Source organism: Suncus etruscus, chromosome 5 (assembly GCF_024139225.1).
Source record: "Suncus etruscus isolate mSunEtr1 chromosome 5, mSunEtr1.pri.cur, whole genome shotgun sequence".
Classification (NCBI taxonomy): Eukaryota; Metazoa; Chordata; class Mammalia; order Eulipotyphla; family Soricidae; genus Suncus; species Suncus etruscus.
The window spans coordinates 118,022,683-118,311,040 of record NC_064852.1 but is presented as its reverse complement, the minus strand read 5'-3'; the positions used below and the strand labels follow the sequence as shown (position 1 = coordinate 118,311,040).

Below are 288,358 nucleotides of genomic sequence, written 5' to 3'. Positions count from 1 at the left end.
ACGATTTTTGTAATCTGCTCAAGAAGATGTCCAATTCATTTTTTGCAGCTGTTGTTAAATTTCTCGGGCTATCTAAAGCAGGATCACCCTCCAACGTTTTAAACAGATTAGATAACTCTGCATTTGGGATTCCTAGTGCAGGGCGGAGCCAATTTACGTCACCTAAAAGTCTCTGAAAATCATTAAGCGTTCTGAGGTTTTCTTTTTTGATAGAAAATTTTTGTGGACGTATAGACGTCCGGTCCAAAATAAAACCCAAATATTGATACGGTGGCATTATCTGTATTTTTTCTAAAGCTATTTTCAGTCCTGATGTTTGTAAACAGTCAGTAACATAAGAGTATAATTCCTGTAAATCTGTTTCATTGTTCATTGTGAGCAAGATATCATCTGTATAATGAAATATCATGGCTTGAGGAAATTTTTCACGAGCAGGGCTCAAAACCTTATCTACAAAAAACTGACACATGGTTGGGGAATTCAGCATGCCTTGGGGGAGAACAGTCCATTGGAAACGTCTGCAGGGATGGGTATTATTGAGAGAAGGAACTGAGAATGCAAAACGTTTTTTATCATCTGGGTGGATAGGAATATGGTAGAAGCAGTCTTTCAGATCAATTATAATTAGTGGCCATTCCTTTGGAATAACTACAGGTGATGGTAAACCAGTCTGCAATTTGCCCATAGGTATCATGGATAAATTTATAGCTCTAAGATCCATCAAAAGTCTCCATTTACCGGATTTCTTTTTTATAGTGAATATAGGTGAATTCCATTGAGAAAAAGATGGTTCAATATGTCCTAAACTTAGCTGTTCCTCCACTAATTCTGTCAGCACCTTTAATTTATCAGTTTTAAGGGGCCACTGACCTGTCCAAATTGGTTCATCAGATTTCCATTTTATTTTTATTGGTGCTGGTGTTTTTACGGCAGTGGCCCCCACTAAAAATTTTTGGTTTTTAAATCAAAAGAAGGTTCGGGCTCTTCTGGAGCTAATGGGATGTGGAATTCTGCTTTCCACTGTTTGTGTAGGTCACGGCCCCACAGGGATGGTGAAAATGGGCCCACGTGAGGTCTGATTATTGCTTTTTGATTTTCTGGGACGTAAAATAGTATAGTCCTCGTACTCAACAGACAGGAACTCAGGCCTCCTATTCCTTCTAGGGAATACGGGATTTCCTGAAGAGGCCAATTTTCTGGCCATTCTTTATCAGAAATTACGGTAACCTGAGCACCCGTATCTATCATTCCATCAAAGGGTTTGCCTTCCAAGTGAAGTTTGATCATTGGGTGTTCATCTTTACATTTAGTAACCAGAGCCACGATTGGGTTTTGAGCAGCACCCGGATCTGTGCTTCCAAAACCTCCAATTCTAGTCTTATCTGAAGTCCCAAATTTGACATAAGGCACTATTACTATCTGGGCAATCGCTTCTCCTTTTTTAAAGGTCCATGTAACTGGTACAGTAATAACTACAATGATTTCTCCCATGGAATCTGAGTCAATGACACCAGTGATTACTGATATACCCTTTATGTTGAGGGAACTTCTGCCAAGAATCAAACCCATGGTATCTGGGGGTGGCGGGCCTACAATGCCAGTTTCTAACATGTAAGGGCATGCTCCTGGGTAAATTGTAATGTCCTCTGGGCATAATATGTCTAATCCGGCACTCCCTGAAGTAGAGTGGATTAATTCCCTTATTGTGATGAATTTTCTTGGGCTGGGCTTGGAAGGATTATTGTCTGTGAACTTTGCCCCTGATTTGGAAGGGCCTGGGGGGAGGCCCTGTGGGCGCTTCCCTGCATCTTGTATGTGTGTTCTTGGGGAGCTGAATTTATAAGGAGACGACAATTTCTTTTGATATGTCCCTGTTTTCCACAATGGTAGCAGGCGATTTGCCTCCTGGGGACTGTGTTGAAACCTCTACTTAGGTTATTATTAATGAGGTTTCTGGATCTGCAATCTTTCGCCCAGTGGCGACCCCTTTTGCATTTTGGGCAAAGACCTGGTTTCCGGAAAGTGTTCTGTCCCCGAGGGGAGTAAGACATTGTTCCCTTGGTAACTGGGAAGGTTTGTACTGAGTCTGAGTGGGGTGGGGGTTGGGGTTCCACATAGACATTCCGGCAGGCATAAAGGTAATCATTCAGATCTGACTTTTCATTTAATGTATTCAATACTAATCTACAGGCTGAATTTGCATTATGATAGGCCACAGATTTTACTAGGAAGTTTCTAATCTCCTCATCTTCCACCTGTAACTTCAGAGCATCTTTAATCTTACCTACAAACTCTGCAAATGACTCATAAGGGCCTTGGGTAATTTTTAAAAAGTTTCCTCTACCAATGCTGTTAGAATCAATTTTTTCCCATGCTGACAATGCAATCTCCCTGATTAAATTTAAGATTTCCTTAGGTAAAGCTGCTTGTGTCTGAATATTTGCAAATTGATTTTCTGCCATCAATAATTCATACGATAGAGTAACACCTGCCACTTGCTTTTTCATACCATCCGGACTATATAATTTAGCTTTTACGCCTTCTGAATAGTACATTTCCCATTCAGTTCGCTGTTTAGACGACAGGCATATTTCAGCGATTCTTTTAAAATCATACAAAGTCCAAGATGAGTTATGACTCCAAAGTCTTAATAACTCCACACTGTATGGCGATTTTGGCCCATTTTCTTTACATGATCTTTTAAACCGATCTAATTCTTCCATCTGATAGGGTACATAGTTAGAAACATTTACCCCGTCTATAGGGGATAAGGCCTGATTAGCAAAATTATTCTGAATAGAGCTCTGAGACCGAGCATGTGGTTCATCGTTTGAATCTGCTCTGCTCTGCGATTCAATTTTGTGACTAGAAGGAGGCATACTTCGTGGAGTTAGCACTGGAGGTAGATCATTATCTGAGTCACTACTGTCAAGCAATTCACTAGAATCAGGCTTAACATTCTGAGTTGTTTTTCTTCCAGCAAAAATTTCTATATTGTTGATGGTGGGGCTGGATTCGTCAGCCTGCACCTTGGTCTGAGTTTTCGTCAGATAAATTTCCTTATTATCTATACTGGTTTTAGCCTCACTATTTCTACACTTTCTATTTCCTAAATAGAAATAACAGCAAATAACTATGCTCATAATAATAACGTTAGTCAACACAGAAATTCCACAAACTATGATGGCTAGAGACACTACACTTTTCATTTGAAATATAGACCACAACCATCCAACTGCAGTGATTGTCCTTAGATCAAAACCAATTAGTTTTAAACAAAATGGAATGATCCACTTGTATACTAGAGCACCAATGCGTAAGACTAAGGGTGGTAAAATCCACATGACTAACCACAGAAACCATTTGATGGTCAGCATAGGAAATTTCCAATGAAATATTTCACTTACAGTTCTGAGGGTCCAGGGTTCAGGTCCCTGTCCGGGCGTCATTATGTAGCAGGACAGCCCCTGAAGAGGTTGACTGATGGAGGGATGGAGAATGAGGCCCTTTTCTTCCAGCTCGGAGCACGTGTCTGCCACCCTGTCTAGCCCACGGTTCTGAGGTGAAACGGCGGGTAAACAGCTCGCAGACAATCAGGCTCGTGGAAATATTTGCTTTATTCGGATGGACAAAACTGAAGTCCAAAGACTCAGATTCAGTTCCAGCCAGCAAAAGCCTCTCGCCTTCCACAGACCCTTGCTCTTATAGTCCAGAGTCAGGTCCCACCCAATGGTGGGATCAGATACCAACCAATGGTGGAAGCAGAATCAGGTCCTACCCTAGGGTGGGGGCAGAATGCCAGGTCACACCCCAGGGTAGGGCACAATCACCTAATCAGATTAGGGTGAGCAACATAGTAATCCCCCAAAATATTTACATACACAACACAATGTTAGGAACACCTGTGAGATACAACAAGGATCACAAATTGATTTTTTTGGAGCCAAAGAGATAGCATGGAGGTAAGGCATTTGCCTTGCATGCAGAAGAAAGGTGGTTCAAATCCTGGCATCCCATATGGTCCCTGAGCCTGCCAGGAGCCATTTCTGAGCTTAGAGCCAGGAGTAGCACCTGAGTGCTGCTGGGTGTGACCAAAAAAAAAAAATTTGACTTTTTGTTTCTGTTTTTGGCCCACACCGGATGGTGCTCAAGGTTACTCCTGGATCTGTGTCCAGAAATAATTCATGGCAGCCTTTAAAGACCCATATGGGATGCTGAATATCAAACCTGAATCAGTCGTGTGCAAAGTAAATGCCTTATCTGCTGTGCTATTACTCTGGCCCTCCACACAAATGAACTTTTTTTTTTTTTTTTTTTGTGGTTTTTGGGTCACACCCAGCAGTGCTCAGAGGTTATTCCTGGCTCCAGGCTCAGAAATTGCTCCTGGCAGGCACGGGGGACCATATGGGGCGCCAGGATTCAAACCTATGACCTCCTGCATGAAAGGCAAACGCCTTACCTCCATGCTATCTCTCCGGCCCCTGAACTTTTTTTTTAACTTTTATTGATTTGTTTTTTTTGATAATTCGATTTGCTCTTATTACAAGCAATATAAAGTAAATGCCTTTGTGCCTGCTAAGACAGCATACTTGTATTTTGTTTTGTTTTTGTTTTGTTTTTGTTTTTGTTTTTTTTTTTTTTTAAACACCTTGATTACATACATGATTGTGTTTGGGTTTCAGTCATAAAAGGAACACCACCCATCACCAGTGCAACATTCCCATCACCCAAGTCCCAAATCTCCCTCCTCCCCACCCAACCCCCGCCTGTACCCTAAATAGGCTCTACATTTCCCTCATACATTCTCAATATTAGGACAGTTCAAAATGTAGTTATTTCTCTAACTAAACTCATCACTCTTTGTGGTGAGCTTCCTGAGGTGAGCTGGAACTTCCAGCTCTTTTCTCTTTTGTGTCTGAAATTTATTATTGCAAGAATTGTTTTTGTTTTTGTTTTTCGGCCACACCATTTGATGCTCAGGGGTTACTCCTGGCTAAGCGCTCAGAAATTGCCCCTGGCTTGGGGAGAACCATATGGGACACCAGGGGATTGAACCGCAGTCCTTCCTTGGCTAGTGCTTGCAAGGCAGACACCTTACCTCTAGCACCACCTCACCGGTAAGGCAGCATTCTTGTGTGGTGGGTGGGAAACTGGGGATATTGATGGAGGGAAGGTCACATTGTGGTGAGATTAGTGTTAGAGCATTGACTGTCTGAGACACTATATTATGAACAACTTGATAAATCATGACATTATAATTAAAAAAAAAAAAACTTAAATCAAGCCAGGGAGAAACACAGAGCCTCTCATCTGAATATTTGTTGGGTAGAGTCTTTAGAATTTCCTTTCTTCCACCACATGCGTAATTTCCAATCATTTCTTCCCTTTGTCTACAATCAGTTAACATTGGAGTACCTTAGTTCATTCAAAAGAATGATTGACTGGGCCCGGAGAGATAGCACAGCAGTGTTTGCCCTGCAAGCAGCCGATCCAGGACCAAAGGTGGTTGGTTCGGTGTCTCATATGGTCCCCCATGCCTGCCAGGAGCTATTTCTGAGCAGACAGCCAGGAGTAACCCCTGAGCAATGCCAGGTGTGGCCCAAAACACTAAAAAAAGAAAAAAAAAAGAAAAAGAAAAAGAAAAAGAATGATTGACTTTCAGCAAAGAAGAGAGAGAAATTTAGGCTCTGTGGCCAAAGAAACTTGTCTTGTAAGTATAAGGCCTTTCAAACATGACTCCAACGCCTTCCACAAGCACTCAGTGTGTCTCCAGCAATAGTATTCATGACTCCAGAGCCACATCAAAGTATATTACAAGTCCCACAACTAAAGTATGTCAGAAATAATAATCAAATGTGTGAGTACCACCACCTCTGGTCTTCACACAACAATAATAACAAAAGAGGAAGGAAAAGGTATAAAAGTATAAGGGATTCAATTTTTAAAAATTGGCAGGATTTGAAGACACAAAAATAAAGGCATTTCTCAACATGACAACAACCACACAACCATAACACAAGCACCCTCATTCTCCCTTAAATTCACATTTGGGTGATTATACCAGCTGTCTGACTGGTCTTGCTCCAAACCCTTCTGCACAGAGCTGCCAAATAATCTTTCTCAACAACTGTGACTTCCCAACTTCCTGAGTGAGGGAGCAGTTTTCAACAAGTTGGCTTCTTCCACAGAGGACTTGAGTTTCATGGAGGCAGTGCTCACCTGTTGTTAATTGCCTGGGATCTTACTCGAGGGGAAGTTGCTAATTCTTCACCCACATGTGCCAGTAAGGCTGCTGGGAAAGGCAGAGAATAATCTGGGTCCATGTGTCTCTCTGGAGAGTTAGATGATTGAGTAAGTAGCCCAAGTCCAATGAGGTAGGCAGAGAGCATTGCTGAAGAGTGGCCACTACCAAGAGCAAGAGGAGCAGATTGCCTAGGGTGGAGATGTGGTGTGCGTCCAAAAGCTTTACTGCTGGGATCCTCAGAGGAGCCTGATTGTGTCTATTCCTTCAGCTCTTCTCTCTGTCCCATGTGCTGCCTGGTGTCATTCCAATTATATCCGTTTTCCAGAATAAATATAATTAATAAATACAAACTGGCAAGTAGAAACTTCTGGAAGTTCTAGAGGTTCAAAGACCAACATCAATGTATTGTCAGAGTTCTGGGTTCTAAGAAAGGAACATGTCTTTGGCTCTTCTGGAGCTTCTGATGGTCCTTGTCATTTCTTGACTGATATTATAGGAAAAGCCCAGTCAGGACTAAAACTGCCTCAGGGACCAGATGTTTGACTTCTCCACAAGAATGAATTCAAGGGCAAGTCAGAAAATAAAGTATAGAAAACAGTTCAGAAAATTAAAAGTTTGTACTCAAGAATCAAAGGGCTGGCATAATCTAAAGAGAGTCTAGTATTTTATCACATAATCATCCCAGATATGGGGGGAGGAGGAGGTGAGGCCCTGTGTCCAGCTGTGCTCAGGGTTTTCTCCTGGTTCTGTGCTCAGGGATCACTATTTGTCGGGCTTGATGGAATATATGTGGTGCTGGGGTTTAATTTAGTGGTAGTCACTTTACCTTCTGTACTATCTCTCTGACCCTATCCCAGATTTTCTTTCTCAAAATTCTTGCCAAAAAGAACAACCATTTCATGAAGCCTTTTTTTAATTTTTGTTTTGGTTTTTGGTTTTTGTGTCACACTGGCAGCGCTCAGGTGTTACTAGTGGCTCTACGTTCAGAAATCACTCCTGGCAGCCTCAGGGGACCATATGGGATGCCAGGATTTGAACCACCATCCTTCTGCATGCAAAGCAAATGCCCTACCTCCACGCTATCTCTCCAGGCCCATCATGAAGCTTTTTTTAAGTGTTTTTTTTTTTTAGTTTTTAATTATTTTACTTAAAAATAATTTCTTTCTTTTTTTTTTTTTTTTTTGGTTTTTGGGCCACACCCGGTAATGCTCAAGGGTTACTCTTGGCTATGTGCTCAGAAGTCACTCCTGACTTGGGGGACCATATGGGACACTGGGGGATTGAACCACGGTCCATCCTAAGCTAGCGCTAGCAAGGCAGACATCTTACCGCTAGCGCCACCATGCCGGCCCCAATTTCTTTTTTTTACACAGAGGGTAGGAAAAATGAAGGCGAGCCCGGAGAGATAGCACAGCGGTGTTTGCCTTGCAAGCAGCCAATCCAGGACCAAAGGTGGTTGGTTCGAATCCCGGTGTCCCATATGGTCCCCCGTGAATGCCAGGAGCTATTTCTGAGCAGACAGCCAGGAGTAACCCCTGAGCAACGCCGGGTGTGGCCCAAAACCAAAAAAAAAAAAAAATAAGAAAAAGAAATGATCACTCTGGTCAAGAACTAGGTGCTGAAAGAAGATAAAGTGACATGCATGTTGTCCCTTCGGTAACAATATTGTAAACCCTAGTACCTAAAGAGAAATAAAAGAAGAGAGAGAGGGACCGGAGAGATAGTGCAGTGGTAGAGCATTGGCCTTGCAAGCGGCTGACCCAGGACCAATGGTGGTTCGAATCTTGGCATCTAATATGGTCCCTGGGGCCTGCTAGGAGCGATTTCTGAGCAGAGAGCCAGGAGTAACCCCTTAGCAAAGCTGGGTGTGACCCCCCCCCCAAAAAAAAAAGGTAAGAAAGAAGAGAGAGAGAGAGAGAGAGAGAGAGAGAGAGGGAGAGAGACAGAGAGACAGAGAGACAGAGAGAGAGAGACAGAGAGAGAGACAGAGAGAGAGAGACAGAGAGAGAGACAGAGAGAGACAGAGAGAGAGAGAGAGAGAGAGATGTCTGCCACAGAAGCAGGCAGGAGATGGGAGGAGGGAGGCAGATGGGAAACTGGGGACACTGGTGGTGGGAAATGTGCACTGGTGAGGATTTTGTTACTATATGACTGAAACTCAATCATAAATAACTTGTACCTGTAAATAAAAACAGCTGAAATTATGAACAATCCTGTAAACAACAGTGTTTAGATAAAGCAATTTTTTTTAAAAAATTAAAATAAGGTGCCGGAGAGACAGCACAGTGGTAGGGCATTTGCTTTGCACACGGCCAATCCTGGATGGACTCCGGTTCAATTCCTGGCATCCCCTATGGTCCCCTGAGCCTACCAGGAGCAATTTCTGAGCACAAAGCCAGGAGAAACCCCTGAGAGCTGTTAGTATGCCCCCCCCCAAAAAAGAAAAAATCAAAATAATAATAATAATTTTTATTTAAAAAATAATTTTATTTTTTAAAGTCTCAAAAATTGAGACAGACAGACTGGCAGTGGAGTCCTCTTTGGGACTCAAAAAAGTCACTTTCACTCCAGGTCACTACATCGAGAAAAGTGCAGATATACATTTCTTCTAGTCAACAAGTATCACCACAACACATAAAAAAACACCACCAGGGGCCGGAGAGATAGCATGGAGGTAAGGCGTTTGCCTTGCATGCAGAAGGACGGTGGTTCGATTCCCAGCATCACATATGGTCCTCCGAGCCAACCAGGAGCGATTTCTAAGTGTAGAGCCAGGAGTAATTTATCCCTGAGCGCTGACTGGTGTTACCCAAAAACCAAAACAAACAAACAAATAAACAAACAAAAAACACCACCACTCTGCAAGGTCACAGTAAGAAAACAATGCAATGCAGAACTCCACCACATTTAGTGACTAAAAAATACTGTATTATTAGATGATATTTGGTATGATATTAGGATATTCCAAAATATTTCAAAAATTTCCAAGTTATGGAATATTTTCCTGAGAGTCTAGCAAATATTTTTTCTAAAATTCTAAATTAAGTTCTAAATTCTAGATTCTAAAATAAAGTTATCACATTAAGTTGCTGTTGCTTTGTGCATTATAATCAAAATATTACACTTGGGGGGCTGGAGAGATAGCATGGAGGTAGGACATTTGCCTTGCATACAGGAGGACGGTAGTTCAAATCCTGGTATCCCATATGATCCCCGAGCCTGCCAGAAGTTATTTCTGAGAACAGAGCCAGGAGTAACCCCTGAGCGCTGCCAGTTGTGACCCAAAAACAAAACAAGAAAAAAATTTACACTTGGAAAAACTTATTACAGTACGGTAAGTATGGACTTAAAACGTTTGATCTTCTGGGTCTAAATATTCTTCTTCTTTACCTGATATATTGTCTGCATGGCCTCTCCTTTGTGTTTCCTTTATCATTCTGCCACCACATCTTCTTCAGATCCATCTACCTAAAACCCCTGTCTTTTTTAAGTTTTTGGTAACTTTTGGTGCAGCCTAAGGTCCTAATTCATAATAATTCCAAGGATAGATGTTTAATATTCTGAACAGGCATCAATTGATGACTTGCTCCTCATGTACTTGGAGAAACAGGCAAGTTGTCCTTATTTGTTTTTTTATAAAGTTTTTTGTTTCTTTTCAAGCCACACCTGTGCTCAGGCATTACTCCTGGCAATCTTGGGGGACCATATGGGATGCCAGGATAGAAACAGGATGCTGCTTTCAAAGCAAATGACTTACCCACTTGCTGCACCCACTGTGCTTTTGTTCCGGTACAATGCAAGTGTCTTTGAGGATTTATTTTGTTTTGTTTTGTTTAGGGGCCACACCCAGCAATGCTCAGGGATTACTCTAGGCTAGGGGTCCACAAAAAAAAAAAAATTGGGGGGGGGGGGTCACACCCGGCAGCGCTCAGGGGTTACTCCTGGTTCCATGCTCAGAAATAGTTCCTGGCAGGCTCGGGGGACCTTATGGGATGCCGGGATTCAAACCACTGTCCTCCTGCATGAAAGACAAATGCCTTACCTCCATGCTATCTCTCCGGCCCCCTGTCCTCAAAAAAAAAATTTTTTTTTTTTGGTTTTTCGGACCACACCCATTTGATGCTCAGGGGTTATTCCTGGCTACGCGGTCAGAAATTGCCCCTGGCTTGGGGGGACCATATGGGACGTCGGGGGATCGAACCGTGGTCCTTTCCTTGGCTAGCGCTTGCAAGGCAGACACCTTACCTCTAGCGCCACCTCGCCGGCCCCTGTCCTCAAAATTTTTAAGCAAGAGACCAGACCGTTGGAGGGTTGGACTATAGTTAAAAAAAAAAAAAAAAACTATAGGGGCGGGAGAGATAGCACAGCGAGCGATAGGGTGTTTGCCTTATAGGCAACCAACAAAGGACGACTGTGGTTCGAATCCCTGCTTCCCATATGACCCCCGTGCCTGCCAGGAGAGATTTCTGAGAGCATAGTCAGGAGTAACTCCTGAGCGCCTCCAGGTGTGACCCAAAAACCAAAACAAAACAAAAACAAAAAATAACAACAAAAAAACTATGAACAAATTTCTATGTACACTTCACATATCTTATTTTGAAGTACAAAACCAAAATGGGAACAAAACAATATTTAAAATGAAGAGCAAGTAAAGTTAAATCAACAAACGTAGCAGTATTTCTTTTTTTCTTTCTTTTTTGTGGTTTTTGGGTCACACCCGGGAGTGCTCAGGGGTTATTCCTGGCTCCAGGCTCAGAAATTGCTACTGGCAGGCATGGGGGACCATATGGGGCGACAGGATTCGAACCGATGACCTCCTGCATGAAAGGCAAATGCCTTACCTCCATGCTATCTCTCCGCCCCACGTAGCAGTATTTCTGTGGGAACTATGGGCCTGTCTTTTTTTGACTGGTCATAGTTTGAGGACCCCTGCCCCAGACTGAGAGGAGTAATTGAAGGAGGCAAGTCAGAGAGTGCGGTACACATCCCACACATGCGCCCTGCAGATCCATGATGAATTGGCTGCTAAGCAGGACAGGTCACAGTGGCAAAAAAAACTTGGCAGGCCAGATAAATGTCCTGGGCAGGCCCCATGTGGCCCACAGGCCATAGTTTGAGGACCCTGCTCTAAGCCCTGTGTTCAGAGACTCCTTGCAGGGCTCAGGAGACCATGTAGGATGACAGGGATCAAACCTGGCCATGTGCAAGGCAAGTACCCTACCCACAATACTATTACTTTGGCCCCAATACAATATTTTTAAACAGATAGGTAGGTAGGGGGCCTCTGTCAATGAAGTTCTTAGAAAGTGTAAAACCAGAGCTGTAGAGATAGTACAGAGGGCAGGGGGCTTGCCTTACAAGCGGCTGGCCCCAGTCTGAACACAGAATTCCCTAACTCTGAGCACTGCCAGGAGTAATTCCTGTGTATAAATAGAGCCAGGAGTAAGCCCTGAGCATTACTGGGTATGGCCCCAAACCAAAAACCTAACAAACTTTAAACAAAATGTTTAAAACCAAAATGTCACCAAAAGAGTTCTCTGTCATCAGTCTTTTTTTTTTTTTTTTTTTGGCTTTTTGGGCCACACTCCGTGGTGCTCAGGGGTTACTCCTGGCTGCATGCTCAGTAATAGCTCCTGGCAGGAACGGGGGACCATATGGGACACCGGGATTCGAACCAACCACCTTTGGTCCTGGATCGGCTGCTTGCAAGGCAAACGCCGCTGTGCTATCTCTCCGGGCCCTCTGTCATCAGTCTTAAAGTAACCCAAAAGCATGAAGGTCTGACTCTCTTATGGATGCAGAGCCTGAAACTTGAAAATGGTCCTGCCCAGAGAAATTTGGGTCCTTGTATCAGACACAAGGAGTAAAGATTCTACAAGAGTTAGGGGCCAGAGAGAGAGCATGGAGTAAGGCATTTGCCTTTCATACAGAAGGTTAGAATCCCAGCATACCATATGGTCTTCCGAGCCTGCCAGGAGTAACCCCTGAGCGCTGTCGGGTGTGGACCCCCCCCAAAAAAAAAAGAATAAAAAAGATTCTACAAAAGTTAAGGGCTGAAGCACCAAAAGGTCAAAGCTTCTTCCTCCACTGTGACAATAGAATCAACTCTCATATAAAAATAAGAAGCAAAAAACTATTGGCTATACATGGGTCAAATCACTGGAAAGTATCCTTTTATAGGTCTCTCAGAGCTTGCTGATGGAAGTGCTGCTGGATGGCGAATTGGATCTCTCAATACTGACAGACCTGAGGACAAATCCTAGAGGAGTGTCTACCCAGCTCTAGCACTGAGATACATGGAATCCAAAAGAGGAGACAGTTTGTCAAAAGTACTTCCTCCTAGCTCTCCAGTCTACATCTGATGGCTGATTGATGATAGGCAGAGCACTAGCAAAAGATTGCACACTATGGAACCCTGCTTAAAGTATGGATAGTTATCCAAGATACCCTATCTCTGCTCTTGCCCTTGCCTGAACGTGGCGAGACCTATTCTGACCCTTGCTTGTCCCTGGTTGGGCACTTTATAACCAGCTGAGTCTGAGTGCCCAGTGTAGTCTGTAAAAAGAAAACCCTGTAAGCATTACCAGCTACCACTCAAGTCTTGTATAACCTAAGGTAGCTTGGTAGCTTCTGGGAACTGATGTTCTTGAATCCTGGTCCCTACCTAGATCTGCTCAAATATGATCCATTTTCAGACCAATTGATCGTTGCCTAGGTTATTTTGAAATCAGTGCCACAGAAGGGGCCAAGCAATTGACACTGAATTTTCTAGCATTCCAAGCATATTTGACCTTTGTGTTACACTTTTACCTGTGGAGTAAATTTTATTTGCTTTCTATTTGTTTGTTTTTGGTTTTTGGGCCACACCCAGCAGTGCCTCTGGTTACTCCTGATTCTGCGTTCAGAAATTACTCTTGGCAGGCTTGGAGGATCATATGGAATGCTGGGAATTGAACCTGGGTGGGTCCTGGGTCAGCTGTGTGCAAAGCAAATGACCTACCCACTGTGCTATCACTCTGGTCCCATGTTTTTTAAAGCATTTAGAAAATTTTATGGAATTTTCATTATTGGTTTGTTGTTTAATTTTATTGTCAAAGAATATATTTCATGTGAATGTATAGGGTGCCACACACACATTTTAAGTGAAGGTAACTCATTGGGAATGTTACTTTGGAAGGATGAAGAGAAAGTTTAGTTGTGAATTTAATGCAAAAATCCCACTTGGGGATAATGGAGGCCCAAATTGAAATGAGGGTAGAAAAAAATATTTAAAAAATAAGCTTTATGGGGACTAAAGTAATAATACAAGGGGTATTGCCTGTGGCTGAACTGTTTGATCTGTCATCCCATATGGCCCCCAGTTCACAGTCACCCCTGTGTGTAGAGGCAGGTGTTAATCCTAAGCACTGACTGGTGTGAACCAATACCAACATAAATAGGTATAAATGGGCCCGGAGAGATAGCACAGCGGTGTTTGCCTTGCAAGCAGCCGATCCAGGACCAAAGGTGGTTGGTTCGAATCCCAGTGTCCCATATGGTCCCCCGTGCCTGCCAGGAGCTATTTCTGAGCAGCCAGCCAGGAGTAACCCCTGAGCACTGCCGGGTGTGGCCCAAAAACCAAAAATAAATAAATAAATAAATAGGTATAAATAATTAAAGGAAGTTTTGTCAGGGTACAGGTTTGAATTCTCACCTCTTTATCTCTAGTGGTCTCTAGTTGAATAAACATTTATCCAGTGAATAAAGTTTTGATGGCAATTTTTTGTTTGTTTGTTTGTTTTTTGTTTTTGTTTTTGGGTCACACCCGGCAGTGCTCAGGAGTTATTCCTGGCTCTATGCTCAGAAATCACTCCTGTCAGGTACAGGGGACCATATGGGATGCCGGGATTCCAACCACTGTCCTTCTGCATGAAAGGCAAATACCTTACCTCCATGCTATTTCTCCGGCCCCATTTATTAGCTCTATGACTTTGGACAAAATACTTGACTTCTCCACGCCTTGGTTTTTCACATCTACAAAGTAGGGCTAATAATTTACAAATCGGGGGCTGGAGCGGTGGTGCAAGGGGTAAGGCGTCTGCCTTGACCCCGCTAGCCTAGGTTGGACCAAGGTTCGATCCCCCAGTGTCCCATGTGGTCCCCCAAGCCAGGAGCAATTTCTGAGCGCATAGCCAGGAGTAAACCCTGAACATCAAGGGTGTGGCCCCAAAACAAAAACTTACAAATTGTAGTTTTGAGAATTAACTGTGTGTATATATAAAGTGTTTAGAAGAATACATGACTCATATACCTGCTACATACAAATAGTTATTATCTTTATTATGGTGAAAAACTTTATCTTAGAACATCAAAAATAAAGTTTGGAGAGTTAATTACTGAGTGTTTGGTATTCAGTGGAGTTACCAGAGCATGAATCGGGACCAAGCAAAAGTCTAGGGCTAGACAGAGAGATTCCATTCTGGTCCTCTGCTTCCCACAGTTCTTCTCAGATCTCACAAAGCTCCAACCATACCTTCTTCCAGATTTGTAAAGAGGTCAGTTTTAAACTCTCTCAGGACCTTCCCTCGGGACCAAAACACTTAAAACCTCCACAGCATCTGATTCAATCGATGAGCTTAAAATTCTTTTAACTGGAAATGAAACTTAAATAGCAAGATTATCATGCTAGAATTGGGGAAAGTCAAGAAGTTTAAGTACAGAGAAGAAAAATTAACAAATACAAAGGAGTATTTAATAGGCAATCAGACAACTGAGGTAAAGTAATTTTTATTGTTTTTCACAAATGTATTCTCCAGAAGGAGTAAAGCAGTCCTGGGGTTACCACAGTACTAGGTCTGCATGAAGCTGGAACAAGCTTGCTTGTTGAGTCCTAGCTCCAAAAATCCATTTAATATATTGTCCTTAGATATGGATACATCTGGCATTAAACTATTAAGAACAGATACTATGGGGCCAGAGAGATAGCATGGAGGCAAGGCATTTGCCTTGCATGCAGAAGGTCTGCGAATCCTGGCATCCCATATGGTCCCCTGAGCCTGCCAGGGGCGATTTCTGAGAGTAGAGCTAGGAGTAATCTCTGAGGGCTGCTGGTGTGACCCAAAACCAAACAAAAACAAGAAACAACAACAAAAAGAACAGATACTACACTTGATGTTAGCCAGACGTGATGATGGTTAACAGACAGCAATGATAGTACAGTGAATATGGTGTTTGGCATTTGCCTTGCCTGTGAACCCACCAGGAGTTATCCCTGAGCATCCCTCAGTGTGGCACCAAAATAAAGCAAGAAAGTAAAACGGACAATTGTGAAAAATTTCAATCTTGTTTACTAAAAATGTGTGTTGGGGTACACAGGGGTTGGGCCACACCTGTGATGCTCTGGGGTCACTCCCAGAGTGCTAAGGGTCAGTTGAAGACCTACACCCAGGCTCTACAGGTACCCTAACCAAACCAGCTTGAGGTAAACAAGTGCCTTAACCCTTGCACATGTCTTTGACTCCTGTGTATTGATCTTTTAGTGTGTAAGCTATAACTTACGTTATAACACAACACTAATTTTTAAAATCTAAGAAATTTGCTATGGCGTAAGAGGGACAAGGGACAATAGTCAGATAAGGAAAGAAAGAAAATAATAGGGCAACTACTATAGGATAATTCATCAAAATGTTTGTGAAGAAATGTCTTGGGAAGGTCAATTTAGGGGCAGTTTTTAGGGTGGCTGGATGGAGCACTTTGCAACTCTATGGGAGTTTTACAACTTCAATGGTGATTTTCAAACACACGTTATCTTTTATCTCCTCTCTGAGGCTATCTATGCCCTCTAACCTTGGGAGTAGTGCTACCAGTGAAGTGAGAGCCCAGGGAACCTTGTTATAAAGCACGTTCTCTTGGGTGGCCCAGAGCTAAAGTCCAGCGGGAAGGGCGCTCGCTTGCCCTGCACGCGGTCGACCTGATTTTGATCCTCGGGATCCTTTAGGGTTCACCTAAGCCCGCCAAGACAGAATGAGGAATAACCCTACCCCCAAAAAAATCAAAGAAAAAAAAAAAAAAAAAAAAACACGTTCTCGAGTCTCATGGGACCTACAGAATATCTGCAGGAGAGGCCCTGCAGTCGCACCCAAAATCCTAGGAGGTGGGGTGGGGGAAAGTGGGTTCAGATGCTCGGCCTGTTGCCACAGTCCCCATACTCTGTACCGACTACAGGAACCTCGGGGCGGAAGCCCAGCCCAAGGACACATCCCTCCCCTTCGAAGGTTCTTGCGGACTCTTCCTCGATCAGAAACGCGGCATGCACCCCCAGCACCCACAAACAGGCTTGCATAGAAACAGGTCCTCCCAGGCCGCACCATAGAGCCAGGTCCTCCAAACGGTGCCAGAAGGGTCGCCTCGGTAAGGCATTTCCCTTCCCAAGCACGACTTCCGTTTCCAGAGCGGAAGTGGGGGTAGAGAGGAAGGCGGGCCTGCATGGGGAAGCGACGGGGGGGGGCCTACAAGCCCAAGCCCCGCCTCGCCGGCCAGAAGGGGTGGGGAGGGGGACCCGCATTCTCCGAAGCCCGAAAGCGCAGGAGGACCCCTCGCTAACTGCAAAAAAAATCAAACTAATCGGGAAACCCCCGGGCCGCGCGGTCTCTCCCCAGCCCGGGACCCTGAAGACCGGAGAAGGCGGAAGGAGGCGCGGGGCGGGGCGAAGTCTCGCGAGAGGATCCGGAGGCGGAGCCGGCGGAGGCCCCGCCCTCCTCGCCTCCTCCGTCCTCCTCCTCCCCGTCCCGCGCTAGTTCCGGTGGCACAGGAGGACCCCGCTGCTGTCGCCGTCACCGCCGCCGTCACCGTCAGCTCGGGCTTCCCTGGCTCTTTTCTCCTCGCCTTAAATTCGGTGAGGCGCGGCGCCCCTTGGCCTCGCCTCGCCTCGCCTCTCCGCATTGCACGCGCCGCCTGGGCCTCCGTGGCGTGGCGGCCGGGCCCGCGCGGCCGGCTGGCAGGCTGGCTCCTCCCGGGCCGGGGCCGGGGCCCGGATTCGTAGGGCCGCGGCTGCAGCGTGGCGCGATGCGGCGCGGCGCCGGCCCGGCCTGGGTAACAAAGCCGCGGCGGCCCCCGGCCTCTGTTGGGTGTGGGACGCGTGGGGCGGCGCGCAGCAGCGGCTCCACCACCGGCGCGGTCGCCTCCACCGCCGCAGCTGTCGGGGCCGGCCGGGCGGGCGGGCGGGCGGGCGGATGTACGGGCCGGCGGGGCCCCCGGCGCGCAGCGCTTCGGCGCCTGTGGTCCGCTCGGGGCGGCGGCCAGCACCACCGGCGACGGGGTCAGTGGGGGCCCGGCCGGGACGGGCTCGGATCGGACAGGACGCCCCGGGAGAGCCGCGGGCCACGTGCGAAGGCCCGGCGGACAGGGGCCTCTGCTGCTCTTTCGCAGGCTGCGGCGGTGCATGCGGCGCCCCGCGAGGCGGGCACGACTGAAGGGAGGGAGTGCGGGGGTGGTGGGGAATAGGGGTGGTTGTTCGTAGCTAGGCGATCTAGCCCCCCTCTTCCCCAGACTACGCATCAGAAGGAGGGGTCTCTGGCCCCTTGACTGTGTGGTTTTATTTAAGTGAACCTGAGCGGCTTTGGATCTTCGTCCTGCCCTTCCTTTGACTTGGTTGGGCCTTAAGGAAATCGTGGGAGAGACGATGGTGGTCCTGGATGCAGGGTTCTGGGGGATCGGGCTTCCCAGAGGCTGCCCAGGGATTGGCTGATCGTCACTGAAGCTTGCTTGCGCAGTCCAAGTCTGAAACCAGCGTGATTCATTCACTTTTCCTGGCACCTGGCGGGGAGGGAGAAAGTCTGGTTGGACGTGATTGCTCGATGCAAGCAAAGCTAGTTCTTTGTGCCGCCCCCTCCTCTCCCCCCAGGTCTCTGTGCCAGGCGAGAATGGTTGGAGGTTCAGTCTTTTTTTTTTTTTTTTTATGGTATTGTGGCTAGACCAAAATGCTTTTATATATATGCTTTTGTTTTCCAAGATGAATGATGCGCCTGGTGTTTTTTTTTTAAGCCTTATTTTGTTATTGTTGTTGTTGTTGTTTCCCTTCCTAGGGTGTCTTTTATGAATAATCAAAAGCAGCAAAAGCCAACGCTATCAGGCCAGCGTTTTAAAACCAGAAAAAGAGGTAAATGTGTTTTAATAATAGTCTCTCTTCCTACCGCCAGTATCACGTATCCTGCTATCTCTGGCAGGCAGCACTTAAACCAGAAGAGAATAAAAACAAAAGGAAACTTGAATTTGTAGTTGGCTATTATGTTAGATAGACCCTTAATAGTTCTGCTTTCCTGAGGATGTCTTGCCAAATTTCACGTACATCACTAGGGCAGGCTCCTCATGGCTTCCTTTTATTGGAAAATTACAGAGCCTTTAAAGAAAACTACGAGGGATGAAAGAAGGGTTAAGGTACTAGTCTTGTACCTGGTCAATCAAGTTGGATTCCAGACACCGCATATGTTTTCCCAAGAACTGCTAGGTGTGGTCCCTGCGCACCTCTGTATGTAGCCCCCCAACAAAAAACTATGGGCTGCATTTTTTGTTAGGCAGTTTCTCTTTAAGCAGTTTTTGCTTGAGATGGCAGTTGATTTCCGTAAAGGAGAACTACTATTGTAGTCTCTGATATACCCAAATGTTGTAGCTTTGAGAGAAAAATCAAACTTTCCATGGGAGTTAATTGTGGAATGGGGTTCACATGATATCTTGAGTCGATCATTTCTTTTCTTTTCTTTTCTTTTCTTTTTTTTTTTTTTTGGTTTTTGGTTTTTGGACCACACCCGCGGTGCTCAGGAGTTACTTCCTGGCTGTCTGCTCAGAAATAGCTCCTGGCAGGCACGGGGGACCATATGGGACTCGGGATTCGAACCAACCACCTTTGGTCCTGAATCGGCTGCTTGCAAGGCAAACACTGCTGTGCCATCTCTCAGGGCCCGAGTCGATTATTTCTTACAGACTTAAGCCCACACACGTGTAAACTATTTTTCTGGATTATAGGTACTTAGGTGAATACTTAAATTCTGTAGCAAAGCACTGGCCTGTCTACAGAAAATTGAATGGGATGTGGCCTCATTCACTTATTATTGGGGCTAATGTTTTTTGAAATCTTGACGATGTTATTGATCAAGAACCACAGTAAACCACTTTTAAATAGATTTTTTTAGTAAGTAAGGAGCTAAATCAACATAGGTTACAAATAATACATTTTTGCTTTGAGTAGCAGATACTGAAAGACAAAGAGTAGGTAGGTTGTAGTATTAACTTTAAATATAACACCAGGTAATTATTATTTTGTGATAATAACAATAAAATTTTATTATTGGCCTCTGGAAGAGAGATCAGTTTGCAAATGAGCTGTATTGCTCATGCTCTCCTAGAACTGGAGAGAAATCCTGGGACAGAGGCCTTTCAAAATGGTCACCTTCATGCTGTGTGAAAAAGATTGAGATCACTCATGTATTGGGTGTTGCTTAATTGTGCTTTCTGAAAATTAATAGTTGCTAAATGGGGGACTGGAGCAATAGCGCAATGGTAGGGAGTTTGCCTTGTACACGGCTGACCCAGGATGGACCTTGGTTCTCTCTCCGTGTCCCATCTGGTCTCCCAAGCCAGAAGCGATTTCTGAGCCCATAACCAGGACTAAGCCCTGAGTGTCATCAGGTGTGGCCCAAAAAAATAAATGAAAAAAATTGCTAAATGGGTTTTTATATGTGCATTGTTTAAAAAGGAATTCCTGTGTTCAGGCGAAATGTCAGTAAAAAATAAAATTTTGTTAGTGGGACTTTACTCATCTCAGGCGTTGAACTATGGTTTTCAACTTTGTTACAGTATACTCACATTCTAGTGTAGCTAGGATAGCTACTTCATAGAGCTAAGGCAACAATGAAAAACATTATTATAAAAAGTATCAGTATTTGTATCACTACATGCATCATCCAGGCATATTATGTGTTAAGTAACAGTAATTTTCAGGAGCTGGTGGTTGAAACCACAGATTAGAGGCTATATACTAAGTTGCAGGAAAGACAAGAGATAGATGTCATTCCAGGTTGAAAATGACCTGGTAGCAAGAACACGCTGCTAGCTCATTTAGCTCACTGAAGAATAAAATTGTGGGAGACAAGCCACACACTTGTGTGGACTACTCAGAAGGCAGATTCCTATCTGCAAAGGGAAAACTTGTAAAAGATGTGCATCTGTTTTGTTTGCTGTGGTGTTGCTCTTTTTTTCTAGTTCTTGAATAAATGAAAACACAAAGGTTCTACTTCTGTGATACCACATTCTAAGATGCTGAATTCATAGCATTTTGGTAAGCCTTTGAACTAAATATTTTATTTGTTTTCCTCACCTCCAGATGAAAAAGAGAGGTTTGACCCTACTCAGTTTCAAGACTGTATTATTCAAGGCTTAACTGAAACTGGTACTGATTTGGAAGCAGTAGCAAAGTTTCTTGATGCTTCTGGAGCAAAACTTGATTACCGCCGATATGCAGAAACACTCTTTGACATTCTGGTGGCTGGTGGAATGCTGGGTAAGTGTCTGGGATTTATTTAAAGTGTGATGCAGGGGCTGGAGAGATAGCATGGAGGTAAGGTGTTTGCCTTTCCATGCAGAAGGACAGTGGTTGGAATCCCAGCATCCCATATGGTCCCCCATGCCTGCCATAGAGCCAGGAGTAACCCCTGAGTGCTGTTGGGTGTGGACCCCCCCCCCAAAAAAAAGGTGATGCAGATTTCATAAAATACAGAATGTGAACCTGTTTAATAAATGTATTCGGTGAGGGCCAGAAAGAAAGTACAGTAGTGATCCCCATTTCCTAAGCACCACAGATCCAAGTTTAAGTTCTGCAGCCAGATGTGGCTCTGAAAGAAAATAAACCTAAGGGTGAAGTGATATCTCAGTGGTAGGGTGTTTACCTTGCGCACAGCCAGTGGTTCTATTCACAGTATCCATATGGTTCTCTGAGCCAGGAGTAACCCCTGAGTGCCACTGGGTGACCCAATAATAAAAGAAACCTATCAGATTGTAGTGGCTTTGTTAAAAATCCCCTGGGGCCTGACACAGTGGCGCTAGAGGTAAGGCATTTGCCTTGCAAGCGCTAGCATCCCATATGGTCCCCTGAGCCTACCAGGAGCAATTTCTGAGCGAATTGCCAAGAGTAACCCCTGAGTGTCAAATGGTGTTGCCCAAAAATAAATAAATAGTCAGATTATAGAAAGGTAAATTGCTGGGGCCAGAGAGATAGCATGGAGGTAAGGCGTTTGCCTTTCATGCAGGAGGTCATCGGTTCGAATCCCGGCATCCCATATGGTCCCCCGTGCCTGCCAGGAGCAATTTCTGAGCCTGGAGCCAGGAATAACCCCTGAGCACTGCCGGGTGTGACCCAAAAACCAAAAAAAAAGAAAAGAAAAGAAAGGTAAATTGCTTATTTCTAGCTACAAACTTGAGTCTGTTTAAAAACCTAAATATGGGCCGGGGCTATATATATAGCACAGCAGGTAGGGTATTTGCCTTGCACACAGCCAAACAGGGTTCAATGCCTGTCATTCCATATGGTCCCCTGAGCACTGTTAGATGTGGCCCCAAAACAAAAAACCTAAATATGTGTGGAAGACTTTCTGACATTTTTGTTTTGTTTTGTTTTGTTTTTGGGTCACACCCAGCAGCACTCAGGGGTTAATCCTGGCTCTATGCTCAGAAATCGTTCCTGGCAGGCTCAGGGGACCATGTGGGATGCTGGGATTTGAACCACCGACCTTCCAAATGAAAGGCAAATGCCTTACCTCCATGCTATCTCTCCGGCCCCCACTTTCTGATATCTTAACTTTCTTGAACATCAGTAATTTATTTCACCAATAAATTTGTTACTGCTTTGTTATAATTTCATCCAGGGCCAAGAGATGGCTCCAAGGACTGAGGACATACTATACTTTGTATGGTAGAGGATCAGTTCCATCCCTGGCATTCCATTGCCACCCCCTATATACCACGAGGAGCGACCCCTAAGCACAAAGTCAGGAATAGCCCTTATATATCTCTGGGTGGGACCCCAAAGTCAAAATGGTTTTCTTAATTGGTTTTGTTCTCTTTAATGTGGCTACAAGAATATATGAATTTAATATCCACTTGCTTTTGTTGCTATAGTGCTATTCTAAATTCTCCTTCCAGGCCTCAGGATATCTGGACCATACCTAGCTATACTTGGGACTCCCTAGCTCTGCTCAGAGGTCATTCCTGGCAGTGCTCAGGAATGTTTTGGTGTAGAGGTTAAAGCAGGGCCAGCCATATGTAGGACCAGAGCCTTAGCCCCTGTGACACCTCTTCTGCCCCAGCTCAGTATATCTCAACAGGTTGTGCAACGATTCTATGTCTTCAAATGATGGTTGTAGATCCAGTGTCAACTCTTAAAGCATAATTCTTCAGAGTAATACTAACCTTAAGTAAACTAGTAGGCTGAGAACTCAATTTCTATATACACAGAATGAAAATACACATACACATTCTAGGGGTTAGGATGTGGCATTGCAAGTGTCTGACCAGGTTCCATCCCTGACCCATCAGCATTTTCCAAGGTGGCTTTGATCTGCAGCACCACCAGGCCAGAGCAGCTTGGACCTCAAGTCCTCAGACTAGGTTTGCTGAGACAGTTCATTGGAAATGGCTACCAGACTGCAGAGCGCCACAGCTCTTTCTCCCCTTAGCTACTGCAATATAGTTGTAGTCAAAGAAGTGCTAGGTGGTAGAAATGGGAACTTACATTGGTTTTTGGGTCACTTCTGGCTCTATGTTCAGAAATCGCTCCTGGCAGGCTCAGGGGACCATATGGGATGCTGGGATTCGACCAATGACCTTCTGCATGAAAGGCAAACTCCTTACCTCCATGCTATCTCTCCAGCCCTGGGAACTTATATTAATTTTTATAATGCCTAGTCAAATATTTTATTATTGACCAGTAGGAAATAGGAAAGATTATTTTCTAATATATTGTTATTAAGGGCAAGACACTTGCCTTGCTTACAGCCAATCCAGGTTCTCTCTGTGTCCCATGTGGTCCTGAGCCCCTCGAGTGATCCATGAGTACTGAGCTAGGAATAAGTCCTAAGTATAGCATCCCTAGCTGTGGCAAAAAACAAAATGATTAAGCCTTTCTTAGAAGTTATTTTAAGGGGCCGGAGAGATAGCATGAAGGTAGGACATTTGCCTTGCATGCAGGACAGTGGTTATTTTAAATAAGGAATCATTCAGGCTCATGCCAAACAATAATATAATGAATCTTTGATCATTTTCCTAACTTGAACAATTCATTGGCAGTCTTAGTAAGTTCATGCCTTCATTGACTTTATCCCCTTAGCCTATATTTCAAAGCATATCTCCAAAGTTTGGAGGGTTATTTCTGCATGGGAGGTCATATCAAAACCAACTTTTATTCTGTAAATATATTAATTGAATCACAGTGAACTACAAAGTTATAAAGTTGTTCATGATTTTCAGTCATATGTATTTACAACATCCTTCACTAGTGCATACTTTCTGTCAGTGTTTTCAGTTTCTCTCCCCACTGCCTATTTCTGTGCAGACATCCCTCTAATATCACTCTCCTTTCACCTCTCCGTATCTTTCTTCTCTCTTCACTCTCCCCTTTCTGGTTTGCAGTACTGTTACTGAAGGGGTATCATTCATGTCACTCTACCTCCTTTTAGCACCCAGTTCTTATCCAGAGTGATCGTTTCCAACTATCATTGTCATAGTGGTCCTTTCTCTGTCCTAACTGCACTCCCCTTCTAGTTGTGCAAACTACTTACCATGGACTGCTCCTCCTGGTCCTCATCTCTATTGTCCAATTACTATGGTTTTTTACATCCCACAAGTCAATGTGATTATTCTATATCTACTCCTATCCTTCTGACTCATTTCACTCAGCATAATACTCTTCATATCTACCCATGTGTAAGCAAATTTCATGACCCCATTTTAAGTGTGTAGTATTAAATTGTGTAGATGTACCACCGTTTCTTTTTCTACTCATCTGTTTTTGGGCACTTGGGTAGTTTCCAGGTTTGGGCTGTTGTGAAAAGTGCTGCAATGAACGTGGAATGTAGATGTCTTTTCTGCCTTGTGTTTGGGGCATATTTGAGTATACCCAGGAGTGGTAATTCTGGCCCATATAGAGACTCAATTTCTAATTTTTTTTTTTTTTTTTGAGGACTGTCCATATTATTTTCCTAAAAGGCCGGATCAGTAGACATTCTCACCAGCAGTGAGAGCCCCCTTATCCCAATATCTACACCAGCACTTACTGTTATTTTGTTTTGTTTTGTTTGTTTTGGGGCCATACCCAGCAGTGCTCAGGGGTTATGCCTGGCTCTGCGCTCAGCTCAGAAATCGCTTCTGGCAGGCACAGGGGACCATATGGGATGCTGGGATTCAAACTACCATTGGTCCTGAACCGGCCGCTTGCAAGGCAAACACCCTACCACTGTGCTGTCTCTCCGGCCCCCTGTTTTTTTGATGTATGACAGTCTTTGTGGTCTGAGATACCTCATTGTCTACATTTGCATCTCCCTGATGATTAATGATGTGGAAAATTAATTTATATGCCTTTTTGCCATTTGTATTTTTGCTTTGAGAAAGTTTCTGTTCATCTCCTCTCCCCATTTTTGAATGGGTTTAGACAGTTTTCTGTTGTTGAGGTCTACTAGTATCTTATTTGTCTTAGATACTATCAGATGAGTATTGGTAAATAGTCAAAACCAGCTCTTAAAATCCCTATTGAATAATAGAATAGGGCCCGAAGCGGTGGTGCGAGGGGTAAGGCATCTGCCTTGCCGGCGCTGTGGGAACATAACTTAACTTTCGCACCTTCTTAGATTGGGGTTTATTTATTTTTGTTTTGTTTTTTTTTCCGCTTTTGTTGTGTTTTTTTGTTGTTGTTGTTGGTTGTTTTTTTATGTTTGAGACACACCCTGCGATGCTCAGAGATTATTCCTGGCTATGCGCTTAGAAATCTCTCCTGGCTCCAGGGACCACATGGGACACCTCGGTCCATCCTGGATCAGCCACATACAAGGCAAATGTCCCACTGCTGTGCTATCACTCCAGCCCCTGTTATTTTATTTTTAATGAAAACCATTATAGTAGGGGGCCGGGCGGTGGCGCTAAAGGTAAGGTGCCTGCCTTCCCTGCGCTAGCCTTGGACGGACCGCGGTTCGATCCCCCGGTGTCCCATATGGTCCCCCAAGCCAGGAGCAACTTCTGAGCACATAGCCAGGAGTAACCCCTGAGCGTTACCGGGTGTGGCCCAAAAAACCAAAAAAAAAAAAAAAAACCATTATAGTAACTAAGACTTAATGATTAATAACATAAAATGAAGGACACTTATAAACTCTTCATCAAATATACTCCAGCTCCAGGTGGTACACTGGCAGATGACATGATGCGGACAGATGTCTGTGTATTTGCAGCACAAGAAGACTTAGAGACCATGCAAGCATTTGCTCAGGTAAGTGAAACTTTGCATGATTCTTTCCATTATTTCCATTTGACTAATTTTTAAGGACCCATTTCTCTTAAGATATTCTTGTAGGGCCAGAGCTCTAGTACAGCAAGTTATTAAGTCCTTTTACTTTTTCTTATAGGTTTTTAATAAGTTAATCAGGCGCTACAAATACCTGGAGAAAGGATTTGAAGATGAAGTAAAAAAGGTATGAGGAGCTTTAGTGCATGGTAGAAAACCAAAATGTCGGAGTATGAGAAAAATATGAAATCCTAATTCTGCCTGATATTTGAGATAATGTTGGATATTTAGGTAGGCTCTAAAATACGGTGGGTTTTTTTTTGGGTGGGGGTGATTTGTTTTGGGGTCATACCTAGCAGTACTTAAGGGTTACTCCTGGCTCTGCGCTTAGACATGGCAGACTTGGGACCATATGAAATGCCGGGAATTGGGTTCATCGGGGTTGGACCCCCATGCAAGGGAAACACCCTACCACTGTGCTATCACTCCTGCCCCTGAAATATGGTTTTTGGGGTCTTTCAAATATTAGGCACTCTATATGCAGAGTAACTTAATTTTCATAAAAACTTTCTGAGGCAAGTTATAAATCATTCCACCTGAGGAAATTGAAGCCCAGGAAATAAAGTAATTTGTCTAGATCACTCAGGTGAGACTTAAAACCTGAGTCTTGGGAGCTGGAGGATAGTACAGCAGGTAGGGCACTTGCCTTACATGTAATTGACCTCTTGAGCATCAGGTATGCACCCCAAAATAAAACCAATCTCACAATCCAGTCCTTAATGTGTGATATGTATGCCTCCTTTGTTGCTTCTCTTTTATACTGGTGGTGGTCCTTTTAATTCCTGTCTCTACTTTTCTAGTTGCTGCTGTTCTTGAAAGGGTTTTCAGAGTCGGAGAGAAACAAACTGGCTATGTTAACTGGTGTTCTTCTGGCTAATGGAACACTCAATGCATCCATTCTCAATAGCCTTTATAATGAGAATTTGGTTAAAGAAGGTAATCAACTTTTAGTAAAGAGGGTCTTTAGTTTTGGCTGAGGGTTGGGTAGATAGAAGTACAAAAGTAAGGTTAGAGTTAATAAAGATTGAATTTGTGTAGTCTTTTTTACAATTAAAACTCATTAATTGACACAATATGCACTTTTGGTGTTCAAAGCTAATGACATTTTTATAGCATATGGCAAGTGGCCAGGGTCTAGACAAAATATTGTTATAAAAAGAAGTACCATGGAAACTCAACAAGATTTTAATCCAGTCAGAAGCTTTGGAACTATCTTTCATATTTTAGGAGACATTAGGAGGAAGAACGGGAAGTTTTTTTATATGATTTCCATCCAGTGTTCTACACAGTAATTTTTAAAAGCTAGATGTTTGGTTTTCTCTGTTATTTTTTACAATTTAAAATACTCCTAATTTGCCTTGGTTTAATTCTCAACTTTTGAGTGGATTAATTGCCATCATTTATACAATGAAAAGCAATTTAACCTAAGGCTACACAATTAGTAAATGAAAGACTAGAAGAATTGGAGAGGCAGTTAAATTGGTGGCTTGATGTCCTATTAAATAAGCTGTTTTCTTCTACAGGGGTTTCAGCAGCTTTTGCTGTAAAGCTCTTTAAATCATGGATTAATGAAAAAGATATCAATGCGGTGGCTGCAAGTCTTCGGAAAGTCAGCATGGATAATAGACTCATGGTTCGTCTGTTTTTATTTGTACTTAAATCAAGGGTACTTTAGAAATTCTTTTGTTTTTAAATCTATGAAAAAGAAGTTTGATTTTTCTAATTTGAATTCTCTTTTCAGGAACTTTTTCCTGCCAATAAACAAAGTGTTGAACACTTCACAAAATATTTCACTGAGGCAGGCTTGAAAGAGCTCTCAGAATATGTTCGAAATCAGCAAACCATAGGAGCTCGTAAGGAACTTCAGAAAGAACTTCAAGAACAAATGTCCCGTGGTGATCCTTTTAAGGATGTAAGTTATTTTTGTTTAATTCACCTTTATATCATCAGGTTTCTTGCAAAAAAAAAAAGTTGACTCATGTAGTATTTCACTGGAGTAAGTTGAATATCTGTGACTGTTACTCTTTTACCTTAGTCTTTTTTCTTTATTTTTACTGGATTCTAGAAATCACATTTAGGTGTGTTCTGTGTTTCAAAATAACTGTCCTTTTATTCCATTTCAGTCCTTTCCAAGATAGTCTGTTTATGTAGAACTTGAGCTCCAGGCCGGTCCCTCAGTTTTTCTCTTGTTGAATGGAGTACAGTGCTTGTTGTCAGTTGTATGGAAAGTTGTTTTGATGCTTGGCCTCAGCTTGCTGTGTGGTATATATAAATCACAAAACTGACTTGTTACTAAATTTGTATTTTTTTCTGCAGATAATTTTGTATGTCAAGGAAGAGATGAAAAAAAATAACATCCCAGAACCTGTTGTCATTGGACTAGTCTGGTCCAGTGTGATGAGCACTGTGGAATGGAACAAAAAGGAGGAGCTTGTAGCAGAACAAGCCATCAAGCACTTGAAGGTATTCCAACTTTACTTTGATAATATATTATTTTACCTTTAGGTGAGCATGACTGAGCTGTCTTTTTGTAGTATCACTACAAATGATAATGTTAGGGTTCGAGTTGACACCCACTGTTGAGAGTCAAAGACCACCTCCAATAATGCAAGGTGCAAATGGTAGTTTATTTGGTTAACAAAGGTCTGAGCTTCATCCCACTAGGGGAGTCTTGGCAAGGACCCAGAGTCAAATCTTCAAGCAGTTTACATAGAAATCACAAGCAGGGGCCGGGTAAAGCGTTTGCCTTTCATACAGGAGGTCATCAGTTTGAGTGTCCCACGTGCCTGCCAGGAGCAATTTCTTTTTTTTTTTTTTTTTTTGGAGCAATTTCTGAGCCTGGAGCCAGGAATAACCCCTGAGCGCTGCCGGGTGTGACCCAAAAACCACACACACAAACACAAAAAAAGAAAGAAATCACAAGCAACAGCAGTATAATTATTTCATTGTTTCTGATTTCTTTGGTTGTCTAAGGATATTATTCCTGGTTGTCAGGGTGATCTCTAATACAGAACGTGGTTGTTGTGGGAATACTTCTGATTTTGACCCTGGTTTTCAAGGGTTACTCTGATTCAAACTTTTGGTTGTTAAGGGAGCTTTTTCAAAGTTCACTCAACTCCTAGTTCATTTTTCCTGGGGGGAGGAGGGTATCAACTTTGGCTTTATTTCTGAGTTAACTTTTTCTCTACCTTTAGCCAGGAGTGGAAAAGTACATTTTACTAGGGTTTGGGCTTGTCTTAGTCTAGCTATAGAGTTCCTTATCATAGATGTAGGGGGAGAATCTTGGTCCTTACAATAACTGGAAGGGTTTGTTTCTGTTGGGTGGGGGTTGTTTTTTTGATTTTTGGGACCACACCTGGTGGTGCTCAGAGGTTTACTCCTGGTTCTGGCAGTCCCTGGCACATTAGGGGGGAGATTATGATTTGGAATCTTTGGTTCACATGTAAGCCTGTAATTTGGTTTGATTTTGAAGAAATACTAGGACTTTTTTTCCTTTTGGACTAAACATACTGATATTTTTATAACATATGTTTTCTTTCAAAGCAATACAGCCCTCTACTTGCTGCCTTTACTACTCAAGGTCAGTCTGAGCTGACTCTGTTACTGAAGATTCAGGAGTACTGCTATGACAACATTCATTTCATGAAAGCCTTTCAGAAAATAGTGGTGCTTTTTTATAAAGGTAATTTTATTTTCTAAAGAAATACATTTAACATAGTAAAATATCCAGGAAATTCCAGTGAATTATCTGCTCCCTGAAATTTTATCACAAATATCAAAAAATTATTTATTTAGCAAGTCAAAATTTAAAGCCTTGTTGATGCTTGCTTTGTATTCTGTCCTCTGCCAATATTTTTCCTGCTTTTCACATCTCTAGTCTTTTGGCCTTTGGAAGTTTGTTTCTGTTGATCTTTTTCCTACTACGCAGTGTGAATGCCATGTCTTATGAGAAGGTTGAAAATGTTCTATAGAACCTTTCAGGGGTGTGGGGGTAGTTTTGAGTCAAACCGGATTGTGTTTTAGGCTGATGCTTGGCCATCTGCATTTCATATGATTTCAAGCCCACCAGGAGTGATACCTTAGTGCAGTGCCAGGAGTAAGCTCTGTGCAGCCTTTAGCATAGCTAGGTAGGGCCCAAACTATCCCCCCCAGTCCCCAAAAAAAACAGTTTCTTGGATCAGGGACAGTATGATTTATGCAGAATTTTACAATATCGCTACCAGCTGATCCGGGTTCGATCCGATCCTTGGCGTCCCATATATGATCCCCTTAGCCTACCAGGAGTGGTTTCTGAACACAGAGCCAGAAATAACCACTGAGCATAGCTGGTTGTGGCTCCAAAACCTGGGTGGATGAGTGAGTGGATGGGTGGATGAAAAAAATAACCACTGAGAGAGGGGGTGGGGAGAAGAAAGAAAGAAAAAAGAAAGAGGGCCTGGAGAGATAGCACAGTGGTGTTTGCCTTGCAAGCAGCCGATCCAGGACCAAAGGTGGTTGTTTCGAATCCCGGAGTCCCATATGGTCCCCCCGGGCCTGCCAGGAGCTATTTCTGAGCAGAGAGCCAGGAGCAACTCCTGAACACCGCAGGTGTGGCCCAAAAACAAAAAAAAAGAAAGAACCAATGAGCATAGCCGGTTGTGGCCCCAAAGCCTAGATAGATAGACGGACAGATGGAAGAACCAATGAGCATAGCCAGTTGTGGCCCCAAAACCTAGATAGATAGATAGACAGACAACTGACTGACAGATAGACAGATCACTACCAACTGACAAAATAAAGTATTAACTGTTTGTTCCCTCCCAAAGAAGTCTAGTTTTGTTAGCTAATCTGGACAGGAAGTGGGTGCAGAAAGGAGGTAAAGATGCACAATACTTCTCCAGTAACAATGATGCGCAAACCACTCTGAAAGAGAGAGAGGAGAGGAGAGTTTGATCCCCTGGTGTCCATATGCAAGCCCCAAGCCAGGAGCAATTTCTGAGCAGTCAGGAGTAACCCCTGAGCGCCACAGGGTGTACCCCAAAAACCACTCAAAAAAGTTTAATTTAAAAACAACCCATGATCACTGTCTTTGTAGCTGAAGTCCTGAGTGAAGAGCCCATCCTGAAGTGGTATAAGGACGCACATGTTGCAAAAGGGAAAAGTGTCTTCCTGGAACAGATGAAAAAGTTTGTAGAGTGGCTCAAAAATGCCGAAGAGGGTAAGTCTTCCTTTGAGCTATTTGATAAGGACCCATTTGGCCGAAATATGTCCACGGTGTATCACCTTCCACTCAGTGTCGTTATGTATCTAGAACACAGATGTTCGTTTTGACTAATTTGAAGAATCTCATTACTCTAAGACAAATGAGGAGAAGTAGGCTTGAATTGTTGGTGGTTCTGCTGACTACTGTAATACCAAACATTCTTCAAAAGAAAGATGTAATTTGTTTTTGTTTTTGTGTCACACCCAGCAGCGCTCAGGGGTTACTCCTGGCTATGAGCTCAGAAATCACTCCTGGCAGGCTCGGGGGATCATATGGGATGCCGGGATTTGAACCACCATCCTTCTGCATGCAAGGCAAACATCTTAACCTCCATGCTATCTCTCTGGCCCCGAAAGATGTAATTTTGAGGATATTAAATAATTTTTAGACCTATGAAAGAAGGAATATATTGGGGCCGGAGAGATAGCAACGCAGAGGTGCATTTGTCTTGTATGTGGCTGACCCGGGAGGGACCCGGTTCGATTCCCAGCATCCCCTATGGTCCCCCAGCCTGCCAGGGGCAATTTCTGAGTGCAGTGCCAGGAGTAACCCCTGAACACTCCTGGGTGTGGCCCAAAGACCAATCAATAAATAATGTAAGTAAAGTTTAAAAAAGGGGGGACCAGAGAGATAGCATGGAGGTAAAGCATTTGCCTTGCATGCAGAAGGTCTGGTTCAAATCCCAGCATCTCATATGGTCCCCTGAGTGCTGCCGGGTGTGACCCAAAAACGAGAGCGAGAGAGACAAAAGAGAGAAAATACATTGCCTCCTGAGTGAAAATATTACTAAAAAGCTATAAATGGGACTTTTGTTTTCTGCTCTCATGTAATGCATTTCTCCACTTCCCTAGAATCTGAGTCTGAAGCTGAAGAAGGTGACTGACTTGTGGAACTGCACCTCATTAAAGCGAGCAGGAGTTGTAGATAGTCATGTCTCATGTGTCCTGGTTCTTACATCTTCCTACCTCCCTGTATCAAGCATGATATAAGGGCTTTCATGGCAAATTTTATTTTAACTGTTTCTATGGTTCCTGGAAATGTTGGGTTTAGTTTCTAAAAACCATGTTTTAAGTAGCTACAGGAGCTGTAGATTTGAATCCAATGTTGCATTTGTCTTTTCAGTTATCTTCTACCTCCTGTATTTTCTACTGTAATAATGTAATTTAAGGCCTTCCACAGTGAACAGTTCACTTTATTCCCTGGGTTTTCTATATAAAAGTTTTCAAGATATGATTTGGTTAAAAGTAATTTGTTATAGAAATTGTTTGCAAATTAAACTGTAAAAGTATCCAAAGTCTTAAAGGCAATGATTTGTGTAAATTCGGAATTCCCAAAGCCCTACTCATCAGTGAAAAACTCATGTACAACAGTTGAATTCTTAAATCTTAACTATTTGGACCATTGCTTGCATGTTAATATTTTCTTGCCTTTTTAACCCCAGATGCCCGTGAGCTCCATTGTCCTCTTAGAGAAGTCCTGAGAACAGACTCGAAAGGGCAGCTTGGGATCTTGGGGACGTTTTTTCAGCAAGTGGTGGGAAGGAAGAAAGTTGGCTCTTTCCCATAGATATAACTTATGCATTCCAAAACAAGACAAAGCAAATGGATATTATTTTCGTACAGCTGTTTTCAAAATGTCTTGTCATTTTATCCCACCTGTCATACTCTTAGATAAGAAAGGACTCAAAGTAGTGAGTAAAGACTGTACTAAACCCAGTAAAAATTGTTGAAACTATAAAGCATGTTCTAATTGGAGTTCAACTATAACAGGTTTTCCTTTTGGCTTAAAGTATTTGTCGTAAAGAATGAAGTATGGTGATAATGTTGCGTTTCCACTTTGTCACACTGGGTTGGCTTTATTCTGAATATAATCAATAATGACTTAGGTATCTGGCTTTTAGTATTCAAGTTGCCATATTTTTTATTGCCATGAGCCAGGTATCTCATCTGTACAGTTGATCCATTTATTTTCATGTCTGCCTTTAATTTCTGTATTTCTTTGCTGCTACCCATGTATATGTAGCTTCTAGAAAAAAAAATGTGGCCATAATTCGGCATCTAGGAAAATGTATTAAAAGTAAAAAAATTTAAGTTTGGTGAAAGCATCAGCTTGGAATAATGCCACCAGCCGACTTAGTAGAAATGCCCCTTTCAAAAGTGCCATTGTTAAAAGCCAGGAGTTTGGTGTTTTAAAAAGTTTATCTTAAGGGAGTAACATGAATATAATTTGAATTAAAGGCATAGTAACATTATGAAAGAGAAAAATAAAATGGATACTATTGTGAACTGAATGAAATTGTCAAATGAATAACTTTGATAAAAGTTTTCTGCACAGGCAAATGTATTAACTAGGTTTCTACATAGTGATCTGCTTTTCCTTTGTAACTTGTAGTCCTTAAAAGACTTTTTTTTAAATAAAGTCCATCATTACACTTAGGTTATGTAGTTCTTCTTTTTTTAATTTTTTATTTGTAAATTTCTTGTCAATATCTAGTAGTACTGTATATTGTGCATTGAGTTGTGTCTACTGTGTAAGCATTAAATCCTATGATCCCCAAACTGTAAGCATCTACATAGAATTCTGATGTAACGAACTACATTAACAGTCCAATAACCAGTTGTTTTGCATGTTGCTTATTTCCATACAAAATATACCATTTATTATATACTGTGTATAGTTGAAAGAATGTGTAGTCTTACCAGAACTACATTATGATCTTTGATCATAATTTCTTCCTTCATAATGACAAAGTAGTGTTCACTAACAACAATATTCCAGTAAGTGGTTAAGTCCTTGTGACAGACTTAATGGAAAGAAAGGGAATGCATTCTGAAGACTGCAGATTTTCATTTTGAATTTGAAGTGGTAATTTTTTTAATTCATCTGCCAGTGCTAACCCATAGCCTCAAATATGTAATTCCTAAGTAGAGATATTAAAATTTTACTTGTAATTATGATTGGATAAATGTTTATTGATTTTTTTCCAAGCTTGGTGTTGGTTTCTAATGCCATAATTAAATGTGTGCTTAGAGCTGATCATAAGTTGCTTAAACTTAATTATTCTGGAGGTATTATCCTAGAAATTATTATTCTGTTCTCTTTGCAGGGGGGAGGGGGACATTTGGGCCATACTTGGCTGGGCTCAGGGTAAGACTATTAAACTATTTACTAATTTTGGTCTCACTTAGGGATATGCATACGGCCTTTTGAGAATGCATATCCTCTTTGATTTTTTGTTTGGGGGTCCAATATCCAGCAGCGCTCGGTGCTTATTCTGAAGCAATATTTTTTTTTAATTATTTTTTGGTTTTTGGGTCATACCCAGCAGTGCTCAGGGGTTACTCTTGGCTCTACACTCAGAAATCACTCCTGGCAGGACCATATGGGATGCTGGGATTCAAACCACCATCCTACAAGCAAGGCAAATGCCTTAGCTCCATGCTATCTCTCTAGTCCTGAAGCAATATTATTTTACAGCAAAAGAGGAATTGATTTTCTTCCAGTTATTATGTATGTGTATATATATCAAGGAGGCCCATACCCAGCTGTGCTCAGGGATCACTTCCAGAAATTTTTTTTTAGAGTCCATAAGGCATGCTAGGGATAGATCAAATCTCAGCATGCACGGAAAGTCTATCGACCACTGTTCTTACTGGTTTTGAATGATTGAACATTTTGGCCCCTCTAAATGGTTTGCCATCATGGGTAAAGCATCTTTGATAATGAAATGACTGATAAGTTATAGTGTCACTCAAGTAGGATGCTTGCAGGAATTGGTTGGCTTTAAATGTGGCACAGATGGGGCCAGAGAGATAGCATGAAGGTAAGGCGTCTGCCTTGCATGCAGGATGGCAGTTTAAATCCTGGCATCCCATATGGTCCTCCGAGCCTCCTAGGAGCAATTTCTAAGTGTAGAGCCAGGAATAACCCCTGAGCACTGCCAGGTGTGACCCAAAAAAACAAAAAGTTAATGTGGCACAGATGCGAATGTTATGTCCTTTATCTTTTTGTTTGGGGGCCACACCTGGTGGTGCTCGGGGTACTCCTGGCCCTGCACTGAGAGATCACTCCTGGCAGGCTTGGGGGACAATATGGGATGCCAGGAATTGAACTGAAACTGGGGTCAGTCCCCATGTTTGTTGGCTGCGTGTAAGGCTAACACCCTAATGATGTGCTAGCTCTTCTGCTCCTTTTTGTTTTTGTTTTGGGGTCACACCCAGTGGCTCTCCCTGGCTCTGTTCAGAAATCGCTCCTGGCAGGCTCAGGAGACCATATAGGATGCCGAGATTTGAACCACCATCTGTCCTGGATCAGCTGGATGCAAGGCAATTGCCCTACCGCTGTGCTATCTTTCCTGCCCCATTTTGTATGATTTTTTTTTAATATGAAGTACTGTTTCCCTAGTATTGGTAGGAAATTTATTTGCCAACCCACTGAAGCCTATTTTGAAAATAATAAGGAAGTTTTACAGCAGGCTTTAGGAGCATTGCATTATCTAGAGGATATGAATATTTACAACAGGGCCCGGAGAGATAGCACAGTGGCGTTTGCCTTGCAAGCAGCCGATCCAGGACCAAAGGTGGTTGGTTCGAATCCCGGTGTCCCATATGTGTCCCTGTGCCTGCCAGGAGCTATTTCTGAGCAGACAGCCAGGAGTAACCCCTGAGCACTGCCGGGTGTGGCCCAAAAACCAAAAAAAGAAAAAAAAATACAACAGTCTAGTTAGTTAGATCCTGTCAAAAAAAAACCCTCAAATCACAGTGTAAAGACAATGCATGTATGGAATTCTATGAATCAAAGAGGCATCCAACTTTTTTTTTTCTTAGCATGAATAATTAACAAACATCAAGCCATGTTTTCCAGTGCAGTGCACTTGAAATTTTTTGCCATTCTAATAAAGTCTCACTTCTCAAAGAATTAGAAAGATGCAGATTAGAACCAGAGATGGGATAGCAGAAGTAGTGCTTGCACAGCAGGTCTCCAACACAACAGTGGTGTCAAGTCCCCTGAGCATCCCCAGTGAGTAGCCTAAATTGGGGGCGGCGTGGAAATATGTGGTTTGGTTTGGTTTTGGGTTTTAGGCCGCATCCTGTGGCGTTCAGAGATTACTCCTGGCAAGTTCGGGGGACCATATGGGGTGCCAGGGATTGAACCTAGGTCAGCTATGTACAAGGCAAATGTCCTATCCGCTCTGCTATCCAGCCCGCGATGGTTTTAAAATGTAATTTATCACTTTCAAACTATAGAGTTCTACTTTGAGGCCAGAGAAATAGCATGGAGGTAAGGCGTTTGCCTTTCATGCAGAAGATCATTGGTTCGAATCCCAGCGTCCCATATGGTCCCCCGTGCCTGCCAGGAGCGATTTCTGAGCTTGGAGCCAGGAGTAACCCCTGAGCGCTGCCAGGTGTAACCAAAAAAAAAAAGAACTTTAGGTACTGCAGTGGTAGTACAGAGCAGGTAGGACTCTTGCCTTGCACATGCCAACCAGGATCAAATCGCTGTCACCCCATATTATCCCGAGCCCACCAGGAGTGATCTCTGAGCTCAGTGAGGAGTAAGCTCTGAGCACAGCTGGGTGCAGCCCAGAAACAAATTGATAGTCCAGTACTTGGTGCTCTGAAAAACTTTAGGAAAGCTCTTCCAGCCAGTAGATACATGCTGCATCATGTCAAAGCTTCATTGTGGGCTTCTTTGTATCCTTAAAATGGAATAAAATGTCACGAGCCTCCTTGTTGAGAGTAAGAAAGAAAAGCACTCACTTGTCTGGACTCAGGGCACTAATCACATTCCATTGTGGAGTTGGTAAGAAGCTTATTTCCTTGGCTTCCAGCTTGGCCTCTATTACCAGCAATAGGCTTGTGCCTTCAGAAACGAGGAGTGCGGTGGTGGGTGATTGCATCTCCCTTCAACTAGCCCGGGTGAGGGGGGGAGTGAAAGTTAAATGCAAGCCAGAGGGCCAGAGGATGTGTTGTTGCTCATTTTGGAGACCACATGTCAGGTGGAGTAGGATCATGTCTGTGAGACAAACTCCTTAACCCTTGCGTTGCGTTGTCTCAGTTCACTTCAGAGATGTTGCTATTCAGACCACTTCATTCTTTGACTCACATGTTGACATGTTGGACTAATATTGATTGAGTGGCATATATGCTTTTTCGTTTGGTTGGTTTTGGTTTACATCCAGCAGCGCTCAGGGGTTACTGTTGGCTCTGTGCTCAGTAATCGCTCCTGGCAGGCAGGCGGGAGGGGGGGACCATATGGGATGCCCGGATTTGAACCACTGTCCATCCTGGGTTGGCTGCGTGCAAGGCAAATACCCTACCGCTGTGCTATCTCTCATGCTTTTAAAGAGCCAGTGTCTCACTTCAAAATATAGTGCTCCATGGGGCCGGAGAGATAGCATGGAGGTAAGGTGTTTGCCTTTCATGCAGAAGGTCATTGGTTCGAATCCCGGCATCCCATATGGTCCCCTGAGCCTGCCAGAAGTGATTTCTGAGTGTAGAGTCAGGAGTAACCCCTGAGTTCTGCCGGGTGTGACCCAAAAACAAAACAAAAAAATAGTGCTCCAGAGGCCAGAGCCATAGTACAGTGGTAGGGCATTTGCCTTGCACGCGCTAACCTAGGACAGATGTCAGTTCGATCCCCCAGCATCCCATATGGTCCCCCAAGCCAGGAGCAACCCCTGAGCATCACTGGGTGCCCTCCAAAAAATAGTGATCCAGTAGTAGGGCGTTTGCGTTGCACGCAGCTGACCCAGGATGGATGCGGTTCAATCCCCAGCATCACAGATGGCCCTCAGTGCCAGGAGCGATTTTGTTTGTTTGTTTGTTTGTTTTTGGGCCACACCGGGTGACACTCAGGGATTCCTCCTGGCTATACGTTCAGAAATCACTCCTGGTTTGGGGGACCATATGGGACTTGGGGATCGAAAAGCGGTCCGTCCTGCGTCAGCCGCGTGTAAGGCAAACATCCTACCACTGCGCCATCGCTCTGGCCCAAGGAGCTATTGGAGTAGCCTGAATGCACCGGATGTGACCCCAAAAAAACGAAAACAAAATAGTATTCTCTTGGGCTGGAACGATAGCACAGTAGTAGGGCGTTTGCTGTGTGTGCTGTGAAAACAGGTTTGATCCCCAGCATCCCATGTTGTCCCCCAAGTTTACCAGGAATAATTTCTGAGTACAGAGCCAGGAGTAATGCTTGAGCACCACTGGGTATGGGCCCCAAATCTCAAAAAATAATTATGACGGGGGCCGGGCGGTGGCGCTAAAGGTAAGGTGTGCCTGCCTTGCCTGCGCTAGCCTTGGACGGACCGCGGTTCGATCCCCCGGTGTCCCATATGGTCCCCCAAGCCAGGAGCAACTTCTGAGCGCATAGCCAGGAGTAACCCCTGAGTGTTACCGGGTGTGGCCCAAAAACCAAAAAAAAAAAAAAAAAAAAAAAATAATTATGACAATTATAATAATACTCTACTAGAAATTTGGAGTACTTACCCTCTATTGGCCCACTCATTTAATGAAACAAAAACAAAATGTTTTCTATCTCTCTAAAGCCTGGAGAGATAGAACAGGTTTGATTCCCGGCATCTCATGTGTCCCCCTAAGCACTGCCAGGAGTGACTTAAAGTGCAGAACAGAGTGACCCCTGAGCATCGTCAGAATCAAAACATAATTATTTCCCTTTAATGCCATGACCCTAATTAAAGCCACCGGTGTTACTGCTTTTAAGTGTTTTTTTAAGTAGTATAAGACCTTTATCTGAAAGGTAATTTATGTGTTCGCTTCAGCATCACATATACTATAATTGGAATGATACAGAGATTGACATGGCCCCTGCACAAGAATAAAAGGTGATTTCTTTAGCAGAATCTTTTTTTTTTTTTAGTAATTTTCCCCCTTTTAATAATTAACTATTTAAGCACCATGACTATAAAATCGTTCATAATTTTCAGTCGTAGAATGTTCACCACCCCTTCACCAGTGCACATTTCCCGCCACCAATGTCCCAAGGTTCCCTCCCACCCACCCACCCACCCCTTCCTGTCTCTGGGCATTTTGCTTCTCTTCTTCCTTTTTGGCACTGTGGTTTGCACTTTTGTTAATGGAAGGGTACCAAGCATGTCACTTTATCCCCTTTCAGCACTCAGTTCTTGTCCAGAGTATCCGTGCAAACTATCATTGTTATAGTGGATCTTTCTCTATTCTTTTTTTTTTTAATCTTTAAGAACCATGATTATAAGAATGTTTGTAGTTGGATTTCAGTCATAAACAGAATACCCCCCTTCACCAGTGCAACATTCTCACCACCAATGGCCCTCTCCTCCCCTACTCCTGCCTGTATTTGAGACAGGCATTCTATTTCTCTCATTCTTTAACATTGTCATGCTAGCTTTTAGTGTAGTTATTTTCCTAACAGTGTTCACCACTCTTTGTGGTGAGCTTCACATTGTGAATGTGAAAATTACTAAAAAAAAAAAAAAAAAAAAAAAAAAAGATTCTGCTAAAGAAATCACCTTTTATTCTTGTGCAGAGGCCATGTCAATCTCTGTATCATTCCAATTATAGTATATGTGATGCTGAAGCGAACACATAAATTACCTTTCAGATAAAGGTCTTATACTACTTAAAAAACACTTAAAAGCAGTAACACTCATGTCCTTTCAGTCCTTAACTCTATAGTCTTTGGGCCTTATTACAGTAATGTCTTTAATTTTTTGTAAAACCCATAGATGAGACTATTCTGTGTCTCTCTCCCTCTGACTTATTTCACTCAGCATAATAGATTCCATGTACATCACATATAGGAAAATTTCATGACTTCCTCTCTCCTGACAACTGCATAATATTTCGTTGTGTATATGTACCACCGTTTCTTTACCCATTCATAAGTTGAAGGGTTATCTTGGTTGTTTCCAGAGTCTGGCTATTGTAAATAGTGCTGTAATGGATATAGGCGTAAGGAAGGGATTTTTGAATTGTATTTTTGTGTTCCTAGGCCCTAGGTATATAAATCTAGAAGTAGTATAGAATCATATGGGAGTTCAAGTTCCAGTTTTTTGAGGAATCTCCATATTGTTTTCTTCTTTTTTTTTTTTTTTTTTGGTTTTCGGGCCACACCCGGCAGTGCTCAGGGGTTACTCCTGGCTGTCTGCTCAGAAATAGCTCCTGGCAGGCACGGGGGACCCTATGGGACACCGGGATTCGAACCAACCACCTTTGGTCCTGGATCATCTGCTTGCAAGGCAAACACCACTGTGCTATCTCTCCGGGCCCTCCATATTGTTTTCTATAAAGGCTAGATTAGAGAGCATTCCCACCAGCAGTGAATGAGTTCCTTTCCACATCCCTGCCAGCACTGATTGTTCTTGTTCTTTGTGATGTGTGCCAGTCTCTGTGGTGTGAGATGGTACCTCATTGTAGTTTTGTTTTTTGGGTCACACCCAGCAGCACTCAGGGGTTACTTCTGGCTCTACACTCAGAAATTACTCCTGGCAGGCTCGGGGGATCATATGAGATGCCGGTATTTGAACCACTATCCTGCATGCAAGGCAAATCCCCTACCTCCATGCTATCTCTCCGATCTCCTCATTGTAGTTTTGATTTGCATCTCCCTGCTGATTAGTGGTGTAGAGCATTTTTTCATGTGTCTTCTGGCCATTTGTATTTCTTCTTTGAGGAAGTGTCTGTTCATTTCTTTTCCCCCATTTTGTGATGGGTTTCTCTATTAAGTTCTGTTCTTTTCCTTGTCTTTTTCCTTTTTTTCTTTTTTCATTGTCTTATTCAACCACTATCCACCTGTATCTAATAATTGAATGGTGGGACCACATTAATTTCCAGCATCCCATATGCTTCCTGAATGCACCACCAGTATTTCCTGAGTATAGAGCCAGGAGTAAGCCCTGAGCATAGCTGGGTGAGCCCCCCACCAAAAAGCAGTCCTGAATTATTCCCTTCCTGGTGAACCAAAGGTTCTGAGCTTCCCTCCCTGTAAATCCTGATCCTGGTCACTGTCACAGAGGAAGCTCTGGAAACTACACACAGTCCCCAAGGCCCTCTGGGAACATCCACACATTCTCAACCCCAAGAAAGCTTTGTGAAAGAAAAAACTGTGGGACTAGTGTAATGGTACAGTGATTAGGGCATTTTCTTGCACATTGTCAACCCAACTTGAGGGGAAAAAAACTTAAAAGGGGGGCCGGGCGGTGGCGCTAAAGGTAAGGTGCCTGCCTTGCCTGCGCTAGCCTTGGACGGACCGCGGTTCGATCCCCTGGTGTCCCATATGGTCCCCCAAGCCAGGAGCAACTTCTGAGCACATAGCCAGGAGTAACCCCTGAGCATTACCAGGTGTGGCCCAAAAACAAAACCAAAAAAAAAAAAAAACTTAAAAGGGAGAGGCTAGAGGGATTGCACAGCTATAGGGTGTGTGCCTTGTACACAGCCAACCTGCCAGCCTGGGACAGACCCGGATCCCAGGCATCCCATATAGTCTCCTGAGCCTCCTAGGAGAGATTTTGGAGCGCAGAGTCAGAAGTAACCCCTGAGCACCGCCAGGTGTGGCCCCAAAATAAAACAAACCAAAAAGGACAAGTCGTGTTCTATTTGAGTGTTGATGTATCAAGCCCCCTTTCTAGCAGTACAGGAGTTATCACCACCCTGTTACCTGCAGCAGATGGATAGAAAGCAAGCTCTGCAGTGAGGGCTTAAAACTACAACTAGTACCAAAATTTAGACATTTTTCCATAACGAACATACCTATGATAAAGTACGTCATTAAGACATGAACAGTAAAAGACAATTATAACTTTTATAATTTATATCATAAGCCATGTGGGGGCTGGAGCAATAGGATGACAGGTAGAGCATTTGCCTTGCATGCAGCTGACCCGGGTTCAATCCTTGGCATCCGTATCATTCCCTGAGCCTGTCAAGATCAATTTCTGAGCACAGAGTGAGGAGTAACCTGAGCCACCGCAGCATGGATGAAAAACCAAAACAAATAAGCTAGGTGGTGTGGTTTAATCAGATAAAAAAAAGTCACAAAAGCAGGAGTTAATGGAAAACTGTGCATTGGTTTGAAAAAATGAAGTCATGAAATGTGTTTATACATGGATGGATATGGAGAGCATTATGCTGAGTGAAATGAGTCAGAGGGAGAGACATAGAATGATTGCACTCATTTGTGAGAGATTAAAAAACATAGTAATTTGGTATTAATATTCAATAAAAATAGAGACATCTGAGAGCCGGAAGGTCCAGTCTGTGGTAGGAAGCTTCCCATAAATAGTGGAAAAGGGCAATTAGGACTGAGAAGGGAGCACTATGACAGTGATTGTTGGAAATGATCACTCCAGGACTGGAGTATCAAGATAGCACAGCGGTAGGGCATTTGCCTTGCATGCCGGGGGTGATTTCTGAGTACAGAGCAAAGAGTGATCCCTGAGCACCGCTGGGTGTGGCCCAAAAACCAATCAATCAATCAGTGAAATTTAAAAAAAAGGAAAATGATCACTCCGGACAAGAACTGGGTGCTGAAAGAAGATAAAGTGATATGCATGATACTTCTTCAACAATATTGCAAACCACAGTGTCTAAAAGGGAAAGCAGGAAGTATCTCAGGATGATTCAATTGTTTTTTTTTGTTTTTGTTTTAGTTTTATGGGCCACACCTGGCAGATGCAGGGGTTACACCTGGCTCTTCGCTCAGAAATTGCTCCTGGCAGGCTCGAGGAACCATATGGAATGCTGGGAATCAAACCTGGGTCCAATCCAGGTTGGCCACATGCAAGGCAAACACACTACTACTGAGCTACTGCTCTGTCCCCAAAATGTTTTATTTAGGGGGCCGAGGAGATAGCACAGCGGTAAGGCATTTGCCTTGCAAGCAGCCGATCCAGGATGGATGGTGGTTTGAATCCCAACATCCCATGTGGTCCCTTGTGCCTGCCAGGAGCAATTTCTGAGTACAAAGCCAGGAGTAGCCCCTGAGCACTGCCGGGTGTGACCCAAGCACTACCGGGAGTGACCCAAACACCAAAAAAAAAAAAAAAAAAAAAAAGAAGAAAGAAAGAAAAAGAAGTCCTATATATAGCACCACTGTATTTGACCTGAAAACAAAGCAAAGAAACAAAAATAATAGAAAACATAGAGGAAGCAAGGAAGGAAGAAGGGAGGAAGGGAGGAAGGGAAGAAGGGAGGGAGGGAGGGAGGGAGGAAGGAAGGAAGGAAGGAAGGAAGGAAGGAAGGAAGGAAGGAAGGAAGGAAGGAAGGAAGGAAGGAAGGAAGGAAGGAAGGAAGGAAGGAAGGAAGGAAGGAAGGAAGGAAGGAAGGAAGGAAGGAAGGAAGGAAGGAAGGAAGGAAGGAGAAAAAGTTTTATTAAAAAAAAATTCAGGCCCGGAGAGATAGCACAGCAGCGTTTGCCTTGCAAGCAGCTGATCCAGGACCAAAGGTGGTTGGTTCGAATCCCGGTGTCCCACATGGTCCCCCGTGCCTGCCAGCATCACCGGGTGTGGCCCAAAAACAAAACAAAACAAAAAAAAAAAAACTCAGGGGTTGGAGAGGTAGGTGTCTGTCTTGCAAGCGCTAGCCAGATCCCCTGGAGTCCCATATGGTCCCTCCAAGCCAGGGGCAATTTCTAAGCGCTTAGTCAGGAGTAACCCCTGAACATCAAACGTCAGACGTTGAAGACATTAGTTTCTTGTAAGGATGGAGGTGAGTTCATTGGGGTCTTCAGAACAGAACAGACACGCATTTCCCCTAACCACTGTCAGTGGCAGCCTTACAGAGTCACCACAAAATAGGGTTTAACATCCATAAAAGCAATGAGTGGGTCCTTGGCCCTGACAGGTACCAGATAGGTAAAAGAGGAAGAGGACCTGGTTAGAACTGAAAAGAGGGCGCTGGAGACATAGCACAGCAGGTAGGGCACTTGCCTTGCATGCATCCAACTTGGGTTTGACCCCTGGCATCCCATATAGCCCCAAGCACCACCAGGAGTAATTTCTGAGAGCAGAGTCAGGAGTAATCCCTGAGCCTCACTGGGTGTGGCTCAAAAACAAAACAACAACTAAAAAAAAGGTATGGGGGGTTATGGTGGGATGCTGAAATTCCAGAAATGCTGTAGTTCTGCTGATGAACAGGGCTTAGAAGTGGGACAAGGGTGTGCTTGTAAGGTTACACCAAACCTATGGTACTTGAGAATGGGCAAGTATAGAGAACAGATGTGTGTTATTGTAATTTTTTTTTTGTTTTTGTTTTGTTTTGTTTTGTTTTGTTTTGGGTCACACCCAGTAATACTCAGGGGCTACTCCTGGCTATGCGCTCAGAAGTTGCTCCTGGCTTGGGGGACCATATGAGATGCGGGGGGTGGGGTGGGGTAAGGATTGAACAAAGGTCCATCCTGGGTCAGCCCCTTGCAAGGTAAACGCCCTATCGCTGTGCCATGGCTCCGGCCCCATCTTTTCTTTATTCATTGTGGTGCTTAAATTCGGAGCCTCCTGGAAGACAAACTACAGGTTGAGTAACATTTCCAGATCCATTTCTGTTGTTATTAAGGACAGTCAACGGATGCAAGAAAATGACAGGGATGAATCAGTATCTATCATTCACAGAGTGGAAAATCCACAAGGGCCCTTACAACAGCACTGAAAAAGGACATCGTTGGGGTCAGAGAGTACGGCAGAAAAGGCTAAGTTCCAGGCACTGCCTATGGGTTCCCAACCAAGCCCTGCAGAAAGTGAGCCCTGAGCACATGTGAGCAGACAAGTATGGAGAAACAAAATCAAGGAGAGAACACCCCTGAACTAGATATTCTGATTCCAAAGGTAAGAGAAAAACTCCCCAAGGAGGAACAACCTGATAATATCACTAGTGTCTGAGTAAGTGGAACTTTTTTTTTTGGTTTTTGGTGATGCTCAGGGGTTACTCCTGGCTTGGGGAACCATATGGGACACCGGGGGATCGAACTGCCATCTGTCCTAGGCTAGCACACGCAAGGCAGTTTGCGCCACCACTCCGGCCCCTAAATGAAGTTATTTTTCTTTTGTTTTTTTTTTGGTTTTTGGGTCACACCCGGCAGCACTCAGGGGTTACTCCTGGCTCCACGCTCAGAAATTGCTCCTGGCAGGCTCAGGGGACCAAATGGGATGCCGGGATTCGAACCACCGTCCTTCCGCATGCAAGGCAAATGCCTTACCTCCATGCTACCTCTCGGACCCCTAGTTAAGTTTTTTTTTTCTTTTAATTTTTTTTTATTTTAATTATGACAACAAAGATGCAAAGAAAGAGGACAGGGTAAAGTTACAGTGGAAGCCCAATCACCCATAAACAGAATTCTCGGTAGTCCCATCGATGATATCCCAGCCTTGAACTTTCAGCCAAAGAACATTAATAGAAACAAAACTGAACCCCTGTACAATACAATTACTTTGTCCCTCAAATTCCCAGTTGTAGTACATACTATTTCTTAGCAGCACACAATATAATCTAAAGACATTAGACTTATGTAACTCCTTAAACATTGAGGGCAAAGTACATTTCTCTAGTTCCATGCACATGCTAACTAGTTTAAGTTAACCTCAAAAGTTTTAGTGGCTTGTTTTTCTTAAGGATTGGAGTCAAGGGAACATAGTAAAAAATGGTATTAAAGTGGCATTTGTTTGCATAGGCCCACCAAAACATAAGGGACATGGAAAGACAAATTATGGTCTAAATACAAGGAGACCTTACCCCTGAAGTTTCCTGGCACAGGACTGACTCTAGGCTCCAGGCAAATTAGTTTGTCCAATTCAAGTCATCGTCTGTAGTGGCAATACACCTCCATTCCTCACATAGTCTCTGTTGTTGGTATCATGTATTAAAGATCCTGGAGTCTGCATATCCCATATTGCAGTCAGGATGGTGCAGAGCATCCTCTCGTTTCACCTCACACTTAAGGGGGACTAGAGAGAACCATGTCCTGTAGAGCAGGTCATTGTTGCTGTCAAGTCTTCTCAGTGTAAACGGAAGTCTCTCTTTTTTTTTTTTTTTTTTTTTTTTTTGGTTTTTTGGGCCACACCCGGCGGTGCTCAGGGGTTACTCCTGGTTCTCTGCTCAGAAATAGCTCCTGGCAGGCACGGGGGACCATATGGGACACCGGGATTCGAACCAACCACCTTTGGTCCTGGATCGGCTGCTTGCAAGGCAAACACCGCTGTGCTATCTCTCCGGGCCCGGAAGTCTCTTTTTAAGAGGTCGATGTCAGACCCTTGGTAGTGTCTTTCCTGGTAGAGGACTGCTTCCAGCTGTTGCTGGATGTTTCGTAGTTAAGTTTTTTATGAAAGTTTCTATCAGTCAAAGGTGCCAGCAGATGGGTAAAGAAATTAGCCTGATTATTGTGAAGACAGATTATTCTCTGGATGAGAATAATCCAGGGATGACTGCAATTTGAAAGAACCCACTCTGGGCAAATCTATGGCAAATAGTCAGGTCAGACAACTGTGGCATTTCAGGAACTAAGCATTAAGGAACTAAGGAACAGAGATTTGGTTGCTCAGAAGATTTCAAAATCTGGGCGGGCAACCATCAGGGAAAGATTTTTTTTATTTCGTTTTTGGGTCACACCCAGAGATGCTCAGGGGTTTCTCCTGGCTCTGTGCTCAGAAGGTGGTCCTGGCAGGCAACTATATAGGATGCCGGGATTCAAACCACCATCTGTCCTGGGTCAGCTGTGTGCAAGGCAAATGCCCTACTGCTGTGCTATCTCTCTGGCCCCAGGGCAAGCATTCTAGGCCCACATGGCAAGAATCTAAAAATGTGTGGCAGAGAAAAGATCATAAATGTCAGTATCTGGCCGGAGGAGGCAAGACACTTGCTTTTGGGGGGGTTGGGTGTCACACCCAGCAGCTCTCAGGGGTCACTTCTGGCTCTGCGCTCAGAAATCACTCCTGGCAAGCTCAGGGGACCATATAGGATGTCAGAATTGAACCCAAGTCCGTCAGGGGTCTATCGTGCACAAAGCCGATCCTACCTGTGCTATCTCTCTAGCCCAAGACACTTGCTTTGCTGTGGCTGACCTCAGTTCTCTCCCAGGCTCCACATCCAGTAACCCAAACCCCATCCAGTGACCCCTGAACACCAAGCCTCCTGAAGCCCATAGGAGTCACTTTAAGCATAGCTTAAAGTAGGGAGTGTGGCCCTCCCCCACCAAAAGAGAAAAGGGAAGGAAAAGGCACCTTAACATCTTGGTGTGAATTTTTATTTTATGGGAGGTGCCCCACACCGAGAAGTGCTCAAGGGCGACTCCTGGCTCTGCTTTAGTGGTGCTTTAGTTTCTTCAGCAGCTACACTGCTGGGTTCTGTTGCATGGGCCAAACTCCAGGGAAGGAAATAACTAACCATCTCCTAATCATTAAGACCCTGAAGGGGGGGGGGATTGCATGGAGGTAAGGCGTTTGCCTTCCATGCAGAAGGACGGTGGTTTGAGTCCCGTCCCGGCATCCCATATTGGTCCCCCGAGCCTGCCAGCCTGCCAGGAGCGATTTCTGAGCGTAGAGCCAGGAGTAACCCAAGTGCCGCCGGGTGTGACCCAAAAACAAACAAACAAATAAACAAAAAAAGACCCTGAAGGGGCCTTGCATGCATTCCACTTCCAGTGCTGCATGGTTGTGCCTGAACACTGAGCCAGATTAGCCCCAAGTACTGCCAGGAATGGCCCCTAAACCAAGGAGCAAGAATCCTGGTCTGACCTTTTTGGTTGCGGGGCTGGAAGAAAAGAGACCAGAAAATAAAAACTTTCTAATAGTTGTTTCAGTGGTCCTCAAACTTTTTAAACAGGGGGCCACAGTTCACTGTCCCTGAGACCATTGGAGGGCCAGAGTACAACAAAAACAAAACCTATGAACAAATCCCTATTCACACTGCATATATCTTACTTTGAAGTGAAGAAACAGAACAGGAACAAATACAATATGTGGGGGCCCGGAGAGATAGCACAGCGGCGTTTGCCTTGCAAGCAGCCGATCCAGGACCAAAGGTGGTTGGTTCGAATCCCGGTGTCCCATATGGTCCCCCGTGCCTGCCAGGAGCTATTTCTGAGCAGACAGCCAGGAGTAACCCCTGAGCAACGCCGGGTGTGGCCCAAAAACAAAACAAAAAAATACAACAGTCTAGTTAGTTGGATTCTGTCAACAAAAACCTCAAATCACAGTGTAAAGACAATGCATGTATGGAATTCTATGAATCAAAGAGGCATCCAACTTTTTTTTTCTTAGCATGAATAATTAACAAACATCAAGCCATGTTTTCCAGTGCAGTGCACTTGAAATTTTTTGCCATTCTAATAAAGTCTCATTTCTCAAAGAATTAGAAAGATGCAGATTAGAACCAGAGATGAGATAGCAGAAGTAGTGCTTGCACAGCAGGTCTCCAACACAACAGTGGTGTCAGTCCCCTGAGCATCCCCAGTGAGTAGCCTAAATTGGGGGCGGTGTGGAAATATGTGGTTTGGCCACCGGTGTGGCCCAGAAAACAAAACAAAACAAAACAAAAAGTTAAAAAAAAAATACAATATGTGGCCCACAGGCCATAGTTTGAGGACCACTGTTTAAATCTTGCTTACATAGGAGATTGCCAATCAGCAGAAATGGCACCAACTGGAGATAGGTAACATAAACAATCAGATAATGGCCAAATGGTGTTTAGGTAAGGAAGAGACCATGAGACAGTGCAGACTGGCTGAGACTGACTAAGGGATAGGCAACTGAGCAAGGGGCTTCCAAGCAGCAAGAATGAGCATCGAGCAATAAGCAGTGAGCCTCCAGCCTGAGGGAAAGGTTCCTGTTCCTGAGGAAGCCACAACAGTCATGATCTGTAAAAATAGTCATTACGAGAACTGTAGGGGCTGCAGCTATAGAGAAGTGGGTAGGGTGTTCGATCCCAGGCATCCCTTATGGTTCCTTGAGCCCACCAGAGCTGTACACAGAGCCAGGAGGAAACCGAGCACCAAGAGTGTGGCCCCCTAACAATTAAAAGATCCGTAACATAGAAGGTAAGATGAACCTCCACAGGTGCTAATGTTCTTAGCTCCAATTCTAACATTAATATGAATAATATAATGTATGCACTTTTATTTTGTATTTGGGGGGGGTTGGGTCACACCCAGCAGCGCTCAGGGGTTTCTCCTGGCTCCACGTTCAGAAATCGCTCCTGGCAGGCTTGGGGGACCACCTGGGATGCTGGGCTTTGATCCCCTGGCGTCCCATATGGTCCCCCAAGCCAGGAGCGACTTCTGAGTGCATAGCCAGGAGTAACCCCTGAGCGTCACCGGGTATGGCCCAAAAACAAAAAACAAACAAAAAAAAAACCCCAATCATTATGAGACAAAAATGACTAAAAGATGTAGAGAACAGGCCAGTTTCTGCAAAAACACAAAATCCTCTGTTTTTTTCCTTTTTCTTGTTTTTTTGGGCCACACCTGGCAGTGCTCAGGGATTACTCCTGGCTGTCTGCTCAGAAATAGCTCCTGCAGGCACGGGAGACCATATGGGACACCGGGATTCGAACCAACCACCTTAGGTTCTGGATCGGCTGCTTGCAAGGCAAACGCCGCTGTGCTATCTGTCCGGGCCCACAAAATCCTCTTCTCTAAAACCTTTTCGTTTTGGGTATCAGGGGTTACTCCTGGTTCTACCCACAAGAAATGCCTGACAGTACTCAGGTCACTGTATGTGGTACTAGGAGTCTCTTTATTTTTTGGCTTTTGGATCACACCTGGTCGTGCTCAGGGGCTACTCCTGGCTCTGCACTCAGAAATCACCCCAGCAGGCATAGGGGACCACACGGGATGCTGGGATTCAAACGACCATCCATTCTGGATCAGATGCTTGCAAGGCAAAAGCCCCACCGCTGTGCCATCTCTCTGGCCCCGGGAGTGTTTTATATAAGGCAAGAGCCCCACTATTCACTCACTGTAGTTTTGTTCCAGACCCATACTTTTGCCTTGCACGTGGCTGACCCATGACGGACCTGAGTTCAGTCCCTGGTCCCATATGGTCCCTCAAGCCAGGAGCAATTTCTGAGTGCATAGCCAGGAGTAACCTGAGCGTCACACCCGGCAGCGCTCAGGGGTTCCTCCTGGCTTTATGCTCAGAAATCGCTCCAGGCAGGCTCTGGGGACCATATGGGATGCCGGAATTCAAACCACTGTTCTTCTGCATGCAAGGGAAATGCTCTACCTCCATGCTATCCCAAGAAAGAATTCTTACAACAGAAAGCCCAGGTCAACTTGGTAATGACTAATTTATAAACAATTTTCTAAAAATTGGCATCTGCTCAGGAGACAATAAGAGACCATATATTGCACAAAAGATACAAACATCTAAAAACCAACTACAATATTAATCCAAAAAATGTTTATAAAGATGCAAAGAAAGATAAGAGGACCCTAAAGTGGAAACAGGTTAAGTATTCCCCCAAAAACTTGAGACCAGAGTGATAGTGAGCAGATAGGGCACTTGACTTGCATGTAGCTGACCAGGGTTCAATCCGGGCACCTTCTAAGTCCCCTGAAAACTCATGCATGATCCTAGAGCATTACTGTTGTGACCCAAAAACTGAGGAGAAAAAAAGTCTTAAGGAAACCAAGCAATGTTTTTTTCAATTATTTTTTAAACAAAGTGACAACATCTTACTCAGGGAAATATGAGATTTATTTAAAAGAGAACAAGAGCTTCTCCAGAGAAGTGGAGATACATAATGGAAAAGAAAGAAGCTGAGGCATGACTGACACGAGAACGAGCAATGTGCCGAAATATTTATTCTTGGAAATGAGGGGAGGTAAAAATAATAGCACTAAAAACGAATGATAGAAATTTCATAAGCACAAGCTTGATCCTGAATAATCTTACTTATACAGTAATTACTAGCAAAGACAGTTCCTTAGCCATTCCATTTAAAATCAGGTTCTAAATAAACATGACAATATAAAAATTTAAGAAACTCACATAATCTATACAAAATAACTTAGTTAAAACTGGACTGATACAGTCTAGACAAGTCATCTCTAGGAGAGCTGTACACGGTAGATCTACGTTATTTCCTCAGAGGGTGAAAGAAAGGGTGTTTCAAGGCTTCTTTCAGAGTGATCCTTCGAGATGGGTCATACTCCAACATTTTCTCAATGAGGTCAAAAAGCAGCTCATGTTCAGCATCCTGAGAAAGCATAAACTCCTAAAAGGGGGAAAAAAAAAACCCACATGCCAGTCATTTTTAGGAGTCTACCATTTGATTTTTCCACCAGAAAGAGGCAAAACTTGAGGTTTCAGTCATGGCAGCAACGACCCACACTCACCTTCAGGGGTTTACAACGCCTTGAAACGTATCTGCCAGCAGAACTGTGTTCATCCCAGTCTAGCCGATCATGATGGAAATATTTACGTTTCCTAAGAAAAATAATAAATTATAATGTTTTAAGTCTTTTTAATGTTATATTAATGATTTTGGAACAGCTGGCAATGTTGGGGGACCATATGACGCCAGGGATCAAATCCAGGCCTCCCACATACAAAGGCCACTGCCACTGAGCTTTCTCCAGCAGCTATTGAATAAACTTACCAAAGGCAATTTTTTTTTTGTTTGTTTCTGGACCACACCTGGCGGTGTTCAGGGGTTACTCCTGGCTGTCTGCTCAGAAATAGCTCCTGGTGGGGCCGGGTAGGTGGCGCTGGAGGTAAGGTGTCTGCCTTGCAAGCGCTAGCCAAGGAAGGACCGCGGTTCGATCCCCCGGCGTCCCATATGGTCCCCCCAAGCCAGGGGCGATTTCTGAGCACATAGCCAGGAGTAACCCCTGAGCGTCAAACAGGTGTGGCCCAAAAACCAAAAAAAAAAAAAAAAAAAAGAAATAGCTCCTGGCAGGCACGGGGGACCACATGGGACACCAGGATTCGAACCAAGCACCTTAGGTCCTGGATTGGCTGCTTGCAAGGCAAACACCGCTGTGCTATCTCTCCGGGCCCACCAAAGGCAATTGTATCAGTTCTAGGAACATTGAGTCTAAGTTTTTGTAGGCAAATACTTTCCAAAATATTAAGGACAGCTTAGAGATGCTGATTCTCTTCTCTTAGTAAATCCGCTATTTAAGTGAGAAAGCATTAATCTAATATACACCTCTGATCTATAATGTTCTAGTTAGGTGTCATGACTAAATGCCACTGAAGGCTATATTCTCTCTCCCTTCTCCACCCCAATTTTGACATTAATACCAATAGAGCCAGAGGTAGTGTTTGCTCTGTTATGAAGTCCAGCCGGCTTCTATCCCTAGTACCCTCTACAGTCATGAGCCCTGCCAGAGTGATATCTGGGTGCAGAGCCAGGAGTAGAAGCCTAAGCATTTTGCCTAAAAACCAAAACAGAACAAAAACACCCCACCAAAAAAAAATCCACCCCACCCCCCACAAAACCAACATACCTGGTTTTCTGTATCATATGTTTTGGTAATGGCCCAAGAATCCTTTCCATCATGGCTAAATGCTCTTTACTATCATGTGTCTGAAATAAAAATTAAGAAAAAATTACTTCCACTTGCACATACCTTTTTTGGTTTTCATCTGTTAAATTTCTTGCCTAGGATTTATCCCAAAAGAGGGGGCATTTTAAATTTGTTACAGCTAATAACAATTTATTAAGGCCTTAGAGAATGATTCCCCTGATAAGGGTAGCCTTTTGTAACAAATGTTTTAAAGAAATTAAAGTGTTCAACAAGATATCTATTTCACACTAACTACAATTAGTAATTTATAAAGAAGGTCATGTAAATTTATACTTCAAGTTAAATCAGTCAAATAAGCAGGCATTTCTCTTGTCTAAAGCCCCAGTAACAGATCACTGATACTTACTGGAAATACTGTAAAGCCAAGGTAGTACTCAATAAGAATACAACCTATACTCCAGACATCACAAGGTTGGGACCATCCTAGGGCTGCAAAATAAAGCAACTGTTAGAAAGCTAACCCTAAGAACTCAATATCCAGATTTTTTTTTGGGGGGGGGAGGGGTCACACTCAGCAGTGCTCAGGGGTTACTCCTGGCACTCAGGGGACCATATGGGATACCAGGATTCAAACCACCATACTTCCTGGATCAGCTGCATTCCTTACCTCTGTGCTATCTCTCTGGCCCAATATCCAGACTATTTTAAAATAGAGGACATAGGGGTCGGAGTGATAGCACAGCAGTAGGCTGTTTGCCTTGCACACAGCTGACCTGGGATGGACCCGAGTTCTATCCCTGACATCCTAAGCCTGCCAGGGGTGATTTCTGAGCACAGAGCCAGGAGTAACCTGAGTGCTGTCAGGTGTGCCCTAAAAAAACAAAAAATAAAATAAAATAATAAAATTCAAGAGAGGACTTAAACATTTTTTCCTTTTTAGGACACACTCAGCCGTGCTCAGGGATTACTCCTGGCTCTGGGCTCCGGAACCACTCCTGGAGGGCTTTAGAGACTATACAGGAGTTCCAGAGCTTAAACATGGGTTGGCCACATGCAAGGTACTACTACTCTACCACTCTACTCGCTCCAGCTCCTAACTCTACATCTTAAGACTCCCACAACAAAGATAACACAATTAATACCTAAAATAACTTCAGGTGCCCTATAATGTCTTGTAGACACCAAAGTGCTGTGATGTTCATCATCATATGTTGCACTTCCAAAGTCCACAACTTTAATATCTGGATTTATTAAGGTCCGTTCATCACGTTTCTGAAAATCACAAATGGTTATAAGAGGTTTAATATTTAATAGTAAAAGCATAACACATATTCATTTAAACTTTTGAAGATAATACATTCAAGAATTACCATTTTGGGATTATATGCCTCTGTGTAGTCAGACTGTACAAATAAGATGTTCTCAGGCTTTAAGTCTGTGTGAGTCAACCTGTTACTGTGTAAAACTGAGGAACAAAAAGAGGTTACATGAAAAACCAGAAACTATACCAGAACAACAAAGAACCCATTCAAAATGTACATGCATTCTCAGTTCTACCAGACTTCAATCTTTTGTGAGTCAACAACAACAACAACAAAAACAGGTCCTCAATAATACAATGCTGTATTTTCTTTTCCTTTTACTTTGGTTTTGGGTCACAGCCAGCGGTGCTCGTAGTCCGGCTCTGTGCTCAGAAATCGAACCCCCAGGGGGACCATATGAGATTCGAACCACTGTCCGTCCTGAATTGGCTGCATGCAAGGCAAATGCCCTACCACTGTGCTATCTCTTTGGCCCCTTTCTGTTCCTGACCCTACCACCCCACCATTGGGTATCTAATCCATGGCCTCGCAGGCAGGTGCCCTACTGCTAACCTACACCCCCGTGCCTCGCCCCCAACAGTTCCTTTGCTAATTTATTTTCTTAACTGCAGCCAAACTAGTCTGGTACCAAGTCTTAGTAAGTCTACATTAATGGACATTATGCCAAGTACTTACAATTCACAGACTTGCATATCTGATATGCCATCTTCCTGATATGATCCAGTCGAAATGGTAGAAAGCCATTTTCCTTAATGAAGTCATAGGTACTAAGTCCTAATAATTCAAACACAATGCAGATATGACCATGGTGCTCAAACCACTCCAGCATCTGGACACAGCGGCTTTAAACGAACAAAATGTACATGAGCACCATTTCTCACACTTCAAATCTTCATGAGGCAATTTTCCGAATTCCATTTTGATACTTACAATGTACTGCTGGGGTCTGTTGTATTTAAGTGTTCCAAAACTTGTATTTCTGAGCGAGCAGCTTCACAGTATCTATCCACATTTTTAACTATTTTTACTGCCACATGTCTACCGCCTCTGTTGGGTGGGGGCAAAGTAATTCCAGATGAAGTCCAATTCCATTTCTTTCTAGCATGCTCTCCAAATTTACTATGCTAACTCATGTTTTATTTTATAGCCTGATAATAAAAAATTTTTTTGAAAAAATTTGGGTCACACAGGTCTGGGGCTGTTCCTGGTTGCCAGAGCCCAAGAAACCACGTAAAACAGGGGCTTGAACCTGGACTGTGTACATGAAAGTATAACAATAGCGTTTAGGTCACCAACCCACCTTAGATTTGTCTGCTGCATGTAAATTACACCTTAGTCTACGACAACTACAATAAATAATACATAATACATAATACTTGCCCTGTACATGATTGATCCAAATTCAACCCCCTTGTGTCCAATATGGTCCCAAGCTCATCAGGAGTGACTCCTGAGTGCAGAGCTAGCAGTAACCACTGGTGTGACCCAAAAGCAAAACAAAACTCTATTAAAATACTTCTAGGTATGCAATAATACATATGGACTGACAAATGCTTTTAGCAGACGTGTGTTATTTACAGGATCCTAAACAATGTACTGACAGTTCTTATTAATAGGATATTGGATCCATTCAATACCTAAATAAAAAAGTTAAGGAGACAAGAGAGGTAGTCAGTGGGAAGGGAATTTGCCCCGCCTAAGGCCGACCTGGATTCTAGATTTAATTACCGGTACCCATATAGTATCCCAAGTCCACCAGGAGTGATCTCTGAACACTGCCAGGTAATGCCAAAACAGACAAACAAACAAAAATCAACCTGACCAAAAAACCAACAAAAACACTCTCCCCACGAAAGTTAAAAACACCTACACCAGGGGTCTCAAACTCGTGGCTTGTGGGCCGTTTGCGGTCCTCCGTACAACATTTTGTGGCCCTGCCCTAGAGGAATCTTTTTTTGTTTTGTTGTTTTAGTTGTTTGGGTCACATCCCCCAATGTTCAAGGCTTATTACTGACTTTGCACTCAAGGATCACCCTGACTTTGCCTCCTGTGGCCCCCAGGTAAATTGAGTTTGAGACCCTTGTCCTACACCTTAATTACAACTAAGACTTAAAAGATCATATAAAACAGTTCCTTCGAATGGTGCTCTAGATCTCAGAACTTTTATCAATGACAGTAGGAAGCCTCTAAATAATTCATGTCATAAATCTGCCATCAAAAGAGAGAAAAAACTTCCAGAAGCAAAAAAAGTAAAGGAGAAGATTGTTATTTTAAGAAACCTTAATAAAAAATAATCATGCCACTTTTAATGAGTACAATTAAACTTTTGACACCTATGTAAAAGAACTCAGGACTCTGGCCCAGAGAGATAGCACAGCGGCGTTTGCCTTGCAAGCAGCCTATCCAGGACCAAAGGTGGTTGGTTCGAATCCCAGTGTCCCATATGGTCCCCCGTGCCTGCCAGGAGCTATTTCTAAGCAGACAGCCAGGAGTTACCCCTGAGCATCACCGGGTGTGGCCCAAAAACCAAAACAAAACAAAAACCATAAATAAAACATAAAAAAAAAAAAGAACTCAGGACTCAATTGTCAAAATAAACTATTCTTTTAAACAGACCTACAACAAAAAAGAAAACATCATTTGCAACTATCCTGAAGATCGCTTTACTATGTTAAAAAAGAACTTCAGGAGCTATTTCTGAGCAGCCAAGCAGGAGTAACCCCTGAGCACTGCCGGGTGTGGCCCAAAAAACCAAACAAACAAAAAAAAAGTTTATTTAAAATTTGAAGGGGCTGGAGTGGTGACCAAGCGGTAGGGCATTTGCCTTGCACACGCTAACCTAGGACAGACCTCAGTTCAACCCCTGGCATCCCATATGGTCCCCAAGCCAGGAGTGATTTCTGAGAGCACAGTCAGGAGTAATTCTAGAGCATTACCGGGTGTGGCCCAAAAAACAAAACAAACAAAAAAAGACCTGCTGTGCCAAGGTTTCTGGCCATGCTCAGGGGTCTTGTATGGGGTGCTGGGGATTAAAGCTGGGTCAGCATCACACAGGACAAGTGCTCTGCCTGCTGACTATTTCTCTGGCTCCCCAAACTTCAAAGATAGAAAACTAAAGCTGAACTGAAAGCCACCACTAATTTTTTCTTTATCCATTTTTGGGCCACACCTAGTGAACTCCTGGCAGTTCTTTGCAACTAACTGGGATGCTGAGATCAAACCCAGGTCCACAGGTTGTAAGGCAAAAGCCAGCCCTAAGAGAACCACTAATATAAAAGGAAGTCACAAATATGAGACAACAAAAAAAACTTTCCCGTTTAAAATAAAAATTAATGAGGCTACACATGCTATTCACAGCTACTGATTACAAATGAAAAATGCAACCACAAATCAGGAAACTTACGCTTTATGATCAATGCACTCCACCACTTTTCCGAAAGCTCCTTCACCTAACGTATCAATAATTTCATCTAAAAGAGAGAAATAAATCTGTCATATAAGAAGTGGATAGTTTACTTATAATAAATGCTATCATTGCATATTATTCTAGTTCAACACTGTCAAAAATACATAAACTTTTAGTTTTAACTTCCATTCTTAAAACTAATTTCATTAATTTGATTTACTATTTTGGAAACTCTTAACAAACATTAAATTTTCTAAAAAAAAAAGCAGAAAATACAACCCCCCCACCAAAAGAAATGGAAAACAAAACAAAAAAAGGAACAGAGAAAGAAAAGAAAAAACAGAAAGACTTCCATATCCCTGAAATCTTAATCTTTATATATAATGTTATCTGTAAAGTTAATAAGTGTTGAAAAATATTCTATACATCTTGCACTTAGTACGTCTCCACTCTGACAGATCAGGTGACCCTCCTCATCATCCTCTACACTCCTGGATCTTTTCCTTCGGTGACTCTTCTGGAAACGTCAAGTGGGCGGCACCAAGATCATCCAGCCAATCAATATACCCGAGTGAATTCAGGGCAGAATACGAAATTCATTCAGCGGGGAGATATTCAGGCATTCAGATACACGCCAGGCCACAAACGGTTGGCAGGAGCAATTTCAAATTCAGTCCCCAGAAATTCACAGGGCACATAGTTTATGTTAACAGGAGAAAAACATGGCAAGGAACAGATTTTCAGATAAGATACTCAAAGTGGCAAGGCAACAAAACATAATACAATTGTTTTCTTTAAAAAACAAAACAAAACAAAACCCCAAAAAAACCTTAACTGTAGCATTCACTGAAACATACTGTTAAGCTTCTAATGTCCTAATTTAATGCTGCAAACTGTAGGCTTTAATATTTATTTGTAGACTGTGGGCAAATTAAGACTGCCTAGTGAATCTAACAAATCAAATAGTAAAATAATAAAAGCCCTAATTCTGGAGAAAAAGGTTTCTGACACATAAGGACAATGCTATGGCATTTTAAACATTAGCTGAACTGACATCTTGTGTAGTGAAAATGTTTACAGAGCATGAACAGAGGCACACTCAATTCTCTTAAACATACAACAAACTGCCTACCATGTTTTTGTGATAAGGTGTCAACTTACAAAATCAAATTATCTTATTGCTACAGACTATTCCGGATCATTACATCAGTGGCACGACAATTAGTTGCCAACTGTGCTGTATTTTAAGAATTTCCTATCAATGCAATCACAGAAAAGAATCCTGCACGTTAAAATTGAGATGTCTTCATCTTAAAACACTACTGTTCTCAAACATAAACTCAAGTTTTTGTTCCGCATGGGAAATAAAAAGTCAAATGTTTTAAAACAGCTCATACCCCATGTGAACGATGGTAAGAAGCACTGTGGTGAATTCTGTGTTTGCTTTTATAACTACTTCTTCCACTTCTCCCAGAGGATTTGCTACTATGGTTCTGATATCTGCCTTCATGGTCTCTATGGTGGTATCCATAGTCACATCCTTGATTGTAGTCATTTCTGTACTCATCAATGTAACGGCGACTATGGTAGTCCTTCTCATTTATAGATCTGCTTTCTAGATAATGGCTGGAGAAAAACAAATTTTCACTTTATACCTAAACCAAGTACCTTCAAATCCTTGTGAAGTTCAATGTCATTGTTGGTAACAAAGAATAGTAGTTACTTCAGCTACCATAGTTTTATGGATGAAATGTATTTTCTTTAATGTTATTAAGACGCAGGACAGTTTTGGTTTGGAGGCCACACCCATCCACCCTCTTCACAAGGCCAGAAAAAATACTGCATTGAAGATGACACCTTTGGGGCCGGGTGGTGGCGCTAAAGGTAAGGTGCCTGCCTTGCCTGCGCTAGCCTTGGACGGACCGCGGTTCGATCCCCCGGTGTCCCATATGGTCCCCTAAACCAGGAGCAACTTCTGAGCACATAGCCAGGAGTAACCCCTGAGCATTACCGGGTGTGGCCCAAAAATAAAAAAAAAATAAAAAAAAGAAAAGAAAAGAAAATGACACCTTTAACCCACACCCCAAACACCTCCTTACCTATCAAAGGTTTTAGAGTGATTATATTTGCAGCGCTTGTACTCCTCAGCACTGCTAGGCGATCTCCTTTTTCTTTTATGACCACTACTGGTGCTCTTCCACTTCCCATAATCCCAATCTTTTTCTTCCCAATCAGGACAGTAAGCTCTCTTTGAGTGTCTCATCTACAGAAATAAATTGTGTGTTTTTAACCATCCGTTAAACAATATCCCATACCCACAACCAACAGTACAAAAAATGGGAGACAGCGTAGCGGGTAGGGAATTTGCCTTGCACACAGTGGTTCCAGAGATGCACGACATCCCATAAGGTCTCCTGAGCCTGCCAGGAGTGATTGCTTTTTCTTTTTATTATTTTTCTTTTCTTTTCTTTTTTTGGTTTTTGGGTCACACCCGGAGGCGCTTAGGGGTTACTCCTAGCTCTACACTCAGAAATCCCTCCTGACAGGCTCGGGGGGTGGGGTGGGGTGGGGGACCATATGGGATGCGGGGATTCCAACCACCGTCCTGGCAAAAGCCTTACCACCTTCATGCTATCTATCTGGCCCCAGGAGTGATTTCTGAGCGGAGACAAGATGAATTTTCAAGGGCTGCTGGGCTGGGTGTGGCCACAAACAGAAAACAAACAACAAAAAGAATCTTTGCAACTGTTCAAATCATCAGAGGCCTGATTTAAAAAAAAAAGGGGGCAGAGAGATAGCATGGAGATAAGGCCTTTGCCTTGAATGCAGAAGGAAGGTGTTTCGAATCCCGACATCCCATACGGTCCCCCCAGACCCCCAGTCTGACGGGGGCCATTTCTTTCTTTCTTTCTTTCTTTCTTTCTTTCTTTCTTTCTTTCTTTCTTTCTTTCTTTCTTTCTTTTGGGGGGGGCCACACCCGTGGTACTCAGGGGTTACTCCTGGCTGTCGCCCATAGGGGCGATTTCTGAGCTTAGCGCCAGGAGTGGCCCCTGAGGGCTGCCGGGTGTGACCCCAAAACAAACAACAACACAACAAAAGACTCTAACAAACACAGCTAGTTGGTAGGCGTTTATCTTGCACGTGAAGGAGCCAGGTTCGATGCAGGGCATGCCAGATGACCCCCCGCCAGGGTCTGCCAGGAGCGATCCCAGAGCGCCGCCCCCCTAAGGCCCCCTAAGGTCGCAGACTCATGTCAAAGTCGCTCCAGCTGCGACCTTTGGACCTGTCCTGTCAGGTCGCCGACGTGACGTGCCTGATAAAACCCGATCACCGGGGGCTAAAGTCGGGCCGCATGGGATCCAACCCGAGACTCCCGCACCTGCAGGGCCCCGGTGAGCGCCGGAGGGGCGGCTTACGAAGCAGCACCTCGGGCAGAGAGAGGAGGAAGAGCCCCGGCGTCCTCCTCCTAGAGGCCTCAGCAAAGCCCACCCGCCGGGCTCCCGAGGCGCTCCCGGCCCTCCCGCGCAGGCGCGCGCAGCCAGCCCCGCCCCGCCGCCATCTTAGAGCGGCCACAGACGCCACACAACATGGCGCCGGGCCCTGTCGCGGCGCGCGCCTGCCTCAAGGCCCCTCAGCCACGCCGAGGCCGCCGGCACCGGCACCGGCCCCGGCCCCGGCGCTCCCCCCGCCGACAGCGGCCGAGGCGACGCGGCCCCGGCCTCCGTGGCGCCCACAGAAGCCGCGCGGGGCTGCCTCAGGAGGACGACGGGCGAGAGCTGCGGCCTGGAGACCGCGAGGCAGTCGCAGGGCGCGGAGACGGGCCTTCTCCCGACGCCTTACCGCGCGGAGCGGGAGAGCCAGCGGGCGAGCTCGCAAGGTGGCCGTCGACTGCACAGCAGCTAGCGCGACGCGTCCCCACAACAAAATGGAGCTGACAGCCCGGCTTCCGGACGCCGCGGCAGACCTCAGGCGTGGCCACGCCCCGGGGCGGGCCGTTCCGGAGAAGGGGCGGGGCCGCGAGTGGGTGCGCAGGCGCCGTAGGTCGACGGCCCGAGAGGCGTCTATGCCGCTGGCCACCTAGGCGGGTCTGCTATTGGCTTTGGAGAAAAGCCAACAGGTTCTTTTCTTGTTGTTCCTCCTCGTTAAACATTGTTTGGTACAAATGCCAACTCGTTGACTCATTTATGGGTAACGCCTGATGCTCCTTTTTGGTGCTGGAGAATATTACAGCGAGCTGAGTAAGACTTTTGTTGTTCGTTTTTTATATTCATCACCAGCTTTATTTTTGTTGGTAGAATTTGACAAAATAATTTTAAACTTTCCGCATTGTTTTTAAACATGCAAAATAATAGTAAAGAATGAGTAAGATGTGGGCCCGGAGAGATAGCACAGCGGCGTTTGCCCTGCAAGCAGCCGATCCAGGACCAAAGGTGGTTGGTTCGAATCCCGGTGTCCCATATGGTCCCCCGTGCCTGCCAGGAGCTATTTCTGAGCAGACAGCCAGGAGTAACCCCTGAGCACCGCCGGGTGTGGCCCAAAAACCAAAAAAAAGGACGAGTAAGATGTTTTGACTTACTCAGCGCCACAGGGGACATTGTCTCCTCTACCCAAATGTCTCCCTGGATTAAAAAAAAACATACAACATACAATCCCTCTCCCCCCCAAAAAATATCACCCCACCTGCAGTTCATAGCTCCAACCTTTGTTTGGAATCCGAATTTGTTCTGGAGTCCAAACCAAGTCCCGCTTTGGGGATTGCCAAGGTTCGAGACCTAATCAAAACATGTTCAAGAGCTGACCAGAAACCAGAAGAGCAGGCATGTATGAGACATGTCTGAGCCCCTAAATTTGTTCTTCCAGCAGGCAAACAGGACTAGGTTGCTTGTCTTTAGTCACTGTGGCTCACACTGAAATTGAGTTAGGAATGATCCATGGCTTTTTGTTGTTTTCTTGTCTTGCTAGGACACCATACATTAGATGAGTGCTCTGTTTCTTGACCCACTTAAAATATATATATATATATATATATATATATATATATATATATATATAAATTACTTTATTTAAAGACTCTCACATAGTTGACATAGTTGTTCATAAAACATTTGTTTCCAGCTAAGTGGGGGTAAAATTACTAAAAATGAATTAAAAAGTACAGTAAAAAGAAAATTTGTGAAAATTATTGAATCTCACAGTAAGTAGCCCTGAACACTGGCGGTGTGGCCTCAAAACAAAACAATAAAAGGAAGAGTTTAGATAAAAATGGAATACCAATCTATAAAAAATAAGCCAATGGGGGTTGGGAGAAAAAACAAAGAAAAAAAATAAGCCAATGTTTATGGAATGACAATCATTAAGTCTCTAAAAGGGTTGACAGGTCAGTGAGAGATCACTCCACAGGCTGGACTGCCTGCTTTTTAAACAGGGGGCCAGGCTGTATCCCCAGCTCCACAGAGGGACTCCAGAGTGCCACCACAAGTAGTCACACAGATCCCAGATTTACCCTTGCAGCTAAACAGAGCACACAACCTGTTTTTCCCTAAAGGTTTATACAGAGCTCACACCCTACTTTCCCCTAATCTGATAAATATCCCACTCCCACTTAAAATTAATTGAATTATTCCCAAGTAGTTTGTGGATGATTTTGAATCTGTAAGCACTCTACTAGTCCTGGATCCGACATCAACTTCATCTACAGCCCCTAAGCTCTCAAGTCTCCTCCCCAATGTTTGTAACAAAAACCTCCACTCCAAGGTTTTTTGTTTCCTTTTTTTTTCTTTTTTTTTTTAATTCTTGTAAAACTTTTAATTCTTGTAAAAATGGGACTGGAGTAGATATGATGCTTGCTTTGCACTTGGCTGACTAGGGTCAATTCCTGGCACCTCATATGGTCCTTTAAGTCCTGCTAGGAGTAATCCCTGAGCTCAGAGCCAGGAGCAAGCCCTGGTGTGTTGCACGCGCGCGCGCGCGCGCACACACACACACACACACACACACACACACACACACACGAAATACATGAGATAATGGTAGTGAAAGAACACACACACACACACACACACACACACACACACACACACACAGATAATGGTAGTGAAATAATACACTCCAGAACGGGAGTAAAGAATGTTGGCTTCCCTGGTACCCCTGACTCCTTGAAAGTAATAGCCAGGAAGATGCCACAAACTCTGACATAATTACAGCCAGCAAATCACATGGGTGTGTTCCCTGAACTGTCTGCCACATATTATTACCCAGGCCCATCAGAGCTACTGAGCAAACGGATTGGCATGAATAGTTATATCCTTGATGTGCACATCATTAAGAGGCCTGTATGTCTTCTCATTTACTGGCAACTTCTCCAGCTCATCTAGAGTCTCCAGACCATCTATTACTCTAGAAAGAAAAAAAAAAAAAAGAATAGAGTACATTAAAATATCCTCAGGCAGAGTAAGTCCAGTTTCTAAAGAAATTCTAGTCCTCAGAGAAAAGGCCCACGTTTCACAGTTACTTAAATTCTCCAGTTGAATGTACAAAACACTTATTTGCTATAGTAGATATAGATCAAATATATATGGACCAAAATTCATTTTTATGGCATTCAATCAACAGTAATGGGTAGGACTAGACTCTCCTAAATTATCTAGCATGGTATCACAAAAAAAAAAAAAACCTACATGGTTATTTTCTTGGTTGTTTTTTTGGGGGGGCCATACCCAGAGGTTCTCAGGGGTTACTTCTGGCTCTATGCTCAGAAGTCACCCTGAAAGACTGGGGACCATATGGGATGCCGGGGATTGAACCCCCCAGTCCATCCTGGTTGTCTGTGTGCAAGGCCTACCACTGTGCTATCGCTCCGGTTGGTGGCACACAGCTGACCCAGGACCAACCTCGGTTCAATCCCGCATGTCCCATATGGGCCCCCAAGCCAGGAGCGATTTTGAGCACGTAGCAAGGAGTAACCCCTGAGCATCACTGGGTGTGGCAAAAAAAAAAAAAAAGACTTCTTTGCTACAGGAAATACTCAGAGAAAGATACATATATATGGATGATATTGTTACTGTCAATAGGGCCCTATACTGAAGGTCCTGAAGTCAGTGGCAGCTTTAAGCTTTGTTATTAAATAACAAATAAATATTAAATAAAGTGTTTGACATTTTTGTTTTGAGGCAACAATGAAAATCTCTAATAATAAAATTAGAAAATAGGGGCCGGGCGGTGGCGCTGGAGCTAAGGTGCCTGCCTTGCCTGCGCACGGACCGCGGTTCGATCCCCCGGCGTCCCATATGGTCCCCCAAGAAGCCAGGAGCAACTTCTGAGCGCATAGCCAGGAGTAACCCCTGAGCGTCACAGGGTGTGGCCCAAAAACCAAAAAAAAAATAAAATAAAATAAAATTAGAAAATAGAGGGGGCTAGAGAAACATTACAGTGAGCAGGGTGCTTGTCTTGAAAGTGTCTGACTCAATACCTAGGTGCTTGCTTTTTGCCCACTGACCAGATAACCAGAACTATCTGCGTTATCTATGCAACATAAAGTTTTTATTATTTTTTTTAACTAAAGACGTCTCTTTTTGGTAATGACAAACGTGTTTTTACAAAAAAAAAAAAAGTGCTGCAGACAACTTGCGTCCCTAAGCAAAACCTTAGTGGGTCAGATAATCCTCACTGGAAGAAAGCGGGTACACGAGGCGGACGAATATGAAATATGAAATAAATTGAGACCACACAAAATGCTGATGACATTTAAAGCACAATTCTGGTATGCAAGGTGTCTTCAGGGAAAACAAAGAGCAGAGAATCTCATTAGGAGGGACAACACAATGGTACCGGACCCTAGAATCTACATATCAAATAACTACCTGATGTAGGTGAGAAAGAGCCCTGCTAGAGGTAATGTGAAACATGAGTTGAAGATGTTTTTGGGTAAGCAAAAGACAGATTTTTCAAGAAACAGGAGAGAGGTTTTGGAAGAAATGTATTTGCAGAGGCTGGAAAATGGATTTTTGGGGGGACGGAAATAATTGTTTACCATATGGAGCTAGACTCAGAAAAACAAGCTGCTGGCGCCAGGTTATAATTGAAGTAAGAGTCACAAACTAGGGCCCGGAGAGATAGCACAGTGGTGTTTGCCTTGCAAGCAGCGGATCCAGGACCAAAGGTGGTTGGTTCGAATCCCGGTGTCCCATATGGTCCCCCGTGCCTGCCAGAAGCTATTTCTGAGCAGACAGCCAGGAGTAACCTCTGAGCACCGCTGGGTGTGGCCCAAAAAACCAAAAAAAAAAAAAAAAAAAAAAAAAAAGAGTCACAAACTAGCCAACGGGGAGCTTTTGGCGGGTTTTCTTTGGTACTGAAATTTCTTTGTCTGCAGGATAGCTAAGGCCGAATTACTGTAGTAGAAAAGAAGACAAAAATCAAATAAAAGGAAAAGAGAAAATGTAATGTCACAGCCGTGTCAGAATTATAGCCAGTAATCCACGCAAGGGTCAATGATTGACTTCTCTAACGGGCCTTCTGGCAGATAATTCTTGGGAGGAAAATTAGGCACTGCACCAGGAAAGCCAAAAGCCATGCCTGGTGCATGCTTCCTTAATAAATGGAGACATGCATCCTGCATGCCTCGACAAAAAAGAAGCCTGGTTTTTCTAACTTTTTAAATTGTTTCATATCTGGTCAAGTTGAGATTTTTAAGAACCTCATTTTTAATTTGTAATAAAAAAGTTTACAGCTTTATTTTTTCAAAAAAAAAAAGGTCAACAAACTGCAAGCACCTGTTAATAAAGGTATTAAATAATAAAAAAAAAGTGTCTGACTCAAGTTCCACCCCACGCATGGTTTAAGGTCCTTCAGAGCACTGCCAGGAGTGAGATAAGAATTAAGAGTAAACCTGAAGGGCCGGGCGGTGGCGCTAAAGGTAAGGTGCCTGCCTTGTCTGCACTAGCCTTGGATGGACCGCGGTTCGATCCCCCGGTGTCCCATATGGTCCCCCAAGCCAGGAGCAACTTCTGAGCACATAGCCAGGAGTAACCCCTGAGCGTTACCGGGTGTGGCCCAAAAACCAAAAAAAGAAAAAGAAAAAAAAAAAAAAAAAAAAAGAGTAAACCTGGAGAATGGCTAGGTAACTTTCTTTTTCTCTTCCCTTCTCCCTCCCAGCCCAACATCATACAGTGAGAAGAAAAATTGATCTTAAGTCTACTTCTTTTTTTTTTTTTTTTTTGGTTTTTGGGCCACACCCGTTTGACGCTCAGGGGTTACTCCTGGCTATGTGTTCAGAAATCGCCCCTGGCTTGGGGGGACCATATGGGACGCCGGGGGATCGAACCGCGGTCCGTTCCTTGGCTAGCGCTTGTAAGGCAGACACCTTACTTCTAGCGCCACCTTCCCGGCCCCTTAAGTCTACTTCTAAAAGCCCACTTCATGTTTCCATAAGAAAAATCCCACTGACAACCGCCCTTCTAATTTGTTTCAAAAAGTTAGTCCAAAACAGACTGACTGAGGTGCTGAGGTGGTTTTTCAGATTATACTTTTTAGTGCAAATCAAATAAATTTTCAAGATTTATAGTTATATTCATATAACCTAGGAGCACTATAACTAAAATCTTTTAAATTTGCTCTCAAATGTAGGACATTTACATCTTTAAGTTGTGCTTTTTTGGTGTCACACCAAAGGTCCCCTTGGGGTATGTTCCCAACAGTACCAGAGTGCTAGGGATCGAACCTGGGCATCCTGTGTACAAAGCACACATTCAGCCTGCTGAGATGCCTCTCAGGCTCTGAACTGTACATTATAAAGATTTCCCCACAGATCTGGAAGAAAAACAGAAATTGAGGCTGGAGCCATAGCACAGCGAGTAGGGAGTTTGCCTTGCACATGGCTGACTGAAGACCAACTTGAGTTCAATCCCTAGCACTCATTATCATCCCCCAAGCCTGCCAGGAGTGATTTCTAAGAGCAGAGCCAGAATAAGCCCTGAGCCAGGATTGATTCCTTAGCACAGAGACAGGAGTATCCTCTGAGCACCAACAGGTGCAACCAAAAACCGAACCAACCAACCAAACAAAAAAAAACCCACAAAGAATTCTTAACTTAAATGCTCCAGTTTTGTCACAAAACCAAGGTAGTGTGCAAGGTAGGGGCTGGAGCAATAGCACAGCAGTAAGGCATTTGACCCACATGGCCAACTCAGGACGGACTTCAGTTCAAATCCCAGCATCCCATATGGTCCCCTGAGCCTGTCAGGAATGACTTCTGAGTGCAGAGCCAGGAGTAACCCCTGAGCACCAAAAGGTGTGACCTCCCCCTAAAAAAAAAAAAAAAAGTGAGCAAGGCAAGTGCCATCTCCACTATACTATCACTCCAGCTCTTCCCATTGGTTCTTGGGAAACATGCCAGGGAGCAAACTCTAGACTCCCACATGTAGAAAGCCTAGTCCTTGGACTAGTCTCCTAGGAACCATCTTCTATTTTTTTTTTTTTTTTGGGCCACACCCGTTTGACGCTCAGGGGTTACTCCTGGCTATGTGCTCAGAAATCGCCCCTGGCTTGGGGGGACCATATGGGACGCCGGGGGATTGAACCGCGGTCCAGTCCTTCCTTGGCTAGCGCTTGTAAGGCAGACACCTTACCTCCAGCGCCACCTACCCGGCCCCACCATCTTCTATTTTTAATTAACCTGACATTCAAATTATTAACCAACTATAAAATTATCCCATGGTTTTTCTGGATTACTTACAACATAGTAAACATTTGCTAAAGGGCAGAGCATGTGATGAATATTCAGAGGCAGCCAAATACTTCCTCATAACCCACATGCCATTTCCTGGCTCCGTGCTCAGGAGTGACCCCTGGTGGTCATGATCTCTCCAGCCCCCAGAGCTGGTCTTTGAAAAGCAACTTTTGGGCTAGAGATTTGGCTTGGTAGTAAAGCCTAGGCCTGGTATTTATAAGCACATAACTGACTTATAAATCTAAAAAACTTACAAAGGGTGCTGGAGCAATAGCACAATGTGTGGGAGCTGGAGCAATAGCACAGTGTGTAGGTGCCTGTCCTTGCACGGGTTCAAACATCAGCACCTCATATGTCCTCCCAAATCCCAGCATGTGATCCTTGAGCAGAGCCAGGAGTAAGCCGTAAGTAATGCTGGGTGTGGCCCCAATCCTCCCCTCTCATCCCCCACAATAAAAAGTTTTTAAAAAAGACAATGGGGGCCAAAGAGACAGTACAGTGGTAGGGCATTTGCCTTTCATGCGGCCAACCCAGAACAGACCCAGGTTTGATCCCAGACATCCCACATGATCCCCTGAGGTAGTCAGGAGCAATTTCTGAGCACACAGGAGTAAACCCTGAATGCCACTGGGTGTTGGGGGAAAATAAAAATTATGGGGGTTGAAGAGATAGAATGGAGGTAGGGCATTTGCCTTGCATGCAGAAGGACAGTGGTTCGGGTCCCGGCATCCCATATGGTCCCCCAAGCCTGCCAGGAGCGATTTCTAAGCATAGAGCCAGGAGTAACCCCTGAGTGCTGTTTTTGGGTGTGACCCAAAAACAAAACAAAAAAAAAAGATTATGGGGGCCAGAATGATAGCAGTAGAGCATTTGCTTTGCATGTGGCCATTGGGATGGACCCAGGTTCGATTCCCAGCATCCCACATGGTCCCGAGCCTGCCAGGAGTGATTTCTAAGTGCAGAGCCAGGAGTAAGCCCTGAGCGCTGCTGGGTATGGCCCCAAAAAGAAATAAACAAAAATAAATAAATAAAAAAAGACAATGGTGGGCCGAAGCAATGGAGCAAGCTGTAGAGCGTCTGCCTTGCACATGCTAACCTAGGACAGACTGTGGTTTGATTCCCCCGTGTCCCATATGGTCCCCCAAGCCAGGAATGATTTTTTTTTTTTTTTGATTTTTGGGCCACACCCGGCGGTGCTCAGGGGTTACTCCTGGCTGTCTGCTCAGAAATAGCTTGGTCCTGAATCGGCTGCTTGCAAGGCTGTGCTACCTCTCTGGGCCTGAGGAGGAGTGATTTCTGAGTGCATAGGCATGAGTAACCCCTGAGCGTCATCGGGTGTGGCCCAAAAACAAAAAAACAAAAAGCCAAAATAATCATTTAACAAGATCTGAATTTTCACATTTAATATGAACAAAAATGAAATAAATCGGGGCCCGGAGAGATAGCACAGTGGCGTTTGACCTGCAAGCAGCCAATCCAGGACCAAAGGTGGTTGGTTTGAATCCCGGTGTCCCATGTGGTCCCCCGTGCCTGCCAGGAGCTATTTCTGAGCAGACAGCCAGGAGTCACCCCTGAGCACTGCCGGGTGTGGCCCAAAAACCAAAAACCAAAAAAAAAAAAAAAAAAGCTTTGCCTGGTGCTGGAGCAATAGCACAACGGTAGGATATTTACCTTGAATGCGGTCAACACAGGACAGACCCTGGTTCAATTCCTGGCATCCATATGGTCCCTAACACTGCTAGGAGTGCTTTCTGAGCACAGAGCCAGGAGTAACCCCTTAGCAACGCCGGGTGTGACTCAAAAACAAAATCTTTTCCTACAGAAAACAGATGACTGGTAAAACAAAGTACTGGCCCTCTTTTACAAAATAAGAAACTGGAGCTCTGACTGATCCAGCTTTGTTCCCTGGCACTCCAATGGTCACCCAAGCACTGCCAGGAGTGATCCCAGAGAGAAGAGTCAGGAAAAATCTTGGGCAGCACTAGGTGTGTCCCAAAAGTCCTCCCCTCAAGAAAAAAATTGGGGTCCAGAGAAGTTGCAATTTTCCCATGGCCACAAAACTCAATAAAGAGATTATATTCCAGGGACATTTTGTTTTTGTACTGCCTTATGCATCCCTTATACTAGAATTCCAAAGAAAACTATGACCAGAATACTCACTTTCCAAATACTGTGTATTTCATGTCCAGATGAGGCTGCTTGCCATAGGTGATGAAGAACTGAGAGCCATTGGTATTTGGGCCATTATTAGCCATAGAAACAACACCTCTGACACTGTGCTGGAAAAGACCGACAAATATTAAGTGGAGTACCATACAGATAATATGTGTGCTTTGGCACACATTTACTAAAATATTTCAAATAGAGGACTGAAACAAAGACTGACATTTCTTTACTTCCCGATATTTCAGAAACCAATAAAAACATTCATTCGATTGCTATTGGGGCTAATCTAAATATCCAGTTTTGGGGTATCTAAAATGTTTTATGTAAGTTGTTTATATTAAAATCATTCCCCAATTAATTTCAGTTTCACTTTGGAAAATGATAACCAGAAGCACTTTTAGTAATACCAATGCAGAACAGAAACAATCCTGACATTAAATTAAGCAGCAGTGTGCTGACAAAAATGAGCAGACAACAAAACCATATTCCCCATAATCTTGTCACACACTGGATTCTAACTAGTGTATCTGTAAGACAAGAAAAGTTGTACTAGTGTGGAGTGCTATTTGCAGTTTCAACGGTCAGAACGGTAAGTGGATAATAAATTGTTAGATAATAAATTGGGCAGAATGTGAACATTAGGGCATGGTAGAATCTGACAAAAGAAATAGTGTATCTGGGGCAGGAGAGGTGGCACTAGAGGTAAGGTGTCTGCCTTGCAAGTGCTAGCCAAGGAAGGACCGAGGTTCGATCCCCCAGCGTCCCATATGGTCCTCCAAGCTAGGGGCAGTTTCTGAGCTCTTAGCCAGGAGTAACCCCTGAGCATCAAACGGGTGTGGCCCAAACAAACAAACAAAAAAAGTGTATCTTTTGCCCAGCAGCATTAAACTTTTTTTTAAACCATTCATAATGTGTCTTTGAATCTGGTATGGTAAAGTCAGTTCATAACCGTAGGACAATCTAGGAAAATTTCGTGTAGCTTGATTATTCATGTTATTTGATATACAAGGGTTTGTACAGGAATTAAAAATATTTTACTGATAAGAGCAAAGATATGGCAGTCACAAAATGAATAAAACCACAGACCTGTACTAGAAGGCAGTGTTGCTTAAACTATTTTTAATTTGTGACTTCTTTTTTGTCAAGAAAATTTTGATGTGATCCTGGCATAAAGGTATACAACTCAAACACTCACTGATTATAAATCACTAAAAATATACTTTAAAACAGATTTTTTTTTGAGGGGGCACACCCAGTGACGCTCAGGGGTTACTCCTGACTATACTCAGAAATTGCTCCTGGCTTGGGGGACCATATTGGACGCCGGGGATCGAGCCAAGGTCTGTCCTGGGTCAGTCATGTGCAAGACAAACGCCCTACCACTGTGCCATCGCTCTGGTCCCCAAAAACAGGTTTTTAAGAGCCTTCCCTCATTCTCCTTCTGGATTCCAGTGCTATCATTGTTCATCTGGCCTTTGAGGCCAGCAGGTTGGTGCCTGGGAGGGAATAGGGAACCTCATTGCTTGGTCCCTTCCACCAAGCACAAACAGGGTGGTCTTTTTAGGTCTTTCCCAGCATGTCCTTCCTTTCTTCCTGCCTCCATCCCTGCCTCCCTGCCTCCCTGTCTCCCTGCCTGCCTCCCTCCCTCCCTCTTTCTTCCTTCCTTCCACAAAAACAAAAGTATATTTACTTATTTACTTATGCATATATTTAGGATTTGGAGCCACACATGGTGGTGCTCAGGGGCTCCTTAGAGTTCAGTACTGGTGTGTTTTCTGGGGTTGTTCCAGGGACTCTTTGGATCTCCAGGTTGAACCTGGATTTCTCACAAAGTCTGTCCAACCTTTCTAGGCCCTATCTCCGCTTATAAAAATGAAGGAAAAAAATCTTTTTTTTCTTTGGTTTCTGGGTCACACCCAGCAACGCTCAGAGGTTACTCCTGGCTCTACACTCAGAAATCACCCCTGGCAGGCTCAGAGGACCATATGGGATACCTGGATTCGAACCACTGTTGGTCCTGATTGGCCGTTTGCAAGGCAAACACCCTACACTGTGCAATCTCTCTGCCCCCCACAAATATTTTTTTAAATGCTTAATTTTACTCTTTTTAAAAAAAAACAAAAAAACATTTATTTATGTAGGGTTATTTGGGCCACACCCTGTGGTTCTCAGAAATAGCTCCTGGAAGGCTCAAGGGACCATGTGGGATGCCAGGAATCGAACCTGTGTCCTTCCCAGGTTGGCCACATGCAAAGCAAACACCCTATATCTGTACTATCACTCCAGCCTTTATTTTCCCTTTTTTTGATTTTTGGGTTTTGCCATACCCAGCAACACCTGGCTATGCACTCAGAAATCATTTCTGGCAGGCACAAGGGACTTTATGGGATTTTGGGGATTGAATCCAAGTCTGTCCAGAGTCAGCCGGTACAAGGCAAATGCCCTACCGCTGTGCTATCACTCTGGCTCCCCAATTTTCCTTTGTTTTTGTTTTTGTTTTTGGATCACACTTAGCCTTACTCAGGGGTTACTCCTGGCTCTATGCTCAGAAATGGCTCCTGGCAGGCTCAGGGGACCATATGGGATGCCGGGATTCAAACCACCGACCTTCTGCATGCAAGGCAAACAAATGCCTTACCTCCATGCCATCTCTCCGGTCCCCCAATTTTCCTTTTTTAAGGATTATAATATGTATTTCTCTTAAACAAAGTTTAGATCTGCAAAAGTTAATACAGAAATATTCAGATATCTGGGAGGATAGGAAAGCTAGAGGTTTGAAAATGCAGTTACGGAACCAGGAGATGTGACAGTCTTTTTCTACTCACTTTCAAAAACTGATCAGTGAGGGGACATAAGGACAAGAGGAAGGTTAAGTTGCTAGACTTGCAGGCGGCCAGCCCTGGTCCGATCCTCTGCACTGAATATAGTCCCAAGTGATCCCTAAGCTCAGAGCCAAAGTAAGCCCAGGCATGGCTCAAATACAACCTTTCTCTCCCTTGCTCTATCCCCTAAGCCGATGAGTAATATTTAATGTGATTTTTTTGTTTTGAGGAGTCATAGCTGGTTGTGCTCAGGGCTATTCCTGGCTCTATGCTCAGGAATCAATCCTAACAGTGCTCAAAGATATATGGTAACAGAAACTGAATCCAGCTCAGCTGCTTGCAAAGGAAGCACCTTACCTGCTGTACTATCTCTTTCCAAGCAGAATGTCTGGGGACCACACCTGGTAATGCTCCTGGTGGTACTTGGGAAACCATGTGATGCCAGGAATTGAACCCATCAGTTGTGTCCAAGGAGCGATTTCTGAGCACAGAGCCAGGAGTAGCCCCTGAGTGCCACTGGTGTGACCCAAAAATAAACAAATAAACAAAAAAACCCAATCCTATTGGCTGTATTACTGGTCAGCTTCACCCCAACATAGTTATTTAATCCCCCTCAGTAGACTACCGATGAAAGATTTCAGGTTGCACCCAAAGATTAATTCATAAATATTAATATTCATGTGATCATGGATCTCAATATATATTTTCAGCTATAACTGCCACATTAGTTTTCTCCCTGATACTTCATTTACCAGCTGTGCTTTTAGTTTTATTTTGTTTTCTTTTAGTTTTTGGTTTTGGGGCCACAACCCATAGCTCTCAGTGATTACTCCTGGCTCTGAGCTCAGAAACCACTTCTGGTGATGACCATATGGGATACTGGAGATCAAACCCAGGTCATCTGCATGCAAGGTAAATGCCCTCCCAATTGTGTTATCAATCCAGCCCACCAAGTGCACTTTATCCAGTATCAGTTCACAGAAAGGTGATGTTATGAGAGCAGACTTTGAAGCCCTATGGACATACCTTAAGATATTCACTGTATTCATCCTCAAATTTCCTGCCCCAAATACTGTTACCTCCTCGTCCAGTGCCTATAGTGAAGACAAACACAAGCATTTACTTGAGGGGGGCAGAACGATAGCACATCGGTAGGGAGTTTGCCTCTCATGCAACTGACCTGGGACCTATCCAGTTTGATCCCCTGCATCCCATAATCCCATATTATGGTCCCTTGAGCTTGCCAGAAGCAATTTCTGAGCGCAGAGTCAGGAGTAAACTCTGAGCACTGCTGGGTATGGCCCCAAAACAAAAAACAAACAAACAAACAAACAAAAAAGAAGTATTTACTTGAAGCTCAAAAATATCATTTTCTGGGCCGGGCGGTGGCGCTGGAGGTAAGGTGCCTGCCTTGCCTGCGCTAGCCTAGGACGGACCGCGGTTCGATCCCCCGGCGTCCCATATGGTCCCCCAAGAAGCCAGGAGCAACTTCTGAGCGCATAGCCAGGAGTAACCCCTGAGCGTCACAGGGTGTGGCCCAAAAACCAAAAAAAAAAAAAAAAAAATATCATTTTCTAGCACTAAAGTTCACTTACAGTTAAACTCTTTAACCACAAATACATTTTTTGGGTTTTATTTTTTAGGGTCACACCCAGCAACACTCAGGGGTTACTCCTGGCTTGCACTCAGAAATTGCTCCTGGCAGGCACTGGGGACCATATGAGATGCCAGAATTCGAACCACCATCTGTCCTGGATCGGTTGCATGCAAGGCAAACTCCCTACCGCTATGCTATCTCTCTGGCCCCTCACAAATACATTCTGTTCTCAGAAGTTTTTGGTTTCTTTGCAGTGCTAAGGGCTTCACATTCTACTACTGAGCCACATCCCTAACCTAGAAGCAAACAGAAGTTTGTATATCCACTCTTACTTTCCAAAATTTAACTTAAATACAAATTGGTGGGTTACCATACCTCATGATGCCCAGGGCAAACTCCTGGCTCTGTGCTCACGACTCCTGGCAGTGCTTGGGGGACCATCTGGAATGCCAAGAATTGAGCCCAGGTTGGCTGTGGTGTGCAAGGCAAGTGCCCTATCTACTGTACTACTAGGATCCCCCCAAAATTTAACTCTAAAGTCCCTAGAAATATCTCTATAAAAAATGAAAATCAGGGGCCAGAGAGATAGCATGCAGGTAGGGTGTTTGTCTTGCATGCAGAAGGACAATGGTTCAAATCCCAGCATTCCATATGGTTCCCATACCTGCCAGGAGCGATTTCTGAGTGTAGAGCCAGGAGTAACCCCTGAGCGCTGTCAGGTATACCCCAAAACCATAAAAAAAAGAGAAAAAGGAAAAAAAGAAAAAGAAGAAAATCAGGGGCCTAAAAGATAACCCAGCGGTAGGTGTTTGCCTTATACATAACCGCCCCAGGACAGACCTGGGTTCGATTCCTGGCATCCCATTTGGTCCCCTGCCAGGAATGACTTCTGAGCGCCATTGCCAGGTGTGGCACAAAAACAAAACAAAAATCACTCATTTTATCAATATATTTTATATAGTTAAGGTGCTAGGAACCTGCTTAAACTTAACTTGCCATGACTAAGGTATTCTACTTATGATCTAACAAGCTCTTGTTCTCTCCTTTTGTATCTATCTCTTTTTTATACTTCATACTGAATTTCCCAAATATTAATGAAGTACTTTACCTGTTGGGTCTCCTGTTTGAACCATGAAACCCTTGATGTTTCTATGAAATATACAGCCAGTGTAGTAATTGCTGGCACAAAGAGCCAAGAAATTCTGGAGAATAAAAATAACAATTGAGAAATGATCTATGATAAATACTGTTAAGAAAAGAAACTGATTGTATTTACTAAAAACACTATAAGAGTGTTATTAAAAATTATGAGTGTTCTTTTTTCAAATTATGGCTTTTCTTTGACGGTAACTGTCTATAACTTTTTTTTGTTTGTTTTTTTGGCCATACCTGGTGACATTCAGGGGTTACTCCTGGCTTGGGGAACTATATGGGATGCAGGGGGATGGAACTGCAATCCGTTCTAGGTTAGCTGCGTGCAAGGCAAATGCCCTACCTCTGCGTCACCACCCCGGCTCCCATTTATAACATTTCCTCAGTAGGGTCTAATAACCATATATCCTAGCTTACCCTAGCTGTGAATTTCATAAATGACCCCTTCCCTGTTATTTATACTTTAAATAACTCCATCAATTTCCATATAGTTTTTTATTTCTTTCCATAAAGACTCCTTCGTTAACTTTGTTTTGTTTTGGAGGCTACTCTGAGCTTACTCCAGCTCTGTCCTCATTTCTTGTGGAAATTGTGGGACCAAACCTTGATTGGTACAATCGCAAGGCAAAAGCTCCTTAATTGCTATACTATTTCTCCAGCCCCAATGGCTGATTTTTTATGACAATGGTTTTATATATATATAAATATATTTACTTTTGGGCCAGAGCAATAACACAGCATTAGAGCCTTTGCCTTGCATGTGGCTGACCCAGGATGGACCTCGGTTCGATCCCTGGCATCCCATATGGACCTCCAAGCCAGGAGCGACTTCTGAGCACAGAGCCAGGAGTAACTGCTGAGCACCATCATGTGTAACCAAAAAAAAAATGTTTTTCTTACTTTTGAGGCCAGAGCGATAAAGCAGTAGGGCATTGGTCTTGCACGTGGCTGACTGGATTCAATCTCCAGCATCCCATACGGTGCTTTGAGTCTGTCAAGAGTAACCCCTGAGTGCAACTTAATCTTATTTTTTGTTTGTTTGTTTGTTTGTTTTTGGGTCACACCAGGCTGAACTCAGAGGTCACTCCTGGCTCTATGCCCAGAAGTCGCTCCTGGCAGGCTAAGAGGACAATATGGGTGCCAGGATTCGAACCACCGACCTTCTGTATGCAAGGCAAATGCCTTACCTCCATGCTATCTCTCTGGCCCCTTAATCTACTTTTTTGATGTATATAATAAAATAGAAATAATGAGAACTCTGAAGGGAAAGAGAAAACTGTGTCCGAGAAAACAAGAGTTGCTTTTGTGGGGGAAAAGGCCAAAGTACACATCTAAGATCAAGATCTCCTTGGTGGAGAATAAGCCCAGAAAAACTCCTTCCATAGCCTGTAGATTAGTGAGTTCAAATTCAAAATGGTGGCTGTGTCCATTAATTCATTATCTACAGATACAACAGGGCACTCACCTCACAGGCTTTGGGTGTCCTCTCACAGAAGACTTCAATTTTAATATCACCAACATCTGTATGCAATGTCACGGACTAAAAAGAAGACAGATGGGGAAAAATGAGCTTTCTTCAGATGATTTGATGCACAGTATTATTCCCCTGCTGAATGTTAAAAAAACAAAATTGGAATAAAATCAGCATTTTATTTATTTTTGGGGTTTTGGGCCATACCCAGCGGTACTCAGAAAAAACTTTCACGTGAGGGGCCAACGTGATATTACAGGGCTGGAGAGATAGCATGGAGGTAAAGCGTTTGCCTTGCATACAGAAGGACAGTGGTTCGAATCCCAGCATCCCATATGGTCCCCCGAGCCTGCCAGGAGCGATTACTGAGCGTAGAGTCAGGAGGAACCCCTGAGCACTGCTAGGTATGACCCAAAAACCAAAAACCAAAACAAAACAAAAAACAAAGTGATATTACAGCGGTAGAGTGTTTGCCTAGCACTCAGCTGACTCAGGGGGACCTGGGTTTGATCCCCGGCATCCCATATGGTCCCCAGAGCCAGGAGCAATTTCTGAGTGTATAATCAGGAGTAACCCCTGAGCATCACTGGCTTTGGTCCAAAAACCAAAAAAAAAAAAAAAAAGGCAAAAAAGGCATTTATATGCCCAACTCCTGAAGGTCACAACAGGCTCTTTCTCATTTACTGTTTGCTTATCTGGTGTTTTTGGTGCCTTGCACATTCCTATCTTAGATTTGGAGGTAGAGTTGTGGCTTCCTTTTCCATCTTCTGTTCTGACAACTGTGTTTATTTATAAATTTTATTTTAGATTTTGGTTTTGGGGGCACACCTGGAGGCACTGAGGGGTTACTCCTGGATCTGCATTCAGAAATCGCTCCTGGAAGGTTCAGGGGACCATATGAGATGCAGGGGGTCCAACCTGGGTCTGCCCCAGGTGGGCCGCATGCAAGGCAAACACCCTACCACTTACTATGCTATCACTCAGTCCATGTACTCCCATTTCTTACTTACAATGAAAGTAGTAAAAGAAGAAAAAAAAAAAAAAGAAAGTAGTAAAAGAATTCCATAAAATTTACCATTTTTCTTCTTGATGATTTCAGCAAATACTGTTATTTATCTTCTCACGGTATTCTAGACACGGTTGAAATCTAGCCTCTTCTAAAACAAAAACAAAAAAATAATAATATAATTTCTTTTCCTGTCTTATCACACAAAAGTCCCCATTAGCCCAATCCCGCTAATAAAGGCCCTATCACCAAGCCAATGGGTTAGTTCCTCGGTCTCCTTCCTTGTACTCATTTGGGGGAACTAGACACAGGATGTCTCTGGTGCCTGGGGGGTGCTTGTTCTCCAAACACGGGTGCAAGCAAGTTCCACACTGCTGTCTTTTCAGAACAAACCTCTTTATCCAAAATAAATGGATTGGGTTTGGGGACCACCCCTGCAGGTGCTCAGGGATGAGTGCTGGCAGTGATTGGGGACCCTGGGGTTGTTCAAGGGTGAGTCCTGGTAGAGATCAGGGTCTTGTCGGTGTTCTGGTGTGAGGCCTGACAGTGATCATGGTTACTGTAGGTGCTCAGGGGTGTCCTGGTAGTGATTATAGACCCTGGGGTTGCTCAGGGGTGAGTCCTGGCAGTGATCAGGGTCCTGAGGTGAGGCCTGACAGTGATCGAGGGTCCTGCAGGTGATCAGGGGTGAGTCCTGGCAATGACTGGGGACCCTGGGGTTGCTCGGGGTGAGTCCTGGCAGTGATCAGGGTTCTGTGGGTGTTCTGGGGTAAGGCCTGACAGTGATCAGGGTTCCTGCAGGTGCTCAGGAGTGAGTCCTGGCAATGATTGGGGGACCCTGGGGATGCTCAGGGGTGAGTCCTGGCAAAGATCAGGGTCCTGAGGTGAGGCCTCACAATGATCGAGGTTCCAGCGGGTGCTAAGGGTGAATCCTGGCGGTGACCAGAGACCGTGCACTGCTGAGGACTGATCCTGCATGCAGACAAGCAAACTCCCCCGAACTCCAACACGTCCAGAAGTAGCCGCAGGGAGACTGATTCCCAGCCCCGAAGTTCCAGCGCCTTTCCTGCGGCTATTCAAAGCAGCTTAAGAACGTAAACGCGGTTCTATCCTAAAGGAGCGAACGACGCACAGCACCCGTCCTTGCTCAGCCCCAAACGCGCGAGGAAAGCGGCTGTCGCAGCGATACCCAAGCGCGCGAGGTTCCAGCCAGGCTGCGAGCGGCTCCCGAGACACCGGAAGTCGGGCGCGGAAGCCATTAGAGGGAAGACCCTGTTGTCTCTCTTTTTCTCCCTACTCCTTACTTATACCTTACTAGAATAATCAGGGATACAGTGTCACTTACTCACCTGCGGTCATATGAAAGCAAAGGAAGCGCGTTTATTATTTCTCGAGGACCAAAAAAAAAAAAAATAAAATCGTAGCCCGGAACTATAATGAGTAACCTCAGGAAGAGCGTGGCGGGAAACAAAAGGGAAAGGAACACTTCCGGCGCGGCTTTCGGCCCGCACTTCTTTTTCTCGCGAGACTACGTCGGCGTGATGTGATGTGTCATGTGACGTGTTAGGTGACGCGCGCGGCCTTTGCGTGCCCGGTGAGTCTGATTTAAGGTCCACGGCCGGGTGTCGTGAGTGCTTTGGGATTTAAGTGATCCGCGGTGTGATGCGCGAGGATACTCAGAGCTGCCGCCGCCAAGCGGGGCCAAAGGGAGGGAAGGGGCCGAAGACAGCGGCCTCACGGGGCCGAGGGCTCTCGGGGTTGACATCCGACGGGTTGGCATTCACCCGGTGGCCGAGTCTGCTGCGCTTTTATTGAGCCTCAGTGAGGCCAGCAGTGAGGTGTGGGAGCGTTTGCTTTGCACGCAACCGGCCCAGGTTCGACCCCGGCAATCCAGGACCCCCCAAATAAAAAACAAGGGGGGAAAAAGAAAGAAATATGTGGTCGATGAGGCTTTAAGACGGTGCCTCTTGAGTGGGCCCGACTGGTGTCACCCAGGGACCACGCCCACAGCGCTGACGACCAGGGTCGGTTCCAGACCTGTCAAGCTGGGCGCTTTGTGCGTTGCTTCTCAAATAGTGGGGCGAGGGCCCGGAGAGATAGCACAGCGGCGTTTGCCTTGCAAGCAGCCGATCCAGGACCAAAGGTGGTTGGTTCGAATCCCGGTGTCCCATATGGTCCCCCGTGCCTGCCAGGAGCTATTTCTGAGCAGACAGCCAGGAGTAACCCCTGAGCACCGCCGGGTGTGACCCAAAAAAACAAAAAAACAAACAAAAAAAAAAATAGTGGGGCGAGCCCTCCAGGGGGCTCCTCGGCTCCTCGGCAAGCACTGTCATAACAAGCTAAGCCCCGTGTTGCTGTCTCTGTATGTCTCTGGAGCTGAGAGTTGTTGTGTCCTGCTTCAAACCCCGCTGCGAAAAGCGATGCATTGCAAAACGTGCTCATTGTAACCGTTAGGCAGACATCATCTCTGAGTAAAAAAATCAGCTCAAATTATTTTATATATTTTTGTTTTGCAAGTTAAAGTTTTTTTTTTTAATAAAGATACTATTTACAGTCGCGAGGGGGACGCGAAATATGTTTTCTTCTTCCTGGGGGGCATGACAGAAAATAATTGAGAAGCACTGCCTTTGTGCAAGGTGTGATGGGTGGGCATCAGTAGCTGTTCTGGATGGTTGGATGTTCTGTTTTTGTTTTGTTTTGGGGCCACACCTGGTGACGCTCAGGTGTTACTCCTGCCTATGTGCTCAGAAATCGCTCCTGGCTCAGGGGATCATATGGGATGCCGGGGATCGAACCCAGGTCTGTCCTGAGTCAGCCGTATGCAAATGCCCTACCCTGTGCTATCTACCACTCCTGTTACGGCCTTTTTTTTTTTTTTTTTTAAGGTTTTAGCTCCTGGAAGCCCTCCCACCGCTGTTCATTGTGCCTGCCAGCTACTGACCCTAGCAGGTTCGTGATCAGTGAAATAGTAGTGCAGTGTATTGGACCAGGGAACCCTGGACAAGATGGCAAAGAACTCAGAGCCCATTTGCTCACCCAGAGGCGGCCTCCCAGTAGCTTCCAGCCAAGCTGGAAGATAGCAATAATAATGGATCATACGGGCTGCGGCTCAGTGGGAGAGTGGAGGCCTGGTACAGAAATGCCTTGTGTAGATGAGGTTTGAGCTCCTCTGTTTATTTTTGAGGTTACAATAACTGTGACAACTCCATTCTTTTTTTTTTTTTTTTTTTTTTTTTTTGGTTCTTTTGGGTCATACCTGGCAGCGCTCAGAGGTTACTCCTGTCTCTATGCTCAGAAATCGCTCCTGGCAGGCACAGGGGACCATATGGGATGCCGGGATTTGAACTACCATCCTTTTGCATGAAAGGCAGACGCCTTACCTCCATGCTATCTCTCCAGCCCCAACAACTCCATTCTTAAATTGATTACCTTTACTTGTTTTTGAAGAGAGGCATTGCAAAAACAATATCAAGAAAGCAACAGGCAACTGGAGAGATAGCACAGCAGTAGGGTGTTTGCCTTGCATACAGCCCATTCAGGTGAGATAGTGGTTAGAATCCCCCGTGCCTGCCAGGAGAGATTGAGAGATTTCTTTTTTTTGTTTGTTTGTTTTGGGTCACACCTGGCAGCCCTCAGGGGTTACTCCTGGTTCTGTGCTCAGAAGTCACCCCTGGCAGATTTGGGTTGGGGGGGACCATATAGGATGCCAGGATTTGAACCGCTGTCCATCCTGTGTTGGTTGCGTGCAAGGCAAACGCCTTACCACTGTGCTATTGCTCTGACCTCCCAGGAGAGATTTCTGAGCTATGAGTAACTCCTGAGCACTGCTCAGTGTGACCCAAAAACAACAACAACAAAATACAACAATAAAAAAGCATTCGGGGCCGGAGAGATAGCACAGGGGCATTTGCTTTGCAAGCAGCCGATCCAGGACCTAAGGTGGTTGGTTTGAATCCTGGTGTCCCATATGGTCCTCTGAGCTTGCCAGGAGCAATTTCTGAGCACAGAGCCAGGAGTAACCCCTGAACATCGCCGGGTGTGGCCCAAAAACCAATAATAAATTAATCACTCCTGGTGGTGATTGGGGAACCATTTTGGGTGCTAGAGATTGAATCCAAGTTGGCTGCATGCAAGGCAAATGCGCTGTGTGATTGCTCTGGCCCACAAGGAAAGGTATATTTAGAGGAAAGGAAAAATGGTGATTAAGCAAGGGTGGAGAGAACAGACAGGCGTGTATTGGGGACTTTGGAGAAGGAGATGGATGTTTGTGTAGCAGGTGACTGGTACTAATCTGTTTTCTCTGCCTTTGAAGTAGATTGGAATAGCTCCAGTTTACAGATGAGCAAACAAGCTCAAATGGGTTAATGATTCTTTTACTTAAGATTCTGTGTGCTGGGGCCGGCGAGGTGGTGCTAGAGGTTAAGGTGTTTGCCTTGCAAGCGCTAACCAAGGATCAGGACCGCGGTTCAATCCCCCGGCGTCCATATGGTCCCCCCCAAGCCAGGGGCAATTTCTGAGCGCTTAGCCAGGAGTACCTGAGCATCAAATGGGTGTGGCCCGAAAAAACAAAACAAAACAAAAAAGATTCTGGGTGCTATGGGGCAGGGATGATAGCACAGCAGGTAGGTATTTACCTTGTGTGCAACGCACTCAGATTTGATCTCCGGCATTCTCTCTGGTCCCCCGTGCCACCGCCAGGGATAATTCTTGAGTACAGAGCCAGGAGTAACCCTTAAGCATTGCCAAGAGTGGTTCAAAAAAAAAAAGGGGAGGGGAAGAGATTCTGGTTCCTATACAAACCTGTTTTTGAAGCCAGGTATATCCAGCTATACCCCCTTTGACTATGTTACTTTTTCAGAAATCTAGGCCTAATGTATCTCCTTTTCCGTGTCTCTGCTTTAACCTTAGGTGCTCAGTTTCACTTGATCTTTATGTTGTCATCTTGTGCCCGCCTGGTCTCTCTTGTTCGTCCCAGGATCTGCCATCCTTCCCGTTCCTTCATGGATTTGAAGGTGCTCGTTGCCTCTTTGAATGACTTTGCATCACTGTCATTTGCTGAGAGTTGGGACAATGTTGGGTTGCTGGTGGAGCCCAGCCCTCCCCACACTGTGCGCACGCTCTTCCTGACCAATGACCTGACGGAGGAGGTGATGGAAGAGGCGCTGCACCGGAAGGCGGATCTCATCCTTTCCTACCATCCGCCCATTTTCCAGCCCATGAAGCGCATCACTTGGGAAAACTGGAAGGAGCGCTTGGTGATCCGGGCGCTGGAGAACCGTGTGGGCATCTACTCCCCTCACACGGCCTATGATGCTGCACCTCAGGGAGTGAACAGCTGGTTGGCGAAAGGACTTGGTGAGGAGTCTTGTGTTCCTGGTTTAATCATTTACCCACAAATGTGTAGACATTTTAGAATGGTAGGCCACAGTGTTTTGTGTTAGGAGAGTTTTAGGAGAGCTGTTAGGAGAGCATTAGTTTTTTTTTTTGTTTTGTTTTTTGTTTTTTGTTTTTCGGGCCACACCCGTTTGATTCTCAGGGGTTACTCCTGGCTAAGTACTCAGAAATTGCCCCTGGCTTGGGGGGACCATATGGGACGCTGGGGGATCGAATCGCGGTCCTTCCTTGGCTAGCGCTTGCAAGGCAGACACACCTTACCTCTAGCACCACCTCGCAGGCCCCAGAGCATTGGTTTTTTAATATATCTTAAAAGGACGTGGCTGGCTGGTATCTAGCAGCCCAGTTGCATTTGAACAGTGGAGCTTTAGTCTTTGCTAAGGTAGCATAGCGCCCTCTCACATTCTGTTGAGCTGAACCCTTGGGCTTCTACTAGATGTGCAGACATAAAAATGAAATTGAAGGTTTATTTATTCCCAGCACGGTGAAGGGATTAAATCGTTTTAGTTTGTTTATTCGCTGGCTTTGGGGTAAAAGCTTTTTTGGATGATGTCATCTTGATGGGTGTGGTTAAATATATTTTGAATATTTAGAGCCTAATTGTGGCTTAAGAAAGGTAGCAGTCATGAATGGACATACCTGAAATTCCATGAGCCAGTTTTTCTCCTCTAAATAAATATTTTTTGGCTTTGAAGTCATACCTGGGGTGTCCAGGGCTTACTTCGGCTCTGTACTCATGAATCACTTCTGGCTGGACTAGATCATATGGGGTGTGGTAAATTGAACCCAGGTTAGCAGTGTGTAAGCCAAGCACCCTTCTGTTGTAATGTTTCTCTGGCTTCAAGCTTTTTAGTTTGATGTCCAAAGCCCTTCTCTCTGACCCAAAAAGGAATCCTTTTTGTTAATTTCTTTTTTTTTTTTTTTTTTTTTTTGGTTTTTGGGCCACACCCGGTAACGCTCAGGGGTTACTCCTGGCTATGTGCTCAGAAGTTGCTCCTGGCTTGGGGGACCATATGGGACACCGGGGGATCGAACCGCGGTCCGTCCAAGGCTAGCGCAGGCAAGGCAGGCACCTTACCTTTAGCGCCACCGCCCGGCCTAAAAATCAGCTGTAATTTTTTTTTGGGGGGCACACCCATTTGATGCTCAGGGGTTACTCCTGGCTAAGCGCTCAGAAATTGCCCCTGGCTTGGGGGACCATATGGGACGCCAGGGGATTGAACCGCGGTCCTTCCTTGGCTAGCGCTTGCAAGGCAGACACCTTACCTCTAGCGCCACCTCGCCGGCCCCATAATTTCTTATGTTTTAACCATAATAGTTACTTTTTGTATCTTCCCCTCTACCCTACAAAAATCCATTTTCCTTCAAATATCTTTTTTAGGTGCCTGCACCTCCAGGCCTCTCCATCCTTCCAAAGCTGTCAGCTGCCCGACAGAGGGAACACACAGAGTTGAGTTCAACGTTAGACACTGCCAGGACCTAGACAAAGTCATGGCTGCAGTGAAAGGAATCGCCAATGTTTCTGTTACTTCTCTTTTGGCTAGGTACAACCCATTTTTTCACTGTGTGTGTGTGTGTGTGTGTGTGTGTATGTGTGTGTGTGTGTGTGTGTGTGTGTGTGTGTGTGTGTGTAAAGGTTTGTATTAAAATTCTATCACTCTGGGGCCGGAGAGATAGCATGGAGGTAAGGTGTTTGCCTTTCATGCAGGAGGTCATTGGTTCGAATCCTGGCGTCCCATATGGTTCCCCATGCCTGCCAGGAGCAATTTCTGAGCCTGGAGCCAGGAATAACCCCTGAGCACTGCCGGGTGTGACCCAAAACCACACACACACAAAAAAATCTATCACTCTGATATTTAGATTTGAAGCAAATAATTTTATCAGATGGGTGGATTTACAAAGCAACATCTCATTTAAGGATTCTTTTGTATTTCTTTTTTTGGGGGGGGCATACTCAGCAGCACTCGGGTTACTCCTGGCTCTGTGCTCAAAAGTCTCTCCTGATAGGCTCAGGCGATCAAATGGGATGCTGGGAATTGAACCCAGGTCCGTCCTGGATTGGCCATGTGCAAGGCAAATGCCCTACCACTGTGCTATCTCTGCAGGGGACTATATGGGATGCCGGGGATCTAACCCAGACCTGCCCTACAGTTGTGCTATCACTCCAGCCCCTCATTTGAGGATTCTTTTTTTTTTTTTTTTTTCTTTTTTGGTTTTTGGGCCACACCTGGCGATGCTCAGGGGTTACTCCTGGCTGTCTGCTCAGAAATAGCTCCTGGCAGGCACAGGGGACCATATGGGACACCGGGATTCGAACCAACCACCTTTGGTTCTGGATCGGCTGCTAGCAAGGCAAATGCCACTGCGCTATCTCTCCGGGCCCCATTTGAGGATTCTTGAAGAGAACTAATAATTTAATAATTTAATTATTTAAAGACAGTGAAAACATGTCATATGACTCATTTCTGTTAATTTCTACAAAATTAACATCATTTATTGTAGTGCTTTGCTTCCTTAGTTTTGCACTAGACCTGGCTGCTCAGGGCTTATTTCTGGCTCTGTGCTCAGGGGTCACTCCTGGCAGGGCTTAGGAGACATTATACTGAGCCAAGGATCAAACAAGGGTTTGATCTTTGGTTCAAAGCAAGCACCTTCACTTCCTATCTCTGTCCTTAATGCTTTGTTTCACTGATTTTGGAGGGTTTTTTGTTGGTTTTTGGGTCACACCCAGCAGTGCTCAGGGGTACTCCTGCCTCTGCACTCAGGGATCATACCTGGCATGCTATGGAGACCATATAGGATGCCGAGGATCGAATTCAGGTCGGTTGCGTGCAAGATAGATGCCTCCCTGCTGTGCTATTGCTCCAGCCCCTTGTTTCACTGAGTCTGTACAGAATCTAGTAGTGAACATTTCAAGAAGCTCGCCATAAGCTTCTGTTAAACAAATGGAAGGTCTGGTAGTTCTAGAAGTCTATAGTTTCAGTTAGCTTCCTGGACTGGCACTGTCAACATTAAGGGGGACAGACTTGTTGGAGAGGCGAATTCTCAGCCCCTCACTTCTATCTGCTGATGGGCCAAGCTGATGGATGAGTTTGTGGGATTAGTTCTGTGCATGCCAGGATTTGAGAAGCTCTGTTCTAGGAAGTAATTAATTGGTGTGGGATCGAATCCTGTGTTCCAGATACTTGACGACTGTAGGAATTTTGTGTATTATTTATTTACCTTATCCATCTTGCTTATATTTATTCCAAACTGACATGTGACTCCATAGAACAGATGAAGAAGAAACACGGATCAGTGTGAACTGTAGTCAGCAAGCTCTGATGCAGGTGGTGGATTTTCTTTCACAGGACACACAGCTTTATCAGAAGACTGAAATTCTAACCCTGGAGAAGGTAATTAAAAGATCTTATGTTGCTTTGTATTTTGCTTTGGCCTGACATTGTTATGTCATTAGGCAGTTAGCTATGAACTAACCCAGCACTAAGTGCTGACTAAGCTAGTAAACGTCCCTGGGAAGTATATTAAGAAATGGAGATTTTCATGGATCGAAAGATGCTGGTTCTTGTCCATTTGGGCTACTCTGACCTTTCAGATTATGCAGCTGATCAATGACAGCTCTTTACTTTTCAGTTTGGAGAACCTGGAGGCCTAAAATCATGGTAGCTGCTGATTCTGAGTGGTGTCGGGTGTTGAGGGGGCATTTCTGGGTTTTTGTGTCCTCACATGATGGGAGTTGAGAATTTCTCTGGAGCCTCTTTTTATGGGGGTTGGTGGTGGGAGGATCTCAAACCTAGCAGTGCTCAGAGCTTACTCTGATCACTCTTGGTGGGGCTCTGGGGACCATATGGGCTACTGGGTATTGAACCTTGGTCAGTTATGTGAAGGCAAGGGCTTTGCCCGCTAGAATGTTCCTCTAGCCCCAGCTTTGACCCAGGTATTTTAGCCTACTGTCCGAAGCCCTTTATAATGGCTGTGGCATTTCTGTTCTGGATCAGTGTGGATCTACTGGGCTCAGTCACTTTCCAAAGCTCACTCTTTTTTTTGGGGGGAGGGGCACACCCAGCGATGCTCAGGGGTTACTCCTGGCTATGCTCAGAATTGCTCCTGGCTTGGGGTACCATATGGGATCTCAGGGGATCGAACTGCAGTCCATCCTACGTTAGTGCGTGCAAGGCAAATGTCTTACCACTTGTGCCACCTCCCTAGCCCCTCCACAGCTCACTCTTAACCCCGGCCTGCCATATTGTTCTTGATAGCGTCCCTTTTGAAATTTTAGGATCTTGCTTTAAGACCCAAGTCCTTATATAATGCCTTCCCCCTTTCCCCCTTTTAATTTGGCTCGGGGCAGGGGTTGGGCCACATTCCTTGCTTCTTGCTCGGATTACCCCAGTGGGGCTCAAATCAGACTCAGCTGTGCTCTTTCTGGCTGAAAACCTTTTCATTTCCTCTAAGTCAGGGGCCTCAAACTCAGTTTACCTGGGGGCCGCAGGAGGCAAAGTTGGGGTGATCCTTGAGTGCAAAGTCAGTAGTAAGCCTTGAACATTGGGGGGTGTGACCCAAACAACTAAAACAAAACAAAACAAAAAAAGATTCCTCTAGGGCAGGGCCACAAAATGTTGTATGGAGGGCCACAAATGGCCCGCGGGCTGTGAGTTTGAGACCTCTGCTCTAAAGTATTCTCCTTCCCAAATTGTATTTTAATTCTTTGGCCATTCTTCTGTGCTCCTCTTTAGCACCTACCTGTGTTTAAACACCTTCTAGGGCCAAAGAGATAGCACAGCAGTAGGGCATTTGCCTTGCATATGGCCAACCCAGGATGGACCTGGGTTCAATTCCCTGCATCCCATGTGGTCCCCTGAGCCTATCAGGAGCGATTTCTGATGCAGAGCCAGGAATAATGCAATAAACACCTGCATCTCAGGAGATTGTGAGCACCCAGAAGTCAGAGTGTTTGGGTCAGGTTTGCATTCTCAATTGTAACTGAGAACCTCTTGCTGTAAGCACACAGTGAGCATCGTTCATCAATCTTTGTATTTGCTCTTTGCTGTTCTAGGTTTGTTTTCTGGTACTGTGTGTTGCTGATCTTCTGTATCTCTCCAGCCTCTGCTGCTGCATACTGGAATGGGACGGTTGTGCACATTGGATGAAACTGTCTCCTTGACCACCATGATTGAGCGAATCAAACGACACCTCAAACTGCCTCATGTTCGTCTTGCTCTTGGGGCAGGGAAGACATTAGGTACATGTTCCTTTCATTTTATCCTATATAGCTTTTCCATAGCAGTAGGCAAAATTGAACCTCTTGGTTGTATTAATATATGCCAATATATTAATAGGAAGGGACTGGAGAAATGACAGTACAGTGGGTGGGGCACTTGCTTTGCATGTGACTGACCAGGGTCCGATCCCCAGCACCCCATATGATCCCCGGAGCCTACCAAGAGTGAATCCTGGCACTCAACTATAGAGAACTCTATAGTTATATTGGAATGAAGGGTAGTTTTAAATTATTGGCCTTGTGTTTTCTTGATCTTGCAGACTCTCCAGTGAAGGTTGTGGCTCTTTGTGCTGGCTCAGGGAGCAGTGTTCTGCGGGGAGCAAAGGCTGACCTTTACCTCACAGGTAGGGGACTTTGCTTGGGGTCTCTTCTATTCTGGGTGTGAGTCATCTGAAAATACACATGATCATTATCACTCATGGGATGTCTTAATTGGTTTCTCATAAATGTGACAGTTTAAACCATGATTTAATTGTAAAGCAGTAATGCAGTTCAAAAATACTAAAATGGGCCATAGTGGTGGCACAAGTGGTAGGACATTTGCCTTGCACATGCCTAACCTAGGTTGGACCTTGGTTTGATCTTCCAGCGTCCCATATGGTCTCCCAAGCCAGGAGCAATTTCTGTGGTTTCTTTTTTTTGGGGGGGTGTCACACCTGGCAGCAGTCAGTAGTCGCTCCTGGCAGGCTTGGGGGACCATATGGGATACCAGGGTTCAAACCACCATCCTTCTGCATGCAAGGTAAATGCCCTACCTCCGTGCTATCTCTCTGGTCCCACCAGGAGCAATTTCTGTTTGTTTTTTGTTTTTGGTTTTTGGGCTACACCCGGTAACGCTCAGGGGTTACTCCTGGCTATGTGCTCAGAAGTTGCTCCTGGCTTGGGGGACCATATGGGACACCGGGGGATCGAACCGCAGTCCGTCCAAGGCTAGCGCAGGCAAGGCAGGCACCTTACCTTTAGCGCCACCGCCCGGCCCCAGGAGCAATTTCTGAGCACATAGCCAGGTGTAACCCCTGAGCATCACCAGGTCTGGCCCCAAAAATCAAAAGAAAAAAACAAAACAACAAAAAAAAGCTAAAGCAGGGCCAAAGAGATAGTACAGCGGTAGGGCATTTGCCTTGCACGCAGCCAATTCAGGATGGATGGTGGTTCGAATCCCAGCATCTCTTATGGTCCCCCGTGCCTGCTAGGAGCGATTTCTGAGTGCAGAGGCAGGAGTAACCTCTGACTAACCCAGGTGTGATCCAAAAATAAAAAAAAAAAAAAAAAGAAAGAACTTTAAGCTTATTCCACATGAAATTAGATGGTTTGATGGTGAGAATTTTGGTCTTCAAAAAGCATCAAAACATCTAGGACAGGGCCCGAGAGGTGATGCAAGCCGTAGGGTATCTGCCTTGAATGTGCTAACCTAGGACTGGACTATGGCTCAATCCCTTGGTGTCCCATATGGTTCTCCCAAGCCAGGAATGATTTTTTTTGGATGTGCCCCCCCCCCCCACCAAAAAAAAAAAACATATCTAGAACAGCAGGGTTTTTTTTTTTTTTTCCCCAGTGGGCCAGGAGGTTCCCTCTGCACCAACACATATATTTGTTTAGAGGGCCACATCCAGCTGTACTCAGGACTTCTGGTTCTGTGCTCAGAGATCATGCTTTGGGATCAATCTTCAGGGTTAGAACCTGGGTCGGCCACACTGTACCACCTGACTGTACTTTCTGGCAGTTAAGTATGTCTTATTTTCATTGTTATACAAGTATGAAAAGGTTGAGAAGCATTATTTAAGTGTACCTGGTAGGGAGGCATGTGTGCGTGCGTACATGCATGTACGAGGGTATACATGCACACCTGTGCTCAGGGATCACTCCTGGTGATCCAGTTGCTGCCAGGGATCTAACTCAGGTCAGGTGCATGCCATAATCTACTGTACTATCTCTCTAGCCCTATTTAATTATTTTCAGGGCTGGGAACATCTGGGCCACATGCAGCAGAGCTCAGGGGTTACTCTTGGTGCTGCTCAGAAATAATGCCTGGCAGGCTCCAGTGACCATATGGGATTTCAGGAATCTAACCTGGGTCGGTCCCTGGTGGACTGCATGCAAGGCAAAAACCTTACCACTGTACTATTGTTCTGGTCCCAATTTTAACGTACCATATATTCTGGCGAATAAGACGACTTTTTTTTTTTAATTTATGTTGGTTTTGGGTCACACCCAGAAGCGCTCAGCATTAACTCCTGGCTCTACAATCAGAAATCGATCCTGGCAGGCTCGGGGGACCATATGGGCTGCTGGGATTTGAACCACCGTCCTTCTGCATGCAAAGCAAACTCCCTACCTCCATGCTATCTCTGGCCCCATATGACTTTTTTTTTTTTTTTTTTTTGGTTTTTGGGCCACACCTGGTCACGCTCAGGGGTTACTCCTGGCTATGCACTCAGAAGTCGCTCCTGACTTGGGGGACCATATGGGACACCGGGGGATCGAACTGCGGTCCGTCCAAAGCTAGCGCAGGCAAGGCAGGCACCTTACCTCTAGCGCCACTGCCCGGCCCCCATACGACAATTTTTAACCCATGAAAACCTACTTAAAAGTTGGGGGTTGTCTTATACGCCAGTATATGGCATGCTGAAACTTACTCCATCTTCAGGGATGAGTGATCCGCCCCCTTGTACTGCTGCATCCCATTCAGCTGCCAGGCATCATCACTCGGTCCTCTGCTTGTCCTGATTCATCTTTCAGGACACACAGAGGAGCTGAGTTACAGAGCACCGCATCTCATCCAGCAGCAGGGTATGCAGCTTTCTGGTTCTCAGTCCTGTGTTCAGCTTTTATGGGACACAGAGGAGGAGCTGTCTCCCTGTAGCTGTCCTATTAATCACTGCATCCAAGTCAGCTGCTCTTGAGGAGTCTCCTCGCCTGCTCTCAGTGTAGATCACAATTAAAAAATCATAGTCATTCACTATAAATGACAAATGTAAAATGATTGTTGGCACTCCAAAGTCGAGTTTTATTAAACATATACTGTTTACCTTTGAGGGTTCTACTCTTTTTCTCTTATTTTTGCTTTTTGGAGGGGGCCCTCACTTGTTGACTCTCAGAGGTTACGCCTAGCTATGTGCTCAGAAATCACTCCTGGCTTGAGGGACCATATGGAACACCAGGGGTCTGTCCTAGGTCAGACATGTGCAAGGCAAATGCCCTATGCCCTACGCTGCACCATCACTCCAGCCCCATTCTCTTACATTTTTTTATTTCTTTAATCCTTGTAAAAGAAACTTTTTGAAAGCACTGTTAGTGATAATCCTTTATTTGCTGTGGAACTTCCTGAACAGATGCTCTAATGGGCTGGTACTGGCAGTATTTCAGTTTATTGATTTTTAGCCAGCCAAGGGAAACTTGGAATTTCCAGTGGATGGAGTTAAGTAAGGAGGTGTCAGGGACTGCATCTCACTTTCTAGATTCATATGTAAAGTAGTTCTGCTGAACCATCTGTGGGTTACAAAATTGGTACTTCTACTGTTAAGCTGTATTATTCCAGACTCTGATGTCAAATCTTTTCAATAGTTCCTTGCTTTGTTGACAGGTGAGATGTCCCATCATGATGTTTTGGATGCTGCTTCTCAAGGAATAACTGTCATCCTTTGTGAGCATAGCAACACTGAACGCGGCTTTCTTTCTGATCTTCGGGATATGCTTAGTGCCCACTTGGAGAATAAGATTAATATTTTCCTGTCAGAAAGAGACAGGGATCCCCTTCACGTAGTATAACTTAGATGGAAACAATAGAATACCAGCTATAGCTGGATTGACTCCTAATCCATTACATGCCACAAAAAGTGGAGCTGGTATTATTCGAGAAGAATGTCTCATGCACACACAGGGAATGACATGGTCCATATAGTGTAGTAAACATTAGCATCACTGTTATATAGATGTTAAACTCCAAAACTGTATCTAAAACAAACTTTAGGTCTTTTCAATTTAGATCTGTTCATTTTTACCAAATGTTGTATAGCTAGCTCATAAGGTAAAAACTACCATTTTTGTAAGAACAAATTTTGATTAAAAACCAAAGGAAGAAGTATAATAAAGTATGTATCATTTATAAATACTAGTAAGGAGTGACTGTAGTCTAACATTCTCAGGAAGCGACAATTGTGTTGTAGATGAAATGTGTCATTTTTTGTTTGTTTTTGGGTCACACACAGCGGTGCTCAGGGGTTCCTCCTGGCTCTGCACTCAGAAATCGCCCCTGGCAGGCACAAGAGATCATATGGGTGCTGGGATTCGAAACACCATCTGTCCTGGATTGGTGTGTGCAAGGCAATCGCCCTACCACTGTGCTCTCTCTCAGGCCCAAATGTGTCATTCTTAACTTCTCTGCTCTTTGATCTAAAATTATCTTCTAGTAGCCTGAGCGATAGAACAGAGGGTAGGGCATTTGCCCACTCAAGTCAAGTAAAGGCTCTGAATGCACAATGATCCCAAGTCACAAGAACATCTGGAGACCAGATGTGTCTAGTGTTTTTTCGGGTTGTACTTCTTGGCAAAATGGGACTGGAGTGAAAATATCTCTTTGTTTTGGGGCCACACTGGCAGCGCTCAGGGTTATTCCTGGCTCTGCACTCAGAAATCACTCGACAGGCTCGGGGGACCATAATGGATGCCAGGAATCTAACCCGAGTTTGTCCTGGGTCGGCCAAGTGCAAGGCAAATGCCCTATGCACTGTGCTATTGCTCTGGCTCCTGCAGTGGAAATATCAAAGCAGTCTTGTTTCGATGCAGTTAAGACTACAGGGGCCATGAAGGCCGAAAGGTGGGAGAGAGCTTTGATTCATGAGAAATGGTTGACAGTGCTGGAATGGATGAGGCCTCAGCTGAGAATTTAAAGAGCAGCAGGGGGTGGAGGGCAGATCCAGAGGATCTGTACCAGAGGATCCAACTCGGGCCTTGCCCATTGTCTGGCATGTGCTCTACCACTCAAGTCATCCCCCCTTCTGGTCCTGTTGAGAGAATATATTTTTTTTTCTCTGTGTTTTTTGTTAGATGGCATGATTCATTGTTTGTTTCTCGGCTGGAAAGTAAAATAATTGAGATAATTTGTAAATAATTGAAAATTCCCTCCAAGCATCCTTAACCCCTGCACTTGTTTTGCCAGGCATATGTTTACCACTTAGTACATTTTTTTTAAACGTTATTGATTGGTTTTTGGGCCACACTCAGCAGCAGCGCTCAGTGGTCACTCCTGGCTCTGCATTCAGAAATCACCCCTGGCAGGCTGGGGGACCATATGGTAGGCCGGATCCCTCCTGGTTGGCCGTATGCAAGGCCAACACCTTATCTCTGTGCTATCTCTCTGGCCCCTCTTATTAGTCTTAAACTATCACCCAAATGTTCTTGACAAGTTTTCCAAACTATTCTGAGATGTTGACTGGTTGTAGATGTAAATGCTCTTCAAATGTGAAAGCTTTACAAGAGTTTATAGACATTTACATAAAATGCAAACTGGTGCACAAAAATACACACAAAACTTGATTCAGATATATATGCAGAGCTTGGGCTTTCCTAGGCAACCAGAGGTACTGATGCAGCTATTTTGAGACCCACACTTTGTTAGGGAAGTCTGCAGCTGGATGAAGTGTGGAAGCCAAGATGGATCTGAAAGTTTGACAGTGCTGTTGTTTCATGCTTCAAGTTACATTTCCATAGCAACAATATTTTAAAATCCACTTTATTTAAAACATTCAGAATGCTATGTAATTAAAGTTATGTTCTATTATCATATCCTCTCAAATCCTATGTAGTAAATGATAAACATGAATTAGTTTAACAGCAATTCAAAAAATCAAATGTGAGAAACTTCCTAAGAAGTCAAATAACTACAAAAAGTCTGAGCACAAAGTCCTGGTTAGGACACACACTAGTTAGGCAGATCCTCTTGACCTGCATCTCTGATGGACCTGAGGAAGTCAAACGTAAAAAAAAAAAAAAACATTCAGAACACTGCCGCTAGCTCCACTTTCAAATTAGCCTAGCCTGGAGACGGGGTAATTAGTAACCTCTTTAAAATATAGAATTAGGCAAGACTTAGTCACAATTCCCAACTGATAGATTTTTGTTATGAACGAAATATTTTTTGTTTTTTTGGGGGGCCACACCTGTTTGATGCTCAGGGGTTACTCCTGGCTAAGCACTCAGAAATTGCCCCTGGCTTGGGGGACCATATGGGATGCTGGGGGATCGAACTGTGGTCCTTCCTTGGCTAGCACATGCAAGGCAGACACCTTACCTCTAGCGCCACCTCTCCAGCCCCTGAATGAAATATCAGAATGACAAACATGATAAACTCCCAATATAAGAACTGATGTAGCATTCCCTGCACAAAGCACTACACCATTTTTAAGATGTATTAGAGATTTCTTCTACTTGCCTGTTTTTTGTTTTGTTGCCATTTACTAAGAACAGCTAGAAAAGATGTTAAAATTTTAGGTTTGTTCAATCTATCCAGAAGCAAATAACAATCCAAATTTGAGCACTAAGGAACACTGATGCTGAAATGTTCCTGAAGCATATATGGTAATTGTGCAAGTTATTCATTGTATCTGTAAGATGTATTGATCTATTTTTATGAAGAACTTCCCAGATATTTTTAGTAAAAAGTAAAAACTACTTGTGGGGCCCGAGTGATAGCACAGCAGTAGGGCCTTGCAAGCAGAAGATCCAGAACAGACCTGAGTCAATCCCCAGTGTCTCATATGATCAATCCCCTTAGTCAGGAGCGATTTTTTTTTTTTTTTTTTGTATTTTGGGTCATACCTGGCAGCACTCAGGGGTTACTCCTAGCTCTACACTCAAAAATGGTCCCTAGTAGGCTCGGGCGACTATATGGGATGTCGGGATTCAAACCACCACTCTTCTGCATGCAAGGCAAATGCTTCACCTCCATGCTATCTCTCCGGCCCCTCCAGGAGCAACTTAGCCAGGAGCAAACCATGAGCATCACCGGATGTATCCCCCCCCCCCCAAAAAAAAAAATGTACTTGTTTTTGGGCCTCCCGGCTCAGGACTGGAATTCACTCTTGGCAGGCTTGGGGGGCCATATGGGATGCCAGGGATCAAACCCAGGTTGGTAGCATGCCAAAGCAAAAATGCCCTACCTACCTGCTGTGCTATTACTCAGACCCCCTTATTATATATTTTTAAAAATGATTATATATTTTCACAGCAGTGAAGACTATTGGCATATTCTGCTTGAATATACACAAAAATGAGAGGTTGGGGGGAAGAAAGATGTAGAAATGCCCACTATAGAGGTAGGCTCTGGGTAGGGGGAGTGAGAGTGGGATGATGGGAGGTTAACTAGGGAATTCCCACTGATGGTGGGAAATACTGGTGAAGGGATGGCTGTTGGAACACTGATTAAGCAACTATAAACAACCTTTTTTCCTTTGGGAGGGGGGTCACACCCAGCAGTGCTCAGGGGTTACTCCTGACTCTACGTTCAGAAATCACTCCTGGCAGGCTCGGGACCATATGGGATGCCGAGATTTGAACCACTGTCCTGCATTCAAGGCAAATGCCCTACCTCCATGCTCTCTCTGGCCCGCTATAAACAACTTTTAACTCTGCACCTCAGTGACAATTAAAAAAAAAAAAAAAAAAAAAAAAGTCAGGGGCCGGAGAGATAGCATGGAGGTAAGGCGTTTGCCTTTCATGCAGGAGGTCATCAGTTTGAATCCCGGCGTCCCATATGGTCCCCCGTGCCTGCCAGGAGCAATTTCTGAGCCTGGAGCCAGGAATAACCCCTGAGCACTGCCGGGTGTGACCCAAAAAAAACCACAAAAAAAAAAAAAAAAAAGTCATCCTACCTTCATTAAAGAAAAAAAAAGTAAGCTCTCAGTGCCGATTGTTGACCAAAAAAAAAACAAAAAAAATTGCATCAGTAACTGGAAAGAGATTCACTTTATTTTTTCTTTCTTATTATTAGGCCACACCAGCAGTGCTCGGGCTACTCCTGGCTCTGAGCTCAGAAATTGCTCCTGGCGGGCTCGGGGGACCATATGGGATGCCCAAACAAAACCTGTGCCCATCGGGTTGGCTGCATGCAATGCAAATGTCCTACTACTGTACTATCACTCCAACCTCAGAAATTCATTTTATTAAATGCCCCTTGATACAAATTAAAAAGATTTTTGGCTTTTTTTGGGGGGGGCCACACCTGGTGACACTCAGGGGTCACTCCTGGCTATGCGCTCAGAAATCACCCCTGGCTTAGGGGACCATATGGGATGTCAGATCAACTGAGGTTCGTCCTAGGCTAACGCTTGCAAGGCAAATGCCTTACCTCTAGCACCACCTCTCCGGCCCCTAAAATAAGATTTTTAGAATCATATTCATTAATAATTTGTTTCAATATTTTGCTTAAAATTTACCTCTTAATACAGGGCCTTAGTTTTGTCACAATATATATACATATACATGTGTGTGTATATACGTGTGTGTGTATATATATATATATAAAATCGCTCCTGGCTGGCTCTGGGTACCAGATGGGATGCCGGAATTCAAACCACCGTTCATCCTTGATCGGCTGATATGAGGCAAACGCCCTACGACTGTGCTATCTCTCTGACCACACAAAATCTAGATTTTTTTGAGCATTTTAGTAAATATTTACATCAAAGAAATATATAAAGTGTGTGAAATAGGAAATGTGAAGTACTACTTGCTTTACTTCAGTGATATAGCTTACCGTATTTTCCAGCATATAAGATGACTTTTTTCTCTCTTTTTTCAAGCCAGTCAAATTGAGCAGTGGGGGGTTATATACTAACTTTTGTGATACTAACGTTAATAGATTCTGATAAACCACTGCCATTCCACCAGCCATAAGATGACTTTTGAAAAGAAAAATAAGTCAACCGAAAACCGGGGGTCATCTTCTATGCTGAGTATATCCCGAAAAACGTTTTGATATGCCACTAAACGAAAATCATCTGAATAGTGCCATGAAACGAATTTTCCAACTCGATTCTGCACCAATCACTGCAAGGCTGCTCGGACCGCCTCTCGAACTCAGCCAATCCAAGCAGGCTTTTTATGCATGCAAATTAGACAATGTTCTGCACCCGAATCTACACTGTCAAAAGCCTGCTCAGATTGGCCAGAGTCAGAGAGGAAGTCTATTCCAGTATAATCTTTGAACCTTTGCTTATTGTGATTGGCTCACTGTGGTCCATAAAGTTGCAGCACAGGAACCTTCTGTCTTACACAGCGAATATAGGCCTAAACCTATGTTTTAACAGTAAAATTGGGTCATCTTACACGCCGGAAAATACGGTACTATTTGATTTGATTTGAAGTATAAAATACCTCAGGGAGCATGGGAAGACTGTAGTGGCCACGGTCAGATTTGGGGGAGGGGGGGTTCATACCCAGCAGCGTTCAGGGTTAACTCATGACTATGTGCTCAGAATTCACTTCTGGCAGGCTTGAAGTACCACATGGGATGCCAGGGACTGAACATGGGCCCATTTCGGTTGGCCGTGTAAATTTCCTACTGCTGTGCTATCACTCCAGCTCCCAGAATTTCTTTTCACAGAAATATTAGGAGACCTGAAATGATCACTTTAAAAAGAATTACAGTGGGGTCAGAGAGAGAGCACAGCTTTAGGGTGTTTGCCTTGCACACAGCCAACCTAGGACGGGTGGTGGTCCAAACCCCGACACCCAGGTCCCCCAAGCCAGCCAGGAGCAATTTATGAGCGCAGAGCCAGGAGTAACCCGAGTACTGCCAGGTGTAATCAAAACAAAAAAAAAGAAAAAGAAAAAAAGAATTACATGAGTTAAAAGAAAAAGATCAACTTCAAGCCAGCTATTAAAATGGTGTTCATTTGCATGTCAGTCAAGGAAAGGAAATTATGTTGCTGTACAAGAATAAACGTTTATTATCGGGGGCCGGGCGGTGGCGCTAAAGGTAAGGTGCCTGCCTTGCCTGCTCTAACCTTGGACGGACCGTGGTTCGATCCCCCGGTGTCCCATATGGTCCCCCAAGCCAGGAGCAACTTCTGAGCACATAGCCAGGAGTAACCCCTGAGCGTTACTGGGTGTGGCCCAAAAACCAAAAAAAAAAAAAAAAACGTTTATTATCTACTTTCATGAATATAATTTAGAGTTGTAATTCTTTTTTTTTTTTTTTTTTTGTTTTTGGGCCACACCCGGCGGTGCTCAGGGGTTACTCCTGGCTGTCTGCTCAGAAATAGCTCCTGGCAGGCACGGGGGACCATATGGGACACCGGGATTCGAACCAACCACCTTAGGTCCTGGATCGGCTGCTTGCAACGCAAACACCGCTATGCTATCTCCCCGGGCCCTAGAGTTGTAATTCTTTTTTTTTTTTTTTTTTTTTTTTTTTGGTTTTTGGGCCACACCCGTTTGACGCTCAGGGGTTACTCCTGGCTATGTGCTCAGAAATCGCCCCTGGCTTGGGTGGACCATATGGGACGCCGGGGGATCGAACCGAGGTCCTTCCTTGGCTAGCGCTTGCAAGGCAGACACCTTACCTCCAGCGCCACCTACCCGGCCCCTAGAGTTGTAATTCTTAGCTTGGCTCCTCCCCTGCACTATGAAGGTGATGGCAGACATGAACTGTTCTGAGCTTCATGATTTACTGTCCATGGGCTAGTTTCTATGGTGGGTGGATACACACCCTATATACTTGTTTGCTTTCTTACTATCCCAGCTGAATACTGTGTCAGACGTCCTCCCACCGCCGGAAAAGTACCGTAGTCCCCAAAAGAAGAAAACTACTCTGTTTCCACTTCCATTATTTTTTTAGCCATTTTCAAAAGAGGCAGAGATAATCTGCCTTCTCCACTGTACTCACCAGTTCTGAAACACAGAACAATAAAGCAGGCGGTGTGACGCCAATTTTTTTTTTGTACTTCACACTATGGAACAAGCACATTTACAAACAATTAGCTCCAGGAGTGTGAAAGGCCCTCCCCCAAAATTGGGATATCATCTTGTATAAAATAATTCAAAAACATCTGGTTCCAAATAGTCCCTGAGCGCAAGGTTCGTTCTAGCAAGACGTCTCCAGAGAGATAAGGAACAAAAGGCACGTTTTCCCCAATGTGAGGATCGCTGCATAGTACAAAGATGGACAGGCTTCTCCAGCTTCTCGTTCAGGACATCCTCACCCATCGAGTCTAATGTGGATGTAAACACCACACGCTGGAGCAGTGGAAACCTTTCCTAGAAGATTTCTGATGCAGGATAGCTTCACAAATCCTCTTCCTTTTCCAGGAAATCAGTCAATGTTCCACTATCAACAGGAATTAATAAATATTCTATACCATCAGTTCCCTGTTAAGGAAACACTAATGTTAGTAATTTATAAGAGACATATCTGAATCCTGCTGTTAAGTAAGCAATCAATGATTTTTCTTAATTTTTACGTAAACAAAAATGTATACAGAAGGTAGTCTGCGTCCCCGGGTCTCTGAGCCACCCTTGAAGGAACACTTTCCAGTCCTCTCTCAGTCTTCCTTCGGGCTTAGCCCAGTGGTCTTTTCTGAGCTCCTAATGGTCACAGGTTTTTTTTTTCATTGGATCTTTAAGAATCATGAATTATAGGATTAAGAAATCAAAACTCTACATACTTCTATTAACAAATGTCATTTTCTTGCACTTTCGGTTCTTTTTTTTTTTTTTTTTTTTTTTTTTGGGCCACACCCGGTGACGCTCAGGGGTTACTCCTGGCTATGCGCTCAGAAGTCGCTCCTGGCTTGGGGGACCATATGGGATGCCGGGGGATCGAACCGCGGTCTGTCCTAGGCTAGCGCAGGTAAGGCAGGCACCTTACCTTTAGCGCCACTGCCCGGCCCCTGCACTTTCGGTTCTTTACTGTATCTTTTTCTTTTTCTTTATTGTATCTTTTTTTTTTTTTTTTTTTTTTGGTTTTTGGGCCACACCCGGTAACGCTCAGGGGTTACTCCTGGCTATGTGCTCAGAAGTTGCTCCTGGCTTGGGGGACCATATGGGACACCGGGGGATCGAACCGCGGTCCGTCCAAGGCTAGCGCAGGCAAGGCAGGCACCTTACCTTTAGCGCCACCGCCCGGCCCATTTATTGTATCTTAATACAGTAATACTACCTATACAGTGTACTACTTATCAGTCTATCACAATAAATTTAGAGCAGATTAATAAAAGTAGTAGCAGAGGGAGAAGGGAAGAGAATTATCTAACTCATCATTTTTTAGTTTAGTTTTGGGGCCACACCAGCAGTGCTCAGGGGTCACTCCTTGCTCTGTACTCAGGAATCATTCCTATTGAGACTGGGGGACTATATGGGATGCTGGGAATTGAACCTGGGTCAGCCACATGCAAGTCAAACACCTACCCACGGTGCTATCTCACCCTAGCTATCTCACCCTAACTCATCTTTCTTAACTCAGACATTTTCTGCTCTGTTCAACCAAGTACTCTTTTTATTTGTTTTTGTTTTTTTGATCACACCGGCAGTGCTCAGGGGTCACTTCTGGCTCCACGCTCAGAAATCGCTCCTGACAAGCTCGGGGGATCATATGGGATGCCGGGATTCGAGCCACTGTCCTTCTGCATGAAAGGCCAACGCCTTACCTCCATGCTATCTCTCCAGCCCCCACCAAGTACTCTTTTTGTTTTTTAAATTTATTTCTTTATTGATAGTTTTTTGGGTCACACCCAGCAGTGCTCAGGGGTTACTCCTGGTTCTGCACTCAGAAATCACCCACGGCAGGTGGGACAGCATATGGGATGCCGGAAACTGAACTGGGTTCCTTCTAAGTCGGTTGCATGCAAGGCAAAGGCCCCACCACTATAATATCTCTCTGGCCCCTAAGTACTCTTTTTGTTTTGGGCCACACCAAGCAGTGCTCAGGGGTTACTCCTGGCACTCAGAAATCGCTCTGGCAGGCTCGGGGGAACATATGGGATGCCGGAGATTTAACCTGAGTCAGTCCCAGGTTGGCCGTCGGCAAACATCCTACCCACTGTGCTGTTTTTGTTTTTGTTTTTTTTTTGGGGGGGTACCAAATTACTTTATTTGAAGGTCTGATACAAATCGAAGACTGAAGTAGTTGTTTTGGATTTTCTAGAAAAGGTAAAGGTCACCCAACATGCAAGCGGTGCCCCAGGGAACCAGGTCACTGTGGCTCCAGGAAGCCAGTGCAAGGCTTAGCTCTCGCTGTGACCCTACCCACTGTGCTGTTGCTCCAGCCCTACAACCACACTCTTGACAGAATTTAATGGTACATAACCTAAATGAAATTTTGTGAGCCTACATACAACCTGTTTCATAACCAGACCTGAGTCAAAGATTTAATCATAACTGAGATAAACTATTCTTGGTATATGATCAATATCAAGTTGCAATCACCTTCTTTGTTTTTATGAGCTTGTGGTCTCTGAATTCAGTTAACTGGGCCCGAAGTGTGAGGTCGCTGTTAACAAGAAATGCCTCCCGACACTGCTGGTAAAAATCTTGGAAAGAAAGCCCTGAAAGTTCAAAAGGAGATGGAGATTTCAGACAGAATTTAAGACATGGCCCTACATAAGATACCCATAGCAAAGAACACAGAAAACTATGTTACTGCCATAGCATGTCAAAGAAATTTACTAAGAGTTGGGGGTGAGGGGGAAGTGCTGTTGGAAGAAACAAAACTAGAAAATACTCAGGAATTAAACATTGTTTTTTATGGAAGGGGGAGGGGGTACACCCAGCTGCACCTCAGGGGTTATTCCTGGCTCTTCGCTCAGAAATCGCTCCTGGCAGGCACAGGGGGATCATATGGGATGCCAGGAATCAAACCTGAGCCCCTCCCAGGTCAGCTGCTTGCAAGGCAAATGCCCAACTGCTGTGCTATCACTCAGGCCCAAAACATTGTTTGTTTTCGGTTTTTTAGTTTTTAGCACCCAGCGATGCTAGGGTTTATCTCTGGTTCTGCGCTCAGAATTCACTCCTGGCAGACTCAGGGGACCATATGGGATGCTGGGATTTGAACCACAGTTCTTCCTGGATCGGCTGTGTTCAAGGCAAACGCTCTGCCATTGTGCTCTCCCTCCAGCCCCCAAAATATTGTATATTTTAAATTAAAAAACATTATTTTTAGATGGGTACACTAAACTGTGCACACAGCACAGATCACTCATGGCAGGGCTCATGGATAGGATGGGATCCCAAATGGGATGCTTGGGGTTGAAAGTAAGGCAAAACGCCCTACACATAGGACCACTCTGGCCTCAAGCACCTTTTTTAGTTTGTTTGTTTTTTTGGGGGGCCACACCCAGTGATGCTCAGGGGTTACTCCTGGCTATGTACTCAGAAATCGCTCCTGGTTTGAGGACCCTATGGGAAGCAGGGAAATTGAACTATGGTCCGTCCTAGGCTAGCATGGGCAAGGGGCGCATGCGCAGCCGCTCTGGCACTCCAAGCACATTTTTAAAAGAGAACTCATTGATTTTAAGTAGTCTGCTTGCAACTATTTAACATAAGAAGTTTTAAAAAATATTTTTGATTTTAGGCTTCATATTTATAATACTGTTAATAGCGTTAATAAGACATTCCAGGACAACCCCCTCCCCCCATCCCTCTGCCGATATAAACAGCTTTTCCCCTTTTTTGGGGTAGGTGGGGGCGACAGTGCTCAGGGCTTTTCCTTGGCAGGCTTGAGGATCATCTGTGAGGTGCCAGGGATGAAACCCAAGTCAGCCACATGCAAGGCAAAAACCCTACCTGCTGCACTGCTCACTCTGTGGCCACAGAAAGATTCATAAGGTGCAAACAATGCAAATTTCTTTGTTTGGGGTCCACACCCAGCAGTGCTCAGGTCTTACTCCTGGGCTAGGCTTAGAGATTTTTCCTGGTGGACTGAACCAAGGATGCCCAAATGCAAGGCAAGCAAGCATCTTACCTACTGTCCTATCAGATCCCATCCTAATGACTTCTATGGAGGAAATGAATAAACATCTCAACAGACGCCAGAATGTTTGTGGAGGGCTACCAGTACACATGCTTCGAGGTTAGCAGCCCCGAATTTGATTTCTGGCACTGCAGGATCCCCCACTAACAAACTTAATGCTATTATAAATATTCAAGAACATAAAATTCAGCAGGTAAGACACATGTGAACTAAATATCATAAAGGTTGATACCAATGTAAGAAGGGTTATCCTGGTTATCCAGTTGAGACTTTATTAGCAGCCTGAAAATCCCCCTACGGAAAAACAAACAGGAATTTTAGTCCAAAATGTTAATTTCAAAGGATTCGTAGCAAGCACTGAAATACACAAAGAGCAGGTAAAATATATTTCCTATTATCTTCTATTTTTTCCTACAAGATACATCATATTCACAACATTGGTAGTGGGAATGCCCGATTCAATGTCACTATATACCTAAAATTTTACTGTGAATAATTTGTAACCCACTTTGGTCAAAATAAAAATGATCATAAAAAATATAAAAAATAAAAGATATATCATATTAAAACTACGTGAAAAAGAAAAAACATTTTGATCTTTTTTTTTGGGGGGGAGAGGGCTTTTGGGGCACACCCAGCACTGCTCAGGGGTTACTCCTGGCTCTGCACTCAGAAATAACTCCTGGGCTCGGGGAACCATATGAAATGCCGGGAATCGAAACATGTCTGTCCTGGGTCGGCTACGTGCAAGGCAAACACCCTACTGCTGTGATATTGCTCCGGCCTCAGTGTTTAATATCTTTTTATAATAAATCCAGGAACATTTTCCTCCTCAGACTGCAGGCTGCTTCACTTTAGAAAACCTGGAGTATATAACAAAATCTCAAGAGGAAATAGCAATTCTAGAACCCGAAAATAGCCACCATTAACATGTATTGTGAAAATATTTGTGAGTGCCATTTTCTCTCCCCTTCTTTCTCTATTTTACTTTCTCTCTAGCTTTTTGTTCACAGGGTGCTCAGGGGTTACTCCTGGCTCTGCAGTAAGAAATACTCTTGGCAGGGCTTGGGGAATCATATGGGATGCCTGGGATCGAACCCAGGTGAGTCGCATACAACTGTTTTATCCTAACTCTGTGACCCTAACTCATCACTTTCCTTTCCTTTTTTATGTGGGTTAGCAATATCCTGAATTAGTTTTTTTTAATTTTCACAGTTTTTAAATTCTATTCATATGTCTATATAAATCTGCACTTAATTTTTTAGAATTGTTTCCATGCTTTTATTTGTCTTCAAACAAGACAACAAACAGAGCGTCTGCATTGCATACAGCAGACTTGGGTTCAATCCCTGGCATCTCATATGTCCCTTGAACACACCAGGAGTGATTCCTGAGTGCAAAGACAGCACTGTCCCTGACCTCCAAAGGAACAATGGTTAGATCAAGCAGCCAAATACCCAGTTGCCAATACAGCTTTTAGACCTAAACAAATCTAAACTCAAGTCTGATTGCTTTATGATTTTATTATAATGATTATAGTTCATTGAGATTCCACATTTTAGAGAGCAGCTTTATCTTTCTGTTGATGCTGTTGTTTATATAATGGGAAATTTGGTCACTAGTATATAATGAACAAAGGGGATAAATTAGGGGCTGGCGAGGTGGCACTAGAGGTAAGGTGTCTGCCTTGCAAGCGCTAGCCAAGGAAGGACTGCAATTCGATTCCCCGGCATCCCATATGGTCTCCCCCCAAGCCAGGGGCAATTTCTGAGCCCTTAGCCAGGAGTAACCCCTGAGCATCAAACGGGTGTGGCCCAGAAAACAAAAAAACAAAAGGGGATGAATTAATGTGTAATACTGAATGAGCCATTTTGACCAGAAATGTCATTACTGCTCTTTGAAAAGCTGATGAATAATAAAGTGGACAGGGTACTTGCCTTCTACGTGGCCAACATATGGTTCCAAAACCTCAATAAAAGTGATCCCTAAGTGCAGAGCCAGGAGTAAGCCCTAAGCACCTCCAAGTGTGCCCCCCCCCAACAATTCTTTGGGCTGGAGTTGTGGCCCAGTGACACAGTACATGCTTGCTTTACAGGTATGAGGTTCTGCATTTGAACCCAGGACTGACTATAAACAACCCCCCCACCAAAGATGTTAAATCTTCTGTAAAATTCAACACACACACATATTTAGTCTTAATTTGATTTTAGTCATAGATCTAAAACATTTCCAACTTCAAAGAAATTAAACTTTTTGTTTTGCTTTGGGGTACACCCAGTGGTGCTCAGGAGATTAGTGGTTCTTAGGGGTATTTGTGGTGCTGGAAATTTTTGTTCATTTGGTTTTGAGTCACACCCAATGGTATTCAGGGCTTACTCCTAATTCTGTACTCAGGGATCATTACTGGTAGGGCTTAGGGACCATATGGGATACAGGGGACTCAAAGTACTATCATTCTAGCCCCACTTGAATGGTTTTTAATAAGAACAGTGTTGAAATACAACAAACTTTGTTGAAAATAATGGCCCCATTGTAACTGTTTCTAGTAAAAGCAATGTTGAAAATCAATACTTTGTTAAGAATACATTTTTTCTTTTTGGTTTTTGGGCCACACCCGGCGGTGCACAGGGGTTACTCCTGGCTGTCTGCTCAGAAATAGCTTCTGGCAGGCACGGGGGACCATATGGGACACCGGGATTCGAACCAACCACCTTTGGTCCTGAATCAGCTGCTTGCAAGGCAAACACCGCTGTGCTATCTCTCCGGGCCCAAGAATACATATTTAACATTTGAATAGAAAAGGAAAAATAGGTCTAAAGAAGTTCTATGCCATACCAAGCTCTGCTCAGGGCTTAATCCTGGCTTTGTGAGCAGGAATCACTCGTGGCAGGGTTCGGGGACCATATGAGGTGCCAGGATCAAAATTAGATCCCAGTGCAATAGTTAGACACCAAACCTGGGTTTGGATGCTCAGCACTGAAATAAAAAAAAAAAAAAAAAAAAAAGAAAAAAAGAAGTCTGCGGCTGACCCCAGGTTCAATCCCTGGCACCACATATGGATCCTGAGATCAGCCAGGAGTCAGCCCTGAGCACTACTGAGTGTTGGTTCCTCTCCCACTCCCAGAAAACAAACAGCAATAGCAAAAACCCTTTCAAAATAAGGTACTTGGACTTGCATGTGGCCAGCCCAGTTTTGATCACTGGCACTAAATATGGTCTCCCAACCAACACAACACCAGGGGGCACTCTTGAACACAGAACCAGGAACAACCCCTGAGCACCAATAGGTGTGACCACCTCAAATTCTCTTACCTTTGTACTTGCCTCTGAAATGCTCTTATTCATCTCATATGATATAATAAAACATATAGCAATCTACAAAGACAAAATGTTAACATACTTCTTGCTTTACTACTGGGGAATTTAATACTGATTAGCTATATTATACACTATTAGAAACTACTGATCCCCATTACAAGCCTTTGCTGCAGAGGATGGTATTTTTTGTTGAAAGGTCTTCTTTCCACCAATTACATTCAAATAATTTTGGAATGCAAACATCCAGCTGACAGAACAAACAGCTATGAGAGCCAGGCATAGAGATACATGCAAATAGGTGGTTCCTGCATTAATTGTCTTCATTAAAGACACTGTCAAATTTCTTTGAGTATTTATGCCCTATTTCTTAATTAGCAATTTTTCCAATGTCAGCCATATTAAATTTTCATAATGTACACGGTGCACTTCAGGAGTTTGAGAATTGCAGATCCAAGGGGAAGTTATACGCTAGATGCATTAAGAATGTAATAAAATAGGGGCCGGGCGGTGGCGCTAAAGGTAAGGTGCCTGCCTTGCCTGCGCTAGCCTTGGATGGACCGCGGTTCGATCCCCCGGTGTCCCATATGGTCCCCCAAGCCAGGAGCAACTTCTGAGCACATAGCCAGGAGTAACCCCTGAGCGTTACCGGGTGTGGCCCAAAAACCAAAAAAAAAAAAAAAAAAGAATGTAATAAAATAGACACATAAATTAAGCCCCAGACAATCAGACGTATGTCTCATATTGAAATAAATAGAAGCTTCAACAAGAAAACATCTGTATCTATAATAGCACATTGTCTACCCAGAAAATCCAGTGTTTTTGTACCATTCCTATGTATGACTCTGCTCAAATGAGGTTTTTCTCTTTGGCCACAAATAGAAGGCAGCTTCTGTCAGGGAAATGTTTATATTTTTGCATATTATAAAAGCCTACACTGTCAAAATTAAAAAAAGAAAAGAAAAGAAAAGAAACTACTGTTACTACTACTTTTTTGTTTTGTTTTGTTTTTTTTGGGCCACACCTGGCAGTGCTCAGGGGTTATTCCTGGCTATCTGCTCAGAAATAGCTCCTGGCAGGCACGGGGGACCATATGGGACACCGGGATTCGAACCAACCACCTTTGGTCTTGGATCGGCTGCTTGCAAGGCAAACGCCTCTGTGCTATCTCTCTGGGCCCACTACTACTTTTCTTAATTCTTCAAATATGTGGACATTAAATAATACTAAGACTTCAGTATCACTATTAAACCCTAGTTGTGCTTTTGTTTTTATTTGCTTTTTGGACCATACCTGGTGACACTCAGGGGTTACTCCTGGCTATGCGCTCAGAAATTGCTCCTGGCTTGGAGAACCATATGGGACGCCAGGGAGTTGAACTGCTGTCCATCCTAGGTTAGCCACGTGCAAGGCAAATGCCCTACTGCTTCACCCCCAAGCTATACATATTTTATTTATTTTTTTTTTGTTTTGTTTTTTTGGGTCATATATGGCAGCGCTCAGGGGTTACTCCTGGCTCTACACTCAGAAATCGCTCCTGGCAGGCTCAGGAGACCATGTGGGATGCTGGCATTTGAACCACTGTCCTTCTGCATGCAAGGCAAAAACACCCTACCTCCACGCTAGCTCTCCAGTCCCCAAGTTGTACATATTTTAAAAGGCAGTCAAGTTTTGTCAAAGAAATAAGTTTCATCCTTACCTTGCGTTAGGGGTCAGACTTCGAAGGACGTGAACTAAGGAACTAAGTGGTAGTGACCCTGACTGTTTGACCAGCAGAGAATTCTCATAGGAAGTTTCTTCAGTGTAAGGACTAAATGTAGTAGTTTCATACCAGAGCCAGTTATAAAGACCCTGCTTTGCATGATCCCACACTAGAAAACAGGATCAAAGGAAACAAGAATTACTCATTTTCAGATTTTGTTCTGTTTTGGGGCCACTCCCAGTAGTGCTTGGGAAACCAAGTGGGTGCCATGCAAGTGCTCTACTCACTATCACTCCAGATCCAAATTACCTATCTTTTTTTGTTTTGTTTTGTTTTTGTTTTTGTTTTTTTTGTTTTTCAGGCCACACCTGGTGACACTCAGGGGTTACTCCTGGCTATGCGCTCAGAAATCGCTAGCTTCGGGGACCATATGGGACGCCGGGGGAATCAAACAGCAGTCCATCCTAGGCTAGCGCATGCAAGGCAGACGCCTTACCGCTTGCACCACAGCTCCGGCCCCTAACCTATCTTTTTTTTTTTTTTTTTTTTTTTTTTTTTGGCTTTTGGGTCACACTCCTGGCTGTCTGCTCAGAAATAGCTCCTGGCAGGCACGGGGGACCATATGGGACACCGGGATTCGAACCAACCACCTTAGGTCCTGGATAGGCTGCTTGCAAGGCAAATGCCGTTACCTATCTTTTTTATAGTTATGCTATTAAACTCTACTGCAAGAATGAGGAAGCATTAAAAATAAACTTTGGGGGCCGGAGCTATAGCACAGCGGTAATGCATTTGCCTTGCATGCGGCCAACACAGGATGGACCCTGGTTCGAACCCCAGCATCCCATATGGTCCCTCAAGCCTGCCAGGAGCGACTTCTGAGCACAGAGCCAGGAGTAACTCTTGAGAGCCACTGGGTATAACCCAAAATAAATAAATAAACAAATAAATAAATAAGCAAACTCTGGAGTCAGAGAACCAGTTCATGAGGTTTTGCATGTGCGAGACCTTGGTTCAATCCTTAGGACCAAATAGTCCCCATATTGCTAAAAGCAATCCCTGAACACAAAGCCAAGTGTACCCCAAGAACCACTGGTAACAAACAGACTTGTGGAAGCTCAAAGGACTGAGTATAGGCTTTGCAGATAGGAGAGGGAATCAATCCATTTACTGATACTTCCCAATATGATTTCATCAGGGTATTTTTGTTTGTTTGGTTTGTGTTTTTATACTATAGCAGGTGTTGCTTTGAGGTTACTCCTGGTTCTGTACCCAGGAATTACTCCAAACAATGTTTGGCGAACCATATAGGGTCTTGGAAATCAATCTGGGTTGGTTGTGTACAAGGCAAGAACCCTACACACTTTACTCAAATTTGTTATCTGATTCGTTGATATATATTAAATATAAAGTAAAATTCATAGGTATTAAACTAGAAATCAATAGGCAAGTAAATTCATTCTTCACATGTGGGAGGCTAGGTTTTGATGCCTGGAAAATCAGTACTGTAGGAGTTCCTGAATATCACCAGGTGTGGCCCAAAAAACCCAAAATCAAACAAACAAAAGTCCTCTACCAAGCTCCAAAATAAAATGACTCCCACTCTTCCCAGGTAGATTGGCTCAGGCTGATAACACTGTAGCCTTCTGAGAATGAGTGGGAGATAGACTCCTCCTTTTGCATGAATCCACAGCAGGCCAACACCACACCCTCCACCCTCCACCCTCCACCCTCTGACGAACAGCCCAGCTTTACAATTTTGGGTGTCTGCCAAGCACCAAATCTGTTTCAGATTTAAAGGTCCTGGATGGCAAAGCTGCAAGAGGTTCCTAAACAGGAACCCAGAAAGGTCAACTAGACCCAATGATAACTCGTAAATCCTTAGACAATAAGTTTAGTAATAGCATGGAGAAAACAATCATTTCAAATTGACCCTTGCTGGTCTAAGTTTTGATAATTCCATTTGTCTTCATGTTGTAACAAACAAAATAAAGTAAATTTGCTGGTATCTGCAGGAAGGGCACGCTAGGGTGGTGATTGGGAAACTGGTCAAGTTGCACTGGTGGTGGAACTGATATTTGAATACTTAATGCATGAAACAACTGCATTATGAACTACTTGGTAAGTCATGGTTATAATTAAAATGTAAAAAAAAATAACGAAAGGGCCGGAAAGATAGCATGGAGGTAAGGCGTTTGCCTTTCTTGCAGAAGGTCATTGGTTTGAATCCTGGCATCCCATATGGTCCCCTGAGCCTGCCAGGATTGATTTCTGAGCATGGAGCCAGGTGTAACCTCTGCTGCCGGGTGTGACCCAAAAACCAAAAAATAAAATAAATAAATAAATAAATAAATAAATAAATAAATAAATAAATAAATGTAAAAGGGGCCAGAGCATTAGCACAGCGGGTAGGGTGTTTGTCTTGCATGTGGCCAACCCAGATTCAAACCCCAGGGAATATGGTCCCTTGAATCTGCCAGGAGTTATTTCTGAAAGCAGAGCCAGGAGTAACCTCTGAAAGCTGCCAGTTGTGGCCCCAAAACAAAAAACAACAACAAAGTAAGTAAAGAAACACATGACTTTTATCAAAGCAGTCCCCCAAAAACTTTTAGAAATTTAGCATTTTATGCCAGAGACAGTGTAGCAGACACATCCCTTGCCTTACATGCAGCCAGCACCTGGTTCAAATCCCCAAATTGTTGTTGGGCCTGGAGGGATCTCTAAGCAAAGAGCCAGGAATAAACATAGAGCACTGCCAGGTGTGACCCAAAACCAAACCAAACAAAATGTTTAACATTTTGTCCTATTGAAATATCATAAAGTTTCAGATTATGTACCTAAAGTGAACATTATAACACTTAGTTCTCATCCCCATAAAATTTAGGTGTGAAGTAATCCTCTTTAGTGTCCAATTTTGTTTGTTTGTTTTGGGAGTCATACCAGTGATGCTCAGGGCTTATTCCTGGTTCTGCACTAAGGGTTCACTCAAGGTGAGGTTCAAGACATCATATGGGATGGCAGAGATCGAACCTTGTTTGTCTACATGCAAGGCAGACACCCTACCCATGATCATTCCAGCCTCAATATACAAATTTTTTAAAAAATCAAGACTAAGCTGGGAAGAAAGCTCAAAGGCATGGTCTGCATGTGGTGGGGCCAGTATTCAATCCCTGGCACGCATGGTTCCAAGCAGTACTGGAAACAACCTCTGAGAACTAAGCTAGAAGTCGCCCCAGCATATCACCAGGTGTAGTCCCAAAATAAAAAACAAAGAAAATCAGCAAAGAAATGAATGAAGTACTAGATCAGGCCAAAAACACATACTTTGGGGCAGCTTATGTCATGTAACATAAAACAGGAACATACTGAAAAACAGGAAAAATGCTATGACTTACAACATGAAGAAAATTCATTTTCTGGGGCTGGAGTAATAGTACAGAGGGTACGGCCCTTGCCTTGCATGTGGCAAATCCCAACACCCCATATGGCTCCCCAAGTTAACCAGAGTGATCCCTGAGTCTAGAGTAAACCTGAACATTACCAGGTATGGCCCCAAAAAACTCTAAATATGTAAAACTTAAGAAAAAAATTTTTCTAAGAATGATCTCATGAAAGAAAAACAGTGATATTAAGGGGTCAGCAAGATAGTCCAGGAAATAAACTGCCTATCTTGCATGTGGTGGAATGTAATGCTGTAACCCCTATGAATCCTAGCAGTACATGTAGTGTGCTGAGCACTGCCAGTGGGCATTCCTGAGCACAGAGCCAAGAATAGCCCCTGAGAAGTACAGGCTGTGGTCCAAACACCTCCCTCCCGCCCACTTAAATCCAACTTACTGAGAGGAGCATTGAGGTGGTCAATAGATGCTATAAGGTATACATTGTGTAGAGATGACAACTGTCCAATAATTTGCTGGCTTTTGTCTCCTCTCAACGACTGGCTATCCAAATTGTGGATGAGAAGGAAGAGTTCTAACGAAGAATCTTAGAGAAAAGACAATTTTTATTTGTAAGGGTTATTTTATAAAATCTATCACAAAGAATAAGTAGGTATTAAACGAATACATTAAGGCTAGAGTGATGGCGTAAGGCCAGAGCATATGCTCTGCATGCAGGAACCTCAGGGTAGTCCAAGTACCCAAAGTTGCCCAAGCACTATTTTGTTTTCTGTTTTAGGGCCATAGCTAGTGATACTTAGGTTATTCCTGGCTCTGCACTCAGGAATTACTTCTGGCGGTGCTCAGGGCATCATAGGAGATGCCAGGAATTGAACCGGGGTCTGCTATGTGCAAGGCAAGTGCCCTCTCAGCTGTACTTTTTATCCAGCTCTAAGGCCAAGGAATTTGCTGGAAGTGAACCTCCTTCCCACAATAAATACATCAAAGTAGTACAGGACAAAACTGGGGCCGGAGAGATAGCACAGAGGTAAAGCCTTTGCCTTTCATGCAGAAGGTCATTGGTTCGAATCTCAGCATCCCATATGGTCCCCCAAGCCTGCCAGGAGTGATTTCTGAGCGTGGAGCCAGGATTAACCCCTGAGCGCTGTTGGTTGTGACTCAAAAACAACAACAACAACAACAACAACAAAAAAGAAAACTATTCAATAGAAATGTGCAACTTAATTGACAGGATATACCATCACTCAAAAATAAGCAAGACATTATTCAATGCCTAAGAATTTTTTTTTTTTTTTTTTTGGTTTTTGGGCCACACCCTGTGACGCTCAGGGGTTACTCCTGGCTATGCGCTCAGAAGTTGCTCCTGGCTTCTTGGGGGACCATATGGGATGCCGGGGGATCGAACCGCGGTCCGTCCTAGGCTAGCGCAGGCAAGGCAGGCAGGCACCTTACCTCCAGCGCCACCGCCCGGCCTCGCCTAAGAATATTTTAAAAGAACCTTTCGAGAGACTTCCAACAACATAGGCTTTTGATTTGCAAAGCCAAGAGTAAATCGCCTACACCACAGGGTCCCTGGAAGCCCCCAGGGACAACCCTGAGCAGTGAACTGAAAAAAAAAAAAAAAAAAAAAAAAAGTCCCTAAAACACACTGAGGTAAGCTCCAAAACAACCAGTATGATGAGAACAACAACAAACAGGGGCTAAAGGGATGCATTACAGGGTAAAGAAAATGAGAAAGTGAGGGAGAGTGTTGCTCAGGGACCCTGGGGTCTACTGGCAGTGCTGAAGTCATCAGAGATGCAGTCATCTGATGATGACCACAGAGTTTTGGGATTAAACCTAGGACATCTAGATGCCAGACATACACATCCAGACCTTGACCTATCTTACTGATTGCTTCTATTCAAGTTTTGTTTGTTTTTCTTTTAGGACAAACCCAGTGATGCTCAGAGGCTACTCCTGCCTTTGCACTCAAGAAACCATATGAGATGCCAGGGACTGAACCCCAGTCAGATGCATGCAAGGCAAGTGCCCACCTGCTGTCCTATAGCCCTGGCTCCTTAAGCTTTAGTTAGTAACTAAATGACAGTTGTTAGGCTGTAAGTAATTTTCTTTTTCTGCTGGCACCATGCACTGCTCAGGGGCTATTCTGTGCACTGTTACCACTCCAGGTGATGCTTAGGAGATGATGAGGGGCAGAAATCCACTCCTGTCCTCTTAGAGGCAAACCCCACTGAACTATCTATCGCTAGAGCTCCATTTTATATCTAACTTTCTGAGATGCTTATGTAAGAAAAAGAATAAAAAAATACTTTCTCCCATTTCAGATTTTAGAAAATGATATTAGTCAAATACAATATCTATATCAAATAAATAAGAATCTTTAAAACTGGGGCCCGAGAGATAGCATGGAGGTAAGGCGTTTGCCTTTCATGTAGGTCATTGGTTCGAATCCGGCATCCCATATGGTCCCCCAAGCCTGCCAGAAGCGATTTCTGAGCGCGGAGCCAGGAATAAGTAACCCCTGAGTGCTGCCGGGTATAACCCAAAAACCAAAAAAAAAAAAAAAAAAAAAAAAAAAAAAAAAATCTTTAAAAATTACTAAAAATGACTTAAAAATCTTTTGGGCCCCAACCTGGCGGTGCTCAGAAATTGCTCCTGGCAGGCTCGGCAGACCACATGGGATAAAGCCTGGATCTATCCTGGGCGGCTACATACAAGGCAAACTCCCTCCTGCTATGCTATCTCTCTGGGCCCATTAGCATTTATTTAAAGGTATTAAACAATATAAAAATGCCAAAGATGTACTACAGAGTATTTTACACTGGCCAAACAAAATCTGAAAATTATTCTGAAATAACAGACATTTAAATGCAGAAATTTAAGGCAAAGTATCCCTTTCCTGTTAGATTAATGAGGTTCACACAGACACACATACAAAATTCATGCAAACATATCAATAAGCAGATATAGGTGATTTGCTTCACTATAAATTTAGAAGACTGAAATCATGTTACCTTCTTTAAATTTGCTTATTATCCATTCTAGCTGATCCAGTGCACTGCGGAAAGTACCTGTATGATCAAGAACTTCTTCTGTTATAGAATTCAGGATCTATTTCATAAGCGAAGAAAAGATATGTTGGTTATAACTTTTTTCACCATAGTAGATAGAGCTAGCACCTATAAATGAGTCTGGATTTCTCATAAGTCTTGCAGCGCTCTTTAAAAGTTCTACTACAAAACAAAACAAAACAAAAAAACAAAAAAGGGGCCGGGAAGGTGGCGCTAGAGGTAAGGTGTCTGCCTTACAAGTGCTAGCCAAGGAACGAACCGTGGTTCGATCCCCCGGCGTCCCATATAGCCAGGAGTAACCCCTGAGCGTCAAACGGGTGTGGCCCAAAAACAAAACAAAACAAATAAAAGTTCTACTGGTGGGACCAGAGAGATAGCACATTAGTAGGGCATTTGCCTTGCATGCCTATGATCCAGGATGGAGGGTGGTTCGAATCCCAGTATCCCTATGGTCCCCAGTGCCTTCCAGGAGTGATTTCTGAGTGCAGAGCTAGGAGTAAGCCCTGAGTGCTGCTGGGTGTGACCCCAACCCCCCACCAGAAAACAAAAAAAACCCTACTGGTATTTTAGTATATTTAATTCATTTTGGGGCATATGTTATAATTACAAGGAACCAGAGAAGAATAACAAAGGTGTAAAGACAATATAAACAGTCCCCCTGCCCTGAGCAACATGAAATACCTGGGATTTATCCAAGGAAACAACAGAAACATTGAGAACACTATTAAAAAATGGGACTGGGGGGACCGGAGAGATAGCATGGAGGTAAGGCGCTTGCCTTTCATGCAGAAGGTCATCGGTTCGAATCCCGGCATCCCATATGGTCCCCCGTGCCTGCCAGGAGCAATTTCTGAGCATGGAGCCAGGAATAACCCCTGAGCACTGCTGGGTGTGACCCAAAAACCACAAAAAAAAAAAAAAAAATGGGACTGGTTAATAGCCAACACCCAATATGCTTTAATTAATTTTCAGTTTTATTTTTAATTAACTTTCAAAATGAAAAGATGAGAGAAGCTGGAGCAATAGTACAGCAGTAGGGCATTTGCCCTGCACACAGCCGACCTGAGACAGACCTGGATTCAATTCCAAGCATCACATATGGTACCCTGAGCCTGCCTGGAACTACTATTTCTGAGTGCAAAGCCAGGAGTTACCCCTGAGCACTGCTGGGTGTGGCCCCAAAAACCAAAAAGAAAAGATGAGACATTTGAGTAAAATAGCCTGTAATAGCTGTGTTATAAAACTACAAAGTATTACTTCTATTTTATTATTTTTAGAATATTAAAGTAACATTTAAGCATAACAAAAATGAAGTGCCCCATATTCCCATCCTTCAGAGAGTAGTATTACTGCTATCTGGAAGTGAAGAAAGCATAAAATTCCCCTAAGGTTTAATGCACTGTCAGTTACTAAGCAGAAAATTCAAAGAGGGAGGTTCAAAGAACCATCTATGTTCACACATGTTCTTAAGGACTGTGAAATCCCACTAATAAGAAGGCTCAAAGCAGAAATCTTTCAGCTGAAAGCTCCAGAACGGGAATCCCATCCTCATTTAAGGTATGTACTAGATGAGAATATAATTTATCTTGTAACATGTTTGAAACTTACTGATTTCACATTGATTCCAGGAAAGAAGCCATTGATGACAATATGAATGGAATCCTTCAGCATAGTGGTCCGAAACCTTTCGAGTAAGTCTCTTTTGGAACCCAGACCATAAAGCACAACATTGAAGCCCAGGCTGTTGGGAAAGATGGCATCCATTCATCATTACTCGGTTCAGAATGAATACTAATTTATACAAGGCGAAAGTACAATTATTTTGGGGGGCCATAGATGGCAGTGTTCAGGGCTTACTCCTGGCTCAGTGCTCTGGGATCACTCCTAGTGGCGGCTCTCTGGACCATATGCACATCTGGTGCCTGGGACAGAACCCAGACCAGCTTTACGCAAGACAAGTCAGTGCCCTGCTCACTCTATCATTTCTCCATCCACAGTGCGATTGTTGGGCATGAATGCATAGGTAGGAGACACAAAATTGTTAGAGACAACAGCCTTCAATTAGGTGTTATGAGGAAAACATCTAAGGCCTTAAGTTCTTGCTAGGTGAAGTTAAAAGGATTTGAAATGATTAGACAGAACGTGAAGGAAAAGGAATAGTTTAAAATAATACTGCTTTGGGGGCTGGATAGTACGTAGGGTAGAGCACGTAACTTTACATGTAGTCAACTTGGGTTTGATGCCCTGTACCCCATATGGTTCTCTAAGCCCTGCCAGAAGTGATATCTCAACACAAAGCCACAAGCACTGAGCACCACTGACCATGATCTAAAGAACAAGTAAGTAAATATAATCATGCGGTTGACCCAAGACCAATCCAGGTTCAATCCCTGACATCCCATATGGCTCCCCTAACCTGCCAGGAGAGATGTCTGAGTGCAGAGCTAGGATTACCCCTGAGTGCCACTGGGTGTGACCCCCCAAACAAACAAACAGAAATCAGAGTAAAATAATTTTTGCTTTTAATTCATGAAGTAACTGTAAAACAAATATAATTGAAAAGGGATGGGGCCAGAGTGATAGCACAGCAGTAGGGTGTTTGCCTTGCATGCGGCCGAACGGGACAGACCAGGTTTGATCCCCAGCATCCCATATGGTCCCCTGAACCTGCCAGGAGGGATTTCTGAGTGCAGAACCAGGAATAACCCCTGAGCTCCCAGGGTATGGCCCCAAACTAAACAAACAAAGAATTGAAAAAGTATGCTGAGAAATAAGTTTAAAATTGTTGTTTTGTTTTTGTTTTTGTTTTTGTACTGATGGAATGTTTCATTTTCTTTTTTCTCCATCGCCCCCCAAATCGATGATGAGAGCCTATAGAAGGACTCTGCCCACTCTAGGAGTATTAGACTTTCACCCCAGTTTACTACTTTTCTCTTCTTCAGACCAAACCACGCAAACTTAACTAGCTAGACCTGCCTCCTGGTTAGAGGGGGAAATTAGGGAGACACCTAGACCAATTAGATGCAAGACTACTATGTGGAGGGATAGGTACATAGGGGACCACATATCCTAGCAGCCCTGGGGGTGAGGGAGGTGGATATGGGAGATAGGACAAAAACGGAGGTGAAAGGAGGACAATTTGGTGATGGGAATCCCCCCTGATGTTATGTAAATATTTAACTAAAATATTATTGTCAACATGTAAACCACTATAATCAAAATAAAAATTATAAAAATAAAAAAAAATTGTAAAACATTTATAGGGCACATAGTATTACAAAATTCTGGGACCTTGGGGCCAGAGAGACAGCACAGCATGCAGGGGACTATGCCTTCCACATGGTCAACCCAGGTTCATGTGAACCCTGGAACCACAAATATCTCCCCACATAATCACGAATGACCCTTAAATAAGGAACCAGGAGTAAGCCCTCAGCACAGCCAGGTGTGGCTGCATCCCCATAAAAAAATGCTGGAGTTTTACAGTATGTATGTAAAGAAATAAATTTTTTTTTTTTTTTGGTTTTTGGGTCACACTCAGCAGTGCTCAGGGATTACTCCTGGCTCTATGCTCAGAAATCGCTCCTGGCAGGCTCGGGGAACCATATGAAATGCCGGGATCAAACTGGGGGTCTGTTCTGTGTTGGCCGCATGCAAGGCAAACACCCTATCACTATGCTATCGCTCTGACCCTGAAAGATATATTCTTTCGTTTTGCTTTTTTGGGTTGTACCAGGTAATGCTCAGGGGTTACTCTTGGCTATGCACTCAGAAATTGCTCCTGGCTTGGGGGACCATATGAGATGTCGGGGGTCGAACCGCAGTCCGTCCTAGGCCAGCACGTACAAGGCAAACGCCCTTGCACCACTGCTCCAGCCCAAGATATATTCTTTCATTTTTTTTTTTTTTTTTTTTTTTTGGTTTTTGGGCCACACCCGGTAACGCTCAGGGGTTACTCCTGGCTATGTGCTCAGAAGTTGCTCCTGGCTTGGGGGACCATATGGGACGCCGGGGGATCGAACCGCGGTCCGTCCAAGGCTAGCGCAGGCAAATATTCTTTCATTTTAAACCTCTGCTTCAAAAACTAGTTTACAATAGAATCGACATTTATCAATCTTGATGATTGATCTAATTAATGCAGATTTTAAAATATTTTTATGAGAAGTAACTTTTTGTTTTGTTTTGTTTGTTTTTGGGCCCAGTAGTACTTAGGGGTTACTCCTGATAGGCTCAGGAACCACATATAATATTGGGGATCGAACCAGGGTCAGCTGCATACAAGCAAATGGCCTACTTATTATGCTATCACTCAGGCCCAGATGAGTAATAGCTTTTAATATAAGGAAAGATTATTTGTATTAATGATGGTTTTCATGTTTGATTAATATAGAAAAGATAAAAATTCCTAAAAACGATATAGATTTTCTGAGAAAAGGTATAAAATAATGAGACATTTCTACATTTGAATCATAAATTTGGGGAAAAATATTTTTCAAAAATTTTAATATAAACTAAAATATGTATCAGATTCATTATGAAAAGTAAATAATGATAAATTGCTTTGATTTCATAATGCCTTACATAATGGGCTGGAGAGATAGCATGGAGGTAGGGCATTTGCCTTGCATGCAGAAGGTCAGTGCCGGGTGTGACCCAAAAAACAAAACAAAACAAAACAAAAATACCCTAACATAAGTATATACCACTATTTTTATGAGTTTGCAATAATAGTACTTACTGTAACTGCAATATCCACTTATGAAATAATTGTTCATATTGTTGATTTAGCTGTTTAAGTTCAGCAGAAAAGGAAGGAGGAACTTTTTTCAATAAATTATGTAAAGTTTCCTGTAAAAAAAAGGAAAGTGAGGGAAGAAAATCAATCTCAAACCACATTCATCAAATCAATTCAAATTCAAAATATTCCTTGGGGGCAGGTAAGGTGGCACTAGAGGTAAGGTGTCTGCCTTACAAGCGCTAGCCAAGGAAGGACTGCAGTTCGATTCCCCGAGGTCCCATATGGTCCTCCCAAGCCAGGGGCAATTTCTGAGTGCTTAGCCAGAAGTAACCCCTGAGCATCAAACAGGTGTGGCCCGAAAAACCAAAAAAAAAAAAAAAAAATTCCTTGTGGGGGGCTGGAGCTATAGTGCAGCCTTGCATGTGGCTGGTCCAGGACAGACCTCGGTTAGATCTCCAGCGTCCCATATGGTCCCTCAAGCCAGGAGCAATTTCTGAGCACCTAGCCAGGAATAACCCCTGAGTGTCACGAAATGTGGCCCAAAAATAAAAACAAAAATTCCTTGGGAGCAGGAGCAATAGTGCATCAGTAGGGCATTTTGCCTTGCACTCAGCTAACGAATTGAGTTTGATTCCCGACATCCCTATGGTTCCCTGAGTCTTCCAGGAGTAATTTCTGAGCACAGAGGCAGGAAGTAACCCGAGCACTGCTGGGTGGAGCCCAATCTCCCACAAAAAGAATTTATATGTGTATATATATTCACACACATTCAGGTATATTTCATTATAAGTATAGATTAAGAGATTTCATAAATAAAACAGTATTTAATCTTGTTTGGTAAAGGGTACAACTGAATAAACATATGCTTCAAATATGACTTATTTGTTTTTGCACGCATGCGTGTGTGTGTGTGTGTGTGTGTGTGTGTGTGTGTGTGTGTGTGTGTGTGTGAGAGAGAGAGAGAGAGAGGGTGGGGGAGAGAGAGAAGTGTGAAAGTGTGTTACTGGGGAATGAACCCTAGGTATCAGATATCAAAGCAGGTTCATTGCTACATCCCTGACCCAGTTATTTGTTGTCCTGATATTTTTAAAATCTTTTATTTTTATTTATTTTTTAAATTACATTTTGTCACATTTATGAAAGAATTTTATGAAAGATTTTAAAATCTTTTAATATAAAAGTTTGTTTTTTTTTTTTTGTGGTTTTTGGGTCACACCCGGCAGTGCTCAGGGGTTATTCCTGGCTCCATGCTCAGAAATTGTTCCTGGCAGGCACGGGGGACCATATGGGACGCCGGGATTCGAACTGATGACCTCCTGCATGAAAGGCGAACGCCTTACCTCCATGCTATCTCTCCGGCCCCTTAATATAAAAGTTTTTAACTAAAAATGTTTTAAAAGCCAAGTTTAATCTAGAACCATGTGCATGAATAACTAAATGTAAAGCTTTAATTTCAAAAAAGATTCACTATGAGGAAATTATTAAACCTATGTTGGTTTTGGGGCCCGGAGAGATAACACGGAGGTGAGGCATTTGCCTTGCATGCAGTAGGTCGGTGGTTTGAATCCTGGCATTCCATATGGTTTGCTGAGCCTGCCAGGATTTCTGATTTCTGAGCATAGAGCTCAAAAAAACAAAACAAAACAAAACAACAAAAAACCTATGTTAGTTTTAATAACAAATCCAAGAATACTGAAAAACTTAAAAACAGTTGTCTGCAATCATCTTTTTTTGGGGGGGAGGGGGTTTGGGTCATACTCAGTAACGCTCAGGGGTTACTCCTGGCTCTACGCTCAGAAATCGATTCTGGCAGGCTCAGGGAACCAGGGAACCATATGGGATGCCGGAATTTGAACCACCGTCCTTCTGCATGCAAGGCAAATGCCTTACCTCCATGCTATCTCTCTGACCCCATTTTTTTTTTTTTTAGTTTTGGGGTCACACCCAATGGCGCTCAGGGGTTATTCCTGGCTTTATGATCAAAAATTGCTTCTGGCACTATGAGATGCCGGAATTCGAACCACTGTCCTTCTGTATGCAAGACCTACCTCCATGCTATCTCTCCAGCCCCTGCAATCAGCCCCTGCAATCATCATTTATATCCCACCCATCCCCAGGATATCTGAAACTACCTGCCAACAACAACTATTGGGACTGGTGGCATCTCTATGCCCTATATGCATGCTCACTGCAGCTGTCTGGCTACAGTACAGAAGCAGCAAGAATCCAACCAAAGCTGTGTTTACAAACACCCAAAGATCTATTAATGTATATAAGTTAAAGAAAAATCATAAAATCAAGGAACAAAAATAAAGCAAACTGGCTGTTCTCCTTGAAACAAACTGGTTTCTTTTCTTGGGGGGTAGGGGTTGGTTTGGGGCCATACCCATGGAACCATGTACTACCAAGGAACAGAACCAGGGCTGGCCACATGCAAGGCAAATGTCTTAATCCCTGAACTTTCTTCTCTAGCATCCAACTTGACATTCTTTTTTGGGGGGAAGGGGTCTATATCCAACAGCGCTCAGGAGTTATTCCTGGCTCTTGTACTCAGAATCTAGTGGACTCAGGGGACCATATGGGATGCACGGGACCAAACCAGGATTGCTGTAAGGAAGGCAAATGCTCTATCTGCTGAACTATCGCTCCAGTCCCCTAACTTGGCTTCTTGGCCCTTTTAATTTTTTTCTGCTTTTTTGGGCCATACCTGGTGATGTTCAGGGGTTACTCCTGGCTATGCACTCAGAAATCGCTCCTAGCTTAGGGACCATATGGGATGCCGGGGGATCAAACCGTGGTTTGTCCTAGGTTAGTAAGTGCAAGATGACCCTTTGTAATGGCTGTGGCATTTCTGTTCTGGATCAGTGTGAATCTACTGGGCTCAGTCACTTTACACAGCTCTTTCTTTTTCTTTTTCTTTTTTTTTTTGGTTTTTGGGCCACACTCGGTAATGCTCAGGGGTTCCTCCTGGCTCTATTCTCAGAAATCACTCCTGGCAGCCTCGGGGGACCATATGGGATGCTAGGGTTCAAACTACCATCCTTCTTCATGCAAGGCAAATGACCTACCTCCATGCTATCTCTCTGACCCCTCCAATAACACTTTTTATAAAAAATGGGAGATAGTTATACTAGTTGGGGTTTTGACTTTAACCTTCCTGAGAAACAAATGGAACATTTGAAATAAGATAAACTTTCTTTATACAATGAGGTTGATAATCTGAGCTGAGAAGAGATTGTTAGGGCCTGGAATGTGGCCCATTGGTAGAGCATGTTGCTTGTATGTCTGAGGCCCTCCCTGGGCTCACCCTGGCTCCAAGAAAAATAGCAGGAGGAGCCATTTTTATTGAGTACCAAGATTTCTCCAGAAATCTTTCCTGAGCTTTGCTGGGTATGACCAAAAATATATAAAAGTGATATTGGAGTCATAATATATAGTAAGGTTAACTAACTTAAAGGGATAAGCTTTTTATAATATCAATATGCAGAATATTCTACACTTTTTTACAAGTTTGTAATTGTGAGAAACTACTAAGTTGAAGAGAATCAATTCAATTTTTGTTTTATGACTAGTATGAGGTTCAATGAATAGAATGAAAAGAAATAAGAAAAGAGACTGAGTACATAGATATAAAAAAAAAATCTGGGACTGCAGTGATAGCACAGAAGGACATTCGCTTTGCATGTGATGACCCTGAGATGGATCCAGGTTTGATACCCCGAGCCCATATGGTGCCCCCTGAGCCTGCCAGGAGCGATTTCTGATTGCAGAGCCAGAAATAACCCCTGGGTACTACCAGGTGTGGCCTCAAAACAAAACAACAATCTGACCTTGATGATTATATAAAATGTGAGAAAATGCTGCCCACACCGACAATCTGTGTTTCAGCTGATTAAGATAATAATTCTGCTTATGCACTTATTCTTCAAATTTGTTGGTAACATGAAACTTTTTCACCTCAACAAGAGAAGTTTAGAAAATAGCAATCTTGCAACATACCTGATCCAGTTTAGTTCTCTTTAGTTTCTGCAGTGTTCTGTCGGAAGTTAAAACTTTTGAACTGCTATGAGCTTCAAAATATTCTTCTACCAAGTCAGTCTGAAAGTTGATACAGCAATGTTAATCCTTAGATATAGCTATTTCCTTTTATAGTTCAGGGTCTCAAACTCGCGGCCCTCCGCACAACATTTTGTGGCCCTGCCTAGAGGAATCTTTTTTTGTTTTGTTTTGTTTTGTTTTGTTTTAGTTGTTTGGGTCACACCCCCAATGTTCAAGGCTTACTACTGACTCTGCACTCAAGAATCACCCTGACTTTGCCTCCTGCGGCCCCCAGATAAATGGAGTTTGAGACCCCTGCTTTATACCAAAAGTAGATAGCAATATCAGAATAAAATAGGACCTGAAATTATTTGGCAATCAGTATTGTCTTTTTAAAGTGATGATACAGATTAAGTTCCAAGAAAATTTAAGTCCATTAATAAAAGTGAGTAACTCTTAGGATCAAAGATGAGAAAGCAGGGGCCAGAGCTATAGCACAGCGGGCATCCCATATAGTTCCTGAGCACCATCAGGTATGGCCCCAAAACAAAACAAAACAAAAAGACATAGTTGGACAGGCTCATCATCCCATATGGTCCCCATAATTTGGCACCCAATGACTGCCAGGACCAGGAGTAGTATCTGAGTACTGCTAGATGTCGCCCCAGAACAAAATAAAACAAAAAGTTAAAGAACCGGGAACCCAGGAAATGGCTCAATGGAAAAGTACCCGCCTTTCAAGTCTGAGCCTAGAATGCCACACAGTTGCATAGGGAGTGAGCTTCAGCCCATGCAGCCAGTTCTGGGAAGAACCAACAGTGGCAATGCCCACCCCACCCCCCCTACGTCCAGGCACTGCAACTAACAAAGGGTAAGGTAAGCACTGCAGCCAGGAGCACAACCCGTGTTGAGCATATGCGCTAACACCATGGTGGGGTGAGTAGGGCACTTACTTGCCTTGCCCACAGCTGACTTAGGTTTGATCCCTGGCATCCTATATGGTACCGAGCCCACAGGAATGATTTCCAAATGCAGAGCTAGGAGTAATTTGTGCACCACTAGTGTGGCACCAAAAAAACAAAAACAGGAAGGAAGGAAGGAAGGAAGGAAGGAAGGAAGGAAGGAAGGAAGGAAGGAAGGAAGGAAGGAAGGAGGGAGGGAGGGAGGGAGGGAGGGAGGGAGGGAGGGAGGGAGGGAGGGAAGGAAGGAAGGAAGGAAGGAAGGAAGGAAGGAAGGAAGGAAGGAAGGAAGGAAGGAAGGAAGGAAGGAAGGAAGGAGGAGGGAGGGAGGGAGGGAGGGAGGGAGGGAGGGAGGGAGGGAGGGAGGGAAGGAAGGAAGGAAGGAAGACAAACACCACAAAAAACTACCCTAAAATATCAAAATGGCTCATTTCCCATTGAGTACTTGTTTCAAAGCACTTCATATATATATATATATATATATATATATATATATGTGCACCACTAGTGTGGCACCAAAAAAACAAAAAAAATATATATCTGAGATATAAAATTTAGCACAAACTACAGTGATCTTAATATATATGCAGACAGGACAGAAATCTCTGAAACATGCAAATAAGAGAATTTATAATGGTTGAAAAACCATAAAGAAAACAATTATGTTGTCCCACTGATTCTCTTCTCTTAAAGTAGCTTATCTTTGAGAACTGACATAGGTCTAAAGTCTTTCTCTTCACTTACTGTTTTATCTCTTTTTAGTCTCTTAGAGGGCTTTTCTTTGCAGTTAGAAGTAGAAACCACTCTACTCTGAGGTGGAATCTTTTTGTTCTGTGTCACTTCACCAGTGTCCTCTTCATATTCCTGTGTTACCCCTTCATCACCCTCAGAGTTAGAAGCAGAATATTCACTTTCACTGTCAGAACAAGATGCTGGAACTGTAGGGAAGAAAATGCAATTGGGTAAACTGGACAGTCTGACGAGAGGCATCCTTGATTGATGTAAAGAATCAATTAATTTGAGGGGCCATAGAGATAGCATGGAGGTAAAAGCGTTTATCTTGCATGTGGAAGATTGGTGGTTCAAATCCTGGCATCCCATATGGTCCCCCAAGCCTGCCAGGAGCGATTTCTAAGCATTGAGCCAGAAGTAACCCCTGAGCACTGCAGATGTGACCCCCTCCCAAAAAAAAAAAAAAAAAAAAAAAAAGGAAGTTTAAAAAAAAATTAATAAAAAAGAATCACCTTTAGACTTGTTTTGTCTCAACTTACTGATGATTTTCCCCATACCCATTTGTTCACATTTTTTCCCCCTCATTTGTCCACTGAGGCTGAGTGCCTAATTCAACAAACCATTGTGAAGATTATTCTGAAATCTATCTAAAGTGACTAACAATGTCTTATACATAACATTGGAGCAGAGGTCCTAAATTGTACCTAAATCCTCAATCGTACCTAAAACAATTTTCCTGGGCCTGGAGAGATAGCAGAGCGGTGCTTGCCTTGCAAGCAGCCGATCCAGGACCAAAGGTGGTTGGTTTGAATCCCGATGTCCCATATGGTCCCCTGTGCCTTGCCAGGAGCTATATCTGAGCAGGCAGCCAGGAGTAACCCCTGAGCACCGCCAGGTGTGCCCCCCCCCCCAAAAAAAAAACAATTTTCCTTCATTTTTTTAACAGAATTCCAATTTTATAAAATGTAGAAATGTATACCTTGAATTAACATGGAAACCATCTTTCCTTCTGACAGACTCTTATTTTCCCAGAATCTTTGAAATAAGAAGCAGCAACATCACTTTGATTTGAAACTTGAGGGAAAATCTGCCTAAATTATCTGGGAAAGATTTTTCTCATTTAAAGAGGTGATCCTTATTAATACTCTTAATTAAAATTCAAGAAGTGAAGGCTAGCATGATTATACAGCAGATAGGACAATTGCCTTGCAAGCACCAGACCAAGATCGATCAACAGCACCACATACAGTCCTCCCAGCTCTGCCACGAGTGATTCCTGAATATAGTCAGGAGTAGGCCTTGAGCACCAACAAGTGTTTTTGCAAAAGCAAAAATCAAAAGGATATACCTTAAAAAACTTTTTAAGGAAGTCAATAGCCATATGAAGGAAAAAAGATTTTGCTTCAAAAAAGTTTCTTAGGGGTCGGAGCAATAGCACAACAGTATAGGGCATGTACCCGGCTGACCTGGGAAGGGACTCAGGTTCAATTCTCGGCATCCCATAATGTCCCCCAAGCCTGCCAGAAGGAATTTCTGAGTGTAGAGCCAAGAATAACCCTGGAGCGCCAAACAGGTGTGGCCCCCAAACCAATCAATATACTGCTTTTATTTATTCATTTATTCATTTATTTATTTATTTATTTATTTATTTTTGGGTTTGAGGCCACACGCAGTGATGCTCAGGGCTTACTCCTGGCTATGCGCTCAAAAAATAGGTCCTGGCTTGGAGGAACATACGGAACATCAGGGGATCGCACCAGTCATTCCTAAGCTGGCGCAGGCAAGGCAGATGCCTTACCACTTGTGCCACCGATTCGGCCCCTCTATTTTAATTTTTTTACTTTTTTAGCTCAGGTGTTACTCCTGGCTATGTGGTCAGAAATTGCTCATGGCTTGACTGACCATATGGGACACTGGTGGATCGAACCAAGGTTTGTCCTACGTCAGCACGTGCAAGGTTAATGCCCTATCGCTTGCATCACTGCTCTGGCCCCAATAAACTGCTTTTAAAATAAAAAAAAAAAAATGTCTTAAAATTTGGTTTGAAGAGTGGGGCCACAACCAGAAGTCCTCTGCCAGTAGTCTGCTCAGGGGACTATGGAGTTTTGGAGCTCCAACCCATGCTTTCTATATGCACAACATGTGCTCCATTTTGTTTATTATCTTGGGCCACAACTGGTGGCACTCAGGTTACTCTTGGCTCTGTGCTCAGAAATCGATCCTGGTAGGCTCAGGAGATGATATGGGAATTTGGGAATCAAACCTGGGTCTCTCTCAGGTCAGCTGCATGCAAGACAAATTGCTCTACTGCCGTGTTATCACTCCAGGCCCCTAGATCTCTCATTATGTGGGATTACAACTACTGCAGAAATTTCCATTGCTCCCTACACTGTTCAGTGTCCCTGTTTAAGTGCCAGATGTAATGGTCCCAAATGCCATATTTCCTCCCAGGGAAAGAGGGTCGAGCAAGGGTCATCACAGGAAATAATCCAAACCAGGCTGACAGTCAAACATGTGGAGTCTGGCAATCTTCTACCTCATTTTCAGAGTGAGCTGCCTGCCAGTACTGTGGTTTTTTTATTTAGTATAGAGACCAACCCCGGTAGGGGAGTAAAGATTGGGTAAGGACAGACAGCTCAGGCTATCCTGAGCCAGTCCTATCCAGGTTTACATGTAAGACAATCTTTGTTTGGAGGCAAAACCAAGTTGTAAATAGATACAAAGGAACCTGGAATGATCTTTCCTTTGGGAAAATAAGGTGTAATATAATAGCTATCATCTGCCTCATCTCCTTGTTTTGTCTTGCTTTGTTTTGGGAACACACCTGGGGGTCTTGAGGACCATAGGGATGCCAGGAATCAAATCCAGGTTAATCAATGCTACACAATGCTCTACCCACTGTACTATCACTTCTGCTTATAAAAAGAACTCAGTGTAACATGAAATACTTACCAGGTCTTTTCCTTAGATTAAAATGTGCTGTTGGTTGAGATTCACTTTTGTCACTATTAGGCTAGAAAAAAAAAAAATATATATATATATATATATATATCATAGCTCAAATAGTGAAATAGCATGGGAACTAATGACATATCTATGTGAAAGAGGTTAGACAGAAGGAAAATACACTTAGTTTTAAACAGACAACAGAATTAGACTAATACTATAAATTCCTAAGAATTTTTAGAGTTGTTCCATAATTTGTACTGTCAATCATATAAAAAGGTATGTTATTTCTTTTTTTTGATTTTTGGGTCACACCTGGTAGTGCTCAGGGGCTACTCCTGGCTCTACACTCAGAAATCATCCCTGGCAGGCTCGGAGGAGCAGATGGGATGCCAGGATTTGAACCACTGTCCTTCTGCATGAAAGGAAAACGCCTTATCACTGTACTATCTCTCCGGCCTGTATGTTATTTCTATTATTTTTGACTTTAGGTTATTTTGTTACTTGGGCCGCACCTGGCAGTGCTCAGGTGTAACACTTGTCAGGGTGCTTGAGGAACCATGTAAATGTGGAGCTCACATCTGAGCCTTCAGCAGGCAAATCACATACTCTAACCCTACGCTGTATCTCTAGCTCTTATTTTGTTTTGAAGTCACATCAGCCATGCTCAGAGATCACACCTAGGTCTGCACTCAGAAATTACTTCTGGCAGGCTTAGGGGAACATATGAGATGTCGAGGATTGAACTCAGGTTGACCATGTGAAAGGCAATCACCCTACCCATTGTGCTATCACTCCGGCTGCTACACTCAAATATATATATTTGTTTTGTTTTGGGGTGATATCTGCTATGCTTGGGGGTTACTACTGGCTTTGCTCTTGGGAATGACTCCTGACAGTGCTTGGGGGACCATATGAGATGTCAGGGATTGAATTTGGTTGGCACATACAAGACAGAGCCCTATTTGCTGTACTTTTGCTCCAGCCTCTTCCCTATTTTTGATGATTGCATAAAGAAAAGACATAAAAATATCAGCTTTTTGTATCACTTTTCACCCATCAGATAAGCCAAATATTGTGAATAAAATTCAGTGATAATGAGTAAGGAAGGGAATAGGCACTTTCATGAACAAAGCAAAAGTGCCTCTTTTTTTTTTTGCCTTTTGGGCCACACCCAGTGATGCTCAAGGGTTACTCCTGGCTATGCGCTCAGAAATCACTCCTGGCTTGGGGAACCATATAGGACACCGGATTATCGAACGTAGGTCCGTCCTAAGTCCTAGCAAATGCCCTACTGCTTGTGCCACTGCTCCAGCCCCAAAAGTGCTTTTAATGTATTAGAAATTTACTATTGTTAAAGTATTACACTTTATGAGAAGGAAAATAGATTTATAGTTTCTTTTTTGTTTGTTTTTTGTTTTGGTTTTTCGGGCCACACCTGTTTGATGCTCAGGGGTTACTCCTGGCTAAGTGCTCAGAAATTGTCCCTGGCTTGGGGGGACCATATGGGACGCCGGAGGATCAAACCGCGGTCGCGATCTTTCCTTGGTTAGCGCTTGCTAGGCAGACACCTTACCTCTAGCGCCACCTCGTCGGCCCCTATACTTTGTCTTTTGCTTTTTAAATTTTAAACATCTTACCTAGGGTAAAGTAGCTTTTATTTCCCTTGCTCTCCAGTGCAAACAACTTGCTCAGCTAATAGCTTACTGATCAAGATTCCGATCAATAACTCTCTTCACTGTGCCCAGCAATCCTAAAAACGTGAGGAGCTCATCTGGAACCCTTTAATGGGCCATCTTCAAAGATGTGCATTAAGAACCTTGACTCCAGGTTCTTTAAGAACTAAACAGTTTCCTGAACTCCCACTTACAAGTACTAAGACAGTTATAAAGGTAAACATAATACAAGTGACAAGTGGGTTTTCTGATGTTCTGTTAATAGTGGTAATATCTATTTTTATGTTGTTTGTCTGCTTGGTTGATTTATTTGGCTTTTTGTTTATAACTGACTATGCTTAGAACTTATTCTGGGCTTTGCATTCAGGGATCATTCCTGGCAGGCTCAGAGAATTGTCTACGTAGGTTGCTGGGATTCAAACACAGGGCAGCCACTTGCCAATCAAGTGTTCTACCTGCTGTCCTCTTCCTATGCCCCCCACTATTAGATTGTTATTCTCAACTTGAGAAAAAAATAAGCTAATATAGTTCTCAATCAGATTATTACAGTGAATGTTATTCTCTTAGAATAACTACATACCTGATAATATAGGGGGAAAGCATTAAAGTAAAAGGAGGCAAAAAGAATAAAACAACTAAATTATTGATCTTTGTTTGTTTGTTTTAGGGTCACTCCTGGCAATGCTCAGGAGTTACTCCTGGCTCTGTGGTCAGAAATTGCTCCTGACAGGCTCAGGGAAACGTATAGGATGCTGACAATTGAATCCAAGCTGGCTGCATAAAAGGGAAATGCCCTTCCCGCTGTGTTATTGCTCCGGCCAAAACAAATTAATTAATTAAATAAATAAAAACAAAGGAGATTCTGGCATGTCTAATCCTATACCAGATTTGCCTTAATTGGATACGTTTGCAAGACCACAGCCAAGGCCCTGAATGCCTATAATCCTTATCTAAGGGATGACCTGAGGTGAATCTACATCCATTATCACATAGGCAGAACACATTCCTCACTCATAAACACCATATCTGAGTTTTGTCTAGGCCCACTTAGGTTTCTCCAAATACAGGGCCACCTGACAAGACATAAGGAAAAATAAACTCAAAAATACAAAAGAGAATGGGGCCGGAAAGATAGCATGGAGGTAGGGCATTTGCCTTGCATGCAGAAAGATCGTGGTTCAAATCCCGGTATCCCATATGGTCCCCTGAGCCTGCCAAGAGCAATTTCTGAGCATAGAGCCAGGAGTAACCCCTGAGTGCTGCTGGGTGTAACTCAAAAACCAAACAAAAAATAAAAATAAAAAAATACAAAAGAGAAGATGAAATCACCAATTCCTTTAGGCTTCCCTGAAATGAATCTACTAATGTCAACTTAGTTTCCAAATGTCAATTATAAATGGCAAAACCAATGTACTTAATGTATCTGGTCATCAATCCTCCAAGAAAGAACAAAACATTAGAAAATAAGAGCAAAATAATAGTATAGGGTTAAAATGTGCTCTTTGCATGTGTGAGGTCCTGGGTTTGAACCCCTGCATCAATAAGCAAATACAAATAACATTTCTAGACCAGCTCTCCTAACATACAAATACCCTGTGATAGCTCTCTTTTTCTTCCAGTATGCAGATTTAAGACTTCACACATGTGCTCTATCAGAGCCAAATACCTGGTCCCCACATAAGGTTACTTTTCTTGTTATTATTTTGTTTGGGGACCACACCAGCCGTGTTCAAGAGTTGCTCCTGGCTCAGTAATCTCTCCTGGTGGTGCTGAAGAACCAAATGGGATGCGGGGGGCTAAACTTGGGTTGGTCGCATGCAAAGCAAGTTCCCGATCTGTTGTACTATTCTCCACCCCCCAACTCTCAGGATTACTCCTGACAGAGCACAACAGTTAGGTTGAGAAAATCTGGCTTCATTTTCAAAATTTTTTGATTCATACTTCAGTGAATTTAGACAATTTACTTCTCTAAACCGCAGAATATGTATTTATGAAAGTTAGGTATTTGAGTTATAAAGCACTATAAAAATTTAAATAATAAATGGAGGGGCCAGAGATAGCACAGCAGTAAGGTGTTTACCTTGCATATGGCCAACCTGGAATGGACCTGATTTGATTCCCAGCATCCCAGATGGTCCCCCAAGCCTGCCAGAAGTGACTTCTAAGCACAGAGCCAGTAGTAACCCCTGAGTGCTGACAATTGTGATCTCCTGCCCCACAAAGAAAATTAATGAGCATCACACCTGGTGATGCTCAGGGATTATTCCTGGCTATGCGCTCAGAAATCACTCCTGGGCTCAAACCCAGGTCCATACTGAGTCAGCCGTGTGCAAGGCAAATGCCTTACCACTGTACTTTTGCTCCGGCCCATGAATAGATACTTTTTCATTATATCCTACTTTGATGCATTAATGCTTCTGCCTCTGCTTTTAAATCAATTGCCTACCTGTGACTGAACTTCAGTTGAAGTAGAATGCCCTAAAAAGTAAAACAAAAAGTCATTATAAAACACACGTACTTCACTTTTCATTACAATCTAAAAGCAAAATCATAAAAGCAAAACTGCAATTTTTACTTAGGAGCCACAAAAAATATGAATTTTCAATTAACTATCTCCAATAGAAAATGATTCATCTGGGGCCAGAGAGATAGCATGGAGGTAAGGCGTTTGCCTTTCATGCAGAAGGTCATTGGTTCGCATCCCAGCATCCCTTATGGTCCCCTGAGCCTGCCAGGAGCGATTTCTGAGGGTGGAGCTAAGAGTAACCCCCGAGTTCTGTCGGGTGCGACCCAAAAACCAAAAAAAAAAAAACAAAAAAAAAAAAGATTCATCACTATTTATGATTATTACTTCCACGAGTAACAGCTATATCCTAAGTTTCTGTAGCGCATATTTAAAAAAGAAACTTTTCATTTCCCCCCCATTTCTTTTGCTACTGGGTCACATCCGGCAGTGCTCAGGAGTTACTCCTGGTTCTGTGCTCAGAAATCGCTCCTGGCAGGCTCAGGGGATCATATGGGATGCTGGGAATCGAACCGGGGTCTGTTTTGGGTTGGCAAGGCAATTGCTCTACCACTGGGCTATTGCTCCGGCCCCACTTTCCATTATTTTTAAAGTCCACTATTTAAGTAAATGGGAATGAGCAATTATAAAACAAGGGCTCTACAACTCTTCACCCACTGCAAGGCTGCCAAACCTCAAAGCCTATTTCAAATAGTTTTTGCTAAGTTGTGGATTCATGAGAGCAAATGAAAAAAGACTTTAAGGGACCGGAGAGATAGCAAAGTGATAGAGCATTTGCCTTGCATGCAGCAGATCCAGAATGGACAGTGGTTCGATTCCTGACATCCCATATGGTCCTCTGAGCCTGCCAGGAGTGATTTCTGAGTGAAGAGCCAGGAGTAGCCTCTGAGCGATACTGGGATTGACACAGCTCCCCCCCCCCCGAGGGGGGGGGAAAGAGAACTAAAAAAGACTAAAAGACTTCAAGCCTGTTTCCAATTGGTCCTGTCAATGACAATCGACGCACTGTCAATTTGTTCATTCTTCCCTTTATTTCTAAATATAATATATTACACACATACAATGGCACAGAGTTAAGGGTATTTATCACACAGATTAAATCTCAGAAAAAAAAGAAAATCTATAAAAATCAGAGCATAATATGTACTTGAAACTGCAAAGAATGAAATTTTGTATACTCTTACCCTTGCTACTTTCAGAAATGTCTGTAACAATTTTAGGATCACTCTTTGAATCCGATGCAACACTTTTACTTGGTGCTTTTGCTAGTTCGGAAGCTATAACAAAGAAGCATAGTTCAGAAATTATAAAGAGAAATATGTAATACACACACACACACACAAACTTTTAATCCAACAAGAAAAACATTCAAATTTATTATCTAAATTTTTAAAAAGAAACCTAGAGGGGCCAGAGCAATAATAACACAGCAGTAGCGCATTTGCCTCGCACGCAACTGACCCAGAAGAGACCTGGGTTTGATCCCCAGCATCTCATATGGTCGCCTGAGCCTGCCAGGAGTGATTTCTCAGTGCAGAGCCAGGAGTAACTCCTAAGCACCCCGGGTATGTCCCCCAAAAAAACAACAAATAAGGTTTTATAAAAAAAAGGAAATAAAATGAACCTAAATCAAACCAAATACTGTATACATTTAAAATTATATATATAAAACTGGGGCCAGAGCAATAGCACAGTGACAAGTTGTTTGCAGTTCCCTGTGCCTGCCAGAAGCAATTTCTTTTCTTTTCTTTTTCTTTTTTTTTTGGGGGGGGGCGAGGTGGGGTTTGGTTCTTGCATCACACCTGGCAGCACTCAGGGGTTACTCTTGGCTCTGCACTCAGAAATAGTTCCTGGATTGGCTGTGTGCAAGGCAAATGCTCTAAGTTCTGAAAATAGAGCCAGGAATAACCCGAGTGCTACCGAGTGTGGCCCACAAACAAACAAAAAAAATTATATATATGTAAAAGTACAAATTTCCCATAAAATGTGTTATCTTTTACTTTTTAGCTGAAATTCTCTAATACACATGAATAGCATAGAAACCATAAGCATTAAGCAACAAGCTTTTTCTTCAAAGGGGCATCAGATAAAATAGAAGGTTTCTAAACAGAAGGGCCTTTATTTTAAATTTTTTGGGCCACACCTTGCAATGCTCAGGGGCTACTTGTTGCTCAGTGCTCAGAAATTACTCTTAGCCGTGCTAAGAGGACCATAATGGGATGCCAAGGATCAAACCCAGGTGGGCATTATGCAAGCAAAAACACCCTATGAGATGTACTATCATCCTGCCCCCTTTATCTTTATTTCTTTCAATAGTCTCAATACTTAGCTGTAATTTTCACTCAACTTCAAATATTTACATAGTCATATAGAAGGAATGCACAAAAATAAATCACTTAAAAATATATATCTAGGGGGTCAGAGTCATATCGCACAGCGGGTAGGGTGTTTGCATTGCACAATTCTAACCAAAGTTAAATTCCCAGCATCCCTGATAGCCCCCTGAGCTGACCAGGAATAGTTTTTGAGAGCAAAGCCAGGAGATACCCCTGAGCACTGCCAGGTGTCCAAAACCAAACATACAAAAAAAAAAAATAAATAAAAATCTAAGGGCTGAAGTGAAAGTACTATGGATTATGCGGCCAACCTGAGTTAGTTAACTGGCACCTCCTTTGGTTCTCTGAAGTTACCAGGAGTGATCTCTGAGCCCACAGCCTGAGAACCACTAGGTGTGACACCCCAAAACAAAAACATGCACAGGGCTGGGAGCAATTCCCGAGCACAGTTGGATGGAGTCCCAAAACAAAATGAAGGGCCAGACTTTAGTACAGCAGGTAGGACATTATTTTGCAGGCAGCCAACCCAGATTCAATCCTGGGCAACTTATATGGTCCCTCAAGCAAGCCAGGAATGATTCCTGAGCTCAAAGCCAGGAGTAAGCCCCTGAATGATTACCAGTTCTGGTTCAAAAACTAAAAAAATCAAACAAACAAACCAAAAACAAAATGAAGTTTATAATATAGTTGAGAACAGTCATGGAAAGCTTGAGGTTTAAAAACAATGGTTTTATTTTATTACTTGCAAGAAACACTTGGCTAGTTCAGTGGTCAGAAGTCAATTCCAGCAGTATTAAGGAGACGGTACAATGCCAGGAGTAGAGTCAAGAAGCTCACAAAAGCAGGACACGTGTTCTACCGCTTACTATATTCCTGACCCCATGCTTAAGTATGCTTTATAATATGACATCTCTCATCATTCTTCTAGGATATACAATGAGATGATAATGGAGGGAATTGTTAGACCTTCTGTGAAAGAGTTAACAGTGAGGACAGAAATCAGATAAACAACATACCTAAGTTAGTCATCTTTTCAGAGTGCTTTCTACTTTGGAAAGGATAGACTTTCTTCCCGACATCTAGACTAGAGCCATTTTTTAAGGATTCTGAAAGAGAATATGCAACATTGTTTTAAGATAAACAGATAGTTAGCAAGAAAAATAAATATTTTCATGGAAAACTTGAAAATACTGTATTCCTCACTCTTTTGCATTACGTTTTAAAAATACATGTCAGGGCCGGAGAGATAGCATGGAGATAAGGCATTTGCCTTTCATGCAGGAGGTCATCGGTTCGAATTCCAGCGTCCCATATGGTCCCCGTGCCTGCCAGGAGCATTTTCTGAGCCTGGAGCCAGGAATAACCCCTGAGCACTGCCGGGTGTGACCCAAAAACAACAAAAAAACAAACAAACAAAAAAAAACCATGCCTATATATAACATATACAATAGACTGTGGCAGTACACAAAATTGTTACGGCAATTTAACTGGCACAGAGAAAGTATAAATATTTTTTGTTTGTTTTGGGTATTTTTGTTGTTTTTTGGGTCACACCTGGGAGCAGTACTCAGGGGTTACTCCTGCTGTGCTCAGAAGCTGCTCCTGGCAGACTCGGGGGACCATATAAGATGCCGGGATTCAAACTGGAGTCTGTCCTGTACTGGTCACTGCATGAGAATGCCTTACCGCTGTGCTATCACTCCAGCCCCATTATGAATATTTTTTAATGTCAACAAGCTTACAGATCTAGAGAACATGCTTCATCGTGGAGAACCAGGTTTAATCCCTGGCACCACATGATCTCATGGGCACAGCCTAGTCCCTAGCATTTTGCTGGAAGCAGTCCCTGAGCAACTGTGGGTGTAGCCAACACCCTAAGTGTCAAATGATTTCTACATAGACTAAACTAAATTATGTAGAAAGATGATTAAAGTATTAACTAAAATAATTGTTTCAAATTAGCATGCCTTTACCCACCAAAAACAAAAACAAAAAAACGACAAAAAACACTGAGAATGTCTGAAAACCGCATTGTACTCAAATTGCACCAACATACCGCAATGATTTAAACATACTAGAAGGAAATAAAATGGGTAATTGTAGAACACATATTATTGACATGTTATATAAAAGATATTAAAGATGGTGCTGTTCTCCAATCAGGTGACCTACATAAACATACATATTACAAATGCATGAAACAGGGGCCGGAGAGATGGCATGGAGGTAAGGCGTTTGACTTGCATGCAGAAGGACAGTGGTTCGAATCCCGGCATCCCATATGGTCCCTGGAGCGATTTCTGAGTGCAGAGCCAGGAATAACCCTGAGCGCTGCTGGGTGTGACTCAAAAACAAACAAACAAAAAAAACCAAAAAAACAAATGCATGAAATAAAATGTTTACAATATATAAATTGCTCTTATGATTTTTCTGATTCTGATTTTTGTTTGGTTTGGGGACCATACTTAGTAGTACTCAAGAACTTTCTCCTGGCTCAGGGAGACTCAGGGGTCACTCCTGGCAGAGATCAGAGACCATGTGAGATGTTGGGGATCGAATCCACCAGAGTTGCAGCGCGCAAGGCAAGTGCCCTACACACTGTACTATCACTCTTGCCAAAGTTTGATACTTTGATTGATGAACCAAGAATGGTTCAAATCATGTTGGTTAGAAGGACTTTACTATAACATATAAACCTTTTAGGGTGTAGGGGCTAGAGTGATATTGGGTTAAAGAGCTTGCCTTGCATGCAGTCAATCCCAGTTTCATCCCTTGCACTACATGTGTGTGCCCTCCTGACACGAGCAATTACTTCAGTTATGTATGCAAGCACTACAACCAAGTGTGAGTAACCCCTCATACATGACAATGTATGTCAACAATGACAGCATCTAATGTATACATAAAATATAAACCAAAAATGCACATCCGTTGTTCAACCATACCCGTCTACTTTTATGCATCTTTCAATACAATTTCATTTGCCAGCAGAAGTATGTGTGTCCCTTTCCCACCCTCCACATCATCAAGTACCTTGATCATCTCTTCCTAAAACATTCACATAGTTCTGCTCTTTCAAGACTTCCTGCTCATTTTCTTCCACATCATAGTCTGGCTTCTTTATTATTTTCTTGGTTACCAAAAGCTGAGGTCGTTCTCTTTTTAATTTAGTTCCTATAAAAACATTCCCCATATGAGAATATGACAGGCATGAAATTCCTACTAAGTATTTTATATATACAAGTAAGCAATACACACTACTGATAATGGTATTACTTTATAGCTGAAAAATTAGTTTTGTGTTTGATTAAAATACTGATCAGATTGCCACATTTATACCAATAACAAAAAACATGAAAGTATAATTTTTTTATGTGTATTTGTTTTGTTTTGTTTTTGGGCCATACCTGGCAGCACTCGGGCTACTCCTGGCTCGGTGCTCAGAAATCACGTGGGTCGTGGAATATATGGGATGCCGGAAATCAAACCTGGGTCAGCCCTGTATGAGGCAAATACCCTACCCACTGTGCTATCTCTCTGTCCCCTGTGTTTTTGGAGAGTTGAAATAATAATTTTGGAGAGTCAAAATAATATTTTAATAATAATGGACAGTTATTTCCTGCCACTTCTAAGACTATCCTATTATATATGCTTTATTTATTTATTTATTTATTTATTTATTTATTTATTTATTTATAATTTTGGGCCAAAACCCGCTGTGCCCAGGACTTATTCCTGGCTCTGCATTCCGGGATTCCTGGCAGGGCTCAGGGAACTAACTAGGAGGCACAGAATTTTAACCCAACTGGATGTCTCCAAGAAAAGCACCCTACCCGCTATATTCTCTTTCACCTGAGCTTTTTTATGATTTTTCATTTTCAATCATATGAATGATATAAACTAAAAAATTGAACTTTACAATTTTATTATAGCAAATATTTGTGCTAGGTTTTAGTTTTGGGACCACACTCAGCTGAGTTTAGGGATTACTCCTGACGGAAGCTGGAGGACCATAGACAGTGCTGGGAATTGAACCTGGGTCAGCCACATGATAGGCAAGCACACTTACCCACACTGTACTATCACTCCAGTCCCTTGTGCTACATTGAAAAAAATAGTGATACACACACACACACACACACACACACACACACACACACACACACACACACACACACACACATACATTATTTCTTTTTTTGGTCATACCCAGCAGCGCTCAGGGGTTTCTCCTGGCTCTACGCTCAGAAATCGTTCCTGGTAGGCTCGGGGGACCATATGGGACGGCGGGATTTGAACCATCATCCTTCTGCATGCAAGGCAAATACCCTACCTCCATGCTATCTCTCCGGCCCCAAGAGTATAATATTTTAAAATGTTGCGCCAGGGGCAGGCACACCGATAGGGCGTTTGTCTTGCACATGACCAACATGAGACAAACCCAGATTCGATTCCCAGCTTATCCCACATGGTCCCTCGAGCCTGCCAAGAGCGATTTAAGCACAGAGCCAGGAGTAACCCCTTATCGCCTCCAGGGTGGCCCTAAGTACTATATAAATGAATGTTTAAAAAATAAATAAATGGGGGCCGGGCGGTGGCGCTGGAGGTAAGGTGCCTGCCTTGCCTGCGCTAGCCTAGGACGGACCGCGGTTCGATCCCCCGGCGTCCCATATGGTCCCCCAAGAAGCCAGGAGCAACTTCTGAGCGCATAGCCAGGAGTAACCCCTGAGCGTCACAGGGTGTGGCCCAAAAAACCAAAAAATAAATAAATAAATAAATAAATAAATAAATAAATAAATGGTGTACCAGAGTGACAACAAGTAGGGTGTTTGCCATGTAAATAGCCAACACAGTTTAGATTCCCAACAACCTATATGCTCCAAGTCCACCAGGAGTGATTCCTCAGTGCAAAGCCAGGGGTAAGCCCAGGAGTAAATGATAGCCCCACCACCAGATAGATACTCTCCTTAAAAATACAGTAAAACCATAATATTTTAAAATATTAGCATTACATAAAAATCTCTGTAAATATATAATTGTTCAGTACCTCCTTCTCTATCAAGAATGTGATTTAGAACGTCATCATCTCCCACAAATCGAACCTTCAACATCTTTTCTTCCTTTATTTCCGGTTTACTCATCATTACCAACCTAAAATACCAACATATTTAAGTGAAGAAAATGTCCTATCAACAACCAAATAAACATTCAAATGATGCATACATTATTTGCTTTTAAATATGAAAAAAGCATATAATAAAATTTTCTTTAAATATACAAATAGCCTGGGGCTGGAGAGATAGCATGGAGGTAAGATGTTTGCCTTTCATGCAGAAGGTCATTAGTTCGAATCCCGACATCCCATATGGTCCCCCCCCCCCCCAGCCTACCAGGAGCAATTTCTGAGCGTGGAGCCAGAAGTAACCCCTGAGCAATGCCGGGTGTGACACCCCCCAAAAAATATACATACAAATAGCCTGTATTTGTATCAAATACAGTGTTTGGATCACTGGCCTCATAAAGGATGCATATTTTCTACCATTGACCCATATTCTTACCCTTGGAAAGAATATTGAACATTGCAAAAAAATAAAATTACCTAATTTTTGTTATTTGTGTCACAGCCGGCAGACCTCAGGGGTTACTTCTGGCTCTGTATTCAGAAATCGCTCCTGGCAAACTTGAGGGACCAAATGGGATACCTGGAATCAAACCCAGGTTGTGAGGCAAATGCCCTATTGCAGTGCTATCACTCCGGCTCCAAAATTATCTTTTTTTTAAAAAGTATATTCCCTGGCAGCACCAGGGGGCAGGGGTGGCTTATTCCAAGGATGCTTAACCCAGTAGTGCAGGCATAAAGTTTGGTGCCACGTGGCAGTGCTCAAGGGCCACCAAGCCCACACCCAATGATTCTCTGGGCCAAGTGGTATAAGAAACTGAACTTGGGGTGTGGCATATGATGTGCATGTACTCTATTACTTCAGTATCTTCCCAACTGCTTATACTTGATAACAGATAACCCAACTCTATCTGAAAAACAGAACAAGGAAGAGACGGCTAAGAGTGCCAAAGACTCCATTCTGTCTAAATAGCCAACTTAATAATAGGAAAACTATTCTGTGAAGGAAATTCTACTCAAGCTATAGAAAAATCTATTACTATATAAAGGAGGTGGTTGAAGACAAGTTTTGGGGCCGCAGCAATCGGGCATTTGCCTGGCATATGGCCGACCCGGTATGGACCCAGGTTCAATTTTGATCCCTGGCATCCCATTTGGTCCCCGAAGCCAGAAGCGATTTCTGAGTGCGGAGCCAGGAATAACCCCCAAATGCCACTCGATGTGGCCCCCAAACAAACAAACAAACAAACAAACAAAAAGTTTTAAAAAGGGGCAAGCAAATAAATAATGACTTGTAGAGTGGAAAATCTTGGCAGTCTATTATAATAAGACTGAACCAAATCATGCACAAGCATTTCCTTTTATACAGTTACTGAATACTTACTAAAAACTTTATACTGTAACAGTATTATAATTATGTGGGAGTGTTTTTGTTTTGCCTCTTTTTTTTTTTGTCACATTCAGTGAACTCAGGGGTTAATCCAGGCTCTCCGCTCAGAAATTGCCCCTGGCAAGCTGAGAGGGAGGAACCATATGGAATGCTGGGATTCGAAACACCCCCCGTCCTGAATTGGCTGCGTGCAAGGCAAACACCCTACTGCTCTGCTTATGTATATGGTTTCCCAGGCATTGGTAACTAAATAGCAAATACCAAATTTTCTATTTCTTGTATCTTATAGTTACTTCAACAGGACCAACTTCAGAGTTTGATAACAGTTGATTGGGTCTTGTTACAATGACATAGTTTCAGTATTTACTTAAATCCTTGTTTACATATATACATATATATATATAAATTTTCATTTTGTGTGTTTTTTTTTTCTTTTGGTGGTTTTTGGGACACACTTGGTGGTGTTCAGAGATAACATCAGGCTCTGCACTCAAGGAATTACTGCTGGCATAGTACTGTAGAAGGAACATATGGGGTACTAGGGATTGAATCCAGGTTGGCTACATGCAAGGCAAGGAAATACCTTAGCTACTTTATTACTTCTCTGGCCCCTAAAAACAGATTATTGACTGTGTGCATTTCAGTGTCTCTGATGAATCAGTTACTTGATTCATCCGATACTTGATACTTTTTTTGGTTTTGGGGCCACACTTCTCAGAGATTTGCTCCCATCAGCAAGTCAGAGATAAAGCAAAAAGCTACCCCATGCAAAGTATGCACAATAGCCTCTGAGCCATCCTCCTACCCCAACCACCATTTTCTTTTGATAATCAGCACGCTGAAATGGCAGGGCTCAGTTCTCATTTACCTTTCAAGGTATTACATATTCTGCAACTGGAAAATTCAGATAGTCACCTGTAATCGGAAAAATAAAAACAACAAAACTGTCAAGTTGTGCGAATTGGAAAAAGGAAAGCAAACCAAAGATGTTTCTGAATTTCAGTATAGGTGCTGTTGAAGTGAGCAGTTTCTGAATTTCAATAAAGTCAGGGTAATTATGATTATATTATGGCAGAATGCAAAACAATCATCATTACTGTTTTGATCAGAAGGCCTTAAAGAAAAATGAGCTGTACTGAATATTAAAATCTGAACATTTATATCATGTGAGGCATATTTTAATATTATATATGTATGCAGATGTCCTCAAATCTTCCTTATCTGATCAGAGAGATAGCATAGCAGACAAGGTGGCCAAAAGGACTACAGCGAGGTATGCAAGGCAGGTGTTCTTCCTCTGAAGCACAGCCCTAGAAATACTTTTTCATTTAAATTACAGCAGACTTTTTTTTTGAGTTAGGGAGTGGCTTAAAAGGGAAAGGCACTGAGGGAGGGAGGTGAGCACATCACTGATATTAGAGTTATGTGCATAAGAAACTATATTAGCAATATTATACCACTCTTAATCAATTAAAATATTTATTTGAGGACTTACACCTGGCTTTGCACTCAAGGATCACTCCTGATTGGGCTTATTTGGTGTTGGGGATTAAACTCGAATCAGATGCATGCAAGGCAAAGCAGTTTCTTTCTTTCTTTTTTTTTCCTTTGGTTTTTCGGGCCACACCAATTTGATGCTCAGGGGTTACTCCTGGCTAAGTGCTCTTGGCTTAGGGGGACCATATGGGACGCCAGGGGATCGAACCACGGTCCGCGCTTGCAAGGCAGACACCTTACCTCTAACGCCACCTCGCTGGCCCCAAAGCAGTTGCTTTTTTATTGGTTTCTGTGGGGGGGGTGTTTTGTTTTTGTTTTATGTAGTTTTAAAAAATATGCCCTATTATTCTGGGTTCTGTACTCAGGAGTGGCCCTAGGAAGTATTGGGGGAGTAAGGGAAAGATGTCATATGTGGCTTGAAGTTGACCACACTGAAGGCAAATGCCTTAGCTCCTGAACTAGCTCTCTAATCTTGAAGGATATTAGAAGCTACCCAATGGACTGTCTTTGTAGTCATGTATTGTCTTTAATATGATGAATTTGGGTGAATTAAAAAAGTTGACTACAGGGACCGGAGAGAGCGCACAGAGGTAGGGTGTTTGCCGTGCATGAAGTAGACCCAGAACAAATGGTGGTTCGAATCCTGGCATCCCATATGGTCCTGAGCCTGCCAGGAGCGATTTCTGAGCACTGCACCAGGAGTGATTTCTGAGCACTGCACCAGGAGTAACCTCTGGGCGCCACCAGGTATGATCCCCCCCCAAAAGGTGACTACAATTATGTCAATATTTGTACTTAAAAAGTTACTTTTGGGGTTTGTTTTGGGGCCACACCCAGTGGTGCTCAGGGATGCCTCCTGGAAGGCTTGGGAACCATTTGGGTAACAGGAGGGTCAAACCCAAGTCAGTCACCTGTGGAGCAAATGCTACCCACTATACTATCTGTCCAGCCTCCAAAACATTCTTTTTTTGACATATAAGTTTTGTCTCTTGAGGGTCATATCCAGAAGTGCTCAGAGGCTATATCTCGTTCTGTGTTCAAGAGTGATCATTATATAAGCAAGTAAATGGAGCGTTAGAGCCAGAGTACAGCAGGTAGGGCACTTGCTTTACATGCAGCTAACCTGGGTTAAATCTCTGGCACCACATATGATCCCCAAGCCCACCCAGAAAACAGGACCATACATCTTGCTAAGCTGATTCTCTTTGGGAGTTGCCCTGATGCCATGTTGAGAAAGTCCACACCCTCCAAATATTTTCAAGGGAAAATAAAACTCAATATTCTGGGTGAATAGTCCCCTGAGTAATTTACCTATGGCATGGAACAAAATAACCTTGCTGAAATCAGCCTGCCCCTAACTCAGTTATGGAGGGTTCAGGGTTTGGTCACTTTTTTTTTTTTGATTTTTGGGTCACAACCGGCGATGTTCAGGAGTTACTTCTAGCTCTGTGCTCAGAAATCGCCCCTGGCAGACAAGCATATAGGATGCCAGGAATTGAAATACCATCGGTCCTGGGCCCTGCATCCAAAGTACATGCCCTACAGCTGTGCAATCTCACAGGCCTTTTTTTTTGGGGGGGGGGGGGTTTGGTCCACACCCGGTGATGCTCAGGGGTTGGTTACTCCTGGCTATGCGCTCAGAAATCGCTCCTGGCTTGGGATGTTGGAGGATCGAACCTCGGTCCATCTGAGGCTAGAGCAGGCAAATGTGGGCAGCACCTTACCACTTGCACCACCACTCCGGCCCCATCTCTCAGGCCTTTTTAAGACATCTTATTATAAGATAAAGAATCATCAACCTCAAGTAACATCTATAAAGGAATCTTTTTCTTCCTCTTTTTTGAGCAATTTCTGAAGAAAGGGAAAAACACTAACATTCACAATAAGATGCAAATTTTAAAATGCCATCTAACCTTCTAGGCATATTCTTGAGTATTGCTAAGTGAAATACTTTCAAGCCATTCACTAAAAAGCAATACAGTGGCAATAAGTGCTGCAGCAACATAATCTCCTTTGAGTCTTAACCCAAGGATTTGTTGTATATTTTTCCCTCACGTGCAGCTGGCTGGTTGGGGCTTCCAAACAGCCTACAATGAGACAACCAGAAATGATCCATCAGAACAAGGTCAGGGATCCCTGAGAACAGCCTAGGTACATCGAGGCGTGACTCCCCCAAACCCTCAACCCCTCCAAAATACAAAACCCTAATTTCCCTCCCACAAAAAATGGTATAAATGACTGGTTAAGTAGCAATTTTAAAAGAGATAAGCCTGGACTCCACCTTAACATAATTCAGTAACTCAGAGCAAAGTTGTTACAACAATATAAGAACAGATCATAGACCCAGTCAAGGAGATGAATGAAACTGCTAGTTTAATATGTGCAATGATCATTTTTTGACTTTTTTTAATTTCATGTACATCTCTCTAGATCCCCTCAATAGATGATGAGGGGGGTGGGGTAAAGCCTTGAACACTGATGGGGAAAAGCCATCAATTAATGCACACATAGATGAGCCAGAGGAGGCCAGACATTTGTAAACTAGTCCAGCCTGTGCCCAAAAGTTGCATCCGATCCTAAAATAATGCTAACTCCATCCCTGGGTGGTGCAGGGCCCCCACCATTCCCCTTCCTGCAGCAAGTGAGCTCGCGGACGGAGCAACTGTTGCAGTAAATTGAATTCCGATAGCAGGAATTTCAGTGAAGACGACGCCCCTTCAACACATGCATCTCTTCCCGTTGTAAAAGCTCTACCCAAAGGGCGGGCTCTGGTAACTCCCTTGCAAGCCCAGTAATGTCCCCCCATCAGCCCAGGGTGACGGCTGCTGCAGCCGGCGGAGCTTATTGGGGCTCCCCGGTGCCCAAGTATCAGAAAGGAGTCCCCGGGGCGGGATCCACTCCTCCTGCTCGGGCCTCCGCGGCCCGGGCCCCGGTCTCGGGCTCTTAGCCGCTGTCTGGGGCGCTGCGGGGCTCCTCGTCGTTGGATTATCGGGGTCGGAGCAAAGAGTAGGCGCGGGGACACGGCTAGAAGTGGCCGCGGGGAAACAAACCCCGACTCACCTCGCCGGCCGGAGGGGGACCAGCGGCCACAGGCCCCGCCACGCACGCCTGAGTCGTCGGTGCACAGGAGGCCGACCTGGTCCGAGAGGGGAAAGGGTCGGTGCCGTGCACTGGAAGGGAAGGGGAGGGAAGGGCAGGGCCGGGCAGGCCCAGCTCCCGCACAGCGAATCTCCCGCCCTGCGCAGGGGGGCGGAGTGCCAGAGCACCAATAGGGAGCGGAGAAGGTCAAGAGTGACGGCGCTATTGACCAATGGGAGGAGCCCTTTGGACCAGAAAAGTGACGGAAAGGACTCCCGGAGCGTCGGGTTGCGGGAGCTCTTTCTGCTTCTGCTTCTGCTTCCGCTTCCGCTTCCGGGGGCGGCCCGGGGCGGTCGGAGCCGGGTCACTCTTGCACTCCTAATTGAGCTCAAGGCTTGGCCTGGGAGTTTGCTTGTTTGTCTAGGTGCTTTATTTCGAGGAAGATAGGAATGACGCCGCGTTAAAATAAATAAAGTTAATCGCATTTGGTGGGAAGTATAGGATTCCGAGCAGTTCAGGAGTTTGGAAGAGGAAGGAGGGGAACTAGGCTCTGAGTTGGTTCCCAAGCATCCCCAAAAATACAGGACAGAATGTTGAGGTCGGTACTGACTTGGAGATGGGATCAGGCTGGGAATAGTGTGGAGAGATGGGGAAAGAAGAGTGAGTAGAGAAAAGAGAGTGAAGATTAAGAATGGACTTAAGGGGCCCGAGTGATATAGCACAGCAGTAAGGCGTTTGCCTTGCACGTGGCCCACCCGGAGCGGACCCGGGTTCGATTCCTGGCATCCCAGATGGTCCCCCAAGCCTGCCAGGAATAAGCCCTGAACGCCGCCGGGTGTGGCCCAAAAACTAAAAAAAAAAAAAAAAAAAAAAAAAAAAAAAAAAAGGAATGGGGCCGGAGAGATATCCCAGCGGTAGAGTGTTTGCCTTGCACGCAGCGGATCCAGCAGACGGTGGTTCGAATCCCAGCATCCCATATGGTCGGTCCCTAGTGCCTGCCAGGAGCGATTTCTGGGCGCAGAGACAGTGTTACCCCCTGAGCGCCGCATGGGTGACCCCCCAAAAAACCCCAAAATAAATAAAGTTTTAAAAAAATGGAATGGACTTCAGGCTCACTCATATTCCTCACTGGGTTATTGGGTAAGGCTCATTCATTCATTCATTCTAGTAAAAGCAGCATGGTGGCCTGAACACAAGGTAAGAAAGGTGCACTTGGAGCCGGCGAGATAGAATGGAGGTAAGGCGTTTGCCTTCCATGCAGAAGGACGGTGGTTTCAATCCCGGCATCCTATATGGTCCCCTGTGCCTGCCAGGAGCAATTTCTGAGCGTAGAGCCAGGAGTAACCCCTGAGCGCTGCCGGGTGTGACCCAAAAACCAAAAGAAAAAAGAAAAAAAAAAAGATGCACTAGTAGACACAATGGAGGGGGAGATGTTATGCCTACAGTCCTGGGAAACTATGATATAGAAAATCCAGTGGTTATTGCACTTGGTGTCGAGCATCTATAACAGGACAAAAGGTCTAGAGCGATTTCCTCCGAAGAAATGTTCAAACTGAAACCTGACAGTTGAGTTGATAAGAAGGCGGCCAAAAGGTGAATTTATTTATTTATTTATTTATTTACTTATTTACTTATTTATTGGCCACATCCAGCTCCACTTGGTGATTACTCCTGGTTCTGCTCAGAAATCGCTCCTGGCAGGCGCCGGGACTATATTGGATGCCAAGATCAAACCAGGTCGGCCGCATTCAAGGCAAATGCCATCCCTACCCACTGTGCTAGCACTTTGGCTCAAGGTGAAATTTGGGGGCCAGAGCGATGGCGCAGTGGTAGGGTATTTGCCTTGCACATCAAGCTTCAATCCCCCCAGCGTCCCATATGGTCCCCCAAGCCAGGAGCGATTTCTGAGCGTATAGCCAGGAATAACCCCTGAGTGTCATCGGGTGTGGACCCACCCCTGCCAAAAAAACAAAAAACAAAAACCCACAACCAACTTAACAGAATGTTGTCTGGCATAGCTGAAACACCAAATAAATGTTGCTGTTTAGCATAGTTGTTGAGAGATGCTGAGAGAAAGGGACTTATATATTGCTAGTGGGAATTTCAACTGTCCAGCCTTTTTAGAAAATATGGATACTTCTCAAAAAACTAGAAACTGAGCTGCCATATGACCTACAATGGCCTTCCTAGGAATATACCCTAGGAACCCAAAAACAGTGCAGAAAAGGCATCTGGACTCCTGTATTTATTGCAGTACTATTCACAATAGCCAGACTCAACAACCCAAGTGCCTGAGAACAGAGGAGTGGTTAAATAAACTAGTAATCTACACAATGGAATACTACATGGTTATTGGGAAAAGTCTTGAAATTTGCTTATACATGGACAAAGATTATTATGCTAAGCAAAATGAGTCAGAGGGAGAGTAATGGAAATAGAATAATCTCACTCATTTGCGGGGTATATAAAAAAAGATATATCCAAAGAGAACAAGACAAGATCCAGGAGGGCCAGTCCATTGTAAGAAGCTTGCCACAAAGAGTGTTCAGTGCAGTTGGGGTAGAGAAGGGACCACTTTGACATTGATAGTTGGAAATAACCTCTCTGGCCAAGAACTGGATGTTGGAAGGGAAAAAGGTGATAGGCATGATACCTCCTCTTCAGCAATAATATTGTAAACCAGTGTCTAAAAGGAAAAAAAGAGAGTGAAATTTTTGCCACAGAGGTAGGCAACAGGGAGAAAGCAGTAGGGGGGTGACAGGATAAGTTGAAGACATGTGCACTGGTGAAGGGCTGGGTCTTATACATTATATGACAGAAATTCGAGAACTACTTTATTACTAACGGTGATTCAATGAAAAGAATTTATTAAAAAATTAAATACTTAAGGAAAAAAATTCTTGTTTAATTTACATTGGGAGGATCTTTGGGCATAAAATATTGTGACAAAGTACCAGAGTTGTATAAAATACTGACATAGGGCCAGAACAATAGCACAGTGGGTAGGGCATTTGCCTTGCATGCAGCTGATCAGGATTCAATCAACAGCATCCCATATGGTTCCCTGAGCCTATTAGAAGTCATTTCTTTTCTTTTTTTCTTTTTTCTTTTTTTTGGATTTTGGGCCACACCCGTTTGATGCTCAGGGGTTACTCCTGGCTATGTGCTCAGAAATCGCCCCTGGCTTGGGGGGGACCATATGGGACACCGGGGGATCGAACCGCGGTCCTTCCTTGGCTAGCGCTTGCAAGGCAGACACCTTACCTCCAGCGCCACCTACCCGGCCCCTAGAAGTCATTTCTAAGTGCAGAGCCATGAGTAACTCCTGAACATTGCTGGGCGCGACCCCCATCTTCCCCCACACAAAAAACTAATACTGACATGAATTAGAGTTATTTTGAAAAAATAGTACCACTGTATTAATATTCATTTGGGGGAAGATCTCTCCAGCAGAGGCATGGAACCACACATGAGATCCTTGGCCCAGAGGTTTGGGCCTGACAGTTATTGACACCAGGATTCTGATGTGTAGTATTACTCAGAGTGAGTGAGACAGACCAGAGAGTGCCAGGGATCAAACTGCAGGTCTTGAAGGAATACATTCTGAGATAGCTCCTCAGTCCCAATATTCAACACTTATCACAGTACCTTTTTTGTTTGGGGCTGCATCAGGTAGTGCTCAGGGGACTTGAGTGCCAGGGTTGGACTTATTTTGGCCATATGCAAGGCAATAGTATCAGACTATTATATATATTACCTGCTGTACCATGGATTCAGCCTCATTTCTTTTTTTTTTTTTTTTTTTTTTTTTTTGGTTTTTGGGCCACACCCGGCGGTGCTCAGTAGTTACTCCTGGCTGTCTGCTCAGAAATAGTTCCTGGCAGGCACGGGGGACCATATGGGACACCGGGATTCAAACCAACCACCTTTGGTCCTGGATCGGCTGCTTGCAAGGCAAACGCCGCTGTGCTATCTCTCCAGGCCCTCAGCCTCATTTCTTAAAGTACCTTGGAGTGACTTTCTTTGTACTTTCTCTATGTTCTAAGGTTTTTAAAGTGAACAATGTTGTACTTTTAATAAAATCAGAAAATTAAAACTAAACAGGTGAATCTCAATCTTTCTTTCCTTTTTTTTTTTTTTTTTTTTGGTTTTTGGGCCACACCCGGCGTTGCTCAGGGGTTACTCCTGGCTATCTGCTCAGAAATAGCTCCTGGCAGGCACGGGGGACCATAGGGACACCAGGATTCGAACCAACCACCTTAGGTCCTGGATTGGCTGCTTGCAAGGCAAACACTGCTGTGCTATCTCTCCGGCCCCTCAATCTTTCTAATTGATAAAGATGAGTCAAGTTAGAAAAATGGGTAGGGGTCAGAGCGGTGGCGAAAGCGGTAAAGCATCTGCCTTGTCCACACTAGCCTAGGACAGACTGTGGTTCAAACCCCCCAGCTTCCCCTATGGCCCCTCTCCCAAGCCAGGAGTGATTTCTGAGTGCATAGCCAGGAGTAACCCCTGAGCGTCACGAGGGTAGCCCAAAAAAAAAAAAAAAAAAGGGTAAACAGCCTTTAATCATCTCTTCAGAAACTGCCAATTCCTCAGCGATTTTGGATAGACATAAGAAACAAGATATTTATTTAAAAACCTAACTTGTATTGCAAAACCGAAGTAAAGCTAAAAGGAATAGTACATATGAAGGAGAAAAGACACAAGACAAAGTATAGAGAGAGGAAGAGAAGCAAGGCATCGTATTGAACATACTCCAAGGGTAAGTATGACAGAAGATGTACTTTCACACATCACTAAAAAGGATGTGAATGTAGTGTAATGTTGGCTCTTCTTTATTACGGACTTGGAAAGAAAATGGTTTCACATGAAAACAGTTGAACTTCATCTGAAAAATATTAAATATATCTGAATATTATGCAATTAACCTATTTTCTTTGCAAAGTTCAAAGATACAGTTCTGTCTCAACTACTCAGCTATAACATACAAAAGTGTATCATATTATCTTAGATTTACTATTTTCATGTTACTTTGTGGCACACATATAACTACACATAGCCCAAATGCATTTTAAATTGTCTTAATTTAATGGAATATGACTTATTTTGTTTGGAGGCCACACCTGGAAGAGATACTGGCTCTGGACTTGAGGATCATTTCTTTTTTTTTGGGGGGGGGGCCCACACCCGGCGTTGCTCAGGGGTTACTCCTGGCTATCTGCTCAGAAATAGCTCCTGGCAGGCACGGGGGACCATATGGGACACCGGGATTCGAACCAACCACCTTTGGTCCTGGATCGGCTGCTTGCAAGGCAAACGCCGCTGTGCTATCTCTCCGGGCCCGAGGATCATTTCTTTTTTTTTTTTTTTTTTTTTTTTTTTTTTGGTTTTTGCACCCGGCAGTGCTCAGGGGTTATTTCTGGCTCCAGAAATTGCTCCTGGCAGGCACGGGGGACCATATGGGACACCGGGATTCGAACCGATGACTTCCTGCATGAAAGGCAACCGCCTTACCTCCATGCTATCTCTCTGGCCCCCCGAGGATCATTTCTGATAGGCTTGGGGGATCATATGAGATGCTGGGGTTGAACCTGACCTGGACTGGCTATGTGTAAGGCAAGCACTCTACCCACTTTACTATCACTGTAGAATCAAGGTACATGATATTTAAGGACAATTAACAACTCAGGAAATCCATCAAAGGCCAAATAAACTGTATTTTATACTGTACAAAAGAAAATTTACATTCTTAATGGAACTAGATACATCTACAGAAAATTACACATCTCTCAAGAAACACAATATTTAACATCTTAGATATTTTTCTGCATCGCAGATTGTATTTTATACATCTTTATTTACAATAACTTAAAATATTTCTCATCTCTGGCAGATATTTACATAGTCAACAATAACTACATTTCACATTTCAACAATCAACAGCATTAACCAGTTCAGTAAGACAGTTTATTATAATGGCTTACATGCACCAATAACATGAGTTTTAATGTTTTTTCTTCAGCTCTGAAAAAAATGAAGATTTTCACTAGTGCTAGGTTTAGAAGGACACTGATCAATAGAGATCATAGTTTTTTCATGCCTAACTTATGATGATTTTCACCAGCACTATTTCTGAATAATTGGGAAGTTTAAACCAAGCTATAGGTTGATACTGGTTAAAATTAAAAGTGGAAAGGTAATCTTTACACCACATAAACTGTTTCACTTAACTAGTTAAACTGAATATAAAGCCAGTATATTTATTTTAATAAAAAAGATTCACTGTAAACTAACCAATAAACATATTACAAATACTTTAAAATGACACATGGATCATACAGTATTAACTGTCATTCAGTTTGAGGATAAAACTTAAAAAAAAAAAAACACCCAAAACCTACATAACTAATTGCTAGAAAGTCAACCTTCTCTTTCCAAATTAATTGATCAATAATTTGTTCCTTTTTAACCATTAATATGGAAAAGATACTTATAAAACTTTTTGGAATATCAGATAAAATAGTTTACTCATATGTTTAAAAAAATCACTCAATAGTTTATTTTTATAGGTCTATAAATCTAAGCAGTATTTTAGCTTTTCTTAACTTTTCTCCAAAAGAAATACACCATGATTATGTACATAAATTATGTAAACATACCTTTTCAGTCAACATTAAAGCCTATAGGAAATAATTGTCATTGCCTATTTAAAAAGGTGCATTTCCAAAACTTCTTCAATCCTACTTTTTTTTAAAGTCACCATATTATACAAGATAGCAATTTTAGGAAATCCCACTAACCCCATATTCTTAATTTAGTACTGGTGAGCAGAACCCTTAATTTGAGTTACTTCTTATGGCACATTCATATACACTAAGGTGTAACATTGGATTTAACTTTTACCTGGCAGTTTTATTAGGAAGTATAAAACTGCATTTTTACTTACAAAATCTTAAATGAAATCTCATAATCATAAATGGAGGAAGCTCCTTTAAATATTTTTCCTTTGAATTTTTATTTCCCCCAGGGATACAAATAACCCTTTAAGTTAAAGAGGCTTTTTTTTTTTTAAGAGGCTACTTTTTAGTTAATACTTTATAATTTGTATTTAGTTGATATATTTTCTTTGGTGAGTTTTGAGATGGGAAAACATTAAAATACAGATAATAAAATTGTTATTAATTCTGTAGTTAGGGATAAACTGTCCAATTCATTGATCTTTTGGGAAAATAAAAAATTTCTTTGGGGCCGTAAAGATAGTACAGCAGGGTAGGGCAGTTGCCTTGCATGGAGCCAACCGAAGTTTGATCCTCAGAATCCCATAAGGCTCCTGACTACCACCAGGAATAATTCCTGAATGTAGAGCCACGGATTAACCCCTAAGCACTGCCTGGATGGCCCAAACACCAAAAAAGGAAAAGAAATTCTAAAACGTATCAAATTAAAAAAAAATCCCATTTATACTTTAAGCTATATCTACTTTGAATGTGGGGGTCTAATTTGTAGAGGGGCTGGAGTGATAGCACAGCAGTAGGGCATTTGCCTTGCATGTCGCTGACCCAGGACTGACCAAGGTTCTATCCCTGGCATCCCACAGGTTCCCCCAGCCTGCCAGGAGCGATTTCTGAGTGCAGAGTCAGGAGTAGGCCCTGAGCGCCGCCAGGTGTGGCCCCCAAACAAACAAAAATTTGTAGAATGTAACAGCATGATAGCAGACACTAAATATGTCTTAATCTGTAAACCATTTTTCAAAATTCAGAAATAAAATCAAGAACTTTCATTTTTTTTTTGTTTTTGGGCCACACCCGGCATTGCTCAGGGGTTACTCCTGGCTATCTGCTCAGAAAAAGCTCCTGGCAGGCACGGGGGACCATACAGGACACCGGGATTCGAACCAACCACCTTTGGTCCTGGATCGGCTGCTTGCAAGGCAAACACCGCTGTGCTATCTCTCCGGGCCCAAGAACTTTCATTTTTATATACTATGCTGCCAAGTTGTTTTACATAATTTCCAGCTCACCACTAACTTTTGTCCTGAACTGTTTGCTCTGTTACAAATTTCTCATCTGTCTAATAAAACCACAAAAATTCTAAGAATGAAAGCTTCCAAAGTTTTGTAGTTGTGTGTTTAGGGGGAGGAGAAAGGTACCTGCATAAGCAATGATTGGGTGATGACTCTTCTCATTCTAAGGCCTTGGAATCATCAAATTTACAGGGTCATCAAAAACTTTAAATGCACAGTGATTGACTCATTAGTATTTCCTATGTATGTTCAGTGCCAGTATAACTAGGCACAAAGATAATACTAAATTTTGACATTATTAACATTGACCACCTTGGCAATAAAAATTATGCCAATCTGGTTGCACATGCTTTTATTAGCACTGACTGTTAATTTCACACTGCATTCCATATTCTTATAATATGGCAAATTTCTATCTCATTTTCTATCAATTTCTAACTGATTTTCAAGTAACCTGTTTCTTAAAATTAAAGTGTTACAAGGGCTGGAGTGATAGTACAGCAGTAGGGCATTTGCATTGCACGTGGCTGACCTGGGACAAACCTGGGTTCAGTCTGATTTGAAAATTACTTTAAAACATCTAGAAACACTGATCACTACTTATTTCATTAGGTAGATCTTTGCATTTAAATATATTCTCTGAAATAGAATCAACTAGAAAGTGACAGCATACAACTGTTATGTGGCATAAAATAGTAAGGCCTAAGTTAGAAAAATTTACAGGTACCTACATTTCTCAATATATTTAATACTTAATATTCTCTGTTCATAGAGTGAACAAAAGAAACTGCAAAAATGGGGAGCTACATATCACATTAACCATATGAGCAGTGGGATATGAATATGCATTAACATAGATAGGAATTTGATTTAGTTTTATATATATATATATATATATATATATATATATATATATATATATAGGGGTAGAGTGTTGGAAAATTAGCTATATTATTTCTAGGGTTTCTTCAAGCACAAAATTTTGGCTATGATAGGCACAAAATAATTGAGAGGGCAGGAGGTCAGAATTTCAAATTAGAAGCATTCCTCCATGGGTCTCAAGCATATATATATATATATATATATATATATGTTTGTTTTTTGGATCATACCCGGCAGGGGTTACTCCTGGCTTCTACGCTCAGAAATCGCTCCTGGAGGGCTCGGGGGACCATATGGGATGCCAGGATTCAAACCACCATCCTTCTGCATGCAAGGCAAATGCCTTACCTCCATGCTATCTATCCGGACCCTATTTTTATATTTTAAAGTCTTGCTTTTTTGTTTGTTTTTGTTTTAGGACTATACCCAGCTGTGCTCAGGTGTTACTCCTGGCTCTGCACTCAGAAATCACTCCTGACAGGCTCGGAAACTATATGCAATGCCAGGGATCAAACCAGGATCGGCCACATACAAGGCAAACGCCCTGCCCTAAAGTTGTACTTCTAAGTTAGCTTCTCACTTTAAATTTTACAGAATGTAAAACCTTAGAATTTTCTTTCTAGTAACATGATTCTAAGTTTATATCACAGAGAAGAGTGATTTTAAATCAGGTATTTTTATATTTTTTAATCCAAATTGGCATGGATGGCATCAATTTATAAAAAAACAGGTATGTCTGCCGTCTGCCTTACTAGCATTCATAAGGATCAATGTCATTTCTTTTAACGGAACTATTTAAAGGTCATGTAAGGACAAAATATGTCCTTTGGAGGGCAATGTTTAGGGGACCATATAGTGTTGAGATGAAGGCCAAGTGCAAGTCAAGTGTCTTAAGTTTTTTGTTTGTTTGTTTTGGGCCGCACCTGGCAGCACTCAGGGGTTACTCCCAGGTTCTTCGCTCAGAAGTCACTCCTTGCAGGCTCCGGGGACCATATGGGTTGCCAGGAACCGAACCCGGGTCCATTCCAGATCAGCCACATGCAAGGCAAATGCCTTACTGCTGTGCTATCACTCTGGCCCTCTTGTCTTAACTTCTAATTATCTCTCTGGTCCCTGGCATAGACTGAACAGATTTATATCTAAAAACTTTAAAATACCAAAAAAAGCAATAATTAAAAATCTCTTAAAAATGATATGATTATGGGGCCAGAGTGGTGGTGCAGGGCATAAGGCCTTGCACGTTCTTGCATAGGACGGATGGCGGTTTGATCCCCCGTGTCCCATATGGTCCCCCAAGCCTGGAGCGATTTCTGAGCCCATAGCCAGGAGTAACCCTGAGTGTCAAATGGGTGTGGCCCCTCCAAAAGGACATGATTTGCTGAGCAAATTTAACATAAAATCCATTCTAGACCCTAATTATAAAGATGGAATCAGATAAAACATTTTTTTTACTAGAGCCAAATCACATCATTTAAAATCATAGCACACAGGGTAATAGCTCAAAGGGCCACAGTGCAATGCTGTGCATGTGGTCTTTGACTCCTGGTAGCATAGGGTAGGGCAGTACTGATGGCCCAATGGGTTCAGCACTGACCTTATAGGCCTGCATAGCTATGCCAAGTACTTGTCTTCTAAGGAGCACTGACCCTCCCCAAGAACATTAAAGAACCAAAATGTTAAAGAGTTCTGAAACATTCATGGGTATGCACGTGTACAAATACCAATATATAAAATTCCTTAAACTGAACATTCCACAAACTGTATTTTAGTTAATTTTTTTTGGTAGGGCAAGGTTTCTGGGCACCTGTGGGACCAGGTGGTGCTAGGATCAAATTTAAGCCTCTCATACATAGTATACACTAAGCTATTTTTCTGGCCCTTAGGTGTAACTTGTTGTAGTTTTTTTTTTTTGGGGGGGGGGGGGTTATACCCAGTGGCGTTCAGGGTTACTCCTGACTCTGAGCTTAGAAATTGCTCCTGGCAGGCTCAGGGGACCATATGGGATGCCAGGAACCGAGCCACCTTCTGTCCTTTATTGGCCAAGGCAAAAGCCCTACCGATATGCTATCTCTCCGGCCCCACTTTTTTTTTTCCGGGGGGGGGGGCACACTGGTGTGATACTTATGAACTCTTGGCAATGTTTGGTGGGACCATACTGGATGCTGGAATTAAAGCCATGTCAGCTGATGCAAGGCAAGCACCCTATAACTGTACTATTGTGCTGGTCCCATAACTCATTTTCTTTTTTTTTTTGGGGGGAAGCCCACACTTGGTGAAGCTCAGTAGTTACTCCTGGACTCTATGCTCAGAAATCACTCCTGGTTCCGGGGACCATATAAGATGCCGGAAATCAAATTAGCATGCCTTTACCCACCAAAAACAAAAACAAAAAAACGACAAAAGGGGCCGGGCGGTGGCGCTGGAGGTAAGGTGCCTGCCTTGCCTGCGCTAGCCTAGGACGGACTGCAGTTCGATCCCCCGGCGTCCCATATGGTCCCCCAAGCCAGGAGCGACTTCTGAGCGCATAGCCAGGAGTAACCCCTGAGCCTTGATGGGAATGGCACTCAAGAAGCTACATGGTGGGGCCCGGGCGGTGGCGCTAGAGGTAAGGTGCCTGCCTTGCCTGCGCTAGCCTTGGACGGACCGCGGTTCGATCCCCTGGCGTCCCATATGGTCCCCCAAGCCAGGAGCGACTTCTGAGCGCATAGCCAGGAGTAACCCCTGAACGTCACTGGGTGTGGCCCAAAAACAAAAAAAAAAAAAAAAAAAAAAAAAAAAAAAAAAGAAGCTACATGGTGCCAAAGATTGATCCAGAGGTCTCACATGCAAAACATGTGTTCCATGAGCTGTCTTCTCAGGACATTATTATACTTTGGTATTTCTTTGTGCTTTTAAGATCACTCCGGATTTAGATGCCAACAGAAGCACATCTTTCTGAATTAACCCTCCAGCTTCAAAATCAGACTTTCCTGACACAGTGGCTGACCATTAGCTACAGATTAGCTGTCCAGTAAACACAATATTCTTCATATCTGAAACTTTGCTTTCTTAAATATTATAGACCTTTACATCTCATTTATTACAGCTCCTATTGAATTCTCATTATTCTTACTCCCTTAGTTAAAAGATCTAAAATATGTTTTTGTGATATATACATATGAATAAGATGCACATACATACTACAAATCAATAAACCTCTATTTAACCAACTTTTAGATTTATACCCAACTTTGGCAATGTTATGAATACTAGGTTCAGGTTCTACTTTCTCATTTTCATATAAGCTGAAAATGTTCCAAACCACAAAATTCAAACAAGGTTTTCATTATTCTTATAATCATTCAAAAAGCAAGTTCTTTTTTTTAAACAAACAACTCAGAGATAATTTAGGTATAAATAAACAAGAGGCATTTTTCTGGTTACTTTATTTATCAAAACCTATTGTAAAGTAACGGGAAAAGAAAATTTCACTCTGTTAATTAGAATACTTGCTTACTACAAAGTCAGTATATATAATTTTTCTTTCACAACGATAAAATTAAAATATCAATGGACAAAGCAAGAGCTCTGACAATTTGTGGAAGGATAATATGCAGTCATTATATATATATAGTCAAATATACAATGATTATCAAAAACCAATATATTCTCTTCTATTTTATTCAAGCATCAGTGCCTGAGATCCAATGGAGTTTTAATAAAATTTTATCCAACCATATCAGAACTGAATGAGTATTTTTTTTTAACTGATAACGCATTTCTGGTAAACTTTTAGCAGTTACCAAATGCTACTTACATACATTCAACATCTAGCTTACTGGCAAGATTTTAAAATCTTATAAAAATGAGAAACTTCTGCAGATAAATTGATTAGAAGGTACACAAACTGCATTACAATAAACACAAAGGCAGTGTGGTCCTTAGAGGAGAAATGAAATCAGTACCCCTGGTAGAAATGTTCTATAAAAATGTGTCACCTTGAAGCATCAGTGTATTTCCTTGGAGTATATAATCTATCAGGACTTCAGGTTTCTTAACCCAAAATATCTGACTGAATTTAGGTACATCTAAAAAAGCAGCTTGAAAGGGTTTCTCCAATAGTCTGACAGCACAGAAAGTGGGTTGAGAAATCCCTCTCTTTACCTGAAGACGTACTTGTTCTACTTCAGTCATTAGCTCACAAAGAAAAATTAAAAAAAAAATCTATCAAAATTCTCCATTCGCACAATCCCATACAAAGCTAACAGAGACTGCCCCGTTCCCTCCCTCCACCCCCACCCCAGCACCAAAACAGCAATCATTCCTAAAATAGAGCATGCCCCTTGGATTCTCTGATTTGTTAGTTGTTCAGTCTTTAAGGACAGAAATGCCTTAAAGTCCCAGTGGGGAAGAGGGCGGGAAGACATTTAATAATGACTAAAGAGCCATTGAGAAAGTGCGTCATCAATTGCACAGTTAAACATAAGCCCTGCCCTCTCTTAGAGGTGGCCACAATTTGATTAAAATGTCTCAGTAACTGAATATTTGTGTCCTTGACAAAGGAGATGGGGGGAAATAGAGCCACCCTCATTTTAATTAAAAGTGCAGCACTTGACCACCTTTCCCCAAGCTTCTCAAGAAAACGATCGCACAGACTCAGAGAAGTCCAAAAGTCATAGCAGAATCTCTTGAGGCACTCCTGGTTAAGAGAGAAAAAAAAAATATGATCCAGTGATCTTCATAGTATATAGATTAAGAGAACAAACCCGTTTTGTATATTTTTTGTAAAGAAAGCCAAAGAATCATCTCATAGGGATCATAAACACCATTTCCTCTAGCATCTCCTCGTCTCACAGTGTTGAAATGAGACTGATCAGACTACGATGGGATTGCACGTCACCCAAGGAGAAAGGAAGGTGTGGAAAATGCACACATTCTGTACTGCTTCACACACATTACAAGGAATAGGCCGAGAGAAGATAATGGGGAGAAAAAAGCCTTATTGCTGTTTCCATACAAAATACAGTATGAAGACACCTAAACTAAAACCAAATTTGATTACTATGACTAGTAGTATTTTCACAATGTGGGATGAAGTACTTTCCTGCACAATGAAATGTTCCATTTTAAAGGGAAGCAGAGAGATGAGAGTGGCTGTCAAGACTACACCTGGGATATCAGCTGCATATTGAAACTCGGGGATCGAGACTGCTTGGTTAAGGGCGCTCCTGCGCTGAGGAGGTCTTTGCTCTCTCCAGTTTGCCCTAGTCTGTCTTCTTGCAGACTGATTGTTGAAAATCGATTAGCATTGGTAGCTGCTAAATTAGAAACTCCCTCAAGGCCAACCCCAATGCTGGTACTTGCTTGACTGCCATTGACGTAGTCAAATGATTTACTTGAGGAAGCACTGGCTGTCCGGATTAGGTTATGGGTTTTTGGCACCACCTGGCCAGCAGGCAGGCTCAGGTGTTTCTTCATAGGTGTTAGCTCAGCTGAATCTACACTAAGGTCAGCTGGCTGCTGCACAAACTGCCTTCGAACTACCGATTCTTGAGGGCTTTCGCTGGATTTGACAGCAGAGGTTTCTTTCTCCTTGGCTGACCGCCCGGCTGCTACTTTCCTTAAACTTGCCCTCTGGGAAGAAGCTGGTTTGGTCCCTACTGGCTGACTGCTCAGGGAAGCTCCTGATGAAAATCCTTCATCTGCATCATTCAGGTTAAGAGATTCTTCTCCATTTACACCCTCAGCACCTAAAAGACAAGTCAGATAGAATAAGAATAAGCAGTGGCTGAGAAGCAAGCAGCAGCTGTGAATAACAACTCAACTAACCTCCTTTCCTGAGCACAGTTCTTGTAATAGACGAGCAATGGCCTTTTAGTAGCAAGACTGCCCTAAATAATCTAGAGAAGAAATAACCTACACAGAATTCTTACACAGAATGCTAACACTCTTCTTTTTTTTTTTTTTAGTTTTTCCCAACTATTCACAAACAATATTAGCATATTACCAATCATTAGGTACTTAAAACTAGGTAAATTTTGTTATCATAAATGTTGATGATACATACATTCATGTCAATTTGAGGTGACTGTCTAAGTGAAAAAACAAAACTAAACAAAACAAAACAACAAAGGGCCGGAGAAGCTGGCGCTAGAGATAAGGCACCTGCCTTGCAAGCGCTAGCCTAGGATGGACTGCAGTTCAATCCCCGGCATCCCATTTGGTTCCCCCAAGCCAGGGGCGATTTCTGAGCACATAGCCAGGAGTAACCCTGAGTGTCAAACGAGTGTCGCCCCCCCCAAAAAAAACCAACAACAACATTAACCCACCATAAAACTGATGGTACAAAAGTGATCTCCTGTCTTTATTTCACTTATGAAGAATGGTACCCCAAATTCACTTATGCCAAACCTTTTAACTACACTAAGATTTTCTATTTATTCAACAGCATACTGCTTATAAATGGCTTAAAATCCTTTTAACTTGAAACAAATTTTCTAACCCAAACTAAAAAATTCGACTTCGGGACCAGAGCGGTGGCACAAGCAGTACGGCATCTGCCTTGAACGACCACGGTTCAAGGCATCTGCCTTGAACGACCACCTGGCATCCCATATGGTCCCCCAAGCCAGGAACAATTTCTGAGCACATAGCGAGGAATAACTTCTGAGTATTACCGGGTATGGCTCAAAAACAAAAATAAAAAAAAAAATTCCACTTGGGGCCAGAGAGATAGCATGGAGGTAAGGCATTTGCCTTTCATGCAGAAGGTCATCAGTTCGAATCCTGGCATCCCATATGGTCCCCCATGCCTGTCAGGAGCAATTTCTGAGCATGGAGCCAGGAATAATGCCTGAGCACTGCCAGGTATGACCCAAAAACCACACACACACACACACAAAAATTACTCCACTTTTCTTTCAATGACATAATCATATTGTCTTATGGATAAAAGTTAATCACTGCTTTTCATATTGATCAATGTGCAGAAAATTTGATTATCAAGGATAAGAAACCATCAGATATTTAAAGCTTTTAGTATGATGTTTTTCTATAGCATTTAAAACTTCCAGTGCTGAGATATATTGTCATAATTACAAAATACTATAATGTCTCATGATGGTTCACATAGGAAACAGTATTATCTTGAAAATTATAGGAATAGAATAATATTTCCAGGAAGGTTTTTATTTATCTATATTTTTCTCATTGAACATAAATTCAGCACTTAGAAGGTAATACATAAAAAACTTTTTTAAATAAAAAAAGAAAGGTAAAACATTTGCTTCTTATAAAAACCAATAGTGATTTGCTTCTGCACTATGTTTTCTTAAATCTGAATTTACATACATCTATCCATATTCCAATTGGGTAAAATGGTAAGAAATCTAAACAAATATATCTGAGATGCAGGTTACATAAATAAAACACTTAAATACATTACTTAACATAATACTAGAAAAATAATTTTTCAGATTATTTTGCTCCCCCCAAAGAAGAAAATAGGCTATCTTTACAGCAAAAAAGGGCCATCTTGTATTATATCCAGCAGTTTAAATTTCATCATGCAAAGCCATATAAAAGTGCAGCTGACACTTCTCTCAAACTCCTTCAAAAGCATGTTATATAAATTTGAAACAAAAACTGTATATTAATACATCATCAAATTCATTTAGAAGTAGTATAGTAACTCCAAAAATGTCCGAAAGATAGTTACTAGTTTAGAGCTGATAGCAAGAAAATAAAAATTGGATGTATCACTGAGTTTATATTCTAATTAGGAAAGAAGACTGAGAGAGTGCTAGTTTGAGAATCTTGCCACATGCAGACTTGATGCTAAACAACATAGTTATAAAAGAGATGATGATAACATAAAAGATACTGTGCAAAATACCAATAGAAAGAATTGTTTCAGTGTGATGGAACACTAACTATACTTATCTTAAATGTTGTCCTCAGAAATCACTCCTGGAGGGCTCAGGGGACCATATGGGATGCCAGGATTCAAACCACCGTCCTTCTGCATTCAAGGCAAATGCCCTACCTCCATGCTATCTCTCTGCCCCATAGCTCTTTGTTTAAATAATTTGCTTTCTTTAAAAAAATTCATGAAATGAATAAAGCAACTATCTCTCACAATATTCTTCCTTTCTAATTTTCTCCCTATGAAAAATACTATATCAGGGCCGGAGCAGTGGCGCACCAGTAGGGCGTTTGCCTTGCACACAGCTGACCTAGGATGGACCACAATTTGATCCCTTGGCGCCCCATATGGTCCCTCCCCCAAGCCGAGAGTGATTTCTGAGCGCATAGCTAGGAGTAACCACTGAGCATCACCGGGTGTGGCCCCCCCCCCCAAAAAAAAAAAACAAAAAATAGGGGCTGGAGAGATAGCATGGAGGTAAGGAGTCTGTCTTTCATGCAGAAAGTCATTGTTTCAAATCCCGGCATCCCATATGGTCCCCCAAGCCTGCCAGGAGCAATTTCTGAGCGTGGAGCCAGGAGTGACCCTGAGCTCTGCTGGATGTGACCCAAAAACCAAAAAACCAAAAAACCAACCAACCAAACAAACAACAACAAAAAAACCATAAAAAGCAAACCCAATACTAATCCTGACATACAAGGGATTTTAATGTATTTTTCTATTAATATTTGCATCTTATAAATAAATTTAATTTCAATTAGTAATGATTTAAACCTATACTTAATCTAGATTAAAAGCTTTACATATTTTGGGGGGTTTTGAGCCATACCCAGCAGTGCTCAGTGCTTACTTCTGATTCTGTATTGAGTCAATCCAGGCAGTGCTTGGAGGACCATGTGATGCAGAGGATCGAACCCAAGTTTACTGTGGTAATGCAAGCACCCTACCACTGTACTATCATTCCAGTCCCAGCAAATTGATTGAGACATTTCAGATAGACTAAGCAAAGTCATTCCTCTCTCCTATACCATCCCACCTTCATAAGTTGAAAACTTTACCAGTTATATGAAACATTAAAATGGGCAAGTTAGGGGCCAAGAAGGTGGTGCTAGAGGTAAGGTGTCTGCTTTGCAAGCGCTAGCGTAGGACGGACCGTGGTTCGATCCCCTGGTGTCCCATATGGTCCCCCCACAAGCCAGGAGCGATTTCTGAGCTCATAGCCAGGAGTAACCCCTGAGGTTTTTGGGTATGGCCCAAAAACCAAAATAAATAAATAAATAATAAAAAAATAAAATAGGCAAGTTTAATAACTGATAGGCTGTAAAAGGGAATTATTATTTTGGTTCTTTAATTGCTTTGGTCCTTTTTGAGTGTTTGGCTTTTGACATATTGGAAAAAAAGTTTCAACTTAATACCATACCTTATAGAATATCAAGAGTACTACGTTTGTAATATACGGTAGTATTAACATTGGGCACAACTACTTTAATGTTCTATCAATGGTAGTACATATACAATAAGCAGTTTATTCAGTCATCAAGATAATTGAGAAATAGATTGTTCAATTTAGGTCAATTTTAAGTTTGACCCTATTCATATACTTTTGGGGGGGCTGGGGTGCATATCCAATGATGTGGTTATTCCTGACTATACTCAGAAATCACACTCGGTGGTGCTCTGGAAACTATGTGGATCAAACCCAGGTCAGCTGAGTGTAAGGCGATGTCCTACCTGCTGTATTATTGTTCTGGTCCTCTACTTATGCTCTTCTATTGATAAATGTGACTCACAAGAACAACAAAGAGATACAGAACTCTAAAGGCTGAGCCTTTCAGTCATTTAAACAAGGATCTCTTTAAAGCAGCACAAACTTCTTTCAGTCCCTCAAATCATGCGCATGCAATGCCTTTAAATGAAGGTTAATTTGGACAGAGGGGCAAGGGAACAGAGGATACATTAAGATTTTTACTGAGCATGCTCAAATTTCTGACGCATCAAAGAGTAAGACACTTCCGTACGGTGGAAGGCAACTGATTCGTGTATGTTTGATCTTTAAGATATGTAAAAACATGTAACCTGTTTTAAAATTACCAACTATCTTCATAAATCAGTGTTTCCACGGTAGAGTACATTAAGTCATTAATGAAAAGTCTTGGTATGGGTCTCTCTTTCACAAAGTCAACTTAATATTCATGAAATGTTAAACGCCAACAAATACTTCCCAATCAGAGAGAAATATCCTTTTATGTAGAGTAATGGTGGGAGGGAGAGGGGGCACGTAGAGAGAAAAAAAATCTCAACTTGAAATACCTACACTGTAGAAATAAAGAGCTGCTAGAATATACTTGACTTCTATATATTTAAGTTACTTGGGAGCTATAGAAGACAACTGTTATTTACAATAAATAAAAAATGATTAAATGTAGTGTGCCCAGAACACACTTATAGAGGAAAGATGATTGCTGTTCACTGGACTAGAAAGTTTTACATAATCATCAATACTGGTTTACTCTGTCAAAGTGACTAAGAAATCCTTGTTGACTGACCATCTTGAAATAAGAGCTAAAATGGTTGGCTCCACTTTACCCCTATTTTTCAAAGATAATAATGTTTTCAATCTCTACACATTTAATTTTAGAGAATTATATAAATGAAGTCAAATTCAAGTAGAGCTCATGTCTACTGGGTGTATTTTCCTGTTCCTGATGCTGGAACAAACATGCTCAGTAAGGAAAACACTCCAAGCACTTGCGGATCTTTTGGAGACAGGCTTCTGTCTTATTCATTGCCATGCCAAGCTGTTGGTCCATTACACGAGGATGCAGACTCCAGGCTAGCACAAACGATAACTAAAGATTGTACCTGACCTGGTGCTAGGCAAATGGGAAGGTTTGCTTTGCAAGAGGAGCTAATAGACCCGGGGGTACTGGAAACACACACTAGCATGGAAAGATGCTCTGCTGGGGGACAGAGAGCCAGGATCCTTCTCCAGCAACTGCCTCACTGCCTTCTGCCTCCTCATCTCTGTCCTACCCTCTGTTGTGGCTGCTGCTGAGTTGGGCTCCGGTGAGCCAGGATCAGGGGTCCTGCGCACCAGCACCTCCCCCTCTTGCACACGTTTGATCCCTAGGTCAGTGGAGCCGTGTTGGACCGGGGAGCCAGGAATACTCGAGTCAGCCTCGTTTGAGAAGTCAAAGCCATCTGGGATTCAACATATAACATTTTAGTGCTTTTGAGCTGCTCTATTTTTCTCTGAGCACTCTGACCCAGGCAGATTAGAGAATGTATATATGGACATGATATAAAAACACAAACACTGTTTATAGAGTTGTATGTGTGTGCACAGCATGCACACACATAAGGCAGCAGATGAACAATGTGAGGTTTGCAAATGAATAGGACAAAAAATAGTGATTGTTAAAATGGTAATTAATATATCGTAGGCAAGACAACTCAGTCATCCAAGTATGCTTATGAAATACTGCTGGATTCAGCATTTAGAAAGCAAAGATAGAAATCTGGAAATCATGACCAATTTTTAGTAGATAATTTGTATCATATTTTTAGTGGAGTTAGTTAAGTAAATTTCTCCCACAATGCTCATACATGCACCATTACCTAATATGGTAAAGAAATGTCTACTACAAAAGAAGAACCCCTCCCACAAATTTATCTTATTTCCTGTTTTAATATTCAGAGTAGTACTCTGATGTCCACTTTCTTTAAAAAATACATATATATGCATATATATCAGCCATTGAAACCACAGATGTAGAGTTAGTTTTTAGAAACAAAGCAATTTTACTTTATATTAAGTGCTATACATAAGGTATTCATAAAGTTAGTTTAAAAAATTGTGATAAATGTGTCTTTGAGTGGGCTAGAGGGATTTTGTACCTACCTTCTCTCCTCCATCTGTGGCGACGGATGGAAGCTGTTGTAATCGCAGTCCGAGAGATCCTCGGTACTGTTGGGGTGACTTCCACTTTAAGTACTTTCTGGCCTTCTTGTGAAGAATCCGGCGCATCGAATGGTAATGAATTTTTCATGGCATTAGCAACCTAGAATGATAATGTAAGACTATATATAGTTACAAAAATATGTACTTTATGGTTATTGTTTTTTCAACTTTTTAAAATATGTATTCAAAAAAGTTATTCTATAAAATATAAACTTCAAAGAAAAACAAATTGTTCAATATTTGAATCCAAATATTTAAAACTGAGTAGGAGAGATTAGCATGCAGAAGAGATAGATTAGATGCAATAGGCTTGATGCATGGTTCCTTGAGTATTGGCTTGAGAGTAACCTGAGCACTGTCAGATATGGCCAAAGAAAAATTTTAAGTAATTTTCTGATTTTTTTCATATAAATAGCATGTCAATTTCAATCTCTAATTTTTTGTTTGTTTTGTTTTTGGGTCACACCCGGCAGCGCTCAGGGGTTACTCCTGGCTCTACACTCAGAAATTGCCCCTGGCAGGTATGGGGGACCATATGGGATGCCGGGATTCGAACTACAGTTGTTCTGCATGCAAGGTAAATGCCTTACCTCCATGCTATCTCTCCGGCCCCATAACTTCTAATTTTTTTGTTTTTGTTTTGGGCCATACCTGGCAGTGCTCAGGGGCAATTTTGGGAAGCCGGGGATCGAACCCGAGTGGGCCATGTACAAGGCAAGAGCTCTACCCACTGTGTTATTGCTCCAGTCCAATTTTTTTTTCTGAACACTTCTGGCATTTTGTCCCACTACTTTCTGCTAGGACTGTTAAGCTCTCTTGGCCCCTACACTTTCCCCTTTCAATAGAACTCCTTCCTCTCTCTCATTTATTCTTTTTTTTTTTTTTTCGGTTTTTGGGCCACACCCAGCGGTGCTCAGGGGTTACTCCTGGCTGTCTGTTCAGAAATAGCTCCTGGCAGGCACAGGGGACCATATGGGACACCGGGATTCGAACCAATCACCTTTGGTCCTAGATAGGCTGCTTGCAAGGCAAACGCTGCTGTGCTATCTCTCTGGGCCCTCATTTATTCTTTTTTCTTTCTGTGGAGCTCAGGGGCTTCTCCTGGCTCTCACTTAGAAATCCATCCTGGCTGGTTGGAGGACCATATGAAATGCCAGGGCTCCCCGGGTTGGCTGGATGCAAGGCAAGCACCTTACTCACTGTACTTTTACTATGGCCTCTCAATAAAATTTGGTTACTCAACTCACGTGATTGCATGCATACACACTCCACAAATCCAAAACTTGACTGTTTAGAATTTAGATGTCTATATGTTTTTAGAATTTTTAAAAATTCTAAAATAAAATACAGGTGCTGAAGCGAGAGTACAGTGAGTGGGCTGGATGTTTGCTGGCACTGTCTGATATGGCTCCAAAACAAAACAAGTATTTATTTTTGTACCATCCCTTAAACACAGAAAAACCTCCCTTCTCTCAAAATTGGCACTTATTTCTTCTCTAAAGATTTTTAAAGTTATTCTTTAATTCATCTGAACTATATTTTGATAGGTGGTAGGAGATGACCAATTTTTACAACGATGCTTTGGATTGCCTCCTAAAATACATACTGAATTTTAACTTGTTATGCTTCTTTCAGACATATACTTGTTTAATAAAGAGTAAAAAGAGGAAGCCAGAGTGATAGCATAGTGGTAGGGCATTTGCCTTGCACGCAGCTGACCTGAGATGGACCCAAGTTCGAGATTCTAGGTATCCCATATGGTCCTAAGCCTGCCAGGAGTGATTTCTGAGCACAGAGCCAGGAGTAGCCCCTGAGCACCACCAGGTATGGCCCAAACACCCCCCCCCAAAAAAAAAGTTAATATAGGGGATAGAGAGATAGTACAACACGCAGGGAGTTTGCTTTGTATATGGCTGACAGGTTCAAGTTTAATCCCTAGTATCGCAAATGGTCCCTTGAGCACCATCAGTAGTGATAGTGAGCAATGCCAGATATGACCAAAAAATAAAACAACTACTACAAAATTTTGAATAAGTAAGAATAAAGAATAAATAGAATAGCTCACCAACAGTGGTTGAGAAAAGAGTTCAAGCTGAGCTCTGTAAATGATGTCATCAAGGACTTCCTGGCCCAGGTCCCATTGTCCATTATACCTATGGAAAAGTAGATTATTATCTTTAACATCTTTACTCTTCAACAACTATCATTTTATTATTTCAAGTACACTATTTTAATTTTGAAACAAGATTTTCACATCAATTTTTCTTTCCTTCCTTCCTTCCTTCCTTCCTTCCTTCCTTCCTTCCTTCCTTCCTTCCTTCCTTCCTTCCTTCCTTCCTTCCTTCCTTCCTTCCTTCCTTCCTTCCTCCCTCCCTCCCTCCCTCCCTCCCTCCCTCCCTCCCTCCCTCCCCCCTCCCTCCCTCCCTCCCTCCCTCCCTCCCTCCCTCCCTCCCTCCCTCCCTCCTCCCTCCCTCCCTCCCTCCTTCCTTCCTTCCTTCCTTCCTTTCTTTCTTTCTTTCTTTCTTTCTTTCTTTCTTTCTTTCTTTCTTTCTTTCTTTCTTTCTTTCTTTCTTTCTTTCATTTGCCATACCCAGGGGTGCTTAGGGGTTACTCCTGGCTCTGTGCACAAAAATTGCTCCTGGCAAGCTCAGGGGACCATATGGGATGCCAGGGTTTCAACTTAAGTCCATCCCAGGTCAACTGCTTGCAAGGCAAGTGTCCTACTGCAGTGTTATCGCTCCAGCCCCTCACATAAACTTTTGCTTCCATTTAATCATAACTATTCTATTCTTGCTTGCAAGACAAAAGCGAATTTCAAATACTTATATTTAAAAGTTTCAGGGGCTAGTGCCATAGCACAGTAGAGTGTGCTTGCATACAACTGACCTGGGTGTATGACTTGCATACAACCGACCTGGGATGGACCGGGTTCTATTCCCAGCATTCCATATGGTTTCCCAAGCCTGCCTGGGGTGATTTCTGAGCATAGTGCCAGCAGATACCTCTGGGCACTGCCCAGTGTGGCCCCAAAACCAAATAAATAAATAATTTTAAAAAATAATAAAAGTTTCTAGATCTGGACCACAGCAAGGCAAGTTAGACTGCTTGCCTTGTACGTGGCCAACTCATGTTTGATCCCTAAATCCCATATGGTCCCTCAAATCCTGCCAGGAGAGACATGTAAGCATAGAGATAGGAGTAAGCCCTGAGCATAGGCAGGTATGGCCCCAAAACTAAAAAAAAAAATAGTTTACTGATATTGCTTCATAGAAATTTGTTTTTATCATGTTGAAATTTAGAGTAATCTACATAATGTATATAATCTCTCTCTAAAATCTATGTAATATATAATCTATATAGTGTATCAGTGCAAGTATGGTTATTAGCCATGAAGAAAGACAGTTGTTTATTTTTTAAAATATAGTACTTTCTAGATTCTAACTTTAGGTAAGTTTGACTAAATTTTAAAATACTAAGAGAACTCACTATGTATGGAATAAATGCCAACAAATTCAACAACTAAAGGATTTGGATAAATGCCTAAAAACCTACAACCAAGCAAAATTAAATCAAGAAAAAACAGAGAATCTGAACAGAACAATAACTAGAAAGAAGATAAAATGACTAATTAAAATCTACATATATTTAGTTATGTGACATATTAAATATATATTTTAATATTATTAAAAAGTTGATACCACTTGAGTTTCAAATTCAATGACAAATCAAAATTCCAATGGAATATTAAGTTTTTTAAATCCATTAAATTTTTTTTAAATCTTAAAATTTGTACAGATTCACAAAGTTCCAATAGCCTACGTAATTTAAGAATAAGCCAAAAGGCCTAACACATATTGACTTTTAACTATATTAAGTTTATAGTAATGCAAAGTTTGGTATTGGCATTAAAGCAGATACATCTATCAATGGAACATAAAAGAACCAGAATAAAGCCTACAAACAGGGTCAATTAATTCACAACAAAGATACCAAACACATAATGGAGATAGTATAGTCTCTGATAAGTGGTGCTGGGAAAATTAGAAAACTACATGCAAAATAATTAAAATGAATCATTTTACAGCAGACACACACACACAAAAAAAATAAACTCAAATTGGACTAAAGGTTTGTAAGTATAAATTCCATAAAAATAATAAACAGAAAGCCCTTGACATTAATCTCAATGATTGGTTAGTGGGTCAGAAACAGTGCTCAGGGATTTCTCCTGGCTCTGCACTAAGAAAACACTACTGGAGGTGCTCAGAGGACCACAGGGGATGCTAGGGATGGAACCCATGTTGGCCATGCACCAGGCAAGTGCTTTATCCATTATACTACTATCTCTCCACCCCCTCAATGATATTTTCAGATTCAAAACCTAAATACAAAGGTAAAGAAGCAAAAACAAAAAGGGGACAATAAGCAAAAAAAATCATAAACAAAATGAAAAAGCAACATACAAAGTAAGAGAAAAAATTATAAACCATGACTTTTTTTTTTTCTTTTTTGGTTTTTGGGCCACACCCGGCGTTGCTCAGAGGTTACTCCTGGCTGTCTGCTCAGAAATAGCTCCTGGCAGGCACGGGGGACCATATGGGACACCGGGATTCGAACCAACCACCTTTGGTCCTGGATAGACTGCTTGTAAGGCAAATACCGCTGTGCTATCTCTCCGGGCCCAAACCATGACTTCTTAATCATGTCTTGGTTAACATCCAAAACATTTTTCTAAATCTCATGTGAGTCAATTTAAAAATAAAATAATCAGGCCCGGAGAAATAGCACAGTGGTGTTTGCCTTGCAAGCAGCCGATCCAGGACCAAAGGTGGTTGGTTCGAATCCCGGTGTCCCATATGGTCCCCCGTGCCTGCCAGGAGCTATTTCTGAGCAGACAGCCAGGAGTAACCCCTGAGCACCGCCGGGTGTGGCCCAAAAACCAAAAAAAAAAAAAAAAAAAAAAAAAAAAAAAAATCCAGGGCTGGTGAGGTGGCGCTAGTGCCTTGCAAGCGCTAGCCAAGGAAGGACTGCGGTTCGATCCCCCAGCGTCCCATATGGTCCCCCCAAGCCAGGGGTGATTTCTGGGTGCTTAGCCAGGAGTAACCCCTGAGCATCAAATGGGTGTGGCCCAAAAAATAGAAAAAATTAAAATAATTCAAATAAAAATGTGCAGAAAATGGACCAGAAAGCTCTATGGGTTTGAGAACATACTTTGCATCCTCAATGCCTGGGTTCAAGTCAAAGTACCATGAGTCAGAAGTAGCCCCTGAGAACTGCTGGGTGTGACAAAAATGCATTAACAAGAAAGGGCACACTGAATAATTTTTTCCTAAAGACAACAATTAAATGGCCATTATGGGACCAAGAAAATGGCTCAATGTGTTAAACATATGCCCTGCCAGGGCATATGGCCTGACAGTCCCACAGGTATCAACTCTTCAACCATGAGCACCACTGGGTGTTCAAACCACCAAAATACAAATGTCTAACACAAAGACAGAAGGGTATGTGGCATACTAAACAAGCAAATACAAATCAAAAACAGATCGTTGGGGAGATAAGCTCAAAGATGAATGCTCTTGCTGTGTAAACAAGAGGCCTGTGTTCAATTTAGGCACTGCACAGTCCTCCAAGCACGACCAGAAGTCAGCCCACAGAACTGAGTGTGGAGAAGTTACAGAGCATCACCATCTGTATGGGCCTTCCCCTTCCACACACACACACACACACACACACACAAACACACACACACACAGAGCATCACCATCTGTATGGGCCTTCCCCCTCCACACACACACACACACACACACACACACACACGGCCAAAGGAAACACCTCACACCCCCAAGAATTAATATTATCAAAAAATGAAACAAATGCTGGTGAGAATGTGGGGGAAGCAAATCTTATGTACTGAGTAGAAATGTAAACTGGTGAAACAATATGGAGGGGCTTCAAAGTATGAATAATGGAATTACCAGATGATATGACTATTCCGATTTTGAATATCCAAAGGAAGTAAAATTAGTAACTCAAAAAGATATATTAACCTCGTGTTCATGCAGAATAATAGCATTTATAGCCAACACTCGAGTGCACAAAAGAGTGAATAAAGAAAATGTGGGGTATACATATACATAGGAATTTTATTCAGCCAAACAAGAAGCCACAAGTGAAATCTGGATGAATCTTGAAGGGATTGTGCTTAAGAGAATAAGACAAAGCTAAATAGTGTACAGTATAATTTATATGTAGAATCTGTTTTTTGTTTTGAGGGCACATCCAGGAGTACATAGGGCTTACTTCTGCTCTGAGATCAGTGATCACTACTGGTGGGGGGTTTAGGGACATAAGGGGTGCCAAAGATTGAATCCAGGTTGGCTGTATGCAAGGCCTGCTGTACTATCTCTCTCTTATATATGGAATGTTAAAATTAACACACACACACATACAAACCGCATAAAGATTAGTGGGTGGGTAAAGTAGATGAAGACAGAGAAAGTATAAATGTCCAGGTCCTGAAGAGTGGTTTTGGAGCACCTGCCTGGCAAATCTATGACCGTGACTTCAAATCCCAGTTACTCATATGTGATGGGCATGATGCTGCAGCTTTGCTGTTTGAGCTGGATCTGTTGTACATTGTGACCCCCAGAACCAAAAATATTTTCTGGCCACACAGCAGTTGTGTAGATACAACCAAAATGAGTGAGATGGCAGTGAGCATCACAACAAAAAAGATATGCTAGTGCCACGGACAGGAAGTGAGTCCTCTAGTGAGCACTTGTGGAAGTGCAAGAGCACAAGAGGGCTTCCCAGCAAGCACAACTAACTATATAACCTGTGAGCCTCCACAGAGCATGCAGGTTCTGTGAGAACATGTGCAAACGTGGCAACAAAAAAATCAAAACGCTGGAGAGCACTGCAGCCCAGTGTGAGTTCTAATTGAAGAAGTGATTATGACAGTCACCACAACTCAAGTACCACATATACAAGTGCCACAAATTGGCAAGAGTGCCACCCTCAGTCATCATAACATCTATAACAGCGAAAGAAAAAAGAGAATGAAGTACATTTTTAAAAGCATAAAGTTCTGGGGCCAAAGATATAGCACAGTGGTACAGCATTTGCCTTGAACGCGGCCAACCCGAGATGAACCCTGGTTCGATTTCCAACATCCTATATAGTCCCCTGAGCCTGCCAGGAGCAATTTCTGAGTGCTGCCGAGTATGGCCCCAAAACAAAAACAAAAAACACAAAAAATAAAACAAGCAGGGCCGGAGAGATAGCATGAAGGTAAGGCATTTGCCTAGCATGCAGAAGAGCAGTGGGCCAGAGAGACAGCATGAAGGTAAGGCGTTTGCCTTGCATGCAGAAGGGCGGTGGTTCGAATCCCGGCATCCCATATGGTCCCCCAAGCCTGCCAGGAGTCATTTCTGAATGTAGAGCCAGGAGTAGCACCTGAGCACTGCTGGGTATGACCCAAAAACTAAAAAAATTAAATAAAATAAAACAAGCAAAAATAAAGCATAAAGTTCTAATACAGAATTCCCAGTGATATACATCATATCATCAATATTAACAACACTGTGTTAAATATTTCTAAATATCTAAGAAATCAGATCTTTAAATTTATCACTGGGAAAAAGAAATGAAAGTATATTTTGTAATACTTTCAAGTGTGGTAAGAATTATAAAAGTATTTGTTATCATTTTGCAATGTTGTATATATCAAATTATGTTTACACCTAAAATAAACCAAATGTTATTTGTCAATTATATCAATAAAAATTTTAATTTTCAGTATATTGCTTAAATAAGAAGTATATATTTTTAAAATTTGGATTAGAAAATGTCAACGGGCAGGGCAGGAGCGATGGCACAGCAGGAGGGCGCTTGCCTTGCAAGCAGCTGATCCAGGATGGACCACAGTTCAATCCCCTAGTGTCAAACAGTCCCCCAAGCCAGGAGCAATTTCTGAGTGCATAGCCAGAAGTAACCCGAGTGTCACCAGGTGTGTCTCAAAAATAAGAAATAAAAAAAAAAAAAAGAAGGAAAAAAAAGAAAAGAAAAGGGCAATGGGATCCATTATAGAAGAGACTAAGTTTAAAAAAAAAAAGAGAAAACTAGAAATCAATTTCTAATCATTAGGAAAAATTCACTTAATTTCTTATTTTACCTACTTACATGGCATAATAAACCCCTGTGAGAAGTTGCACCATAAATTCGGGATCCAACACTATTCGGCCACAGAGTTCCTTCCACTGTTTTTCATGCTGCCGTGGAAATCCACTCACACAAACCCTAGAAAATACAGTATCATATGTGATTTCTCAATTTATTAACTCATGAACTATTTACTGATTATCTGCTATCAGTTACTATCAGCGTCCAGGTATATTGTCCTAAGTAGGCAGCAAAATAAAAAAATAAGTAAAAATTAAGTGTATTCTCATAAAGCATGTATTTCTAATGAACTGTTTCCATAAAAGAAGCTTTTCTCAAATATTTAACTTTCTTCTTTCACAATCATCCACCTCTCCTTCACAACGAAATGCATATCCCAAGTTCTATCAGGGCAAGATATAGTATGAGATAATGACATCTGAGAACAAACAGACATTTCAAAAGACTGGTGTCTTTTGACATCAGGGGCCAAGGACATAGCTCAGCCTCAGAGCATTTGCCCTGCTTGTATAAGGACCTGTATTTGATTCTTAGCACAGGACAATGAACAAAAAAACCATGTATCCATTAGGTCATGGTTGTTGTTTTTTTTTTAAATTATAACTCAGATAACATAGTTATAATAAAACAGTTACGATTTTGATATAATTATACTGCACAGCATCACCACCAAAGTGCCTTAGATCTTCCACTCCTGCTGTTCTACTGCTTCATAGTCTGGCTCTTCATCCCATCCAAATCTGCCCCCCACTGCTAGGGAATCTGTTTGGTAATTCAGGAGATTCAAGGTAATTCAAGGTCAAGATTTGTCAGCAGACTTTTGAACCAAAAAATTTGGTAAATAAGGAATGCATGTTGTTGTTGTTTTGTTTTTGCGTTCAGGGCTTACTACTGCCTTAGTGTTCAGAAATCACTCTTGGCAGGCTCTGGGGATCAAACCTGGGTCAGTTGAGTGCCAGGCCAACATCCTACCCACTATACTATTACTAGGTTCCAGGAATTTGTTTTTGTTTTTGTTTTTTTTTTTTGAATTTATGTTATTTTAAACAGATATTTCCATAGTAAATTGTAAGAAGTTAATAGAAAACCTATATAATTTCAACACAAAAAATTTGGGGTGGGGATAAGGTAGGCTTGATTTCTTCACATGAAAAGATAAATTCAAGGTCCCTTTTAGAATTGAAATTTGGTGACTAAGTATTTTCTTCCTATAAATTAATATCATTTAATTTTCTTTTCTAGAGTAAACATTTTTTATTTCATTCTGTTTATATTACTGTAAATTCTAATTTTACAAATATTTGAACACACAACTATAAATAAGAGTAACTGGTATAACTGTTGTTCTTTTTTTTGGAGGGGGGGTCACACTCGGCTGCGCTCAGGGGTTATTCCTGGCTCTACGCTCAGAAGTCGCTCCTGGCAGGCTTGGGGGACCATATGGGATACCGGGATTCGAACCACCCACCTTCTGCATGCAAAGCATTTAAACACTTTACCTCCATGCCATCTCTCCGGCCCCTACTGTTGTTCTTTTTTTTTTTTTTTTTTGGTTTTTGGGCCACACCCGTTTGACGCTCAGGGGTTACTCCTGGCTATGTGCTCAGAAATCGCCCCTGGCTTGGGGGGACCATATGGGACACCGGGGGATCGAACCGCGGTCCGTTCCTTGGTAGCGCTTACAAGGCAGACACCTTATCTCTAGCGCCACCTTCCCGGCCCCTACTGTTGTTCTTTTAACCAAAGCAGAGACAATTACTTGTGAAATTTATTAAAAAAAGATTCATCACAAACAGGACTATTTATTCAAAGCCTTTAAAGTGATTTTTACAAAAACAAAACAAAACAAAAAAAACCTGACATTTAGGTATAAGTGATTAACACATACAGCTAAACTATTCTAAACTTAGTCTATCTTCCCTTGTTGCTCAAATAGAAAATGCTTCTCTAATGCTTAATCAAAAAGTCATGATGTGGGGTCCGGAGAGATAGCACAGTGGTGTTTGCCTTGCAAGCAGCCGATCCAGGACCAAAGGTGGTTGGTTCCAATCCCGGTGTCCCATATGGTCCCCCGTGCCTGCCAGGAGCTACTTCTGAGCAGACAGCCAGGAGTAACCCCTGAGCACCGCCGGGTGTGGCCCCAAAACAAAAACAAAAACAAAAACAAGTCATGATGCAGGGCAGAGAGATAGCATGGAGGTAAAAGTGTTTGCCTTGCATGCAGAAGGTCAGTGTTTCGAATCATAGCATCCTATATGGTCCTCCCTCCCCACAGCCTGCCAGGAGTGATTTCTAAACATAAAGCCACACCTGAACGCTGCCAGGTGTGACCCCAAAACCAAAAAATAAAAAAAGTCATGATGCCTGAGAAATGACAAGATTCCCAAGGAAACATGAATGCCATCAGTTTTGTTTACTGCTGTACCACCTACGGCAGAGAATGGACAGAACATTTTCATCAGTGAGGTGAAAGTTAAACAGTATTTCCTACACTTACCTGGAGCCCATCTGACAGAGAGACTGGTATGAAGAAGCAGGCATGTACACAATAGCAGAGTTATAACACAGCATGAGGAAACTCAGCACTTCAAACCTACAAAACAAGAAAAAGGATTACAATTTGTTTTGTTCTGAGCCATATCCAGTGGCAATCAGAGATCACTCTTGAGAGGTCTTGAGAGAACAATTAGGAGTGTCAGGGATTGAATGAACCTAGGAGAGTTGCATGCAAGGCAGGTGCCCTACCTAATGTATTATCATTCTAGCCCTAAGGATTACAATTATTTCTCTAAAAGATTATAGTAAATGAGTATCTTCATTGAATGCCTATAATAATGCCTCTATACTGACCTTGACTTCTCAGGTCAAGGTCTTTTCACGTTTTATCAGGGTAAGATGGCATGAGATAACAAAATCTGAGAGCAAATGGACATTTCAAAAGACTGATGTGCCTGGGGCCAGGGATGTAGCTAAGACTCAGAGCTCTTGCCCTACTTATATAAAGACCTGTTTTTGACTCCTAGTACAGGACAATCAACAATACAACAGTGGTGTGACCAGAGTGATAGCACAGCAGCAGGGCGTCTGCCTTGCAAGCAGCCTACACAGGAGGAACCCAGGTTCGATTCCTGGCATCCCTGAGCCTGCTAGGAAAAAGATTTCTTAGTGCAGAGCCAGGAGTAACCCTTGAGCGCTACCAGGTGTGGCCCCAAACAAACAAAAAAACAACCCCACCAAATAAACAAAACATGATTACAAACTATGGTGCTAAAATAAAGATATTATTAAAAAAAAAAAGAACTTGTAGAAGTAATTCCTAAATTCAAAACCAAGAATAAGCCCTGAGCACCACTGGATTTGGCCAATATAATAATAATAATGTGTTACAACATATTTTATTCTATCAATGAATTAAAGCAAAAAGTTAAAGAGAGGGCGGGGAAGGTGGCGCTAGAGGTAAGGTGTCTGCCTTGCAAGCTAACGTAGGAAGGACCTTGGTCCGATCCCTTGGCGCCCCATATGGTCCCCCCAAACCACGGGTGATTTCTGAGCACATAGCCAGGAGTAACCCCTGAGTGTCAAACGGGTGTGGCCCAAAAACAAAAAAAACAAAAAAAAGTTAAAGAGATAAAAAAATAAAAAAGAACAACCAAAACAATACAACAGCTGTATCATTTTCCTTATTAAAGTCATTATCTTGGGGCTGGAAAGATAGCACAGATTTAGGACATTTGCCTTGTAGCTGACTGGTTCCCCAAACCTGCCAGGAGCAATTTCTGAGTGCAGAGCCAGGAGAAACCCTGAGTGCTGCCAGGTGTGGCCCCCCAAAAAAATAAACAAAAAAAGTTATTATCTATTGCTTTTATACTGTTGCCTCAAAAAACCCAAACCAGGGGCCAGAGCAGTGGTGCAGCAGTAAGGCATTTGCCATAAGGTGGCTGACCCAGGACAGACCCGGTTCGATCCCCCAGCATCCCATATGGTCCCCCAAGCCAGGAGCGATTTCTGAGCGCATAGCCAGAAGTAACCCCTGAGCATCACTGGGTGTGGGCCCAAACCCAAAAAAGCAAAACAAAGCAAAAAAACACCAAACCATTAGGCTTGAAAAAAACGACTCTCTATACACCTAGCCCACTGTTGTATTCACTGCAATGATAAAATCTGAATCCATTATGGCATTATAAGATCCTTTAAAATCCAACTATAGAGGGGCTGGAGAGATAGCATGGAGGTAAGGCATTTGCCTTGCACGCAGAATGTCAGTTGTTCAAATCCCGGCATCCCATATGGTCCCCCGAGCCTGCCAGGAACGATTTCTGAGCTTAGAGCCAGGAGTAATTACTGAGCGCCACCAGATGTGACCCAAAAACAACAACAACAACAAAAAATCCAACTATAGAGCAATAATACAGCAGGTAGGGCATTTGCCTTGTACACAGTCAACTTGGGTTTGATCCCCAAGTCAAACCAGGAGCTATTCCTGAGTGCAAAAACAGTAGGCCCTGAACACTGCTGGGGGTGGCCTCAAAACATATGAACAAAAGAAACACCACCACCAACAACAAAAATGCAGCCACAACCTACCATATCTTTCCAACTTGACTTCCCCTTGCCTACCACATACAACCTGCTACATCAATCTTAACATCCATGAATATGCCTCCTTGATTTTAGAAATACCCTTCTTTCTTAGAATATACCTTTACTTTTTAAGTAATGTATATCATTAATTTGTCATTAGTTAATAGTATGGAATCTTGGGGGTATACTTTTTTACCTTATTAAGAATATAAAATTCACCTGTCTGCTACCAATGTTTGGTCCTAGTCCTCATCCAAAAAGGCCCCTCTATCAAAACCTCCCACTTGCCTCCACTCTCTCTTTGGGAATTACCAGAGTTCTCACAGACTAGGAGTTTTCTGAGTGTTTTCACTCATTTATCTTCTTTTAGCTATTTATATTCCACTGTACTGATAAGGACCTGGTAGTTGTTCACTTTCTCACTTATTTTACTTAGCATAACCACCTTAAATTCCATCCATTTTGTCCCAAAAGTTATGGTTTCATAATTTTTAATGACAGAGTAGTTAACTATGAATGATATATATCATACCTGTACTGTCTAGTTCCTAGTTTCTTAAAATATGGGTAACTTCAGATGGAGTTACTTACATTTTTAAAATAAACTTCTTTAGCATTTATTACCAGTAAACGCTTGATTATATGCCTATATACTTAGGGTCACATAAAAGTTTCTCTGAAAAAAGGGGGAGAGGAGTTAAAATCTAAACATTTAATGACAGATGACTTAAATGTTTAGATTTTAACTCCTCTCCCCCTTTTTTCAGGTCATCTGTCAATGGGCATTTGTCAATTCCATGTTTTGGCTATTGTGAACAATACTACAATACTTAAACATGAAGATAAGGATAAGTATCCTTGCAAAATACTGCTTTTATATCCTTTAGATAAATCCTAAGAATGTTATCATTGGATCAAGTGAGACTTCCTTTTTTATTTTATTTACTTGTTTTGAAAATCACACCTGATAGTGAGTGCTTCAAGGTTATTCCTGCCTATCTCAGCATTCAAAAGCTGCTACTGGACACATGTGTGAACTATGTGGTGCTCCATGCAGATACCTTCAGCCAGGTAAACTCTCTAAGCCCCTCCAGTTTAATTGGAATGAATCCATTTCACAGAAGCTGCAGCAATTTATATTCTAACAGTAATAAAGCTGCATGTCCTCCACATGGTTTAATCGTCATTAGTACTTATTTTGTATTGTTTTTATAAAGGCTATTCTCACTGGTATGAGTTGATCTCACAGTGGTTTTATATTTAATTTCTCTAGTAATGAGCATTTTTTCATGTTAAGCATTTTCCCACATTATCTGGCTATCTTCTTTAGAGAAGCCTATCTATTGAACTGTATGAAAACTTCACACCCATTTGGTTATTTTTTGCTTGCTTTTTTAATAGTCAACTAGCTGTAAGTAAGTTCTTTTTATTCTATTTTATTTTTTGTATATTAACCCCTTATAAGATGTATGATGAGCATTTACTGGTTGTTGTTTATTTTTCAGGACTAGAAACTGAACCAATGCAAGACAAGCCACAGCAAGTGAAATATAAAGCTCAACAAAAATCGCTTTGTTTTTGTGATAGTTTTTTTTTTTTTGAGGGGGGAAGGTCACCCCCCGCAGTGCTCAAGGGTTACTCCTGGTTCAATGCTCAGAATCGCTCCTGGCAAGCTTGGGGGACCACATAGGATACTGAGATTTAAATCACCATCCTTCTGCATGCAAGGCAAATGCCCTAACTTTATGCTATCTCTCCAGCCCTGTGGTAGTTTCTTTTGCCATGTAAAAATTTTCAGTCTGGCTTCTTCTGAGGAAACTGAGGACATGAAGGGAGCCCTGTCCTGTGCTTCTCTGTCTTTTCTGAATTCTTGAAGCTCTCCTCAGAGCCCTGGGAAGTGAACCCCCCCCCCCCCCCCAAACTGCATTCTGAAGCTGAGCGAGTGAATGAGTAAGAAATGGCTGACTGTGGGGATTGCCAGGTGGAGTGCTGATTGCTCTACCTGCGGAGTCTCTACCCTGCTGTGCTTCTTCTGAGAAAACTGAGGACATGAAGGGAGCCCTGTCCTGTGCTTCTCTGTCTTTTCTGATTTCTTGAAGCTCTCCTCCGAGCCCTGGGAAGCGAACCCCCCAAAAACTGCATTCTGAAGCTACCCAGCGAGCAAGTAAGTGAGTAAGAAATGGCTGACTTTACAAGCCCAGAAAGGGGAAGCCGCTGAACTCTGCTGGAACTCAGATGCCAGCACCCCTATCTGCCTGTCTTCTATGCTGTGCTCCATTTTTGGCCTGATTTCATCTGTGTGTGGCTCATCTGCGGAAAGCTCGCCTTCCTTGGAACCTTCCCTGGAGGTGAGTTTACAAGCCCAGAAAGGGTGGAGCCAGAGGAGCATTGCCGCTCCACTTCGCTTCCCGGCCCTGCACATCATTTAGCCAATGAATACAACCACACCACGTAGAAAAACCCACAATACAAGGGTGACAATGGAGAAACAACCCAGGCCAGCGCCAGACATAGAGAATGACGATGGTAACTCTGATGACTTGAACATGACCAACCAACTAGTCAGTCTCTCAGATAAGGAGTTTAGAGTCGAAATATGGAAGATGTTCAAAGAACTCAAAGAAAGTATAGAAGAGAACACTAATAAGAATCAAGAGATATGAAGATAGAAATCAGAAAACTCCAAACTAAAATTTCAGGTCAAATAACAGGTCTGAAAAACTCAGTAGATGAATTGAAGAAAAACATGGTTGAGCTTTCCCACGGGTTAACAGCAGCTGAGGATAGAATTAGTACACTGGAAGATGAGATGAACAACAATTCCATACAGCAGAAGAAATTGGAAAAAAGCCTTAAAGCAAATGATCAAACAATGGAAAAATTACTCAAAGAACGGGAACAGATGAAAATAGAAATCTATGATAAGCTCAACAGAAACAACTTAAGAATTATTGGAGTCACAGAGACCCAGGAAAAAAATCTCCAGGAAGAATCAACGGTCAAGAACATCATTAAAGAGAAACTACCAGAGCTAATGAATACATGTGATCAAATCCTACATGCCCGAAGAGTACCAACTAAAAGAGACCCCAGAAAAAACACCCAAAGCCACATCCTAGTCACAATGACGAATCCCACAGATAGAGACAGAATTCTGAAAGCAGCAAGATCGAAAAGAGAAATTACATTCAGGGGAACATCCTTGAGATTTACTGCAGACCTGTCACCGGAAACACTCAAGGCCAGAAGGCAGTGGTGGGACATAGTGACAAAACTCAATAAAATAAATGCTTTGCCTAGAATACTGCACCCAGCAAAACTCACTTTCAGGTTTGAAGGAACAATACATGGTTTCACAGACAAACAACAGCTCAGAAACTTTACAGACTCAAAACCATTCTTAAAATATAAACTGAATGGCCTACTTGAACTGTCCTAATAATGAGAATGTATGAGGGAAATGGAAAGTCTGTCTAGAGTACAGGCAGGGGTCGGGTGGGGAGGAGGGAGATTTGGGGTATTGGTGATGGGAATGTTGCACTAGTGATGGGTGGTGTTCTTTACATGACTGAAACCCAAACACAATCATGTATGTAATAGTTGTTTAAATAAAAAAATTAAAAGAAAATTTCAATCTGACATAGTCTAATTTTATTCTTTTCTTTGTTTCCTTTGCAAAAAAGGATGGGTCTCAGTATATAATTCTAATGTTGAGGTGCTAGAGTGTATCATTTATGGTTTAAAAAAATTTTGGAAGCTGGAACAATAGCACAGCATTAGGACATTTGCCTGGCATCCTGCTGACCCAGGACAGACCTGAGTTCGATCCTTGACATTCCATATAGTTCCCCAAGCCTACTAGAAGTGACCTCTGAGCACAGAGCCAGGAATGTGGTCCAAAAACAAACAAAACAAAATAAAACAGGGGCCGAAGTGATAGCACACTGCCTTACACGACTGACCCAGGACGGACCTCAGTTCAATCCCCCAGTGTCCCATATGATACCCCAAGCCAGGAGAGATTTCTGAGTGCATAGTCAGGAGTAAACCCTGAGTGTCACTGGGTGTGCCCCCACCCCAAAAAAAAACAATAAAAAGTATTTTTTTAAAGGGGCTCTATCCAATACTGCTCTGAGGCCCTAGGTTACTCCTAAGAAGGCACCAACTCAGCATAGTGTTTAAGCTCACAGGTCTAGCCTGGAGGTACTTGAGAGGCATCCAGTGTCAGCGATCACATTTGGTATATGTTCTTCCACTTAATCTATCTCTTTAGCCCACATGGTCTATATATTTTATGGTTTTGAAGCTAATGTTCAAATTTTAATTTTGCGTGTGGTATTAAGTAGTGATCTATTTTTTTTTTGTATGTTGCAAGTCAGTTTTCCAGACCCTTTTGTTGAAAAGGGGTTCTGTGCCTATCAAGAGCCTTCTTTTCCAGAAGTAGAAGGTAATTTGTATCAATGAGTACATATCTCAGTGTGCCTAATTCCTACTCTCATCACAATTATTTTTTTTGTTTTTGCTTTTGGGGGGTCATACCCGACCATGCTCAGGGGTTACTCCTGGCTCTATGCTCAGAAGTCGCTCCAGGCAGGCTTAGGGGACCATATGGGATGCCGGGATTCGAACCACCAACATTCCGCATGCAAGGCAAACTCTTTACCTCCATGCTATCTCTCCGGCCCCACATCACTATTTAATAGTAGAAATCCTTGCCACAGCAATTAAGTAAGAAAAAAATATCCTTTAAAATGGATTAAATTTAAGAAAAAAGGAAGTAAAACTGTCGCTATTAACATGACATTATATGCTATCAACAATAAACCAATACTGTAGAGAGGTGACCACACCTTGTGGTACTCAGGTGTTTCCCCTAGCTTAGTGCTCAGGAGTGGCACATGGTAATGGCAGGGCACCATATGTGATACTGGGAGTTCAACTGGTGTCAGCTGTGGGCAAAGCAAGAGCCTTACCTCCTATATTATTTTATAAAGCTTAAGGTTTATATTTGGATGGATTTCTCTCAGATTTCACCCCATGGATTTATTTCCAGCTGTATCATTTATTGGCTGGTCCAGATGCATCATTATCTTGTAAGAGAATGAATATAAAGTTTTCACTCAGTTCTGCAAGTCCTTCTAGCAAGTTATCAAAGTAAGGGTAGTTTTGGCAATCCAAAAATTCACTGTTGTAAGGTAACTATATGACTTATTAAGCATAAATAAATAAGTATTACTGTTTAAGGTTATGATCATTACCGATTTTGTGCAGTGAATGTTTCCCTTTGAGGATGAAGATCACTATAAACAACCCTGATGAGATCATGCTGACACAAGGCTCCTTCTGTCAAAGCCATGGATCCGATTGTTGAGGGCTATTGAAAATAAAGGAAACACATGAGACTGTATCTCTAAAAAGTCCTTGTCTTGTAGAGATATTCATTTTGTTTCAACAGCAGTTTTCAGATCAATATTTACTTTCAAAACCCTTTCCATTTTTATTAAACACCTCTAGTTCTTTCTGGAAATTATTTATGTGATATAGAACTAAAAAAATCTACTCTTTTTAAAGAGATAATTAAATTAATTTATATTTAGAATATAGAATAAACTGCTAAAGACTCAAGGGTATAAATACATTGATTTTTATCTGTAATTCAGAATTCAGAGTAAAACATTTTTAACTACACAATACAAACAATAGAAGTAGAATTAAATGTCATTTTAATGACATCATCAATTTCATGTATCTAAATTATTCTAAAGAATCATCACATTCTTATATGCTTTACAATTCTCCATCTTATTTTGTAACACAGTACAGAAATTTAATTAAAATCTGTTGCTCAGATATATTCTATGCTAAAACGAGTTCTGACTAAATAGGAGGTATTCTATTTCCAACACAAAGCAAAATCCCAGAGGAATTAATTAAGAAAGCAAATAGTTGCACAGTTATGAAAAGACAAAATACGAAGTGTAGATAAGGAAATAACATTCAACTAGTCATGTTTCTTTAATGCTTTCCTCAGAAACTTACACAATGAAAATTACCATAGACATGAAATTTGAGTCATAATAGATTTTTTTAAAGAGAACTTGCAAAAGGAGTTCAACTCAGCAGAGTGCTTTCACATTATTTAAGAAAGAAGTGCAATTTTACTGAATCAGACTCCTTTATAAACAAATTATTGCTATACTGTCACTATTGTTCTAAATAGCTATTTTTCAAGTAAGATAAGTAAATCAATTTAACAAGTGACTAATAGAACTCAGAATTGTTAAAGAATATTTTCAAAATTCATAAAAATTAAAAAGACAGAAAATTACATTAATAGAATAGAAAAATATTTCCATTAATTACTTTCTATCTCTCCAAACAATAGTTCAGCTTTATATCACTAATAACAAATTCCCAATTTTAAGGAACAAAGATGTGGTAGTCACATTTATCTCTGGTAAGAAACTTATTTTTATCTTATTCAATATAATTTTAAATAATCTCACTCTTAATCTTACCTCATGATATATTGAAGGCTTGGATAAAGAAGGAATAGTGAAAGATAGAACTTTATTGTTTCCGTCTTTATCAGCAATTTCCTAGTTAAAAAAAAAGTTCAAAATTAAATGATCAGAAGACTATCATAAAAACAATGATTGCTTTCTTAATTACTTATATCTTATCAATCAAGAAAGAATCTTTCGATATAGTAATATAAAAATGCTACTAGGCTCATGTGATCCCTGGACACAGGTGTCCAAGCACATGTCACCCACATCTCCCCTCTGGAGATGTGGCCTTTCATGGTTCCATACTTTCATGCTGGATATGTACCAGGGCTTTCTCTGCTCTGGAGAAAGAAATGCTCATTCTCTTGATCTCTTGCACACTTTACTCTCCCCTCATCCTCTCCCTCCCCTTCCTCAGAACTTCCAAATAAAACCTGTTTGTACTCTCTCCCCAAAAAAGACTATTACTCTATTGTACCTTTTCTATCTTATTAGCAAGTGTGTACATACAAATTGGTGAGTATAACTTTTTTTTTTTTTTTTTTTTTTTTTGGTTTTCAGGCCACACCCGGCGATGCTCAGGGGTTACTCCTGGCTGTCTGCTCAGAAATAGCTCCTGGCAGGCACGGGGGACGATATGGGACACCGGGATTCGAACCAGCCACCTTTGGTCCTGAATCAGCTGCTTGCAAGGCAAACGCCACTGTGCTATCTCTCTGGGCCCTGGTGAGTATATCTTTTGATAGATATTATCTGGACTACTATACTCTGTAACAGAGCATGAAGTAGATACTAAAATCGAAAGTTAGATTTTAAGTGATTAAAATCCTAAATAAGAGGCCAGAGCAGTGGTGCAGTGGTAGGGCGCTTGTCTTGCACATGGTTGACCTAGGACGAACCTTAATTCAACCCCGGCATTCCATATGGTCCCCTAAGCCAGGAGCAATTTCTGAGTGCATAACCAGGAGTAACCCATGAGCGTCACCAGGTATGCCCCCCCCTAAAAAAAACCTTAAATAATATAATCCTGATTAAAAGAAATAGTCGTGATTATTAAACAATAAGTTCACCACCTGACATAAGTTATGCATTACCATAATTAGTCCAAGTCAGTAAAGATTCATTCATATCTAAGTGGTTTATTGAACTGTAAAAGCAAAAATCAGGAGATGGGCCATACCTGATGATACTCAGAGGACATTAAGATTCTGGGGATCAAACCCAGGTTCCCACTCTTATTTTGAGACCTCACCCAACCCATAAAAATTATTGGAATTTTTTGTTTTGTTTTGATTTTTTGGGTCATACCCAGCAGCGCTTAAGGTTTACTCCTGGCTCTACGCTCAGAAATCGGTCCTGGAGGGCTCGGGAGACTGTATGGGATGGCGGGATTCAAACCACCGTGCTTCTTCATGTAAGGTAAAAGCACTACCTCCATGCTATCTCTCCGGCCCAATTATTGGAATTTTTATTTATTTTTATTTTGTTCTATTTTGAATCAAGAGGGGTGAGTCCCTTCCTGTCTCTCCCTCTCCCTTACCCTCTGTTTCTCTGTCTCTGTCTCTGTCTCTCTGTCTCTGTCTCTGTCTCTGTCTCTCTCTCTCTCTCACACACACACACACACACACACACACACACACACACACATACACGTGCGCAGTGCTAATACTGGCTCCATGAAAGGATGATTCCTATCAGTGCTTGAGTTCAAACTGTCCAGCTTTTTATATTTTGGAGGGAGGGTGTGCCCAGGATGGAAACCAGGATTTTGCACATGAAAAGTCCTGGGCTTATCCTCCCACCCTCATTTTGTGACTTTTAAAAGTACTTCATCTTTCAATTAAAAGGACATTGACATCCTTCATTTCTCTTCATCTCTGGCACCTAGAATTTCTCACAGAAAAAAAAAAAAAGTCTGCCAATGTCAGCAATTAGAGAGATCTTCCTGCACCTCTTTTTCTTTAATACCACTCTCAATAAGTATTATGTTGCTCAGTTGTTACTCCTGACTTTGTACTAGGAACTGGCTGCTCCTGGAGGGGCTCAGGAGACCAACCCTGCTGGATATACAAGCCAGCCTCTGGCATGCAAAGCATGCACACTTGTGCTCTTAGCTATGTCCTTGCCTTACTTTAAATTTCTTCAAAAACCCTATCAGCCTATATAACTGGCATAAAATACAGAGAAAACTGCCCTTAGTGGTCCTAGAAGGCAATTGGTCAGGGTTTGAGCAGCTCTACAGGATAAAATAACTGTAATAAAACAACTATAATAACCAAAGCACTGAGTCAGAAGAACATCCCTAGAGGTCTCATTTTCTAAGTTTCATCTGCCCTATGAGAGTTGCAATTACATGTGAACGGTGGTCATACTTCTAGTTTGGGCAAGCAAATAGGTTTTAAAAAAGCTTTCTAGAAAAATGATTTTACTTCTGAGTAGTCAAACTAGTTATCACAATATCAGAACACTGGGCCTCCAATGTTATACTGAGTGAAATTAATATCGTGCGAGCGCGCGTGTGTGTCTGTGTGTGTTTGGACTGCACCTGGCAGTGCTCAGGAGTTATTCTTGGCTCTGTGTTCAGAAATTACTCTTGGCAGGCTAGGAGGACCATACAGAATGCCAGGGATTGAACCTGGGTGGGCTGTGTACAAGGCAAATGCCCTACCCACTGCATTATCGCTTTGGCCTCCAACTGACACTTTTTTTTTAACTGACACTGTTTTTAAGTAATAAAACTACTTCATTTTCTTTCAAATTAAGTCAAATATTTCTGGTTTATCTCTGTGTATTTGTGGAGAAAGGTGTTCTGACATTTGTTTAAACACCTCATGAGGTGTTTAAATGTTAGCTCAGCAGGCTGGAAGGAAGCTTTACAGCCCTCCAGGGATTCTTGACATCCGACCAAGCTGGGACTAGGCAGGAGGCCTGGGTTCAGTCCTAGGTACAAAACTCCCTGAGCACCACCAGTAACAGGTTTTCTTCCCCCAACTCCTTCCACTGCACTAAGCCCAGAAGTAGATCCTGAGCAATGTTGCTGGGGTCGCACCAAAACAAACATAAGAAATTTCCCCTGGAAATGTCTAAAGTAATATGTGCTCGGGGCAGGGGAGCAGAGGGTTGAAAAATGAGCACATAATAGAAAACCATCATGGGTAGGTGCAATAGCACTGTGTGTAGGACGCTTTCCTTGCAAATGTCTGACCTGGGTTCAGTCCCTGGCATCCTATATGGTCCCTGAGATGGCTAGGAGTCATATGTACAGAGCCAGGTGTTAACCCTGAACAGAGCTATGTGTACACAAAATTAAAAAAAATAAATAAAGAAAGAAAAGCAAGGTGCTAAAAAACACTGATAGCCACAGAGAAAAGAGAACATAAGTATGAAAAAAACTGGGCCCGGAGAGATAGCACAGCGGTGTTTGCCTTGCAAGCAGTCGATTCAGGACCAAAGGTGGTTGGTTCGAATCCCGGTGTCCCATATGGTCCCCCGTGCCTGCCAGGAGCTATTTCTGAGCAGACAGCCAGGAGTAACTCCTGAGCACCGCCGGGTGTGGCCCAAAAACCAAAACAAAACAAAAACAAACAAACAAACAAAAAAAGTATGAAAGAAACTGAAAGAAGATAGGTTAATACTGTAAAGTTTAACACTATTTTAACCATATTACACAAACACCTGAGGATGCCTTGCTTTTGATTTTTTTTCTTTTTCTTTTCTTTGTTTCTTTCTTTTTTTTTTTTTGTTGTTGTTTTTTTTTTTGGGACACACTCCGTGATACTCAGGGGTGACTCCTGGCTATACACTCAGAAATCGCACCTGGCTTAGGGGACCATATGGGACGCCAGGGGCTCGAACCAAAGTCCGTCCTAGGCTAGCTCGGGCAAGGAAAATGCCTTACCTCTAGCACCAGTTGGCCGGCCCCATGGATGCTTTTCTGATACACATTTCTAACACCTGATTTTAAGTGTATGTGGTTTTAGGGTCAGACCTGGCTGTGCTCAGGGCTTATTCCTGGGTCTATGCTTAGGGACCATTCCTGGCAGGGTTTAGGGAATCATACAGAGTGCCAGGACCAAAAACTGGGTCACGGGACCAGAGTGATAACACAGTGGGTAGGGTATTTGCTTTACATGCAGCTGACCTGGATCCTCTGAGCCCACCAGGAGTAATTTCTGAGCACAGAGCCAGGAGTAAGTTGAAAGCCACCAGGTATAGCCCAAACAAAGCCACCTAGAAGTCCAAAGAGACAGCTCCGAACTGGAGCACATGCTTTATATATGAATCCTGAATTTGGTTTTGGTTTTTGGATTACACCCAGCAGTAGCCAAGGTTTATTCCTGGATAAGTGCGTAGGGATCACTCCTTGCAGTGCTCAAGGAACATATGGAACACCAGGGACCAAATTTGGTTGGCCATAGGTAATGCAAGTACCCAATACATCTTCTATTGCTCTTGCCCCAGGTGTCGTGAATTTGATCCCAGGCACTGTGTGGTATTACTGAGCACTACCAGGAGCAACCCACAAATACTAAGTGAGGAGTAACCCTTAATGCCTTTGGGTGTGGACCATAATATAATATCTAAGTGAATATAAAAATTACTTAAGGCTGGGAATGTAGGTCAGTTGAGCACATGCCTTGCATGGGAAAGGCCCTGGGTGGATTCTAGGAAGAGAATAAACAACTTTAAAGTTTCCAAACTATAGTTTTCAACTTACCAAATTATAAATTCCTAACAGAAGAGCTTCAATGCAACCATTACTTTGTCTATCTCGGCTAACTGTAAGCCGTAAATAAACCCACATCAATTCTGGCAAGAACTGTAGTGTGAACCTCTTAAGACGAACTTCAGAGCTACGATAGAGCTCAAACAGCTGGTGGCAAACAGGCTCTAAGAGCTAAAAGTAAAAAAATACACATGGGTTATTTTCCATTCTTTTGGCTGTGACCAAATGACACAAATACTTGTATAACATTTAAGAAATAATTCTTAATATTAATTTCTACATATCTAAATCAGTGCAATCTAAATCTTACTTTATGTGTAGTTACATATAAAACCAATCAATCCACTAACTATAAATATTTTGTCCATATAGCAACATAACTTTCAATACACCACACTATTAAATTTATTAGGTAACTTTTTATTACATTTATATTTGGAGACTATTTCTTGTTCCTTACAATCTGTACTATATATTCCAGTTTAAGAAGTTTGTACTGGAAGAAATAATGATCTAGATAATAATAAACTTTAAATCTCCATGAGACCTATGACTCAAAAAAATATCTAATATACAGAAGGAAAAATGTTGCAATACATAGTAATATTTAGGTACTCATTTAAATATTATAAATACACACAACTAAAACAAATGGGTTATTTTTATCTTTTAAGGTTGACACATTCTATTATGTCTAAAAGATTTTGAAAATAAAAAAAATTCTTAAAGATTTTTTAAATTTTTCATGCTATAAGAGGATTTATTACTATATGAGGAACTTCAAAACTTTGAAAACTTGGGGCCGGAGAGATAGCATGGAATTAAGGTGTTTGCCTTGCAATCAGAAGGTCAATGGTTCGAATCCCGGCATCCCATATGGTCCCCCGAGCCTGCCAGGAGCGATTTCTGAGCGTAGAGTCAGGAGTAACCCCTGAGTGCTGCCGAGTATGACCCAACCCCCCCCCCAAAAAAAAAAACTTTGAAACCCCTAAATATGGACCAATTTTGAATGGTTTCTTATAAATAACTGCAGACTACACAGTTATGTGATTTTTTAAAATGCAGATAAAATGCAAACAGTTATGCTCAAATTATACAATTTAACACTTACTGAAACTAGATGATAGCTTGAAAGACCCTGGGTTCTCTTCTGTTTTCTCCCTCTCCTCCATCTCCCCAACTCCCATGTCTAGTTAAGTTCTCTGGGAAATCAAGGCTGAGGACATAGCTCAGGGTAGAGCCCTTGCCTTGCATCTGTGAGGCCCTAATAATATCTCCAACATCACAAAAGAAAACTCTTTCCAATTCTTCACTTACATTAAATCTAGACAATCAAACTGTACAATATCACAGAAGTCAGTGATAGAGATTCTAGGATTGATTAAGAGATGAAATATGAAAAAACTGTTCTTGAGATTAAATTTTAAGGTACAATACATGTTGGTCAGATTACGCAATATTAAACTTCTGGAAAATACTGTCTCCTAGGGTTCTTTTTGATCCTTAAAGCAAAAATGTTACAATATCATAAACTTTAATTAATACTATCTATACATGACAATATTCTGAAATAATTTCAATTCAAAATACATTTTTTTTGGGGGGGCCACACCCGTTGATGCTCAGGGGTTACTCCTGGCTATGCGCTAAGAAGTTGCTCCTGGCTTGGGGGACCATATGGGACACCGGGGGATCGAACCGTGGTCCGTCCAAGGCTAGCGCAGGCAAGGCAGGCACCTTACCTTTTGCGCCACCGCCCGGCCCCTCAAAATACATTTGATGCTTTCAGAATATAACAAAAAAGAACAAAAAGGACTCTGCTTCTATGATCCAAGTCCAGAAATACTTAACGACTCACTCTATCAAACTTAACATTCTTTCTGAAGTACAAATACGCAAAATATGGCAGAAGAAAAGTTTAAAAAGATAAACTTGCTCTGAAATCTCATTAATTATAATGAATATTGAATTTTGAATCAGGACCTCAAGCTTCAATTTTTCTACCTCAAGAAATGACAAGGTCATACATTAATAGTTTGAAGTATAAACACAGGCTTTCTAAAAAAATTTTCTATCAAAGCATCCAAAACATAAAAGGAAAAGAGGAAACCAATACTTATAATACACATATAAGCCCTGGTGGTGAAATGATGGTATTTTGGAATCTCATTTCATATTTATTCCACCATTCTTCTAATTAGTATTTAAGCCACATTTTGTACATGACCAAATACTAGATTCCAGGGAAATAACATATATAGATTAATGACTACTGCCCACAAAGAGCTTACAATCTAAAGAACACATACATTTTAATAAGCAAAGCTTAAAAGTTAAGATAATGCAAAACAAGGGCTAGAGAATACACATAACATATTCACAAAGAATTTTGAAAACTCCTGCTCAAGAAGAACTAAAATATATGTATGCTACCACACCTGAAGTTATAAAACATTCATCGATACATAGCAAGAGAAAAAAGAAGTGAATGAATCCTGCAATCACTGCTGTAAGTAGCAATAGCAAGCCTGAAAGCCAATCCAAGTTTAGAAGAGGAGAGAGAGGTCAGTAGCAAGCTTTTAGTGAGATGAAAAGGAAAGTGCACTTGAAGTCAAGCTGCTGGTTAGGAGAGGATTACCTGAACATCTTCACACTCACTCCAGTCTACAGCAGAGGCGCTCTTGGAAGATGTATCTGGGAAGATAAGAAGCTACTTTCCTCTGTGCCCCTTTCAGTTTCATTTAAAATCAAACATGAATCCAGTGGTGATAAAACTAGGTCAAACTGTTGTGTTTATAGAAAAGTAATGTGTGTACTTTGGATAGATTCACATAAAAATTTAGTTACAACAATCATTCCCTTCCATCACAAAACTGAATAAGAAGAAAGTCTCTTTTGATTCTGGTCCACACCTTGTGGTGCTCAAGCCTTACTCCTGACTTGGCACTCAGGGATTACTCCTGAGTGAATCTGACCATATGGGGTGCTGTATATCGAACCTGCATAGCTGAGTGCAAGGCAAATGCCCTATGCCCTGTACTATCTCCCTGGCCCTGTAACAAGAAAGTCTTATTCTAAGTTTACTCATCTGGACTATTCAGATTAACATATATAAATATTTTCTGTGCTTATTTTTAATCTAAATTTACAAGCAGCTTCACTTCCTTTACCAGCTTGAGATCAATTATTAGAGTGATTGTACAGAATTCCATATTGTCAACAAAAAGAGTGCAAATAATAATAAAAATAAATCTCAGTGTGTGGTTAAAATTGGACTTCCAGAACAGAAATCAGAAAAGATTGAAATTAATCTGTTGAGTTGACACTCAATTTAAGAATAAAAATAAAAAATATATTATCTTCAATAGGTACAATTTTGATCAAAACATTTAAAAAATAGAGAGGGAGAGCATGAAAAAGCCAAAGCAACTCTAGGAATGAAAAACAGCAGAAAGTAAGTTTCCTAGTCCCATAAAAAGAACTTAATAAAAAGAAAGGGAAAATTTCAAGTTACATAAATGAGTTATATTACACTTTTCTTTTTATTATATCAGAATCGTTTTTATTATAATCCTACCTCATTGTCTGAATCCTGAATAACTTTATAGAGGGCGGGTACCAGGGACTTTTTCCGATGAAGAGTTGCTGCATAATTGGTGATCTGAGTGTCAGGTAATGCCTACGAGAAACATTAAAGAAAAATAGAAGTAAATTTCGTATTTAGGAAGTCAAAAACTTAACTTCATGGGTGATTCTTAAAAGATTTATAATAGCACTATGTACCTTAAATATTACTGTGAAAAATTCCTAATTCACTTTGTTCACAATAAGAATTAAAAATAAAAAGATTTGGAGCCGGAGAGATAGCATGGAGGTAAGGCATTTGCCTTTCATGCAGGAGGCCATCGGTTGGAATCCTGGCGTCCCATATGGTCCCCCGAGCCTGCCAGGAGCGATTTCTGAGCCTGGAGCCAGGAATAACCCCTGAGCACTGCCGGGTTTGACCCAAAAACCACAAACAAATAAATAAATAAATAAAAGATTTATGGGACTGGAGAGATAGCACAGCAGTAAGGCATTTGCCTTGTATGTAGAAGGAGGTTGATTCAAATCCCGGCATCCCATGTGATCCCCAAGCCTGCCGGGGGTGATTTCTGAGCGTAAAGCCAGGAGTAATCCCTGAGCACTGCTAGGTGTGACCCCCCAAAAAAAAAAAAACCAAAAAGGAAAAAAAAAAAGATTTATAATAGCTCGGGCCAGAGAGATAGCACAGCGGCGTTTGTCTTGCAAGCAGCCGACCCAGGACCTAAGGTGGTTGGTTCAAATCCCAGTGTCCTATATGGTCCCCCGTGCCTGCCAGGAGCTATTTCTGAGCAGATAGCCAGGAATAACCCCTGGGCACTGCTGGGTGTGGCCCAAAATCCAAAAAAAAAAAAAAATTATAATAGCATCAAATCCCCCCAAGAAAGAAAAATAAGTACTATAAGTAAGGAGCCAAAAGGGACCCAGCAATGTGACTTAGTGGTAGAGCGCTCACTTGCAGGCGTGAGGGCACAAGTATGTGGCTACATGGATGAGAGTGACACTAGCAATAGAGCAACTGGGATCCCCTATAGCAGTGCACCACAACTAAATGTACAAGAATAGTAACTAAATGTATATGATTGCGTGTAAGTACAAGCAAGATGTGACCTTTGAATACAACACAGCAACCAAAATGGGAGAACGGGGAAAAATAAACATAAAGACTAATAAAACTAATAAAACAGGGGCTGGCGCTAGAGGCAAGGTGTCTGCCTTGCAAGCGCTAGCCAAGGAAGGATGGAGGTGTTATCCCCCAGCGTCCCATGTGGTCCCCCCAAGCCAGGGGCAATTTCTGGGCGCTTAGCCAGGACTAACCACTGAGAATCAAATGGGTGTGCCCCCCCCACAAAAAAAGACTAATAAAACAAACTAAGATGCTGTGTGATACAATTTCTTTTTTTTTTTTTTTTTGGTTTTTGGGCCACACCCAGTGATGCTCAAGGGTTACTCCTGGCTATGCGCTCAGAAGTTGCTCCTGGCTTGGGGACCATATGGGATGCCGGGGGATCGAACCCCGGTCCGTCCTAGGCTAGCGCAGGTAAGGCAGGCACCTTACCTTTAGCGCCACCGCCCGGCCCCGTGATACAATTTCTTAACCCTGTAAAATGATTATAAATAAATAACATGCCAGGATTTACTGAAATGAGCTGCCTTACATTCATCAAGAAATAATCTGTTTTAATTCTTGCCTCTGGCTTAGAAAACATTTTATTTCTATACTATTCATAAATTCTTTTCTACCAAATCAATGATTTTTAATGAAAGAAAATAAAATCACATGGACGAAAGCCTATTTCTGTGCTTTTCTGGAGTCTTGAGCTTTCCTCTCTATATTATAACTTAAAATGTACAATTCCCATTAATTCTACCAACTATTATCAATCAAATATATCCTAGCCCTCAAAAACATTTGCATCTTTTTACTTGTATTTGTTAACAGGTTAAGAGACATGCATATCAATTTTTATTTAACTTTCCCAGCAGGCTGGCTGTCCCTCATGACCATTATTACGCCATTATCTGGCTGAACTATGACGCTCCCTAGCATCAAAGCCACAGTAGAATATTATTTTGGAGAGACAGTTAGGCGGAAAACACCCAGTAATTTCCGTCTGTAGTCTGGGATGGTAAAGCTTAATTAAAATAGTCAATTACAGAGCCAGAGCAATAGCACAGCAGGTAGGGCATTTGCCTTGCACATGGCTGACCTGGGTTCAACATTTGGCAACCCATAGGGTACCCTGAGCTGCCAGGTATAATTTCTGAGTGCAGAACCAGGAGTAACCCCTGAATGTCACTGAGTATGGCCCCAAAATAATAATAATAAAAAAAAGCCAATTACAGATGATTTGGGTGCTGAGAGAAGGTAAAGTAATATGCATGATACCTTTCCAGTAATAATATTGCAAATCACAGTGTCTAATGGAACAGGTGTGGAGGGGATGGAAGTGAGGGGAAAGGAAGAAAAAGGAGAGGAGAGGAGAAGAGAGAGGAGGGGAGGGGCAAACGCCTCCCCATCGTACCCTCGCTCTATTATATTCATTAAATTTTTTTTTTTTTGTTTTTTTGGGCCACACCCGTTAGATGCTCAGGGGTTACTCCTGGCTACGCGCTCAGAAATTGCCCCTGGCTTGGGGGGACCATATGGGACGCCGGGGGATCGAACCGTGGTCCTTTCCTTGGCTAGCGCTTGCAAGGCAGACACCTTACCTGTAGCGCCACCTCGCCGGCCCCTATATTCATTAATTTTTAACATGAGAGGAAGTGGGTCCAAAACACAAGATAGGCTTCTCCAGAATGGCAATATGCAAAGAAACAAGCAAGATTACGAGTTCGAGGGAGAACAAGGACTCGAAGAGCAAGCCCACTTCCATTCCTCTCTCCCATTCAATTTACCTTGAATTCTGATAACCATTCTTCTACAACACTGTGATCAGATCCCAGCATCTTCTATCTTCTATGCTTTTACCTCTGAAAGAGAAAAAAAAAGTCAATGTGGATCAGGGAGATAAAGAGAGCCAGCTGAACCCATGCATGTGGCCATCTAAACATCTTCCTATACAGTCCTGTAGGCTCCAAACATTACTTGGTGTGGCTCCGGATGCCCCCAAGCACCATCTGGGTGGCCCAACTGGTGTCTAGCTCTGAAGCACCTAACATCCTCAGCCTTTTCCTGTTTGGCTATAAATCTAGGAAATGGCCCCAGTATTCCCAGCAACACTTGGGAGGACCCTCCTAAAAGGTAACTTATGAGTACTTTTTTTATTAAAAGAAAAACTGTATATTTTATAAATGCATTCTGCTTCTTAGGACCATACCTGGCAGTGCTCAGGGGATCACACTATATTGGGAATCAAACCCGGGCCTTCTGCATACAGCATGAGTGGTAAGCACATGGCCAGTTGATCAATCTCTCAAACTTGTATATTTAGATAAGATATTTTAGAGCAGAGCTGAACTGAAAGCAAATCTGTTCTTCAATTATATTCAAAACCTATTTTCTTACTGCTTTTAAACTCTCCTCAACAACTATACTTCAAATTAGCCAAAAATAAGCTTACTAGAGACAGACAGTACAGGGGACAGGACAACTGCCTTGCATGCAGCAAACCCTGGTTTGATCCTGGCATCCTATATAGTCACCAGAGCCTTGAGGAGTGATTCCTGACAGCAGAGCAAGAGTAACTCCTGAGCTAATGCTCAGGCTTGGTCCCTCTCCTCCAAAAATAGATATATCAAGCATTACTGAGTGAAATCAAATTGCACCTTATCCAAGACAAATACACAGACTATCTTGAGGGCTTTTATCATTTAGATGAAATAATTTAAACATAATAGAATACAAGCATGTGAAGAATAGAAATGGCAAAGATACAAAAACTAGATATCAGAGCCAGAGCAATAGTATAGCAGTCAGGGCACTTGCCTTGCATGCAGCCAATCAAGATTTAGTCCCTGACATCCTTGAACACAACCAGGAGTTATTCCTGAGTGCAGAGTCAGGAGTAACACCTAAACATCACTGGGTGTGACCCAAAAACAAACAAAATAAACTAGTCACCAAGGGCCATGCATTCAAAACCTGATTATACACGTGTATATCATATAAAAAAATAAAGAACTTCAGGTTCTGAATCAATAATACAGCAGTTAGGCATTTTGCCTTACATGCAGCTAATCAGGGTTCGATCCCTGGCACCCCATATGGTCCCCACAAACTTCCAGAAATTAATTTCTGAGCAGAGAGTCAAGAGTAACCTGTGGGGCCGGTGAAGTGGTGCTAGAGGTAAGGTGTCTGCCTTGCAAACACTAACTGAGGAAGGACTGCGGTTAGGTCCCCTGGCATCCCATATGGTCCCTCCAAGCCAGAGGCAATTTCTGAGCTCTTAGCCAGGAGTAACCCTTGAGCATCAAACGGGTGTGGCCCAAAAAACAAAACAAAACAAAAGAGTAACCCCTGAGTGTTGCTGGGTGTGGCCCCCAAAACAAAACAATAAAGAACTTTACAGAAATTACATTTAAGAGGACTAGGAGATGATTCATGAGCAAAAGCATTTTCTTTGCAAGTGTGAGGCTTCAAGTTGGATCCCAATGTTATGCAAGTACAGACCAGTCCTGAGGGTTCTGGATTTTGGGATCCCAGTGTTACAATGAGTGTGTGTGATTTCTGATGCACCACACTGCAACCAGCTGTGTCAAAGCAACAGAGCCAGGAGCTTGATGGCGAGAGCTTATGTCAGTACCACAGAGATCAAACTCAAAACCAAGTTGAGGGCCCGGAGAGATAGCACAGCAGCGTTTGCCTTGCAAGCAGCCGATCCAGGACCTAAGGTAGTTGGTTCGAATCCCGGTGTCCCATATGGTTCCCCGTGCCTGCCAGGAGCTATTTCTGAGCAGATAGCCAGGAGTAACCCCTGAGCACGGTCAGGTGTGGCCCAAAAACCAAAAAACCAAAAAAACAAACAAAAAAACAAACAAACAAACAAAAAAAACAAGTTGAGTGTGCAAAAACCACTAAAGAAATGTGATGCCCAGTGAGCATGCATGCAAGTGCTGCAACCCCCAGAGATGGTGGCTGATTGTGTGCACACCACAGCCAAGCTTATGAGACCCCCCCACTGCAACAACCAGAAAGGGGAGAGGAGGAAAGGGTTTAATGCTTTCTAAAATAAAAAAATGTCCAGTGCTCAGGGAGAACATCCAGTAAGGCAGAGAACCTGCTTTTGCCTGAAAGAGCCCCGGGTTCAGCCCCAACACTACATAGATACATCCACCCCCAGCTCTGAACACAACCAGGTGCAACCAAAAACAAAATTTTTTATTGGGGCTGGAAAGATAGCAAGTGGTAAGGCATTTGCTTTGCACACAGCCAACCCAGGACAAATCCAGGTTTGATCCCTGGTTCCCATATGGTTCCCTGAGCCTGCCAGAAGCAATTTCTGGTTTTTGGTCACACCCAGCAGCACTCAGGGGCTACTCCTGGCTCTACTCTCAGAAATCGCTCCTGGCAGGCTCAGGGAACCATATGGGATGCCGGGATTTGAACCACTATCCTTCTGCATGTAAGGCAAATGCCCTACCTCCATGCTATCTCTCTGGCCCCAGAAGCTATTTCTGAACTCAGAGCCAAGAGTAACCCCTGAGTGTACCAGGTATGGCCCCAAAACAATAACAACAACAACAACAACAACAAAACCTTTTACTTTTTTTGGTCACACCCAGCAGCACTCAGGGGCTACTCCTGGCTCTATGCTCAGAAATTGCTCCTGGCAGGCTTGGGGGACTATATGGAATGCCAGGATTCAAACCATGCATGGCAAACGCCCTACCTACATGCTAGCTCTCCAGCCCCAAAAAATCTTTTTTAATTGTAGTTTAGATAACAAGTCTACAAAGTGCTATTACTTATGGTTTAGATGTACTTTCCCCCTACCAACACTAGGACTCATTAATCTATAGTTAAACTACAACTGGCACCTGAATCCTGAACCGACTTGAACCCTGCAATGATGGTGAGTGGCTTGACCTTTTAGGTGGATTATCACCCTAATAGCCCCCTTGAGCTAGACTGAATGTGCTGGGCCTTTCACTGGAACATCGGTGAACATGGCTCCTGTTCTGAATGGCTTCATGTTGCTGTGGTCCATCTACCTGCATTTCTTACTCCAGAACGTACATGCCACAAGAGAGGAAGAGTGCCTTCCCAAGGGTGACTAGTTCTCAATCTAAAGGCCTTCCCAGAATTGATAATTTATTGTTCACTAAACCAGAGAGACCCCATCTCCCAAAAATGATAAGCCAGCTACCGTCTCTGCAGACTCAAAAGTCTAAAATGACTCAACCAAAGTTACCCTCCTTCCCCAAGCACTGAGTCAGGTAGATAAGCCAGTGCTGGCAATCCAAGAACCAGGCACTGTTAAATGGTTCAATATCCAGAATGGTTATGGATTTATCAACAGGAATGACACCAAAGAGGATGTCTTTGTTCACTGGACATTTATTCAGAGAAACAATCCCAAGAAGTTTCTGTGTAGCATTGGCGATGGGGAAACTGTTGAGTTTGATGTTGTGAAAGGAAAGAGAGGACCAAAAGCTGCTTATGTATCCAGACCTGGTGGAATGCCAGTGAAAGGTAGCTGATACGCTCCCAATCACATAGGTTCTGTCAATTCATCCCCCAACCTCATTTAGATGGTCCACCACCTATGGTGGCAGAGGACCCTCAGGTGATACAGAAGCAGGCAGTGAAGGGGAAAGAGTTGAAGACTCAAAAAAAAAAAAAAAGTTGAAGACTTTGGGAAGTGTCCCATCTATCATTTTTTTACTCTACCAGAGGTGCCTTTTGCGAGGACCTTGACCCCTAACCTGCAGTAGCTTATCGAAGAGACCCCAGTAGCCTAACACAGAAGGTGATGATGGAGAAGATGGAGGATCCAACACCAGCTGAAAACCAACAAAGGAGAAGCTGCTTTCAGAACTTCCTGCAAAGGAGTTACCTCCGAAAATATTTAACTTTCTCCTCAGCTAATCTCTTGACCCTATTTTCATTGGTCACTATATTGCTGGTAAAAAAAAAAAAAAAAAAAAACAAAAAACTTTATCTGTACAGATCTTATTGTTTTTTTTTTTTTGAGGGGCTGTTTTGTTTTTTTTTTTGGGTCATACCTGGCAGCGCTCAGGGACCATATGGGATGATAGGATTCGAACCACTGTCCTGAATGCAAGGCAAATACTCTACCTCCATGCTATCTCTCTGGCCCCTTATTGTTTTATTCTAAGGCCCATTGCAAACAAAATTTTCTTTCTTTTTTTTGGTTTTTTGGACACACCTGGCAGCGCTCAGGGGTTACTCCTGGCTTCATGCTCAGAAATTGCTCCTGGCAGGCTCAGGGAACCATATGGGACACCCGGATTTGAACCAATGACCTTCTGCATGAAAGGCAAATGTTTTATCTCCATGCTAACTTTCTGGCCCCCAAAATTTTCTATCTAACTTTAGTGCTTTAACATTTGTTTGCACAATTCTGGGAAAATGCATGTATGAGTTTTGAACGTTCTCAGCTATCCTAGAGAATGTTTCCCAATTGCAGTGATGTTATAGCATAGCAGCTTATTTTCAAACTGTATTATCTGCAGAAAAGTTCTTGTGATTTTGTTTAGAGAAGCTTATGAAAAGAAACTTGTTGTAGACTTATCAATGGTGCTTCTGTATTAATATAAAAAAAGGCGGAAAATGTGGGTATCCCCTCCCCCAACCTCTTGTTTATCCCACCTGAATGATCAGAACCACCCACACCTGGAATGAGCAGGAAGAGGAGTCTGCTTGGGGGGAAAAAGGGGATAAAAAGGAGAGTCAGAGTGAGAAGGGAGAATCAGCAGAGACAATCAACAAGAACCAGCAACGAGGAGTCAGTCAGCAACAAAACCTGAAAGCAGCTCAAAGTGAGACAGAAGCAGAGAGCCAGAGAAGAAGTGGCTGCTTGGAAAAGACTTGGCGTAGAGGCCAGGTGAGGAAATGTACACGGCAGTTAGGACCATGAAATAAAGCTGGCCGACTCCTGGAGCTTCATCTGACTGCTTTGTGAATTTCTCTGTTGTCACCCTGCAACCTTCAGACCTGTCAGGCCACAGGGGCTGCAGAAGCCAGGCTTACCGGAGAAAGGCCTCACCATCACCCTCCCAAGACATGTGAACAGTCTCAGTATATTAAAACAACAGTATTGCACCTTTCAGTATATTCAAATATATGCATATATACATTTGTATGTATTTCAAAAACTAAATAAATAAAATAAACTGCTGGTAGGTATAGGTGGTATAGTGTGGTATATAATGAGCTATGAAACTGAACTTCCCAAACTTACCCAGTATCCAAAAAATAACTCAAACAAAACATTTTACTTTAAAAGAATACTTAATGTGGGTAGGGGGAAGACTTGGAAGCATATGCATACTAAATCATTCACTATTGTGGTAGGAAGGAATACTGAAGTTTGCTGCTTTATATTTTTCCTTTTTACAAGGCCAAGGAATTGAACATATATTTATTGCTCGACCACAAGCTACACCCAAAGCCTATACGTAAGTAATCTGTTATTTTTTTTTTTTTTTTTTGGTTTTTGGGCCACACCCGGTAACGCTCAGGGGTTACTCCTGGCTATGTGCTCAGAAGTTGCTCCTGGCTTGGGGGACCATATGGGACACCGGGGGATCGAACTGTGGTCCGTCCAAGGCTAGCGCAGGCAAGGCAGGCACCTTACCTTTAGCGCCACCGCCCGGCCCCAAGTAATCTGTTATTAAAAGTACATAAAATAGGGGGGCCGGCGAGGTGGCGCTAGAGGTAAGGTGTCTGCCTTGCAAGAGCAAGCCAAGGAAGGATCACAGTTCGATCCCCCGGCATCCCATATGATCCCCCCAAGCCAGGGGCAATTTCTGAGCGCTTAGCCAGGAGTAACCCCTGAGCATCAAGCGGGTGTGGCCCAAAAAACCAAAAAAAAGTACATAAAATAGGGGCCGGAGAGATAGCATGGAGGTAAGGCATTTGCCTCGTGTGTAGGTGAGTGGTTCGAATCCCTGCATCCCATATGGTCCCCCGGGCCTGCCAGGAGCAATTTCCGAACATAGAGCCAGGGGTAACCCCTGAGCGCTACAGGGTGTGACCCCAAAACAAACAAACAAAACAAACAAACAAAAGTACATAAAATAAGGGGCCAGAGAGATAACAAAGCAGAGGGCGTTTGCCTTGCATGCAAGTGACCCAGGAGGGACCGGTTCAATTCCCAGCATCCCATATGGTCTCTCAGCCTGCCAGGGTTGATTTCTCAGTGTAGAACCAGGAGTAATCCCTGAGCACCACTGGATGTGGCCCAGAAACCAATCAATCAAGCAATAAAGTTAAAAAAACATAAAATAAGCATGCATTGTTTTCAAAGCAGAAAAGACAATAAAAAGTTTGGATTTTATGGTCCAGCAGAGGTAAGAAAAAGAATAAAGAACAGCTTGGAATGAGAGAAAAATTGAAATAAGAGGGGAAAAAATGCAACTAAAACAAATACTCTTTTACTTAAAAGACCTATTAAACTAAATATTTCAGATTCTACACTAAATTCTGTTTAGAAAATAAAATTGGGTTTTCTAATTTTTTTCTCAATTCCAAAATCGTATTTCCCTATAATACTAAGTAAGGAGTATAAAAGAATAAGACTTGCCCCTTATTTTCAAATAGCATATATTCTTGAGGTGGGCTGATTTTAAAAAAATTCAAATTAATTGCAAGATTAAACAAGGAATTCAATTCCTAGTACCTTGAAAAAGATATAAAAGAACAGGGCCCAAGAAATAGTGTATTAGATAGGATGCTTGCTTTGCATGCAGCTGACACAGCTCAAGTCCCAACATTCCATATGGCCCCCTAAGCACGAGGAGTAAAAAATTTCTGATGTAGAGCCAGGAGTAAACCCTGAACAGGATAAAGAGACAAAGTCTAAGTCGCACTTGAACTCTGCAGAGAATGGTTTCTAAAAATAGTACTTATTCCTTACAGATATATTCTGTAATATTTAGTAGCAAGTACAAAGTCTAAAATCTGCTTTAAAATAGTCTGATTTGGACTTAAAGTGGTGATGCAAGCAGTAGGCGTCTGCTTTGCATGCACTAACCTAGGAGGGACCACAGTTGGATCCTCCAGTGTCCCATATGGTCTCCCAAGCCAGGAGCGATTTTTGAGTACATAGCCAGGAGTAACCCCTGAGCATCACTGGGTGTGGCCCAAAAACAAAACAAAACAAAAAAATCAAAAACAAAAACAAAAGGTCTGATTTATGGTGCTGGAGCAATAACACAGCAGGTAAGGCATTTGCCTTGTATATGGCCAACCTGAGTTCAATCCCCAGCATCCCACATGGTCCCCCCTAAGCCTCCCAGGAGTGATTTCTGAGCACAGAGCCAGCAGTATGAATGTAGCTGGGTGTGGCCCCAAACCAAAAATAACCACAAATAAGAGTTGGTTTGTATTGTAACAAACAATATGAAATAAATTTGTGCCTGTAAGGGACAAGGTAGGGGGGGAAACACTGGTGGTGGGGCTGAAATTTGAATACATAATTCCTGAAATGACTATTATGAACAACTTAGTAAATCACAATGTTTTAATTTTAAAAATGCTTTTTAAATAGGACTTAAGTGATACTACAGCAGGTAGGGTTCTTACCTTGCATGTAGCTCCCAGGGTTTTATCCCCAGGAGCACACATGATCCCCCCCCAAGCTCTGACAGGAATAACTCATGTATATAAAGCCAGTAATAACCCCTGAACACCACCAGGTATGGTCCAGAAACAAACAAATAAATAATGGGGAGGGTGAGGAGTGATCATAAAATGGATAGAGATTTTCTTTGCATGGGACCAACACAGGTTTGATCTCTGGCATAACATATGATCTACTAAGTCCACCAGGAGTGAACCATGAGCTCAGACATAGGAGTAAACCCTGAGCACAGGTTTACAGCCAGGTGTAGTCTCAAAACAAAATAATAGACTGGGGTGAGGACAGATGAGGAAACCAAAGGCAGGCTGCACAGTAGGGCACAGATGAAAGACAAGAGCTCTGCGCTAGTGACCTGAGAAGCAGACTGCACCAATTGCAGCTCAGTAATTTGCTTTGGTCAGGTTTGAAATATTTCATGGAGCTCGAGTGATATTACAGCAGGTAGAGTGCTTGCCGTGTGTGCTGCCAACCCAGGTTCACTCCCTGGCACCCTATAAGGTCCTAAAGTCTTTCTTCCAGAAGCAATCCCTGAGTTCAGAGCCAGTAATAAGCCCTGAGCACTGTCAGGTATAGTGCACCCCCTCCAAAAAAAAAGTGCTTCAGGGCTGGAGAGATAGCACAGCGGTAGGGTATTTGCCTTGCACGTGGCTCACCCAGGACGGACTCCAGTTCGATTCCCAGCATCCCATATGGTCCCCCAAGCCTGCCAGGAGTGACTCCTGAGCCCAGAGCCAGGAGTAACCCCTAAGTGCTGCTGGGTGTGACCCAAAAACCAAAGAGGAAGAAATAATAATATAAATAATAATAATAATAAATAATAAATAATGAACTATATTTTTTAAAAAGACTAAAAAACTGGGGTCAGAGCAATGTTACAGCAGATAGGTTGATGGCCTTGTCACGACCTATCTGGGTTTGATCTGCAGTGCCCCATATGGTTCCTTAAGCCCCACTAGAATGATCCCTGGATGCAGAACTAGTAGTAAGCCCTGAACACAGTTGCTGGTGGCACAAAATACTAATGAAAACACATACACACACACAAAACTGAAGAACAGACACCATATATATAAATCAAGATATATATAAGATACATATTCTTTTTTTTCTTTTTTTTTTAAGATACATATTCTTAACTTTTTGAGGGTGGACAATGGAGAAACTCAGACCTGCCCTCTGATATCTGAGCAAAACTATGGATCCTATTTCAAAAGGGACACATATGGCGCCTATACATTGATTTTTACAAATATCAGTAGTTTATAAGTCTACAATAGTCCATTAATAGACACTGACTATTAAAAGTGGCTGTGGTAACACTCCCAAGTAACACCCAAGCACAGAGTACTACTACTATGTGTGTTCTCATGATACAACACAATTCAAAACTCATACCTCAGGGGACCGGAGCGAGAGCACACCAGGGAGGGCATTTGCCTTGCATGCTGGTTAGATCCACAGCATCCCATATGGTCCCCCAAACATCTCCCAGGAGTTAGTCCTGAGCACAGAGCCAAGAGTAATCCCTGAACACCACCAGGTATGGCCCAAAAACTAAACAAAAAATCTCAAACCTCATTCTTGATGAACAAGTAAAATACTTAAAAATAATTTCAGGGGCCGGAAAGATAGCATGGAGGTTAGGCATTTGCCTTGCGTGCAGAAGGACGGTGGTTCGAATCTCGGCATCCCTTATTGTCCCCTAAGCCTGCCAGGAGTGATTTCTGAGTGTAGAACCAGGAGTAACCCCTGAGCCCTGCGAGTGTGACCCAAAAAACAAAAAACAAACAAAAAATGAAAAATAAAATTTTTCAGGGGCCGAGAGATAACATGGAGGTAAGACATTTGTCTTGCATGCAGAAGGACAGTGGTTTGAATCCCAGCATCCCATATTGTCCCCTGAGCCTGCCAGGAGTGATTTCTGAGCGTAGAGCCAAGAGTAACCCCTGAGCACTGCCAGGTGTAGCCCAAAAACAAACAACAACAACAACAACAAAATAATAATAATAATAATAATTTCAGAGGGCCCAGAGAGATAGTATATCAGATAGGACACTTGCCTTGCACACAAATGACCTCGGTTGAATACCCAGAATCCCATATGATTCATTAAATTTCCAGGAGTAATTGCTGAATGCAGAGCCAGGAATAAACCCTGAGCACTGCCAGGTATGTCCTCAAAACCAAAACCAACCAAACAAAAAAATCTTCACAGGTCCAGGGAGATAGTACAATGGGCAAAGCCTTGTGCACAGTCAAGCCAGCTTCAGCACCTGGCACCATATACGGTTCCCCTAAGAACCACAGGAATGATTCCTGAGCAAAGAGCCAGGTATAAACCCCGATCTGTTCTGGTTACAGAGATACTATGTAATTATATACTTCCTAAGTAGGTTCAGTATCTTTTTATTTGGAGATAGTTATAAACACGATTATAGAGAGAATACATTTCCTTTTTAGCCAGATAACACTATTTTGTTCAGGTTCTTTAAGAAGGGGTTATGGCCACAGAGTGCCAAGAGGATATTTTTGGCTCAATGCTCAAGGACAATGCAGTGGTGGAGAGTGAACCTGCCTGCTAAGCACGTGTTCCAGCCTATTTCTCAGCCCTAGCATGTAACTCAGATAATTTCTTTCACTGTATTTTACACCCTTCCCATCACCTAACATTTACACATTTTATTTAAAAACAAAAATCAAGCTTCTATTCCAGGATGCAGCTCAATTCAAGCCCACACTGCCTCATTTTCAGAGTATACAATCAACAGGATATCACACAAAATTATTTTTGGTGACCATGGAAATGACCTTATTCACAAGCACTGACTATAACACAACAAAGTAATAAGCTGCTGAAATATATTCCAAAGAATATTTGGCACTACTCGTCAAAAAAGATAACTCTCGATTCCCCTACAAGAGTGGAAATTATAAAATTGTACCTTAGCTGACAGCATGTATCTTTTATAGGAATTATCAATTTACAGAGATTTAGATGATAAGAGGCAGCTGCCTGATGGTGGAAAACTGGCTCTTGTACTAAATTTCCTATCTGAATTCTAGTTCCATGGCTTACAAGCTCCATGTTTTGGGAAAATTACTGAATTAACTCATGGCCTCCAATGGAGAAAATGGAGGTCATTATTTATGACAAAGGAAGCTTCCTGTATTTCTTTGAAATCAGAGATTAAGGGGTACACAGTGCGAGCCTGATTCAATCCCAGACACTACAGATGCCCCAGTCCTTTCGAGCACAAAACCAGGAGTAAGTCCTGAGCACTGCTACATGTGGTCCAAATGCTTCTCTCTTACCCCCAAAAAGAAAACATTAAAAAAAGTTGAAATGCAGAAATGTAGCTTAGCAAACATAAGGGTCTAGATTCAAGTTCTTGTCTCTCCCGTCTGTCTGTCTGTCTGTCTGTCTGTCTGTCTGTCTGTCTGTCTGTCTGTCTGTCTGTCTGTCTGTCTCCTCTCTCTGTCCTCTTTTAATATATCTAAGATGAAAAAACTAAGATCAATTAAAATAAACTAAGGCAACTGCCTTTGAAGGTTTCTAGTAAACCAAAAAAAATTTTTTTTTTGGTTTTTGGGCCACACCCGGCAGTGCTTAGGGGTTACTCCTGGCTGTCTGCTCAGAAATAGCTCCTGGCAGGCACGGGGGACCATATGGGACACCGGGATTCGAACCAACCACCTTTGATCCTGGATCGGCTGCTTGCAAGGCAAACACCACTGTACTATCTCTCCGGGCCCTATAAGTTGTAAAAGTGATTTTTATACTGCAAATTTTCAAATTAGGTCAACAACAGATGAAAATACTTATGATAAAAGTGAAAAATCTAAGCACTTAGGACAGGCTGATACAGCAAATTCCCTATACAAACAAACGCTAAGTGTTAACTACTAGCCACATGAAGTTTTACACAATTAACTTAAAAACGAAAGAAAAAAAAACTAATTTGATAATTTACAAGTATAGGAGACAGAAATGATTAAAAGAGATGCTACTAAAAAAGAAACATTTTGTGGCCAGAGTGGTAGCACAGTGGTAGGGTGTTTACCTTGCACAAGGCTGACCCAGGACGGATGCAGGTTTGATTCCCGGCATCCCAAATGGTCCCTGGCCAACAGTAACCCAAGTGCTGCCAGGTGTGGGCCCCCCAAAAAACAAAAGAACAAAAACAACAACAACAAACAAACAAATAAAACATTTTCAAAAATAAAATTCAAACATAATAATTAACAGTTAATTACTTTAAATCTACTAAGGCAAATCTACTTAATAACCAAAGTATCTACTAGAGTTACCAAAAATGCAAACATGACTAGATATACGAGAAATTCATTTTCAGTCCTACAAAATGTTACATTCTATCATTTTTACCTCAGTTCTAAGATCAGTTTTCTAATGGAGGAGGTGGTACAGGAATGCAGCAGAATTCACGTGTGGAATTCATTTGTTGAGATTTTAATATTTTCCAAGTCTATAAAAAATGAAAGTAAAAATCTGTGAAACATTAAACAATATTCTTGAGAAATTAACACAAAGGAAAAAGAACAATTTCAAATAATTAGAATATATTTATTCAACTAAAAATACAATTCAAAATATCTATAATAATTGGCATACTTATACATATAATATACACACTCGTATCATCAAATTTAATTTGGAAGACATTAGGTGAGGAGAAATTAAGACAATATTTATATTAAAATACAGCATTAATAATCTGTAAATCCTTGAGTGGGTTACTTAAATAATCTGGAACTTCAGTTGAATAATTGATAAAATTAAAACCTTTCTGTTAAAAACTTTATGAATCTAGGAGCCGGAGAGATAGCATGGAGGTAGGGCATTTGCTTTGCATGCAGAAGGACAGTGATTCGAATTCTGGCATCCCATATGGTCCCCCAAGCCTGCCAGGAGCAATTTGAGAGCATAGAGACAGGAATGGCCCCAGAGCCTCATTGGGTGTGGCCCAAAAACCAAAAGATAAATAAATAAAAACTTTATGAATATAACTTTTGAAATATTATTATTATTTTTTTTTTTTTGGTTTTTGGGCCACACCCGTTTGACGCTCAGGGGTTACTCCTGGCTATATGCTCAGAAATCGTCCCTGGCTTGGGGGGACCATATGGGACGCCGGGGGATCGAACCGCGGTCCTTCCTTGGCTAGCGCTTGCAAGGCAGACACCTTACCTCCAGCGCCACCTACCCGGCCCCAACTTTTGAAATATTATAAATGTGTTATACTCACAGACACATGCAACCAATAATTAAATTTTTAACATGGAGTATAAAATAAGACTAAATAAAAATATTAATGGCTATAATTTTAGATGTTTCACAGAAATGAAAATTTTGTCATTTTTAAACACAAAATGCTATTTAGTTTTTTGCACAAAAACAAATTAAAGTTCTTTTTGCCATCATCTTTTGCCAACAAGGTACTTACAAATTACCAGAAGAATACTTTTCTCATAAAATAACTATTTTTGTATAGTTGAGCTCAGTTTTTTGTTTTTTTGGTTGTTTTTTTTTTGGGGGGGGGGGCCACACCCGGCATTGCTCAGGGGTTACTCCTGGCTGTCTGCTCAGAAATAGCTCCTGGCAGGCACGGGGGACCATATGGGACACCGGGATTCGAACCAACCGCCGTTGGTCCTTGATTGGCTGCTTGCAAGGCAAACGCCGCTGTGCTATCTCTCCGAGCCCGAGCTCAGTTTTTAATTTACACTGTATCAAGAGATTTCCTTCCTTCCTGTTTTTGGTGGTGGTGGGGGATTTTGGGCTACACCCAGCAGTGCTCAGGGGTTACTCCTGGCACAGCACTCAGAAATGGCTCCTGGCAGGCTCAGGGGACCATATGGGATGCTGGGATTCATACCACCACCCGTCCTGGATTGGCTGCATGCAAGGCAAATGCCCTACCACTGTGCTATCTCTCCGACCCCAAGAGATTAATTTTCTCTGCATGATTTGCTAAATTCGGAACCTTCTCTTTTTAAATCTTTTTGAATTATCTAGTTCTTTCCAGGCAATTTGTAGCAATTTAAACAACACCTTCCTCAACTCCAAATCCAGTTATCTAAACGGAACTTCAAGCTCTAATCCAGGGGTCCTCAAACTTTTTAACAGGGGGCCAGTTCACTGTCCTTCAGACTGTTGGAGGGCCAGATTATAGTAAAAACAAAAATTATGAACAAATTTCTATGCACACTGCATATATCTTATTTAGAAGTGAAGAAACAAAATGGGAATAAATACAAATGTGGCCTGTGGGCCGTAGTTTGAAGACCCCTGATGGTCTAATCGAACTTCCAATAGACTCATCCAAGATGCTTAAACAGCCTTGAACGCCAGACTGTTCACAGATAATCACTGGGGGAGGGTGGGAGGAGAGAAAAATCCAGCTGCTCAACCTATCTCAGAAGAATGAATAAAGAACCTTACTTCTTTGACTTTCAATCTAGTACTAAATCTCCTCCCTGATAGCATAGTAGTAGGGTGTTTGCCTTGCATGCACCCGATCCAGGACGGACTATGCTTCGAATCCGGCATCCCATATAGTCCCCCAAGCCTGCCAGGAGCAATTTCTGAGTGCAGAGCCAGGAGTAACCCCTAAACAACGTGGGGTGTGACCCACAATCAAAAACAAAAACAAACAAACAAACTAAAAAACCAACACTCCTTCCCTTCATCCAAAACATTCGTTCTAACTACAGGACCAAGAAAGAGCTTACAGGATACTAGTAATGTCTTACTCACTATGAGGAGAGGGAGTAAGGACAATGATGAACTCTCAGAAAAAACTAAGGTAAAGGATTACACAGATTACATACTTAATCTATTTCTTTGTTTCCAGAAATGCAGTACAAAAAATAGGAATAAAAAATATTGGGGGGGGGGGGTCGTAGAGTGGAGAGGGCACTTGACTTAAAACTGGTCAACCTAGGTTCAATTCCCCAGCATCCCATAGGGTTCCAAGTCTGCCAGGAGTGATTTATTTCTGAGCACAGAGCCAGAAATAACCCCTGAGCATCACCAGGTATAGCTCAAAAACAAAAACAAACCAAAACCCCCTTTTTAAAAAAAGTTGAATGTAACATGGCAGATAACACAGGATTGAGAAGCACATGTTTGAAGAATGCCAGTTTGATCCCAAGCACCACCCCCAGGATTGCTGGGTATAGTACTGCTGGGCCTGCTCTTTTGGGGCCGAAATGGTAGCACAGTGGTAAGGCATTTGCCTTGAATGAGTCTTACCTAGAAAGAATTCTGGTTCGATCCCCTGGAATCCCATATGGTCCCCCAAGCCAGGAGCGATTTCTGAACACACAGCCAGAAATAACCCCTGAGCGTCACCAGGTGTGGCCCCCCCCAAAAAAAAATCTGCTCTTTTTTGGTCTTTAATTTCTAACTTGATTATGGTAACTCACAAGGACTCTATCTATATAGCTTTTATTTAAATGACTTCAATATACTTTATAGTCTATATGTCCCAAAGAACCATAAAGATCTTGAAGATCATCTATATTTTTTATCAAAGCACCATGATTTACAAAGTTGTTCATAAATTGAGTTTTAGGCACAAGTGTTCCAGCATCAATCCCATCACCAGTGTCAACTTCCCTTCACCAGTATTTCCAGGTTCCTCCCAGCCTGCCATCTTGACAGGTACCTTTATGAGTTTGATTGTTAAAATGTAAGTCTTATGATTTCAATGTTGACTCTTTGGTTTGGATATTTAGTTCTGTCCTTCTTTAACACCACCTATGTGCCTAAATCTAAATCCTCCTGTCCCTGACCCCCATTATATCTCATCTGCCTTTCTCTTTTTTTCACTCTATTTCTTTCCTACTCCCTATTTTCTGGGGCCCAGGGTGATCTAGGCACCCCGTTTAAACCATTGCATTCCCTCATGCACTTAATCTAAATACCACTTTACAAGTGAAACATGTATATATACATATTCTGTGTATATACTTCTGGCTTACTTCATTCAACATACTGTCTTCCAATTTCATCCATGCTGCAGCAAAGTGCATGACTGCATCAATTCTTAAAGCTATGCAATAAACCACCTCTTCATGATCCACTTTTCTATCATTGAGCATGTAGGATCCTATTTCAATAGGAATTCATTTTAACTGTTCACATTTGCAACGACCCTATTTTCAAATATGGACATATTGAGAGGCACTGGAGATTAGTACTTAACACAACATTTTAGGAGACGTTATTTAGCTGGACCCTCGTAATTAAATTCTTGATAGATTCTTAAAAAAAAAGGTTTTTGTTTATTTTTGTTTTGGAGTCACACCCGGAGGTGCCAAGGGTGTTATTATTCCTGGCTCTACACTCAGGAATCACTCCTGATAGTGCTCAGGGGATATTAGGGGTCAAACCTGGGCCCAAAGAAAACCCTCTGATATCTCAGGCCAAATGATCTATAGTAGAAAGTGGTTGTCCCTTTATTATTAGCAGGAATATGTGTGTGAGGTTCAACCACTGAGCCACAAAACATGAATGCTGGCATCTGATTTCCTCCTAACTTTGCCCCATGTGCCTGTTTTGCTGGATTTGAACAATTTCACTGTAATAAAAATCTGTGAATAAAACAACTTATTCTAACAAATCAGAAAACCTGGAAGTGATCTTAGGAACCTCTAATGCAACCTCTAATAAATGACAACAGTCTACTAGCTTCTGATTTGTCTTTTTTGGGGGGGAGGGGAGGTGCATACCCGGTAGCACAAAGAGGTTACTCATGGCTCTGTGCTCAGAAGTTGCTCCTGGCAGACACAGGAGACCATATGAGATGCCAGGATTCAAACCACAGTCCATTCTAGATCAGCTGCGTGCAAGGCAAACATCCTACCACTGTGCTATCTCTCCGGCCTAAGTCTTTTTTATTTATTTATTTATTTTTTTTTTTTTTGGTTTTTGGTTTTTGGGTCACACCCAGCAGCACTCAAGGGTTACTTCTGGCTCTGTGCTCAGAAATCACTCCTGGCAGGCACAGGGGACCATATGGGATGCCAGGATTCAAACCACAGTCCGTCCTGGATCAGCTGTGTGCAAGGCAAACGCCCTACCGCTTTGATATCTCTCTGGTCCCACCTGACTTACGTCTTGAACATTTCCTACCTTAGATCTAAAGTGGACCCTGAATATTAAAGCATGTACATGTTTCAAATAACATATTTAGGAAAATATATACATTTTAGTATAGCTCTTTCAAATAACCAAATAAAGCAATCTTTGTTATTATCACAGGGTTTTGTGGTACTTTTACCTCACAAATAAATTATTTTCCTTACCTAGTTAAATAAAAAAAAAGTTTTTTTCTTTTGTATTTATTTTGGGGTTTGGAACCACACTTGACAATATTTAGCAGTTAACTCCTAGCAATTCGCTCAGGAACTACTCCTGGGAAGTGCTCAGGAGACCACATGAGATGCCAGGGATCAAACCTGGGTGGGCTGCATATAAGGCAAACACCTGATTGGCTATACTATCACTCTAAGCCCCAAAAGAGTTATTTCAGAGGCAAAAAGTAAAATAAATAATACCGAAAAGAAAACAACTAGTTAAATTTATCAATCTTTGTTTTTTTCAGGTATTGGTTTATATGAAAGATGAGAGAAAACTTCCATTCCCCCCCCCCATACTGCCAGAAGCCCCAGCAACCACACCCACAGTCCACAACCACCACAATGTAAACAGCCCAATTTCACGGTTTCACAACTCAGTCTCACAAACAATGTCACTGGGGGTGGGGCTGGTGCTGGAACACTAAATGCCCAGAACAACTGCATTATGAACTGTGTAAGTCACGATGTTAAAAGTTAAAAAAAGAAAGGAAGAAAATGAATGTTAAAGCTTTTTTCTCCTTAAAATTTGTTTTATTAGGGGCCAGAGCGGTGGTGCAAGCAGTAAGGCATCTGCCTTGCCCACGCTAGCCTAGGACGGACCGAGGTGCAATCCTCCAGCATCCCATATGGTCCCCCAAGCCAGAAGTGATTTCTGAGCGCATAGCCAGGAATAACCCCTGAGCATCACTGGGTGTAGCCCAAAAAAACAAAAAAATTATTTTGTTTTATTATAGTCTTATTTCATTAGTTAATGCCTACTTAGCATTTATTATATGTTGACCACTCTTTTAAGCATTGTACATAATTCACCCACTACTTACATATGTGGTAGTTACTGTTAGCTCATTTCAGAGAAATAAATAGGCACTAGTAAATTTAATCACTTGCCTACGAGCACATGGTGGTAAAAGTGAAGTCAGACCAACAATCTATCCAAGAACCTTTAAATCTGTCACTACCCTCATACAGTACATTTAGTCATTATATTAAGAATATTATGTCTATTTACAAGGTCAATAAGCTCCCTGTGAAAAAATACATATATCCCAAGGATAAAAGAACCACAGAAAAAAAAAATTTTTTTTTTTTTTGGTTTTTGGGCCACACCCGTTTGACGCTCAGGGGTTACTCCTGGCTATGTGCTCAGAAATCGCCCCTGGCTTGGGGGGACCATATGGGACGCCGGGGGATCGAACCGCGGTCCGTTCCTTGGCTAGCGCTTGTAAGGCAGACACCTTAGCTCTAGCGCCACCTTCCCAGCCCCAAGAACCACAGAAAAATTTAAGAGGTGATAGTCACTGCAGTGGATTTAGAAGATGTCAGAAACATTCTCTTCAACATGAAAAACAAACAGGCGCCACAAATTAGAAACAGTATTTAGTGGGATTCGTCATTTCTATTTTATTTTGGTGTGGGGGCACACCCAATTGTGCTCAGGGATTTGGGCTCTGTGTTCAGTGATCACCCTTCTTGGAAGACTGACTATATCAGATGCCAGCAATAGAAGCAGGGTCTGATGTGTGCAAAGCAAGTGGCTTGCTATCTGTACTACCTTACCAGCACCATAGTAAACCTCTTCAAATTTTGGAAACATGACCAAGGAGAAAGGAGAAAGCTGAAATGCTTGCCTGGCATGCACAGGGTCCCAGTTTCAATCCCTGGTAGCAGATGTCTGCCCCAAAAATCAAATACACTTTAGAGATGACAAACCATATTTTAGAGTTCTGCACTGTCCTATTTCCTTCCTTTCCAAAACTCATAAAGCTGACAATTTTGAAAGGGACCCAGGAAAGATGAAAGCAGTGTAGATCGATGTGGCACACTAAGGATCTCTATACTTGGGCCTTAAGATTCAACTCTCAGTGGTGTGTTAAAAGTGGCTATGTCATACTACCGATGCTCTCACATCGACCTACTCAAAAGAGACTTCCCTTAACACCAGAAGACTTAACAACAACAACGACCTGCTTTCAGAACAGGGCTCTCTGCATTACCCTCTAATTGTGAGGTGAAGCTAGAGGATGCTCCACAACATCCTGACTTCGATGTAGGATATGCACAGATTCCAGGATCTTTAACTACAGAAACCTGACAACAACAACAGCGACTGTGTGAAAAATAAAAGTGTATTGGTGAAGTGGGGAGGCGGGCTGGGGTGAAGAAAAAAAAAAAAGCGTATTGGCACTACAGACAACGACTTGGGTTGGACAACCTAGTGTGCCTGAAGCCTAGAGTTGGTCTTATGTCAGAAATTTCAGGGGTAAGGTCTCCTTGTATTTAGGCCAAGGCTTTTCCTTTCCATGCCCCCCATATTTCCCAATTGTCACTCTTAACATCGTTTTAGCTGTGCTCCTTTGACTCTAATCCTTAAAAACCACTTAAACTATTGTGGTTAAATTAAACTAATATGCATATGCATGGAACTGTTAAAAAAATACTATGCCTTCAATGTTAAAGTAGTTACATAAATGTTGTGGCTTTAGATTGCTTTGTGTACTGCTAAGAAATGTTATATAATGTACTACAATCTGGGGACCTGAGGGACAAAGTAATTATACATGGGTTTTGTTTTATTTTTCTTAATGCTCTTTGGCTGAAAGTTCAAAATTAAGGTGTCAGCAAGGGGATTTCTTCTGAGATTCTGTTTATGGGTGATTGTCTTCCCACTGTAACTTTACCTTGTCCTCTTTCTTTGCATCTTTGCTCTCATAATAATATATATGTGGCTATGTCAAATGTCAAAGAATCAAAGTGCCTACGTTAGATATCAAAGCAGTTAGATGAAGCTGAGGCGGAAATCTCAACATACCCCCAGGCATGAACTCCCACACAAGGCAGAGTTTCTGAACCTCAGCACTATTAGCATTTTCATCTCTTAACATCTCTCCAGTGTAATGGGCAGTTTTCAGAAGTACCACCTGCCACTGGTTACCAGGAGCACTTCCTCCAAGTAGACAAAATGCCTCTAGAGAAAGAGCAACTGCACCTCACTAAGATCAACTACTTTAGAATAAAGGTATGCTATCTGTTACTACGGATTCTGGGTTATTTCTGAGTTACATCTGTCTAGCTATGTTCAGGGCTTACTACTGGCTCTTGTGAGGCTTGGCCTCAGGGGTGCCAGAGATCAAATCTGGGCCAACCACGGTCAAGCCAAGTGCCCTATACCCACTTACTATCCTCACATCCTTACTATCCTCACATCCCTACAAGAGTATTCCATTTTTTAAAAATTCATTCCTTAGTAGTTTTGAGTCCTGTTTGGCTATGACTGGAATAAGAAAGAGGCCTTATATGAGCAGACCAAGAACTGAGTGCTCTGACCCACCAAACCAGAGCTGAATGGGTGAGGAGCATTCATCAAAATGGAAGTGATCCTGGGCATCAGACATTACTTCAGGGTAAAGTAGGGCAGTAGTTTTCAAATGATGGTAAATGTGCCAGTACTAAGACATTTCCTCCAGTCAGCAAAAATTACTGCTTCTCAATATGTTATACCTGAACTATGTTGTATTAAAAACTCTGGTATATAAATATTGATGCATATTCTCCTAACAGTTCATTGTTTCTGTCCTAGCAGTGCATAAAATTTATCCTGCTTTCACCAGTTCACAGGTATAAAAAAGTATTAAAAATCAAAAAAAAAATCACTGCACTGCATAGGATTATCCTTTTCTACCTTCTTGAAACCAGGAGTAAACTCATAACTTTAACCAGCAAGCAGATATATTTCCACAGAAGACCAACTGCCACTTCATATTCGCCAGCCTGCTCGTCCCTAGCTTCCCTAGCCACTAGGACCATAAAAACAAACAAAATGACCAAAACTCACCCCAATAAACATACACACCCAAGTTCACAAAAGGGTATGTGTACAGCTGAAGCAAGAGCTCAGCAGGCTGAGAAACACGCTCCGCAAGAAGGAGGGTTGGGCTCAATCTTAGGAACCCTGATCAACACCTGAACAAGAACAGGAAGTCATCCAGGAGCACAAGTAGGCATGAGGAAAAGGGGAGGTAGAGAGAATAAAAAAGGAAAAAGCCTCAAAAGTTATCAGCCTAGGCTCCACGGTCCTAGGCTAGGCTCCACAGCAATAAGGCATTTGCCTTGCATACAGTCAACAGAGGAAGGACCCTGGTTCAAATCCCTGTATCCTATATGGTCCCCTAAGCCTGCCAGGAGCAACTTCTGAGCGCAGAGCCAGAAGTAACCCCTGCACTTCCTTCCTTCCTTCCTTCCTTTCTTCCTTCTTCCTTCCTTCCTTCCTTCCTTCCTTCCTTCCTTCCTTCCTTCCTTCCTTCCTTCCTTCCTTCCTTCCTTCCTTCCTTTTTTTTAGTTTTTGGGTCACACCTGGCAGTGCTCAGGGGTTACTCCTGGCTCTATGCTCAGAAATCGCTCCTGGCGAGCTCAGAGGACCATATGGGATGCCGGGATTCGAACCACTGTCCTTCTGCATGCAAGCCAAAACGCCTTACCTCCATGCTATCTCTCCAGCCCCAGCAGTCTTTCTTAAAGGCATACAACAAACTGAGCAAAAGATAAAATGTATTATATGTTTACATAAAATAGAATATTTTAATATTTTAAATATTTAATATATGTATATAAAAAGGTTCTATCTATGTATATATAATATAAAATATATTTTAATATATGTATATAAAGATTCTATCTATCTATTTATCTATAAATGAATGACCTCTTTCTCTTGGCTTCTCTTTCTCCAACCGTCCATCACTGCCCTTAGAAAGAAGCGAACAGAGTTATTTCTCGATATGCTTCCTGAAAGGAGTCACGCCCTCTCTCTAATTTAAGCCTCTTCTGATCTTAGTGCCTTCTGTTCTGGGAAGCCTATGTACAGGCTTTTAAGTCTGATTGAAACAGGAGAACGGCCAGTATAAACTGATCTAGATGAGGAAATAATCCAAGACTTTGCCTGCTGTGCAAACACTGCAAAGCATAACAAGTATAACACTGTTATCATTAAGCAAGCATATAAGAGCTTATATAGGACAATAACAGCTGTACACTGGCCACACCTGGCTATATGCTCTGTTCTGTACTCAGGGATCAATCCTGGTGGTGCTCAGGGGACCATGTGATGCTGAGCATCAAACCAGGGTCAGCCACATAAAAAGTGCCCTCCACAGTATAAATCCCTCCAGCACTCTCATACATTGTTCTTTAACATGTTTGATGACATGCCTTTCCATCTTTTTTTGCTTGTTTGTTTTTTGTTTTTTGGGTCACACCTGGCAGTGATCAGAGGTTACTCCTGGCTCTATGCTTAGAAATCTCTCCTGGCAGGATCAGGGGACCATATGGGATGCCGGGATTTGAAGCACCGACCTTCTGCATGAAAAGCAAACACCTTACCTCCATGCTATCTCTCTGACCCCCAACCTTTCCATCTTTTCAATACCCATTTTTGCTTTTTTTTTTTTTTCTTCTGGGTTTGGGACATTCCTGTGGCTCAAGGATTACTCCTTGCAGGCTGGGGGGGAGGGGGGGAGGAACCTATGGAATGCTGGAGACTGATCCCCGGGTTGGCTACATACAAGGCAAACTCCCTTCCTGTATTGCTCCAGCCCCCAGTACCCTTTTTTGGATGTTTCTTGCAACCCCTCCTGCAAAGCCCAACAACCAGATGATGTTTCTGTTGACACAGTTAATGAGTTACAAACACTGGGAGGCAGGGAAAGATTAAAAACACTTAGACCCACTTAGAACCAAATGAATAAACTATGTGACAACAGCTAACCCTCAACTTCATTATAAGAGAATTATAATAATTTACATGATAAAAATCACAGCCAGTCCAGCCTTTATAATTGCCATAGCAACCCCTGAAAGCAGCCAGAGAGGACTAGAATCTGGGTGGTATTTTGTTTGACTCCAAAAATCCTTAATCTTCTCTGAATTTCATGCTAATTCCATTTCTTATTAGCTCATCCAATTTCTGTCCTAGAAAGATTTTGGCATGTACAATAATACTCTGAAAGTATGCCTACATTCGGAACTGTGAGTATATTCTTGCTTTCGATCTTAATCTACTCTGCAACATGACTATACAGTTCAAGCTATCTTTAAGGATCTTAAAGTTATAGTTAAGATCTGTACTCTGATTCTTCAGTATATACTTTGTCTTTTATTTTTCAGATGGGGAGGGATTTTGGTCATACTCAGCAGTGCTCAGAGATGCTTAGATCTGAGACTACTCAAGGATACTCCTGGCAAGTGGGGGTTGGGGATACAATATGTGGTACAGGTGATCAAACCAGGTTTGACCCAGTGCAAGAAATGTGCCATATCCCTGTACAAATTCTCCAGCTCTGTACTTTGCTTTAATAAATGGCTTTCTGGGAGTGGGGTAGTACAGCAGCTAAAGCATTTATTGTATATACTCGAGTATAAGCCGACCCACCCCCCAATTTTACCCTAAAAACTGGGAAGACTTAGTTACTCAAGTATAATAAGCCAAGGTGGAAAATGCAGCAGTCACTGGTAAATTTCAACAATAAAAATATATGGGGCCAGAGTGGTGACACAAGTGATAAGGCGTGTCTGCCTTGCATGCACTAACCTAGGACAGACTGTGATTCAATCCCCTGGCATCCCATATGGTCTTCCAAGTCAGGAGCGATTTCTGAGCAATTAGCCAGAAGCAACTCCTGAGCATCAACCGATGTGGTACCCCCCCACCCTCACCCCAAATATATATATATATACCCAAAACAATTACAATAATTGAAGTATCAATAGGTTAAACGTTTTTCAATATTTATTGCTAAAGAAAACCTGTAAACTAGCAACAATAACTAACTTTAAATAAAGTGCAGAAAACCGAAGCCCAACAGGTAATAAAGCTAAATCACAAAGGTTAAAATCCTTCAAAACTGGATTCCTCCTCCTCATCTGTATGTCCAAACGGAGCTTCAGCTATATCTGATGTGAGGGTATCAACATAGACATTGTCAGCATCACTGAGTTCACAGATATCATCCTCACTGCTGTAGGTCTCATACAAAGCGCACAATATTGTGGATTAAATTCAGTGGTATACAATTCAGTTCAGCGGCCGTCATTTGTAGACTAAGCTGAAGCACTGCCCCATCCAGCAGAGGGCAGAAGACGACTGGAGACTACGTGTACTGAATCAAATAACCTGTATGACCTGTATGACCCGAGTATAAGCTGAGTTCAGGTTTTTCAGGCACAAATTTTGTGTCAGCTTATATTCGAGTATATACGGTATTTGCCTTCCGTAGAACCCAACCAGGGTTCGATCCCTGGCATCCCATATTGTGCTCCAAGCGCTGCCAGGAATGATTCTTAGAGTGCAGAGTCAGGAGTAACCCCTGAGCATTGCTGGGTGTGGTCTCAAACTCCCCAACCCAAATTTAATTTCTTTCTGTAGTCTATTTCAACTTGTTCTTGAATCATTAAATTCCATAAAGTCAAGAACCTGGCCTTGAAACAGAAAAGACACCTCAAAGGGCTAGTAGTGGCCCTAGTTTGATTTATAGTATCAGACCATCTTGATACTTGCAACAACTGCTATACCTGAGGAGCATTAGACCAAGAATCAGTAGAAATGGTCCTGGCACCCTCCCCCTCTCCGTAGAAAAGAAGAATGGGAAGGACAGAGGGAGGGAGGGAGACAGAGAAACAAAACAAAGAAACTAAAAGACAGGTAAGAGCAGTGGAAGAGAGGGGAGGGGAAGGAAGAAGGGAAAGGAAGGGAAGGGAATCAAAGAGAAGGGAGGGGAGGGAATCAAAAGGAAGGGAAGGGGAGGGAGGGGAGAGGAAGGAAGTCAAGAGAATGGAAGGGAAGGGAAGGGAAGGGGAGGGGAGGGGAAAGGAGGGAAGGGGAGGGGAGGGAAGGGAAGGGAAGTGGAGGGAAGGAAAGGGGAGGGAAAAAGAGGGAAGGGACAGGAAGAGGAGGGAAGAGGAGGGAAGAGGAGGGAAGGGGAGGGGAGGAAAGGGGAGGGGAAAGGAGAGAAGGGAAGGGAAAGGAGGGAAGGGGAGGGGAAAGGAGGAAAGGGAAGGGAAAGGAAGGGAGGGGAGGGAAGGAGAGAGGAGGAGAGAGGAGGGGAGGGAAGGGGAAGGAAGGGGAGGGGAGGGAAGGGGAGCTCTGGATTCTCAAGGCAGAACTAAGAGCTTTAGTACTGAGGAGACTTTTCCTAGAACACAATCATTCATTCACCATTTATTGGGTGGAGCTGGCTTGAAAAATTCTACACCAGTCAGGCCAAAGTACAATGCCAGGGCCAAGAACGTGATGCAGCTTAGCCCTGCCAATCACAGGGATTACCAGGCCCACCCAGGTAGTGTTTGGGAATTTCAGGGCTACAGTGTAAAGCTCTGGGGGGGGGGGGGGGGAGGCAGTGTTGGGATGAATACAGCTAGGCGGCAGGTAAGGCTAGAGCTGAACCCTTTCCCCTCGCTCTATACCTCAACTTTTCTAAGGCCAAAAGTACGTTGTTACTCACATATTTGCATTTCTAGTTCTTTTCTTTTTCTTTTTCTCTTTTTGGTTTTTGGGCCACACCTGATGACCCTCAGGGGTTACTCCTGGCTATGCGCTCAGAAATCGCTTCTGGCTCAGGGGACCATCTGGGATGCTGGGGATCGAACCCAGGTCTGTCCTAGGCAGCCGCGTGCAAGGCAAACACCCTGCCTCTGTGCTATCACTCCGGCCCTGCATTTCTAGTTCTTAAACAAGCCTAACACACAGCACTTAATTCCTGTCTTGTGGATGAAGGGCCAGCAACAAACTGGCAATCAGAAGCAGACTAAGTAGAGAAGACAGTAAGAAATGGTGGCAATAATGATTAGTTCCCTCTAAACACAGACCACATTGCCACCTACACTCCCACTGATCTGTTATACTCCGCTAAAAGACAAATCTTACAGATAAGGCAAAAGAACTTTATATTCTGCTCAATTAAGTTACAGAAATTCTATAAAGGTTTGGATTTGGGGGAGGAGGGGCACTGGGGAGAATTGATCTATGTCCAGCAGTGCTCAGGACTATTCCCTACTCAGTCTTCATAGAACACATTTGTCCCAATCCTTTGAATTATTTCTCTGGCAGTAGAAAATGAGCAAGTGGCATACCCTTTTCGTCCATTTGCCTTTCTTCCTTCTCTTTCCTATTAAGAGCAGGGATGGGAATGGCACCTCTCAAGTGTATAACCCTGAAATCACATGGTCTGGTGCTAGTTACATGAAGGGAAAGAAGTTAAGTTTCTCACTCTACAAATGATGCTGTAAATACCTAAATGGGCCCTGGCAGGAAAGATTCTCTACCCATGGCCTAGAACACAGATGTGATAGGTAAATATCCAGCAGCAGAACTTTTCTGGCATTCTGTAATCGAGATAATGGAAGCTATATTGGAGGAGTACAAAGTAGTAAGACAGAGGCCTGATTCCTTTACAACAACATTCCGACAATTTCTGAAGATTTTCCACATAACCAAGAATGATTTGCTAGTACCTTGTTTGGTTATCCCAGAAAATGAGAAATAAAAAAAAAAAAAATTTCCTATTTCTGAAGTAAATAACACAATTCCTGACAAGAAACTTAAGCCACTAATCTAGGGTTTACAATGCCAACAATGAGCTCACCTATGCTCTAATTTATGCTAATAAAGTGGGTTAAGGTACTTCTACTTAAATAATCTGTACAACAGAAAACAAGGTTAAACAAAAAGCATGTACTCTGTAAAGATATGCTTGCCAGTCTAGCTCAAGGGAAGAGGATTAAGTAGTTTAGAACAATCATAAAAATTTTATAATGCAGTATAGTTTACCTGCCAACACTTGGTAGCTATTCTAGAAAACCAAAGGCTCAGAAGCCTGAAATTTGTCAAATTTCAAAATCAAATTAAAAAAAGTAAAAGTGAGAAATATTAACATTCTGATATTTATATGGGATTTTTTTTTTTTTTTTTTTTTTTTGGTTTTTGGGCCACACCCGGCGGAGCTCAGGGGTTACTCCTGGCTGTCTGCTCAGAAATAGCTCCTGGCAGGCACGGGGGACCATATGGGACACCGGGATTCGAACCAACCACCTTTGGTCCTGGATCGGCTGCTTGCAAGGCAAATGCCGCTGTACTATCTCTCCAGGAGGGATTTTTTTTTTTTTTAAAAGGAAGGGGTGTCTTTGGGCTATACCTAGTGGCACTCAGGGATTACTCCTGGCTCTGCACTCAGAAATCACTCCTGGCAGGTTCGAAAGACCCTGTGGGATGGATGCGGGAGATCAAACCAGATGTGTGCAAGGCAAAAGCCCTCCCAACTGTACTATCTCTCCAGCCCCTAAAAAATGTTTTTAAAGTGACCTTTCTACAGATTAACCAATTTACTTAAAATTTAGAGAAAAAAACCTTAAGTTCTCAGGAAACAATGCTAGAGCACAACCATCAGATTCCACTGTATACTATGCTAACTAGTTAATACAATTTTGAACCTGATTTCCTGATTTGCCTTTAATGTCTTTTGTTTGTGTGATTTTGTTGTCACAAGTTTTCTAGTAAGGGACTAGAATGGCAAATAAGCTCATTTCTTAATAGAGCATTTTTGTTTCTCCCCAAACTCATATACTGACTGAAATGCAATACGATAGCAATACATTTGCCTTTTTAGGGTGATTAGTTCATGATGGCAGAGCTCCTCAACATGAGATTAGGACTATTCTACCTTTTCTTTTTCTCTACTTCTTTGTATCTGAACTAGTCTGTGAATGTAGTAAAGGGCTGAGACATAAATTCCAAAAGAGGAACTTGAGACTCTCTTGAGACTACTGAGAGGCTCTGTAGCCTGGCAGCTTCCAACCTCACTTCTGGAATGGAAACAAGGCTGCAAGGAGCCACAGTTGGAAAAGACCTTGGCCACCTTCCAACCATCTTTCCTTCCTGCAGCCTTCCTGTCCTACCAGTTACCCTGTCTACTACCAGTCTTGTACCATGCTCCACATTTACACAATTTTCACCCAGGAGCCCTTGAAATATCCTGGAAGTCACAAGGGGCCATATTGCTCCCAGTTGAGAAATGCTAATCTAGATCAACTGGTTCTTGTTTGTTTTTTGAAGGGGTGCCATACCTGGCAGTGCTCAGGGCTCTGTGTCCAGTGGTCATTTTTACCATGCTCATCAAACCATGTGGTGGTTTCCTAGGTCTGCAGCATATAAGGCGCATATGCACTCCCTGCACTACTTTCTGGCCTAGACCATTCACTGTTAAGTCCATTTTTTTGGTTTGTTTTTTTGTTTTTAGGCCAGAGCCAATGATGCTCAGGGGTTACTCCTGGCTATGCACTCAGAAATTGCTCCTGGCTTGGGGGACCATATGGGACACCAGGGATTGAACCAAGTCTGTCCTGGATCAACCACGCGCAAGGCAAATACCCTACCACTGCACTATCATCACTCCAGCTCCAATTCCCTTTTGTATTATTTCCAGCGGCTGTACAAATTGAAGAAAATGGATTAGTGAGAAGAGTCAACAGAACCTAGCACTCCTCTGAAGAAAAGTCTATGAATAAATAAAGTGTCATAAACTGAATGGTAACAGGTTCCAATTTCAGCAAGGTGGATAAATGAAGTAAAATTTAGGGGTCCTGAAGACAGCTTATTGGCAAAGTCCCTGCCTTGCAATGTCAATAAAATTCTTTTTTCTTTTCTTTTTTTTTTTTTTTTTTTTTAGTTTTTGGGTCACACCCGGTGGTGCTCAGGGGTTACTTCTGGTTGTCTACACAGAAATAGCTCCTGGCAGGCACGGGGGACCATATAGGACACCGGTATTCGAACCAACCACCTTTGGTACTGGATCGGCTGCTTGCAAGGCAAACGCTGCTGTGCTATCTCTCCAGGCCCAATCAATAAAATTCTTGTTGCTTTTGTTTTTGTTTTGGGGGAAACACCTAGCAGTGTTCAGGTGTTGTTACTCCTCGATCTGCATTAAGGAATTACTCCTGTGGTTGCTGAGGCAACGTATGGAGTGTCAGGGTTCAAAACCAGGGGTCCTCAAACTTTTTAAACAGGGGGCCAGTTCACTGTCCTTCAGACTGTTGGAGGGCCAGATTATAGTAAAAACAAAAATTATGAACAAATTTCTATGCACACTGCATATATCTTATTTAGAAGTGAAGAAACAAAATGGGAATAAATACAATATGTGGCCCGCAGGCCGTAGTTTGAAGACCCCTGGTTCAAAACTGTTTTTGCACATGCAAGGCAAATGCCCTCTTCGCTGTACTATCCTCCAGCACAAAGATAAAAATTTGATCCCTAGCACCAAACACAGCACCAGATGCACTGCCAATATGTGGCCCTCGGGCCGTAGTTTGAAGACCCCTGGTTCAAAACTGTTTTTGCACATGCAAGGCAAATGCCCTCTTCGCTGTACTATCCTCCAGCACAAAGATAAAAATTTGATCCCTAGCACCAAACACAGCACCAGATGCACTGCCATTTGGGATCCCCAGTGCCACAACAAAGTGTGTGGTCTTTTGACACAGCACAATCAAATGTGTGTAAGCAATGCAACTAAAATCTGGTGTCAACCACAACCAAATGTGAAGTCCAGTGAACACTAAAAACAATATACACACAAACAACAAGTTAGACTATGTGAGCTGTGATGAAATCTGGTGTCAACCACAACCAAATGTGAAGTCCAGTGAACACTAAAAACAATATACACACAAACAACAAGTTAGACTATGTGAGCTGTGATGAGCAGAGCTTACTGTATGATTGTGACTTGTTTGTCTAAATAACAACAACTAAAGGCGGGACCATTTTCATTTTCAGACATTTTATTTGAGGAATATGAAGGCTCATTTTCATCTACAAGCAACTAGATTTATAGAAAAGAATTAGGAAATGAAGAGAAATCACTGGATTTGTGACACAGATTAGAAACTACCACAATTAGACACTGAATATATAATATTACAGGGAGATGATAGAGAATAACAAGATTTAACAACAGAACACTGAAGAGCAGGAACAATCATTTCCTTTACTATACACCTCTATAAACAATAAAATAGGATAAACTTTAATTAACTGTACATTCATATTGACTTTAGATTTTACAAGCAACTCTTGTCTAAGCTATATGATCATCTTATAAAGTAAAAAGGATTTTTCCCTCCCCTCATTCTTTTTCATTTAAATAGAACAAACTCGCTTAGCCAGGAGTAATCCCTGAGCATCAAACGGGTGTGCCCCCCCCCAAAAAAAAGAAGAAACACGTATTAAAAAAATACATACTTAACATTTAATAAATTGGTTCTACTTACCACATTTTATGAATAACTTGGTAGTTTTATTTCAAACTTTAGGGGCCGAAGCGATAGCATTTGCCTTGCATGCATCTAACCTGGGTTGGATTCCGAGCATCCCATATAGGAGTGGCCCCAAAACAAAACAAAATAAAAAACTAAAATTTTATAAGTAACCGAACTCACACAGCTGTAACTGAGTTTTTACTCCTTTCTCCAAAAATCAACCTACTCAATTATTTTTTTTCTCATACCATAGCAAAGACAGTCTCAAAAATAAAGTGTGGAATTTACAAACAAGAACCATGAATTTCGAAACAGAACTCTTATCAAAGTCTACATAGTCACAATCCTAAGTTTTAATATAAGCCACTGAACATCTGAACAACATGGATGTTACTGCCCCTACCATTCCAACCATGTACAACTCAAAATCCAAACACAAGAAACTCTTTTTTTCAGTTTGGGGACCACAACCATCAGTATCCCCTGTGGTGATGGGGTAACCATAAAGTGTCAAGGACAGAACCTGTAAAGCCACCATGTAAAGCATGCACTTAGCAAATGAGCTATCTCTCTCCGTAAAATATCCATATAGAACTTTCAACTCTCCAAAAACTTAATACTAGTAGGTCTACATTTGATTGGAAAGCCTACCAATAACTTAAATCAAATAATATACTTTATATGTTATGTTACTGAGAAAATGATAAGACAAAAATATGTTGTCTTACTACAAGAAAATCCACACTCAAAGAGGACCAGTCCCTTCAAAGCCTTGTAAAGAATAAACGATTTATGGCTTCTAATTGGTATTTTCCAATCTAGTTTGTATAGAGCAACAGATAGCTTACATAAACACTAAAATAACAGAGATCAGTAAATTATCTGTGCAATTAGCAAAGGTCTGAAATATGAAAGAATAAGCTAAATTTATGGAAATAAATTTCCATAGTCAAATAAAACTAAACCAAATCCAGCACCATAAATTTTACCCCTGGTAGATAAAAAAAAGTTTACTTCTGGCAACTTTAGCTCCTAGATAGAAAATCTATCCCAATTGTTATTACATCACTTGGTGAAAATTTATTGCACTATAAAGCTGTTGGTGGCTTTGGCAGCTCTTTAAGTTAAAATATATCTCTGATTCATATTGCCAGTGGAAGAGCCTGGATTGAGATCAATAATTTTAAAGTGGAAGCAGTGATAAACCATATCACATAGAAAATTTTCTTTCTTCAAAATGTATATACTACCTCCTTTCATATTTCCCCAATACTAAAACTTAAAGAATAAGCAGAAATGATGTCATAGATAAATGTACGTTTTTTTTTTTTCTTTTTTGTTTTTGGGTCACACTCAGGAGCTACTTATGGCTTTCTGCTCAGATATCGCTCCTGGCAGGCTCGGGGGACCATATGAGATGCCGGGATTTGAACCACCGTCCTTCTGCATGCAAGACAAATGCCCTGCCTCCATGCTATCTCTCTGGCCCTAATAAATAAAATTTTAAAAAATTCCTAGATTCTTCTGAGATCTATGTAATTCTCCACTGTCATGGAAAATGCCTTAATTAGGTCCATGTTCATTTCATTTTCGTTTTTTTGGGCCATACCTGGCAGCAGTGAGGGATTATTCCTAGCTCTGTACTCAGAAATTACTACTGGCAGGCTCAGGGGACCATTTGGGATACTGGGCATTGAACCTGATTTGATGACATGCAAGGCAAACACCCTCCCTGTTATGCTATCGCTCAATTCCCCCCATGTTCTAAACTGTATCATTCAATAGTAACTCCAAAGAGTGGAAGCACAAACATAGTGACACAAGTTCAGCAGAGGCTCTGTGGAAAAGAAGGGGCTCTACTCACACTAGCTATCACCACTTTCAGTGCTTTCTGTGCCAACTCCCATCAAAACACATTCAATTCTATTTTAGAGGACAGGAAATGTTCAGGTCATCATCCTAAGAAAAGTACACAACCTACAAGCCAGATAACAGGATATAAGAAGCTATTTTGGACATCAAAAGATTAAGAGGTGGGGCCAGAGAGATAGCATGGAGGTAAGGTGTTTGCCTTTCATGCAGAAGGTCATCAGTTCCAATCCGGCTTCCCATATGGTCCCCTGTGCCTGCCAGGAGCAATTTCTGAGCATGGAGCCAGGAGTTTCCCCTGAGAAGTGCCGGGTGTGACCCAAAAACCACAAAAAAAGGGAAAGATTAAGAGGCTAAGACAAGATTTAAAAAAATCCTTGTATTAAAAAAGAACAATGGATTCATTTTTATTAAATAATGATATAATGAAAAAGTAATAATTCCTTAATTGAAAGTAAATATTTGTACAGCTGATACTTTTTACCCATATTTCATTTTCATTTCTTATTGTGAAGCACTTTTTTCTACTGTAAAGGTTAATCAAACTACAAATCATAATCACTCATAAACTTAATGGGCTATTCTAAGATGCCATAACTATGTGTTATAATCAAATACGTATGGCATGTCAAAATAGCTCAGGGTTTGAATTAAGAAACAAGCATTTAAAGGTTCGTTTTTAAGAGGAAACAAATATACCTTCTGCATACCCAATGTTGCAAATCTCATATAAACAACTCCCATATGCCAAAATATACACCTCAAGGAGTTACAGTAAGGTAGTCAAATATTATTTTATTTTAATTTTGAATAGTGCTCCTTATGTCACTAGGAAATTTCCTACCCTGTATTCACTTTATTGCATTCTACAATGACACCTACTGGCCATTCGAAATCTGCCATTCGTTCTCTAAGTCAGTTCTAGCAGTCTGGGTTACATAATAAAAAACATACATATAAACATACAATACACTCAGAAATCAGTTTGAGAGACACAAACAGACACACACACACATCAAACTGAATAAAGCAGCAAGTTCAAAGTACTTGCACTAAGGCATTGGACCAAAAATAGAAGTAGAAATATTCCTGTGGCTATGCCAAATCAAATTTTTATATGATGGGGCTGGAGCTGGAGCGATTGCACAGCAGGTAGAGCAGAGCAGCCAACCTGGGTTCGATCCCTAGCATCCCATATGGCCCCCTGAACCTGACAGGATCAATTACTGAGCTCAGATCTAGAAGTAACCCCTGAGTGTCACCAGGTATGGCCCAGAAACAAACAAACAAAAATATCAGAGGCACAGGTAAATATCTCAATACTTAAGTATTTTATTAAAAAAAATCTCTAGGAAACCTCTCCCATCAAATATTTAGAAAAAAATTTTTTTTTGGTTTTTGGGGTCATACCTTGAGGCACTCAGGGCTTACTCCTGGCTCTATGCTCAGAAATTCCTCTTGGCAGGCACAGGGGGATCAATTGGGATGCTGGGATTCAAACCACTAAACCACTGTCCCTCCTGGATCAGCTCTGTACAAGGCCAACGCCCTACTGCTGTGCTATCTGTACAGCCCTAGAAAAAACTTTTAACGTGTTCTGGGGGTGCACTAATAAAAACTATAATCAACAGGGGGTGAAGAAATCACTTGTTAGAAACTCTGAACAACATTATTAAAATAAACTCTGGAAAACCATCCACTTGTTAATACTTTTCCAAGTCATTCTCTTCTCTTCCCAAAGCATTATTTCAAACCATTTTATAATACTCCTTTTAACTACTTCCAAAAAAAATAAAGAAAATATAACTGTTTCTAGTGAGCTGGAAGATAAAATGTTTCGGTCTTTCTTTCCTTTCCTATCACATACTGTACTGATTGAAATTCCTACTTCTACCCTTCATGTGCAAATGATAAAACCTTATTTACATTATCTAAAAAAAACCTTATTTACAGCTTATTAATTTAGCGAATGTCTGAAAAATATCCCATCTCAGTGGGCGATGCCATACTTCTCAAATCTCAGAAATGACCAAGAACTAGTCGATTGTTCTATAGTTACAGAGAAAATTACTTTAAAAAAATGTTTATCCTGGGGGTGGGGAAAACCAATGTTTTCCCTTTCAATGTGTTTTCCCCTTTAACCCCCTAGCCACTGTTTTTATTTAGACAGTCTCTACCATTCTCAAGATGTAGCGATTCCCAGAATGGACCAACAACTTCAAGCTTTGCTGGGCATGTGACAGAACTTGCACTTACCTCCTTTACTCTCTAGATTTCGGGGCGGGGGCGGGGGTGAAGGAGGGAGGGAGGGTCCTTCTCCACTTTCCTGGAAAAAAAAATAGAAATTATATTAGCTTTGACCTTCAAACGGTGGACACCTTGGGGGACACCTCGGTTTCCCCTCCAACGAGCCTCAGTTTCCCTCCGTGCAGCTTGGGACCTGGGCCAGGCTCCGTGTCACCGGTGATTGCACCACCCTTGAGGCGTCCTGGACTGGACGGTTCGCGGGGCCCAACTGCCCTTGGCTGCAGACTGGGGGTTGGGGGGGGCGAGACCTCCCGGATTGTGGGGTGCCAGGATCACCCCGGACGTTACATAACCTCCAGCCGGGGGAAGTCCACGGCCCCGACACGCAGCGACCAGAGAGAGAGAGAGAGAGAGTCAGCAGTGGCCGGTCGCTCACGACTCGACTCACCTGGAGCCGCAATGCCGCGTACCGGCCTCTCCTCCTCTCAAGCTCCGTGCAAGGAAGGGGTCGCTCCAAACTCACCCCCTCGATCGGCACAGAGCGTCCCCCACAACCCCTAACACATTGCCACCGCCTACCTGTCACCCCGCAGCTCCAGCTTCTCACCGCCGCCGCCTCCCGCAGACTCCTGCCAACTGCAGCGCAACAAGCAGCCCGCCCATTGGACGAGCCTACGCGCTGAGCAACGGCATTGCTGATTGGTCCGATCCCGCCTAAAGCCCGCCTCTCAGTGCAGCCGCTAAAAATTCCGGTCTCCCTGGAAGGAAAATGGCGGCCTTTCCCCCCACTACACTTCGCCTCACCCCTACGTCATTTTATGCCTTCAGTAAGACTATGAATTATTATATTATAGAGGGAAGAGGTTGAGTGCCATGCTCTTTGGACAGCGTCATTCCCGTCGGTTCCTCCGCTCCCGGAATTGAGGCTGACTCAGTTCCGGAACGTAAAATAGCTTCCATGCTTTCCTTACCGGAAGGCTTTCGGGGAGCAACTTCCGCTTCCGGTTGGCTCTGGCTGCAGGTTTGAGTGTTTGAGTTTGTCCTACATAAGAGGTCAGGTTGCTTGCTGGCAGGTAAAGAAATGAGAGAGTCGCTGGGGTTTCCTTTGGCTTGGGAATAAAAGCTGCTTGGGTTTGGGAATTTCTAGGAGAGACTCGGTGGAGTCAGTCCGAGAGGGATTGTGCAGAGGAGGTGGAGGTCGCCGGGCTGGGTTCTCTTGTCAAGGGCTTTGACCTTCTTTGCCACCCCAGGATCCCTCGTAGCCTGTGTCTGTTTTGCCCAACTGTTATTATTATTATTATTATTATTATTTGTTTTGTTTTGTTTTGGGGCCACACCCGCTGACGCCCAGGGGTTCCTCCTGGTTCTGCGCTCAGAAACCGCTCCTGGCTCCGGGACCATTTTGGATGCCGGGAATCGTACCCAGATCGTCCGCATGCAAGGCAAACGCCCTACCGCTGTGCTATTGATCCAGTCCAATGTTTTGCCCAACTGTTAATGGAATAAAGGAAGAATAGCTCTCAAGTTGCAAGTTGATAATTAGGAGTAATTGCAATGCCTAAACACAAGCATCTATAGGTTTAAGTAGTCATTTTCTGCATGAATCTCTACAGCACATTGTTTTTTGGGTCCTTTTTGTTTTTCGGGGGTGTATTTACTTACTTATTGAGGGCCACACCGGGTTCTGAGCTCAGGAGTCGCTTTTGGCAGGCCTGGGGTACCATATGGGATGCCAGGGATCGAATCCGGATTGGCATGCAAGATAAATGCCTTACCTATTGTGCTATCGATCTGACCCCTTACAGCATATTGTTAAGGTGAAAAGGTCAAAGCACAAAATAGCGATCATTCACAACCTGGTTACTATTTTTCCAAGTATCCTTCAAGTCTTCACCGATTTTAAAATCAGGGGATATTTGACGTGTATTTTACATATAAAATATGATCTTGGGGATGGAGTTAAGAATTACTTGTTAGCATTAGCTTGGTTTCATCTTAGGGAAAAAACCTCTCAGGTCTCATTGGTTTGTTTTGTTTTTAGGGCCACACCTGGCTGTGCTCAGGAATTAATTCCTGGCTTCACTTAGGGATCACTTCTGGCAGGGCTCAGGGAACCTTATGGGGTGCCTGGGGTCAAACCCCAGGTTGGCCACTTGCAAGGCAAGCACCCTACCCACTCTACTATCACTCCAACCACTATCACCACTCCCCCTTTAGTAATAGAAATGAATTTCCACCAAATATGAGTAGGTAGTTTTTCCAAATGTCATGGTAACAAGTTCATTATTATTATTCTTGAATTTGTTTTCTCAGCATTCATTTTTGAGCAAATCACTCCATATTGAATTTTTGGCATAATCATCCCCAATTTTAAAATTTTAAATTTTAAGTCTACTTCTAAATTTCAGTTTTGATTGCAAAGTATTTGTAACAGGATATTTTAAAGGATTAATTAAGCAAATACTTGTTAATTAATTAAGCAAATACTTGTTAACCCCTAGGTTAAAAAGAAAACATTGCCAGTAACTCAGTACTCTGATTCTCGAGAGGTGATTTCTCTTTAGGAAGGTTTACATTGGTTCTTGGGTAGAGGTGTAATGGCTGGAAAAAAAAACCTAGATTCTGAAATGGTTTGTGGTGTCTCAAAAGCCATACTACATAAACATATAAGAATATCTGTGCTATTACAGTTTTACTCGGGGCAGCAGTGAATGTGGTATCACTGAGAATGTGATAAATCAGAAATACCTTGGGGAGGGGAAGTTCTTTGCAGTAAAATAGTTAAATATAAGGTCTTGAAGGGCCAGAGAGATGCATAGTGGGTAGGTTCTTGCCTCGTAGGCAACAAACTCCGATTGATCCCCAGTAGCCTATATAGTTCCCTGAGCCATGTAAACCTGGGGCACTGCTAGGTGTGACCCCAAAACAAGAAAAAGATAGAAAAGAACTGCCTTAAAAATTACTTGTATGAGCTTCTCTGACTACATCTTCTCAACCTGTATTAAGTTATTAATGAAATATTTTGTTTTTTTGAATAATCTTCAAAATTATATTTTATGCTTTATGCTGTTTTCACAATATAAACCCATGATCTGTGTTTAATACAACCTTTAAAAATTTACAGTTGAATAGATCTGTTTATTCAAATTGTTCCAAACTTTTTAAATTCTCTTATAACTAAGAATCCATTTTGGAGTTTAAATTAATTAAAATTGAGGCCAGCGAGGTGGCGCTAAAGGCAAGGTGTCTGCCTTGCAAGCGCTAGCCAAAGAAGGACCGTGGTTGGATCCCCCAGCGTCCCATATGGTCCCCTCAAGCCAGGGGCAAATTCTGAGCACTTAGCTAGGAGTAACCCCTGAGCATCAAAAGGGTGTGGCCCAAAAAAATCAAAAAGAAAAAAATTAAAATTAAATAAAAAATTTAGTTCTTCAGTTTAACTAGTTGTAATTCAAATTATTAGTAGCCAGTAATGTTAAAGCATGTGTCTGGAGTATAGAAATAGTATGATGAGGGGCCGGGTAGGTGGCGCTGGAGGTAAGGTGTCTGCCTTGCAAGCGCTAGCCAAGGAAGGACCGAGGTTCGATCCCCCGGCGTCCCATATGGTCCCCCCAAGCCAGGGGCGATTTCTGAGCACATAGCCAGGAGTAACCCCTGAGCGTCAAACGGGTGTGGCCCAAAAACCAAAAAAAAAAAAAAAAAAAAAAAAAGAAATAGTATGATGAGGCCACAGGGTATCCAAATATCTAATTTTTCTAGATCTTGCCAAACAGTCTTACATAATGGTTATTCTAAATCACATTGTCACTTGATAAGATGAAGGTATATCACAAAATGTTTCTCCCTAGTTCTTACACTCTTATGAAGTATGTTTATAATATTATTTTATGAAGAAACTGAAGTTGAGAAATGAACTTTGCCCAAAATATTACAGCTCTTAATTTGGTGCCAGGTCTATATGGAAGTAGAATCCCAAACATTTCCTTCAGGTGGTCAAGATATCGTTGTTTGGACCAGAGAGATAGCTCAACAGATTGGAATGCATGTTTTGCATGCAGAAGAAAACATTTATCAAATACATATATGAAGTAAAAACTTATAAAAGGAGCATGTGTTAGTCGCATGCAGTTTGCTGGCAGTAAAACAGCTGGCACCAGAGATTTCAGGGGCTGAGATGTATGTGTTTGCATATTGGAGGCCCCGCTCAATCTCCAGCACCACATAGTCTTCTGACCACAGAGATGACCTCCAAGCACTTAGTTGGCAGTGGCCACTGCACATGCCTCAGTGTGCCAGCGAGACAGCTGGAAAAAACCTGCAAATGAATGAGCAGAGGAGACGATAGAGTACCATTTGTGGTACCTTGGATTCATTCAAACATTACCCACATGCAAGGCAAGAGCTTTTCCTTCAGTACCATCTGGCCTCTTGGTTTTATTACTTGACTCGCAAAATGTACAATGTTGTCTCTTTGTAATAAATACTTAACAATTGTTAAGCATTTTAAACACAATAATGCATTCTCAGCCTACAAAAATTCAGTAGCAACATACTGTATGTATTCAGCCTTTTTTATTTACAAAAAGAAGGAAACAGTTGCTCCGAAGTTCAGAATGAGTACAGTAAAATCAAATTGCCAGCTTCAAAATCTAGTATCATTTGTTTTCCTTGCCTTCTTAGAGTCTCATTATGCTTATATGTAAAATGGGGATACTTAAATTTAAATACTTTAAATTTAAAATTGTCTGAAGAGTAACTGAGTTAATATTAGCATACCTCAGATAATACAGGTGCATTTCCAACTCACAATAAAGCAAGTCATATGAATTATTGTCTCCTTTCCTCACATACAAAATCTTTACATTATTATTTAAGTCTAATAATTTGCTTAAAAAAGTAACATAGCTTAATTTTAAAATGATGTATTGTTTTAAAAATGTGAACTATTACCTCAGAGGGGGCACAAAAAACAAACAAACAAAAAATGTGAACCATAGGAGCCAAAGCAGTAATACAGCAGGTAGGATTTTTACCTAGCACATAGCCAACCCAAGTTCTGATATCCAACATAGTCCCTCAAGTAACAGGAGTATAACAGGAGTATCCCCTGAGTAGTGGTATATTGCATGAGGTCTACACCAAAGCATGGGAAATGTTTACTCTTGTGAAAAAATGATCTACCCACATAGTAAATGGTTCCTTGTTTGTGTCATTAAACATCTTCTGTATTTCCTAACAGTGAATATACATTTAGGATGTACTAGATACTTTTGAAAATTTTTGTAACTCGGAATTTTTAATGTATATATTGCTCTTTAAAACAAAGTTTTTTAAAACAAAGTTAGGTATTTGCACCCTGTCGTACACATAAGTTCTCCCTTTGTTGTTCTCCACAGACATGGCACCTGGGCACGGACATGAAAGTGGACATGGGCATGGGCATGGTAAGCTGGAGCTTCCAGACTACAGACAGTGGAAAATAGAAGGGACACCACTAGAGAACATCCAGGAGAGGCTTGCGGCACGAGGACTCAGGGACCCGTGGGCCCGGTAAGGATTAATGGCCATGAGATTTATCCCTGACAGTCAGTGCCTGTGGCCCTTTTCAGTGTGGTCTATGTAGTTTCTTTCGTTTGGTTGGGTTTTTTTTTGCAGTGCTGGTGTGCAAGACAGGCTCTCTTACAGTGAGCTACAATCCCCAGCTCTCTAGTCTTTAAAAAAAATAAGGCTTTTGACTTTGTTCTAACATGACTATTAACAAGATAATTTTCATGTAGCAAGTATATAATAAATGCATATTTTATTTATAATTATGTAATCATCATCAGTCTTTTTTATAAAAAAGTTTCCTCATGCCCCTTTGTACTCCTGTTCAACTCCTGACTGACAACCCTTGGTTTACCAAGTGATTCCTTTTTGGGGAGTGGTGGGGACAGTGCTAGGAGTAAACCCAGCCTCACACATACAGTACAAGGCAAGTAACTTACTTTTTTCTCTTTAAGACATACCTGACCATAAGACGCACTTTGGGTGTGGGTGTGTCTTATGGTACGAGAAATACGGTAAGTGCTCTCCTCTTCAATGAGCCATATCGCCTGTCCTGCTGTTACACCCTTTCTAAAATGTTATATGTATATACATATATACATACATACATATATACATACATATACAATATGTAATTTTTATTCTGACCATTTTCAGTGTTTTTGAGACATTAAGTTAATTTTGTTAGTATCTATAATTCTTTCCAGTTTGATTAATTGTGTGCAATACATCACTTTGTTTACTGTTCACCAGATGATAGTTGTTTAGGTCATTTCTACTTTGGGGATATGAATAAAGTTGCTATGACTATTCAAATTTATAGTTTTTGACCCAAGAGATAGTACAGTGGGTAGGGCACTAGCTTTGAACGTAGCCAATCTGGGTTCAATCCCTGGTACCTCATTCCCCAAGCCCACCAGAAGTGATTCCTGAGTGCTTAGTCAGTAGTAAACCCTGAATACCACCAGGTGTGGCCCAAACACAAACAAAATTTATACAATCGTATATGAATATATTATTTCATTTCTTTGGGGTGAATAATAACATAAGAATGGATGAGTGGATTTCTGGTTCATAAGGTACATATATAATTATGTACTTTTTTTTTTTTTGGTTTTTGGGTCACACCCAGCAGCGCTCAGGGTTTACTCCTGGCTCTATGCTCAGAAATCGCTCCTGGCAGGCTCGGGGGACTATATGGGATGCCATGATTTGAACCGCCGTTTCTGCATGCAAGGGAAACGCCTTACCTCCATGCTATCTTTCCAGCCCCCAGTTATGTACTTTTTAAAATTACCAAACCAAGAATGACTCAGTTGATCCCATAATAATTGAATATTAATTTTAAAAAACCTAATAGAGGCCAAAAACAACTCCAGGGGACTGGAAATGACCTCAAGCTACCGCTCTCAAAAAAAAACTCCACCGGGCCGGAGAGATAGCACAGCAGTGTTTGCCTTGCAAGCAGCCGATCCAGGACCAAAGGTAGTTGGTTCGAATCCCAGTGTCCCATATGGTCCCCCCGTGCCTGCCAGGAGCTATTTCTGAGCAGACAGCTAAGAGTAACACCTGAGCACCGCCATGTGTGGCCCAAAAAACCAAAAAAAAAACAAAAAAAAACTCCACCAAGTTGCTTCATATTGTGATTGTATTCTATTCCATTTCCACCAGTAACAGAAAATTTTCATTTTTTCAGTTGCCTTGGCTATGAGTTCTCTGTTTTTAGTTCCAGGAGTCTAGCTTCAGGGTAGAGCATTTGGCTTGTATGTGTGAGATCCTTGGTTTGCTTGCTCTCTCTCTCTCTCTCTCTCTCTCACACACACACACACACACACACACACACACACACACACACACACACGCGCGCGCGCGCACGTGCGCGCACACGTGCACTTATATTCACACACCATTTATTTATTTATTTATTTTTTGTGGCTTTTGGGTCACACCCGGCAGTTCTCAGGGGTTACTCCTGGCTCCATGCTCAGAAATTGTTCCTGGCAGGCACGGGGGACTATATGGGACGCCGGGATTCGAACCAATGACCTGCATGAAAGGCAAACGCCTTACCTCCATGCTATCTCTCTGACCCTGACTGTCTGTTTTTTTTTTTTTTTTGGTTTTTGGGCCACACCCGTTTGATACTCAGGGGTTACTCCTAGCTATGAGCTCAGAAGTCGCTCCTGGCTTGGGGGACCATATGGGACACCGGGGAATCGAACCGCGGTCCGTCCTAGGCTAGCGCTGGCAAGGCAGACACCTTACCTTTAGCGCCACCGCCCGGCCCCCGACTGTCTGTTTTTTAAAGTTCTTTATCAGATATATTTTACAGATGTTTTTTTCCCAGTCTGGCCTTTTATCTTTTTATTTTCTTACTGATGATTCTCAAGGGGCTTTAAATTTTGTTCAAGTCCCAATTCAGCTTTTTCCTCTTTTTATGGCTTGTGCTTCTCTATACTGACTTTTTTCTCTCTGCTTTCTATTAAAAGAGTTTATAACATTCATATTTTTTATTACATTTTGGTTTCTGATCAATTTTGAATTAAATTTTATGACATGAAGTAATGGTAGAAGTTAATGTTTTTGCATGTGGACATACAATATACAATACTAGCACTATTTATTAAAATAATATTCAGATAATTATCTGCAAAACTTTGTCAGAAATTGATTCACAAATCCATGCGGTCTGTTTTTGTACTCTATTCTGTATTCTCATCTGTATATCTAGATTTTTGTTTATTTTACCTCATTTGGGACTTTTCTGTTTACAGAGTAAATCTTCTATTTCTAAAAAGCTAGTGTTGGATTTTTATTGAATAGATATATATTTATAGTAATGTTGAGGATAACTGATATCTTAGTGATGTTGTTTGCTGGTCTCTGGACAATTTAGAAATGTATTCATTTTTATGACTGTGAGCATCACCAGGGTGGCATAAAAACTAAAGGAGCAAACAAAACTCAAGTGTGTTTACCTTAATACACAAATCTTATATATCTTCTAAAATTTATCCTGAATTAATCCCATATTTTTACTTTATTATAAATGGTTTTGGTTTTTTTTTTTTTTGGTTTTTCAGGCCACACCCATTTGATGCTCAGGGGTTACTCCTGGCTAAGCACTCAGGAATTGCCCAGGCTTGGGGGGACCATATGGGACACTGGGGGATCGAACTGCGGTCCTTCCTTGGCTAGAGCTTGCAAGGCAGACACCTTACCTCTAGCGCCACTTTGCCAGCCCCTATCATAAATGTGTTTTTTTCTCCCCTCCCCTATCATAAATGTTTTAAGTGGCTTTTTTTTTTAATTGGTGCAAGGGATTGAGCCAAAGGCAATTACATGCAAAGCTCTACCCATGAGCTACATCCTTTGTCCCATGTAAAAAGTACATTTTAATAAGGCTACACCCAGAAATTTTTAGGATCTTTAGTTTGATTACACAATTCTCAGGGGCCACTGGACTCAACTCAACAATATTTAGAGAACCACGTGGTGCAGGAAATTGCATGCAAGGCCTCACACATACCTGTCATGTGCTCTGCCACCTGAGCCTTTGCCCCAGCCCTGTAAATTGTTTATGCAAACTTGCTTTCTACTGTTTGTTGCTAACTTGAAAATGTACAGTTAAAAAAAAAAAAAAAAAAAAAGAAAATGTACAGTTGATTTTTGTATCCTGTTACATTGTTAAATTCACTTTTTAGTGAATCTAACAGATTATTTTCGTAGATACGTTAAAATTGACTTCACAAATGGTCATTTTCTCTACAGTCATTTCATCCTTTAATGTCTGTAGCCTGCAGGCTCTCTTCTTTCTCTCAGCACCAAATAAAACTATTTTTCTTTACTAACTAAATCTATAAACTTGAATACTTCCAATGTTATTCCACTGATTAACATTGTTACATACATAGTGTTGAATAAATGTGATATAAGTGGGAAGCCAAACAGATTGTATAGCAGGTAAGGCATTTGTTTCATGCCACCAAATTGGAGTCTTCCAACCCCCCCCCCCTACCCCTCAGGCCTAATTCCTAAACATAGAGCCAGGAGTAAGCCCTGAGCACAGTAGGTTGAGGCCTACCCCCAAAAAAGAAGTGGTGGAAGTGAACATCCTTGCCCTGTTAATTGGGAAGGAACCATCCCATCTTTACTCCATTAAATTCAATACTAATTAAAAAGTTTTAGTTGTCCTTTATCAACTACAGAAATATCTCAAATTGCAGAATTTCTCTTCCAGATTACAGTGAATTATTATTGTTATTTTAGGCGACAAGTTTTATTAAATATTGTTGTGGTGGGTTTTTTATTGTTGATGTTGTTAAATGTTTTTATTATGTGTTGTTCTCTAGTCTGGAGAGATGGAGGTGGGTAGTGAACCCAGGACTTTATACCTGCAAAATGGTTTTCCCACTGAGCCACATCTCCAGCCTTTGTTAATAATAGGGAATTCATTTTATTGGTTTTCATATATTAAAACGATCTTGTGTTTCTGTGGTGAAACTTGTTTCATCATGACATGTCATTCTTTTATATACAGCTGAATTCAGTTTGGCATTGCTCGGGGCTTACTCCTGGCAAAGCTCAGGGAACCTTATGCATTGCTGGAGATCAGCCTGAGGTTTTCTGTGTGCAAGTCAAGCCTCTAAACTGTGACCCCCTAGAACCCTGCCCGCAGGGTGGACTGAGGATCACGTAATAATTCGTGGGTCACGAGAGGGATCTGACCTATAAAGGAGGAAAGAGGCTGAGAAAGAAATGAGCTCAAGTCAAGCTGGCTGATCAAGAGCTGAATTTATTAAGGCAAGACAAGCTTATATAGTTCTACAGCATAAGGAAGTAGCTTTCAGTACTTTTCCATGGTATAGAAAAGTAGGGGGGTCGTACAGGATGGACTTTCCAGTTTTACAACATACCCTTATATCGCATAGACTTATATCGCACAGGCATTCTTTCACAATGGTAGCTTAACAGGATGTGATCTTATCTTAGCAACTCTGGCGGTTTACTGGAGCATCTTGTGACTTGTTTGGTTAACATTTCTTTTAGGTCCAGTGGGTAAATGCCACAGTGGCCGCCTGTCAGGTACACAGGCCTTTGGTTTCTCAGGCATCAGAGACTCCATTTTGCTCTCTAGCTCTAACAGCTTCCAACACTAAACCCCTGTACACTCTCTGATCCTGATTTCACTTTACTACTCTGTTCAGGGTGCTCAGAAGAAATTAACAGATTAAGAAATCATACAACTATAATCATATTTGTAATCACGGTGTTTAAATAAAGATAATTATATAAAAAAAAGAAATAAAAAAGAAATCATCTTCAAAATTGTGGGTGTTCTAACAGGCAAGAGCTATAATATTCTTGATTAGTAATAGCATTACATAATATGTACGCCAAAATACAGCATGCATCATCCAATTTCATCATCATATTAATACTCTGGATTGGAAAGAAAGTAGTAGAGGGGTTAAGGTGCTGGGTTGCTAAGGTAACCAGCCTTAGTTAGCTTATCATCACCACAGAGGAGTCCCTAGCACTGCTGCGTGTGCACAACACCTACCCTCTCCCCAGCTGTCAGGGAACACTAAGTTATATAGTAATCTTCTCTGAGTAGAAACAGCATCCCCTGCCTAGATAGCAGGTAAAAGATGGATATTCAGGCTGCTAGCTTTCTCTTTCCATGATGGCCTGTAAACTAGTGTGGACAGAGCCACACAGCTGACTTCTGACACAGCAGACAAAATGATTGTGATATTTCTCTAAAGTCCTGATTATGATTGTGGTATGTGAATTTAATCATGAAGGTTTTTTTTTTACATATATGCATATATGAAACTCTGGGTATGCAAACCTAGTTGTCCTGTACTACAAAAAGACTGAATTCTGTAGTGTTCTACATCTAAGTTTGTATTTAAAGGGACTGGAGAGACAGTACTCTTGCGCGGGCACTTGCTTTACATGTAGCTGACCCAAGTTCCATCACTTTCAACCCATATGGTCCCCTGAGTACCTTCAGGAGTAATTCTGAAAGCACTAACTGAAAGGAAAGAAAAAGATTGCATTTAAACCTGTTAGCTGAAAATCAGATATGTTCCACTCAGTATACATATAGTATGTGATTATAATTTTATTTTATTTTTCTCTAGCAATGAAGCTTGGAGATACATGGGTGGCTTTGCCCACAATGTATCCTTCGTTGGTGCAATATTAAAAGGATTCAAATGGGGATTTGCTGCATTTGTGGTAGCTGTAGGAGCTGAATATATGTGGGAGTCTCAAAATAAAGACAAGACTCATCACTGAAGATACTGGAAGTATCTTAGCTTCACTTAAAAACAGATTTCTTCACTGTACCCTACTTGTCTCTCTGTCCCTTAAAGAAAAAGTGATAAGATTTAATAAAATGGTTAAAAAAAAAAGTGGTATGAGTCTTATTTGGCATTCTTTACAAAAATCTCAGCAATCAGAGAGATTACTCAGTGGTCATGTAATAGAACCACAAATCACATGTCCCCCACTCTAGTCAATACTGGGTGTGGCACTGCAGGCCCTAATGTTCCACCAAAATGACCCTGGTGGTCCCCAGCACCAGAGGCCCAAGCCCAGCTCCACAGCCTCACCCTTTTCATTTGGAATTTGTTTGGGCCACACACCCTGGCATGCAGGGGCCATTTCTGGCTCTTTGTTGAGGAGACCTAGATTTGTGGCTGTATCCACATGCAAGACAAATGCTTTAACCTCTGCACTCACCCCAATAGGTTTTGCTTTTTGTTTTGGGCTTAGGGCTTACTCCTGACTTCCACCGATGATCACTTGTGGCAGTACATGTACAAATATCTCCAACATCACTTGCTCTTTAATATATGTACAAAGATCATCACTAGCAATGGCTAACTTCATCTTTTTTTTTCTCCCTCTGATTCCCCTGCTATCTTTCTTCCTCTGCTATCACCAGGGTTTACACACAAACCTGGCTGTGATACTTGAAATTTTTTTTTTGGTTTTTTTTTGGTTTTTTTTTTTTTTTTTTTGGGGGGGGGGTCACACCCGGTGACGCTCAGGGGTTACTCCTGGCTATGCGCTCAGAAGTCGCTCCTGGCTTGGGGGACCATATGGGACGCCGGGGGATCGAACCGTGGTCCATCCAAGGCTAGCGCAGGCACCTTACCTCTAGCGCCACTGCCCGGCCCCGTTTTTTTATTACTCGTCAGGTGTTGCAGATGATATTCTAGTGCCCACACACTTGGTATTCACCGAGGTTTGCACATCTGTAGTTTTACGCACACAAGTGCTTGCCAGGGATCACACACAAGTGGGGCATGCAAATGACAATTGTATTCACCAGGGGTTGGTGCTGTGTCCTCACATGCTCACCAGGGGTCACACTTCCCAACTTTGGGCACCTACAACATTTAATTACAGTGCTTGACAGGCATTACACTTTTTTTTTTTTTTTTGAGGAGTTTACACGGAGCTGGCTGTGGGATGATGAGTTCACCAGGTGCACGAGGGACATAGACAGTAGAGCTAGCGTGTGCAAGTGGCAGAGCTGCTAGACCATGATCAATACTAGTGGAGCATTGGGATTTGAATTCATGAGCACCTTGCACAGCAGGTGTTCAGCATTGCCAGCCTTTTTCCTATGGTGGCCCTTTTCATTTCCTGTAGCCCTCACCCTACTCTACTGTTTGACACCCTAGTCTCATGGTGTGATGAGAACATAAATGAGAACATTTATGCAGTTTTTCACCTGTGATCCTTTTGTAATCTGAGAAACTCCTCGAACCCACAAGCTGACTTTTCAGCTTTTAAAATCTAAAATCCAGGACCAGCAAGCTCATAAAAAGGTGAAGTTACTTGCCTTGTGCATGACTGACCCAGGTTTGTGCCCTGCACTACAGGGGCATTTCCCCCAAGCACTGCTAAGAATGATCCCTAAGCACCAAAAAAAGTAGAACACTCATTCTTTCCAAGTGCCCATGGAACAATTACCAGAACAAACTATATTCTAGGCCATGAGAGAACTGAAATAATTTAATTCTCAAACCATACACACAAAAACCAGATGAAAAATTCACAGCATGGGAGTGAATTTAAAGGACATACTTCTGGGGCCGGGCGGTGGCGCTAAAGGTAAGGTGCCTGCCTTGCCTGCGCTAGCCTTGGACGGACCGCGGTTCGATCCCCCGGTGTCCCATATGGTCCCCCAAGCCAGGAGCAACTTCTGAGCGCATAGCCAGGAGTAACCCCTGAGCGTTACCGGGTGTGGCCCAAAAACCAAAAAAAAAAAAAAAAAAAAAAAAAAAAGGACATACTTCTGGGGGAAAATCCACAATACTTGTAAATTCGATAGCAGACACTTGTGATTATATCATGCTCAAAATGGAAGTCCGTGGGAATTTAAAAATATTTTTAACTGAATACAATGAAAACTATATAAATATCAAATTTTGTAGGATGAAACTAATAAGAACTGACCTCTAGTTGCACTGATGAGGAAAAAGGAGCAGAGTTATCAAGAAAAGATTAAACGGTTCTTAGAAACATTGAAACTAAGGCATTTATATCAATAATTATGATGACATTGTCAATGTCCTTAAACCAACTAATGAGGCAGAGACTCAGAGGATTCATGATGGTGCTTTGCATGAGGCAAGCCTGGGTGTGATCTCAAGTACCACATTGTTCGCTGACCAAGTACAGATAGAAGTAGCTTCAAAGCACTGATGGATATTGGCAAGAAACAAACAGAAACAAATAAATAAGCATATGATATGCCAAAACCCATGCAAGAAGTAGATAACCTGGTATATGAAAGACAGTGCTGCATCCATACCCGGTTTGCTTCCCAACATCATATGATCCCCCAATCATTGTTGGGTACAGCCCTGGATGTCCCTTCAAGTACCAGCACCACAAAGGTGACCCCCAGTAAACCTCATCACCACAAGGCATCCTTGAGTCCTTGCATTGAACTTGGCTAAAAATTGTAGTTGGAACTTCTGGGACTGCTTGAGAAATGCCCAGGACCTTCAACCTCAAAATAAATCGATCCTGGGGCTGGAGAGATAGCATGGAAGTAAGGCGTTTGCCTTGCATGCAGAAGGACGGTGGTTCGAATCCAGCATCCCATATGGTCCCCCGAGCCTGCTGGGGGCAATTTCTGAGCGTAGGGCCAGGAGTAGCCCCTGAGTGCTGCCAGGTGTGACCCCAAAAAACAAAAAATATATATAAAAAAATAAAAAATAAGTTGATCCTCTAAATAGTCATATATTCAGTAAACTGAATTTTATCAGTTGCATACAAGATGGGAGGGTGAAGATATAACTCACTGGTACAGCACTTGCCTTGCCTGTGAGAGACCCTGAGCCTGACATCTGATACAGAAAAAAAAGAGAGAGAGAGAAATTGCAGTCCATAGAACATTTATTGTACAGAATAAAGGTTTTTTTGCTCTTGCACAATAAATCAATTTTTCATATCTGCCATAATTCTTGCTTGAATTGAGAAGTAAATTTTTCTTTATATTTCTTCATTTGAACTTTATTTCCAGGACTCCTTCACTGCAAAGCATACAAGTCACTGTTGTCTTAGTTATTGCCATTACTTGAACCAGACTAATTCAAGGTGACATTTAGCCACTTAAAATGACGAACCAGGACTGGGAAAATATTTCAAAATGCAGAAGAAAATGCCTTGTATGTGGAGGCCTGGAATGCAATTCAGGCGCTATATGGTTATCTGAGCACCACTTGGGTGTAGTCCTGTCAGCCCAACACCTGCTTAGAAGGCCCCTCAAAATGACCAAAGTACAGCAATATAATTGAAAATTATTAATGCTAGTCATGCGAGAGGTAGCCTCAGATATAAACACTGTAGATGACTTACCAGAGTACAATTAGTCACATTTTGTCTGTAGAGCAATTCCATAATTAATCAAGTTTAAGATAGCACACTTGGTAAGGTTTATAGCTAGTTTTGAATGCAGCCCCAAATAACCACAATATTGCATTGTCCATCATGCCTCATGTGAGATATATTATTAAATGCCATAACATTCATTTTTTGTATGTCTTTCTAGACCAACTTTCTAAATATGCTTATAGAAAAGTAAACAGTAAGGACTGGAGTGATAGCACAGCAGGTAGGGCTTTTGTTTGCCATTCACATGGCTGACCAGGATTGTATCCCCTGCATCCCATATGGTCCCCTGAGCCTGCCAGGAGTAACCACCATTGGATGTGACCTAAAAACAAACAAAAAGACATTGTAGGGCTTTTTTGGGGTCACACCTGGGTAGTACTCAAGGGTTACTCCTGGTTATAAACTCAGGAACCACTCCTAGTGTTGCTCAGGGTACCTTACGAGAGGCCAAGGTTCAAACCTAGGCTGGCCACATACAAGGTTGAACACAACCTGTCTACTGTTTACCTATACTTTTTAGATCACTGTGTTTAGCTGCACTTAATGGAACTGTTTCACATTTTTAATTTAACACAAGGGAACCAGGTAGCACAGAAGTGCGCAAGGGGCAGGATTCCTGATTGCGGAGCCAGGAGTAAGGCTTGATCTCCAATGGGTGTGACCTCCAAACCCAAAGAAAAATAAAGTAAAAATTGGTGGGTTTTTGTTTTGTTTTGTTTTGTTGTGTTTTGTTTTTGTTTTGCCTGCCCCCAGTAAAAATTCTTTTAGAAAATAAGAAAGAAGGGCCGGAGAGATAGCACAGTGGTAGGGCGTTTGCCTTGCACGAAGCCAACCCTGGATGGATCCAGGTTTGATTCCCAGCATCCCATGTGGACCCCCCAAGCTGTCAAAAGCGATTTCTGAGCACAGAGCCAGGAATAACCCCTGAGCACTGCCAGGTGTGGCCCCCAAACAAAACAAAACAAAAAAATTAAGAAAGAAATATACACAGGAAGCCAGAAGATAAGCCAGGAGGGTAGAGATGCACCTCCTATATGAAAGGCTTTAGTTCTGTTCCCTTCACCACAGACAGCAGGGTGTAGACTGGAGCCCAGTTGGCCCAAACAGAATGACCTCTAGGAGACTTTGAAAGGATGGAAGGTAATTACAAGGTTTTAGTTCCTATATTTGTCTATTCTTGTTTTGGGGCTTTTGTTGTTTGTTTGGTTGATTGGTTGTTTTTTGGGCCACACCCAGCTCCTCTCAAAAATTACTTTGGCATGCTTGAAGAACCAATTGGAATGCTGAGGATCGAACCCAGGTCAGAGGCGTGCAAAGTAAATACCCTATCAGCTGTGCTATCACTCCAGGCTCATTTGCCTATTCTTTTTTTTTTTTTTTTTTTTGGTGGGGGGGAGCATACCCAGTGGTGCTTAGGAGTTACTCCTGGCTCTGTGCTCAGAAATCACTCCTGGCAGGCTCAGGGGACCATATCGGATTTGAGGGTTTGCTCCCAGGTCAGAGACTTGCAAGGCAAACACCCTACCCACCTACCCACTGTGATATCTCTCTGGTCCCCTATATTTGTCTATTTTTTTTGTTTTTGTGTTTTTGTTTTTGTTTTTTTTTGGTTTTTGGTTTTTGGGCCACACCCGTCGGTGCTTAGGGGTTACTCCTGGCTGTCTGCTCAGAAATAGCTCCTGGCAGGCGCAGGGGACCATATGGGACACCGGGATTCGAACCAACCACCTTTGGTCCTGGATCGGCTGCTTGCGATTCGAACCAACCACCTTTGGTCCTGGATCGGCTGCTTGCAAGGCAAACGCCTCTGTGCTATTTCTCCGGGCCCTATTTGTCTATTCTTAATATATAGTGATGATGATATGGATATATAAAATGTTTTTAATTTTGTTAATGTACTTTTGTTATAATACCCAAGTAGCACAGCAGTAAAATTTAATTGTTTTTGCATAATAACCTCCAGGTTGGAACAGAAGTTTCATAACATGATATAGTCCTTATGGGTATTCAAAAATCTCTTAAGTTGCAAAATATTTAAATTCAAATATTTATCCTATTATGCATGGAAGTCTCTGGGTAGTTTCTATTTGCCTTAATATCAGTTTGTGGGAAAGAGGTTTTTTTTTTTTTTTTTCCTTCTGTTTACCAGTACTTGTTCTTGGGTCCAAAAAAAATCACTTCATGGAGCCTAGAGAGAGTAGTTGCCTTCTATGCAACTAAACCGATTTGATCTCAGATTTCCCATATGGCCTCAACTCACTCCAGGAGTGATCCAGAATAAGCCCTGAGCACACTACCAGGTGTGACCCCCAAAACATAACGAAACAAAACAAAACAAAAAAACAACCCCAGAAACAATAATAACAAAAATCCCTTAGGGATTGAGGAATAACTCAATGACTGGAGCACATGTTAGTATGCAGAAGGCCAAGGTTTGATCCCCAGTATGGCATGATCCCCAGCACCACATGGTCCCCTAGTATGGAACCAGGAATAGTTCCTGATCCCCAGTATGACATGATCCCCAGCACCACATGGTCCCCTAGTATGGAACCAGGAATAGTTCCTGAACACCACAGGCATGGTTCAAAACACAAAACAAAATAAAACAAAAACAACAAAAACTAGCTAAAGGACTGGAGTGATAGTGGGGAGGGCATCTGCCTTGCATAAGACCAACCTGGGTTCAATACCTGGTATCCCATATATGGTTTCCAGAGCTAGAAGTTATTTCTGAGTGCAGAGCCAGGAGAGCAGAACAGAGCCCTGAAGAGCACTGCTGGGTATAGCACAAAATAAAAAACTAAAACAAACAAAGAAAAATCAGCTTCAGATTCTGAAGCCAAGCTCTTGTTTGTGAAAACCTGGATTTGGTACACCACCTCATCACAATACAAAAAAATCTACCTTATGTGGAGCCAGAGTGGTGGCTCAAGCAGTAAGGTGTCTGACTTGCGCACGTTAGCCTAGGACAAACTGTGGTTCGATCCCCAATGTCCCATATGGTCCCCCAAGCCAGGAGCGATTTCTGAGTGCATAGCCAAGAGTAACAAACCAAAAAAAAAATCTACCTTATGAAAATTGTATCTTCATATAAATGACTTTATCAGAAAGAATCTATTGCAAATAGGAATTTTATTTTAGCATTGTATTCTATTTTATACATAAAATATTTTACAGTTATATTATTCATAAAATATTTCACTATTAAAAATATTTCACTAATTACTAAAATGCCAACCTATATAAAGAATAGATTATAGAAATGTCATTTTGCATTATATTGAATTACCTTTGTTATGAAGAACACCTTAAAACATGGTTTTAGCAGGTATTTAAATAACAAGACAAAATTTCTTGTTTCAAGGTTTGCTGCATATTTTTCTGTTTAATCTTCAGTGCCCAAAATAAAAAGAACTCTTTTGAACTCTGGCCTCCAATTACATAATTAACTGAAAGGAATGTTCTGGGAAATCATTACAAAATAGGAGAAGTACTTGGTACACTTCAGAATGAAATCAAATTTGGGTCATTTGAAAAGGTCATATAGCTCCACTTTGTGGTGGTTTTGCTTGTTTATTTATTTGTTTTTATTTTCGGACCACATCTGGTGGCATTCAGGACTTATTCCTGGCTCTGTGCTCAGAAATCACTCCTGGCAGGCTTGGGGGACCATTTGGGAAGCTGGATCTAGAACCCAGCTTGGCCATGTGCAAGGTAAACATTCTACCCACTGTGCTATCGCCCTGGCACCTCCACTTTGTGTTTTAAAACTGCCAAAATAATTCCTAATAATCTTGCATACAGGGCTCTTGAAAGCTAATTTAAAAAGAAATATTTTACTTTGAGATTTTTATTAACTTGTAAACTTAATCCTTTTTAAATGAAGCATTAGGGACCAGGAAGGTCATTCAAAGGCTTGAGCACATGTTCCACAGGTCAGAGAGTAGATCCAGTCCCCACATTGCAGGGGTGTAGGATCTCTGGAGGGAACCCTAAAATATGCTGGAGAGTCCCCAGCAGCCCTGAGTGTGGTCCCACAGCAATCCCCAAAAAATGTTTCTGACCCTCTGCAAAAGTTCTAACTACTTTAATTTTGATTACTCAGTTACCAAACTAAATCTGGAAATAATAACATGAATTGAATTTACATTCCTGTTACTTGATAATCTATTACCTTTTGAAAATAACTTATTTTAAATACATGGGTCAGGTTATTTTTTTACAATATTATAGAATAGCCAAGAAAAGATTTTTAATTTTTGCTTTATAATAGTACATGAATTATACAACAAATAGAATACTTCTGTGATTATAGCTCCTCTTGTTCTCTAAGTATAATATATTTTATTTCATTTATTCTCTCTCTTTTTTTTGTTTGTTTGTTTTTTGGTTTTGGGGTCATACCAGGGAGCTCTCGGGGATTACTCCTGGATCTCTGCTCGTAAATTACTCCTGGCAGGCTCAGGCGACCAGCCATACAGGATGGCAGGGATCAAATCCAGGTCAGTCGCCTGTGCTATCCTTCCAGTCCCTCATTTTACTTCCCTGTGGAATTTTTACAGCAAATACTAACTCTTCAGGAACAAAGAACTGAAGGCCAATTCCGTGGCTCATAGTAACTATAGCAATAACATCTTAAAAATAAAGAAAGCTTGTGTAGGCCATATGAGATCCCCTTACAGGTTCCCAGTCACCAATGTCAGGACCTCAGAATCCCCAGTGATAGTAACATAACACAAGAGAATGAGAGCTTAGAGGCAGAGGCAAAGGCAACATTAGACCTATATGCAATCTTACAGTCATAATAGACGAGTGAAACGTAAACATTAAAACTGCAGGCTCACTCTTCAAGCCCATGTTCTCCCTTGAACATGGATCTTACTTCCTGTCTCTGTGTTTCTTTGCTTATTTTTGTCTGTTTCGATTCTGGGGAAGTCTGTGTTTTCTCATGAGAACACACCACACTTCTTCCTTTTTCTCCCTTCACATCTTTCCAAATAATTAAAAAAACTATCTTGGTTTATAAAATATTAAGATGACAACCATAGATCCTCAATAAGTTATTACATTAGTTGCAATTAATCAATTTAACAATATAAGGATAAAACTAAAGATATTAATTTTTGGGGCTGAAGCAATAGCACAGCAGGTAGGGTGTTTGCCTTACAAGCGACAGAACCAGGTTCGATCCCCAATATCCCATATGGTCCCCCAAGCCACCAGGAGAGATTTCTGAGCACAGAGCCAGGAGTAACCCCTGATCTGAGCACTGCTGGGTGTGGTCCAAAGCCCTATATATATATATATATATATATATATATATATATATATATATATATATATATATATATATATATATATGTGTGTGTGTGTGTGTGTATGTATATATGCATATATATGTATATATATGCATATATAATATAGGGAATATATAAATATAAACTTATATATTTATAGATATATTTAAATATTTATATAAATAGATATATTTATATAATTATTTATATATTTAAATATATATTTATATATTTCCTAGCTTATTCTACAAATATTTCCTTAGTATCAGTCTGAGTATCTGAGCAAGACTAAATCTAATGTATCAGTATTTTCATTTGTAATAAATATAATTTGTAAATAGAAGAAAAAAATGAACAACCTATAATCTCTACATATTGTTTTGTGTTGCACCTATAATTAAAATATTCACTAGTCTTATCTCTTTTTATATTTTTTATTTCCCCTCTTATTGATCACCAGAGAATGCACACATACATTTTGAGCTACGATGCTGGTCTGATCACACATCAGACTGCAGAGCATAATCACTCAGCTTTGTGCTCACCAACATTATGTGACTTTCTGTGTGGGGCTTGCACATGTCCTCTGTGATCACTGGGGATCTCACTCAGCTGAGTCACAAAGGTTATGACCGGGCATTTACCAGGGTTCTCACAAGGCATGAGTTGGGCATTCTCATCAGTGTTGCCCTGGAACTCACCCATGTTCTTCCCCAGACTGGTGATCTCACACATCTTCTTTATTTAGGGGGAATTTTGTTGTGCTTGGACACATATGGCCAGCGCAGCCTGTCCCTTGCAGCACCAGAGGGCACAGCCAGCAGAGGACCCTACATCCTTCATGTCATGATGGGCACTAGGGATTTGGAAAAGGCCTAAGGGCAGATGCACTATAGGATCTGTGGACTTAATTTAAGTAAATTTAGAAATATATTGGATTCATGTATAGTAATCAGGTATTATTGCTTATTATGGATGTTAGGTAGTTTGTTTGTTTATGGTTTTTGAGCTACACCTGGCAGTACTCAGAGGTTTTACTCCTAGCTCTGCACTGAGAAATCACTCTTGACAGGCTCGGGAGACCACATAAGATGTCAAGGATCAAATCCAAGTCTGCTGGTCAGCCGCATACAAGGCAAACACCCTATACCACTGTGCTATCATTCTGGCCCCTAAATATTATTTATAGATCTGCCTGATCATCCTCTCTAGATTGTGTATCCCATGAAACTAAGATCAAGTGTTTTCATCATCTATTTTTCTCATTTTTTTCCCCTGTCACCCACCATGGGTGGAAATGTCTACCAAAATTTAAAAAAAAATTCTGTTCCAGAATTTATTTGGCTTGACTTCCTTGGGAATTCTATTAAAGTCACACCTGCCCACTCTGTTTATTTTGGGGTCATAAATGCAGGCCTAGGACTTAACATAGACATTTAAACTGAATCGATACAGAACCCAACAGTATAATAAAGAGCAGTGTGATCAGAAATGCATACATGTAGAAGGTTGATTATTTTATAGAGGTGTTTTTCTTTAGTAATCCACTTATCCTTTCCTAATTCCCATCTCCTGCTAACCCCAACCTCAGTTTTATTCTCAGAATACAAGAGTTTGTTCGTATTTATCATTGTCCATTCCCTTTCTTATTTCTTTACAATTTTGTATTTTGGGGCCACACTCAGAGGTGTTCAGGGCTTACTTCCTTGTAGGGTTCAGGGGACCTTATAAAGGTGCTGTAGATCAAAGCATGATTGGCCACTGTACTGTCTTTCCAGATCCCTTTCTTTTCTTTTCTTCTTTTTTTTGGGGGAGGGGGAGGGGACACCCGGTGGCACTCAGTGGTTACTCTTGGCTCTGCGAAGTTGCTCTTGGCAGGCTTGGTGAACCATATGAGATGCTGAGGATTGACCCTGGGTTCGTCCTGGGTTGGCAGCATGTGAGGCAAATGCTCTCCACTGTGCTATCCCTCCAGCCCCCACTTTTTTTTTTTTTCGGGCCACACCTGGGAGATCAAACACCGGCCCCATTTCTTATTTTTTATATACCAAACATAAATGAGATTTCCTAACTTCTTTTTTGTTTTGTTTTGTTTTAGGGCCCCACCCGGCGGAGCTCAGGGGTTACTCCTGGTTGTCTGCTCAGAAATAGCTCCTGGCAGGCACGGGGGACCATATGGGACACCGGGATTCGAACCAACCACCTTTGGTCCTGGATCGGCTGCTTGCAAGGCAAACACTGCTGTGCTATCTCTCCGGGCCTGAGATTTCCTAAGTTCTGTCTGAAATGTTAATTTTTTAATGACAATAGTAGAAACAACCAATTAAAAAATAATCTTGGGGGCCGGCGAGGTGGAGCCTTGCAAGCGCTAGCCAAGGAAGGATCGCGGTTCCATCCCCCGGCAATTTCTGAGCACTTAGCCAGGAGTAACCCCTGAGCATCAAACGGGTGTGGCCCGAAAAACCAAAAAAAAAAAAAATCTTGGGGGGCCGGAAAGATAGCGTAGTCGTGGAGCATTTGCCTTGCATGCGGCCAACTCGGCACAGACCAAGTTTGATTCCCGGCATCCCATAAAGTCCCCCGAGCTTGCCAGGGGCTATTTCTGAGTGCAGAGAAAGGAGGGGCCCCTGAACATCGCCGGATGTGGCCCCCAAAACCAATCAATTAATAAATAAATAAACTGCTTTAAAAAATAAAAATAATCTTGGGGCCTAGAGCGATAGCATGAGGTAGGCAGGGCATTTCTTTGCCTTGCATGTGGACTACCCTAGTTCAATCCTTGGCATTTAATATGGTCCCCTTGAGCACTGTCAGGAGTGACCCCTGAGTGCAGAGCCAGGAGTAACCCCTGAGCACTGTCAGGTATGGCCCAAAACCAAACGAACAAACAAAAAAAATTTTTTTTGCAGAAGCACAAGGGATAGTACAATGAATAGGGTGCCTGCCTTTCATTAAAAAACCCCAGTCTGGTACCACTTTTAGTTCCCCAGTCCTCACCAAGAGTGATCCCTGAGCAGAATCAGGAATAAAAGTAACACCAAAAAAATAGTAAACTTTTCCAGCTTGGGAGGTAATACCAAGGCTCGAGAATATGGTTCCCACGCAAGAGTTTCCGATCATTCCTGCATGGCTCCAGACATAGTGAGATATAGCCTTGAGAACAACTGGGTGGGGGACTCCTGAAAAATTAATTCTTCCACAGAACAAAAGATGTCTGAAAATATTTCATGCCACTTTATTCAAAAAATGCCTTTGTGGCAATTAAACTAGTAGCTATTGCCCTTTTTTTAAATTGAAGCACCGAAATTCAGGCATTTATCATAAGGCATATTGCAATTCGGATTCCAGATTTACAGAAGAAATGTCTTTGAAATTCTCAGTTTTCAACTGGATGAAACTTCATAGCAGTGAGTTGAGTTTCAACATCACATAGAGTTTGACCACACGTTAAGAATATTTAAGGGGGCAGGAGTGATAGCATATCAGTAGGGCATTTGCTTTGCTCATGGACAACTCTGGATAGACCCAGGTTCGGTCCCGGCATCCCATATGATCTCCTGAGCCTGCCAGGAGCAATTTCTGAGCACAGAGCCAGGAGTAGTCCCTGAGCACTACCAGGCATGGCTCAAAAACAAAAACAAAAAGAATATTTAAGAACACATTAAGAATATTATTTAAACAATAGAATATTATTTATTGCTCCAGAGAACAAGTGATAGCACAGCAGGTAGAATGTTTGATGGCAGAGGCCAACCCAGTTTGATCCTCAGAATCCCACAGAGTCCCCCAAGCCTGCCAGGAATAATTTCTGATTGCAGAAACACAAGTAACCCTTGAGTACCAGTGGCATTGGCCTAACTAGCATAGGTCCTGAGCTGAGGGGTAGAGAGCAATTGCTAAATCAGGCCTAGAGAGGGTGTTGAGAACCAAAGCCAGAAAATTCTGTCCAGATAGATTGTGCAGTTAAGAACAACCGTTTAAAATGCAAGGGGACTGCCAGCCCAGGCAGGCAAAGGAAATCAATGACTTTATTCCAGTCAGTAAGTGTACCATCAGAATAAATGCTGGTACAATTGGTGATAGCTTGTTGCCAAATCTCTAAGTTTAGGGCTGATTTGATTCATTTGTCAGTGTCAGGAATGGTGCAGACCTGAACTTCTCAGTCTAGCAAAGTTCTGGTTATTTGACATCTTTAAAGAGATCTTCTAATTCCTACCTAAAGGGTGAGTTATAGGACATAGCTAGTCACAATCAGGATGTATCACTAATTTAAACAACTGATGAGGCACTGCAGTAGAGTTTTATTCATATTACTTATGTGTGTGTGTTTGTGTGTTCAATGTTCATTAAATATCTTTTTTCTTAAAACCCAGAGATGAGTGAGACTATTCTCTATCTTTTCCCCTTTGACTTATTTCACTCACCATAACAGTTTCCATGTCCATCCATGTATAGGAAAATTTCATGACTTCATTTTTCCTGATGGCTGCATAGTATTCCACTATGTATATGTACCACAGTTTCTTTAGTCACTCATCTGTTGTCGAATTGTTTCCAGATTTTGGTTATTGTAAATAGTACTGCAACGAATATAGGTGTGAGAAACATATTTTTGTATTGTGTTTTTGTATTCCTAGGGTATATCTCTAGGCATGGTATAGCTGGATCATATGGGAGCTCAATGTCCAGTTTTTTTTTTTTTTAGGAATCTCCATGTTGTTTTTCATAAAGGCTGGACTAGATAACATTCCCACTAGCAGTGAATGAGAGTTCCTTTCTACTCTCATTCATGCCAGAATTGGTTGTACTTTTTTCTTGTGATGTATGCCAGTTTTTTGCATCTCCCTGGTGATTAGTGATGTAGAGCATTTTTTATGTGTCTTTTGGCCATTTGGCTCTCTTTGAGGAATTATCTGTTTATTTCTTCTCCCCAATTTTTTGATGGGGTTAGATGATTTTTTTTTTCTTGTTAAATTCAGTCAGTACGGGCCCGGAGAGATAGCACAGCGGTGTTTGCCTTGCAAGCAGCCGATCCAGGACCTAAGGTGGTTGGTTCAAATCCCAGTGTCCCATATGTCCCTGTGCCTGCCAAGAGCTATTTCTGAGCAGACAGCCAGGAGTAACCCCTGAGCACTGCCGGGTGTGGACCAAAAACAAAAAACAAAACAAAACAAAAAAGTTCAGTCAGTACCTTGTATATCTTAGATATTAGCCCCCTTGTCTGATGGGCATTGGGTGAATAGTTTCTCTTATTCAGTGAGTGGCCTTTGTATCTTAGTCACTATTTCCTTTGAGGTGCAGAACCTTCTCAGCTTAATATAGTCCTATCACTTTATTTCCACTTCTATTTATTTGGAGAGTGTTATTTCCTCTTTGAAATTGCCTTTTGCTCAATGTCACGGAGTATTTTACCTACTTGTTGTTCTATATGACTTATGGTCTTTAATCCATTTGGATTTGACCTTTATGCATGGTGTTAGATGGAGGTCTGAGTTCACATTTTTTGCATGTGGCTGACCAGTTGTGCCAACACCACTTGTTAAAGAGGCTTTCCATGCTCCATTTTTCTTGCCTTATTATCACAGATTAATTGAATATATGCCTGGGGTACATTCTCTGAATACTTAACTCTATTCCATTGATCTGAGTGTCTATCTCAGGGGTGGCGAGCAAGTTTGACACAAAAAGCCAAAATTTTAAACTGTGAGAGTCAGAGAGCCACACCACGCAGTGACATGCTGAAACAGACAAAAACTCACACAAAGCATATAATTTTAACAATAATATATTAAACACTATTGCATTTTTGCCATTTTGAGTGAGGATCAAAATCCTGCAGTGATGGTGAGGGTGTGCTGCATCCTCCACACTAAGAACTAACGGCAAGATGGGACACAACATGTGACACACAGGTTCCCCGCTCCCTGGCCCGTGCAGTTTTTTCCAAGGGATGAGAGACCGGATGACGCAGCCTGGGGGCGGGACTATGCGCTCGGAGATCTCTCCTCAGAGGTCCCGTCTCAGAAGCAGTATAACAAAATCCAAACTTGGCAAAGAGCCACAGTACACAAAATAATGATAAGAGGCAAAGAGCCGCATTCATTTTGGCCGGGAGCCGCATGTGGCTCGAGAGCCGCGTGTTTGCCAATCCCGGTCTATCTTATACCATGCTGTTATTTTTTCTTTTTTTTCTTTATTTAAACATCTTGATTACAAATATGATTGTGATTAGGTTTCCGTCATGTAAAGAACACCCCCCTTCACGAGTGCAACATTCCCACCACCAATGTCCCAAATCTCCCTCCATCCCACCCCACTCCCACCTGTACTCTAGACAGGCTTTCCAGTTCCCTCATTCATTCACATGATTATGGTAGTTCTCAGTGTAGTTATTTCTATAACTGCACTCACCACTCTTTGTGGTGAGCTTCATGAAGTGAGCTGGAAGTTCCAGCCCTCCTCTCATTGTCTCTGAGGATTGTTGCAAAGATGACTTTTATTTTTCTTAAAACCCATAGATGAGTGAGACTATTCTGCGTCTCTCTCTCTCTCTCTCTCTCTCTCTCTCTCTCTCTCTCTCTCTCTCTCTCTCTCTCTCTCTCTCTCTCTCTCTCTCTCTCTCTCTCTCTCTCTCTCTCTCCCTCTGACTTATTTCACTCAGCATGATGGATTCCATGTACATCCATGTATAGGAAAATTTCATGACTTCATCTCTCCTGACGGCTTCATTATATTCCATTGTGTATATGTACCACAGTTTCTTTAGCATTCGTCTGTTGAAGGGCATCTCGGTTGTTTTCAGAGCCTGGCTATTGAAATAGTGCTGCAATAAATATGGGTGTGAGGAAGGGGTTTTTGTATTGTATTCTTGTGTCCTAGGGTATATCCCTAGGAGTGGAATAGCTGGGTCGAATGGGAGCTCAATTTCCAGTTTTTGGAGGAATCTCCATATCGCTTTCCATAGAGGTTGGACTAGACGGCATTCCCACCAGCAGTGGATGAGAGTTCCTTTCTCTCCACATTCCCGCCTGCACCGATTGTTCTTATTTTTTGTGATGTGTGCCAATCTCTGTGGTGTGAGATGGTATCTCATCGTTGTTTTGATTTGCATCTCCCTGATATTCAGTGATGGAGAGCATTTTTTCATGTGCCTTTTGGTCATTTGTATTTCTTTTTTATCAAAGTGTCTGTTCATTTCTTCTCCCCATTTTTGATGGGATTAGGTGTTTTTTTTCTTGTGAAGTTCTGTCAGTGCCCTGTATATCTGTGCCCTTTATCTGATGGGTATTGGGTGAATAGTTTCTCCCACACGGTGGGTGTCTCTTGTATCCTGGGCACTATTTCTTTTGAGGTGCAGAAGCTTCTCAGCTTTTTTTTTTTTTTTTTTTTTTGCTTTTTGGGTCACACCCGGCGGTGCTCAGGGGTTACTCCTGGCTGTCTGCTCAGAAATAGATCCTGCCAGGCACTGGGGACCATATGGGACACTGGGATTCAAACCAACCACCTTAGGTCTTGGGTTGGCTGCTTGCAAGGCAAACACTGCTGTGCTATCTCTCTGGGCCCAGCTTCTCAGCTTAATGTAATCCCATCTGTTGATCTCTGCTTCTACTTGTTTGGAAAGTGCAGTTTCTTCCTTGAAGATGCCTTTAGTCTCAATGTCATGGAGTGTTTTACCTACATGTTGTTCTATATACCTTATGGTATCAGGTCTGATATCAAGGTCTTTAAGCCATTTAGATTTTACTTTCGTACATGATGTTAACTGGGGGGTCTACGTTCACTTTTTTGCAAGTGGCTAACCTGTTCTGCCAGCACCACTTGTTGAAGAGGTTTTACCTGCTCCACTTTGGATTTCTTGCCCCTTTGTCAAAAATTAGGTGATTGTATGCCTGGCGGACATTGTCTGAGAACTCAAATCTATTCCACTGACATGAGGGTCTATCTTTATTCCAATACCATGCTGTTTTGATAACTAATGCTTTGTAGTACAGTTTAAAGTTGGGGAAAGTAATGCCTCCCATACTCCTTTTTCCTAGGAGTGCTTTAGCTATTCGAGGGTGTTTATTGTTCCAGATGAACTTCATAAGTATTTGATCCACTTCTTTGAAGAATGTCATGGGTATCTTTAGAGGGATTGCATTAAATCTGTAAAATGCTTTGGGGAGTATTGCCATTTTAATGATGTTAATCCTGCCAATCCATGAGCAGGGTATGTGTTTCCATTTCTGTGTGTCCTCTCTTATTTCTTGGAGCAGGGTTTTATAGTTTTCTTTGTATTGGTCCTTCACGTCTTTGGTCAGGTTGACTCCAAGATATTTGAGTTTGTGTGGCACTAATGTGAATGGGATTGCCTTCTTCACGTCCATCTTCCCTATCATTATTGGTGTATAAAAAGGCCATTGATTTCTGTGTGTTAATTTTGTAGCTTGCCACCTCGCTATATGAGTCTATTGTTTCTAAAAGCTTTTTGGTAGAGTCTTTAGGGTTTTATAAGTAGAGTATCATGTCATCTGGGAACACTGAGAGCTTGACTTCTTCCTTTCCTATCTGGATTCCCTTGATATCTTTTTCTTGCTCGATCGCTATAGCAAGCACTTCCAGTACTATGTTGAAGAGGAGTGGTGAGAGCAGACAGCCTTGTCTTCTACCAGAATTCAGAGGAAAGGGTTTTAGTTTTTCTCCATTGAGGATAATATTTGCCATTGGCTTGTGGTAGATGGCTTTAACTAGATTGAGAAAGGTTCCTTTCATTCCCATTTTTCTGAGTTTTTTTTTTATTATCAAGAATGGGTGTTGGGGGCCCGGAGAGATAGCACAGCGGTGTTTGCCTTGCAAGAAGCCGATCCAGAACCTAAGGTGGTTGGTTTGAATCCCGGTATCCCATATGGTCCCCGGAGCCTGCCAGGAGCTATTTCTGAGCAGACAGCCAGGAGTAACCCCTTAGCACCGCCGGGTATGACCCAAAAACCAAAAAAAAAAAAAAAAAAAAAAAGGATGGGTGTTGGACCTTATCAAATGTTTTCTCTGCATCTATTGATATGATCATGTGATTTTTATTTTTCTTGTTGTTGATGTTGTGTATGACATTGATAGATTTATGGATGTTAAACCATCCTTGCATTCCTGGGAAGAAACCTACTTGCTCATAGTGTATGATCTTCTTGATGATGCATTGGATCCTATTGGCCAGGATTTTGTTGAAGAACTTTGCATCTGCATTCATCAGGGATATTGGTCTGTAATATTCTTTTTTGGTAGCATCTCTGTCTGGTTTTGGTATCAAGGTGATGTTGGCTTCATAGAAGCTGTTTGGGAGTTTTCCCGTTTTTTCAATTTCATGGAAGAGCCTGGCTAGGATTGGTAGTAGCTCCTCTCGAAAGGTTTGAAAGAATTCATTAGTAAAACCATCTGGGCCTGGGCTTTTGTTTTTGGGCAGATGTTTGATTACAGTTTCAATTTCCCCAATAGTGATGGGGGTGTTTAGATATGCTACATCCTCTTTACTTAACTGTGGAAGGTTATAAGTGTCGAAGAATTTTTCCATTTCTTCTAGGTTCTCATGTTTAGTAGCATAAAGTTTCTCAAAGTAGTCGCTGATTACCCTTTGGATCTCTGCAGTATCTGTCGTGATCGCCCCCTTTTCATTTCTAATATGGGTTATCAGGTTTCTCTCTCTCTTTGTGAGTTTTGCCAATGGTCTATCAATCTTGTTTATTTTTTCAAAGAATCAACTTCTGCTTTTGTTGATCTTTCGGATTGTTTTTTGGTATTCCACTTCATTGATTTCTGCTTTCATTTGTTATTTCCTTCTGTTTCCCTATTTTTGGTTCCTTTTCTTGGTCATTTTCTCATTTTACGAGCTGCATCATTAAGTTATTCAAGTATGCCCCTTCTTCCTTCCTGATGGGTGCTTGTAAAGCTATAAATTTTCCTCTCAGGACTGCTCTTGCTGTGTCCCATAGATTCTGGCAGTTTGTGTCTTCATTATCATTTGTTTCCAGGAAAGTTTTGATTTCCTCTTTGATTTCATCTCGGACCCACTGGTTGTTCAGTAACAGGGTGTTTAATTTCCAATTGTTAAAGTTTTTCTTCTGTGTGGCTTTGTATTTCACATATAATTTCAGAGCCTTGTGGTCAGCAAAGGTAGCCTGCAAGATTTCTATCCTCTTTATTTTATGAAGGTGTGTTTTATGTGTCAGCATGTGGTCTATTCCATGTACATTGGAGAAGAATGCGTATCCAGGTTTCTTGGGGTGGAGTGTCCTATATATATCTACTAGTCCTCTTTCTTCCATTACTCTTTACAGGGCTAGTATGTTTTTGTTTGATTTCATCTGGTTGACCTATCAAGTGTTGACATGGCCGTGTTGAGGTCTCCCACAATTATTGTGTTATTATTGATGTCTTCTTTCAGATTTGTCAGTAATTGTATTAGATAGTTTGCTGGTCTCTCATTGGGTGCATAGATGTTTAATAGTCTGATTTCTTCCTGTTGCACATATCCTTTGATTGTCCATCTTTTTCCCTTACAACTTTTCTGAGTATAAAGTTGGTGTCATCTGATGTTAATATGGCCACCCCAGCTTTTTTGAGGGTGTTGTTTGCTTGGATGATTTTCCTCCAGCCTTTGATTTTGAGTGTATGTTTGTTCTGACTATTCAGGTGTGTTTCTTGTAGGCAGCAGAAGGTTAAATTCATCCTTTTGACCCATTTTGCCACTCTGTGTCTTTTAATTGGTGAATTTAGTCCATTGACATTGAGGGAGATGATTGTAATAGGATTTAATATCATCTTAGTAGATAAGTTTGCTGTGTTTGTTGGTCTCTCTTGTCTTTAAGTAGACCTTTCAGTTTTTCCTTTAAGGCTGGTTTTTCATCTGTGAAGTTTCTTAGCAGTTGTTTATCTATGAAGCTATGTATCCTTCTTTAGAACTTGAACCTGAGTCGGACTTGGTGCAGTATTCTTGGTGAGGCTTCCATTTCATTCAGTCTTGTCACAATATCCCACCACTGTCTTATGGCCTTGAGAGTTTCTTGTGACATGTCTGCTGTAAGTCTTAGGGATCCTCCTTTGAATGTAATTTCCCTTTTTGACCTTGCTGCTTTCAGTATTCTATCTCTATCTGTGGGATTTGTCATCATAACGAGGATGTGTCTTGGGGTGTTTTCCTTTGGATCTCTTTTAGCTGGTACTCTTCGGGCATGCAGGATTTGATTGCATGTAGTCTTTAACTCTGGGAGTTAAAGTGAACCAGAGCAGCCTTACTCTTCTGGACCTTCTGGAAGAGCTAAACCCCAAGGGGTTTAGGAGACAGGACTGTTGGAGGCTGTTAGAGCTAGAGAGCAAAATGGAGTCTCTGATGCCTGAAACCTATGGCCTGTGTACCTGACAGGCGGCCACTGTGGCATTTACCCCCTGGACCTAAAAGAAATGTTAACCAAACAAGTCACAAGATGCTCCAGTAAACCGCCTGAGTTGCTAAGATAAGATCACATCCTGTTAAGCTACCATTGTGAAAGAATGTCTGTGCGATATAAGTCTATGCGATATAAGGATATGTTGTAAAACTGGAAAGTCCATCCTGTACGACCCCCCTACTTTTCTATACTATGGAAAAGTACTGAAAGCTACTTCCTTATGCTGTAGAACTATATAAGCTTGTCTTGCCTTAATAAATTCAGCTCTTGATCAGCCAGCTTGACTTGAGCTCATTTCTTTCTCAGCCTCTTTCCTCCTTTTTAGGTCGGATCCCACTAGTGATTCACGAATTACTACGTGATCCTCAGTCCACCCTGCGGGCAGGGTCCTAGGGGGTCACACAGGACAGTGGAAAAAACACGCACAGGCGACACTTACAGTTTTTCACAGTCGGGAATCACTGGGCAGGCATAGATTTTCCCAGCCTGATGTCACAAACAGGCGACCTACCTTTCTGCAGAATACTGTGGCTAGCCGGTATTGGTCGGACACAGTTCCTTGACATTCCGGCCCTTGGATGGGCCTTTGGGAGAGCTATTTTTCTGGGCCCTTTCTGGCCCACTCCCAAGAGGTTTAGAAGATAGGACAGTGGAAAAACACACAAAGCAACACTCACAGTTTCTCACAGTCGAAAATATACCATGCTGTTTTAATGACTATTGTTTTGTAATACAATTAAAAGTTGGGGGAAAGTGATGCCTCCCATATTCTTTTTTCCTTAAGAGTTGCTCTAGCTATTCATGGGTGTTTATTGTTCCATGCACTTAAGAGTTTTAATACAATTTTTATTTGTTGGTTTGGGGCCACATCCAGCAGTGTTTAGGGGTAACTTCTGTATCTGCACTCAGGAACCACTCCTGATGGAGTCAGAGGATCATATAGGATATAAAAGATCAAACCTAAATTGGCTGCAAGCACCCTATTCGCAGTAATATCACTCTGGACCAATTGATGATGATGATGATGATGATATTTTTGTTTTTGGGCCACACCCAGTAAGGCTCAGGAGTTACTCCTGACTCTTCACTCAGAAATTACTCCTGGGGCCTGAGAGATAGCATGTGGGTAGGATGTTTGCCTTGTATGCAGAAGGTCAGTAGTTCAAATCCTAGCATCCCATATGGTCCTCCGAGCCTGCCAGGTGTGATTTCTGAGTGTAGAGCCAGGAGTAACTCCTGAGCACTGCCAGTTTGACCCCAAAATCAAAAAAAAATTACTCCTGGCAGGCTTGGGAGACCATTTGGGATGCCAAGAATTAAACTATGTTGGCCGTGTCCAAGACAAATGTTCTCTCCATTGTGCTATTTTTCTGGACCCCCTAATTATTTTTAATAAATAAATTACTTAATTGAATCACTATGGGACACACAGTTTCAAAAATGTTCATGCTTGAGTTTCAATCATACAATGTCCAACACCCTTATCCAGTGCATATTTCCCATCATCAATGTCCCCAGTTTTTTGCTCGTGCTCTCCTCCCTGCTTTCTCCCCTGCCTACCTCTGTGACAGACATTTTTCTTTTCTCTCTCTGTCTTCATCTCTGTCTGTCTGTTTTTCTCTTTTTCTTTTTCCTTTTAGACACGGTGATTTACAATATTAATACTGAAGAAATATCATGCATATCATTTTACCTCCTTTCAGCATCCAGATCTTGTCCAACTCTCATTTCCAACTCTCATTGTCATAGTTGTCCCTTCTTTGCCCGTACTGCACCCATTATTTGTGGCAAGCTTCCTAACATGGACTGGTCCTCCTGGCTCTCATCACTATTGTCTCTGGATATTATTACCATACAATCTCATTTTAATATCCCACAAATGAGTATGATCATTCTATGTCTATCCCTCTTCCTCTGACTCATTTCAGTCAGCATAATACTCTCCATATTCATCCATATATAAGCAAATTCCATGACTTTATCTAATAGCTGCCTATTATTCCATTGTGTAATATGCCACTATTTTTATTACTTTATTTAAGCACCATGGTTACAAAATTGTTCATTATTGAGTTCTAGTCATACAAAGTACACCACCCTTAACCAGTGCACTTTCCCACAACCAATGCTCCTAGTTTCCTTCACACCCACTCCCCTGCCTGCCATGGTGGCAGACATTTACTTCTCTCTCTCTCTTTTTTCATTTTTGAAATTGTGGTTTGTATAATTGTTAATAAAGGGGTACCATGCATATCACTTTATCCCCTTTCAGCACCTAGTCCAGAGTAATCAGTTCCAAATACCAATGTTTCTTTCACTATTCATCTGTTCTTGGATACTTGTGTTCTTTTCAGATTTTTTTAAAATTTTTTATTTTTAGGTCACACCCGGCAGTGCTCAGGGATAACTCTTGGCTTTATGCTCAGAAATTGCCTCTGGCAGGCACAGGGAACCATATGGGGTGCTGGGATTCAAACCACCATCCTTCTGCATGAAAGGCAAATGCCTTACCTCCATGCTATCTCTCAGGCCCCATCTTTCCAGATTTTGGCTATTGTATAAAGCGCTGCAATGAACATTAGAATGCAGATGGCTTTTTTTGCATTGTGTTTTGGGGCTCCTTGGGTCTATTCCTAGGATTGGTATTGCTGAATCATAGAAACTCAATTTCTAGGTTGTTTTATTTTTTCAGACAATCTATATTGTTTTCCAGAAAGGCTGGTCTAAATGTAGAACAAAAGGTCTATATTTTCACCAACAGTGAATGAGAGTTCCTTTCTCCCTGTATCCTTACCAGCACTGGTTTTTTTGTTCTTTGTGATGTGTGCCAGTCTCTGTGGTATAAGATGATTGCTGTTTTGATTTGTATCTCCCTGAAAATTAATGATGTGGAGATTTTTTCCTAAGTGCTTTTTTTGTCTCTTACATTTTATCTTTATATCTTTTATGCCTTGATTCAGTATGCTCCATCTTTTCATTATCTTCTTGGATATAGGAAAATAATTCTATTATTTATTTTAATATTCTCTTTTTTGTTTGTTTTTGTTTTTGGTTCACACCCGGCAGTGCTCAGGGGTTATTCCTGGCTCCACACTCAGAAATCACCCCCAGCAGGCTCGGGGGACCATATGGGATGCCGGGATTCAAACCACCGTCCTTCTCCATGCAAGGCAAATGCCTTACCGCTGTGCTATCTCTTCGGCCCCTTATTTTAATATTCTTATTTAACTAATTATATAATCTGTGGCATGATTTCTGGGCCTGATCCTGTTGACAGATTCTTGTCCTCATTATAGTAGTATTTTGTTATTTTTTTCATGTTTCATTATTCAATTAAGTGACAGAAATTGTGAACTTTATCTATGTGGGTGCTGGGTATTTTTGTTTTTCTATGTGTCGGAGATCAAACCCAGGTCAGTCTCATGCAAGGCAAATTACCGTCTCTCTATAAATAATTTTAACATTGGACTATGATAATACAGCTAAATAAATTAACAAACAGTTCAATCCTTTTGAGACTTATTTGAAGCATAGTTAGTTGTATGTCAAGAAGTAAACTTTGGTCCAAGATTCATTTTCCTCCTTACTATATGATTCATAAATCATATGGTTTTTCCATTCTGTCTGGTCAAACTTGAACTATTTTTGTCCTTGAATTTGCAGAACTATTTCCTCCACTCTTTTCCGGTAATTATCCCTCAGTATTGGGTAGTTTCCTTTCTCTGATGCACTGATGAATGCACAGTTACAAGACTTGAGGACTTTCTGTCCATCCCTATGCAGTCTCTGCAGCAGTCTTGCTTCTGGTGTTCTCCATCCAGTCATCTCCAGAAGTTCTGTTGTTAACTGGGCTCCTCACAAAACTTCAGGGCTCTGCCTGTTTCCCTTCTTCTGTGCTGGGATTTGGGAATTTTTTTCTAGGCAGCAAAATAATGATAGAGTTCACCTATCTAAGCATCATTTCTTGCAGTGCCCAGGACTAAAAGTCTAGAAACTGTTGTTTAAGTTTTGTCTCTGATTTTTCCAGTTGTTTCAGGCAGGGGGGTATGCCAGTGTTTCTTTAATACTTAGCAGAACCACTGACTTTTTGCTCTGAGCTATTCCTGATATTTTCATTCTTTCAAAATTATCACGATTTTCATGATATTTTCACAGAATAGGGTCACTCCAGAAAATTGATTCATTAACCCAATGAGTATTTAAAGGTTTTGGGCAAAGCTGGCAGTCCTCTAAAATCTTCCCTCTTCAGGGCTAGAGAGGTAGTACAGCAGGTGGGGCACTAACTTTGCAAGCAGCGGACTATGGTTTGATCCCTGGCATCTTGTATGGTCTTTCCAGGAGTGATCCCTGAGCACAGATCCAGGAGAAACCCTTGATTATTGCTGGTGTGGGTCAAAAATAAACAAACAAATAATTCTGCCCCAGTCATTTTAAGGAATTGTCCTTGAGAAGTGATTTCTGGGGCCGGAGAGATAGCATGGAGGCAAAGCGTTTGCCTTGCATGCAGAAGGTCAGTGGTTCAAATCCCGGTCCCCTGAGCCTGCCAGGAGTGACTTCTTAGCATAGAGCCAGAAGTAGATTAGGTGTTTTTTTTCTTGTGAAGTTCTGTCAGTGCCCTGTATATCTGTGCCCTTTATCTGATGGGTATTGGGTGAATAGTTTCTCCCACACGGTGGGTGTCTCTTGTATCCTGGGCACTATTTCTTTTGAGGTGCAGAAGCTTCTCAGCTTTTTTTTTTTTTTTTTTTTTGCTTTTTGGGTCACACCCGGCGGTGCTCAGGGGTTACTCCTGGCTGTCTGCTCAGAAATAGATCCTGCCAGGCACTGGGGACCATATGGGACACTGGGATTCAAACCAACCACCTTAGGTCTTGGGTTGGCTGCTTGCAAGGCAAACACTGCTGTGCTATCTCTCTGGGCCCAGCTTCTCAGCTTAATGTAATCCCATCTGTTGATCTCTGCTTCTACTTGTTTGGAAAGTGCAGTTTCTTCCTTGAAGATGCCTTTAGTCTCAATGTCATGGAGTGTTTTACCTACATGTTGTTCTATATACCTTATGGTATCAGGTCTGATATCAAGGTCTTTAAGCCATTTAGATTTTACTTTCGTACATGATGTTAACTGGGGGGTCTACGTTCACTTTTTTGCAAGTGGCTAACCTGTTCTGCCAGCACCACTTGTTGAAGAGGTTTTACCTGCTCCACTTTGGATTTCTTGCCCCTTTGTCAAAAATTAGGTGATTGTATGCCTGGCGGACATTGTCTGAGCATGGCTGGGTGTGACCCAAAAAAACAACAACAAAAAAAACCCAAAACAACAATAACAACAAAAAAAGAGAAGTGATTTCTAAGCCAAGAACTATGTTTTCCAGCCTTACCTCCCGTAAGTTAAATCTTGTATCTCATTCAGTTGACCAAATATTTAATTTGAAGCAATGGAATTTGACTGAAAAATAATTTTTTTTTTTGGTTTTTGGGCCACACCCGGCAGTGCTCAGGGGTTACTCCTGGCTGTCTGCTCAGAAATAGCTCCTGGCAGGTACGGGGGACCATAAGGAACACCGGGATTTGAACCAACCACCTTTGGTCCTGGATCGGCTGCATGCAAGGCAAACACCACTGTGCTATCTCTCCAGGAGAAAAATAATTTTTGATAATTTTTGATACAAGACTTTGTTTTGGGGCTACACCTGGTGACGCTCAGGGGTTACTTCTGGCTATGCACTCAGAAATCGCTCCTGACTTGGGGACCATATGGGATGCCAGGGGATCTGAGGTCCATCCTAGGTTATCACTTTCAAGGCAAAGGCCCTACCACTGTGCCACTGCTCTGGCCCCAGGTACGACTATTTTTTTTAATAATTTTATTGTGATCAAAGTGAATTACAAGTCTTTCACATGTACAAGACTTTTTAACAGGAACATATGGGGGCTGGAGAGATAATACAGTGGGTAGTTAAGGTGCGTGCCTAGCTTATAACCACCCAGGTTCAATCCCTTGGCACATGTAATGTCCCCTGAGTCCTACCAGGAATTATCCCTCAGTACAGAGCCAGGAGTAAGCCCTAAGCACCTTTGGGTGTGGCCAAAAAATGTCATCGTCATCATCAAAAAAAAAAAAAAGCAACTACACTTTCTTCACTTTATTTTCCTTCTGCCAAATGAATGCTTAGGATACAAGCATCCTGGAAATGGTGAAGTCAGAATTTAAGATAATGTGTGTGTGTGTGTGTGTGTGTGTGTGTGTGTGTGTGTGTGTGTGTGTGCTGGGTCACATCCGGCAGCGCTCAGGGCTTACTCCTGGCTCTAGGCTCAGAAATCACTCCTGGCAGGCTCAGGGAACCATAAGGGATGCCGGGATTTGAACCACCATCTTTCTACATGCAAGGCAAATGCCTTACCTCCATGCTATCTCTCCGGCCCCAGAATTTGAGATAATCTTAATCCTTGAAATCATTTTATGGAGGTCCAGAGAGACAGCACAGCACAGCAGTAAGGCATTTGCCTTCCATGTGGCTGACGTGAGACAAACCCAGTTCAATTCCTGGCATCCCATATGGTCCCCCGAGCTTGCCAGGAGCGATTTTGAGCACAGAGCCAGAGCATCACCCTGAGCATCACTGGGTATGGGCCAAAAATCAATCAATCAATCAATCAATCAATCATTTCATAGAGGGAAGTTGCCTGCCATAAACACCTGAATTCACTAGCTGATGACACAAAGTAAGTTTTAGTTGCTTTACACTGCTTTAAATGTGGGGGTACTTTATTAAATCTGTCAATGTTATGAAACTAATTTTGGGAACTACTTCGTGCCAGGCACTCTGCTAAGGGCGAGATGCCCAGTGAGAAACTCAGGAAGAAGGACACCTGGGTCATGGATATTAAAATTAATTAAAAGGATTAAAACAAAGAAACTGATCTATACAGTCACACAATACAAGCCCTTCCTTGGCTTATTATTTAAAAAAATTTTTTTTTGTTGTTGTTTTTGGGTCACACCCGGCAGCACTCAGTTACTCCTGGCTCTACACTCAGAAATCGCTCCTGGCAGGCTCAGGGGACTACATGGGATGCCGGGATTCGAACCACTGTCCTTCTGCATGCAAAGTAAACACTTTACCTCCATGCTATCTCTCTGGCCCGGCCTATTATTTTAATTGCCCGTCAGTAGAATACATCTTATTGTTGTTTTTTTTTTAATTAAAAAATTTTGGGGGCCCGGAGAGATAGCACAGCGGTGTTTGCCTTGCAAGCAGCTGATCCAGGACCAAAGGTGGTTGGTTCGAATCCCAGTGTCCCATATGGTCCCCTGTGCCTTCCAGGAGCTATTTCTGAGCAGACAGCCAGGAGTAACCCCTGAGCACCGCCAGGTGTGGCCCAAAAATTAAAAAAAAAAATTTGGACCAAAACCTGTAGCACTTAGGGGTTACTTCTGGTTCTGCCCTCAGAAATTACCTCTGGCAAGCTCTTAGACTATATGGGGTGCCAGGGATTGAACCTGAGTCAACTGCATGTAAGGCAAATGCCCTTCCTGCTCTACTCTCACTCTGGCCCCACATCTTGTTTTTTTTTTTTTTTTTTTTTTTTTTTTTTGGTGGGGTTGGGTCACACCCAGCAGTGCTCATGGGTTACTCCTGGCTCTTCACTCAGAAATAGCTCTTGGCAGGCTCGGGGGACCATATAGAATGCCGGGATTCAAACCACCGTCCTTCTGCATACAAGCAAACACTCTACCTCCATGCTATCTCTCCGGTCCCGTCACATCTTGTTTTTTGTTTTGTTTTGCTTTGTCACATCCGGTGGCATTCAGGAGTTACTCCTGGATCAGTGCTCAGAAATCATTTCTGGCAGGCTGGTGGAGGGGACCATATGGGATGCCGAGAATCGAACCTTCTGTCCTGGGCCAGCCGTGTGAAAAGAAAATGCCCTACTGCTGTATTATCTCTCTGGCTCACCATGCATTGCTTTTTAACTTAACTTCAGTGACTGCTTTCCACTTGACACTGTGCTTATTTTTTACTATGATTTTGATAGCAAATGCTTGTATTTACTTACTTCCCTCCCTCCCTTTGCTGGATACATTTGTCCACTTGCCTTTATGGTTGTTGTTGTCATTCCTAGAGGTCACATGTTGTGTATGTAAACATTTCCATGGGATTATTATGTTACTGAACCCACCCTGATTGGTGATTGTGCCCTACTCTAGGGTGTGACCTGACATTCTGCTCCCACCCTAGAGTGGTACCTGATTTTGCTCCCCCCCTAGGGTGTGTATCTGATTCTGAGGTATATAAGCAAGGGTCTGTGGAAGGCAGGGGCTTTTTTGGGAGGACTGGTTCTGGGGCTTTTGGCTTCATCCTTGTCCACTGAATAAAGCTGGTATCTTCTGAATCCTGACTACCTGTTAGCTTTCTACCCGCCGCATTCATCTCAGAACCGCTGGCTGAACAGGGGTGGCAGATGCGTGCTCTGAGCTGGAGGAGAAAGGCCTCATCCTCCATCCCTCCATCAGTCAGCCCCATAAAGGACTGACTTGCAACAGTCACACATACACCTGGTTGTGGTGTTCATCGTGGGGTGGGACATCAAATTGCCTAATCAGATATTCAGCCTCTGCACCCACAGTGGGGTCCACATATACTCTAGTTGAGGTGTCTGGACACATACTGACTGGCGGCTGTACCCTGTCAGTTCTTGATCTCAAGCACAGTCTGTTGTTACAGTGCTGCTGAGGTTGTTAGGGCTTGTACTTGCTGACCATGGAGCTTGTACCACATTTTTTAAAAATTCCATTAGGGGTTTATTTATTTTATTTTATTTTATTTTTTGGTTTTTGGCCACACCCGGTGACACTCAGGTGACACTCCTGGCTATGCTCTCAGAAATCGCTCTGGCTTTGGGGACCATATGAGACACCAGGGGATCGAACTGTGGTCCATCCTAGGATAGCACACGCAAAGCTTTACCAACTGCACCACTGCTCTGGCCCCTATTTTTTAAATTTTTATTATATATGTTTTTTTTAATTTTTATTATATATTTAATAATATCTTTATTTAGGCACTATTATTACAAACATGTTTATAGCTGGGTTTCAGTTACCAAAAAAATCCCCCTTCACTGTGCAACCTTCCTACCACCAATGCCCCCATCTCCCTCCTTCTCCACCCCTGCCTGTCTTTGATACATGCAGTCTATTTATCACACTCACTACCGTTATTATGGTAGTTGTTGGTATAGTTATTTCTCTAAGTGTACTCACCACTCTGTGGTAAGCTTCATATCATGGGCTGCTCCTTCTAGCCCTTGTCTCTATTGCCTCTGGGTATAATTACAATAATGTCTTTTATTTTTCTAAACCCATAGATGATTGAGACTATCCTGTGTCTATCTCTCTCTCTCTGAATCATTTCATTCAGCATAATATTTTCCATGTCCATCCATGTATAGGACACTTTTATGACTTTATTTTTCCTTTGATAATACTTGGAAAAATTAAAATTTTTAATTTTAAATTTCACAGTATTCCATAGCTGATCAAGAGCTGAATTTATTAAGGCAAGACAAGCTTATATAGTTCTACAGCCTAAGGAAGTAGCTTTCAGTACTTTTCCATGGTATAGAAAAGTAGAGGGGTCATACAGGATGGACTTTTCAATTTTACAACATACCCTTATATCACATAGACTTATATCGAACAGACATTCTTTCACAATGGTAGCTTAACAGGATGTGATCTTATCTTAGCAACTCAGGCGGTTTACTGGAGCATCTTGTGACTTGTTTGGTTAACATTTCTTTTAGGTCCAGGGGGTAAATGCCACAGTAGCCGCCTGTCAGGTACACAGGCCTTAGGTTTCAGGCATCAGAGACTCCATTTTGCTCTCTAGCTCTAACAGCCTCCAACATATATGTACCACAGTTTTTTTACCCACTCATCTATTGTTGGGCATTTGGGTTGTTTTCAGATTCTGGCTATTGTAAATAGTGCGCCAATGAACGTATGTGTGCAAAAGGCATTTTTTTTTTACTGTGCTTCTGTGTTCCTAGGGTATCTCCCTAGGAGTGATATAGCTGAATCATATAAGAGCTCAATTTGTACCACATTTTTTAGTTTCTATGCTGGCTATAGGCCATAGGTCACTTTCTTTAGGACTTCTCTTATTCTCTCTCTCTCTCTCTCTCTCTCTCTCTCACATACACACACACACACACACACACACACACACACACACACACACACACACAGAGCTGTAGCATGACTACTTGAGGCCCCAGGAACTACAGAAAGCAAAGACTCCAAAACAGCATAAATGTCGGTGACCATGCTTAACACGTGAGCAGCACCAGAAAGCAAAACCATTGGGTTTACTCTTGCAAATACAAATATTTTTTTTATATTTTATTTAAACACCTTGACTACATACATGATTGTGTTTGGGTTTCAGTCATGTAAAGAACACCACCCATCAGCACTGCAACATTCCCATCACCAATGTCCCCAAATCTTCCTCCTCCCCACCCAACCCCCACCTGTACTCTAAACAGGCTTTCCATTTCCCTCATACATTCTCATTATTAGGACAGTTCAAAATGCAGTTATTTCTCTAACTAAACTCATCACTCTTTGTGGTGAGCTTCCTGAGGTGAGCTGGAACTTCCAGCTCTTTTCTCTTTTGTGTCTGAAAATTATTACTGCAAGAATGTCTTTCATTTTTCTTAAAACCCATAGATGAGTGAGGCAATTCTGCGTTTTTCTCTCTCTCTCTCTCTGACTTATTTCACTCAGCATAATAGAGTCTGTGTACATCCATGAAAATACAAATATTTTAAAACAAAATCCTATGTGTAACAGACTTTACATTGCATTCAGAATACAATTGGTAGAATATCAGAATCACCTAGACCCACCCAGATAGATGGGACAGTTCCTTGCAAGTCAAGGTGGTGTTGCTTGGACCTAGCAATACTGGTGACCACTAGGTCCCCACTGATAATAGTTGGAAGCCACTAGGGCCAGGCCTGATAGTGCTCAGGGTATTTTTCCCAACCATTTTCTTCTGCTTTGTTTTGATTTTCTTTTGGGAGTGCCATTCTTTGGTGCTCAGGGGCTCTTTCAGTCTGCGCTCAGGGTCACTCTAGGTGGTGCTTCAGGAATCACTTGTGCCAGGCACCAAACCCAGAACTCCCATATGCAAAGTATGTACTCCTTCCCATTGAACAATCACCATCCACAGTCTCTATTTCTTCAACTTTTTTTAATTTTTTTTATTTTATTTATTTTTTATTTTTTGTGGTTTTTGGGTCACACCCGGCAGTGCTCAGGGGTTATTCCTGGCTCCAGGCTCAGAAATTGCTCCTGGCAGGCACGGGGGACCATATGGGGCACCGGGATTTGAACCGATGACTGCCTGCATGAAAGGCAAACACCTTACCTCCATGCTATCTCTCCGGCCCCCTTCAACTTTTTGTTTACAAAAAGTTTTAGCTTAAATCTAAAAATTATGAAAGTTTCAAGAATGCATACACTCTTCACATAGGTTCACTAATTAATAACATTTGGTTTATCTTTTTCTCTAAACACACACATTTAGAGAGACAAACAGACACAGGCTATGTTAAACCATTTGAAAGCAACTTGTAAGCTTCCTATTTATTCCACATTTCTTCAGGATATATCTCTTATGAACAAGGACATTCTCCTACAGAATCATCCCACCTTGACCATATCTAAGAAACTGAGCTTAAATATACATTATTATCTAGGATATATTTCATGCCAAAAGTTCTATCATCTGTCCAAAGCTACTGGGCCACATCTGGCAGTGCTCAGTTGTTATTCCTGGTTCTTCACGCAGGAATCACTCCTGGTGGGCTCAGGGGACCATGTGCGATGTTAGGAATAGAACCTGAGTTAGCTGCATGCAAGCCAAATGCCCTACTCACAGCTTTGAAACTTTAAAGAGCTCAAATACTAGCATGATCCTGGCTGTTCTGCCATTTGAGTCCCGACAATTCTGCTGTCTGTGATCCTCAATGCCTCAAACAATTTCTGATCACACCATAGCCAGGTATGTGTAAACACCATAAAAAGAACTTTGATAAAACTGGAGACATAGTCCGCTGAGTAAAGTGCTTGGCTTGCACTGGCTGGTTGATCCCTGGCACCATCTATGGTCTCCCAAGTTCCACTAGGAATGATCCCTGAGGGCAGCAGAGTCAGAAATAAACCCTGAATGGGCCCCTGGTATGGCCCCCCAAATAACAACAAAATAAAAAGGGGTGAAACTCGCTAGAGGAAGCCTTATAACTGAAGAGGCACAGAGAGCACCATATCAAGGAGTGAGATAACTGGTGAGTATTGTGTGAGAGCAACAGTGATTCCTAAGGAGAATCACAGCCCCACCTGGTGTGTCTCAACTGGGAGAGTAACCCCTTGGGGACTTGTGTGCAGGTACTGCAGCTAAGGGAGGAGAAACTTCAGTGAGGCTGTGGCCAGGAGTGCTTGCAACATGATCTATGAAGTGCAACACTGGGTGAACTGGCCTGGACAGCCTAGTTAGAATTGTGTGAAATCCCCTGGTTTTCACAATAAAAAGGCCAATAACATTAAAAGAAAAGGACAAGGGGAAGAGAAATATAAAATAATTTTGGGGGGAGGGGTCGGTGTTGGTTTTTCCTTTTGGTTTCTGAGTCACACTCAGGGGCACTCAAAAGTTACTCCTGGTTCTGCACTCAGAAATCCTGATGGGGCTGGAGAGATAGCACAGCGGTAGGGCATTTGCCTTTCACCCAGGACCAATGGTGGTTCAAATCCTGGCATCCTATATGGTCCCCTGTGCCTACCAGGAACAATTTCTGAGCAGAGAGCCAGGAGTAACCCTTGAATGCCGCTGTCATATGTGGCCCCAAAACCAAAATAAATAAATAAATAAATAAATAAATAAATAAATAAATAAAAGAAAAAAAGAAATTGCTTCTGGCAGGCTTGAGGAATTAGATGAGATGCTGGGGGTCAAACCTGGGTTGGCCACGGGCAAGGCAAAAGCCCTAACCACTGTGCTATCGCTCCAGGCCCTTGGGTTTTGTTTTTAAGTTACATTCGGCAGTGTTCAAGGGTTACTCCTTTTCTGTGTACTCAGAAATCACTCCTGGAGGGGTCAGAGGAACATTTAGGATTCTGCGATTGAACCCAGGTTGACCGTGCATACAAGGCAAATGCTCTATCTATTGTGCTATCTAAATGTGCTATCTAAATCTATCTATCTATCTATCTATCTATCTATCTATCTATCTATCTATCTATCTATCTAAATGTGCTATTACTCTGGCCCCAGAAAATAAAATAAAAAATAAAAATAAAAATAAATGGATCAGGGAGATAGTTCAAAGGGCTAATGTGCATGCGTGACATACGAGAAGCCTGGATGGTCATGGTCCCCTGAGCACATCAGGGAGTGACTGTCTACAGGTCAAGAGTAATGCCTAATGTGGCCAAATGTGGCCCCAAAATCGAGAGTTTTTTTATTTTCCTTCAAGAATTAGTGGTATCAATATGCCTATAAGTATAGAAAGTAGGAAGACATCTCTGTTCCCAACATCTTGGTCTCTTTTTGAATTAATAACAGGTCACAGTCCTCTTTAATAACAGGTCACAGTCCTCTGGCCAGAAGTCAGTTGGATCTTGACTCTAAAGACAAACTCTACCAGTTCTGAATTGCATGATGGTAAACACTGATCATGTGATTACTCAAGCTCTCTAAACCTGTTGTCCATTATTTCATATCCCTATCAGCTGATGTGGATAAAAGGTATGTTATGACAATGTTGTGAGAAAAAGAAGTAGAACGCTTGTCCTGAAGACAGATAGGGGGTGGGGAGAGAGGGAAATGAGGAACATTGGTCGGAAAGTTACACTGGTGGACAATAGATGACTGAAACCCAACTATGAACATTATTGTAAACAAGGTGTTTAAATAGATACTTGTAGGCAGCCTTCAGAGATTTGCTTGAATTGTCATGATAAATACTAAGTAAAGAAAGGTCTGGGAAACAACTCGTTAAGCAAAAAGGGCTGTGTTTCCTGTATGTGGCCTGAGCTTCCTCATTCTGCTGATCCTATCCTTCCGCCACTTCTTCCTTTCTCAGAACTGGGTGGAACTTTCCTAAGATCACATAAATCATTCTATCTGATTAGCACTATAAAACAGCGTGCACACACACACACACACACACACACATATATATATATATATATACATATTTGATTTATAATCCTATACTATGACCAAGTATATTTGTTCCACAAGTGCAAAATGAGTTTCATTATCTGTAAAATCAGTTAACGCAATACTTTGGATCATTAGAATAAACAAGTTATATGTATGTGATCATTGGCACAGATACATTAAAAAAGGCATCTGACAAAACTTATCATTTGTTTGCCAACCATAGGGGAGGGAAGTAAAGAGAGGAAGATATTACAAGGACATTGGAGGGAAGGGTTCAGACTGGGGAGGGTATGGAGCAAGAACGTGTTGTGCATGAAACCCTTGTATTAACAGGATTGTCAACTGCCATAGAGTCATGTTGGATTGGGAAACTGGGACGTTTGTGAAGGGAAGGGGACGCTGATGAGGGGTTGGTGTTTAAACTTGTATGTGGGGCCTGAGAGTGGCAGGGTGTTTGCCTTGTATGCGGCTGACCCAGGACTGATGATGATTTGATTCCTGGGATCCCATAAGGTCCCCTGAGCCTGCCAGGGGCAATTTCTGAGTGACAAAGCTGGAACTAACCCTTGAGTGCTGCTGCTGGGTGTGACCCAAAAACCAAACCAGAACAAACAAAAAACAAAAAACAAAAATTCTTGTATGCTTGAAAATCAGTAATGAATAACTGTAAATCATAGTGCCTAGATTAAAAAAAATTTTGGGGTCACATCCAGCAGTTCTCAGGGGTTACTTCTGCACTCAAAAATCACTTCTGGCAGGCTTGGGGGACCATATGAAATGCCGGGAATTGAATGTCCGTCCTGGGACAACTGCATGCAAGACAAATGTCCTACTGCTGTGCTATATCTCCGGCCCTTAAGAAATACATATATATTTTTAAGAAATATTTTTTAAGAAAAATAACACCCTTTCATCTATGTACCCAACAAAGAAAAGGGATATCTCAACTTTATAAAAGGCTTCTGTTAAAAACAATAAGCATCAATTGTGAGCTTAGGAGAGAAATGAAAAACTCCATATTTTGTCTGTTAAGATCAGGAAGAAAGGGGCCCATGAGGTGGCGCTAGAGGTAAGGTGCCTGCCTTGCAAGTGCTATCCAAGGAAGGACCGCGGTTCAATCCCTACGGCGTCCCATACAAGTCGCCACAAGTCAGGGGCGATTTCTGAGCGCTTAGCCAGGAGTAGCCCCTGAGCATCAAACAGGTGTGGCCCCAAAAACAAAAACAAAAACAAAACAAAACAAAAAATGATCAGGAAGAAAACAAGATATGGTCCCCCGTGTCTGCCAGGAGCTATTTCTGAGCTTCTGAGCAGACAGCCAGGAGTAACCCCTGAGCAGCTCCGGGTGTGGCCCAAAAACCAAAAAAAAAAAGAATGTGATGTTCCCAGAGATACTGAATATTGTTGAGTCATAAGGTTTAGCCACAGCAGGAGAAACAAGTCAAGGCTGGAGAGATAGTACACACTTATCTTGATGTGATCGACCCAGTTTAGATAACCAACCCTTCCTGGATCAGTGCCAAGAATGACTTCTGAGTACAGAGCCACGGATAGGCCCAGAGCATGACTGGGTGGGTGTGGGCTCACGTGCCCCAAATACTAAATATCTTTATTACTAATAAGCAAGTTCAGAGAGCAGTATATATGATTAATATATATAAAATAATTTTATTAGACACTTGTAATGAAAAGTTCAAAAATAAAATCAAAGAAACAAGTCAACTTAAAATAGCATGAAAATAATCAAAAAGATCAAGTCAGGGGCCTGGAGCACATGAGTGGTATTGAGGTATAGTGTATGTATTTATCACATGAGATCTAAGCTACAATAAGCAAACTTTAAAATGCGCCCATCCGGGAGGCAAGCAGAATGTTGGGAGGTAGGAGGGAACCTGGTGATTTTCGTGGAGGAAAGTTGACTCAGGTGGTGGAGTAGTGTTAGACCAACTTATGCCTGAAATTAAACTACAAATAATGTTGTCAATCATGGTGCCTTAGTAAAATTTTCTTTTCTTGTTGTTTTTGGGAGGCTATACCAAGAGATATTCAGGGTGTACTAATGGCTCTGCAGTCAGGAATTACTCCTGGCAGTGTTTGGGGATCATGTCAGGGATGGAACAGGGTCAACTTTAGGCAAGGCATGCAAGAGATTGTGCAATCTCTTCAGCCTCAGTAAAAACATTTTTTTTAAATAATAAAACACAGGGATAAATTTAACAACAGAAGTGGAAAGTATTTTGATACTGACACAAGGAAAAACCTGTAGATAAATAATAAATAAATAATTTTATTGTAAATAAAATAGCATTGGGAATTCAAAACTTATCATGTATGACCAATAGTTTTTCATCCAGAGTGTTAAGATTATCCAGTGGGGAAAAAGAATAGCCTTTCATGGGCTGGAAAACCCTTAAAGAGACAACCCACACAATGGCAGGAATTATTTGTCAAACATATACTTAATAAGTGACTAGTATTAGAATATATAAAGAAGAATATGGACCAGTAGGCAGGTACAGTAGGTAAAGTACTTGCCTTACATGTAGCCAATCATGCTCAATCTCCAGCATTACATATGATCCCCTGGTCCTCCCAGGAATGACAATGAACCCAGAGCCAGGAATGAACCCTCACTGACTCTGTGTAAAGTTCCCTTCCCTCAAAAAACAACACAATGGGCCAGAGCGGTGGCGCAAGTGGTAGGGCATTTGCCTTGCATGTGCTGACCTAGGACAGATCACATTTCGAACCCCTTGGCATCCCATATGGTCCCCCAAGCTAGGAGTGAGTTTTGAGCTTATAGCCAGGAGTAGCCCCTGAGCGTCACTGGATGTGGCCCAAAAACAAACAAGCGAACAAACAAAAAATCCAAAACAAACCCCTCACAAGACAGAATATTGAAGGGAAAGATTGATGTTTATGTGTATAAAAATACCAATCTTCATTTAGAACTGATCACCTTCTTCCCTTACTGAAACCCTTCCTCTAGCACACAACTCTTCATTCATCTCACTTTCCTAGTTTTTCATCTTCCCTTTCTTTGGCTTTGAGATAATGGTTCTGTTTTTGACTTATTTTGGGTAAGGCTATTTTGTATTGGGGCTGCATCCCTTGAATTAGTGCCTAGATGCTCCCCCCATTGCAGTGCTGGAGGGTGGTGGTGCAGAAGGGACTATGTGATGCTGGGGATGGAATTCAGGGCCTCTGTGTGCAAACTAGTGCTCCAGTTCAGACATTTCCCTCCTTATCTTGGTAAAAAAAAATGACTGCTCTGTGAGGGGTGGGGAGGGCTGGAGTGGTAGCACAGCAGGTAGGGCATTTGCCTTGCACACAGCTGACCTGGGTTCAATCCTTAGCATCCCATATGGTTCACCAGAGCCAACCAGTAGTCGTTTCTGAGTGGAGAGTCAGGAGTATCCCCTCAGTGCTGCCGGTTGTGTCCCAGAAACCAGCAAACAAAAATTGCTGCTTGGTGACCATATAACCCTCAACTGAGTTTATCTCACTCCCGTGACCCTTGAAATCTTTTGAGGTTCTGTTGGAGTTGTTTGTCCTTACATAGCAAGAAAGGAATGTGCTGTGTAAACAATGTGCATTGGGGAGAGATCAGAGGTGAAAGGACATTTTGTATTATGTTGACACTACTCATTTCCTCCACAGTGAGGAATCAAGTCAATTTTCAGAAAATCAAGTCAATGCTTGTGCACTCTGGTTTTCCTGTCTTTATTACTGAATTTTTGTGTCACATGTCATGAAAGAAAACATGGTGTTCATGGCTTGGGTGATTCGTTCTGAGGTCTGGGAAAGGTCTGTTCCTTCAGAGCTACAGGCACAGGCTTCAGAGGAGATTCTTTAACCACACGTGTTTTCATGGGCACACACACAAAAAAACACTCTGAGAGGAGATGCCACCATGTTTGAAATTCGGAGTGCAGTAAGGCTGATACCTGATTCACTGAGCCATTCTATGCCTTTTGGTGAAGTTCGATCCCTGACATTACATAATCGGAAAGTGGGAGTCTAGTGACATCTTTTTGTATGAATTCTAGTTGATTCTGTGATTAGTCTTTGTTCATTAGCTTTGCAAATGAGACCATTTGGTGCATCTGATAGTGACCTAAAACTTCTTTAGCTATTACTTATCAGTAAAAGTTTGTTTGCTTTTGGGCCACACCAGGCAGTGTTCAAGCATTACTCTTAGCACTACACTCCTGGCAGTGCTCTGAGGACCCTATAAAATACCAGCAATCGAACCCAGGTTGGCTCTGTGCAAGACAAACACAGTACTATAGCTCTGCCAATAAAGTTTCATACTACATCATCAAATATGAATGGTAACTTGGATGAATTATTCTTGTTTGTATGCCTAATTTATGCAGTGTCTTTGGATATATCGGGCCATCCCTTTTAGCCTGAAGGGTTTCAATTGAGAGATCTGCTAGGTTTTATTTTTGTTGAGTTTTTATCTTTTTACTGTCTTTTATTTCTGTGACATGTCATCTAGCAGTTTCTTTTTCTTTTACTTAAACAAAGTGTTTTTACCAAATTGCTCCTAATACAGTTGTTTCTGGCATTCAGTGTTTCACATCATTCCCACAATCAGTCTGACTTTTCTTCTACCATGGACCCCAGTTTCCCATAACTGCCTCTTTGGCAGGCATGACAGAGTTTACTTTATATTGCTTGTTTCAACTAAATGGTTAATGGAATTATCAAAAGATACTTCAGGGGGTGATAGCACAGGGGGTGATAGGGTATTTCCCTTGCACACAGGCAATTCAGGTTCAATCACCAGCATTCCATATGCTCCTCCAAGCCTGCCAGGAGTGAGTTCTGAGCTCAGAGCCAGGAGGAACCCTTGAATGCTGCTGGGTGTGGCTCAAAAAAACAGTATGTATGTATGTATGTATGTATGTATGTATGTATGTGTATACATATATACTTCAATAATGGAAATTTTGCGAAAATTGTTACACGCATGGAGGGCCATTAAGTCACTGTCTGAAGGTTAACTCAGCTATTTGCTACTAGTTGAGACTTCTGTGTTATTGTGTGTATTGAGAATAGGCAGAAGTTTTTGGGGGTGGTTTATGCTATACCCGGGGTGTTCAGGAGTTACTCCTGACTCTGCATAGGCAAAGGCCCTCTCAGATGTGCTATTACTCCTCTCCCCAACTCACACCAGGCAGCATTCTTGGCCATGTGATCCAGAAGCCCCAACATCTGTAGGGCCTAGGGCTTAGGAACTGACACGTCAGCAGCTGTGAGATGCGGATGTGGCTGCCCGTGTTTTTGGAAATATGTGGGAGGCGGAAATTTTCTTCCCCTGCCCCAGAAGACCCCAGATTTTTCCACACACACACCCCCAAAGCCAGTATACCTGGGAGACTTGGTTGAGGAGGTGCTGCTGCAAAGATTATTTGGGAAGCAGTGAATTTGGGTCTCTGACAAGAAAGACAGTGACTGTGGGAATGTGGAGCGTTTGCAGGCGACTCGGTCCTCCCAATTTCCCAGGGCATCTAGAGTTTCAGCCCGAAGAGCAGCTTTCCTCTGAAGTTCTGTTCGTGGCTTGCAGAGACTCTGAGATGAATGTGGAGCTGAGCTGCCATTTGGTGCCCTTGGAGTGTGTGCTGTTGTCTACTGCTGTGGTTTCTAAAAAAAAAAAAAATCCCTTACAGGTAATTTCTGGGGTTTCTCAGGCGGTCCATGTGGTTTCCCGAGCCCACCCAGGAGTGACCGCCCACAGTGCAGAGCCAGAAGGAAAAGCCCTGAGCACGGCCGGGTGTATCCCCCAAAACAACATTTTAACGTTACTTAGGACACTACAGATAAGATGTTTTTGGGGAGGAACACGAGTCTGCCCCCGTGTCGGGTTGCTAATCCCGGGCTCAAATATCAACTCATGTCCTTACTGGCCTTCAAGCTAGAGGGAAAAAGGAAAAAGGAGAAAAGCTCGTTTGGCAGCAACAGGCAGCTCCCAGGAGGGAACGACCGTGCAACCGCGTCAGCGCAACCAATCGTCCGCCTGCACGAACAGGAACTTGTGTTGCAAGGAACAAAGAAGCTCAACCCTACCGGATTCTCTCGGGAGTGGGGTGGGGGGGCTGCCGTGTGGGGTCCCTCGGCCCGGTGAAGCCCCTCAGAATTTCGGAATGCAAAGCTGCCCGGGGCCGGAAAGCCCTAGCGGCCGGGTTCTTCTTTTGGCGGGGGCCCAGGGGCCCAGAGAACCGACGTGGCTTGCGGTAAGTGTTTTCGGGTTTCGGTATTACTGCAGCAACCGGGGCGCCCACTCTCCGCCCCGGCCTCGCTTCCCCTATCTGGCTGTTAGTACCAGGAAGGTGTCTAGGGAAGCGGTTGGGGCCTCGGGCTGGTGACTCAGTGATGCTGACATCTGGGGTGGAGGAAAAAGGGGGCGCCCCACGCTTCCCACTGCACCCAGCTGCCCCTCAGCCCCTCGCCCACCGAGTGGCCTCTGGTCTCCCCCCAAAACCCTTGCACAGGAGGCAGTTTCAGAGGCTGCAAGCAAGGGCGCAAAGCTTCCAGCTGGCTCTCTGGTTTCTGCAAACTTAAGATGTGTTAGTTGAAGACATCAGGGTTGGAGAGATGCAAACTATGGGGTGGGTGAAGGTGCTGGCTGTGCATGCAACTGAACCCCGGTTCTATCCCCAGCACCACTGCAGAGGGTCCCCGAACCCCACCGGGAGTGATCTCTGACTGAGAGGCAGGAGGAGCCAACCCTCAGATGAGTCACAAAAACTAAAGAAAGAGGGGAGCAAAAGTGATGGCACAGTGGGTAGAGCGCTTATCTTGTGTACTGTGGTCTCAGTGTGTGAAGAGCGTGGAGTGGTCTTATCCCCCACCCCACCCCAGCATCTCCGGATGTGGTCCTAAGCTCCAAAACCCCAAAAACAATAACATACACACAAAGGAGAAAGAAAGAAAGAAAAAAAAAAAGGTTTCTTATTTGTTGGGGTGTGCGCCAGATTGAGACTAGGGGAGGCTCTGGTGTTTGTGCTTCCTTGAGTACAGAGTTAGGTGGAAGCAGCGAGCAGGCATATTTTTCACTCTGTCTCACTAGCCTTAGTGGGCTGTAGGTCAAGGAAGTTTGTTCCTTGAAGTTGTGCAGTATTCCTTCAGGGCCAAAGGCCTTGAGTAAGTTGGGAGTGTTGGACTCTGGCAGGCCTGAAATGTGTTTTGCACTTTGCCCTGCCCCTCCCACGCGTCCCAGGCTTGGTCATGCTTTTCTCTCTTTCTTTTCTTCCTTTCCTCTCTACTCCGTCCCTCCTTCCTTTCTTTTTTCTCCTCTTCCCTCCCTCCTTCAGCCCTCTGAAAAAGGCCCATCCAAAGCCTTCTTTGTTCTTACTCTTAGATGTAGCGCCAAGGGCACTTGTTTTCTAATGTGTATCACACCATGCATGCACCATACATGGCTTGGGACTAGGGGGCTGATCTTATGAAACAGAAGGGGAACAGAAAAAGGAACAAGAAATGGGCTTCAAGAAGTGCTGTACTATTTTATTTTTTATTTTTGAATTCCCATCAGTTAAGCACTTATAATCAGGCTTTGTGTCAGACCTAGAGCAGACAAGCTTGATCTGCTTTCAGCGAGTTCACAGGGGAGTTTTCCTTTTGTTGTTTGCCTGAAACTCACAGAAAAAATTCCACTTTGAGTAGCCAATTTTTTTTTTTTGTTGTTGTCGTCTTTGCTCCAGAGTTAATCATGGGGGCATGGAAATTGCTCAGAGGGTGGAGTGGGCGGTGGTGAAAAGGCTCTGTGTAGTCCAGGCACAGCAGGAAATGACTCCTTCCAACAACAGGCTGGAAGGAGCCTGAATATCAGGAATTTGGCCCCATCCACCAACGGACCAGCAGTTTCAAAAGACTCAGATTTCAAAGGGAATTTGGGTGGCTTGCCATAGTTTTCTTGGTTTAGTTTTGTTTTGGGCCCACAGTAGGCGATGCCCAGGACCTAACTCTTTCCTCTGCACCTAGGGGGTTAATCATGGTGGACCCTATGGAAGTAGAACCCCGGAAGGCTGTGTGCAAGCCCTTACCTGCTGCACTATAGCTCTGGCCCAATTTATTAAAAAAAAAAAAAGAAGAAGAAGAAAGAAAATTAATACTTAACTTTGGAGGGGAGTATTCCCTGCTGGTGGTCAGGGATCAGGTATTGGGGGATACAGTGGGGTCTCTTACATGCATGACAGTCAGCGCCTCATCCCCACTTTGTCCATGATGCGATTCTGTTTGGGGCTGACATTTGGAGGTCCTGCTCTTTCATTAGCTTAGGGAATGTGCTTAGAGAGTGAGTCCAGCTTGCAGCAGGGTCTCTGAGGATCCCTATCCCATTCCTTTGAGTCTTGTGTGATTTGAGGGAGGTTGTGAGGGGCTCCCTGGCTGGTTTCCAAGTGGTCCCAAATGCATTGGGGTGCAGGGGTGTGTGCAGCGGTGGTTTCAGCAAGGTTGCACTTAAAACTTCTGCAGCATAAAATAAAATAAAAAACGTTTGTAAAGCAGAAAGAGATCCTCGTGTCAGGTCGAGGATCTGGGTGGGTGGGGGGGTTGCCAGAGCATAGGGTTTTTATTGAAGGACGAAACATTCAGGGAGGGCTCTTCTGGAGGAGGAGCCTAAATACTACCTTTGGCTGCCCCCTCCTAGCTGGAGGATTCCCCCATCTACACTCGGAGCTTTAGTTTACAGGATGAGAGTTTTCTACCCCGCGGATTTCAAAAAGAAGAGCCGCTAGTGCCCTGCGTGAGTAGGCTCAAAGCCCGTCTCCTCCTCCTCCTTTTTGTCTTCCCTGCTGTCCTGCATCCCTGGGAGAACCCATTCTGACTTTCCTGATGTTCTCTTAGCATTGAGCTCTGCAGGTCCCCAGGTCTGCAACTTTTGTAAACTCCTTTCCAAGGTTTCTTCTTTCGTAGCTGCCCCCCCCCCCCCCCGGCTCCTGCTAATTAACTCGTGTTTATTATGAACTGGCATACACCTCCTTGGCTGTCAGTTCAATCTAATCCTGTTAAGACTCACCGAGCTGCTTCGGGCTGGGCAGAGGAGGTCTGGGTACTGGGAGTAAACATGGATTTGAGACAGTGTGGCTCTTGGGAGTCCAGTGCAATTCCCTGTAGGTAACTGTGACCCCACATCTAGACTCAGTTGAGGATTGCCTACCATAGAAGAATGAAGATGGGGTTGCAGTGGGGCAGTAACGACCAGCAGCTATGACAAAAGTCACACTTGTTCTTGCTTTATTATAAATTGTGTGTGTGTGTGTGTGTGTGTGTGTGTGTGTGTGTGTGTGTGTGTGTAAAGATACTTGTCTGCAGAACCTTGTCAGCTCCTGCCAGAAGACTTGACAACCTACTTCCACAGCTCCCTTCAGCAGATGCTTTAGCTATTGATCTTAGATTGCACTTAATGCTCAATTGTAATGTGTATGTGTGTGTGTGTGTGTGTGTGTGTGTGTGTGTGTGTGTGTGTGTGTGTTTTAGGGAGACTGTACCTTCTGTGCTCAGGGGCTACTCCTGTATTGGTCCTGGGGGGGAATCATGTCCTCCTGGGGATAGAACCTGGGTCTCTGCATTTTTCCCACCTTATTCTTTTGTCATAGTGCTATTTCTCCAATTGGATTTCAGAGCTGGCACTTTTCGTTTCACTTGTGATTTTATTCTC

The 288,358-nt window shown here is 42.4% G+C and overlaps 8 protein-coding genes and 2 non-coding genes across 12 annotated transcripts in view; 5 read left to right on the top strand and 5 right to left on the bottom strand.

Moving 5' to 3' along the window:
- The window catches only part of CLK1 (CDC like kinase 1), a 747,223-nt gene extending 687,691 nt beyond the window's left edge, over positions 1-59,532 (bottom strand). The window contains exons 1-12 of one of the 2 annotated variants that reach the window (XM_049773259.1): positions 59,346-59,532; positions 58,644-58,872; positions 57,673-57,763; positions 57,244-57,310; positions 54,771-54,887; positions 54,516-54,682; positions 53,889-53,983; positions 53,661-53,790; positions 52,925-53,007; positions 52,498-52,577; positions 51,382-51,472; positions 51,122-51,260 (exon numbers count right to left, since the gene is read on the bottom strand). In XM_049773259.1, coding sequence (XP_049629216.1) covers positions 51,123-51,260; positions 51,382-51,472; positions 52,498-52,577; positions 52,925-53,007; positions 53,661-53,790; positions 53,889-53,983; positions 54,516-54,682; positions 54,771-54,887; positions 57,244-57,310; positions 57,673-57,763; positions 58,644-58,872; positions 59,346-59,509 — 1,452 coding nt within the window. In that variant the 5' untranslated portion in view covers positions 59,510-59,532 and the 3' untranslated portion in view covers position 51,122. Of the gene's footprint in view, positions 1-50,837; positions 51,261-51,381; positions 51,473-52,497; positions 52,578-52,924; positions 53,008-53,660; positions 53,791-53,888; positions 53,984-54,515; positions 54,683-54,770; positions 54,888-57,243; positions 57,311-57,672; positions 57,764-58,643; positions 58,873-59,345 lie in introns of those variants that run through there. The other variant, XM_049773258.1, reaches the window with a different exon arrangement.
- Positions 16,988-34,017, top strand: BZW1 (basic leucine zipper and W2 domains 1). Of its 2 annotated transcripts, XM_049773265.1 has the most exons (12): positions 16,988-17,117; positions 18,307-18,380; positions 20,601-20,777; positions 25,651-25,745; positions 25,882-25,947; positions 26,621-26,756; positions 27,344-27,453; positions 27,562-27,732; positions 28,137-28,283; positions 29,364-29,502; positions 30,895-31,017; positions 31,914-34,017. In XM_049773265.1, the coding sequence occupies exons 2-12, from the start codon at positions 18,317-18,319 to the stop codon at positions 31,943-31,945; spliced, it is 1,260 nt and encodes a 419-aa protein (XP_049629222.1). In that variant the 5' UTR covers positions 16,988-17,117; positions 18,307-18,316; the 3' UTR covers positions 31,946-34,017. The 2 variants fall into 2 exon arrangements, with proteins under 2 accessions (XP_049629222.1, XP_049629223.1); XM_049773266.1 differs by lacking the exons at positions 16,988-17,117; positions 18,307-18,380; positions 25,651-25,745 and having other exon boundaries at positions 20,700-20,783.
- On the top strand, positions 38,833-38,936 carry LOC126009876 (U6 spliceosomal RNA). The gene has a single exon (XR_007496054.1). It is a non-coding gene; the product is annotated as a U6 spliceosomal RNA (small nuclear RNA).
- LOC126009888 (U6 spliceosomal RNA) lies at positions 39,544-39,647 on the bottom strand. Its single transcript, XR_007496063.1, has one exon. It is a non-coding gene; the product is annotated as a U6 spliceosomal RNA (small nuclear RNA).
- Positions 59,533-63,421: 3,889 nt separating the features above from the next.
- PPIL3 (peptidylprolyl isomerase like 3) lies at positions 63,422-79,442 on the bottom strand. Its single transcript, XM_049772916.1, has 7 exons — positions 79,373-79,442; positions 79,080-79,255; positions 77,172-77,246; positions 75,663-75,756; positions 73,984-74,051; positions 70,130-70,248; positions 63,422-63,642 (listed from the first exon to the last, which is right to left on the bottom strand). Exons 1-7 carry the CDS (start codon positions 79,440-79,442, stop codon positions 63,516-63,518), a joined length of 729 nt encoding a protein of 242 aa, XP_049628873.1. The 3' UTR covers positions 63,422-63,515.
- A 3,654-nt stretch (positions 79,443-83,096) lies between these two features.
- On the top strand, positions 83,097-92,640 carry NIF3L1 (NGG1 interacting factor 3 like 1). Its single transcript, XM_049773278.1, has 6 exons — positions 83,097-83,538; positions 84,959-85,121; positions 86,849-86,972; positions 88,681-88,819; positions 89,119-89,202; positions 92,442-92,640. The coding sequence occupies exons 1-6, from the start codon at positions 83,115-83,117 to the stop codon at positions 92,624-92,626; spliced, it is 1,119 nt and encodes a 372-aa protein (XP_049629235.1). The 5' UTR covers positions 83,097-83,114; the 3' UTR covers positions 92,627-92,640.
- Positions 92,641-99,971: 7,331 nt separating this feature from the next.
- On the bottom strand, positions 99,972-146,485 carry ORC2 (origin recognition complex subunit 2). The gene is made up of 18 exons (XM_049773211.1): positions 146,328-146,485; positions 142,639-142,685; positions 140,309-140,412; positions 138,295-138,435; positions 136,278-136,367; positions 134,110-134,202; positions 132,848-132,879; positions 128,732-128,792; positions 125,792-125,985; positions 124,050-124,148; positions 120,051-120,160; positions 116,921-117,053; positions 115,256-115,352; positions 112,678-112,824; positions 108,838-109,009; positions 104,056-104,117; positions 102,281-102,399; positions 99,972-100,225 (listed from the first exon to the last, which is right to left on the bottom strand). Exons 3-18 carry the CDS (start codon positions 140,403-140,405, stop codon positions 100,142-100,144), a joined length of 1,731 nt encoding a protein of 576 aa, XP_049629168.1. The 5' UTR covers positions 140,406-140,412; positions 142,639-142,685; positions 146,328-146,485; the 3' UTR covers positions 99,972-100,141.
- A 13,503-nt stretch (positions 146,486-159,988) lies between these two features.
- On the bottom strand, positions 159,989-209,938 carry HYCC2 (hyccin PI4KA lipid kinase complex subunit 2). Its single transcript, XM_049773209.1, has 12 exons — positions 209,850-209,938; positions 197,595-197,669; positions 194,692-194,793; positions 191,106-191,285; positions 186,398-186,478; positions 185,138-185,253; positions 177,796-177,891; positions 175,299-175,415; positions 169,180-169,267; positions 167,055-167,214; positions 166,187-166,354; positions 159,989-160,979 (listed from the first exon to the last, which is right to left on the bottom strand). The coding sequence occupies exons 2-12, from the start codon at positions 197,643-197,645 to the stop codon at positions 160,393-160,395; spliced, it is 1,746 nt and encodes a 581-aa protein (XP_049629166.1). The 5' UTR covers positions 197,646-197,669; positions 209,850-209,938; the 3' UTR covers positions 159,989-160,392.
- A 23,317-nt stretch (positions 209,939-233,255) lies between these two features.
- Positions 233,256-244,119, top strand: NDUFB3 (NADH:ubiquinone oxidoreductase subunit B3). Its single transcript, XM_049773312.1, has 3 exons — positions 233,256-233,340; positions 237,661-237,814; positions 243,961-244,119. Exons 2-3 carry the CDS (start codon positions 237,663-237,665, stop codon positions 244,115-244,117), a joined length of 309 nt encoding a protein of 102 aa, XP_049629269.1. The 5' UTR covers positions 233,256-233,340; positions 237,661-237,662; the 3' UTR covers positions 244,118-244,119.
- A 40,687-nt stretch (positions 244,120-284,806) lies between these two features.
- Positions 284,807-288,358, top strand: part of CFLAR (CASP8 and FADD like apoptosis regulator) — a 74,747-nt gene continuing 71,195 nt past the window's right edge. The window contains exon 1 of the mRNA XM_049773340.1: positions 284,807-284,930. Within this exon, the coding sequence (XP_049629297.1) occupies positions 284,841-284,930 (90 nt within the window). The 5' untranslated portion in view covers positions 284,807-284,840. The remainder of the gene's footprint in view (positions 284,931-288,358) is intronic.

Excerpts from the sequence above, each read along its gene's own strand:
- HYCC2 (XM_049773209.1), bottom strand. The coding sequence starts at position 197,645 with ATGCTGGGATCTGATCACAGTGTTGTAGAAGAATGGTTATCAGAATTC. Across the intron at positions 169,268-175,298 it reads ACAGGGGTTTATTATGCCAT|GTATAATGGACAATGGGACC; the intron begins GTAAGTAGGTAA and ends ACTTTTCCATAG. Across the intron at positions 166,355-167,054 it reads CCACAGATGGAGGAGAGAAG|ATGGCTTTGACTTCTCAAAC; the intron begins GTAGGTACAAAA and ends GTTGAATCCCAG.
- ORC2 (XM_049773211.1), bottom strand. The coding sequence starts at position 140,405 with ATGATGAGTAAACCGGAAATAAAGGAAGAAAAGATGTTGAAGGTTCGA. Across the intron at positions 136,368-138,294 it reads TTTAGGAAGAGATGATCAAG|AATCCTTAAAAAATGGCTCT; the intron begins GTACTTGATGAT and ends ATTCTCTTTCAG. Across the intron at positions 120,161-124,049 it reads AGAGAACTAAACTGGATCAG|GAAACTTTACATAATTTATT; the intron begins GTATGTTGCAAG and ends TTTTTTTTACAG.
- NDUFB3 (XM_049773312.1), top strand. The coding sequence starts at position 237,663 with ATGGCACCTGGGCACGGACATGAAAGTGGACATGGGCATGGGCATGGT. Across the intron at positions 237,815-243,960 it reads CTCAGGGACCCGTGGGCCCG|CAATGAAGCTTGGAGATACA; the intron begins GTAAGGATTAAT and ends ATTTTTCTCTAG.
- NIF3L1 (XM_049773278.1), top strand. The coding sequence starts at position 83,115 with ATGTTGTCATCTTGTGCCCGCCTGGTCTCTCTTGTTCGTCCCAGGATC. Across the intron at positions 83,539-84,958 it reads CTGGTTGGCGAAAGGACTTG|GTGCCTGCACCTCCAGGCCT; the intron begins GTGAGGAGTCTT and ends TATCTTTTTTAG. Across the intron at positions 85,122-86,848 it reads GTTACTTCTCTTTTGGCTAG|AACAGATGAAGAAGAAACAC; the intron begins GTACAACCCATT and ends GTGACTCCATAG.
- PPIL3 (XM_049772916.1), bottom strand. The coding sequence starts at position 79,442 with ATGGCTTCCGCGCCCGACTTCCGGTGTCTCGGGAGCCGCTCGCAGCCT. Across the intron at positions 74,052-75,662 it reads TCAAACAGGAGACCCAACAG|GCACTGGACGAGGAGGTAAC; the intron begins GTAAAGTACTTC and ends TCTTCACTATAG. Across the intron at positions 70,249-73,983 it reads AATACAGTGAATATCTTAAG|CACAGTGTCAGAGGTGTTGT; the intron begins GTATGTCCATAG and ends GGTCTTTTCCAG.
- BZW1 (XM_049773265.1), top strand. The coding sequence starts at position 18,317 with ATGAATAATCAAAAGCAGCAAAAGCCAACGCTATCAGGCCAGCGTTTT. Across the intron at positions 25,746-25,881 it reads CCATGCAAGCATTTGCTCAG|GTTTTTAATAAGTTAATCAG; the intron begins GTAAGTGAAACT and ends TTTTTCTTATAG. Across the intron at positions 27,454-27,561 it reads GCATGGATAATAGACTCATG|GAACTTTTTCCTGCCAATAA; the intron begins GTTCGTCTGTTT and ends TTCTCTTTTCAG.